Genomic DNA, 250,473 nt, shown 5'->3' with positions numbered 1-250,473 from the left:
TATTCATGCCCAAATTCCAGTCTTGATGTAACACCACTGATGTTCAGATGCTTAATATTTGTAAGTTTAAAATAAGGCTTTTAATCATTCTTCCAAGAGCTTTACCTTTTTTCCCTTAATTTTTTAATTTTTTTTTTAAATACAACTATCTGCCCTGTCAGTTTGGCCTCAAATATAGATTCTTGCATCCATACTGGATCTGAATATGCTGTTGCCTTCTGTGTAACAGGTCCTCTCATACATACATCTTTCAACACATACCTTACATCCATTATGTAACTGGCGTTTTTGTTTAAGTTTTCACTTTTTTACTAGTAAAGACAACTTTGCTGACCCATTCAGATATGCAGACCACTTTCAGCCTATTGCTTTGCTTGTGTCAACCATCTGTTCTCTCCATGTGTATCTCGTAGCTCCCTTTTCTCCACCACATTAAATATAAAGTTCTTGTCTTTTGATGCTCTTAAAAAGAACCTTTGTTTTCCCGCTGCTGTTCTTTGTCTCACACCTCTATATATTCTTAGGTTACCTCAGCCACCTTAAAATTAATCTTTAAAAAGCTTCTTTGTCATACTGTTTACCCAAAAAATGATCAAAAGTGACAATTGCTGTCTAGCTTACAGCTTGTTGTGATGGTTGATATTGTCTCATTGTGTCCTTCGAGCTGTGTTGTCTTTCTGTAATGGCTGGCTTTGATCTCTTGTGCTTTAACAATAAGCTTTTTTAAACTTCTTTTTTTTCAAGTAGAGTATCTCACAACTGCTACCCAATCTGGAAATAGGACCAAAAAATTACCAGCTGCTAGGGATTTTCTTTTTAATCTTTTGTGAGAACAGAAAAAATAATTATTAAACTTTAATTTGATTGTTATCTTAGAGAAATAAATTAATAACAATTATTTTAGCTTTTAAGAACTCTCAAATGGAATAAGGCAATTCCAGTTATTTAGCTAGTTGTCAATATAAATACTCTTATCAAAGATGATATGTCTCTGTTGTTTCTTTTAGGAGGCCTACCTATTGGATTCTTTATCATGAAAATGCATCTGTTCACACCTGAATCAATGTAAAAACCAGAATAATATATAATACTGTGTAATAATGTCTTTTACACTTCATGCTATTTATTTTTAAATGGTATTAATAACTCTAGACTCTATTTGCTTTGTATTATACAATATCAGGAAGACAGATTTCCTAAGGGTGAATCTGCACCTTTCATTCAATTTTTATAGTAAAATTACTCTCAGTGCAATGTAGTCTTCTTACTTGGTTAAGGCTGTTTATGAAATGTATTGGCAAGTTCAAATTAAGCACTCTTCTATGGAGCTTGCCTCATCTTTCATTTACTAGAGCTTTGTTTAAGTGTATGACTTTCCCCTCCAGAGCAACAGGGATTGGGTGTTTGAGAAGTGCAGCTGGGCGGTACGCGCTGGCTATGCGCCGTACTGCTGCTTTGCTAAACAACGTGTCATTTGCCAGGGAGACTGAGCTACGGCACCTATGCACGCAACTGCAGCTGTCAAATGGATGACAGACACTATTTCTGCCATATGCTTTTTTTGTAATAAGAAGTACTTAATATCTTGCCTTTTTGACTATGGAGAGTAGAAAAAAATTCATATGACAGTGGAAAACCAGATACCATGAAATTTATCCCTTGCTCTATATGCAAGCAAAGATAGCACTTTGGTTTTCAAGTTCACAGTTTATGTATCTTTATTTAAAAATCTTCAGTAAACTTGCTAATATCAGTAACTCTATTCCTCTGTTTTTTCATAATTACACCTTTTTTTCCCCAGAATTTATAATTGCTGAGGAAAGTTTGCTTTAAAGTGATCAACACCTTGACACTGTCTTCTACAAAACCAGCCAGCCATCCTCCCGAAAGCTTCATTTACAGAGATATCACCTAATGCAAAAATGCCTGCCTGTACAGTAAAGGTAATTTGTAACAGAGGCACATGCAAAAATCATATGTACTAGATGTTGGGATCACTAGACATAAATCTTTGAGATAGAATGACGAGTTTTTATTACTTAGATTTTTGCTCAAGTAATGAGAAACCTATGAGCTAGGGACTTCAGTATGTACCTCTCTACTCTGGAGAATCCTGTAAGCATACTTTCTTGTAGTTAATAGACACACACAAGTTTTAAATCAGAAAAAGAAAAAAGATAAAGCTGAATGTGGAATATAAATGAATGATTCTGTATTTCCTATTTTGAATTATTGACCCATTAAACCATGTAAGATCATGAACTTTATAGCCACTTATGGAGTGAAGCAAGAAGATGTTAAGAAAAAAGAAATTATTTGCTGTTGCTCAGCTTTTTATACTAGACAGTAGGATAGTATGAATAGTTGTCACTGCTGTATTAGTACAAAAATGTCTGGTGTGTAGCTATGAAGATGAACAGAAGCTACTTAATGTTTTTAGTACTAGATGTCTATAATTTTTGTAATAATTTCAGCAATATAAAATAACATATAATTTATTCACCTGGAACTGAAAGCGAAGGGAGTTATATGTTACATAGGATCTGCCAGCCTGGCAAAAGCCAAGTTGGCACATTCAAGTCACCCTAAGATTTTTGAGTTGAGGTACGATATGTCCTGAATCACTTTCTATCTGATGATCTCAAAGACTGAATCACTCTAGTACTAATGCTCAGGTTAAGGATGTCTGTATTTTGTGTTCCCAAGTCCCAAAAGACATTCAGGGCTCAAGTGATACATCCATGTTTGCATAATACTGCAGCTGACCTAGTGAATATTTACCAGATAGTACCTGTTCTGCTACGATTACTGAAGACAATTAAGAATATTTATATTTGCATTAGTAATACATTGCATATCAGATATTATATTTATTTTTTCGTTGTAACTTATGTGCATGTGACATATACACAGTCTGGCATTTATTTACGAAGATTTTCATGATGTAAGGAAAAGCCCATATAATTTTTGGCTTATTCCCTACACAGTTTTTACAGGCCCACAGTAAGGTAAACGTATTCATTGTTTCCTCAGAAATCAGTAATTGTTAATTGAGATAAGTGCATGAAGAAAATGTATTTGCAGTGATTATACAGGGAGAAATGGTGAGTATTCAACTCTTATTGGCATGAAACGTCCATGTGAGTTGTAGCACATTATTCCTAATAAACGCAGTGACCAAAAGATGTTCAGTTCGTCTAAAAGCATGTTATCAAATGGCTTGATCTTAGCGTAGAATCTTACTGTGCAAGTAAAAATGCTGCATAAATGACTCTGATAGCATGTAGCTCCTTAATCTGTGAGAAAAAAGTAAAACTAGATCCAATGGGTGACTGAGTAATTCAGATTAAAATTATGGTTTAAGTTCTTGAGAAAAATATACCTAGAGTCTTCATCACTTGCAGTCTTGAAATAAAGACTGGATACTGTAATTTATGCACATCTCTGGTTGACATAAAATAAATGAGAGGTTCTTTATGTGGGAGGCCCAATGAAAATTGCCCCAGAACTGTCTTAAAATATTACCATTTTGTTTTCAGAAGGTTTTAAGAAATGGTTGATAGAATATATAACAGGCTGTCACTAACTCTGAGCATGGATTACGTGGAATGCCAACACACATCTACTCCCTCTGCAAATGGCACCAATACCTTGAATCTGTCGAGTGTCCTTTTCCCTAACTTTCAGTGGATGTTAACAACACATATATTGCACAGTGCCCCCTTTTTTCAGTGTGTTTGTCATACTGGCTTCATTGTTTTCCCATAAATACTGCATATATGATATTTATTCTTAATTTGTACAGAATTGAGAGCCTGATTGTTTTCTATAGCAAGCTTTATTATTCTGTAAGTCAGTAGTTCAGAGAGCTATAGGAGTTTTCCAATTAGTGCTGGGTTCCTGTAGGATGTTAGGCAAGAATCCAACTTGTTGGTTAGGTGTCTAAATCATTTAGGAATTGGGCTGAAGATTGAGCTGTAAAATTGGGATAATATCACTTCCCCACCTCAGTGGAGGGGGTGTGAGGAGGTGGTGAGTCATGATCAGCACTGACTAAGTTTAAATGGGAGCATGAAGATTCAACTTATAAAGGAGTCAAGGTATTTTGTGGATCCATGTTTATCAAAATAGATGTATATATGTCTTGTCTGAAAGAAAAATGCTCAGGGAGAGAATGAAATTGAAAAGACAGGCTTGAACTGAGCCACAATCTGCTACTTACAAATGATGGGTAGATAACTGTTATGGTTTGAAGTGGGGGGGGGAGGTCCGGGTGGCACAAGCTGCCCATCAGACCGGACTCCCGTCCCCCTCGGGGCTTGAGCCAATCGGCGCCTCTGCGAATTGCCCTATTTACGTCGGACAAAGGAACCGGAAAGGTGTGCCTGTGCCCAGGAGCGAGGAGAGGGGAGAGGGGGGCACGGCCCCCGCTCCCGGCTCCCGGCCGGGCCGGCGGCCTGGCCTGGTCCGGGCCGGGCCCGCTCCATGCCGGTGCCCGCTCCGTCGAGGATGGCGGCGGCGGAGCCACTTGGGGAACTCGGGGAGAGCCCCGCTGCCGGGGCGCTCACCGGGCCGAGTTCACCCAGACAGGACTGAAATCTAAGAGAAACGGCCACACAGCTAAGAGGTCAGTGAAGATGGAACGGAACAACGTGTGCCGCGGCTGAGTCCCCCTTGTGAGCGGCCCCTTCTAACAAACAGTCCTCGGTGGAGCAAGCAGAAAACCCACTCGCAACCAGTGGATGACCCACGTTGGAAAGAGATGCCTAAGCCTGAGACTATTGTGAATCATGGGCACAGGTAGAGACACTTTTACGCATTTTACGCATTTTACGCATTCAGAGTCTGTACGGAGACGCATTTAAGGTCGACATGACGACCCACGCCGGAGCACATTTAAAGTTTGTTGATGACCCACGCCAGAGCGAGTGGCTGCAGCTCCTTAAAAGCCCAGGACTGGTAAAGCCCGCACTTGGGGCAAATCCGATGGGGTAAGGATTTGCCCCCCAGCGGGCAGGATTCACGCCTTCGCCGTGAGTAGGGGATCCGCTGGAGCAAGGGACAATGGTGTAAGGACTCCTTTTCCTTTAAGAGAAGCGGCAGTAACAACTTGGAATGAACTGACCTGCACTCCCCCATTCCCTGCCCCCCTGCGCCGCTGGGGGGAGGAGGTAGAGCTGGGAAGAAGAGGCAAAGGTGGGGGGGAGTGGTGTTGGTTTTAAGACCTGGCCTTGTTTTCTCGTTATTCTCTTAAGTAACCGTTTTTGTGTGCTTTTCTCTTTCTAGGTAGCTGTTAATAAATAGTTTTGCATTAAGAAAAAGCCTCTTTTGCCCGGGACCGTGGTTGGTGGGTGCTCCTCTGTTCCTGTCTCGATCCTCAGCTCTTTTATTACATTTTTTCTCTCCTCTCCATTTTACTGGACTGGGAGAGCTGCGTGGGTTTGGTTGACGGACTCAGCCTAACCCACGACAATAACACAGAAAAAAGGTGACATTTATCTGTGAATTTTAAATCTAGTGAGGGTGATGTTACTGAGCAATAATAAATTGAAAAACCTGGAAAGAAATGAATACCTGAAAAAGGTGGCTTGAAAGAATAATGGCATAAAGAAAAAAAACCAAAACCACGTAAATTGAGTTTTGTATTTGCTGTGAAATGTTGTGTTGAAATTAAAACAATAAAAGCAGTTCTCTAGGATACTTTTGCTGCTGGCTGCTGCCTTGTGAATCACAGGTGCTGGCCCTTTTGTGACCACAAACCAAACAAAGGCATCACCTTTTTGTTTATTGCTCAGCAAGAACAACAAAGAGAAACATTAAGCCTTAAAACCTCCTACTAGATTACCTTATAACCTTTTTTTTTTCTTTCAGGTAAAATGTCTACTGATATTTTATTTATCCTTCTGTTCTCTGAACGGCTTCTGATGTGTAAGGTTTTCCAGTCAACAAGAATATAGACATCATGTCCTCTACCATATGCACCTTGAAATTCATAAAAATAAAGTAATTTACTTACTGGGTATAAAAATAGTTCTTCAGATACAATACTTCCTTCAAGTTCTCATGATCAAATACTTGTTCTGATAGCTGTCATTAAGCACATCATTTGAATAAATGAAACTTCTATGTAAATTCTAAGATAAAGATTTAAGATAATTCTGACATAATATTTCAGATTCTGTGCTTTGTACTTGCTCTATTTCTTTGACTAAAAATTACTGTCTGTATGAATGATACATTATAAATTATTTTTTTTCTCTCTACTGAAGTTATAGTCACATCAGGTCATTATTTGAAAGCCTAAGTCATGGCTTAAGAATAGAACGGAAGACTCCAAATGGCCGAGTCTATAAATTCTTTCTTAATTATTTTATTGTGTCTATGTCATAGGATTTAAACACCTTAAGCTACAGGTGTGTTAGTTTCAACATTTGTTTTGTGGTGTTACTTTCTGGGAGGCTTTTCAAGCAAGCTCCTTAGAAGTTGATTCAAACTTGGTATAAATATTCAAGATTTTACTCAATGTGGTTTTGTTTGCTTAAAGGTGGGTTCAGATCACTTTTTCTGTAAGATGAGTTTCTCTTTTCATAAAGTACAGTAATACTTGCTGTAGTGTCACACAACATGGTGTTAAAAAACATTTTAAGAATATAAAACACTGTCGTGGTTTTAGGCTGATCCAGCAACTAAAACTCACACAGTCTCTCCTTCTCCAGTAAAGTAGAGAGGAGAGAAAAAAAAAAAGGGACTGAGGATTGAGACAAGAACAGAGGGAGCACCCACCAACCATGGTCCTGGGCAAAACAGGCAAAGCTTTTCTCAAAGCAAAACAGTTTATTAATGATTACTTAGAAGGACAAAGGGAAACAAAAAACGATTACTTGAGAGGACAGAGAGAAACAAAACCAGATCTTAAAACTGACACCTTCCCCCACCTTGTTGTGGAAGTTTTCTGGCTGCTATATGGGCTACTACAATAGAAAGCACCTGTGCCTCGTCAGGACAGGTGCTGTGAGTCATGTTGGTCAGCCGGAGACCACGTGACTCATGGATGGTTAAAGGTGGGGCACTCCCAGAAGAGAGTGGGGCAGTTCCCTCCTGGAGACTGGAGTGATAGGAGCCCCCGGAGAGCAGTGTCTGGAAGCTCTCTGTTAGAAGTCTTTGATTGTGGTATAGACCTTTGGAGTGAAACAAGCCTTCTGATATATGAGGGGAATCACAACGGCCTTCTGGGTTGTGATTCCCGAAGACGAGATACCAGCGGTCCGCAACACCTCCCCTTCCTTTTCCTCCCAGCTCTACCTCCTCCCCCCAGCAGCACAGGGGGCAGGGACTGGGGGAGTGCAGGTCAGTTCATTCCGTGCTGTTACTGCTGCTTCTTTCTTAAAGGAGAAGGAGTCCTTACACCCTTTTCCCCTGCTCCAATGGATCCCCTACCCACAAGGAAAAATCCACAAACTTCTCCAGCATGAGTCCAGCCCACTGGAAACAATCCTTCCCCACAGATTGCTCCGGTGTGGGCTTTACCACAGTCTCGGGGACTTAGGGAGTTGTAGCCACTCGCTCCGGCGTGGGTCGTCACGCAGACTCCAGATGCCTCTCTGCGTTGTCGTGCACCCCAACACGACCATCCTCAGGCTCAGGCATCTTCTCCCCATGGGCTGCGAGTGGGTCTCTGCTCCACCGAGGCCGTCCTGGTTGCAGGGGGGCCGCCTGCTATCTCACCATCAGCCGCAGGGGAAACTCAGCTCCGACACACCTCCTCCCGCTCCATCCTCACTGACCTGCTGTGGATGCGGCTGTTTCTCTCAGATCTCAGTCCTCTCCAGGTGAACTCAGCCCAGTGGGCACCCCGGGAGTGGAGTGCCCCCGAGTTCCCCAGCTGGCTCCACCGCCGCCATTCTCCGTGGGCGGCGCCGGCCCGACGCAGGCAGCTGCCCGGCCGGGAGCCAGGGAGCGGGGGCAGTGCCCTCCTCCCTTCTCTGCTCGATCCTGGGCGAAGCACCTTTTCCGGTTCCTTTGTCCTGACTTAAATAGGGCAATTTGCAGAGGCGCCCTATTGGCTCAATCCCGAGGGGGATGGCAGTCTGATCTGGTGGCCAGAACTAAGCCTAACGCGGTTCCAAAACCGGGGAGGTCGCAGGGAGCAAAACCCCTCTCCTGCCACCAGAACCACCCCCCCCTCCACATCAAACCATGACAAACACACACTTTTGCTGCAAAAGCATCTATTTTCAAATTATGTGTCCAGCTTTTTGGTAACAGGTGCAGTATAGGTATTGAGACAATTTTTCTGGCAAAATTTAGAGAAAGATCTTTCTTAAATAGCTGACAGTCATTTTGTTTGAGAAATATCTATACTGTGTAGATGTATGGATTAATTTTAATCCATTGTTCTAAAAATATGTAAAATATGCATTGGATGATAAAAATTCCTGTGAGCCAAACCAATAGGTGAAGATGTGGGAAATACTACCACTCCTGAATTGTCTGTCTGCCACTGATAAAACTGGCATAATGGATTTTTACAGCACAGGGTTTTCGTGCTCCCCAAAGTAAGAGTTTAACTTCCGCTCTATGGATTTTTGTCTTAGAACATGATTTATGATTCCCACAATGAAGAATGTTTCTGTACCTGGGCTGGCAGTTCTCTTGATACTAGTTGTATCAACACCTCTCTCTTTGTACTGCAGATCCCTCAAACAGCACACATTAATTAACAACATATAATGTCACTGTCAACAGTGGAAAGCAAATCAATGTGATTATTACCAGTTTCCTATATCAAAGTTAGCAAATAAAAAGAAGAAAACACGCAACTTCAAACAGCTTAATACAGTTGAGAAAAGTAAAATATAAATGCAAGAGTCAGGAAGGAAAGCAGATAAAACCATATACGTTGCTAAGGAGCAGCGTGTTTGCCAGTCTGCATCATGATAAATTAAACCAGCAATTATTCAGGTGCGTATGACAATAAAACAATGTTTCCCTCTCATTCACCTATAGCTGTAAGCTATATATTTTTTAAAACGTTGTCTCTGTTCAGTGTCTTAAACTAACCTTTTCCTGCAGCCAAAAGCTGCCTTCAGAAAGCCCTGCATATCAGTCAAAATAAGTTTCAATGTGAAACATCTGAGTATGTAACTTCTCAGGTGGATATTCTTACTGAATTCTGTGGGCTGCTTACATGTTTAAATGTGTACTTCAATATTTTGATAAGTTGAGGCATGGATCAAAGAAAGAGTTATAGAATTTGCTGGAATAGAAATTATGTGCTTGGGGAAAAAAGTTAAATACATGTAGAAAACATTTTGAATAAATGTATTTTAGGCCTTATGAAACACAACGTTAAACAAAATAATAGTTTCAGTGTTTGTGGCAATGATTTTTTCAAAAGGATTTAGCTTTAATTTTGGCAGCTGTTGGATATAGGATTGGGAACATGATGGGCAATTTCAGAAACCTGACTCCAGTCACACAAGTTGGAAGATTCTGAAATTTCTCAAAAAAAATTAAAACCCCAGTCGTTTTGGTAGCTTGGAAGTAAAACTCCTGAGATGCTTTGAAGCAGGCACAAGCTGAGGGAGAGATGAGGAAAAAGGCAGTTTTGCGCTCTGCAAGCCAATATCCTAAAGACTTGATTGCAGCCTCATCCAAAACATAAACCAGAAAAGAATCACAGTTCAGACACTGTTCAGAATAGGCTCAATTCAGTAACTGTTTCATCTCAATTAGCTCCTACACTAGTAAAGAAAAATGTAACTAATAGGTGGTTTTGAAAGAATTCATCAATATTTATCAAAAAGATCATTGTTGTTATGGGGGAAGTTTGAAGCATAGAACTTCCTCTTAGGAAATCGGAGATTTTTGTTCCTCACTAAATTTTTAATCAGAACAGATAAAAAAACCTCTGCAAAATCTTCTTCAAGCCACTAGAGGATGAGTACTTCTCCATCAAAATAAATAGTTAAGCTGTAATGTAGCCTATTTAAGCCACACTAATAAACTATTAGACTGGTAATACAATTCAAATTCTAGCAAGTGTAAATGAGGCAGACAGCTTGAATCTTTATTGAATACTAAAATTAGTAATTTGTTTATGGAAACCTGACTATAAAATTATTTAAACTATGCATATTGGAACATTAAAATGCATAAAAAAATACAGCATTTTGGAAAATCACTAGCTAATTAGGTAAGCATAGCATTTTCTGTTGTAGAGTTAAATATTTCCTTATGAAAATTAGAATGCAAACATTGCTTATATATTCTGTAAAAAGTGCTAAGGAAACTCATGTGATACGGTTATGTCCAATCTGACTCATAACATCATCTTACGTCCTGCTCTGTTGGTTGACTAGCTTATTTTAAAGTTGTTCTCTTCTGCAAATACTGTGCTACTACATCAACAGAATTCATTATCTGACCTAGCGGTCAGTCTCGAAACCATCTTTTCCAATACTTACCTGTATTGTCTTCTTAATGAAAAGCCTCAGATATAGACCAGAATTCCACCAGAATTACTGAACCCTTTGGAAGTACCGAGAACAATTTAAAAATAGGTGCACTACATAACCAGTCTATCAAGCATCCTGTTTGTTAGGAAGGTTGGTCAGCTGGTTAACATAATTAGCCTCAACCAGGAGAAGAGCTTGAGTGAAAGGCAAGATGGGTCAGGTTAGGGAGCAGAACATTTTTTCAGATTGTGTGGTTCTGACGAGTTCTGTAAGATGTTTAGAGAACTGGCTGGAGCTAGTTATTAACAACTGTCTTTGACAACTTGTGTGGAAGGATGAAGTCCTAGGAGCTGGGGAAAAGAAAAGCATTTTTATTGAGAAGGAGGACAGAGAGAATTACAGCCCAGCTGCTTCAAGCTCAGATGCCACAGTGACCTGGGATGTATATATACAAGTTATGACAGAGCACTTGGAAGATAACAGGTAAGTAGCAGCCTCTGTGGACTTATCAAGAATAAATCACGTCAAACCAAATTATTTTCTTGTAGAACAAGGCAACCGATCTTGTGAATGGAACAGAATAAACAAACGGTTATTATAACTTGACATGGGCAAGGCCTTTGGACTCTTATGAACAAGCTTAGCAAATTAATAAGAGTCTGGGGTTTTATGGTTGCAAAATTTGTTGGAAAAAACCCTTACTTGAAGAACAGTAACTAGTATTTCAGTCTCAAATTGTAGGAATGTTCCTGTATTTCACTGAGATAAGACGTTTGATAACGATCTGTAAAGAAAAGAAGCTGCTGAGCTGGTGTCTAGTAACTATGGCGCAGGTTTTCGGTTTTGTTGTGGTTTTTTTTTTTTGTCTCAATATGAACAAATAGAGAAGTAGAAAAAGTAATCTTAATGAGAAGATAGTTGTAAAAGAAACAACTAACTTAAAACACAATCCTGTTACACATATTTGAATTATTTGTATTACCACACCAGAACTCACTGTCGTCTGGGAGTGGGGGGCGGTAAATCAGAGGAGTTTGAACGCAGGGGTGACTCCAGCGCTGGGGCCCGAGCCGGCGTGAGGGCAGCAGGGGAAGCCGAGGCGGCGGCAGTGGGGAGCAGAGGGAAAAGGGGGCTCGCGGGGTGGTGGAGGAGGGGGACAGTTCACTTCTGCCTGGATGGGAGGACCTAGGATCACGCTCAGGCTGCAGAAACCCTGATTTCAGTTCAATTAGCAGCACTAGTTTCTTTTGCTCGTGACACAGGTTTCAGCCGTGCGTGAAGTGCAAATGTTTCTGAAAAGCGTGGCACGCTGCTGCCATCAATCCTCCTGTCACCCGATGAGAGAGATGTGACAAGTCGTTAGATTTAAATACTTCACTTTTGCAGAAGCCAACGAATAGGTCAGGGAACGAGGATTGCCTTCCTGCTGTCTGTTAGCTGATTTACAGACCGTGTATGTTCGTTCTAATCAGAGGCAGTAAAAAAAAAAAATCCCCAAAAGAAGAGCAAAATATAAGGGCAGGATGAATTTTTCTGCTTTTCATCCGTCTCAATAAAACTTTAAAGCAATTATCAGCAGCTGCCCCTTGTGACACAGTAAGTAAGAAGCAACGCTGAATTCTGAAGGAGGCGTTTGTGCCTAACCCCGGGCAGCGCTCCGTCCCGGCGTGCGCTGACGGGCCGAGCGCTATGGCGCTGCCGTTCGCACCCGTCGCGCGAACTGGAGGCACCGGCAGATCAGGAATGCCCGCCGGGCACTTCAGTAACGCACTGCTCCCGATTTAAACCCCCGTGCTCGGCGGCGGTCTCTATGCCCGCGCGGCCCGGCCGCCGTTCTCACGGCCGGGGGCGACGGGGAGCGGGCGCATCCCCCGCAGCCACGTCCGCTGCGCCCAGCCCCGGCTCTAGGGACGGCCGGCCGCTGACCGTGCCGCCCGCCGCCGCGGCGCACCCGCCCCGGCGGCCCGCGGCGCGGCCGCCCGGCGCCGCTCACCGCCTGCCTCCCCGCGGGCGGGCGGCTGCCCCCTGCCGGGCGCGCGGTAGCGCGGCCGCCGGCTCCTCCCCGCCCAGTCCCCGCCCGCGCGTTGCCCGGGGAACGGCGGGTAGGGAGCAACCGGGCGGCCGCTGCCTCCATCCTCTCCTTCCCTCCCTGCCGGCGCCCGCAGCGGAGCGGCACCCGCACCCGGACGCCTCGCCGCCATGCCCCGAGCCGCCCCGCTCCTCCTGCTGCTGCTGCTCGCCCTGGCCCAGCGCCGCGCCTGCCTTCCCGGGCCGGCCACCGCCGCGCCCCCCGGCCGGGACCCCTGCCTCAGCCAGCCCTGCCGCAACAACGGCACCTGCTCGCCGGTGCCGGCCCGGGGCCCCGCCGCGCCCCGCCGCCTGCAGCTGCTCCTGCCTCAGCCTCCCGCCGCCTACAGCTGCGTCTGCCCGGCGGGGATCACCGGCACCTCCTGCCAGGTAAGGGGCGCGCCCCCCGGAGCGCCTCCCGGCGTGCCCCCGCCTCAGCGCCTCCCTCCCGCCCTGCGTCCTTGTGCCCGTCCCTGCCCTTGGGTGTCCCCGCTCCGTCTGCCGCTGGCTTCCTCCCGTCCTCGGTCCGCCTCACCCCACCCGTCTGCGGGCGTCTCTGCCCGCCCTGCCTCGCTCCGCACCGAGCCGTTCCGGTGCCTGTTCGCCGGCCCCTCCGCCCCGGGCGGCGCACGGCGGCGGCGGCCCGTACCTCCTTCGCTGGCGGGCGGCATCACCCCCGCCGCGCGCGGCCGCTCCCTCCCGCCGGCTCCTCGCGCGGCAGCCGTTGGTGCCGTTAATGGCCGCCGCGGGCGGCCTCGGCAATCCCCCGGGCTTTCGCAGGGGCCGGCAGCGCTTCGTGCTGGTGGACGTGTAAAGCGGGTGCCGGTACTGCGAGCGACGGGCTCGGAGCCGTGCCGCGGGGAGAGCCGTGACCCCCGGGCATGAAAGGGACCGACGGCGCGTGAGGGGCTCGGGTAGAGGCGAACGAGGATGGGGCTGAGCTCAGCCAGTGCCCTCCAGGTTAATCTCAGCATCATAACCGCCCTCACCGTCCAGTCCTCGCAATTTATTTCGTGTTGACTTATTTTGAGATGAAAAGCATTCTTAGCAGCGGATGCTGTATTGCATTGAATACTGATCGTTACATCGTGTCTCCCGTGGTCGTTTTCCTAGTTGAGGAGTTCTTGCTCCCACGTTTTGAGTGCTTCTTGAATTGATTTTGAATTCTGAAAGGGCAGAATGCTCAGAGTAGGGATAATGATCTAAAACATGGAGAAGCAGTAAGCAGTGTCTTTCTAACGTGCTTGTTTGTATTGGAATTTAATTATTGTCATGTAAATATTGTGGGGTTTTTTCGTTTGTTTTTGTCTCTAGCGTTAAGGATGAAAATCTTTGTTATCATGTTCAGAAATTCACAAAAACTTATTTTCCTGTATCTTCAGAACGGGAAAAGCAGGTGCAGGGACAAAGAGGCTTGTTTCCTGCGTAGGTATATGGTGCTAGAGGTTACTTTCCCTGCCAGCAGTGTACAAAAGGCTACCATTTCTTTGGATAGTGCTCTCTGTTTAAGGGAATTTCATATAGAAGCAAATGAACTCAGGTAAACGCAGTCTGCATTTTAGGTTTTCGTTATCGTTCCTTGGTCGTGTAGTACCTAAACAACACTGTTGAATTGATGAAAAGGATAACACATTTACTGAAGACTTAATGCGTGGGTGAGTATAAAAGTCATCGTAAAGTAGGAGCGCTACATACGGGGTTCTGTGCTTGCCTTGAAATGTCTCAGTTAATTCAGTGTAACAACAAAAGTGAAAATATTTACACTGATGAGATTCTTCAAAATCTGAGAGATGAAAGTGGATTAAGTAGATTTATCTTAGGCTAATTTTAGCTGTTGCCTTCTTAAGAGTTTACTATGTTTCTACCACTACAAAGAAAGGGAGCGCTGTGCGTTTGCTTCTGTTTGTTGCTGTTAGACTTAAGTGTCTGAGATCCATGACTGAAAGATTAATGACCCTTTTAAAGACTTAGTAAAATGTAATTCTTGCTGGCATCATACCTCCTGTGAAGCGCTGTGCCTGGGGAACTGGTTTTAATTGTTTTTCTAATAGAAGAGCTAGGCAATATTTTCATAGCCGTTATGCTTTTTATTAACTAATAAGAGGAGGCTTACAGTGTCATACATTTTGTTTCTTTTTATAAAACACTGAGTAATGACCCTTACAAGGGAATTTGATAAACAAATGAATGCCACTTCTAGCTATCATGTCAATAGTTGAAGTATGGATGCCAGCTAACTATGAGAAGTTAATACAGTTTTGAAGTGTAACTTTAATTAACTGGAGAGCAGACAGGTTGTTTAGAGGGGTAATATAAACACAATACATCTAAAGTTGAGATTTTGCTCATTTTATCAAACTAAGCAATGTATAAATATTGTACAAAGGCATTAATTCTTGTGTTGCTCTGTTGTTCAGATGCCTAACAGCTTAAACTTCTACAAAGAAAGGTAAAAACAATCATGTTTTACAACTCAATGATGATAAATAACTGTAAGGCTTTTAAAATAACTATGAAGATTTTTTTCTCACATTCCTTAAGGATTAGGAGAAAACCGTGGGCTAAACTGGAGGTTCATTGAGATATGTCTAGACAGTGGGTTTTCAGCTTACTGCTGAGGTTATTATTGAACAGTTGGACTTGCAGAGGGCAATACCAAGAGGGGAAAAAAAGAACAGGAATTATGATGCTTAAATTCCCAGATCATGGAGGGTAAACTTGCATTTTCAAAATCTGTGATTGAACTGGAGTTCTTTGGGAACCTGACTTCCTTAAAAGTAGTTACTTTCATGTTACTTCTTGTAATGATAGCAGCATTTTGCCAATTCTGCTTAGAATGCATTGAGATGTAGGCACGTTTAGAACCTTTTTCCTTCACTCTGCAAGTCAACTGGGCACAGTAAAGTTGATAATGTAGAAGAGTTGCTAACAATCAAAGCTGGAGATTGCCCACAAATTTTGTTACTCAAGTTTTTACTGTAACTGTTTTTGACGCACTTGACAATGCTGGTGCTGGCATGAGACAAGTGGGAAGAAAAAACTGGCATCACATACACGTGAGAGAGTTCTAAAAGTCTACAGCTTTCCTCTCACCAAGTGAAGTATTTAACTTGGACTTAAGCTAGCTCAGTGATCTTATGTTAGAATTGCTTTAGAACTTGTTATTTACTTAACAACAGAAATTACAGGTCCTCTTAGTAGATCCATTCCATGAATTATGCATGTCTATGTATCTCACATTACTTATGGTTTGAATATGCTTTGTTTTGCAAACTTCAGGTTTGTTTTGTTATGGATTATCTGGTTTCACATTGTGGGACCTTGCTCTAATTTAATTCCATTTCTTTTCAGGGTGGTGAATTTTTTCTCACTACTCTCTACCCTGTTTCTAGTCTATGTAAAGAAGTAATGTGTTGAAGTAACTAAAACTTTAGTCTGAGCAAAGAAATCACATGTATTCCCAAGAAAATTGTACAAAAATTATAGTGAATTCCACTGCCCTTCCACAGGAATTTGAAATTGACCAGTTCTCAGCTTTACACTGAGAGAACTTGATGAAATAATTTGAAATGAACTGACTGACAAATATTCAACTTCCTTAAACTTTATATTCCCTAAAATTTTACTTATATTTTACTTTGAAAGGCAAATTTCAACCTTTATTTCTAACAACTAGTCCAATGACTACTCTCTTATTTCATAGAATGGTTTGGGTTGGAAGGGACCTTAAAGATCATCTAGTTCCAATCTCCCTGCCATGGGCAGGGACACCTTCCCCTAGATCAGGTTGCTCAAAACCTCATCCAACCTGGCCTTGAACACTTCTAGGGATGAGGCATCCACAACTTCTCTGGGCAACCTGTTCCAGTGCCTCACCACCCTCTGAGTGAAGAATTTCTTCCTTAGATCTCATCTAAATCTACCCTCTTTCGGTTTAAAGCCATCACTCCTTGTCCTATCACTACATGCCCTTGTAAAAAGTCCCTCTCCAGCTTTCCTGTAGGCCCCCTTTAGGTACTGGAAGACTGCTCTAAGGTTTCCCCGGAGCCTTCTCTTCTCCAGGTTGAACAACTCTAACTCTGTCAGCCTGACTTTGTGGAAGAGGTGCTCCAGCCCTTGGGTCATCTTCATAGTCCTCCTAGACCTGATCTAACAGCTCCATGTCCTTCTGATGTTGGGGGCCCCAGAGCTGAACGCGGTACTGCAGGTGGGATCTCACAAGAGCAGAGTAGAAGGGCAGAATCACCTTCCTTGACCTGCCGGTCACGCTTCTTTGGATGCAGCCCAGGATACGGTTGGCTTTCTGGGCTGCAGACATGCATTGCTGGCTCATGTTGAACTTCTCATCAACCAACACCCCCAAGTCCTTCTCCTCAGGGCTGCTCTCAATCCATTTTCTGCCCAGCCTGTACTTGTGCTTGGGATTTCCCTGACCCATGTGCAGGACCTTGCACTTGGCCTTGTTGATCTTCATAACATTCACACAAGCCCACCTCTCAAGCCTGTCAAGGTGCTTCTGGATGGCATCCCTTCCTTCCAGCGTGCAGACCTCACCACACAGCTTGGTGTCCTTGGCAAATTTACTGAGGGTGCACTCAATCTCACTGTCCAGGCCACTGACAAAGATCTTAAACAGCATTGGCCCCAGTAACGACCCCAATGACATGTATAATCCTTTACAAAGTATATTTACAATATAGTGTACATATATGCATATATATTATATATAATGTATTTATAATATAATGTCTCTTTCTAATGACATGTGTAATCCATTACAATTGATTTTCTTGATCAGGAAAGTTTTATGTAAAAATTGATTTGTGTTAGTGCCTTAGGAAATAATTTTAGAGATTTAAAGTGCTAAATAGGAAATGAAAGATTTCATGACAGGCTGGGTCATTTGTTTAAAAATATAGAATCCAAACTTAGTTAATTGCATGATGTTTATTTGGTTCCATGCTAGTGCTAATTTCATTAAAAGACTGTCATGTGAAGAAACATTCATTTATTAATGTATTTTTAAATACTATCATACATGCTTCATTTGTTTTGGTTGGTTCTCTTAGTTTTGTGTTTTGTTTTTTATTTTTTTCTTCTCTGCTTCTTTTACCTTGGTGTTTTTTAATATGGTTTTAGTTATTTTATAGTTTGTGTCAGTAATCAAAACAAGTAGTGTCCAAGCATACTGGACCACCATTCTGACTTTGCAGCAGTTCTCTTCTATACAGTCTGATTAGTGGTGACTGGATGTTCCACGTACTTCTGAGAGTGATGTGGTAGCCACTTATATAGTAGTCTTTTTGAGTTGGTATTGAAATTATTATTTAGTAGCAAAATGTTCTTTTTGGTCTTGGGGAGGATTTGTTGTGTTCACTCTAATAGCTATCTTTCCATAACTATAGCAGAAAATATTTTTTAAATGTAATTGTGGACAGTTTATTTTGAATGGAATTTTAGAAAGGTGTAGTCTGAGTTTTAGAAAGTCAAGGAAGGAATTGATTTGATAAAAACTAATACAGATAGGCAGTAGTTTATAATTTGAATTTTGGTTTTAGAATGATCCTCCCCCCCTTCCTGAATTTCTACCTGATTGTTTTTCTTAATTCTCTCCTTTTTTTGTAGTTTTGAGTGCTGGGTGAATTTATTCTTGTCTTTGATCATGATATTTGAATATTTGTAGACTGTAATGCAGTGATTCAGTTTTTTGTTCAGTTTCCTCTGCTTCTATTTTTTATTCTGTGTTTGGTTTTTCTTTCTTTTTCTTTGAATTTGTTTCTGTTATCAATAGATTTCTGATAATGTGCTGTTTAATGCTGAATGCAGAAATCCAGGGTTAGCAACATGCTACACAAAGACACAAAGAAGGATTCTTGTTTCTTGACTCAATGGTCTAATACTTCAAAGTGGTACAAAATCTCATTGGCCAGGTTATTTCAGGTTGCACTGGACAGTGCTGTATAAAAAGACATCCTTTAGTCTAACTGCTAAATCACCTTCATATGAGTATCCTGATTAATTCTTCATGAGATTCTGTTTTCTGTTAAGTGCTGACATCCCTTCTGAAAGATCTCTAAATAATCATTGAATTCAGAATGAGTTCTCTAGCATATTTGAAATGCTACTTTTTCTCATTCTGTACTCATTAATGACGGGTATATACTTAGATTATGTGGTTATTGTGATGCAAGTGTTTTGTCATATGACCATTCTGCTTGCTCTCTTATCTTTAATAAGAATAGATTGTATAGTTAGCAGATGTCCTGGAGTTTTCTTGTTTTATTTGGATGTAGTTTAGCTTGAGTTCTGAGGTACCGTGTTATTTCCTGCCGACTAACTCTGCTAACTCTTGCAGTGCTTTAAAATTGCAGAATTTAAATGTTTGTGTTGATGCATATACTGTGTGTGAGAAGAGGCTGTGAGAGCTCGGCTTGTTTTTCTTGGGGAAGAGGAGGCTACGGGGGAACTAAGTGCCATCCTCAGCTACCTAATGAGTAGTCACAGAGAAGATGGAGTAAGACTTCTCTCAGATGTGGTCATTGAAAGGACGAGAGGTGACACGTGTTATAGTAGGGGAAATTCCAGTTAAATCTAAGGAAAAAATTCCTCACAATAATCGTGGTCAAACACTGGAACAGGCACTTAGAACAGTTGTGGGATCTCCATCCTTGGAGATTCAGGGCTTGAGTGGCCAAGACTCCAAGCACCTGCAGTATGGCAATGTGACGTATCCCATATGGGGAATGGTAGCCAAGAATAAATAAATATGGAAAATGGTTTCTCCACCCAATTTATTTTAGCTATTATAACATCTGTTTTCTCTAAGTGTAGTAGAAATATATTTCCATTCAGAAATTTAAGATTTTCTAATTAGCATCTTGCCTTGAAGCATATCATGTGAAAATTTGTGAGCGAGAGAACTATAATTCGGCAATTTCCAAAGCAGTCAGTGGACAATTGTACTGTGATTTTTTGCCATGGGATCTAAACAAATATCTAAGTTTCTGTAGAATAAAACTGGAATAGGATAATAACCCAAACTGTTTCAATAAAGTGGTTAGTATTTGGGTATCATCTACACATTAATCTCTGTGAAACTCTGTATTCTCTCTTTCAATGTCTTGAAATACTCTCTTTAAATCTGTTCAAAATAGTTCTTTTTAAATGCTAGTCAGGTCATTAGTGCAAATTATTTGGTTTTGAAAAATACCGTCATATAAGTGAAAGTTTTAAGCATTGGTTTTACTTATTTTTTGTGATTAAAGATTGCAGAGACACATATCAGGTGTAAAGTAACTGAATAATAGTGGAAGATGCTATACTGAGATGCTTCATCTTTTTCATATGTCATATTTCATTGCAGTTTATGTTCTTTGATGTGAGAGAATTACTTTGCAATGATATCTGTTTAAAAACAGACATCATTTTACTTTCCTTTGAAATGCTTAACTTGATGTTGTCATTTATATATGTGTAGCTCTGGAAATCTTCTTTAGTGGAGCAGGTTCTCAATGCACTAGGAGAATACCTCATCTTGAATACAAGATAAGAAACAACAGAATATGGGCAGGAAAACAAATAAACAAGAATATTGCTTAAAATACTGGAATTATATGACTTGATTCAGTATTACAGAAGGTAGAAATGATCCCCTCTTTTTTAGGAATCTCACAGAATCTTCTAAATACTGCCCTTCTGAGAAGTACTTGCTTGAGATCAATAATTTCAGAGGTGGCATTTAGCAGGATTTCAGCTTGATCATGGGATCATGAGTCTAGAAATCTTAGAAGATGATGCAAGAAATTCCATTTTAATAGACAGACATGAGTCTACAGAAAATAATGTCCTCTTAACCCTAAACATAGGTTAGTGGTTTTTCTGTTTGTTTGTTGTTTTTTTTTTAATTGGTACTTGCTCTCATAGCTCACTGTTCTTGTTAAATATCAAGTCCCTCATTTATTCCTAGTAACTCTTTTTGGCTGTGATACATTCGTGATCTAATGAATCCCATGGATTAATTGCATAGAAAACATGACTTTGTTAGTTTTTATGTTCTTTCAGTTTCATTGAATTTCCCTGTTGTATTTTTTTTCCATTTAAAAAGTGAGTAATTCCACTCTTCCCTCCCTGTGCATGTAACGAATATTGTTTTTCTTTTCTGCAACATCCTGTCTGAGCTGAATAGATTGAGCTAGTAACAATATTCCTGTTGATTGCTGGTTAATCTAAATACAGTCTGTTTTTTGTGCAACGCTAAATCCCATTTTTTATGTACCCTGAGAGGTTACCTGTTCTTTTGACAACTGCATTAGCAGGAAGGCTTCAATAATATCTACATTTTATTTTTTTTTTAAACTTTTGTTTGATATAGGTGAACTGAGCCCAGTAACCTACCTAAAGGTGCCTGATTGTGGTGCGGTGCTCCCAGAATGAAAGCATCCGTATCTAAAGTGCATCCATGTCACTTGAAAGCACTGTTTTTGGTAAAACTAGGGTTAATTTCATTAAAAATTTCTTAGTGGCATTTAGGTAAAAATATGAAGGTAAAAGCCGTTTAGTATGTGCATTTGACATTGTAGAGCATAATTTGTTAATAGTTTTTAATTAGCACTCTTTTTTAAGCAAAAAATAGTTTTGTTCAACTTTTTGTTTCTGCATGGTTTTGTCAATATGTATTTTACAAGAATAATGTGAACACTGAAATAAATGTCCTCTGCAGAGAAACATGCCACTCATCAATATAAGTTACACAAAACATAAATTGTAATTGAATTCTTAGGAAAAAGATCTTAAAATTGTTGCAGTTTTTCAATGGTTATGTAGCAGTGGAAATGCACATCAAGATGTGTTTTGAGAAAAGTAATGTTTACTTCATAAGAAAACTCTTTTAGTTGTTTCTATTGGTTAAATGTAATCACTTACAAAGAAGCACTCGGGTTCAAAAGCTGTCTAGTTTGCCACATATGTGACCAGTTGAGTTCAGCAATACATATCACTGCCCTGTATTATTTTTCAAGTTTGCCTTGGGTTTTTTTTACAATTATACAGGTCGTAGTAAGTGTAACAATTATGCTGTATTATTTAGTATTGTATTCTGCTGTAAATCTGAAAAGATAGCTGTAAATTCTGTAGAGAAAGATCTGAAAGTGAAACATTGTGGCTGGGAATTGGAATATCAGGGTTTAGTGCCTGGAATTCTCACTGCCTTGCTGAGTCATGCTGGGCAAAACTCTAACCACCTTCTTACTCGTATTTCTCTATAAATGCAGATAATTCTGGGTGTTCAAAAGGTTAATTTGTGAATGTGTATGAAGGCTTTAAGGATATTGAGTGAAAGCACTTTGTAAAGAAGCATCATATTGAAGTGCCAGATTCTGAATGATGTGCCAGTGGCCTATCAGAATATATTTAAATTGTAAGGAAAAAAACCTTCTTATAAAAAAAAAAAAAAACCAACCCAAAACCATTTAGGCTACTTCTTTGTCTGGCAAATATTCAGGCTGGTAGTCTACAGATTAGTTTCGTACTGTTCTTTCCCACTGGAAGCAGGGGCAATAGATCAATGATCAATATTTCAAAAACTTCTGCAGCAAAGGTGTTGGTGAACAAGGTGCTCTTGAATAAGATAAGAACAGGATTCAATTTGACTGTAAAAGTAGGGTTGTTATACTGAGATAAGGTCACTGAATGTTAATGATGTTGGGAACTTTGTACTTCGTGTATGACTTACAACAGCAACCGTATTGTCAATTTGAGTAGACTTTTGTGTATCTTCAGGAACAGTAGTGGTAAAAAGAGTAACAAGATATGATTCCTTTTATTTACAAGCCTCATTTTCAGTCTAGGTTCTCCATATGTGGTCCTTTGTATGGGATCTGATAAAACTGAAGCTCGTTGTTGACGTATGCACAAGAGAAGGAATAATTTCAGCTAACCATGCATATTCTAAATAAACTTTGATTATTTGGGAGGAAGACCCTTATGTTCTGGTGGTAATATGTAGAATAATCCTCACTGAGCCCGAGTGCTCAAAATGCTCAGATAGCATCAAAAGAGAACAGAAGCTGTTTTAGAATGCTGTTCCCTTCTATGAATGAATAGTACTTAATCCCCTGAAATCAAGTTCAGGTTATTTTACTTGCAAGATAAAGAGGGCAGAAATAGATATGACCTAGAGAAAGGGCAGCAGATGTGATTAGTAGATGTGGAAATATTTGAATAACCTGGGAGAAACAACTTGTTCACTTTTATACAGAGGCAAGCAAGAAGAGCCTGAATAAAAGGTAATTTTGTGACAAAGTGCTTTAAAGAAATCAACAGGAATGAGACAGTTAAATTCTTCTGAGCTAGTCATCAACTAATGTGGCTAAGGAAAATATATGGACTATTTTCTGTAATTTTCCAGAGCTGGTATGTTCCTGTGATCTCCCTTTGAAGTATTTGTAGTGGTGTTTGTCAATAAGGGCAGTAACTGTTACCATGAACTACTTAGCACTTCTTCTGTTTCTTATTCACCCTTAATGATTTGTGCTTTAAATTCAGCAAATCTGTAAAAATTAATGCAAATTTTATTTGTATTTTTCCTTTAAAGGTTTTAACAAATGTATGGTTTCTTCTGTTGAAGAAATTGGGCAAATTGTTAAATACCTTTTATCAAAATAAAATTAATGAATAAATCTTGGTAATGGCAAACTAAAATATATAGCTTAGGTTTCATACAGACTTAGCAATCTGTTAATAAGTTTTGATTGTTTATATACATGCACTTCTATTGTAATCTAATTTTCAGGCAAATATAACTGAACATTATTAAACAGAAGGTGATAAAGATGGCCATGTAGAAGTCCGATAATTTATGAGCTAAGTGCCTTTTGTGTTGAGAGTCCTAATTCTACCGTCTAGTTGCAAGAGAGTTGTTTTCTGACATTTATTGTAACTATGGAACACCAAGGTTGTGTTCTTGTATGTAGGCATGTGACAAGCTTCCTTGCTTGAATATGTCTTTGAATTTCAGTGATTTGAGTTACATGAGGTTTACTGACATAGATAGGGTCCATAAGACCAGAAACTTGATTAATTCTTTTTAAGGCTACAGTGTACTGTGTGATGATGGCATATGTGACAACTGAAGAAAATGGTGTTGAGTCCCCTGGGAAATTAACATGTTTAATTGAAGGAAGGACAAATTGACTTAATTTACATAACTGTAATAGGACTCTAATGTTAAAATTTGGCTAGCTATTGCCTCTTAAAAGTAATGGAAAGGTACGGGATTGACGTCATAGAAATTCTTGATAATCTTTCTGAGGGTATGGGGAGATCTGGCTTGTATAGACCAGGCTAAAAATGTGGAGCATCTTTAAAGGATTGCTTGACACTTCGCTATGATATCTTTTAAAGGTGAAGTAAACTCACAATTTGTCTATAAAAATAATACGTGTACTTAGAACTAGCTATTTCAGTAACCATTTAAGCTTGGGTTTCTTGGTGCTTCTGAAATTTAGCAAAGAAATTTTCTAAGGTGAATGAGCACAGGAGCAAGGTCAGTGTGCTGCTTGCTTCTAAAACACCATTCTTCCCAATTAAACAGCTTCCCTTACAACACCAAATTTTAAGTGTTTCTACATATGAGTGAGAGAGAATGGATTAATAGTTACAGGGATTCTGCCTTTTCACAAAGGCTAGCTTAAGAAAAGAGTGACAGATTTATCAGTTACAGGTATGCTGTCTGATTATCAAGTCCTGGTAGCAGTAGCATGTACCAACGGGGGCATGGGTCAAAACCTCACTATATTTGATTTAGGAATATGGATGCTTTTCTGTTACATATTAGTGAGTGATTTAACCATATTTTATGTTTATATGAGATAATCAGTTGAAGGATACTCTGAAATGGCAGCTGTGCTAGCAAACCTTGTTGTGCAACTGACATAGCAAAGACAAGTGTAGCATGTTAGTTGATTTCTGCATGATGTACGTGCTTTTCACTTTGTAATCAGGACTGCAGCAGCTTCCAGATTGGTATTTCTAGTTCTGAGGATAACATTTTTCTTTCTCAAAATACACTTACATCTAGTTCTATTCTGTATTTTCAGATTTTATAAGGTCATTGCCTAGGGTGTGAAAGTAGACTGCACTTGGAGGTGAGGCCTTTACTGCAAGCAGCTGTTGAGCTCTGAGAGCTGCTGGCTGGTAGAAGCTCTTTCAAGCTCCTTCACATTAAGCGGGGCAGTTCTGTGAAGCTGAGAAGTCTTGAGAGCTTCAAGTTACCCTGGCAGTTTTATGTTTTTTAAATTCTCTCCTGTAACTTTGATAGTGGGGATGCAGCTCAGGGCTTGAAGGTTCTGTGTTCCCAGATCTTCGAGCAGAGCACTAGTGCTGCAGTAGGGAGGGTAGCTTCACCAGAAACCTTCCATCAGAAACAGATCCCTGATTTGGCTTCCTCTGATCAGAGATGCCTGCACAAAACTCTTTATTCAGTGAACTGTCATTTTCTGATAACCCCTGTGTTCAGTCTGAAGTTTCTACCAACTCTAAGAAGAGTGGTACAGTGGTGTCTAGTGGGAAAAGTTCCTGAGTATTTAATTCTGTATTGATTTAGATGTTAACATATACAATTATCTCCAAAATTAGAAGAGATAATGGCAAACTTTATCAATTGTTGATCCGCACAGTTTATTTTTCTCTGTCTTTTTAAAATAACATGGATGAGGTTCTTTGTTTTTCAACAGAATCATACAGGTTTTAGATTGATTTTGAAAAACTTTAATATATAGATGCTTAAAAGCAAGACTGCAAAGATCAGGGTCTAAATTTGCTACCTATGTTATTATGTTCATTCTATTGATGCTATTAGTGTTAATGCTATGCTAAAGGAAGTTGATTTGAGATGGCTTATGTGTGTTTACTGTGGGGTACTACTATGTAAGTATGTGTACGTGTGTATGTGTTTTCAAGTAGGTGATGCTCTGCAAGCTCATCTCTTGTTTTATCCTGTAGTACCTAGTACCTTGCCTGTTTGTTATGGTGATAAACATCAATGAAACTAATTCCTAAGATCTAAAAATTGTGCCAGTTGGAAGCGGGATGGACAACAAATTGTCTTTTTGGCAGAGCTGAGATGATGTAGGTTTCGTGTATTTCTTATATTAAGCAAAGTAAACCACAGATTCTAATAAAGTATTTAGTTACCCTTTTCCATACTCTCTCTAAATCCAAAGCATCTTCCTTTTTCATTGTACCAAATGCTTTTTTGTCCTATAAATCCCAAGCTACCTTAATAATCTGCTGGTTTTCAGTTACTGACTTTCACTGTTCTCTTCTTTTTCTCTTTTCTTGTCTTTTTTTTTTTTTTGTCTTCCCAGCATATTAACAACAAATGTTACATGGGAAATGTTATTGAATTGTGAGATGAGTAGAATAATAAGTCACTCGTAGTCCCTCTAGACCTCATGAAATAAGTGTGATGAAGAGGAGTATAGAATATGCTGCTCTGTGTTTGCATTTCTTCACTTAAAACATGAAATACAGTGACAGGAAAAAACGGGCAAAAGTTAAACTTTATGGGTTGAATATTAAACTTGTATAACATGTTGACATATTTGCAATAGATATTAATAATAGAATGAGGAAATCAATACATTGAGGCTTAATCACAGAGGACTTGTGGATCTGTTCTGGAATTTGGTGGTTAGAGAAGCTTTGATTTAATGTACAAAATATACCTGAGCAAGTGAAGCATGCATTGCTGTGTTTGCTAGTTTGGAAAGGAAGAACTGGGCTAGGATCCTGGTCTGTCATCTGCATCTACAGCAGTGCTGCTCCCAAACCACCAGGCTGCCCTTGCCTTTGACCTTCACAGTGTTTGGAATAATTTTGAGGGTACCAGCAAGATGAGTAAATAGATACAACAAGCGACCATTAGAAGGCAATCTATTTGAAATAATTTCTATGTATGTTTTCCTGGTTTTGTTCTACCTTTATAAGAATAACATCTGTTCAATTCCCGTTTCGTTTGATGCTTAGGCATCTGTTCAACACCTAAAACTTTTTTCACTGCAGTTGCAGGAATGTAATTTGTGTAGATTCTGTTGATGTCTTTTAACTCTGAGTTGCACAAATAAAGTTAACTTCTAAAAATAACTTTTATTTTCTTTTTAGACAAAGAGGATTCGGATACTGAAAATGCCTGATAGCTTCTATACGTGCTTGAACTGTATTTCAATGGCATTTTGGGATTTTCATTTCAGTAGCAGTTCTTTAAGTATAAGTAAAATTATAGTTGGTTTGAATTTTCTGTGTCTCAGCTAGATGAATTCACATTATGTATGTCAGAATTTCACTGCTGGCCTTTTCTTCAGCACCTGCCTGTATTCCAGGTCTGAATAAATGCATTAATGATGCTGCATAGTGTTTCAAGTGAGTTCCATAGTGTTCTTGCTCCCATGAGGATTATGAATATGAAAGGATTATGAATTTCTGTATTCCTATTATAAGTTATGTACCATTGTTCAAGTGGATTCGGCAACCCAAATTATTTTTACAGTCATCTGTACGGATTTCTAAATTTTACTTCCTCTTAAAACAGCATTATTCTATAATACAGCAGCAGACATAGTTAGACATCTGCCATAGGATTTCACAAGAATAGAAATAGTAAGCACTAATTTTCGGCATCAATTGGAAATTGAATGAATGAATTGGAATATACCAGAAGCAGATAGTTTAGAGGAAAAATAGTTAATTTTCATTGCTGATGACTTTCCAAATATAATAATTATTTTTTATTCTCCTTTCCTTTTTTCTGTAGCAAATGTGATTTGCATTTCCATAGTGAATGCTAGAGAACTAACTAGGGTGATCCAGTTAGTTTTCATTTACTCCTATTAGCCAAATTATGGATTTTTCATACATAGAATATTATTGCTCAGCAGTAGTAATTACAGCAGTGACTTAACACTGTTAGAAATATTTTCTGACTTAACATTTCTGAAGAATTTAGTAATACTTGCTAAGCACTTGACAAATTTAATAGCTTTCTCTACCTTTGACTGACTTTTTAACTGTCTAATTTTAAGTAATGCTGTTATTTCAGAATGGTTTTTAGATCTTTATCTTTTTTAGATCTTATTTCCACTTTGGCCAATAGCTAATGTAGAAGTTGCATAGCTTTTTGGTAAGGTCATTGTGCGTAATCATCTGCATCAATGTGGAAGTGGGAGTGGATTGAATCTGGTTTTATTTCAGATCGAAGGAGATGATTCTTCTAGAAAGTAAGTTATTTCTCTAAAATTTCTTAGTGTGAAATATGCTGGAGTTCAGTCTTTGTTGTTCTTCACTGCCAATAATTTTTGGTTTAATTGTTCAGATCGAGTTTCTGAGGGACTATGGCCTTAAATGAGTTTTTCCAGATGCAGTTGCAGCTTGGTAATTGTTCTACTGTTTTATTACTGTTCTGTTGTTTCTGTTTTCTTCTGGAAAATATTTCTGGAGCAAGTAGATGGTTCCCATCACCAAGTTAGCTGAAGAGGATGGCTCATACAGGAGAGTGGGAATTGTACCTGCAAATCCTGTTGACCATCATTGTGAACAAATTTGTTTTCAATATTTTACTGTTAAAGTAAAAATGTTCTGTGGAAAATCAGATGATGAAAGTACTGTGCATCTCTTACTAGTGCTGCAATTCAGCTTCTTGCTTTGTTTTAACTAGCTAGATCATATATCAACTTTCTTGTCTTTCTATATTTGAGATAACGCAGTGCACCTTGGTAGTGTAAGTAAAATCTGAGATTCAATTTCTGTATGGTTTTTGGAAGAGATTTTGAATAATCTATTGTCGAAGCTGTGTAACAGTAACTACTTCCTAGCAACATGTAAAATAATTCTCTACAATGATAGATTTAAGCTTAACAATTGTATTAGACTCCCATCATTAATGTTTATATATAAATACACTAAACATGGTGAGCCAGCTGTGGTTTAATTTTTTGATGGTAAGTAGTGGTGCTGCTGACATTCTTAAAGAAGCTTGTTTCTCCTTAACAGTCAGTCATGTTCAGATTGTTCAAGTACTCTGAAATGACTTGATTTCAACAGTGCAAGCTCAGAGGCCTTGCTCTGAAACCTTGAGTCATTTGTTGTACTGTGCTATGTAGATGTGGTAAACACAGTTTGTCCTAGCTGCCCTTGTCTTCTATGCTTTCACTGTGCATTGATAATAGGATGAGTCCTATGTTTGGTATTATGTGAAGATAGAAGATTTAATATGACTCAAGATGAGGTTAATGAAGGAAAAAAGAAATAGTCTGTTTAAATTCATAATTAAAGACTGTTTCCATTGCTTTCAGCTGATTCTGTATTGGATCAATAATCTGCAATAGTGATCAATATCTGCAAGATCACTTTATTGGTCAATTCATATAAAATAATTCTGGCTACAAATAATTAATAGATGTAGGAAAAAATCCTGCCCCCATCCTGCTTTTTCTTCCTTGCCTCCTGCCTGATCTGTTAACATTGCCTTTTTGCTCTAAAGATTTGGAAACTTGGTATTGGAAGGCTTGGCTCATAATCTGCCCCTAGAAAGTTTCTCAAAATTTTCTTCAGCATCAACTTTTTGTACCTCTATAATGTTGGGAAAAAAATGTTCACACTTCACTCTGCAAATCTCCTGATATTATGAGAAAAATGTAGATCTTCAGACCACAAAATGAGATCTGTAATTTTCATTTCAAATATAGTACAAACTTTCTTGTACAATCTAACAATATGATGACCTTTTAGAGCTCATAGAGTTGCTCTTCAAAGCTGATAAGCACTGTAGTTTTTCCCCTGCTGATACTAATTTACTTTCATTATAGTCCATTTCAAACTTATTCTAGAATTTTTTTAGTATATGATCTAGCAATCTGGTGGATTTTGGTCCTGTATTTAGTTGTGGCAAGGTCTTAATTTGATCCTCCTTTTATTTTTGCTTTTCCCACTTCACCTTGTCACAGGATATTATTCTAGTGAATTGTTTATCTAGTTTGTCTTTGTTCCCTTGTGTAGACTATAAACTTCTGGAATGCTCAGTAATGGTTAAAACTCTTCTCGTTATAATGGAACATTTTCCCTCTGTAGTAACAAGCACACCAAATGCACATTTTATTTTTTATTTTACTATGGATTTTTTGTTTGTGCACCTGTAACAACGCAAAGGGTCTGCCTTCTACAGGTTAATTTCTTTAACCTCCTCCTTTCCTTGTACGTATTTTGGGAGAAAGGAAGCGTGTACAGAAAGGCTGAAACTGGAGTAGAACATCTTTGGACAAAATATTTCTTCTGCTAGTAGTCACTTTCTGTTATCTTTACTATAGAGGAAATAGCATACTCCCCATTGAAGAAAACTCCTGGGTGCTGATGGGGATCATGTGGAGTCACCTACATTTGTCTATGTAGAGCTGAGCTTTATTTAGAATGGCTAATGCTGATCAGGAGCTAGCAAAGCTCCTGACTCCCTGCCAGCTCCATGTGCAATTACTCTGGTCCCTGGAGTGTGGTGCTGAGGCACTGCAGCTGACTGGTAATGCAGCATCATGCCAGAATTAACCCTGCTGAGCCAGCTCCAATGTTTTCCCCATCTGTAGTCTGCTTATTTTCCACCCTGAAAAATCTGCTAACAACTGAAAGTCAACTGTAATCATCAAATTGTCCACATGAAATTCCTCTTATTTTGTATGAATATGAACCAGTTCTAATTTTGTGTCCTAGGAGATTTCACAGAATGCTCTTTACTAATTACAGTAACCAACAGCTGCAGAAATCTTTTTCTGCTCATTGTTCCCTGGCTGCCAGGTCAGCTCACTGTAAAGTTTGATGCATATCCAGCTTTCTCCCAGCTGATTGCCTACAAATTACAAAAGTAGTAAATATTTGAATGTCAGCAAATCACCTTTTCTGGACTTGATTGAGGTCAAGAAATTTTTCTTGGGATTTCGGTTTTGCAAATAGTAAATGAAATTTTTGGAAATAAGAATCCCTATTTGTGTCTGTTTCTCCTTGTTCCCCTGGATCCTATGCCATCAGTGGCTGCTGTAAACCGGTCTGCTACATAGAATGAGCCCTCTCCAGGAGAACCTCCTTATAGATCATATATGTGTCATCTGAAAAGAAGTCAGCCTTGGTGTATGACTTCTCTAAGAGCTTCATTGTTGGTAGATTGGAGACACAGTGTTTATGGAAAAGGTAGGTCTTGTCCAATTCTCCATTACTCTGCAATTCAACTTACTGCAAGTATCTGGATTGTTGAAGTGTTTTGGAACAAGAATTTTGAATGAGCCGTGAAAACTGTCATGTAGATTCACAAAGTGTATCTTAGCATTTGTTTATTAACTAACAAATTAGAAATGCCTCACGACTTTAAAAAAAAACGTTCAAAATTTATCAAATGGAATATGTACATGTAAGATGTAACTAATTAGACAAGCAACTTCGTATACGTATGACAGGTCTGCCTTGATAACAAAAGGTTTTGAACTTGATGTAATAGCTGTAGTAATAAAAAATTATTCTTAATGGTTATCAGCCACTGAGTGTCATCTCTTCATTACGAAAAGATATTAGAACTAGAAGTTAAAAATACAATTCAGCACATTTTTAAAATCATGGTTTCATAATTGTGGAGTTTTGCAATTGATATCTTTTCATTTATACATCAGTCACTGTCATGGCAATGTGTCTTGGATTACTTTGACAGGACCTCTTACTTCACCTTCGATGCCAATTTATCCTTTGTCCAACTGGTAAGACCAGTAAAAGTGGCCATTAATATCAGTTTTGAGACTGGTGCCCTGATACACTTTAAGGTGTCTATCTAGCAAAATTACCCTCACATTTCTACAACTTTAAGCATCTATGAGATTGTGCCATAGTATGTCCTACTCATTAAAGGTCTTTATCTTCTTAAAATCAGCCTAAAAAATTCAGGCTTCATTCTGAATATGGGTAGCTAACTAATTACAAGTACTTCTGTTTATCTGGCTTCTAAAATTTAAATGATAGTATTAAACAAAACTGTTGTTGCATTACAGTGAAAATCACTAAATGAAAAGCATTGTTCAGTTTATCTTGAATAATAATTAAACTCTGTTCCTTAGAAATTCAGAATCATCTTATTCCTGTGATAAACATACTATTTTATTCATTTTTCCATTTTTTGAGTATATGTCATTCTGAAAACCAAAGCATTTCTTTTGTTGTTGGAAATAGATCCATATGGTGATAAAAAGTGCCAAAACCAAATTGGTTTCTCCAAAGAAATCTTTCTGCACTGGACAAATAAATAATGGACACTGTATGTTCTTGCCTTACATCAATTTTCTATGGAGAAATTATTGGTGCTGTCTCGACTGAATGGTTGAATGCTTAGCTGATTTTTCTAGGAATGAAATAAACTTTCTTAGTTGTAATTCATCATTTGAGAGAATTGCTTATAAACACTCTGATTATATAGCTGTTCATAAAGTAACTGTTCTTGCAGTCTTAAAATATGCTTAAAAAAGCATTAATTTCATATTGATAGTCCAAAAACATAAATGTGATGCCTTGTTTGTAGGTGTATTTTAAACCCTTTGATCAAAGGAATTTTGAAAAGTAAGTTTTACATGCTTGCTTTATTTCAGAAGACAGACTGCATGAGTCCAGTTGAGAATCATTGCTTTATTTCAGTAGATTTTCCTGGATTCTGAAAGAATGGAAACTAATCAGCACATCTGGGTCTTAATTGTTTGAATCAACCATACATTAACCAATGCACATGTAAAGCAATTAAATGCTATCAGTGTGAAGTCTGTATATACAGCTTTGTTATAAGATCCAGTCAAGAACCTAAAATAGTGAAGTCTAATATATAGACTATTATATTCTAATATATAGGCTAATATTTCTATTATAGAGAACATATAATAGAAAGACTTAATAATGTGGAACAATTCTTTACAAAGAGGAATTCCCCAACTGCACACAGATCTTTTGATATTGCATAAGATAACTGCTAAACTGCACAGGCTCCCATCACTTTTTGTAGACCCACCATTATTTAAAGTTTAGTTAGGCTGTGGTCCTTGATGCTCCTCAGGTATGGCAGGAGCACCAGTCCTGCCTAAGCTCTCTCAGTGGAACTGTTACCAGCCTGATTAGCAGTAAACCTTTAGTTAATTGAACAGCAAATTGATTTCCATGGTTGCATCTGTCACCTATCAGCAAAGAGGATCCATGACAAAAATCTCACTGATGATGGCAAGAGTTCATTTTCCAACCATCATCAGGCGAGAATTACGGCGTTAAGAGCACCATGGATTCTGCATCTAAGGTGCGTGCGAGCGCCAGCTGAGCCGTTGGGTCCAGCGGAGCTGTCAGGTCCCATTCCCCTTGCCCGCCAGCCCGGGCACGGCTGCCGGTTGCTAAGCGACTGTGGGTGAAGTCCTCTAACCTTGGCCTGATGCTGCACAGTGGCTGTCCCGCGGGAGCTGGAGAGTCGGCGCAGATGAACAAACTGCTGATTGTAATGATTCAATGATTATCAAAAGGTCTCAGTCTAGGAAATATTTTCATCTGTAGACACAAATTCTCATCATACTGATTCAATGCCATCTGCACCCTTTCTCTCCAGTCTCCTGAAATATTCTTACCATGATTATTTGTATTTCATGGCTGTTTGAGAAATGCACAATTAGTAAAGAAAATTTAACATGACTTCTTGTGTTAAAATAGAATGGAAAAAGGTTTATAAAATCGGGAAATTTGGAGTTAGACCTGAAGGTTTCCTAATTTGTTTGTGAGTAGGAGGAAACAAGTGGGTTTTTGCTGAGTTTCTTTAATTATAAAAACAGTAACAGTAGGTCGTTCTGATATTGCTGCATGCAGGGACAGAAAAAAAATTATTTCCCTTTTACAAATGGGTGAATGATTGAGAATTCAAATGTTTAACCATTCGATCTGCAATCTGCTGATTTCAGCAACAACAGAAGTTTTTGGCATATGCTTGATTCTGAAAAGATAGTTTATGTCAGTCTTCCATTTGTCTGATGATCTCTTGCAGCAAAGAAAGGAAGGTAGAGTGAAAAAAGAAGAAAGGGAGAGAGAGAAGTTCACTTACATAAAGGGAACTTTACTTACTTTGGTATTACTGCAATGGATGATAGCGCTCAAGTTGGTCAAGGAAGAAATGTTTAAGAAGTTGTATTGACAGATAAAACTCAAACCATGGATTAATTTCGGCAACAGTACCTTCCATGTATCTCTGCATCTGTGTTCAAAAAGGGTAAAATCTGTTTATAACTTTATATTCAGACTTACCTTTATGAAATGAAATAAACAATTCTGGCAAATGAACACTAATGTCTGCTTTGGGCTTGAGTGCTAGGTTAGCTGTCCAGCTTCATCGTTGTGTTATCTGAATTCTGTGCTGCCACTAAGTGTGAGATATTTTGCTAGATTGCACGATTTCAGCTAATAGTGGTAGTTTCTGTTGAAAACCATCAATCATGCCACATTATAGTGTTTGTTACCAGGAAAATAAGTTTTCTTGTGAATCCTTGATCTTGCCCATATGCAGATATGTCAGTGAACTGGCTCATTGATGTAATAAACCAAGCATGTATTTCCTAGATGCTTCTGAAAATATGAAATCTTTGAATTTTATCAAGGTTTTGAGTTAAAATTCAGGGTTGCGTTTGGCCTGAAAGCGGACGTGCTTAATGACTTGTGTGCCTGAAATTATGGGAAGTTTTGTATGGTAAAAAAGAAAAAATTGTCAGCAGCATACACAGTGACACGATTTCTGTTCCGTTGCATTTCATGTGAGACAGGTTTATATGTAAGGAATTAAATCTAAAGGGTTTACATCTACTGGGAACAGGATTATGTTTTTAAAAGCAAACAGGCCCTTTTTTTTTTTTCCTGAATTACAGGAATGCCCATCTTTCTGATTTTTAAACCTAGTGTTAAGGTTTTTCTAGTTCTAAAGTGTGCTCTTCTATCTTGACGTCTAATTACAGATTTAAACACTTGCTTAGTTAGCGAATTATAGCTTATTTTTTAACTGGTGCAAAAGTGTATGTACTACTGCACCCTACATAGTCTTTCTTGAATTGAAACGATTTATATCTTGCATCTCTTAATTCTGTGACCTGTTCTTGTTTGCCCATCTGACAGGTACGTACTTTCTGGTCTCCCTACTTGTGACTGGAGGGCTGAGCTGTAGTTTTTTTGAACTCTACTCACTGGACATGTAAGAAATAATACAGAAATAGGAAACTAGGGGAACTGGGCAGGGAGAGAAGGAGTTGTGTAACTTTTACTTATAGTCAAAGAGTATTATGACTATCTTCTCTTCTTTTGTGCCAGTGTGGTGGCACAGTATAGTATCACTTCTGATATCTCCTACCTTGAAAGATTTTTGAGATTTTGTTTGTTCTGTCTATAGGATGTTCTTTGGTAATAATTCCTCATTAGTCTCAGTTTACTTCTGGATTTGCTTATCCACTTTAATAATACTTCTCTGTCTTGCTCAATGTTATGTAGCAAATAAAAATGGCTAAGCAACATTCCTTGCTTAGTATTATAGTACTGATGATACTTCTAATAATTCCAGAAGTATATTATTTTACTCATGTCTTTCTGCCCCCAGAAGTATTTGACTCTCCTTTTTGTAATATGTGCCTTAATGTTACTGAGGTAGTAAAATTGGCTTTTTTTTTTCCCCTTTCAGTTCTAGATGACTATCATTGTCTTGATTGCTTCAAGCTTTACTAATAACGTGGTGTTCTTCCATTTCCTCTGTTTTCTGCTTTTTAATAGATACACATAGGATTAAATTTCAACATTCTTTAATAGACAAGTTTGAAAGGCATGAAAGTTAATAAGATAATAACAAATGTTTTTAATAACTTTTAACAAGGTATTTACATGTGATTTGAGATCTTGTCAGTTACATTAGACCTGGTTTTAATATCATATTTGTAACTAAAAATGGAAGGTTAATGAAGGTATGTTTGGAACATATTCTGCTGTGGTGTTTTGTTTTGGTTTCGTTAAAAAGTAAATGGTTCTACATGTATGATTCAAAACATAATTAATTCTCAATTATGGGTTGTAATTTGAATAGAAATGGGGAAGTCTGGCATTATGCATAATGGAGTAATTGAATCCTCATGTATGTCAGTCATGGCTAGCCTGAACCCTGTTCAGTAAAATATAAGTACTCGCCCTTAATTATTCGTCAGTAAAGAAAAGAAGAAAAAATTATCTCTACTTTTTCATACCAGTCTGCTTGAGAGCTCATTATTGAGAAGAAGCTTCACACTGACCAAAATACTGCCTTTTAGATGATTTTTGCTTCTTACATTATATTTTAGCACCAGTGAGCATCGTTTCACATTGAAATTTGGGTAATTTCAATGGTATACATTTTTTTTCATACTCTTAAAAAAAGGAAGAAAAAAAGAATGTTTACTTTGCATAAAATAGCAGCAGCTGGATAGGCAAAATTGTATGCTACAGTGGAAAGAGAAATAATTTTATTGTCAGGATGCAAATGAGAAAATTTAAATGCATTTTTTGTTCCTTGATTTGGCCATTATTATATGGATGACACACAGGTTTACATTTATGGGAGAAATTTTGAGTTTAAGTCAATTGGAGAATTTGTAATAAATGATTAATAAGATAATTTTAATTTGTTTTGGAATCTTTTGTGTTGGGCCTTTTTATTTCTAGCAGAAACTAAGGGGATGCTAATTTTAATACAGGATTTTTAAAGGCAATCTTCTAAGTCAATTTGTTTACTAAAAGATCTGTGCTTGGCAGAGAATGAAAACAAGTACATGTAGAAATATATTTCTCAAAAATGTTTATTCTGTAAGTCAGCCTCTCCCAAGAAGAAACTAAACCCACTTTCACCCTGTGATTTTTGTGTTATTGCTATTGCTTTTTGCACATAGCTCCACAACTGCTAAAACAACTTTTAAAGTCAGACAGTTTTGTTACTCTCATTTTATGCAGACTTTTTTTGGGCAAGAACATTAAATAAAGTCCTGATCCCAAGTCAAACAAATGGCACTGAAAAGACTTCTTGGGTTTAATGGATAAACCCTATAAAACATCAAGCAGCTTACAAATAACATACTAATATTGGGCTGGTGAAAATTTAAGTTAGAAAATTTGATCAGCATTGTGGATTGGATAGGAGTCCAACATAGTATTGATATTACAGAAGGTAAGGTGGGACAGGAGTGAAGAAGTTGCCAGAAATTATTAATTAAAAAAAATCTTTGGAAGAAATTATTTTCCAAAATCTTGTTATATACTGTCGTAACAAATTCATTTTTATTTTTATTGTTTCAGAAGGTGTATCCACATTTTAATTTTTTTGAAATTGAATAAAGTAGCATCTTGAACATAGCATATTTTCTGAAAAACTAAGTTCTACTAGAGAGGAAAAGTTACCAAGAAGTTTATGAAGCTGGTAAGCTCATGACTGGAAGCTGTTAAATGCAGTGTTGTCTGGTTCTTGCTCACAGAGCATGCAGCTTCTGTTAGGAAAGTGTGTCTTCAGTTACCTCAGTTATCACACTGTCGGGATTTGATTTCTCCTACATGTGGGTTCATATATCAGGATCAACTAATTAACTGAATTGTCTAATAATGGAAAACCAGGCCCTCAGAGCAATAGTCACAACCCTTGGCCAGAGTTGTGGTTGTTACCACACATTAGTTGTAAAAGGAAGGGGTTACTTTGTGAATTTTCAGACCTCAAAAGAGAAAATATATGTTTTTATATACAAGAACTAAATGTGACAGCAAAACTTTTAGACAGTTTTTTTCCCAACATGTATTAATATTAATCTCTATCTCTTTTCATCAACTGGCTGTTCATTCTGGATATCCATTTAAGAGTTAAACGCTGTTAAATGTAAATAGAGAAATAATTTTAATTAGGTAAACTATTGACTGTAACAAAATGTTCTTGTAACTGCTTGGTTACTTCTGCATTTTATGTAGGCTATAGGAATATTTGGTTTCAAAATAGGATTTATTTTTATTTTGCCTCCTAAGCCGCTGACTTTTTTTTCTCCCTGCAGATATTTCGTAAGTTACCTGAGGTAATTCTTGAGACATTTAAGCTCCAAATATAGAATGGCCACAACAGAGTTCCGAATGAAAGCTTTGAGTATGTTCCTACATATTTTATTTAACAGCTTCTCAATTTAGGGTCACATGTTTTGGATTCCAGCTAGTTAAATTTTTAGCAGTCTTTAAGGATGTAATATAATATACAAAAAACTCTTGCATTTAGGCTTTCTTATGGTAGATATTCTCAGGTATAATAGCTGAAAAGCAAAACGTAATTTTTCCTAAGCTATTTAGATAGAACTTTTGAGTTATTAAACTGTTTCTCTTGGATGTAGACTCCCTTCCAGATGACAATAATCAGCAAAGTATATCCTTCTTGGGGCAGATAGTTTTAGGCAGATCGTTTTAAAATATACTCTGAAACTCTTATGCTCATGTTGAAAGCTGTTCAAGCTGATTTATCTTGTGGAGGGGTGGAGTTTGCATAGTCTGTCAAAGCTCACTGCAATATCCTCACAAATAAAATTCTGAACTTGCAGCCATAGTATCAAACAAGACCATCCTGCTTGTAATGGTTCATAGATGTTGTTGCAGCATCTAGAAAATAAGCCATGAATGAGGACCTTGCTGTATTTGTATAAACACTGAAGGAAAGAATGATTCCTGTGTGAAAGAGATTCCAGTTTGTCAGAAAAGAGAAAGGATGTTGTGACATGGAGACCTAGCAGTGTTTGCTCCATGACTGGTTTATCATGACAGTGTAGAAAAAAAATACAGTTAGAAGCTTGGTTAATATAACATGAAATATTTTGGGTTATGCTCTAAAGTTACTGGGAAAGCTGCCACTCTTGGGTCTAATAATCCTCTTGCCCTATCTCCCATAATAAGCAGAGCAGGCTGAATAGGTGGAACAGCTTTAGCAAAGTTGTGGTTTTTATTTTTTAAAAAAAAAGAGAAATAAAAAGAACAACTCCAGTATGATAGTCAGTGCTTTGTTTGGCATCATCTTCAGTGATGAAGGGCAATAATAAATCAGCAAGCAGAATTTTCTACATTAAATAAAAGAACAAGTACAATTGCAGTAGGGTATATCCTAAATTGTGAATATAATTCTAATTTTAGCACTCTAGAATGCATTTTTAGTTCTGAGCTGATTGTATCATGTGGCAAGAGAATATGGATAGTTACCAACATATGGAAAATGATTCTAAAGGAAACGGAGTAATTATTTTAGGCATTTTACCAGATGGTTTGTCATATAAAAACTGCTTAGCTTTGCTTCACTTCTATTTTTCTGACTTTGCAATGCAAGCGTGGACAGAAGGAATATGTAGAATCATAGAATGGCATAGACTGGAAGGGACCTTAGAGATCATCTAAGCCAACCTCCCTGTCATGGGCAGGGACGCCTCTCAACTAGACCAGGCTACTCAAGGCTCTGTCCAACTTAGCCTTGAACACCTCCAGGGAGGGGGCATCCACAACTTCTCTGGGCAATTTATTCCCAAGTCTTACCACCCTCGTACTGAAGAATTTCTTCCTAAAAATCTAATCTAAATCTGTCCTCCTTCAACTTAAACCCATTTCCCCTTGTCCTATCAGCAGACACTCTTGTAAAAAGTCCCTCCCCAGCCTTCCTGTAGGTTCCCTTCAGGTATTGGAAGGCAGCTATTAGGTCCCCCCGACGTCTTCTCTTTTCAAGGCTGAACAATCCCAGCTCCCACAACCTGTCCTCGTAGCAGAGGTGCTCCAGCCCCTGGATCATCTTTGTGGCCCTCCTCTGAACACGGTCCAACAGACCTATGTCTCTCTTGTGGTGGGGACACCAGAACTGGACGCAGTATCCTAAAGAAATTTAGCATGTAATAGTGCCATGCTTCAAACTGCTTGCAATACTCGCCCTTCTAGTTTCCAAATATTTACCTGGCAGATCTCTGTACATGTTTGAGGTAGAATATGGCTTTATTTTTTATGTGGTAGATGCCATAGCAAGGAGTTATAGGCACACCTCCAGCACTACTTGCTGTAATTCTACTGGCATATGGGGGAGGAGGTTTCTGTGGTTAGTTGTTCAGTTAAGACAGAAAAATTTTTTTAAGTTGCGTTTCAGACATAAATAATGTTGACTGTGTTCCTCATAAGACTAAAATAATTATTTTACATGATGTGTTTCTGTGCAGTTAGAAATGTGTAAATATTTCAGTTCTTTTTTTACAAATCACAATGTGAGGAGGTCATAATTCAGGCAGTCTAATGGTTATTCCTTTCCTTTATGTTTTCAGGAGAAGGATTCCATGATTTATCAAGATTCAAAAAAAAAAGAAATTGCTAATTATTTTGTCCTTGGCATTTTTATGTGCAAGAAAGTATTCCTGAATGTCTTCATAAAATATGCAGTCTGTTCCAGTAAAGGCTAATAGAAAAATAACTGAAGTGTGACAAATAAAGCTGGAAATATATCGGCATAGCAATGTGACAGAGCTCGTGTAAGAGCCACCTGCCTTTTTCTTACCTTTCAATCTTTCACTTTTCCAAATTCAGTATTGATCTAAAAACCCAGGAAGACAAAAATGCCTTAAAATTTATCTGGCTTACAGTCTTCTCTTTACTCTCTGAATCTGTTGAGGACCAGTGTGACTAGCCAGGACTGAACCAACATTTAGCCTGACTGGACAGTCACTAAATTTCAGTAAAACTGTCTGGGGCAATAGTTCATTCCTGATAAGCTGTTTTTTTGAAATTAAAATAATTAAATAAAAGTTAAACTTTTGGAGAAATGACAGCTTTGGGTACTATTAAGTATACTTGTGTTTTAAATACATTTGTCCTGGCTAGGTATTTATGCAAGTGTTGACACTTTGATTTGAAAGGTACATTTTACTGCATGTGTTGTGTTAGGCTTTCTGGTGATCTATCCCTTTGTACCATTTGATATGGTAAAAGCACAGTGTGAAGCAAAATTCAATCTTGCTGAAAGCAGAAATGAGCAAAACAGTTTATCTGATTTAAATGGGAATTTAGTGTTTCATTTACTCCTTTTCGTTGTTGCTGTCACAGAAAGTCAGTGATTCGGCAGAGGAGACCATAAGAATAAAAGTAACTTTTTATGTACTCCTCTGCCTCTCCATCCCTGAGGCTTTAAACATCATTTCAGTGCTGTTTCTCAAATCTAGACCTATTTCTTTTAAGGACGAAGACTGTGAAGATTTAGTATATGTCTGATTTGGTAATATTTTTCTTTTGATTTGAAGACCATAAATGGTATTTTGCTTCAGTCTTTCCACACCCTATATCCTTTTTTTTTTTTTTTTTTTTTTTAATTTTAACCAATATTTGGTCTGTAATTCCAGGAGGTATTGATAGAGTATGCATGTGAGGAACAATTAACAAAAAATAACTGGAGTTTCTCCTAATCAAATGCAGGAGCTTCAGGATGATGAATTGGTTACTGCCAAGAGATATTGATCCTTCCAGATGAGTGTCTAAAAAAATCTGTAGTCTTTAAGGATGTAATTGGAGTAAATGTCCCTTGATGGTACTGCAATTATAATATATTTTAGCATTTATAGAGAACTTTGAGAAATTTGAACAAGAAGTCGTAGTGGTATGCTGGAGAGTTTCACAAGGAAGCTTTTCAGAAGGTGAGCAACAGCCTGATTTTTCCAGAATAGGAGGGAGCTGGGACTGGATCATTATCAGATTGTTTCTGTTCCAAACTGTAGATCTCAATACTTCTAAAATATACTTTTACTGTGTGGCCTGCAATAATTTTTTTATTCCTCCTACATATTTATCTTGTAAGTAAAAGCATAGATGGGAAACTCACAAAATATACATGCATAAATAAGATTTTTGGCTTTAACAGTTTACAATATAACTTTTTTTCCTCTTTGCCTCTTTGGACTAACATTTCAGAAAGTAGTACTTGTGCTGCTTTTGCTTTTTGTTTTAATGTAAAAAAATAATATTCTGTGAGTATTTTGCAGCTGAATGCTTCAAGAACACATCTGTAGGGGAGATGTCAGGTTAAAGATACATTACCAAGTATAGCAAGTATTTAGTGCCGACTCATTTTTTAAATGTTTGCATATTCTTATGTAAAATACTTGTATTCTTCTGTCCTTGCAATACAAACCTATTTCTTTGAGCTAAAAAACTGTAGCACTAGCCATATCTCTCCCTCTATTTCATCTGTTACTCAGTGTCTTGTTGCAATAGAGAAAAGAATCCTGATCCCATGGTTCATCATCTTTAATATTAGAGAATCAGATCTATTCTGTGACTAAATGTTTTGATTAATTAATACTTCTTTCTCTCGTACTGTCAAAATATGTTTTTATCTTTCATGGTCAACTTCTCTTAGCTTCTTTTATTCTTGCTCTAGACTCTTCCAGTATTTATTTCCTATCTTATTTCAGAGTTGTCCCTCTTCTACATTAAATAAAAAATTACTTGACAAAAGAACTTTTTTTTTTTAGACTTTTAAAAAAATCTTATTTCTCAGAAAAATATTTTAATTGTATCTTTAATTCAAAAAGAATTTCTATAAGGCAAAAGGGAAGTACATTAATGAGAAGAGGTTTGCCGAGATTATTGGTTAATTACATCATGGTTTTCAAATTTTTTTTGACTTGCGGTGGAATCTTGAGGGAACACTGTAAATCTGAAAGGTTTCCTGGGCATAAGGAAGCAAACTAGAATCAATACAAACGAAGATAAAATTATTTTAATGACTTTTTTTCCTTGTCCATATTTTTGATATCCTTTTAACTATTTATCTTAATTAAAATAATTTTTGAAACAACTAACAGTGAGGGAACAGGGACCAATAACAAAATTTATATCTCAATGAGGTTATGTTGTGTTTTACCATTTTGCAAATGCAGCATTAAGAATCTTATCCTACTCCGTTGCACTTTCTGTCCTCAGAGGGAATGGCAGTTGTGTAGGGTCTTAAAATATCATGTAACCTGACACAATAAGATACGTAGGATATGGCACAGAAGGGATTTAGTGAGCCACGTTTTTTGTCCATCGCCAGAAGCTTCCTGCAAGGCCTACCCATAGTAGTGGTTTAAAATTGCTGCATTTATTTTCCTATTTTTCCTATATTTTTTATAAGTTTGTTTTAGTATAAACATATTTGCTGAAGGTCAAGGACAGAATACTGATGCAAGATGTGTATGTGTAGTTTTCGGTAATTCTAAAAAATATTTGACATTTGTCAAAAGATACTATCTCATGCTATGATGTAAATACACACATGTACAAATTGAATTTTTGGATGGGCCCTCAGAAATATACTGTTGTGCAAAATGTACTGCACTGTTTTGCTATTTGTAGAGTCAGTGTTTGACTGCCTGTTCAAACGTTTCCTAAATCACCATCTTTTGATACGTTACAATAGGAAAAGTGGCATTTTAATATTGTGACTGACACTTATATCAGAGCTAAGCATAATGAGCGATAGTCTACCAGTGCCTCACTAATGCATGTGACTTGGAGACAATATGCTGGGTGTAACCCTAGAGGTAGCCTAGAATTCTTTTGTAGTAGCACGAAATATTCCCTTGAATTCTTGTAGCTGTTTCAAAAGGAAATGTGTGCTTCAGCCTCTAAAAACCCGGTAATCTGGAGGAAGACAATGTCCATAAACACTTCTCCTTACCTCTGGACTGCTATCAGAAACTCCTGTGTGTCTTGCTACCTGTTATATCATAAATCAGTATGAGAGAGTACCTGTCAAAAGCTTTGATGTTTACCACCAAAAATGAATGTTTTGGTATCAGAATTAATGGAATCTTGCAAAAAATTACATAGAAAACTCTTAAAAATGCAAGCATGAATACAGGAGTCTAATTAATAAAAGGCTGCTAGAGTTATCTGCAGGAATTAGAATGCTGCTGCTATTGTCTTTGTATTCAATACAAAGCTTCCCAGCATGATTGTGATCAGATGTGTACATCCTTACCCACTTGATTTGTGTGGATAATTGCTATTGTGCATTGTACGTGTGAGCAGGAGAATAGTGATGTACAGAACCTTAGAGGGTCGATCTGTGTCTAAACCAGTAAAGGCAATCACTTTTGTCCTTGAATAGTGGGTTTAAAAAGAGTTATGTGTCAAGTAGATAGGAAATGACATATAGCAGCAAAACAAATGAGGACCATTTTAAGAGTTGGTTTTAATATTTTGATTACTGTGATGAAAGGACTAGAGAAAAAAGCAGGTAATATCACTATACCAGTATATAAATCCAAGGTATATCCACATTTCTGGTACTTTCTCCTCACCTCAAAAAGGGACAGTGAATGATAACGACATGTATATGAAACAACTTCTGAATATCTAGGACTTTTCTTGTTCACCTCTTTCCCAAACACAGTTGTGACAGAAGTCTCTAAAATTAAGAGTGATGTGAAGAAGAAAGCAATATGTTTGCTAAATATCACAAGATAAGGCGTAGGGACATAATATTACCAAACAGAAAATTTAAATCTGATGAAAAGAATATTTCCTCATTCAGCACAGAAGTTTTACAGTTTAGTTACTGCTATAGAGTTTTTTTGGATGCCATGAAGTATTGCCGAGTTCAGAAAGTGATAAATCTGTTTCATAGCATCAAAACATTAAGGAACTGGACCAATAATCATAAATTAGTATTGGGATTATTAGCTAAGACAGAAGATTTGAAGTCATTCAAATAGAGTAATAAAGGATTTGGAGAAGTAAAAAAACTATGGGAAATGACCCATGACATAAGTTTCAACTTGTCTAGATACAGACTAATTCATGAGAATTAACCATCAAAAGAGAAATTTGTGAGTGAGAGAAATTATACAATGGTATTGATTAAAAATATACTCGTTTCTATAGTGTATAGTGAACATCAAAATGACAGCATGTATACAATGTAGTTTCATGACAGATATAAGGTCATTTGATATGTGACCTCATGAACAAAATTCATAGAAGAGCTTATTTAGGTCACAGCCCTGCTTTCTACAGTGCTAGAAAAAATGGGCTGTAAGGTATTCTATCTGATTTTGTAGATTCCAGTGTTTAAACCAACTGAAAGAGAGTCTTAAGCAAAAAAAAAAACCCCTATAATAATTTATGCCCTAAAGGGACAGGGCCGCTTCATTTGTGTCCTTTCATCTAGAGAGGGGCATAAATACTGCAATTTCTTTCAGGAACTGTTCATTAATGTTGTAATGCTTTTGTTAACAACTATGATCTTTAGGGCAGATTTAAAGCGATAATGAGTTTATTACTGGGCACTAGCTTGCCAAAATGTGACTAATTTTACAGTTTCTTCATGTATCTTTCATTGTGTTGAACAATGAGTATACATGGCATCCTGGAGTCACAAGTAAGACGATCTTAAACCAAACAACTTTCTGCTTGTTATCTCTAACATGACAGAAAGAAGAAAAACAGTAAACACATTGAGGAGTAATTTTCCTATTTGCGATGACAGGCTCCATGTAACTTGCTGCATGAGACCTGAGATTGCATACCACTGTCCCAGAGGGGTGGGGCTAAACATCAAATTTCTATTTCCCTAGACCTAGAGATTTTAGAGGTAGTTTCCTGTTTGAAGTGTCCTAGCAGGAAGGCACAGTTCTCTGCACTAAAGAAATTAAAAGTCTGTGTATCTAGCTGGAAGTAGTGAGAGTGATTGAGAAGCTGAAATTAGAAGAAAATAATGAAAGCCTGACATTAGAAAAATTGTATTGGCATAGACTAGAAAGACAAAACCCTGAACAATTATAACTGTATATGTCATGGGAAAAGTGATCATCCAGTTTATTTTAATATGAATTTTAGAAGGTCTTTTGGACCAAACGATAAATTTTTTTTCAAAAAATAGCCCCAAAAAGCTTGTCCTACTGTCTGGGCAAAACAACTATTTCAGATAAGGTTAAAAGAAGCACTGTCTCTAACCACTGAATATAAAGACCTATTTTATGCATCTGAAGATAGGCTTATTTGCGAGGTTCAGACATACGCTGCTGTTGTCATACCTTAACAAGTTACTGTGTGTTAGCTGCCACAAAGTGACTGAGTTTGCTCTTAGCCTGTCATAAATTGTGAGATAAACGTGGTAGTTTAAACTGCTTTCACAGAGCAAAAATCACAGGGTCAGAGAATGTGACGATGGGAATGAGTGTCAACATGAGTGAGTGATGGTGTTTAAGCAAGGAGGAGCAGAGAAATTTCTGGCTTTTATCTCTGTTCCCAATGTTGTTCAAATATTTAATCCAATTACTTGCAGTAAAATAATAAGTTCTTCAGGGATTAGGAATTGGATGTTGATTTGAAACTTTTTGGACGCTGCTTGTTATGTGCAAGCAGGTGCTTCATTTTGAGATAAAGATGCTGACTTTTCTCTACTGTCTCTGATCCTGTCTTAAAAGGAAAAAAATCACTTGTGGCCAGAAAACTGTTCAGGTTCCTACTCCAAGAAGGAAGGCTGAGAGTCCTTATCTGCTGTAGCAACCAGAGAACTGAAGGCAGCTTCTTCACACTGGCATCCCTTTTCACTGATTCTCTTTAGATGTCAGTTCTGCTCAGTGTGTTGATTATATTAAGTACTTGATGTGTAACCCCTAATAACTATATTAAAAATGTAACCAGGTCTTGGAATTCTAATCCTGAGCTTGCATGTTTGAAAACAAACATATATTAGTATACAAAAGAAAGAGTTTTAAAAATATTGAGGAGTAACTTAATCCAACACAGCAATACAGAGAATGCGTACTGAGAGAATGCATTCATGTGTTCGCAATTTTTTTAATCTTTCATTCAGTATTTCTCCAACTAGACAATATTTCAACTCTTGATCTGGCAGGATGTTTAAGTATGAGAAATAAGAAAAAATCAGGAGACCACATACCTGTGATTTACTATGTTGTTAGTACTACCTCATGGAGTGCAGTAATGTTGGTTGTAATGTTGGTTGTTTGAAAGCGCTAGAGGACCTATATAATGGTCATGTATTTGGCCAGGTACATAAGCGTTTTCTGTTTTATTGATTGCTAAATGTCTTAGTTGGCAAAATGTCTCCTTTCTGATGTAGAGTGGCTTGAAATTATAACAACTGCTTATTTTCAAATTGTTTTTTCATACTTGATTTGGAAAATGTGGCATCAGTGGACTGCTGATTATATCACATCTCCTAGATACCTTACCATGTGTTTCTTTTCCTGTTTTCACAGCCTTTTGTGGGCAAAAAGTTATGAGACTAGCTAGTTGTCACATCTATTACGTTTTTCAGGATTTCATGTGGTGTTGATGGTTCAACAGTTTTACTCACTGTGTTATTCAGTCCAGCTCTTGTTCTTACAAGAACTGTGTGCCTATTTTGCTGTATCTCATCTAGAAAATGTCTGAAGCCTCAGACTTCTAAATCAAGAAATGCTATGAGTACTTGAACTAATGAAGTCTTGTTTTACATGAATTTGTGTCTTGAGGTTGATTGATGTTGATGCTAAAGAAAATGAGAATGCTGTTGCTGTTCCTGTTGTTAAACTTTTAAGGGTTGCTCTGTCTTGTAGCTAGCTTGCTGTATAATGAAGCGTGAGCTTATGCTGTGGTCTGTTTACTAGTTGAAGTATGTTTACAGGCTTGATCCTCTATCTGGTTGCTTGTTGATGCAATGGAAGTAAAAGAAGTTTAATTATTTTTGAGATCTCTAGAAAACTATCAAATCTAGTTTGTTCACTGAGGTCAGAATTTGTAAGGATGAGCAGACACATACATTGTGTAAAACTTGGCATACCTGAATAGAGGCTATAGAGTACTACTGCTTTTTACAAACAGCTAAAAATTTATGAATTCAAGATCTCCTTACTTTCAGCAGGATAAGTATAAGATAAGTTAGTCTTAACTCAGAGTATTTGTGGCAGGACTTTATAATTGTGAAGTAATGTTATTAGCTTTGTATTAGACTGTGACCCATATGCTTAACTTCAAACTTAAATTCGTTAGAATTAATTAATCAATCTTTTGTTTAAAAAAATCTTTTAAAATCTTTTGCATGTGTCGTGGTTTTAGGCTGATCCAGCAACTAAAACTCACACAGTCTCTCCTTATCCAGTAAAGTAGAGAGGAGAGAAAAAAAAACCAAAGGGACTGAGGGTTGAGACAAGAACAGAGGGAGCACCCACCAACCATGGTCCTGGGCAAAACAGGCAGAGCTTTTCTCAAAGCAAAACAGTTTGTTAATGATTACTTAGAAGGACAAAGGGAAACAAAAACCGATTACTCGAGAGGACAGAAAGAAACAAAATTCACATCTTAAAACCGACACCTTCCCCCCCCCCCTTTCCTTTTCCTCCCCCCAGCAGCACAGGGGGCAGGGACTGGGGGAGTGCAGGTCAGTTTATTCCGTGCTGTTACTGCTGCTTCTTTCTTAAAGGAGAAGGAGTCCTTACACCCTTTTCCCCTGCTCCAATGGATCCCCTACCCACGAGGAAAAATCCGCAAACTTCTCCAGTGTGAGTCCAGCCCACTGGAAACAATCCTTCCCCACAGATTGCTCCGGTGTGGGCTTTACCACAGTCTCGGGGACTTAGGGAGCTGTAGCCACTCGCTCCGGCGTGGGTCGTCACGCAGACTCCAGATGCCTCTCTGCGTTGTCGTGCACCCCAACACGACCATCCTCAGGCTCAGGCATCTTCTCCCCATGGGCTGCGAGTGGGTCTCTGCTCCACCGAGGCCGTCCTGGTTGCAGGGGGGCCGCCTGCCATCTCACCATCAGCCGCAGGGGAAACTCGTCTCTGGCACACCTCCTCCCGCTCCATCCTCACTGACTTGCTGTCGATGCGGCTGTTTCTCTCAGATTTCAGTCCTCTCCAGGTGAACTCAGCCCAGTGGGCACCCCGGGAGTGGGGTGCCCCTGAGTTCCCCAGCTGGCTCCGCCGCCGCCATTCTCCGTGGGCGGCGCCGGCCCGACGCAGGCAGCTGCCCGGCCGGGAGCCAGGGAGCGGGGGCAGTGCCCTCCTCCCTTCTCTGCTCGATCCTGGGCGAAGCACCTTTTCCGGTTCCTTTGTCCTGACTTAAATAGGGCAATTCGCAGAGGCGCCCTATTGGCTCAATCCCGAGGGGGATGGCAGTCTGATCTGGTGGCCAGAACTAAGCCTAACGCGGTTCCAAAACCGGGGAGGTCGCAGGGAGCAAAACCCCTCTCCTGCCACCAGAACCACCCCCCCCCCTCCACATCAAACCATGACAGCATGTAAGTTGGAACATTTGCTAGTTTGTTTTTTATAGACTCTACAAGTCATTTTTTAGGTCAATTAATGACTTCTAGAATAATATAAGGGAGCACATTTACTTAATTTCAGCTTCTCACAAGTGGATAATTTGTTTGAAACTAGCAGAAGGTTCATTCTATAAATAACTATGAATTCTCATATAATTACGTATCTTAATTTCCTATGATAAAAATATTTCATGCACCCTACTGTTGCTAAAGAAAAAATACTTCTTAAAAGGGAAAACAATATTCAGAATAAAGACACTGTTGATAATTCTTTCACCCTGTGATGTTTTCATAATGAAATAATAGCATAAGAGCTAAACAAACAAATGTATTGTGTTATTATAATAAATATATTCATAATTACCCCCTAGTTTTACCGCCAGTGATGAGTGCGCCACTGGGGTCCTATTTAACAATTATACTGTAGATTGCCAACCCTTACCAAGAGTAGAATGAGATGATGCTGAGGTAAAAAATCTCAATGCTAATCTTCACAAATCTATTGGTGCTTCTTATTAGATCCTTTCTGATAAGTAGTTGACCTATCTTCAGGATGGATGTTCTGACATAAATTTGTTTTTAAAAAGCCTCTTGGCTAAGTATGGGTGTTGCTGGAAACCACAGTAAGCTGGCTTATTTTGTCTACTTGAAATGTAATATTAAATCCACTCTACCTAGACAAATGCCACACAATTTGAATGGCCTTTCCCAACAGGATAAGCAAAAATATATAAAAAAAATATATTAAAAATAAACTGATGAGAAAAGCTGAGAAAAAATATAAGATGTTTCTCAATAATTATTTATGTTCTGCTCGCATCTACTACTGCTCGCAATTCCCTGTGGTTAGTGTGAAGTAGATATTTTCCTTTGTTGAGGGACAGGCAAAGTGATCTCAATTTATTTTGTAGTTATTTCAGTATGCCTTGAGGTAAGTGTGCCTGGGGATAGGTATAGCAAAGCAGTTGATGTATAGTAACTTATTATGCAAGGGTAACTTAGCCATTTGCCAGAGTTCTGCTTTTAAAATCTATCATGCTGTTTGAAATTTGCCTTGTTATGTTTGCTGGTTTTTCAAATAGATTTGGGCAGCCATGCTTTGGTTCTCAATTAAACAGACAATTTCTTTAGGCATTTTTTTGCTGCTTCACTGAAGTAAAGAAAATGTTTTATATCCATTTATTACATTCACTGGCAGTTTCATTACTCTGAATATTCAAAACTCATAGAATGGGAATGGCAGCTTGGAAGCAATCCAAAATGCTTATGGTTAATGGTGTGTCAATGAATAATGTTCTGAATTACCTGATAAACGTTGCACTTCTTTATTAGGTTTATTGCTGTCTTTCCTGATGGGTTGGCACGTTGAGAGGAATTGCTAAAGGAAAACAGTGAACTTTTACTTATTTCAAGAAGTTGCTTATGTTGTAGTTTCACTATGATACAGTTCTTGGCATTAGCCTTCTAAACGTTGATTAATTCCAATTCTGTGTTGCAGCTTGTAGTTAGTCTCTAATAACTGAAACTGATGTAGCTGCAATATTAATGTCTTATGTAATATATAAATATTTTGTCCTCCTTACATTATTTTGAGGGATGGGAAAGCAAGTCTCCATTGCTCTGGTTTCCAGGGCTTCTGTATAAAGCATTTACTATTACTCTGTGGCCTGGCCACAACTTCTTTAATAAAGTCACTCATACCCAAGGCTCAAATTGATGTAGTTCTTAGCATATGGCTACTTGTTAGTATGAAACAGCACCATACTGGCACGCTTTTTTTCTTCTGAAAAATTGCGACATTCTGATTCCTGTATGGACCGGCTGGTATCTGATCAAGGTGCAGGTGGTCACTGCACTCTGTGAGGCAGTGTTTCAGTAGGACACAGTACCAGTTCTCCACAGGTGGTAGAAGAATTACTTATGAAAAGCATCCTTAAACACATGTGCAAAAGTAATTGCAGTAACAGCCAGTTAAGGTGGAGATATCAATGTGCACCATGGTGCTGATTCTGGTTAATTTTTTACATTCTCATGAGACAAAAAAATCTCATTCATCCTGACTCGTAATCATAGTGTATGAGCCACTCTTTTTATTTCTGTCGTGTTTGGTCTCAGCTGGAAAATTAATGTGTTTTTCAACCTACTTGTTTTCAAGCAGATCTTGTTTAATGAATTATAGTGTCTAAACATGTAATAATGTGATTTTGCTGTCTTTTATTGGTTAATTAGAAAAGATAATATAATTCAGAAATTTTTCTAAACTTTAAAGATTCTTTGCTGGATATTTCTTTGAATACTTCTGTTCATCTGAGCAAAGAAGTGTTCAGAAGAACCTTGAATAGCTACAGGAAGAAGCAAAAGAGAAAGAATGAAAGAATAAGAAAGAAACAAACCTGAATAGCCACAGGTTACAGATTTAGCCTTGCTGTGCAGAGATTTATATCTTTATTATATTTATTTGTATTTCACTGCTGCTCAAGAGCTCCTACCTGCATCTGGCTCTGTGCTTCCCATCCTGAAAAAAATTGCTTTCTAACCAGACATTACAAGCAATGCGAGAAAGGAAATGTAATCTCCATTTTGCAGTTAGGAAAGAGGCTGAGAGAGCACTTGATGTTCTTAAGTCACACAGGGTATCTCTGGGAGAGCCAGAAATTGAACCCACATATGTTGCTTGAGTCCCACTGAGTCACAAGACAGTCTTTTCTCAAAATAGAAGGAAATGCATTTGTTTACTTAATGCTTTTTCTGTGGACACTTTTTGGAAATGTGGTTTCTGTATTTTTTTTTTTTTCTATTTCAATTCATCCTGTTTTCTTGTCTTTTGTTTCCTACATTGTGTTAACATTTAATGTGTGATCGAATGGGATTTAAAACTTCACTGTGTGAAAGACTGAATGAGACTGATAATGTGAGCATAATTAAAGCATTCTTTCAAAGAGATTGCATTTCTAGATAATCTGTATTGCCATTGCTATGTGAAAGATTTAAATTTGTTTCCATCTTTTTTCATAAATTGATGCATATGCAAAAATAGTATGATGTTTCAGATGTGCTTTTAACAAAAAATTTATTTTTTCTACTTTATTAAAACCAAACTGATAATACCTTAGACTGTAGGTTTTAATTATTTTCTTTCTAAATTATTCAGAAGATGATAATTTTTAATGTATTGTGCATAGCTTGAAATCGGTGTGTCTGAACCTTTTTCTCCGCTAGCGATATGCGGTGGATCTTCCCATGGTCTCTTCCTGGAGAACAGTTGTTTGTTTTTGTGTTGGGGAATTTCTTCAACAATGTAGGTGCAAAGCCAGTTCCTTTTACTGATTTAACTTCTCCTAAAATCGTTTTTTACTGGAATACATGAAGAAACTAGCTGTCTAAATCCCAACCAGCTAAAGTCGCTTTACGTATTTGAAAACCACAAAGTTTTACCCTGTAACTGGAAAAATTATCTCAGGGAACCATCGAAAAGTTGGAAACTTTTGGACTCCTGTTGGCTTTTAATATTTGAAGACTATTTCGGTAGTTGTGAGTGCTACTGGACACATACGTAAAATATCAGCCTTTAACATTGTTGTGGCAGCTTGACTTTGTTAATGAGTTGACAACAATCCACTGAATTCCTAATCTGAGGACTGGATTTCTCTATTTTTTCCATATTTTACTGAAGTTGCAAGCTGGTATAATGTTGTCTGAGATTGTAGGCAACAGCAATAAAATTTGAGCCAAAAGTTAGTTTTTCACTAACGCATCCAAGAGGAGAGTCACAGGTGGAAGACAGGTTTTGCAGTGTTTAGGAACACATCTATAGCCTTCTCTTTAGGCTTACCATTCTATTTTTTGAGCTCTCTGGAGGATCCTTTCTGACTGTCTTCAGGTAGAACAAGTAGAACCACTCTGATGAGATGCTGAATGAGTATTAAATGACAAGTTGATATCACCACAAAGAGTGCCAGCAGAAAGATCTTGCACATTTACATCTTGCAGTCTTTTATCTTAAGCTGAAACCTTAGGAAACAATTGGACTGGCTGGCAAACAAACCATATTTGTGTGATTCTTAAACGAGCCTAGTGTTTGTTCCGTATTTGTGCTATTCAGTTTGCCTTTGGAAAATTAACTGTGATATGAAGGGCACCTTGGTATGCATCTATCGTAGGATTCTATTGGAAAAATACTCCAAAAATTACAACTGTCCAGGCATATACAGTAGTAATTATATGTAAATATGTTTTATGACTTTTTAGCTCAGCTTTGTCAGCTGCAACTGCTGACTGTGCATATTTAGTCACTGAGCATATTATGAAAACAGACAGACTATTTAATGTAGAAATGAGGATGAAAACAAGAGACCTACATACAAAATATACTCTCCTAATAAAGATTATTGAAATTTTACACCTAAAAAAATCTGGAATTTTTTAGCTGTGATTATAATGTGTTCTTATTTAATCATGAGCTCTATGGATACATATTACTTGCCTGCTTCTCTCTTTTATTTGTGCAATAATATTTTAAAATATTGTGAACGTCACAAAGGATAGCTAAAAAGGGCCCTTTTAATTTGGTACTCAAGGTATAGTTATGTTCAGCTCTCAGTTATGAGACTAAGGATGTTGTTTACTTTTTTCTGTGAGCGTTAAAAGTTTGTTGAAGGTTAAGCCTTGAAATTTTGCTACCTTTTAATTCTGATGTAGCCATGCCATTCACTGTGTCAAGATGCTTCTCTGAGCCCTTTTTAACTATTGCTGACATTTTGGAGAGGGCTAAAGGAACCACAGAAACTTCACATCCAACACAAATTAATCAATTTTATTTCCTCATCTCTTTTTAACTGCTAATCAAGATGAACATTTTTTCATTCAACAAAAAATGTATATGGACAAAGGACATTGATTTGTTTTGATAGACTTCCTGAAAGAAAATGACCTTTTGAATTAATAGTAAGTAAGAAAAGGAAATGGTAAGTAAAAATCCTGTGAAGTACATCATAAAACTCAATTCTGAGAAAGTGCATGGCTGAAGTTCTACATCCACACTTGTCTTTTTTTATTCTTCATCTAAACCAAACAGCCTTGTGTGTGGAAGGTTAGTGGTGATTCACAAGGCACAAGGTGTTCTTCAGTGTGTGGCACGGGCAGCAGTAAGCAGTGCTTGTCATGAAGCACATCTGTTTCCAGTCAAACAAGCTCAAAACAATCTGCAGTAAATAACATGTATCATAGAGCACTTAGTATTATTTTGCTTGTAATGTGACTAGATATATTCACTGAGGGGGAAAAAGTACCCTTTCTGATTGTTTGAAAATGTTATGTTTCCTTTCCTGTTACTAGGTTTGCAAATAATAACCTTAACGTTTTACGTGTGATGAGAATAATTAAATTTCCTGAGAACAGAATAAATGCTGATCATTAATAAAAAAATGGGTTAACGTGAATTTGAACTAGTTGTGAAAGAATGAGTAAAGAGCTTATCCAGCAATAGGCAAGCTGCATGTCTTTGAAACTCAGATCTAGTCCAAGCAACTAGAACATGAAAAACTATTGCAAACAATTTTTGAACCAGGCTTTTTTCACACTTAAACATGTTTTGATCTTCAGCACTTTTGAAGGAAAAGGAAATTTATGTGAAAATCTCTGCTGCTTGGCAGTGGGAGCAAGCTTAAAATGAATTGACAAACCATAGAGCAGAACTAAGTTTTGTTCCTTCCTCGAAATTGTTCTTTTCTGTCACTTTAATATTATTTTGCAGAGAAGTGATCTAGAAATTGTTTTGTGAGAACTTATGTTGATTTGCAAGAGAAAAAGACTTAGGAGATAAGCCCCATGTGATCATAAAAATGCATACTTCCCTCATACTTCATATATGAAGTATATAAAAACTCGCTATATAATTGAGTTTTAAAAGTGAAGAAGAATCAGAGCTTGACCCTGATGTCTAATGTGTCACCTGATATGTATAAGATGTGTCCTCATGCAAAGTATATAATGTTCAGAGCTGTAACCGAGTGACAAGGTAAATGAGTAGACCATATATTTTGGACTGTCTTCCATGGCCTCTAACTCTTCTGCATCAGTCAGTACAAAATCTGACATTCATCATTAACTGTCTCCAAAGTTAACTTTCACAGTAATGTTTCCTTTGTTTTCTGTCTGAAAATGTTACAGAGGCTGGGGTATGCAAATATTCCGGACAAAGAAAGAATTCTAGTTGAGGTCAATAACAGAACTCCTTTATATAAGAAAGCGTAATATTAAGATTTGATGTCCCTGACACCAGCCCTTTGAACTGATGGAAAGGTAAAATTCCTAGTGTAGACCCAATACTCGTTTTTATGACACTAATGATATATAAAGCTTATGTCATTCTTCCGTTAATTGAAATAAATGTTTAGTAATAAATAACTGTGGTGCTTTATTGAGAATTAGAGTAAGAAACATTGCTTATCCAGGGAAAGACTGGAATATTGTACAGGGAAGAAATGGATAACCTTTAGGACCGGAGCATGTGGGTGAAATTTGCATTTAAAGTCTGAGAAAATGTTTGTCTCCAGTGATGTGTTATCACGTTGATGTGAAGATAAACTGAGGGAACTGCTTGGCTGTCTTGGTTAAATGGTGACAGTGAGGCAGCAGTGTGATTTAGCTCTGACTAAGGCAAACATTTCTTGAGTAATATCAAGGAAGCTATTTCCAGGACAAACGAAAATATTCATGCATTTGCAAAAGTCAGTGCTGAACTTTGGAGTCCAGGTTGCAAAAATAAACACGTGAATGGAACGCTTGTCCTCCACCAGGAGACTGAGCAAGTGTAGCTTGTTTAGTCTGAGAGATGAACCTTGAGAATAGTTTGTAGATGTAGTGTATAAATACATCATGGATGTACACATCAACGTAAAAGGAGGAAAAGACATTTAACCTGGAAGTCAATGAGACTTTCTCAGTAAGAAACTGAGCACAAACCAGCTGTAGACAAATTTAAGCTAGAAATTAGAAGAAGGAAGGGAAGCATAGAACACAATTTTTCCTGTGTCATTGAGCTCAGGCTTGTGCTATGCTATTACAAATACTGTCTTAAGAATAAGCACGTTTTTGTCCCAACTTTCTAACTCTAGTTAGAAAGTTTTCAGCAGCAGAGTGAATCAGATTCTGAAACTACTGTCCACTAAATGAAGTGTGGGCAAAAGGCCCAGCTGCTTTAAAATGGAAGTTGTGTCCACGAGTAGGATTGTGTGATGCGGTTAACTCTGACAAGACACAGCTGCTTCATGACCTGGTGATCTGTATGAGTTCTGTGCCCCATTCTTATGTCTGTTACCGCATTAAATTGCTAGGTGTTTGTTGTTTTCCCTGGATAGGTTACTCTCTTAAGATTGTTTTTGAAAATTCTTGATTATAAACTACAGCCATGTTTGTGCTTTGTGTTTACCACTTTGCTTGAATGCGTCAACAGTGAATTAAAATTAAATGGTTTGAGAAAAGTGGTTAATATAGATGAATCTATATTCTTCTTTCATCCTTTGAATTTACTTCCTTGAAGATATATCAAACATGAGCTTGGTGCATAAATATGTTTAGAAGATAAATACAGGAGGGGAAAAGAATCTTGTTTTACGGTCTTTGTAAAGCTCAGAAATAAATCCTTTATATACAGTAATTGACCTATATGATGTTTTTCCCAGTTTGTTTCAGATCCTTGTGCCAGCAACCCCTGTCACCATGGTAACTGCAGCACTAGCGGTGATGGCTACCTCTGTCTCTGTAGTGAAGGCTATGAGGGAACAAACTGTGAGCACTCATTTCACAGCCTTCCAGTCTCTGAACGGACAGAGTCCACGTCACCAAAACAGAGCAGACCGATCTCATCCACTTTGGAACCTGACATTGTTCTTCCTCGTTCAAGAGCAACCGTGATGTTACCTACATGGCAGCCAAAAGCGGGACAGAAAGTTGTAGATCTGAAGTGGGATGAAATAGAGGTGAGAATATTCTGTTTAAATGAAAATGCACAGAAAAGAACTTTTAAATGTTATCATTGTTGAGTTGTCATTTGTGTATGACTTCATGGATGTCTACATGAGAGGTCTGAAGATGTGATCTCTGCCCTGAGTTAATATGCTAGTAAAACTAAATGCAAAATAATTTGATACCCTTTAAAAATAATGCCATCATCACCCACCTGTAATGATACTATGTATGTGCAAAATGCATCCCAAAGAGCAGTCTACCGTAGAAGTGAGCATCTGTTTTGGGGGTAATGGTAGTACCATTTTTTGGGATTTGTTTGGTTCAACTTATTAACAACTGCTAGGGTAATGAAGAAATACTATTTTTTCAGTAGACAAAGAATTAAAATCTTTGACATCTTTTTCTTAATGAAAAATGCATTGTAGAGTAAAGTAATTTCATTTGAATTTATTCTGGAATAAATAGGTAACATCAGCTGTATCTATTTTTGAAGTGATTCAAGGAGTGGGATTCTTCTGAGGTGTTTTCGCATGCTACATAATGAGAAAGTGAACAGGCATGAGTTTAAGTCTGGAAAAAGTATATTTTCATTGTTTGCTAGCCCAAACAAATTTGTTCATGTTTTTACTGTAACATTTATTTAAATCGATTTTTGAAAGTAAAATCAAGTGTGAAATATATATCTGATGTGTTATGACTCATTATATCTGAGGTACAAGTACTTATTGGGCTGTATCCCATCTTCAGTGGGAGTTCTGGTGGGCAATGTCTGGAGAACAGAGCTTTGTTTCTTGGATCTTCTGTCTCCCTTATCTGTTATTTTACAGTAGAACATATGTCAGGCACCAAGTATGGAGTTTAAAGAGAGCACTGAAGCAGAAAAACTGATCTGCTTTTATTACTTTGAATGTAGTGTCGTCTCTGCATGGGTGCTCCGTATGTCCTGATCAATTAAGGGCATGCACTTCTCTGTACCAGATTTCCCTCTTGTGTCTTCCTCAATCTGTGGTCTGGTATTGTATAAGTAACATTTCTGCCTGGTTTGCATTTCAGGTAGATTCACTAAGCATTTCAGCCAAACAGACCATTCACAAGTGGGTATTTCAATAGCTGAAATTCACCCTTCTATGTGTTTTCTATTACCTGAGAAATACATATAGATTATCAATCGCAATTGCATTGTTAACACTAACATGGAAATTACTCGTTACTCTATTATGAAATTACTTCTATTCTTATGTTTTTAATATATTGTGATGGGTCTTGTATTTTTCGCAATCTTTCTAGCATAGCGTAAAGACCTTCCGTTCTTTAGAATTCACAGTGAGAGAGATGCTTATCCAAAAGAAAGAAATTTCAGGTGCTAATTCAAGACATTGTCTCTGATCTATATTAAACTAAAGAGAGTTGATTTGCCTGAAGGTCTGTGTTCCAAAGTCTCTTTGGTGGAGGCTTCAAGAGTTAAGTGTTAAGCAGGAAAATACTACTTTTCTTCATAGTTTTAAGAGCTTTGCAAAGCTTGATCCTTGCCCGCTTAAAAGGAAAAAAATAAAGTAAGTGTTTTGTACTGCAAAAATCTACTGTTTTGATCTTCCTTGAAATTCAGAGGCAACAAAGGCTGCTATTATTATGCCATGGGTTTTTTTTCTTTTTTTTCCTTTTTTTTTTTTCCCCCTTAAATCTTCCAAGTCGGCCTGTTTTTCACATAATTCTATGCTGATACCACAAGTGAACTAATGTTCTTCATACTCTTTTGTCTGTCTGCTCAGAGAAAAATTTTACCAGAATCTCTCCAAATGAAAGCTCTCACTATCTGGCAAGGAGGAAATTTTCATGGGAAGTTTTTCAAGAAGTTTTGAGGACTCAAAAAATGAACACCCGAGAGAAGTAAATGGTCTGAGAGGCAAGATGTATGGTTAGAGTTGGATATTTTTCTCTGTATTCTTTGGACACTAGTGATGTGCTTGGCAGTGCTTGCTTGACTGAACTTTCTTGGTAATGTCTACACCAGTAGACAACATACAGATGTCTTTGTATAAAGTTTTATTTCTTAGAGACCTCTTGCTATAAGAAATGAGTCTTCTCCTGATATGCAGATTAAGGGCTACAAAGACAGATCATTGAGAGAAAAATATTGATATCTGTTGGTTTCTGTAATATAATAGGAATTTATCTTTGTGATCAGCTGTTGAAAGAACTTTTTTCCTACTTTTGGCAACTAAGTTGCTTCACTTGCATGAGAAATACGTCCAGCAATCCACATTTTCCCAGTCCAATGATCTTTTGTGTTATGGTGTAGAAAAGATATATATTAGCTAATAATAGAAGAAAAAAGAATCCTACTCAAATAACAGATTCAACAAAAGTTTCTGTATATAAAATCAACTGTAAGAATAGCAGCACCCTACTTATATATATTACTTTTCCTTAATAGCTCTCAAGTTTTTTTTTAAAAGGAATCAGCAGTATTATTCACGTTTTACAGATGGAGACACTGAAGCACAGAGCAGTAAAGTGATTTACCAGGTGCACAGCCAGGAATTAGAATGCTTAGCATGTGAGTCCTAGTCTAACCTTCTATTTATTCTGCAATACTCCTGGTTGGATTCAAGGTTTTAGATCTAGTGATTAGAGGCTACAATAAACTTGTAATTCCCCTTGCAATGGGGACAGCATTTGTTTTATGTGTGTTCTTAGTATAAGCCTTTAAAAGGAGTACAACTGGGTCGGGTGGAAACTCCTGAAGGAGTCTGCTCCTGCTCTGCAGCAGTGGAACACGAGTGAGGAATGATTCTACTTGAAACAGAGACCTTGGAATCTTTGACTGCTTTGTGTGTAGCTAAATGTTTGTGCTTTTTTTTCTTTTTTTCCCAAAGCATGCTATGGGTGCAGAAGGAGGCTGAACAGAATCATGGAGGAGAGATCCATTTGAGGTTGCTATATGCATAGAATCTCCATCCTTAGAAATGACAGCTTAGGAAAATCTGACATGGAAATGGGTGGAGGTTGGAGGAAATATACTTGTCCTTTTCTTACCCTATTTTCTTGGCATTCCCTCTTATGATTGCTATTGGAGTTAAAGTGCTGGAGTATGTAGACTTTTGGTTTGACTTAGGACAGCTCTTCTTATACCTGTACAAAAGATTTGTTTTGGAAGCTTTTATTATTTTTCTTTTGCTTTTAGAAGATATATCATACAAACAAATAAAGGAGACTGAACAAAACATAGATTTTGCTACAATAATCTTAACTTTATTCTAGGATAAATCTATAACTTCACTGAATGTCTCCTCTACAATATTTTTGTATGGAACTTTCTGTACAAACACCATTCTGATAGACAATTTGGTGTAAGCATCTCTGAATAGGTGATCCCCTTTATTATATTTATTTTCAAAACACAAAACAAAACATCTATAGAAGCTCAATATGCTCAAACAAATGTTATGCAAAGTTCACAGAAATCGTACTTCAGTATTTTCCATTGCTAAAAGATGTTTAATGAATAGTCATAAATACTAGTTTTCCTAAAATCAGAACTCTCATATCCTCTTTCAGGCCAGAAATACCCTATAGAAAATTCTAGTGAGTGCAGTTATATCAAGATACTGAAGCCCTGCTTGTCTGAATCTATGTTGGTGAGTGGGCTCAAGACTTTTGATTATCTAGTGCTGTCTTTAAAAAGCATCTGGGATCTTAACTGCTCCTTCAGGAGTCATCCCATCTTGAAGCTGAGCGTGACATCATATGGTATGAGATGTCCCTTTAGTCAGTTGGGGTCAGCTGTCCCAACTGTGTCCCCCCACAAACTTCTTGTGCACCCCCCAGCCTATTTGCTGGCAGGGCAGTTAAGAAACAGAAAAGGCCTTGATGCTGTGTAAGCAATGTTCGGCAATAACTGTTATCAACTCTGTCTTCATCACAAACCCAAAGTATAGCACCGTGCAAGCTACTGTGAGGAAAATTAACTCTATCCCCACCAAAAAACAGTACAGACCAATTGTCAGATTTCATAAAGTTGACATCGATTTTGATGGCCAGCTTGAGATACCTTAGGTAATCTATCTAAGAAACTGTCATTGTGTAAGATAACCTACTGTGCCTGCTGAAGTGTCTACCTCTTGGTGTAATACTGACATTGTTAACCCATGACAGAAATACAAAGTTTTAATAGTGTTAGCTAGGGGATTACCGTACATCAGAATGCACTGAATCCTCTTGGCAGCAAGACTGCTGACTCTGTACAAAGTGGCCTTGACTCCAATGAACAAAGGAGCACAAACTGCCAGTGGTAGAATTCACTGCGTGAACATGCAGCCTTCCTCACATCATGTTTCAGTGCTGCAATAACTGGCAAGCCTTCTTCATTTGATACTGTTTTTGGATGCAGTCTGTCAGTCTTCCCTTGGTGTTCTTCAGAGAGGCACTACTCCTACTCTAAACACTTTTGCTTTTTTCTCTCACTGGTGAGATATGTTAGAAGTAAGCCTTTATTTTGTTTCTGTTCCAGTTTTCTTTCAACTGGAAACTCTGGAGGGTAGAAACAAATACACTCACGTGGAGGTTAAGCCACATGACACTAGATTTTCAGAAGCAGGAATTTTCCTGTGCTGCAGGGCAAGAGAACTGCTTTTATTTCTTTTATAATTTTGTTCTGTCTGAATGGGATTTCTGTGCCAGAAATGATCCTGGTTTATTGCTTGGCATCTTGACTACAAGGAAATAGTAATTGATCCCCCTCTTCTGGTTCTGCTATATTGCCTTTTATTTTCCTACTTCTCTTTTCTCTTTTAATTCTTTGCAGACAGGTGTTCAAGATCTTACAGATAGGATCTAACCTGTTCTGTTTCTCTCACATAGTATTTTTCCCTTGTGTAAGGAAGGCTGACAAACATCTTATATTTCTTAGAAAATAAGAGATACATCTTGTTACTCTTAGAAGATTAGAAAAGAAATCCTGCAGGCCTTATCCTGATAGAAAAATAGTTATAAGTTCAAAAAAGGTAAACTGCATGTTAGGAAACTTGCTTTACTGAATTAAAAGTTAATATGTAATCCTTTGGAAGAAGATTTGAAAGAGATTTTGCAAGCACATTCCTTATAATGTATTTATCGTGACAGTTTCTGTCCTACTTAAGAAATGAAAGGTTATCTTAATGACCATGTGACTTTTCGTGGGAGACCACCTCAGAACATAGCCTAATTTTCTCAAAGAGCTCATTTTCATACTCTTTCCATGAACATACTATCTTTTCAAATACATTTAAATTTTTAAGCACAGAGTTTTTTCTTTTGAGCACTGATCTTTTCTGTAAGATAAGTTTATATTCATCTCTTTGATTTAGTTCAAAAATGAAGTGTGGAAATGATGTATGCATTTGCAGGTTCTGTTTAATGCCAGACTAATTTGCCCCACTTTACTTTGACTGTAAGACTGTGCAAATTTCTTTGTTGTCCCATTAGGGTATAAAAACAGGAGAATGTCTTTTTGAGATGGAAAGACAAGAGATTAACCAAAGAGAACCTTCACAGCTAGCATAGGAGGAAACTGTCAATTGAAAATACACAGGTGTCTGTCTGTGCGTGTGAGTATGCACACACATTCACACACGGTCATTTGTGTAACCTTTGTGGCTATTTTCCAAATGAAGAACTCTTATTGTGTGCTGGAGTGGGGTTTTGCAAAAGCCATGGTGTCACTGAAGTTACAATGACAATTTGGAGGAAAGACGTAGCAGGCAACAGGCTCATGGTGTGAATCTCTCAGAATCACAGTGTCAGTGAGGTTGGAAGGGACCTCTGGAGATTGTCTAGTCCAATCCCCTTGCTCAAAGCAGGGTCAGCTAGAGCAGGTTGCTCAGAACTGTGTTAATTTGAGTCTTAAATACCTCCAAGGATGGAGAGTCTACAAGATACCTGGACAATCTTTTCCAGTGTTTGGAAGTATCTGTTAGTTTTCAGAAGCATTAATTAGTATCTTCTTAATAGGGTAGTGCAGAATTGATAAAACTAATGCGAATTTGGTCATTCCACTGACAGACCACTTATAAGTTTGAGGAAAGTGTGGCATGTTTAGCAAGAAGTAAAAGCCCTCTGCAATTCTTTAAACTCAGGGCAGTGAGATACAAAAGAGATGCCAATTTATATCACAGTAGCAGAATTGCCGTCTTTTGCACGTTCAGGATTAGTCTGCCCGTGTTGATAAGGTTTTGTAGCATTACAAATGTCTGGTCAGCTTTCCAAGAAACATACTATGAAATTTTGTATGCAACAAATATCTTCAGAGAACTACTCTCAGTAGTGAGAGGTTGCGTATGTGTATCCTAGCATAAATGTTATACTTGAATTTTGTGTGTTGCTTTTCTTAGCCTCATTGAATTGAAGGCTAGTACACTTAATTTATCAAAGTGATAAAGGCACTCATGTAAAAATATTGCCTTGGGATCTATGTATGTATTTCAGCACTTGTTGAATTAAGCGTATATCTCATTATTCTGGTTGGTGTGTATGGCAGGAGAGTATCTGTACAATTCACACTATTTAATTTTTTCAGAAAAGTTGTAATATAGAAGAACAGCCTGTTGCTTCTCTTCTTAGGATTTCCTTTGCAATCTCATCTATACTACCACTATAGCCTGGTAAGGTAATCTTCTAGCTAAATCACTGCTGCCTTATTAAGGTCCAGGCAGAGACTGCAACAACAGGTACTCTTCTGCAGGTTTCACTCTTGCTTTCTCAAACGATGCTCTTCTACCCATGTAAAGACTTGGAAAGTTAACACTGTTAAAACATTTGAGGCAGAAGTGTAGCTTTTATATATTATGTTTTCTTTAAAATAAAACCAAGAAGATGATTTAAATACAAACATATGGAACATGTATGCAAAGAGGAATTCTATGTTTCCTGTCAGCAATTTGATATTTAAACATTTTAAACTCTAAGTAATATATTGAAGAGGAGCTCTTCACTATATTCTGTGCTGATGTAGGAGCTTATATTTGTAAGCAGCTCCTAAACGTACTTGAGGCACTGGCAGGTACATGAAGATTTTTTCTTTGGCGACTATTTTTAAAGTAGCTGCATCATTTCTGTTGTATGTATAGGTCTGTTCCCCCAGGAGCTTTCTTGCTGGCTTAAAGGTTCTGTACTGTTGAATGCTTCAGGGGAATTTAGGAAGAGTTTGATGTCAATGCGGTTTTGTGTAATGTTTTTTAGTGTTATCTTTAAATGACTTTAGATGATCTGCTTGTATATTTTACCTTAGCCATCTCACTTTTTAAATTTTGAAGAGGAATTAGGATAAGAATGTTTTTTATTTTACCTTCTGAAAATCATTTAAGCATATTTTCCAGTTCTGTTTTAAACATCTCCTACCAGTTTTAGCACCCTTTTTTTCCCTCTTTTTTTTACAGAGACTTACAGATTGTTTTCATCTTTTGAGTGTCCTTTCTTATTGTAATGTATTGGTTCTCTTTGCCCTCGTTCTTCAATCTTTCAGTTTTGCAGAGAGCAAAGACAGGAAAGAGACATACTTAAAAATCTTTACACAAAATTCTCACAGCTGTGGAAAAACTGTGTAATTTGTTTCCTAATTCACATTTCAAAGCTGTCATTTTTGTCTCCATAGTATTTGTCTGAAATAGGACACTGCTGGAACGACTTTTTGTTCCTTATGAGAGCTGCTGCTTCTTCCTGTGTTTTTTGTCTGATCCAAGTATCTTTTTTTTTTTTATATAAATATAAAAAAATCAAATTTCAGCTGTTGTAAAATCCTTTTTTTTAGTGTACTACTAGTTTAGATCATTATTTTATCAGATTTGTAGAGGATGAAGTCAGGGCCAATTACAAATGGAGTTCCTAGATAAAGGCATCAAACATTGCCGATATCTTAAAAGAAGAGTCAAAAATCTGCATTTTGGCTTTCGCTCTTCTGATTACTATTCAAGTATTTCCTGTGTGTACTTTTCATGCTAAGTAATCCTTAATTCTGATGTATTTGCAAACCAAAGTCTTTTTAGTTTGTTTTCTCCATTTTCACAAGGTCAAATATCATCTGTTGTTATGCAGCCACTTTGTTCAGCTCTTGCTTCTTTAATTTTTTTGTCCTTTTAAAATTCTAATTTCAAAAAGATCAACACCTTTTACTTTACAAACTTCTAATATTGAATAGTAAAGTAAACGAAATGCTTAAATTAATTTTTTTCTCCTTGTGTTCCAAGGTAATAGATGCATGAATTTGTAAAATTATATAAATACTATAAAAGCGAGTATATTTTTAAATGTAGTATAAGACTGTATGAGAATGGAGATGTTGATTTCTTTTTTTTTTTTTTCCCCTTTGTTCCAGTAGGCAAAGACAATGAAGTTTTAAATGTTGGCAAATATAAAAGGAAGAGTGTTAGCCAAACTATTTTTGGATTCATCATGCTTTGAATGTTAACTCCTTAATTTTGACTTCCAAGATAGAAAAATGCAATGGATATATTATCTTTTCCAATATTTATTTGAACAAATATAATAAAATCGCATCTCTATTTATTTTTATAAACTACGTGTATTCGTGTTATATATGCCAGAGAATTCAACAATGAATCGAGTAATCTAGACATTTTGGGGAAACATGAATACTGAGTATTTGTCTTGTCTAAGTCAAAATCAACTAGAAGTGTCCTAAAAATTATTACTTGCATCATATTCTGGACTTCTGTTGTTCACGTTTTCACAGGTGTTTCATAGTAATGTCTAAAATATGAATTTGATTTTTACTTAAATTTACAAATTAGATTCGGACTTTTTCTTTGATGGACGATTTGTTCACAGAAGTGTATCAGGTTGCATTTTCACTTTCCCAATAAGGTTTATGTGACAAGATTGCACACATATTCCAGATGACTGAAAAAATGACATTGCAAAATCAGCCTAGCAATTTGCAGATGGAACTGGCTGATTTATTTTTTTTTTTACAGTGTGATATTTCATAGGCAGGCTGATGAAGATACCTGAGAACTACTTAATTAAAACTACTGGTAACGTTAATGTAGGAGATTGAAAGACTCAATTATGCCACATAAAATATTACTTATTTGAAATAAAGATATTGTTGGAAACAGTAATGGTTTGCAAACTGCCGTTATGAAATTACTACTTGACAAGATATGAATAATTAAGGAGTCTTGTCTGTGATTCTTCTGTGTTATATGGCATCCTGTATGGTGTCTTGATCAAGTTAATACAGTAACTGATTTCTATGCCTACTAGGCATCACAGATTTGGCAAATACATCCTTTCACTCTCAACTGTGCTCATAATTTTTTTCCATCTGAAAGCACTGTTTTTCCAAGCAACTTTTAACTGGTAATAATAGTAATGGACAAGTGGAAGAGTATTTTTTTTTTTTTTTAAAGAAATCTGTGTTTGGAAAATAAAACATATTTCAATATAATAGAAAGACAGTCTCAGTATTTGCTATTATAAATCCTCCAAGATCAACTAAATTAATGATGCACTGTTTCTTGGATGTGGCAAATGTTAGAGCTTTACTTTTTATTTTAAAAGACTAGAAGTCTATTTGTCTTTTTTTAAACATGATCACTTTTAAAGCAAGATGCTTTTAGAAGTTCACACTTATGCGCAGGAAGTTTTCGTTAAAAGCCTAAAAGGATGGTTATGTGAATTTTCAGAATGTTTGTTGATAGCATAAATGTTTGGCGAATGTTTTAGTCCGCCCTGATGATTTTTAAAAGATGACTGCTGGACTGATAGTGTTATTGTTTTAAAAATTCTTTATGTTTTCTTTGCTCAGATTTTCTGGTTTAGTTAAATAGCTAAATAAAACTATTTTTATTTTCAGATAAGCCCAGATGTGGCTTGTGGAAATGCCAGTTCCAATACTTCTGCTGGAGGACGGCTTATCTCCTTTGAAGTTCCACAGAATACATCAATAAAGTAAGAATATTTGTCATATATGATGAAATATAAAAATGCTTTTATTTTAATTTACCTGGATATTTTAGACGACAGTTTTTCAGATAGGCAGATTTGTCAAATAGCTAAAAGTCTATGAAAGAACTTCAGACTTCAGGCGTGTCCCACACGACATCCTTGTCGCTAAACTGGAAAGACATGGTTTTGATGGATGGACCACTCGGTGGATAAGGAATTGGCTGGATGGTCGCACTCAAAGAGTTGTGGTCAACGGTTCAATGTCCACATGGAGGCCTGTGACGAGTGGTGTTCCTCAGGGGTCAGTACTGGGACCAGTGCTATTTAACATCTTTGTTGGAGACATGGACAGTGGGATCGAGTGCACCCTCAGCAGGTTTGCACATGACACCAAGCTGTGTGGTGAGATCTACACACTGGAGGGAAGGGATGCCATCCAGAGGGACCTTGACAGGCCGGAGAGGTGGGCCTGTGTGAACCTCATGAAGTTCAACAAGGCCAAGTGCAAGGTCCTGCACGTGGGTCGGGGCAATCCCAAGCACAAGTACAGGCTGGGCAGAGAATGGATCGAGAGCAGCCCTGAGGAAAAGGACTTGGGAGTGCTGGTGGATGAGAAGCTCAACATGAGCCGGCAATGTGCACTGGCAGCCCAGAAAGCAAATCGTATCCTGGGCTGTATCAAAAGAAGTGTGGCCAGCAGGTCGAGGGAGGTGATTCTGCCCCTCTACTCAGCTCTCGTGAGACACCACCTGCAGTACTGTGTTCAGCTCTGAGGCCCCCAACATAAGAAGAACATGGAGCTGCTTGTACGAGTCCAGAGGAGGGCCATGAAGATGATCCAAGGGCTGGAGCACCTCTGCTATGAAGACAGGCTGAGAGAGTTGGGGCTGTTCAGCCTGGAGAAGAGAAGGCTCCGGGGAGACCTTAGAGCAGCCTTCCAGTACCTAAAGGGGGCCTACAGGAAAGCTGGAGAGGGACTTTTTACAAGGGCGTGTAGTGATAGGACAAGGGGCAATGGATTTAAACTGAAAGAGGGCAGACTTTGCTCTTTGCTTAGTATAATTTAGACTAAGCTCTTTGCTTAGTATAATTTTTACCACATATTTAATGTTTTAAAAGATGTAAGCATGTAAACTGTCTCTGGGCCATCAGAATGCATTAGAAAGTAAGGCAGAAGTGTTGAAAATGTCACTTTGGAGAAGATAGAACATTTCCTTTCTCCTTCATGCAGTGAACACTTTTTTTCCCCTTTTAATCTCAAGATGCACTTGCTGTTAGTGCTATCATTGACTATAAATGCATGTATTTTGCGTATTTGTATTTGGTTTCTGGATTATGAAATGCATGTATTTTGTGTATTTGTATTTGATTTCTAGATTATTGCTTTGGGTTTTATCATCAGCTGTGAAATCTTTTTCTATGTCCTACAAACCACATTTTTCAAAAATTGGATTTATTCTGTGTTATTCACTTTTCAAACTCATGCTTTTTCAATCAAATACTTGCTTTGTTACTTTTAATTAACATAACCTGACTTCCTAGAAAGATCTGATTCTGTCAGCTGAGATGAGGCGTTTTCTCATTGGAAATTTTATTTCAAATAAAAATCTGCCAACGTAGTTCTCTGACTCACAGCTTTACTGCAATTTTAGACTTAGATTTTCCCAAAATAGCCTACTTTTCTCATGCTGTCATCTTATCTTTCAGAATCCCAGCTTTCAGTTAAAAAAGGCCATGCTCACAGGACAAAACAAACTGATGCAAGCAGACAAGCTGCAGACAGTTTGGAGCAGTAACTGTTAAACGTGGGATCTGTCCTGCTGTTCCCACGGGACTTTGAATCTTGCTCATTCATGAGCTCTTAAGCCTATCTAGGAGAGAGATCTGGGAGTGTGGATACTCTGGCTGGCTGGAATCTGTAAGCAAACAAGTGTCTTTTCTCGAAATCAGGAATAAACTGGCATTTGTAGATTCTACAGCTATACTTAAGACCCTTGATGAAGGGACCCCATTTTAAAGGAGTTTGTAGAGTACACAGTGATTTTTGGTAATTTTTGTACACTATATGTCTTCAGTAGTGTTTTATTTTGACAGTTAGTCTGGGTAATACTTATTAATACCAGATTAATACCAGTTAATCTGGTAATACTTATCTTCATTTCATTATATTTCCTGTATTAAAGGCCCAAGTAACATCTCTGATTCGATGGCTATCTATGAAAGGAAAATAATTTCAGTTTAAGGATTTTCTTTGGTTTTGATTGTCAGGTGTGGCCTAAACTGAAACTAGTTGCTATCATGTTCTAAAAGTGAGATGGTCAGCTTTGGGGGTAGGTATACGGGTTATTCTTGAAGAGAATCCAAAATACTGTCAAAAATTTGCTTCTTATGAAGTCTTTCTCAACTCATGTCAAACATCATTAGAAAACTTTCCATTTCTTGTTTTGAACTCAAGAAGTGACAAGGCAGAGACTGCCCTTGTGTTTTTAGCAGGCTTGAAATAACTTCAGTACCGGAAACTGTGGAACAGAACTTAATCTCTGGGTATTTGCAGGGCTGTTTTCAGCAGGAGAGAATTACCTCTTTTCAGCAGTTGGATGAAGTTGTGTTTGAATTTTTGGAGGATAGTCAAACTCATTTGGGATTCCTTCAGAGGAAATTAATGCAAACATTTGGGAACTTGCCAGAAACATGACAATTTTTTTTTTTCTTCATAGAGATGAGTAGGGAAAAAAAGTATCCTGAGAGGAAAGAAACACTGACATAGATACAGTGCTTCCCGGTGGAGCTGACAGTGTATATGCAGTTGTAGATATTACTTTATCCAATCTGTCAATATTCAGGAAGGCACCGTGGGCTCAGTGACCTTGGGAGAATTTCATGACTTATTTGATTTACAAGAATAAACTGTTCTGAACCTTCGATCTGATATGTCAGACAAATGAGGATTTCTAAAAGGAACTGTCGCCCTGTAGTGAATGAACATAGAATGTTCTTCAGTAAACAAGAGGGCTGGATGTACTTCAGCTGCAGAAAATGGTGGCATCGTAGATGTAGAAAGGAGCTACTACTCAAAAAGACATAAATGCAAAGACTCAGTAAGGATACTTTATTATTATGTAATATTGATGTAAAACTTTCTTGGGCACTAAGACGATGTCCTTCAGGTATTTGAAATGGAGACTCTATGATCAAATCTGTTGTTATGTATAGTATTATGCAAATCTTACTATTGAAGCATTTTTTTATTTTTGTGGACATGCTGAATATCTTCAGGCCTTTTCCTGATTTCATGCTTGCTACATTTAAGTTTTCCTTCTCTGTTGGTGAGCTTTTGTTCTGCAGTGGTGTACTTCCTAATAACACCAGTTTCCCTCAGTGCAAATATTCTCACTGTTTATTTTCCTAGCATAAGGCAAGATGCTACTGCTTCTCTTATCCTGCTATGGAAGGTCACAACCACTGGATTTAAACAGTGTTCACTTATTGATGGCAGAAGTGTCACTCTTCTCCAGGCCTTAGGTGGACTTGTTCTTTCTGAAGAAATGCTTGCGTTAGGAAACAACTACTTTATTGGTGAGTAACATGCTGACTTTCTGTTTATCACCTCTAGGGGACAACTGAGGGTTTACCCAATATTTAGAGAAACAAAGACATAATTCCCTTAAATTAAGTGCTGCTGAAAGATCCAGATGTGATATTGGGACCATGTTTTAGACATTGGTTCATTCAAAGCAGACAAGAGGTACACTAAATTCTTACACAAGTGGCACCATTTGGTTTAAAGTCTAGATGGTGATTTTTGTGAGATACCTTTAGATGATGCAATGTATTTTGTATGTTCTATTTTAATCAACTGTAAAGCTTTTGGTAAATGCTACAGTAAATAACTCTGAATGTTTGAGGTACTTCTTTGTCAGATATTGTGTCATGAGATACTTTGTAAAGAAGCTGAAGCCTGTACACAGTAAACTTGAAAAAAAATATTGAAATATAATAAGAAATTTAATCTTCTAACTGTTTATTTGCACTACCTTTTCTAGTTTTATCTCCGTGAATATGAAACCTTAGAAATATACTATATGTTTCATTGGGCAATTAAATGTTAAGCATCTTTGTGGAAGGAATGCAATGAAAATAGACTGATATGTTATTTTTAAGTGTATGGGAAATGATACTGATATAATGCAGTCTTTATGCACAGACACAATAGACTTAATTAAATTCAGCTTTCTGGGCAGATGGTTTATTATACTGATGACATGAAACCAAAGTCATTGTAATGACGACATTTATTGTAATCTTCTTGAAATGGTCTATATCTTATAATGACTTATAAGTTGCCACAAGTTGTTATTCAGGAACATTTCATGGTAATAAATGTAAAATTAAAAGCATTCTGATGGAGAAACATTGGGCCAAATTCTAAGTGTGTATCTAATATAGAGAAGACCCCAAATCCATTAATAGTGCCTTGTTCTCTCCTTTTTGAGCTGTCACTTGGCAAAGATATTGCTTAAAGGTTGTTAGTATAATCATTTAAGTACTGTCAGCAGTGGTTTCTTTCAGTGATATTTATTTTCTTCAAATAATTTTCCAGTTATATTTTCTTTATTAGTTACTTCCTTCCAAGATACTTAGTTTTAGCTTATTTTTTTTTCATCTAGTTTTGCATTTAATTTATCAGAGTTAAAACTCTCCTTGTGTCTTCCTCAGGAATAAATTTTTGCATTTGCCTTGCGGTAGTTAATGTACAATGAAAGTAAGTAAAAACTTGCTGAAAACAGGATAATTGTAAATTTTATGCACTCATGAAAGTACCTAAAGGCATAGCTTGGTCTATAAGCTCCCAAATAGAAGGCCTAAACTGCTCTGTGAAGGCTTCACTTCATTGTACATGCCATAGAGTGTAGGCTATTAATTTAGATAATGAAAATGAATATTGTCTTACTCTTTCATAGTTTGTCTTGTCCTATTTGTCTCTCTGTAACTGTCTTTCTGTCACTGGGATTTTTACTTTGAATTGTTTTCTGTGTGCTAGGTAACATGCGGTGAAAATATACCTTTTCCTTGATGAATATAAACCAAGGTTTAATTCATAATAATTCTACTAGTGATTTTTCCTATTTCAGGCAGTACTAGTTTTCTGAGACCTCTTATTTTACTTCCATCTGTTTTTCAATACTTTCTTTGATCTTTCTTATCAATTTCTTGATAGTGAAATTCTTTGTAGAATTTTCTAGTTCTAGTGTAATTTGATTTATGCAAAGAACATGAATCATAAATGTGTATGAATGGAGCAGCGAAGACTCCAATAATAGAGTGATACATTCATGAATAGCAGCACCTGAGTGCTTATTGAAGATGAGTGCCAATACAGTGCATTTGAATTTTTATAAATCCTATTTATTTTAGCAAATGGATAGATTACCTGTAGTGCTTTTGATAGAAAATGAATATGAAACATCTTCTCTGCATATCTTTTAATCCTGAGGCATTACAACTCTATACTATGATATAATCAAGTAATGAGATAACTCTTTTCTGGAGTAAATTATTTGATGTGGCCTTAATTTAGTTATTATTTTCCCAGAATAATTTCCTTTTATTAAAACACTTGAGCAGAAAAAAGGTGAAATACCAAAGGAACAGGGAAACTGAAACTTAAATTTGTTAGTTTAAAGGTGTTTGTGATCTATCAACATTTATTGTAAGAAAGAGAAAACAGAGTAACCTCTGTATTTTCTTCTCAATTGTGAGGAAATATTCTGCTTACTTTCCATCATCAGTTCTCATCCAATAAAGTGTAAGTCTTGGGTGTAAAACTTAAGAAGGAACTCAGTCATTTTGTGTGAAAAATGCTGAATTTTGTCTGACCTCCACTGAAATCCATAATTCAGCTAAGGTCTGTATAAAAATAACTAAATCCTTAATTCAGATTTGATCCAGATTTATGGAAAATGGTCTGTGAATCTAACATGCTTCATGTAAGTTTTTAGTTTTCAATAGTTTAGTTTTCAGTAAGATCAGATGAATATAGTTTTTCTCATAGACAACTTTCCTTATGTTTCTTGATACATATGACAAACTTATTCTAAGGTACAGTAAATTAAAATGGAAGATTTTATATAAAAAAAGCAATAACGCAGCATGTGTTTTTATTGATGATATTAAAGTTAGAACAATCATGAGACCACAAGATACTGTAGGTTGCTGTAAGCATAGGATTACAGAGTAAGGCCATGGACCAGGCCAGTTTATTGTTTTATATAATTTCCCCCTTCTTCCCTCACTCTTTTGCTGTTCATTTAAATGAGTTTTTAAAGGATTCTTCTCTTAAGTGGTGAATTCTGTACATTTTAACCTTTTAAATAGTTTCTAATTAGAACTATAAAAGAAAAATGGGGAAGATCTCAGTGGGTTGTTGAGTTGGGTTTTTTTTGTGTATGTGTGCCTTTTGATCTACGTCTTATCTGTATCACTTCTCACTATGTTGCCTCCAAGTTTTGTTACTCAGCAATGTACTTTAATTACCTCTTCCAAATCTTTCTCTATAAGATGATTATGTCAAAGATAAAGCATTTAGGGAAATATTGTTTTGTGTTTACTTCATGGTGACACAAGTTTGAAGTTGTTTAGACAAGACTGAAGAGGCTCAAAAGTCGGCAGTAATGTACTGATTTGCTGATCATATGATTCAGGGTACAATGTCTAGAGGCTGGAAAGAATGCTGTCTCTGAGATCTAAAAATAGACACCTTGATCATAGTGCTGTTTACCCCAAAGACAATACCTGCACTATATGAGAATGAGGGGTTTACGGGAAGGAGAAGAGTGTAACACAACTAAACAAAGAAAGAGCAGTCTGCTTTCTATAATGTGATTTATAAAATGGCTGCTGCATCTGCAAACAGGCTTGTGTGGTGCAGGAAAAGAGTTATGATTCTGTGATTATGCAGCATGATTATGTTAAATTACAGCATTTACTCTATCAAAATAAGCCGCAGTAGATGGGAAAGAGTACCAACTTGAAGACTGGCTTGTACGTTCTGTTACATGTTCTTAGCATGACTGCTCTGCTTAGAGTATTTTTAATGAGTTTATCTGTAAGATTTGATACCATATATGTGCCAGTCTTCTAAAATAATTTATTATGTTTTATTAGAAAGTATACATATTAGCCAGTGGGGAAAAAGACTAATATGGTTCAGGTTTTTAAGTAAAAAAGCTCCTGAAAGTACTAATTCGCTCAGTAGGTTAGGTGGCTTAGGTATAAGAGGAAGCACGGAGCATATCCCAAGGTATTGGTGGCTTTTAAAGCCAAATTACTACAAGGCAATCACTAGGTGGTTGATCTGTAGTACAAGCCAGATGGGTGAGCTGTTGATCTCTGCTCACTCTTTGCAAAGAAAATGCTTCATTTGATGCCAGGAGAATTAAAAAGTTTTGTGCCTAAATTCAGGACTTTGAAAAAAAAAAAAAAGTATTTTATTGAGGGCATTTCTGAATAGCAAATGTTTTTAATATCTATACAGAAAAATATCTATTCTGCAAAGTGCTATAGGTGGATATCAAGATTTGCCAGAGATAGCTGGGAAGTGAAGGAGGAGGTGATTAATCATATTTCTAAATAAAAGATGGCAATAAAGGGATCAACATTTAAAACATATTAATTTGTGGAAAGTCTGCCTTTTACTTCAATAGAGTTATAGCTTCACTCTATTTGTCCCAATGTTCTTTGAAGTTAATGAGTGATTCTTATATAAACTATTCATCGTATTTAAAAAATGTGTCATCAATATGAGTTTTAATTCAGGATCTTCATATCTTCGTGCTATCAATAATGGTACTAGAATATTTGAAAATGAGTAACTGCAAAACTTAAACTTTACCTTGATACAGTCACACACCTATTTGTCATTTCAATATATCTTGAAAAACTTGAAATCAGATGAAATACATTTTGCAGGTCTGAAAAAATGAGATAAGAGTTCCTTAATGTACTGTCACTTTGTGCATGAGTCTTTCAGACTGAAGTTCTCATAAATGTTAATAGGTTACAGCTAAGGATCTCCGTGGTGAGTTCAAAGTGCTGTTTGTTATGTGTTGTGGGGGGAATCTAATCCACCCAAGATGGGGCACTTCTCTCTGTCAGGGAATAATATACTGGATTTGGGAACATGTACAGGGACATGTGTATCTCTTTTCTATACAAGCTTGTTGCAAGTGCATAAGATTTACTAAATTGATTAGATAATATCTCTCTTGAGAAAATAATGCATTCACATTTTCCTTTAGAAAATAAAAAAGGCCTTGCTGAAGAACTTTGAAGGACATTTTCAGCTTGTATGTCAACTCTCTCAAAAATCTCCTGTGATTTGTTGCATGCATCTTTTTTATCCTAATGTGCAATCACACTCTGATTGAAAACTGGAACATCTATTCTGAAAACACAATCTGCTATCAAAATGGTGAAAAAAACAAAACCAACACATAATAAAAGCATTAAAATATTCGTTTTTATAATACCCATGTTTTAGAAGTTTGACTGTATACCCTCTGTTTCTTCATGAGTCACTTAATTTACTCTGGTGCTAAATTACTATATGTGTTCACTAAGGCAACAATTCTGTGCTTCGTGACTCAAAAGATACACCTGTGGATGCGAGACTTAGTCAACTGTAATTTCGCAGTTTCCAGTCTAGTTGATAGACTAGTACAGGTACACCTTATACTGGTGTACAACGAGCAAATTATATTTAACAGTCCAATTCTGCTAGTAATCGAAACCACCATAGCTTTTTTTTTTTGATTGGATGAAATTGGAAATTGGGTAATAAAATTGCATATTGTATGATTATCACTTCAATTTTAAGAAGTGTTTATTTTGAGATTTTGGACATAATGTAGAGCATGGAGTTGTCAGTGCTGACTCTGTCTGCATGCAACCTTTTTCTTTCCTTTCTCCCAACAATATAAAAAAATGCAATTATGTTTTCAGGTCTTTATCATGGTTATTAGGACATTAACTCTGTTGATAAAACCTGCTTCTCATCAGCTTACATGATAAAATGTTGGAAAAATTCCTTTTCTGCCTTGGTGTACCTACTGCTGAAGCTGCCATGATGGGAGCTGTTTCACAAAAATAGTAAATCAGACAGTTAGGCATTAGTATTTTGCCCACATTTCCCCATAGTTTATATGTGACAGGAAAGTTTTTATAGTTATAGTTGTTTAAAAATGCTTGTAAATAGCTTGAAATTGAATTGCTTTTTGACTTCGTACTTTATTTACCACCTCCATGATGCAGCTTAAAAAGCAACTTTCATGAGATACTGCTGCATAAGTTTTTTAGTTTATTGTCTGCTTTAAAATAAGAGGAAGATATTTATAAGCAAAATTGCTATTTCCCAGATAAGACCTTACAGATAATAAAGTGGAAAGTTTAACATTTAATATGAATTAATATTTTTATCTGAACAGAAAATCGTCCAGCATATTTTTTAAATTATAGGGTTTATTTTCATCATAGTGAAGGAAAACTGATGTAGACCAGGTGTGTAATCTGGTTTTCTGCAAGATGCCCAGCCTTTCAGATCAGTACAATTTAACTGACTGTTTTAAACTATAATTATAAAGTATTTCAAAAGTATTTCCTTAAATAAAATTGGTAGCTGTACAAACTCACTTGAAAATGGATGCTATAGCATCTTTATGGTGAGATGAAGAATACTGATGCTATTCAAATGCCAGCACCTATAAGGCAGCTTGCTTGAATTCCAAACAAATTTTTGAAGTTTTTATTAAAAATAAAATTAATATTTGGCTCCTCAAGAACGAGAGATCTAGGGCATTTTAAGAAGTGTGTGACCCATATGTTTATATGTACAGAAAGGATAATATTTTCCTATCCAAAATGCTGTCTTCTTTTCTAATGCAACAAAACATTTTCTTTAATATCTCTACCCTGAGCAGTGATTTGCTCTCTTGATGTTCTTTAGTTTATTTAATGAATTTCCTTGCAATATCTCATTGTACATTAACAAGTGTCACCACTAATATGACTGCAGGTATATTGAATAGGTAAAATGAAACTTAGTGTACAAAAGACTGTATTATAAATAAATAATCTAAAGAGATGTTTTGAAACAAGTTAGTCTGATTTTCTAACTCTTTTTATCTGGCTATAGAATTTCAGATTAGGAGACAAGTTTTAATTGTGTCTTTTGGATGGTGTGTTTTGTATTGTTACATGTATTTAAAACACCACGTATTTCCATCGAAAGCAAGCAGTTTACTGCATGTTGCAATGGTTGAAAATGAAATAGGGCAATTTTATTTCATAATAGGAGATGTGTGAATTGAATTCACTGAAAGCCACGTAATCAAGTTACTCTAGCTTTAACAAGTTACCATGTGTCAGCTGAGCATCTGTGTGAGCTCCTAGCCCTTGGCATATGTGCAGTCATTTGAGTTAACCCTCTTTCACTCTGGACTAAATTAAATCACATTTCCTGCACATGCTGCAGTTGGAGTGTTCACGCAGTTCTGCTGCTCAGCTGACGTGCAGTAATGTGTGTGTGTGACTGGTTAGTCACTTTTATGCAAGTCAGCCTTGCCGCTGGGGAAATTTGGTGACAACTGCTCCAGTTAATGGGGTTTTCATTTTTATGTATGCAATTTTCCTGGAAGGGCCCTACTGTAGGCAATATTGAGTATTGTGCTCAACTGTGAACGTTTCCCTGGGGTTCTGGGCATAACAGCTAACCTTGCAGAAAATGGCCATTTGATAAACAATAGCAGCAGCAGAAGTGCGAACAGCGTGAAAAGTTCAATGAAGTGCTAATTTCAATGACTTTTTAAAAAGATGGGCTTATAAAGCAAAAAAGTTAAGCATTCAACTGAAATCCAAACCATTCTGAAGAGTGCTGTTAGGCTATATGAGAAAGAGTATCTTTACAAATATGATAAAAATCAATATTCTCCCCTGCCCTTCATAATCAAGTTACACGTACCTCGTCCTACATATAAGTAGATGTAAACATTGGACCGTTTGCTTTTTTTTTAATCCATTGTATTATGTTTTAAACTAGCAGCTAAATAATTTTTACCCTTCAGAGTCATCTTTAATTAATCAGTAAATTATTCAAGATTAATTTTTATTTGCTGCTACTTCTAGCAAGTAACAGTAGGAAATTATTTTTCTGGTCCATGCTTGGAGGTTTGTCGGCTCAAATTTGTAATGCTTGGTGAAATACCTTTTGTATCTTTGTATATTTCGTAGACTTCTCTTTCTTCAAATAAGGCTTTTGTGACCAATTCACAGTCAACATATTTACATTCAGTTGATCACATAGTTGTTTGCACTGTGAGATCTTGGATAGACTGCTTAACTTTGTCTGTAAAACAAGGATACTAATGCATAATTTAAAGGAAAATGTGAGGCACGTTTTAATAACACTTGTGAAATGCTTTGAGATCTTCAGCTGGCAATGTAGCATACTGTACAATGTATTTAAAAGTAGGATATAGCTACTCATAAGTCTTTAAATTGAAAGTCACTATAGATAAATCCTAGCTAACCTTGCCATCCAATCTACTGCAACTCCCCTTTTCGCAGTCCCTGCTATGTCATTTGTATTCCACCACACTTAACTGCTTTTGTGAAGCGTGGTATCAGAGATTCTGGTGGTCTACATTTATTCCCAAAATAGTTCGCTGCCAGCTCGGCAGCATTGTGGAGATGCTGATAAATAAGCACATAATGGGGAAATTGTGATAGAGGAAATCTAATAGAAGGTTAGTCTTGTTACCCTTCACTGGGCTTTCACCATTATTTTGGACAGTAAGCAGAGTCCTTGAAGCCATGACAGAAGGTCACACTCTAAGCTACTGTCACATCTTCTTAATAAGCTGTATGCAAGTGATTTTATATGTATAAGTGTACTTTTGCTAACTGAATATTTCATAATCTTGTCTTGGGTTTTGTTCCAGTCAAACTATTAAGTTGGGTAATTGTTTAATAGTAAAATTCAGAAATTGCCATTTGTTATAGAGGAAATGTAATGGAACATGTGTTTCGGGATTTTTCTATGCTAAGAATCCAACTGGTTTGCTCAGTTTGTAAATATATTTTAACTGTTAATCCTGCAAAACTGAGCTCCAGTGTGAAAGTCAAGCCAAGTCCTTTTTCTTCCCAAAGTTTTGGTAATTTTCTGACACCCAAATTTTGCTTTCTGTTGCACCAGTGTAACATTGTCAATCTGCCATTGATAGTGTTGCAGAAATGTTACTGAGAATATAGCTTGACCAACAACACATTTATCTTTATCACTGTAATGGTTATTATGTCTGAGAAGAAAGTATATGTTTGATTTTCAGAGCCCAGGATGAGTTTTCAGTGTTGATAGTGAAGGAAGAAAGCAAATCTGTTTTTAAACTAAATGTGATTCAGATATCAATTTGGAGAAGAAAAAAAAAACAATGAGAAGTTTTACAGTCACTTATCAACAACAAATGATTCTTTAAATTGCTATTTCATGTGAATTTTTGGGAAAAAAAAAAATTGAAACAGTTCTTGTACTGATTCTCACTAAATTATATATATACTTTCAAAAGCAGTATCTGACCAAGGCTCCTGTGACAAAGTACAGCAAGCATGCTGATCTATATAGAATTTGAGAGAGTTGTACCACTTATAAATAGTGCTATTTGTGGGCAAAACGGCAGTTCTGTTATGGTAGCTGTATTTTCGTATCCCCAGATACTATGTTGCCTAGCAGTATCATTAGAGAATGATGTCAGATGTTCCGTACAAGTAGTCCATGGTACCCATAGCACAGAAGTACTGCATCAAAGATTATGAATGTCATTGACTACCTGTTTCTCACTTCTTATTTTCTGCTTATGTATACTAATCATCTTAAGAAAAACTAGAAAAGTATTCCTGACCCATTTTTTCAAATTCTGTAGAACAGTATTAGTGTCAGAGCCCTGAAGGTATTGATAGGCCTTAATGACCCTGACAATTAGGGTCATGGAAAAGGTAATAAATGATTGTCTATTTGTAAATCGAAAGCATGCCTCTACTATTTCAACATGTAAATTTTCACTGTCAAGTGCATCATCAGAACATCTTGTTATGCTTCTTCATTTTCTAGGTCTCTAAAATGAGTTGAACATCATGCCTTACACAAATGAGTGGTAGGATTGAGCTCCCTTAGATTTGCTAAATGAATAACCACTATTTGTGATATACAGTGCTGTTAGAAAGGTAAACTGGTTTGTATAGTCAAACTGAATATACTACTTTATGCTTAGATCAAAAAAGCCACTTGTGCTGGTGATTAGTATAGACTCCTGTGGTGGTCTTGAATGATACATGGATAGCGTGAGTGCTATTGACACGAAATAATCTTTGGATAAAATTTGCACATAAACAATTTTAAGAGAAAGGACTAGAATTAAAGTCTCCCTTTATCCTTTTTCTGGTGAGTACTGTAAACAAAATTGAGTTATTTTCTTTTTTTCCTAGCTTCCCTTCTTTAAATTATTCTTATATCTGCAAAGTTCAATGGCCACAAAAGAAAAGGTTGCGCATATTCACCACTCCTGTGTAGCTTGCTGGATAACATTTTCTCCTGTGATGTGAGAGATGTGGTTGAATAGAAAATTCCTCTTGAATATTTTATATCTTCTATATTTTAGGTTAATTCTATAACTTTTTGCTATCTGTGAATGAACTAGCACACATACTTACGTAGCTTCTATCCTGAACCACTAAGGCTTATCAACTACGGTTCAGTATGCTCTGATAGCAGCCATATTGTTTCTGGAAGCTGAAATCAGATCTGGAAGTATTATAGCTTCATTATGTTACTACCTGACATGAACTGAAGATCTGGTGCAGGCATACCCAACACCACTGCTTTGTTCCTGAAGGACTGATGCTATCTGGTTTTCTTCCATTTGTATATATCCCAGTTTCCCATTTTCCAAATAATGAATAACTGACTGTACGGTACACTGGGAATTGGGTGGAGAAATGACATCACCTTATTCTGGGGCTCTTTTTTGTTTTCCTACCCATTTTGACTTACCAGTGCCCTTAGTTGCCAGGGCTATATACTGTGCAGGGAAGCTGTAGGCACTTAGTGTCTTTGAGAACTCCACTACTTTGCAAAATGTTGAATTTGGCTGCTGACCCCAAAAGCTTTTGGTGTGGGAAAGTGTTGAAAGAGAAAAAGAGAACAGATGGAAACTGATAGACATCCCACTGCTGTCTCATTTCCTTGGGAAACTAGGCTAAAAATAAGTTGAAAACTTAGGGACTGCTGCTTCTTTGTAAGTGAGCGCTCAAACCCCTTGGCAGTTATCCTCTGTCATCCAAGAAACATTTAGGCGGATTCAAAGACCTATACTTTTGTGAACTGGAGCTTTAATGGAGGGAACTATTATTGTATTTCTGCAGTAAAATGATAATCTATTGTTTCAACAGTAGGTGAGTATATATTAGGATTGGAATGCAGAGAAATACGTTCGAGATGACTGCAACAGGCGAGTGTTTGTGTGTGTAACAGCACTGAGTGCATACCCAGAGCGAGTTAGGATTTGTAGTCGAGTCTTTTGCCTTCCATTAGCATGATATGCAATAGGATAATTTTCTGAGTTGGTGGTCTATTAGCTTCAGTCTTCCTTATTTTGACAGCCCACTATGGACTAGCTCGCTGACCTCGATCTGCCGTGCATAGAAGGCAGGTATTGTTCAGAAATGGGGCTTGAGAAGGAAGCAAATCAGTTTGTGTAGTCTAGAAAATCTACAGTCAATCAATTAATGTTTAAGTAGTGGTGATCTGAATGGCATGATATGATCTTGCTGAAGGCACCTGGACACAACGATGACACCTGTGATCTTTTATTTTGTCTTTTTTTCTTATTTTTCATTCTTAACTTTCTTGATATCAGAAACAGGAGCATACATGCTTTGTGCTCCTAGGTGTAAGTAGGTAAAGCTACCAGGATGGAATGAGCTGTAGTGTGTTTTACCATGCGTATTGCCAATGAAATCATGCAGGCGTTTCTCAGGCTATCAACCATATGTGTACAAAGCTTGAAAATGCCTCCTCTGCAATCTAAATGACTACTCACATTGTATTCTGATTTATTAAGTTTTAAAATGGTTTCCATAATATTACTGTCCTTCACCTGGGTCGGGCCAATCCTAGACACAAATACAAACTGGGCACAGAGTGGGTTGAGAGTAGCCCTGAAGAGAAGGATTTGGGGGTGTTTATAGATGAGAAGCTCAACATGAGCCGGCAGTGCGCTCATGCGGCCCTAGAAGGCCAACCACATCCTGGGATGTATCAAGAGAAGCGTGGTCAGCAGGTCAAGAGAGGTGATTCTCCCCCTTTACTCTGCTCTTGTGAGACCCCACCTCGAATACGGCATCCAGTTCTGGTGTCCCCACCATAAGAGAGACATAGATTTGTTGGACCGTGTTCAGAGGAGGGCCACAAAGATGATCCAGGGGCTGGAGCACCTCTGCTACGAGGACAGGTTGCAGGAGCTGGGATTGTTCAGCCTTGAAAAGAGAAGACTTCGGGGGGACCTAATAGCTGCCTTCCAATACCTGAAGGGAACCTACAGGAAGGCTGGGGAGGGACTTTTTACAAGAGTGTCTGCTGATAGGACAAGGGGAAATGGGTTTAAGTTGGAGGAGGACAGATTTAGATTAGATTTTAGGAAGAAATTCTTCAGTACGAGGGTGGTAAGACTTTGGAATAAATTGCCCAGAGAAGTTGTGGATGCCCCCTCTCTGGAGGTGTTCAAGGCCAGGTTGGACGGAGCCTTGAGTAGCCTGGTCTAGTTGAGAGGCGTCCCTGCCCATGACAGGGAGGTTGGCTTAGAGGATCTCTAAGGTCCCTTCCAGCCTATGCCATTCTGTGACTCTATGATACTGTCAATAGCTCAACCCTGAATTCTTCAACTTAAAATGCTTCGATGTCATTGTGTTTTAACTAGCTTTAGAACACCAGCAAGGTTAAACTGAACAGAATTACCTTTTGTTATAAACAGCTGTAGTGTTTTTCTCCAGACCTTAGACAGAGGGAGCTGTAAACATACTTTCGAAATTATTATCCTACCTAGAAGTTAAAAATAGAACTTAAAACTCACTGTAGTTCCATTGCTGTTATGGGAGTTGGAGAAGAAACTAATTGAAGTGCTATGACCTGAGTTAAGCAGGGAGTCATATTTAGATGATCAGGGAAGCTTCTAGCCTTAAAACCTAGAGATCTCAGAAAGTTGTGTGCAACTTATATAGAGTGAAAATAAATAGCTGTGGTTTTATTTTTCTAGTCTTTGGAAATTAGGTGAGATAATTAGAAATTACAGGAAAATATGTGCCATTTCAGTGAGAATAATGATTTTTTTTTTTTCCGTGGTTGGCCCAAGGGCTTTTCATACCAAAATAGTAACAAGACTCGAAGTACAAAGAAGGTTGATTTAATATTCCTTTAGGGAACTGTCCTAAAGAATATGTAACAATCTGCTTCAGACAAGCAAATGTGAACCCAAAGACATTTTCTGAATACCACATTCTTCCAAGCATTCACATATAATTGCATGACTGCCAGTGACAATTGCTTTCAATTGTTAAAGGAAATAATTCTGGATACATCTTTGAACAGATGGGTAAAAATAGAAAGTGTATTAAGGCCAGAATAAATTGGCTTGCTTTGAAGAGGTCAGCAGATTACGATAATCCTCACTAGCCAAAACAGACCATTAGACATTTGGAACTATACCCAATAAATTTTTTTCAATCTGATCTTTTAGAGCATTCAGCTAACTCGTAGATGCCATACTCAAGGTAATGACATCTTTATTGGGCAAGAGATTTTCCTTCTTTGAAGATATGGTTTAGGCATCGTTGTTTCTAGCATAGACAACTAATTGTTGAAAGATGCATCATTTTAAAAAGTGAAATCTGAAAATGAAGAACAAAGAATGGGAGTCTACCATATGATTTTCTATGGAGTTTGTAGAATTAGTCATGCTTGACACTTTCATATGCAGAATGTAAGTAATGTTTAGCAGCTGTTCTGGAAGGAGAATTCACCTGGAGTCCACAGTGTTTCATGAAACTTTGGTTTATTACTGATAATTATAAATATTATCTTGTACTAATTTTTTCTTCTGCTAGACTAAATATTGTGCTATCTCCAGTCTTAATGAAAGAAGCTAGACTGCGTCTTTGAAGTTCGTTTGAGGTTTAGACTGTAAATGGATTCTAGAATTCAAAGTGGAAAATATTAGAAAAAACATTCCATGTCATACACCTCCTGCATCTATTTACCATCATTCTTTTTAAAATTAAGGATATTTAGATAAAAAAAAAAAGCATCAATTTTTACTTAAATTCTCTCTTTCTATTAACTTCTAAAGGAAAGCATAATCCTGCAATGGTTCTGTGTCTGTAACTTTCCATACAGACACTACAAACAGTCTTAAACCCTTAGGAGTCTAGCTACATTAAGGATAGTGAAGTCAAATTGAAGTTTGACAATTTATGGAAGGATCTTTGGGGTTTTTTGTGCATATATTCTGCATACAGTGTATATATACTATACTAGACCCACACCTTTTTATGTCACGGCACAACCTCCCAGAACAAAACAGTGAACTGGTGCCACTCACGGAAGGGCTGTAACCCAGGCGTGTAATCACTGTGGTGGGACAATGCAGTTCGAGCACCATTGACATATAGGAGCAGGATATATGTATTTTGGCATGAACTCTGTCTGAATTGTGTATGTCATGAGCTGTGTATATACCTTATTTTATCTTTCCTGCTGCCTTTTTTTTTTTATTTTCTAGTTATATCTCTTAGAAGTATGAGTGATAGGCATGTTGTTATGCTCCAGTGTCTTATAATAGCTTCCAACCAACTATTTTTTTAATTTCATGCAATTACAGGTGCTAGTCAGAGATTCATGAATTTTCCTCTTCCTCATCAAATGTTCTTGTTTTCATGTTTCATTCATCTATACCTGGTGTATCACTTTATAAAGTGGTCCGAGATGACATTCAGTAATACTTGCATTGCAAATACACAAAGAAATGCTGTCAAGCTGTATATGTATGTTCTTGCAAACTTCATAAAATATACAGCCAAGAAGATTGTCCATCTGTTACCAGTGTAATGCAGCTTATGATCTGTGTGCTTTTTAGCTCTGAAGGAACTTTCAGAAATTAATTTAAACATTTTTCTCCACTGAATTTGATTTTAAAATTCCTTATCATTAAAAAACTTAAGACAATATATTTTTAACTTATCAGAAAGATAGCAGACAAAAGCATGTGATTATTTGAGACTTAAAAAAAGGATAACAGATTACAGCTCTGGAGGTAAGATCACCAGCCTACCTTTCTTTTGTTAAACAATATAATGAATGTTTGTTTCCAAACTATATTCTAATTTGTATTTACATGCATTAAATGTAGATAGATGTGTATGAAATACAAGCAATGATGTTCTTAGTTCACATTTTCTTTCACTTCAGTTTTATCTGTTTAGCAGTAGAACATTAATATGTATTAGTGTGTTTTCTCACATAGTAATAATTTTTTTTTTTTTTTTAAGGTTTTTTGAATGATTCAGTTACTAAATGCATTGTGGCTCTACGCTTGACTGTGACAGTGAAAGTCAGTACCTGCATGCCTGTGGGAAGCCATTCATATAACTTCCAGTGTTCAGGGAAAGGAAAATGTGTCACCAAACCAGATGAGGTAAGGTGAACTTATCAAGACCTTCCTGGAGTGTGGAAATTCCATGGAAGTATAATCACAGAGTAAATTGTACCTGTTCCTCTTAGGGTGTGCATACCTTGCTGCTGTGTAATAGGCTTCTAAAGCTCACAGATGTTACTAAATTATAACAATATATTTATTTGCTATTCTTAAAAATCAAGCACTTAAATTAAGAAAATAACTGATATGAGAAGCAAAGATTCTTACCCTGCCCTGGCAATAAAAACAATTTTTCAAATCAGGTAGAAAGTAATGTGCACAGCATCTTACTGTCACCATACAAGAGTGTTTCTTTGAGATGAGAAGCATGTGGTGGGAACTTGGGATTCCCAATCTCCAGACCAGCGTGTTCCAGTTTAAGTCTTCAACCTTATTTTGGTTTTAGGTCTGATTTAATCTAGTAATTATCTCTCCATGTCTCAATAATTGCTCACTCAGAAATCACTGATCAGTGCAATGGAATTGTCTGAGCATAATTATGAGAAGAAGCACAATGAAGTAATTTGGTAATGTTTGGAAGTTTTCCTGTACGGCTTTCTCCTTTACATAATACTACATTGAGAGATTACAATGGTGACAGCAATTCCACTGGCCATTGTGAATTTTTTGTGCAATCTAGAAACACACGAAAATAAGAACCAAATGTGTAAAATTTGCAGTTTGTATACCACTTTTACGAAACCAGACTGACCTTCTGTGAATGAGATCCTGTATTCTGTTACCTTCCATACGTGTTGATTTTATTCCATGGATTAAAAGTCATTTATAGCAAAAATATACACAGTTAATCTTTGGTTTTATTAATATTCATTTGGGAGATAAAAGCAATAGTGACTGTTGAGTAAATATTAACAGCTGTGAGCCTGCTGTGAGCACAGAAAATTTGGCATATTTAGGGAATTCATTGTTTGTTCCTCTGCTACCGTTTTCTGATTTGAATTCTCAATAAGCATGTTTGATAGAAAAATGACGTTTTGAATTGTAACAACAATAATTAAATTGCTACAGTAATCTATATATGCATGGCAGTGCTAACATCTGGAATAGTTAAGTATCTATTTTATTTCTCAAAAATGAAATTTTAAAATGCTTGAGGTAATATGTGAGCACAATTATTGCAAGATGTGTTTAGAAGTAAGTGCTACTCTACCATACCAGCTGGCTGGTATCTAAGTAAATTATTCATTCAGATACAGTGTCCTATTTCATAGTCCAGTTTAGTTTTTCTGCTTTACCATATTTAACATTTTTATTTTATAATTTCAGCATCTTGAATTTGATTTATGTAAATAATATGTTCAGATTTACTATACAGAACGGTATATCAAAATGTCTTCTTTTTCCATTTTTTAAGTTGAGAGTTAAAGCCTTTGACAAATAGTCTTATTTTCTGTTTTTTCCCATGTTTGTCCATTTTTATAACTCTAATTTCTTTGTCTTCTTTCATGGCATATGTCACAAAATAAAAATAAATTACTTCCTATATATATGCAGACACATTAATGCTTTTCTGTATTAAGGAAAATGCATATATGGCTTTTAATAATTATCCATGTTCTATCCATCTTTGAGACATGGTGAGTAAAATAAAATAATCTTTAAAAAGAAAGACAAATTGGCTTCATGGCAAGAAAGAGGAGCTATTATGTCACTCAAAAAAAGATATAACAGTGCTTGTTCGTCCCCATCTGTAGTCTTGACGTTGAAAGTTTTATACGTTAAAACTAGAATTGTTAGTGATAAATGACCCCCTCTCATGAACATGTAGTGTGTTGCTTTTCCTAGAAAACAAACAGAAAAAATTAGGATTCTTCATATCTTTCCCCACCTATTCTTTCTTTGAACCTAAGAGTAATAACCAGAAAATCTATTAAGGTAGGGTTTTGATGTAACATGCACTAGGCTGTAAGTGACTCACATCCCTGTGGCTGAAGCTGTGGGACATAGAAATCATGTTGAAGTCCATTTCTAAAGAGGCGTCTATCAATTCATGGGAGTCGGAGAGCTGGAATTAGCAGGATTCTTGATCTCTCTTATCTTCAAATAAAACTTCAACTTGAGAAATGTAGTTGCTTTTATTTTCACTGTCACAAACTGTCTCTGAATTTTCTAGTACTTGAAGAAATGAGAAGTGTCCAGCTTCCTACTCCAGGGAGAATAACTATGTCACGTTGTCTGTTTGTCCATAGTATTTTTTAAAATCTGTCAGTTTTCCTTACGCTTTAGCCTGTTAGTTGCATAATAGAACTTCAGCCAGGAATCTGACTCAGGCCCAGCATAAGCAACATAGGTAAAAATAGAAGGGGTTTTTTCATTAAGCAGGGAGTTTTTGCCATTGTTTAATGCATCTTAGGTGAGATATGCCCTGAAATGTCTTAGTGATTTCCCTAATGATGGAGCAAACAACTGCCAAAATTATATGCTTGACATGTACCGACTGTCGTTTCCCACAGACACATCTGTACTTCTTTTTGCAGAATTGAGACTTTAATTTTCTTTAGGTTTACAACATGCCCTTTGTGATTTGCCATTTGTTTTTATCTATAATTAATTCTGTTTTGCACAATCTAGTCTTGCAAGGTGCAAAGCAGTTTCTTAGAAGAAAGTTTATTCATGGTATTAGGCCTTTTATGCAAAGAGCTCTGCTGACTGTAGTCATTGCCTCCAGTGCCAAGAAGATTAATGATTGTCTTTGTGTTTTTATGTACTTCATAGTTTTATTCCAAATCTAGTTTAATGTAAAAGAAAGTAGTAACACATCTGCTTAATGGGAAAGTTAAATGTAATTAACAATCTGCAGTGATATAAGTGCAGTGGCATACTGTTATCTATGGAGTGCATAAAACTATAAACAAATAAATTCTGGTCTAACCTGGAACTCTTGACCAGTTTTTACTCATTCTTTACTGATACATGACTTAGCTTCTACTGAGCTAGGTGCTTTTTATAGAATGTGGATATGAAATGGGAAACTTTTAATGACAGTTTCTTTTTCAGTTATTGTTACTTTTGAAAACAACATAAAATTCACCACTTTGAACAAAGTTCTGTGAAGTGAGGTGATACTGAGTCAAAGTGATGCCTTTTCCTTCCTTTGTGTGAGCTTTGTAGCCCTGCTTTGCTACCATACTTGCCATTCTCCCACAATGAAAGCAGAAAGGTGTCAGAAGGATAATACTGGCCTTGACAGCATCGCAATACGAATACCACTTTCCCATTTATATACTCAGCTTTACACCAGAATAAGTTGTCCTCAAACCAGTTAGCTGTGAACGGAAGTGAAAAATTTTGGTATTAACCTAGAGAAAGATTTTTTTGCTGTGAATTTCTGATTCTGTGTAGGATTTTAAATTGAACTTTAGCCATCCATTGAGTTTGAGAGCCACAATTTTGCTTACATGTGAGATAAATTATTTCTTTCACAGATTGCTCTGTTCCATAACTGTGGCTCTCCCATGTAAAATATGGAAGAGCTGACTATGTAAATATGAAATTTTATTGCTAGAATTAGAACCCTTGAGATTTACACAAAAATAGCTGGCTCTGCCTGCACTGAGAAGTAATGTATTGAACTGAATAGCGATGATTCCTATGTCTTCTATATGGACTAGAAGCTTTGATGTACATCCACTTGATTGTATTTGTGTGTGTATATATATATGTATGTATATGTGTGAGTATATATGTATATTTGTATGTTTTTATAAAAAAGCCTCATGTATACCTAAAAGCGTGCTCTCCTGCATATGGATGTAGTTTCCTAAGTACAATAAACTCCCAAATACAAAATATGTAATTATCATACACCAATGTTTTGCACAAATATTATAGCAACTCACTGCGAGTTGTAATAAATAGTGAAAGTCTTGGTCAGTAGGATAAAGAGTAAACATTCATTTTATTCTGGTCATCTTAAGAGCTTCTTTACTATAGTTTTCTTTTTTTTTTTTTTAAAAAAAGTGATCTTTTATGGTCTCATTAGCCTGAAATCTAGAATCTGATGAGCACGTTATTAGTCTTCTTACTTAAAATAGGGGAAAAAAGTACTATATTTCAACTGTATTTATAATAATAAAGACAATTGGTTTGGGTAATAGCAAATTATTTTCAAGAATTTATTTCATTGCCATCCAAATTCATATATGATAGATTTGCTCTCCCATAATCAAGTAAAATACACAGATGAACTGCCCATTGATAGTAGATTGTTTTGGAATTCTTAGATAGTGAGTACTAGCATTATGGCAGCATGTAGTTTCTTCTTGACTTAGTTTTCCTCAAGTATGCTAGTACATGTCATCTCTTCAGGAAAAAGAATTAATAGTATCATGTTTGAAAAGTGAGGACGACATGCCTAATAAAAATGATGACACCTAGTCTTCTCTACAGAATAACTTCCCTGCATCTCAGAACTGTTATCTGTCATTAGACAATTCAATCTGAAGTGTTGCAATGCTTTTCTTTTCTGCTTTCAAAACCCATTTTGTTAACTACACTTTATAGTAAATTGATCCCTTTATCATACTCTTACAGGGATGTCAATATAATCTGAGCTTTTCTTTTCTATTTCATTAATATTGTTGAGGCAATGACTGATTATTGCATTGTTTAAACATATTAGTACTTACATTATAGTAATCAGCTTCCATTGCTTTGAAATGAGATTTTAGTGCAGGCTGAGCCATGCTGTCTCTGTCGGTGTGGACAGTACAGGCATTTCCTTCCTCTCTGATAAATGGTTCAGGTAATGATGTACTTTGTATCTTACTTTCAGATCTAATATAAAACAGCCATGAACCTGAGCCTACCTAATGAACATGGTACCTCTTTGTTCTGACAGAATTAACTTTGATGGGATGTTATACTTCTCGAATCTCTTGCTTAGGGATGTCTTTAGCACCAGATAGATGTAGATAAGACTGTTCTCATTTGCAGTGCATACGGAACAACCAGAAACATGTTTAAATGAGATCAAGACTCCAATCTCTTCAAATGGGGTACAGAATTTAAGTACAGAGCCTATATCTTTCCCCATGCTCTATTCATCTCCATTTTAAGAAAAATATGCCATTTTTTTTCATGGTATAGTATCTCTCTTTGTTCAGCCAGTACAGGTGAGTTATTGAGACAGGCAGCAATCTTGGTTTTGTATTAAGTCAAAACTCAACACTCCATTCCAAGAACAATAGAAAACACTTGAAGTCATAACATAATTTAGTGTTAATAAGAGTTAGAACAGCTGTGAAGGATGCTGCAGGCAAAATGTTTATGTGTGCTTTTTACCTGGGTCCTGATCATAGAATCGTAGAATGGTTTGGGTTGGAAGGGACCTTAAAGATCATCTAGTTCCAACCCCCCTGCCATGGGCAGGGACACCTTCCCCTAGATCAGGTTGCTCAAAGCCTCATCCAACCTAGCCTTGAACACTTCCAGGGATGCGGCATCCACAACTTCTCTGGGCAACCTGTTCCAGTGCCTCATTGCCCTGAGTGAAGAATTTATTCCTCAGATCTAATCTAAATATGCACAATGGTACTGCATGACTCCAATGATAGGAGATTTTAAGGACAACACTAACTTTGAACCACTGATCACTATTGTCTTTAGGAACCCAAGTGATCTTTGTGCTGCTGTGTTTTCCACCAATGCTATATGGAGATGTGGGAATACTGTGTATTTAGTTAATTGTTTAGTTCTTAAATAGAAGTGATTATCTGTTTCACTCTGTTAGCCACTCTCCCAGGTAGTTCGTATGAGTTATCTTCAAAGTAAGTTACTATGTGATGTGATTATAGTAGTTTCTGGCTATGTTTGCTCGCCTGTCTTTCCTTTCTGTTCAGCTACAGCCTTGTTTGGAAACCTGCCATTGCTAATGCATGAGAGATTCAGAGCTGTTTTGTGAAGAGCCTTGGGCAAATATCAGAACATGTATAGACCATACACTTAGCAGGGACTTCTGGCACTTCAGATAAATAACATACCCATCATTCTGAGTTTTGGAGATGTATAGAATTAATCCTTGTTTAAACTCTATCAGGGTAATATTTGTAAGGAAGAATGAAATATGAGTTTTACTTAGTAAAGTTTTGTATTTGTATCAAGATGATTATTTTCTTTTCTACTTAGGTCACCGCTGTGTATTCCTATGCAGCAAACACAAGTAAAAATAGAAGATAAAATAGTAACCTCATCTCTTTGTTTATAGTTCCGTGCACATTCTGTACATTGCATTACAGTGTTTGTGCATGGGGCAGCTGCGTTCCAGCCCTAATGGTCTGACTTTGAAATGTTTGAGAGTGAGTGATGTTGCCATCTAGTGTTTAATGAACAAAGAAAGTAAGATATTTAATCTAAATGTATACTACAGATGAGAAAGCTTTCCTTTCTTCCTTCCATTCTTTGAGACCTCCTTGGCAATCTTAACCTCCTAAAGATTTTTTAAAATCTTATCTCAATTATTTTATTACTGACAAAACTGTGCCATGTCATGCCTACTATAGATATTTGAGATCTTTAACAGGTATAGTGTTCTTGATCTTTTACTAAACAGCAAGGTTAGGAGAAAATAACAAATACATTCAGAAGATCTGTTTTCATAAAATTGAAGAGGTGTGCCACTACTGAAGTACCACTGAAGTGAGCCTCTGGGACCCCAACCCTGTCCTTCACGTAGAGGGTCCATCTTTGTAGTAGGATTTTGTTGCAGTAAATCTGCTCATTTCTTATTCTGACAATTATTTCAGTATATAAATGTAATTTCTGGAATGGAATAAAAAATGTAGAGGGATTTAGACATTATGGATCTGATCTCACCCTCCTTATCTAGATGAAATTACTTGACAGCACAAAAAATTTTAGCTGAAGAATACGTGCAGGTTTAATATTTCAGAGAGTAACTTCATGCAGTTGATGTATTTATGGCAGCTACTGTTGTGAACAGAAAAACAACAAAAACATCTTTGTTCAGTAGAGTATGCAATGAAAACATAATCTTTGAAAATTCATTGTGAAGTACATATGCTGTTTGTTTTTAGGCAACTTTTTTCTGTGACTGCGAGGATGGGTATCAGGGTTCCCTGTGTGAAGAATTTAATGCTTGTCAGAGCCAGCCCTGTCAGAACAATGCAACCTGCACTGATGTAGCACAGAAACATGACGGGAACAATTTCACCTGCAGCTGCCCGGCTGGTAGGTTTTGTAATACGCTTTGAATAATAATGCATTTTTATTTTAACATTTGGTGCATATCTTTTGCAGACCAGTGAACTGCGCAACTTCAGACACTAGGAAAGAAGGAAAATACAACAACATAAGGGCGGTTTTTAAAAGGCTGTGGAAGATTTTTCATCTGTGAAAAATGGAATTGAAAACACACATCTGAACCGTAACCGAATGAGTGAATTATTCACAACTAATAAAACTTTACCTACTAAGAAGAGATGACCAAAATTTAGTTTACATCAGCTTTTTCTTAATCTTCTTTTTTTCTTTTCAATGTAGATTTAAAGTATACATTACTAACTAACATAACTAACCTTTCAATATACATTCTTTCATTGTAACTAGTAAACTCTTTTCTTCAGTTGCACTAGTCAAATGGAAGAAAATTATCTCCACACTGTGAAGTTGTTAAATCATTCCTCTCTGCAGTTGTTAAATCGTTCCTCAGAATTAACTTAAATTTTGGAAACTCATTAAAAATTCATAACCTAAACTGAATAATTTGTGGGTTTTATTAATGAACAAGTATCTGAGTTCTCTGAAGTTATTTTAAGAACATTTCCTTTAAAAATTTGATCAAATGAATTTAAACAATTGAAATTAAAATTTAACTAAATACAATGCTCATACGCTGGAGGACAAATTAAAGATAAATGCTGATGGAAAAAACCTTACTAAATGACTGTTATAGACACCTACTCTCTGAACTTTACATTTTAAAACCAAACTCAATTATCATAATAAAACAGTTACTTCAATATATATTTTCTAATATTTTTTAAAAATAAAAGTTGACTGAGATTAGGATCAGTAACAGGTAATTTATTTTGCTTCTTAGAAACATTTTACTGTATATTTTCATTTCGGTAATACTGGTCAGTTGATACTAGTGAGAAAGGGGAAAAAAAAGGGCAGGGAAGGAGGAAGATGCTTCCACAATAGGCCCTAAGATCTGCAGAATATAAAAGCTATATCATAAAAAGCAGATGGAGAAATGAATTATTTGGTCAGGTTTCTAGTGGTTATGTCTAAATGGCTATTGACTGGCTTTAATGCTGGGTGGGTATTTGTGTACATTAAATATATATGTACATGTAGCAATACTTTCTTTATTCTGCCCCAAAGCAGGATCATGGAGTTGGTGTTCTGATATTCCCTTAAAGATGGGAATATTCTTATACTTTACCCTAACGCATATCAGCACAGACTAGAGAAACTTCTAGCTCCACTAGATTATCTGTAAGTACCAGTCTCAAAAATGACTGAGCCAGAAGCAGGTGGATGCAAGTGGTGCTTTAATGTGGCTGCCATGTACTACCCTCTGCCCTGTTCTGTGAACTTTACAGTTCAGAATATCCGCAGTGGCAAATCATTACGGCCCTTTTTCTCTCCAAAGGCAAAGAGTTTTCCTTTTAATTATACTTTTTCTGACTTTAGGACTTCCAGTTTTTCTCTCTTTGCTTAAAGTCACTATAGCGAATGTGCAGCAAGAAAGATTTATATTTGTATTTTTATATAACGACCTGGATTTATACTGCTCTGAATATAAGATGTGAAGCTATTATGCAGGTGTACTCTCTTTAATAAATCTGCCAAAGGATCAACTGTCACTTTAATAAGACATGTAAATACAGTTGAATAATGATTTAAATATGAGAAGAGAAAGATCAGAGTGGAATAAACTTTGAATGTTTGAACAATTCCTGCCATTAATGTCATGTTGAATATGGTTGATTCAGAGTTGTTTTGAGTTTTGACAAGTAGTTTCCAATTAGAAAAGAAAAAATGTATTTATTTGTTGTGTTTGTGTTGTTTGCTTTTATTGAGATAGCTATCCTGGAAATTGTTCTACATCAAGTACTATTAGGCTAAATTTCTTTTTTTAAATTCCCTACCTCAGAAGAAATACAAGAATAATTCTAAAAAACCTATTCAAATTTAATGAAATCAACATTTTAATTGGAATATAATTTGAATATAAAATATTCTTGAAATACTTCAAAATTCTTGGGTTTAGTTGTGTAAAAAAAGCTTTAGAAGGAATATTTATAATAATTCTGATGTGCTTATTGTAAAGCCTGGTAGTGTTTCCACTAGGAAAACTCAATATTTTTGAGTTGCACAGTGAAGTTTTGCAGAGTAGCGTAAATATACTTCTCACTTATGTATAGGACTCTGAAGGTATCACTGCTGTTATTACACTTAGATCAATCTGGGATAGTTTCTGCCTCTATTGGGAAGTTACAAATTATAGTTCCTTGATAAAGCAAATGTTATTTTATTTGTGTAATGATATAAAATCCTAGGATTTTTATTATTATGATCCTAGATATTTGCATCAAGTGGTTATATATTTTTTAAAAATTTGGCCTCTCCATATTTTTAAAAGCTCTTTATGAGATAAAAATGTAGTTGCTATTAGGGACAGGCATGTCAATTGCCTGCTTTGTAAAGTGTTATCGCAATTGTAGAAAAATGGGTACCATGAGATGCCAGGAAACAATGAGTAAGATCATGACAGTTTCTTGAAGATAACATATCTCTCTTACATATTTTGTAACTATAATATATTCCCATTGATAAATGTCTCCATATGTAAGTTTCAGAAACATTTGTATGTGAATGAGATCATGTTCCCGAAATGTTGACAGAAGTAAATGTTATGAAGATAAGCGTTACCACAAAATGAATAGGTGTAATGATTCTTAAAGTGTATCTCACCAGAAAACTGCTTTCCCCACCCCGTCCATCGTAATTGCTTAGCACCTCTTAATTTGTAGCACTTGTGACATATTTGGTATGAAAATCCCAAATCATATTCTCTTTCAGATGGACAAACCATGCCCTATACATAATAATAAGATGGGACATATTTATTTTCATAAAACTGACATAAAATATTATCTCTGATGAGTTTTCCTGCAAGCTATAATGACAATTGCAGGAAGTCAGATTCTTGTAGCAAGCTTCAGAGCAACACAATCACTTCGGCCTTTCTATGCCAACATTCTTTTGGATACACACTGAATTCCAGTGTAATTTTTAGCTTTCATAAGTTTGGTAACAGTTCGAAGATGAAAAAACGTTTAAATGAGTTAAGCATATTCAATACCGTATTATGATTCATAAAAATAATCATCTGAATGTTAGAACTTGAAAAAATATGAAGCCTATAGATAAAAAAAAATCATTGCTAGTTTTGTAAAATTTATGTTAATTTGAGACCAATTAGAATTACAGAAAATCACTAGTTATCCAGAGTGAGGCTGACGTCCCTTTAAGTGCCTCAATCCAGTCCAGAGGCGCTGCCTTATGAGAGCACAGTTCTGGTTTTCAACCTCAGTATTTTTCTCCAGTTTAGGTGATTTATGGGCATTAATCCAGATACAACATACAGCCAAGTTTCTTTTTCCAGGTTTTCCATTGCAGAAAATGGGATCATAATTTAGCTTGCTATAGGATATAAAAGCAGCAAGGTATACAGAGAGTACGTCTGCTTATACATCCTTTTCTGTAGTAGTGCTTTAGCAACTCTAAATGCAACAATCTATGTTGAGAGCTATTTTATGGTGACATCAGTAGATTTGAACAGGTCTAAGTATTAGCCTGCCTCAAAGGCTTATAAATGTTAATTTTGATTGCCTTAAAAAAATAATTAATCAAAATAAGATTTTTTTTTTAAATTATTTTTCCTTTTTCTCCCCTGCATGAACAAAATCCTAGGCCAGGCATGTCTTCTGTCTCACCTTGGGGTCTTTGTCTTAGATAGCTGTGTGTTAAGTGTCACCTAGTCACAGCTTACTGGTCTAACACCAGCCATTGTGTTAAACACGCTTATTATGCAAGATATTTCTAATTTTATGTAGGGTTCCTTTTAAAAAATAAAGTGGCTCTGTGTGTAGTATGTAGTTTCTTCTTCAGTCCTGCATCCAAGATAGTTTGTTGGAGGTAAATAAAACTTGGAAAGAAGAATGTGTGATATTTGTTAAGGAATTTAAGTTTGGAGTGTTTAATCCTTTAGATTGTATTTTGTAAGTTTGTTCATTTTTTGAGGATGTATTATAGACATCAGACATATGGAACAAAGCAAACTTATGTTAAAATTGTACAGTACACACAATCTGTAGCTTGTGAACTTATAGGAGCTTATTTGGAAGAGTTTGTAACTGTGCTGAGCAGTTCTTCACAGCTCCCACTTAAAATAAACACTCTTTTTGAAGCCCAGAAGTAGGAGCAAATGACAGTCATTCAGCATATGCACAAATAATTCATGGTGTCAACTCTTTCTTAAAGACTTGCTATTTCTTAAAGACTTGCTAAAGATTGTTGACTTGAGATTCAAGATTTGTTTGAAAACCATTCAAAAAATGGCTTCTTTTTGTTATATGGGTGCTGATGAGGACCCAGCACCAACCTTCATGATATTAGTGCTGTCAGAATGTTGCTGCTTGTAAAATACAATTAGTATAATCTCTAGATTTCCTCTACTTATTTATGTTTCTGCAGTGAAGTATAAGTTCTAATTAAAAACCTCATTTTATAAGAGATTAGAAGACTATCTTGGATTCTATTTCTTACTTTGGTTAATTTTATTCAAGAAAACTAATGGTGCTGTCTGAATGACCTAGTAATACATTTAGTAATAAAACCTTATTTTCGCTATATTTCCTGAATGCTGTGTGCTGTTTTGTAGGTTACACCGGAGAGCTGTGCCAGTCAGAGATTGATCATTGCATCCAGCAGCCATGCCAAAATGGAGGTACCTGCTCATCCAACATCAATGGATTCAGTTGTCAGTGCCCAGAAGGTAAACAGCAGAGACCTGTCTAGTACCTCATACAAACTAGTGGTTTGCACTTAGTCTGAATTTTCAGTTATATTTATATGTATATTTAAATATTTTTTAAATTGTGCCTTAGGACATAATTGTAAGCAGAAAAAAATCCAGATAAAAAAATCTTTGTATAATCAGCAATAGTATGTGAAGTATGGTAGGAGCTTGGTGTTTCAGGGTATATGTGGCGCAGAAATTTTCTTTCTCTGAAGCTTAGTGGTTTAGTGTATGTGTGGCATAGAAATATTCTCTATTTCTCTGGCACCTATGCAGTAGAAATCAGGCTCCAGCACTGTGAGAAGGTGAATCTGAGGAGAGTTAGACTGTGGTCTGATTTTTGTATTGTCCAGTAAATGTGTGAGAAAAGGATGCTTCCCTTGTTGTGTTGGCATGTTTTTGCATATGATTCAGTTGGCTAAAATGTGTGTAAGAGCAATAATTCAAAACTAAAGGAATTATTTCAGTCCCCCAAAGTTTTAATTCATCCTCTTTTCTGTTTGGACTTTTGCCTTTCTTTACATGAAAGCCTTTCAGTGGTTCTCATTGGTAAACGCTGTAAATGTAGCTATGTGAAATGAGGACAAGACAATGCTGAAGTGTATGCTCTGGTAACAATTTGCTGACTGGAATGGCAGCTACCTAAATTGCTCATAAAAAAATTATCAGGAGTGAAAGCTCTCAATTATGAAGCCTTCTGTTAGTTATTTATAATTAAGATTAGAACCTTGAACTAATTATATTTCTGTTCTTACTTGATCTGTGGATGTTGTTTTTAATTCTGCCAGCACCTTATCCTTGCTTGAAGGATACAAGTCTTTGATATCTGCTCCAGTAACATATACTTGCTTAATAAGGAAGATTGTTTGTAATTTCTTTAGACTGATTCCTTGCTTTTCTAGGGTGTTATGCTTTAATGAGTGACCCACTTAATAGCTGTGTTGAAACACAGACACTGACATTTTGACAGCAGTGCAGGTCTTGCATTTGAAAGAGTTTTGAAAATTGTTTGCCTTATAACTAGTAGCAAAACTCAGTGAGAAAATTGTTAGATGTTAGTCTTGGTCAAGAATTTACTTGCATTTTTCTTAGGAAATCTGTTCAAGGATCTTTAAGGACGCTTTGTGGGAAATGATCTTCCCCGTAATAAATGCTTGGAAAAATAGCTGCTGGGATATTTGGCTGTTTTAGGACTGCTCCCCAGTGCCCTGCTAAAAGGCATTTATGCCTCGGATGCTGTGCAGTGCTGTGGCTGCTCTCCTGCTCAGGGAGCTTGTGCCAGCAGCAATTATCCCACGAGGGGCACGGGGCCAGCCACCAGCTCCGCCTGCCCACAGGCCCTGGCACAGCCGCAGGCAGCAACGCTGCCCGTCCGAGCGCAGCAGCCAGCCGTGCCAAGGGCCTCGCGCCATTCCTTGGTGCTGCGTGGGAGGCCTGGAATGCAGGAGGGGAAAACCTTCCCTTCGTCTCCCTCCAGAGCAGTTCTCCCCAAAGAGCGACAGAGATATTGTCCGATGTGCCCCTGCTTGATGTGTCGCGTTCTTGTTGACAGCAGCGTTTCTGCTGCCGGAGAACAGTTACTTGGACAAACAGTCACTTGGACTTCTCTTTTCTCAGTTTTACTGGTGTTTGGCTATCTCTGTGTTACACCACATAGCCCGACAGTCTTGTTGCCTGCTTTATTTCTTGAGTATTTATCTCCTGCTACTTTCTTTGCCACTGATCCATATTTGTGTCTGATAGGTTTCCAGTTGTTTCTGTCGTGTGCTCTGCTGTAAGCAGGCTTATTTTGGCACTGCCATTGTACAATCTTAGATTTTTGGGCTGTGTGCTTTGCTCTTTTTCTTTCTGGGCAAATCGTTACCATTTTCTCAGTATTCTGCTATTTTTTTTTCTTTTTGGCACTTCCATTCTTATTATGTCTTACAAACCTGTGCTCCTTTTCTCCTTGGAATCTTGAGGTTTTCCATGGTTTCTGGATTTTCCTTAAAGATATGACGTGCTTTTTGTCCCTTCCAGAGAAAACAAAAAACCACAATTACTTAGCAACTTCAAGAAGTACCTCTCTGGTCATAGACTGTGTTGACAGGCAAACATGAGGTTTAGGTCACCTGTCTGAAACTTTCTGTGCAGAGTTACCAATTCTAGTCTCCCAGTAGCATTTCCGTGTTTCCAAGAACAGCTATGTTACGGAGTGAGGATAGAACTAGGGGAAGAGCTGTTACTTTCATTACTTATTTATATATCTAAAATGCTCACATGGCATAAATGTTTTCAAAAAGCAATGGGGCACCATGAGAAAAAAATTTTGCTGAAATATATCTACAACTCTTGTTAAAATCAGTTTGCATCTATTGACTTGTTTTATTTCCAATGTAGAAAAAGCCTTTGGAGGGGATATAAAGTTTCAGGTATCACTTTCTGGACTGGCCAGGATTATTTCCTTTAGAAAGAATTGTCTTGCATATGCCAGGTCTGATTCTCAGTCCCTTGGACATGAGAAAATCATTCTTAGGTTTTCAGGAACAAATACCATCTTGTGTGCATGGTTGCTTTTCTTGAGTGAGCCTGCGATAGCTCAACAGCAGCCCCAAAGGTGTCTCCTGGGCTCCCTAATAATTACCCTCGTTTCAAAGAGCGAATGCTTCCCGTGAAGTTATGTAGCTGTGCTTCCTACTCATGTCCTCTCCATAAAGAGGGGAGAGCGTTGGTGCAGAAGTGACAGTCTGTCTGCAAGGACCAGTGCTATTGCTCTGGAGGAGCCTAATGGGCGTATTAGGTAACAAGGTGTTGCTTTTGCATCTTTTTCTGTAAGATCTACTAATGCCAATGAGCTCAGGAATTTGGTTATTTTGTGGAGGGAAAGAAAGAGCTGATTTAACAAAATATCTTGTCTAAATTTACTAATGTCTGCCTTTCCCATAATTCTTCTTTCCTCTTTTGAGGTATTATCCTCTCATAGAGGTGTATTTTGAGAGCTTTTGTTTGGGTTTTGAAGAGATTCGGTTATTTTTGTAAATACAACAAAGGATAGTTAATTGAAAATCACAGATGCAAGAACTTGAAGATTTGCTATTTTTAGCATGTCCTCAAATTTTCCATGAAAAAAAAATCTCTGCCAAAACCCCATGATAGGTTCCTAATTTAAAGTGAGGTCTCTTGCTCTGCTGCTATTCTCCTGCTGTGCTTAATAGTAATTGCTTGTGAGAAGAGAACTTACTTTCTGTAGTGCTAATTCAGCACAGTGGGGGAAAGGTAGCCAAGAAGCTTATGTATGTGTAAAAACTAAAAGACTGGAGATACAATGTGGTTAGGCAGAAAAAGATAAGAGAAGATGGAAAGTGTCACAAAAGAAAAGAAAAAGATGGCAGAAAAAAAGGAATGAGATGGAAACAACAAGGAATGATCTCGAGATTGTGCATTTCTTTTACAAATGAGAGCATGTGATAACTTACAGAAGGTGAGATCTAAGGCACTGAAAAAGCAGCATAGATCAGATATGAACATTTCATGATTTTTCTTTAGACAATTTTACTGTCTTAAGAGTCCTTTAGTGAAGAAAATTTCTTTATGCTTGCAGCTTCTATTTTCTGTGTGATGCATTGTAGATTTTAATCTCCAAAATATGTCAGAAAATAAACTGCTACATGAAGTTGTCGAATCACCTGTACTAAAGAGAAAATTGGATTTTATACTCGAATTTATACTGAAGAAGCTTAAGCAATACTAAGGACTGAAAAATTAGTTCAAAATTTTGGCTCTTTATTATTGTGAAAAGGATATTTGGGATGTTGTACTTATTTACAGTAGGGATCTTTGATCATCTTCTTTAAAGTTTCATGATAAGAAACACACACTTAGCAGATATTACTTTCAAATGATCATGCAAATAAATTTCTACACGTTCTAGGAACCTGCACATAGTAAACATCTGCCAACCTGAACATGGATATTTGAAATTTATGTTCAGAATGATTCCATAAATACCCATATCACTTAAATGTCTCCTCTGATTTTCTTCCACTTATTGTAATGTATAACATACTACTGTATTGGCAGTAATATTAATTCATTTTATTTGAGTTGATTAGGGTACCGCTCATCAATTTATGAATTTGGTTACTTCATTTTCTTTAAGTCACTGAGAAGTTAGGTAAATTCCCAAAGCACTCTGAAGTGGAATTCAATATACAAATAATAATTAGAAACATAAAAAAAGCTGGTTGGAATAAGCAAATGTAATTACAATAAATGTTTTAGCAATGGAGAAACTAGTTATCCTTATTTAGGCAGTTATTAAATTCATTGAAATATTTGTTAATTTGTTAATTTTTATCGTTCCATGCAATTTTAATGTCCTGATGATATGTACAGATGAACTACATACAGTGTTATAGGAAAACATTAATCTTTGACAAAAATAGCAAGCATTCAGCTAGCTTGGATTCTTGGGATTTTGCTACCTTCTCTGTGCGGAGGTCATCTGCTCTGACAGAAGTGGCAGCAACCTTTTCATTCAGATTAATTGACAATTTGGTTTGACTAGCTACAGGTAACTACAGCTAGGCAACACACTGAGCAAAAGTGCCCTGAAATACCTCCAGGTATTTCTGGAAATACTGGAAAGCAGCAAATTTATGAATGCTCTTATTGTGGTTTCTGTGCTTTAAAAAATAAAGAGTTTGACAGCTATAGAAAATGCTAAGTTGTGATTCATATTTGTTGATTTGCAGTAGCAGCTAGAAAATGCACATTGTCACCATGAATTTTAATTGACTGGGAGAATAGAAGTTATTTGCTTAAATAAAGAATAGCCTAAGTTTCAAGGTCTTCACTTTTTCTGAGCTTCATTTTCATGTAAAAGCCTTTTTCTAGATTATATCTTACAGATGTGATTCAAACTTCTTTAGGTTTATACACAATAAACCTATTTATTATTTTAATTTTAAGAAATTAGGTCACACAGCTGCTGTATATGGAAGATTTCCCAAGGTTACTGGTGATTAGAGAATGCAGAATTCTTCATATTACCATAAGAGAGTTTAATTTACCTGGAGAACATTTTGTTGTTAATTAAAAATTTTTATGGCTGTTTAGTTTCTGGTACTTTCTGTTAATCTAATGTTTTTACCTGGCATCTTCCCAAATTGCTCTTATTTTTGATAGACTTCTCCGTAATGCTTTAACAGGTTTACCTTCTATTCATCTTTATCTGTAAAGACTTAGCTAGGGTGAATTTCAATCAAAATCTTACAATTACATTTTAATGATTTCATGTTTCCTTATGACGAGTATCTTTTTTCCCTTTAAAGAATTCTGATGAAATACCATCAGACGTCTTGTATTTCCTCACAAAACAATTTTCTATAGGGAAAATAATTATTTGCTTGTATTGCTTTTAATATTTATTCCTGTATTTAAAATCTAAAGGTTTTGTAAGGCCGAGTCCTAGCAATTCACAGACTTAATTTTTCACATTTATGTAATTTAAATAGTTTTAACATAACATTCAGGCAAGTTGGTTGTTCCACAGATTGTAGAAAAAGCAGTTGTACAGTAGCTTCAGAAAATGTTTAACGTCCTTGCTTTGTACATGGCTCTCTGGCTTTCAATAGCCAAGTAATTAAAATCTCACCATGATGAGAAATCTGGCTTTTATCCAGAGCTTTTCTATCTCTGAAAACACTTTCTGATCTAGTTTCTAGCATTGCCCTGGAGGTCTGTAGTGATATATAAGGAATATCACCTGACTTAATTCTTCTAGTCTTCTTGACAACTAGCCAAATGGTCTGATCTGTGTAAGCACAAATATTGTATTGTGGTTTTTAGCTGTACAAATCTTTTCTAATGTTGCCTTTCCCCTTTACCTCTGTGTTATTCCTTTGATAAATTTTGCCTTCAGATCTTTCAAATCACCAGTAGTCTTTATCTTTCAGTCATGTCTCTGTTACACCAATGATGACTTAGATGCAGGTTGAGTTTGTGTTAGCTGGCTGAAGAACAGTTTGGGGAATATCTAAATGCAGATAAATAATCCTGATTTTTTTATTTCCTCGAGCATTTGATTCTGTTTTTAATCAATAAACCTCTGAATTTGATTTTTAAATTTATCACTGGCATTCTTTGTTTTCAACAATTTTATTGATATGGACTTAAATATACATTCAGAAATGCTAAAATAATAGATTTCAATTCAGATGTGTAACTACTGCTGCTTTGAGGATTTTTGGATATTTAACTCATACACAAGATTTAAACTTCCAGAATCAATTAAACACATTTCACAGTGCAGTCAAAGATAGCACAAGGGCAACATGTTTTAGTGTATTTCAAACCTGCATATGTTCTTGAAATGCTTTGTCACTCGAAACATTAGCCATCTGCCAGTAAGCTTCTCTTTGTAGGGAAGGTTATTGCAAAGGTTGTAGTGAAGCAGCATTAGTGTCATTGTGTGACCTCAGATCTCTTTGATCCTTTTTAATCCAGTTCCAGAGGTAGTAGAGATTTCATCCAACTCATTGGCTGATGTTCTCCTGGTAATAGTTACAAGTCCTTGCAGATTCTTTTAAAACCATCTGGGATTTTATGATAACAGTACAGGCTTCTTTAATTCATCAGCAAAAAGTTACTGGAATTAGATTCTTGATTTTAAGGTTTCTGTTCTTTTCAGTTTCTGATGGTTATGCAGTTACCATCTACAGGAGAGACCTCTAATATAGGATTCCACAGTATCTGTTTTTAAGCTGCCCCTCTTCAACATTGGCGTGCAGGTGGTCCTGATAAAGCCCATGAAACAATCTGGGCCATAGGATAGCAAAATGGACAGGGCAGAAGGCTCTTGCCTCTTCTTTGCCTGTGCTCTGCCAGAGCAACTTTTCTTTCCTGATCTGTCGCTGAGTTACTTACGAATAAACTGTTAGAAGTTCAATCTGTAGGTTGTTTCTTTTTTTATTATTTTTTTTAATAGGATTATTTTTTCTTTATTTTTCATTCCATAGCTCTGGTGTAAGACTTCGGAATGTGAGAGGGAAACACAGCTGTTTAAGTCATTTGTGTCCAGGACATAATGTTTTGAGGATGCTTCTAAAATCCTGCTGCCAACAGTGCCCAAGAATATTCTAGTTTTGTCTGGAACTTTCAGGGCAGTTGTGGCCTTTCCATCTTTTTCTTGGTTAGAGTAATCTAAGTTTTGTTAATTCTCTGAGTATATCCCTGTAGTACAATTTGTGTGGGTTGCTCACCTTTGCTTAATATCCATTTCCCTCCCTTTTTGATGCAGTTTGCTGAGCTTTTGTGATCTATAACGCATGGAGCGTGCCTCCTTGAGGAAGTCCTCAGGCTCTTTAAAATTTCTTGCTGGTCTCCCTTTTTTTGGTGTGTGCTGGAAACTTTAATGTCTTTAGGCTGATGATCTCAGCCCTCACTTGTTGTTGAAGTCTGGGAGCGCAGTCAAGTTGACAGACTATGCTTCGCTAGATCTTTCTGACACAGGTTTTCAACAAATCTAATCAATCAAGAACAACTATAGAATTTAAACCTTTTGTAAATGTTTAGGGTGTTTTGTTATGCTTTAAATATAAATTAATCTATTTCTTACACGCTTGTTTTCAGAAATGCTAACTCCTGACTTGCACTCCATGATTACAGTGCTAGAACTACAGTTAAACAAATTTACAGTTTAACTCACCTTGGATGAGGCTTTGGGCAACCTGGTATAGTGGAGGGTTTCCCTGCCCATGGCAGGGGGGTTGGAACTAGATGATCTTTGAGGTTCCTTCCAACCCTAACCATTCTATGATTCCATTCTATGATTCATCTGAATGTGAATCATGAATAGTAAGAAAAGAAAGCAAATAGAAATTCCCTGAAAGTGACACATCTGTCAAAACTAACAGAAAACTATTTCCTGATGAATTGTACCTTGCTTGAAATGTGGAATAACATTGTTTAGAACAAAAATATTTACTGAGTCAGTAAAAGATAATGAGATACTGTAAAGTATGTATTGAATGTGGTATTTGATCTCACTTTTGTTATTCATCATAAGCTTTATACAATACAGGCGTTCAGTTCTAATACATCAGCTGCTTTTAATCCAGCAGTGAGACTTGATAGATACAAAAGCTATAGAAGCAAGGCTGAAAATCTGCTTCATTCCATCGGGCATAAGATTTCAATATTGAGTGTTAATCCAAAGTGTCACGTGTCATTGCTTTCATGCCCTGAGTTGCTGACAAGCTGCTATGTAACAGGGACATCTCCTCCATCTTGATCCCTTCTCTCACCATCAGGCACTTTTTGTGTTTAATTATGTTGGGGTTTTTTTTTGTTTGTTTTGGTTTGTTTGGGGTTTTTGTTGGGGTTTTTTGTGGGTTTTTTTTTAATTATTTTGTTTTTCTCTCTTTCTGATTAAATATTTTTCAAATCCTATAATAGTTTTCATGCATTTACTTATTTTCTTTGATGTCTGAAATGTCGCTACAATCTCCTGGGCAGCAACGGAAATGTAGTCTGTTCTTTGTCTTTTAGAGGAGCACAACTGCAGTGGTTTATACTTTCTGTTAGAGTAGATTGGTGTTTCCTGGGTTTCGAGTGGAGGCTGGCCTGATTTGCTCCTCATTTCTCATTCCCAGTGATTAGTGTATTGGAATGTTAAGAGCTGTTCTACAATTTAAGATATTCCAGGGACCTTTAAGCCTGAAAAGTGATGGTCTTTACAAATGGATGAAATACTCATAAAAAATATTAGAATTGAATGGAAAAGACAGTTTGCTCTTTTATTTGGAAGGGTGCTAGGACTTGAATATACTTTTCTGACTTGCTTTTGGGTACAATAACCATGCATCGTGTTACTATGTACATGATGTATATGTATGTATACATACAAACTATAGTTAGTATACTGCAATTTGTTCAAATATTGTTCTTTTCTACATCTGATTAAAAAAACTCCCTTAAAAGAATATCTTTTGCTTTATGTCTAATTTTTACATGATGTTGCTTCAATAAACTATTCTCACCTGCTAAATGAGAAGTATGTTCTTGTAAAAAATATTCTTTTAAATTCTTGAAGATCAAATAAACTCACGTGCTGCTTTAGAGGTTGTTATTCTTAACATACAATTACCAGCAATGAAAAAAAGTCAGTTTTGTCTTTTTTTTTTCTAGGCTAGTCTGTTCCTGATCTTTAGAAAATCTCTTCTGCTTTTCTAGCCAGATGCACTTCAGAAAGTGGATAAGCACTGTCAAGTTTCAACAAATATTTTGCAGTTCACTGCCTTAATCACATGATAGTATGATTCTACCTGAAACATCTTTTATCATACCATGTTAATGGGTAAAATTAGAGTTTTATATATATAGGAAGTATGCGGTTTTGTAATTTTTATAGAATTAACGAAATAGGAATATAGATATATCAATGGCTTACTTTTAAGTTGCTTTGGTTATTAAAATTGTATGCATAGCAGTATGCTTACTTACCAGAACCACTTATTTCTTTTAGGGTTTTTAGGAACATCTTGTGAAGACAAAATAGACCCTTGTGCATCTTCTCCCTGCCAGAACAATGGAACTTGTTATGCAGACAGACTTGCCTTCTCCTGCAGTTGCAGTCCTGGATTTACAGGACCTACATGTGCTCAGCTGATTGACTTCTGCGCTCTGAATCCTTGTGCACATGGCATTTGTCGCAGTGTTGGAACCAGCTACAAATGCCTCTGTATCCCTGGTTTGTACCAAACAGTTACATGTTTTGTAAATATTCTAATATTTTTATGTGTAGATTCCATATATAGTTTAAAATTGCTTCCTTTTTTTCTTTTCAGTGTATAAAACACATTGAGCAGATGTTATATCTGTTTAGAATAATGATAGGAATCTACACGTTCCATTTGGAAAATGAAAAATTGCAGAATGAGCACTGACAATACCCACTGAGATCCATATGGCTTGGTTGATATCTACAGCTGTATTATAAAACCATAGTCTGCAGGATAAATCTTTTTAAGGTGAGGTATCAGTGTAATTGGAATTAAAAAATTTGGTAGAGAGAATGGAAAATGTGACACCACTGATCATTGGGGAAGGAGTGGAGGTAGCTGAACAAAGAAGGAAAAAAGATTTGGTTACTTCAGAGGATTTAGTTCTGCCATCCATATTTACATAAATTATCTCTCTTCAGAAGTTCCTGTGACACTGCTTAGGTGAGTATAGCTGGTAGACTCAGCTGGTAACTGTTTGACAATATAGCCTAACAGTGCGTGGCATCTGGGCTGCATTTTGCTTAGCTCTAGATTTTTTTCTTCATTGTACCAAAGTAACAGAATATTGGGGTGCTTCTAGCTCCCTTTACACTTTTTAGCAATGATAATTAATAAGTGAAGTAGCAGTTAGAATGAATGATATCATGTGCTGCACACCCACTACTGCTTAAGAACTTATAAAATGAAAACCAATAACCTTTGTTCTCATTTGAATAATTTTGGTTCTTTTTTTTTTTTTCTTACGTCTGTTCCTATAATGCTATAAACTTGAAAACTGCAGAAGTTAAGGGGAAAATAAATTCCAAGTGTACAAGGATAAGCTAAGGAGTGATATTGCATAGCTAGTAGCTCTACATATACATAATGATGTGACATGCATGTTGTTCTAAGAAGTTCCTTTCAAAGAAATACCTTCTCTTTGTTTATTTTTTGCCTTGCCTTGTGGGAAACCAGTCACAGTTCTCTGGCTCTTTTTCCTTCCTTCCCAGTTAGGAGGAGGTGCAGGTATCCTATTAATCCCAAGGGTTTTGCCTAAAGTAGGCAATTAGTCCTACAGGTGGCAAGTCCATTTCATGAATAGTTTATAGTTTTTCAGGAAGCAATCTCAATTCTTCTGCTTGTAACTTTTCAGAAACCAGAGGATAGGTAGATTTTTGTGGCAAGATTGGTACAGATGTTGAAGTGACCTCAAACGTTTTCAGCTCAGATATTTCCATGAATGATTTGGGCAGTTTTCATCTAACAGAAGAATGGCTTTATGTAATGCAGAAGAGTATTTCCTAGCATGTTATTTGTTTTAGATATTTCAGGAGGTGAAGATGATAATTCTTTCATTACAAATTTTCAGTCTTCCTTTTTGAAGTGTTTAATTGCTTTGCTGTTCGTTTGCATAATAGAGGAATCCTTAGAGAAAAGGATTGGGTATTGAGATGAAGAGTAACAGGCCTAATCATATTTTAATAGAGCTAGCATATCCTGTCTTATGGAGAGCAAGAACTAAAATTCATATCAGTTGATAATTAGTTCCGTGTCTGACAAAATATATTTTTGATTGCAGGTAGATGAAATTGCCAGGTGCTGTTTTCCTAAATTCAGTTTTAGCACTGAGAATTTAATAGTTTGATATTTACCTGTTCATTTTGGATATTCTTTTCCTCACCCAGCCTCCAGAAGTACTAAATAGCAAAGGGAGTAAACAGGAAAAAAAGGTTTGAAGTTAAAAAAAAACCCAACAAAATCAGAGACACAGGAAAGAATGCTCAGCAGGTAGGACTGTGAGAGGTACTTGGAGCATCAACCTATTCCTTGATTGGGTAGTGACTATTTTGTTAATTTGTTTGGATTTGTAACAGAAAACTGCTATTTTTCTAGCTATCGAATGGTACGTGCAGTTAGGGCATGGTCAAGAAAGATCTCTACAGAGGGTGGAGAAGCTATTGAGATGAGGAGCTGCCTAACTCTGGACAACAAGGAAAGTGATCAATATATATCGATATGTTTTGATCTTTAAGTGTTTTTTAAAGAGCGTTCTTAAGACTACCACTGCTGTGTATGCTCTGGGAAGTTCTGAAAAGAATTATCAGGATTCAAATGCTTTGAATTGTAGAAATCAAAACACAAGAAGAGATATTCTACCTTTGTATAAGTGATAGAAAGATAAGTTAAGTCAACAGAAACCTGAATTTCCCAATTAGTGTAAAAAAAAAAAAAAAATCTTCTATATTTTTGTGATAAAAAGAGATCTGATTTCTGACCTGGAGTGTCTGGAGCTGTCCAGCATAAGTGCTCTTTCCTGAGTTGTCCATGGTAAGGAAAACTAGACATTTCTTTTTCCTTGTAAACCAGGGAAGTTTTAGTCTTCTTTAGCATGTTCTTTGTCTGTGGTTCAAACAACAAAAAGCTAGTTAAATATTCCTGGAGAAATAAGCTTTTTTCCTGAAATTTGTCACCTAAAGCTGATTAGAAGTTGTTGATTTGGTTTGTTCAAATGAATGCTACATCTCTCAGGACTTAAAAGTAGTCTCAGACTTCGCATGTTATGGAAACTTATTTTTATTTAGATAGTAGTTGTGCATTTAAAAATTAGCTAGATAAGAAGCATTCAAGACCATATATGGCGCTTCTTTAGTTGAACTCTTTTGTGTTGCTCCATGTGTGAAATTTAATGGGAAATATTTAAAAAACAAATTTCTTTTTCCAAACATTTTTTAAACTGCTGTTTAAAAATGACATTTTAAAAATGACAATTTTTTTTAGAAGGAATTCCCTCTACAAATGGCATTACTTGCTTCATATAGAGGTGGAACTAAAGGCCAAATTATGTGAGATTGTCATTAATTTAAAAATGTGGATAACTTATTTCAAAAGATCATTAAAGAGCTGCACCTAAGTGGTAGCAAGATAGGAATAGTCAGAATAGTTTGTTTCCTTCTTTTATGCCTTTTCATTGTTATAAACATACCATTATAGTGTTTTTCAGGGTTTTTTTTATTTCATAGCAGCACTATTTGAACCAATTGTCTTCAGAGATTTTCCCCATGAGTTAAAGGGATAGTAGAAAAATGGGAGTCAACTTCTGTGTAGGTCAGCATTTAGGAGGCATCATAACCCACACTTTGCCAGTGGTTTGTGTAATTATTGTGTGTAAGGCAGATAAGAGCAATTAAACTTGAGGATTCCTAGGTTGCAGTTCCTAAAAAAACCTAAAGTAATGACTATAGAGCATGGCCTAACACATTTTCGGTATCTCTATCAAAAAGCAGTTTGATAGAGTGGATGAATTATGTCTCTGGTATATTAAAAAGCTGGATTCTATTTACAATTTTGCCTGCAGAGACTTTGACGGTCTTTGTTACATTACTTATAAAGTAGATGAATAAAATGTGTGTGCAGTTGAGGAGCATTATCAAGGGTTAGTAATAAACATACTGAAGCACAAAAAGATATTACCACACATTAGTAGGAAAGAAGTGATCTCTGCTTCTTGACCCTGAAGCTTCCTGGCTTGCAGGCTCTCAGCATTGATGTGCCAGCTCTTAGACTACTGACTGCTTTGCACAGGAGTCTTTCACTTTTAGACATGTTCCTGAATTCCTATATGTTGGGGTTTTTTAAGATATATTAATGGTAAGTTTATTAAATGACACTTTAGAACTCTCTTCTGTATTGGTTATATAGTTTATCTGACACCTACTGTTTTAAAAACTTTAGAACCTGCCACTTATTTTTTCTGTTCAGCTCTAGGATGCTGTATTCTTTTCTTTTTTTTCTTTTTTTTTTTTTTTTTTGAGGTATTTGGCAGAGGATATAATTTCTTATTACAGAAGCAAAGCGCTGCACAGTTTTACTTATATGAGTGACCTGAATGCCATCCATCCTTTATGCACTGTTTCTAGTCGCAGGCATAGTATCAGCTGGATTTTCATCTGTGTTACTTCTGCCTCAAAAATTAAAGAAGAGGGGAATTTTAAACAGTTCCAATTAGCCCAAGGTCTGTGAAAATCTCCTTGCTTGGTAGACTATTTGTTTTTTATGCTTTTTTTTGGCCAGTGTACACATTTGAAGAGTGATAAATGATAGTTATTATACTTGCATATCTGCACAATTTGCAGAACATGCGCAACCAGGCATTTACTGCTGATTTTTTTTTTTTTGCGTTGGCTTTCATTGTGGGCATCGTTATGGATAACCTACATCATCTGATAGCTTGTATAGAAAAGCTAATTTGTGTAAGTTAACTTGGAAAGCAGTCTAATAGTTTTGAATGTTCCCATTTCCAGAATGTGTAAGTTATTTTCAATTTTAATATACTTCTTTTTCAAATGTCAAGCCTATGCAACCATACCTACTTTGTATTATGCCTGCGATTTTTCAATAGCACATTAAATTTTACCTTTACATCTTTAATTATTTGCTTACACACCCCAATTATTAATACTTATCACCTGGCCCTTTACAGGTAACAAAGAAATAACCAGTGTTCGAACATTAGATTCATAGTTTGCCTCGTGTTTTCATGCTTACCCCATGTTAAAGAACTAATTGTGGTAAAAACTCTTGTGCTCGTTTGTAGGATTGCTCATCTAGAATCTGGTTAGTGAAACCAGTGGGACCATTGTGCCTGTTCATAAGACATTTATTTAGTCCCTTGTTGTGGGTTAGGTTGAACCGTCCCCCCCCACACACAGCCAGTCACTCCCCCTCCCCCACCCCCAGGAATGAGGGAGAGAATTAAAGGATAAACGTGAAACCCGTGGGTTGAGATAAGAGTGATTTAATACAGATGATTTAATACAATGTAGGTGCTCACCACCCCCTCGTATGCGAAGCCCGTCTCGTCCCGAAACTGCAATCCCGGACGAACGCGAGGCCCCGAAATAGAGAGGGGCAGAGAGGGAGAGATAGTACTCCGAGAGTGGGAGTACTGGGAGAGAGAGAGGAAAGAAAAAAAAAGAAAGAAAAGCAATAGAGCGAAAAAACACAGCAAGCGCAAAAGAGCAAAAGCGGCAAAAGCCAAAGCGCAAAAGCCAAAGCGCAAAAAGCCCTTCTTCCCGGCTGACCCTCACTTTTATACTGGGCATGACGCTGCATGATATGGAATACTAATTGGCCAGTTTGGCCCTCAATCTTAAGTTCGCCACAAATCACAAGGGGAATCGTGTCCCCCTTGTCCCAGCTATGCTTCCCCCTTATCCCGCCGTGCTTCTGCACTCCGGCACACTGAAAAGTCCTTGGAGTTTCACATCCAACCACAAACATCAACTTGCTATCAGCATTCTTCTCAGAGCGAGCCTCTGAGTAAAACCAAAACACGGAGCTCTTCTAGGTGTTAAAAAAAAAAAGGAAGAGCTAACACTGTCCCAGCTAAAACTGGAACATCCCTGAATCCCAATGCAGTTTCTTCCTCCTCTTAATCCTTTCTTCTTAAACCTTTTTTCTCTTTATGCTCCCATTATTTTAATAGAGCTGCTGTTATCAATTTCAAATATTTAATATATTCTTTTAAATTTTGTCTGGACCAAAGTGAAGAAATCTATCTAGAAATTGAATAACTTAATGTCGCAGCAAAGTTTTGCATTTGGCTTTCTTAAAGACATAGGAGTATGGAGTTGGAAACTGCAAAGCACATGTACAGACATTAACACTTGCCCTGTACTTTATAAATATATATGATAGCATGTATAGAACATTTGGGAAAAAAAAAAAAGGAACAACCAAGAGGAGTTTCAGGAAAAAATTCCACAGGGTGTGAAGAGTGGTGGCAACTTCAGTAACACCACCATGGAGTATGTTTCCTCTGTGCTTGAGTTTTTGCTCATGCTGCTTAATAGATGGTTATAGGAGAAACAGGTTTATTTAAGTGCCTTTGCAGAGGCAAGTGCAACATTTGTCTGCAGCCGTAGCAATTTTTCTTTTCTCTGTCCTTTCCACATTTTGGAACTGGGGCAGGAAATGCAAGCTCTTGCAGAAGTGACTTTAGGCTAATTCCAGTTCTGGACTGTCTGTAAGCCCTTTACTGCTTCTCTTTCCTCATCTTGTTTCCACTTCTACATTAAGACAACCCTCCATGCTATCTGGCCATGGCTGGTAAGGATGCCTTCCTACCTTCCTGCCATCTGGAGCAGCTCTTCTCTCTTTCTCTTCAATATTTAATTACTATATAAGCTCAGACTTTAACTGAACACATATATTTCTTGACCTATATAACATGCAATTCTCTGTTAGTGAGCAGCCATATATATGAACTGATGCTGTTCCCTTCAAAATAGAGCTCTCTTGCACTGCATCCCATTAGGCCTTCCCATAAAGATGGGATTTTTGTCCTGCTGCCTTGATTTGCTAAAGTGTTAGTGTGGATAAGACCAGGGAATCACTGTTGAGGAGCTAGTTTCTAAGAAAGCCTCTGAAGCTTTCAACTTTGTTCTTTATTGATCTATAAGTGGAAAGTAAGTTTCTCCTCTCTCTTTTGTTAGCCTGATAGTGTAGATATTCTCAAGAGGTTGCACTGCTATGTCTTTTGCTCTGTCAACTGCTCTCAAAGGCTTTGACAAAACCCATTACTTCTCTTCATCAGCCTGTGTGACACAGATTATGTGCTCCCTTTCACGTTTTCTCCCTTTGCAGTTTTTAACACAGCCATGTGCAAAGAGAGGGCACCTCTGCACGTAGCTGTCTGACGACTGTGCCAGAGAGCATCAGGCACATCTCCTGGCCTCTTGAAGGCAGCCTTTCTGTTGCTTAAGGAAGAGAAAGAAGGATTTGGGAATCCACAGGAGGATGGCAACAGATCTGTTTCTGCCTTTGTAAAGACCAGTAGCAGAGGGACAGTCATGTAGAGGGAGAAGAGGTAATGCTGGGACATCTTTATTTTAGCAGGTTTTTTAAGTTGCCTGTTCATTCCCCAGCCTCTGAAGAGAGCACATCAGAATAGGACCATCATTGGCAAGTTCTGCTTGAGTTCATGAAGGTGCTGTTATTGAAGGCATATCCATTTTCTAGTGACCTGGGGAAAAAACCTTTAGTAATATTAATTGCCCTTTTTGAAGCTGCAGTGCCCAATGTGGGTTTCTTCCCTGCTCAGGACACAGCAGTTGGAGAAGTGTTGTTAATGTAGGTATTGTTTCTTTCTTTCTGAATATGTTCACAGTGATGTTATACACCACAAAATATGCAAATAGCTGTATTTGACATTGCTTGTGAACATAAAAGCAGAAGAATCATGTCGCTAGAAAGAGAGAAAGCAACTATGCTAGAATCTGTTATTCTGATGTTATATATGAAAAATTCTCCTGTTTCCATCTGAATTCTTTAACAAAAATATAGAAATTATTCCTATAGTCTTTTTGAAGATGTATGTATGAATCCAGTATAATGTGTGGTTTGTGTATCAGTATAATTTAAAAGCAGTAATACAAAGAGAAACACGTGGTCAGAATGCTATGGTGCCTCTTAGCTCCATGAGAAGAAACAGGCCTTTTCCTCGGGTGCCTGGTCCCACAGCAGACCTTTCTCCATCACCGCAGTTCCAGCAGAAGGACGGTACTGGCACCAGGGTGAGGATGAGGGTGAAATCGTGTGTGGGCGAGATCTGCCCTCTCGTGGAGAGAGAAAATAGCTTTCTCTCCTTGTGTGCGGCTCTGGCATCCCGGGCTCTCTTCATCCTCCCGGGGTGGTACCCATAGTTCACACTGATTTTTTTTGAAACCAGACACCTATTCAGTCACAAAATTCCCTCTGTTCCCTTTGAAAGTTGAGAAGTGGAAAACAATTTTTCTTAAAATACCTAACTACATCTGTGTTCAACACAGGAAATTCTGTATGTTTGTCTTTTTAAGTTTTCTGATTTTGATGGTTTTTATGTTGGCTACAGATGTCACTACGTAAGGATATTTCCCTTCATCATAAGCTAGATGTACTTCATCATAGGCTAATAAGAAAACCCATAACATTTAGCATAATTAATTCCGTATTGCCTGGCTAACACCTTTGGACAAATTGGTTCTGAAATGGTTCTTAATAAGCTACTAGTCCAACTAACTATTTACTGTGAAAAGACAATGTTGTGCAGAATCAAATGAGTTGTATTGAATACGCATCTTGTGTAGTACTAACATGTTGTATCTTCATACAGTTTTATTTTGAATTATCCGTAATAGGGAGGGGTAGAGAGGATGGAAATGGTGTCTGGAGGTGACATTTGGTGTATTTTTATGATTCTGTGAGAATTTGGGGGAAAATTTAGACCAGGAGAGTGAATATAGATTATCACTTACTAAGATGAGAATCTGCCGCTCTCTTTGATTCTTTGTTCATGAAAGATACCCTCATTTCATGTCTATAACTTTTGCCACTAACTAGAGATTATCTGAAGAACTAAAACCACACTGCAGAATCTACACTTTGTATTGTCAGTGTTTTCCCTGGCATGTTTATTCCTGCCCATTGCATCTTTATGCATTGTATGCTCATTCATCTATTGCTTTTATAGCTATATGCAACGAGTAAATCAAGATTTTAAAAAGCATATAAACACTGTTCCAGTGCATGGTATTGTATTATAGATTACAAGTACATTTTGCCTGACCAACTTGGTGGCCTTTTATGATGGGGTGACAACATCGGTGGACAAGGGTCGACCAACGGATGTCATCTACCTGGACTTGTGCAAAGCTTTTGACACTGTCCCGCACGACATTCTTCTCTCTAAACTAGAGAGGCATGGGTTTGATGGATGGACCACTCGGTGGATAAGGAATTGGCTCAATGGCCGTACTCAGAGAGTAGTGGTCAACGGCTCAATGTCCATGTGGAGACCGGTCACGAGTGGCGTCCCTCAGGGGTCCGTGTTGGGCCCGGCCCTCTTCAACATCTTTGTCGGTGACGTGGACAGTGGCATGGAGTGCACCCTCAGCAAGTTCGCCGATGACACCAAGCTGTGTGATGCCGTTGACACGCTGGAAGGGAGGGATGCCATCCAGAGGGACCTCGACAGGCTGGAGAGGTGGGCCCGTACCAACCTCATGAAGTTTAACTAGGCCAAGTGCAAGGTCCTACATCTGGGTCATGGCAATCCCAGGCACAATTACAGACTGGGTGGAGAATGGATCATGAGCAGCCCTGAGGAGAAGGACTTGGGAGTACTGGTGGACGAGAAGCTCAATATGAGCCGGCAATGTGCTCTTGCGGCCCAGAAGGCCAACCGCATCCTGGGCTGCATCAAGAGGAGCGTGGCCAGCAGGTCGAGGGAGGTGATTCTCCCCCTCTACTCTGCCCTCGTGAGACCTCACTTGGAGTATTGCGTCCAGTTCTGGAGTCCCCAACATAAGAAGGACATGGACCAGTTGGAGAGGATCCAGAGGAGGGCCACGAAGATGATAAGAGGGCTGGAGCACCTTTCCTATGAGGACAGGCTGAAAGAGTTGGGGCTGTTCAGCCTGGAGAAGAGGAGGCTCCGGGGTGACCTTATAGCGGTCTTCCAGTACCTCAAGGGGGCCTACAAGAAAGATGGGGAGAGGCTGTTCAGGAGGGCCAGTTGTGATAGGACAAGGGGTAATGGTTTTAAAATAGAGGGAGGTAGATTCAGGTTGGATATTAGGAAAAAATTTTTTACCATGAGAGTTGTAGAACACTGGAACAGGTTGCCCAGAGAGGTGGTGGATGCTCCATCCCTGGAGACATTCAAGGCCCGGTTGGATGAGGCCCTGAGCAACCTGATCTAGTTGGAGATATCCCTGTTCCTTGCAGGGGGTTGGACTAGATGACCTTTGAAGGTCCCTTCCAGCCCTAACGATTCTATGATTCTATGATTTTCATGGTATTATATCGCACTAATAGGAGGTTGAGGGGAATATCGGTTATGATGAGTCAAGGAGGTTAAATGTTTAACTTATTTAACCAAAATTAATCCATGATAAGGGTGGGAAGAGTGTCCCTGTGCACTGTTAGCATACCATGACATATCTTCTCTGTATGATTGTTGTTTGTGAAACAGTGTTTTTAATATGAAAGCAGATTTGAAACTGCCTTTTTCAATGTGTAGTATAGATCTTAATCAGAATGAAATTTCAACAATAATGAGCAAAATTGACAAATAGAGGCAAGCTTCTGTTTAAAACAAATAAAAAATTTGACAGTCTACATTGTTTTCAGTTGCAGGCAGATATAAAATAACAGCCCAACAGGAAAAAGAGTTGCAGTAACCACTGCGTACAAAGTGTCTCTGGCATTACTCTGTGGACGATAGTATCATCTGGAATTTCTATCCTCACCTTTTCACAGATGGGAAAAGAAGAGATGGTGCTATGGTTTCATAAAGCCAAACTGTTTACTAAAACATACAAAACACTAATTTGTGTTAATTATTCAGTCAATTCAAGTGATGTTAATTGGGTGTTCTTTGGTTTGCTTGAGAGGGAGATAGGCTGTGTGAAGACAAAGTCAGATGCTAGGACTTGCAGTTATTAGTAGCACATAGTTAACAGCTGAAGAGATATAGAAAATGCAAAAGTCTGGTTGCACAGTTATTTGCTGTGATTTCCAGGAAGGGTGTAAACATTATGAAAGATGCATGTTTTAGTAGACATTTTTGTACTATTTGTATTTGTACTTTCAAAAAGATAGGAACATATTCTGTTTAATCTATTAAATTCTGTTTAATCTATTAAATTCTGGGGATGCCATCCAGAGGGACCTTGACAGGCTGGAGAGGTGTGCACAAGCAAACCTCATGAAGATCAACAAGGCCAAGTGCAAGGCCCTGCACGTGGATCAGGGTAATCCCAAGCACAAATACAGAGTGGGTGGAGAATGGATTGAGAGCAGCCCTGAGGAGAGGGACTTGGGGGTGTTGGTTGATGAGAAGCTCAACATGAGCCAGCAATGTGCACTGGCAGCCCAGAAAGTCAACTGTATCCTGGGCTGCATCAAAAGAAGTGTGGCCGGCAGGTCGAGGGAGGTGATTCTGCCCCTCTACTCAGCTCTTGTGAGACCCCACCTGCAGTACTGCGTTCAGCTCTGAGGCCCCCAACATAAGAAGAACATGGAGCTGCTTGCACAAGTCCAGAGGAGGGCCATGAAGATGATCCAAGGGCTGGAGCACCTCTCCTATGAAGACAGGCTGAGAGAGTTGGGGCTGTTCAGCCTGGAGAAGAGAAGGCTCTGGAGAGACCTTAGAGCAGCTTTCCAGTACCTAGAGGGGGCCTACAAGAAAGCTGGAGAGGGACTTTTTACAAGGACGTGTAGTGACAGGACAAGGGGCAATGGCTTTAAACTGAAAGAGGGGAGATTTAAATGAGATACAAGGAAAAAATTTTTTACAATGAGGGTGGTAAAACAGTGGAACAGGTTGCCCAGAGAAATTTTGGGCTCCCCATCCCTGGAAGTGTTCAAGGCCAGGTTGGATGAGGCTTTGAGCAATCTGATCTAGGGGAAGGTGTCCCTGCCCATGGCAGAGTGGTTGGAACTAGATGATCTTTAAGGTCCCTTCCAACCCTAACCATTTCATGATTCTATGATTCAAATGTTTCTGTGATTCTGAACCTTCCCTTAAAGGTAATTTGGCTAATTATGAAGCACTGTCTGTGTCCCCAAAGAGGAGGAAACAACTATTTAGAAAGAATGAAGCAAATTACCTGGTACTACTTTCACTGGTCAAACACACTAGTGGTTTTACAATTCTATGCTAATGCTTGTCTGTCAGGGAGAAAGCAGCATTTATGTTGCATTTAAATGCATTATTTGTACTTACTAAGCATTATGACTGATCTATTTTACTGTTTTCTTGTTGATATATTAATTGCCTATAAATTTAGACATCGTTTCTGGAGTTGTAAAGCCCCTGCCCTAAGAAAGTAAAAAAAGAAGACAAAGAAGAAGGGAAAAAGTTACAAGAAAGAAGAGAGGAAGCTTTTCATTAACAAATGCATAACCCAGGTCTATTGAAGAGGAATTAAATAAGCTTCTTGGTATCAAATAGAATAGTCTTCAAAATGACCAGGCTTATGATACTTCATATTTAATACCAAGTAACCAATATTATCAGGCAAATATATTTTAGCATTACAGCTAGTTTATTTCCCCTGTTACACTATACTGATTAATGCTGTAACTTAAAATATGTAGGTACTACTTTGACCTGGTACACTGTGTCTAGAAAGTCAACTACTGTTAAGACTAATGGTCATATGGCAGACTAAATAATGAGAAAAGTGCTATTTCAAGTGGATTAACTCGTTATTTCTTACCTCATAATGCAAATGACTCAGTGGCCATTAACAAGTCTTGTAGCTTTTCTGTGCTTCTACTTTCTATGGCTTCATAATCAGGCTGTAATGCCTGCCTACGGCTTGAGAATCCTGTAAAAAGAATCCTGTAAAAAATTAAGTATCTTAATGCTTCTACAGTGTTTTGACATGGTACAGCATGAAAGTTAAAATACATTATAATTCTAACTACTGTTGTACAGTTATCACCACTTTGATGAAAAGTGTCTTTGATGCAGGGATCCAAGAGAGCTAGGAGGTACGTTGGTATTAGTTTATTCCTTTTTACAGTCAAAGTGTGGGTACTCATGTTGTTCCCAAAGGCCTCGGTCACAGCCTCCCTGCTTATGGCCTTGCTGTGGGTTATCGCAGGGGCAGTGGCTGCGGCTTCTCTCAGAACATTGTGCTTCCAGGATTTTTTTTTGTGATTTTCACCTGGGGAGCAGATGTCCTTAAAATCAGGGTCTTAACATGGATCTGTTTGCACAGTGCATTTCAATTAGCAAGCATCTGCCTACAGTCTATAGTTGCCCAATTGTTAATTTTTACTGGGAAGTGTTTCATAGCTTGTTTTATTTCCTCTTTGTGTGATTTAGGTTACCATGGCCTTTACTGTGAAGAAGAGTATAACGAATGCCTTTCTGCACCCTGCCAGAACGGAGCCACCTGCAGAGACCTCGTCAACGGCTATGAGTGTGTGTGCCTTGCTGAATATGAAGGTAGGAGGAGGTTTGAATCATTCTATGCATTTCTTACGGTCTGTTCTGTTACAAACAGAGATACACAATGTCTTCCATTGAGCAGAAGTAAATCCCACGTCTAAAATTAATGGAAACAAACTTCAATGTAGATCCTGATCCTGTAATGTTTATTCAAACGAATAATTCAGATTTAGCTGGTCTGTGAGGAATGCATGTCCTTGTCTGAGGTCAAATGGCTTCTCTCTGTTCTTCTTAGGTGTACTTTTTTTTCTACTGGTTTTAAGATATGTTAGAAATTGATGCATTTTTAAAAGGAAACATAACTGTTAAATAAAATTTTTCATGAGTTTTTCTTAGGAGCCATTACATGGAAGGCTTTCCAAATTATTTTTTTATTTATTTTCTCCAGCAAAGTGAGTTAAAAACATAGTAATAAAAGATCGCTATTTGAAACAGGTAAGCACAAAGGAGTAAATATGAAAGTTTTATGTTGATTGTTCATTTAGAAGACCATAAAGCCCAGAAGCGGTAGTAGGTCTGTGGCTGCTTTCCCATGGTATAAGCAGCTATTCCGAGATATTTTCAAATGGAATCTGTCTTTGGCATTTCTGAAATAATTTATAAAATACAGCAGAAAATAATGTGTTTTGCTATACATAGTCTTTTGTCTTGCAGTGGATTTCAGCTTTATGCAGAGTAGCACATATCAACTGTCTGTGACATGTCCCTCTGTGGAGAGCTAAAATGATACTCTTTTATGTATTCTGTTTTGAATCATGCTGTGAGAACACTTTGAATGTAATTTTATATGTTATTAGTATTAAAATATATATATTTTTTTTTACATAGAGCGACTATGTTTTAATGAACATTACCCCAGCGTTTTCTCTTTAAGCCTATCAATCCTTATCTGTGTTGATAAGTAACGCTCACTTAACAGCTGCTTGAGGCTAAATATGTATTTCATGCTGGTGATTGCACTGCTCTTTGATAACAGATACAGAATTCATCATTTCAGAGGCTAGTGAGGAAACCCTCAGCTTTTCGTGACAGTTTAAGGAGCACTTAACCATAACGTTATGACTTCATGATCTCTTCTCATCTGACCTGTACATGCAGCTGAAAGTGCTGTGTGTGCAGCACATTTTGCTTTGAATAAAAGCAGGGGACCTGGTCCTGCAGGCAGTTTTTGCTGATTACTGAGCGTTCTCCATTCCCATACCTAAGGTATTCAGTGACACTAATGAATAGAGCTGCAGCTCAAGATACTATGTGGGACATTAGAGGCCTCAGTTTTACCACCACCAACCCAGACCTCCTTGTGTGCAGTTCCCCTTTTTGCCTTCATACCCACCTGGCTGTCAAATAGACAAGAGCTGTTGTTGCTGATCTGGGCTGAAGTGTGTGCCAGCGGGGTACCTGTGGGCTTCTGGCTCTGCTGGCTTCTGCTGCTTGGCTGCAGGATGCTCAAACTAGGGTGCTCTGCCTTTTTACTACTGACAGACCAACCAAATGATTTCAGCAGGTCAATAGTGAGTGAGCACGTACGTGTGTGTGAGTGCGAGTGTATTTCAAGTGTATATATATATTTAAAATAAGTTGCTTCTATATATTTTTCAATTATCACTATTAAGATGATTGTTTCTAACTCATGTAAGCTTACATTGCTGTACATAACTGCAGTGTTGAACACTAGAGTACTTTCCATTCCTTTTAATCATTCACTTACTAAATTTGCTTCCATAGATACATCTGATATATTATGTGTCCAATTTTTTCCTTTTTTGTATTGATTTTTCTTTCTCATATTCTTTTCTCTAAGGACTCCATTTTCTCACTGATTTTACCTCTGCATAGTTCTGTGTCTCAAACTCTCCAAATTCAAATTCACAAACCGCCCAATTCCAGAGCACCACAGCTGGTATTCATGAAAGGGACTAGGAATGAGTAAGGCAGCATCAGCTACATGTCCACTTTTCACATGTTTTTGTCTACCCTTTTCTAGTCCTCCATCATTGTAGGTTCTGTAATCTCCACAAGCAACAGGATTCCTTCACTGTTGTTCACTGCCTCGTGCTTAGAAATGTTTTCCTGATGCCAAAACTGTGTTGCAGCTTTTATACATAATAAACGATATGAGTTTATGCTTCTGTTGACTATGCATCTTTACAGTTTGCAGGACAGTAAGGATTTAGAAACATGAACCACCTTAAAAAGTTAAAAATTTGTTTGTAATTTTTGTCATCAATGCAAGCATTCAGAATCCTGTCCTGCTCTTCAGTCTGTTGAAATTCTTGTAAAATGTAAGAAAAAGTTGAAGATAACTTAGAATTTTAGCTAAGTGATCACTTCGGATTCATTCCCAAGCAAAGATAGTAATGAGACACAGATTTAGACTTAAAACTTACATTAGTGGATAAATTTAAGCAGGTACTTTAAACGCAAGGTAATTTCACTGTGGTAGTTACATTAAAAGTCCCACCAATCATTCCTTATTCACATATGTACATTTTTTTTCGTGTTTCCATGCCATCCATGCACTGATTAGATCATTCATATATTGATGCATATAGCAGGGGCAGCAGAGTCCCTCTCCTTGTCCCCAGGTGGGAATCTGCTGTGCGTTGTCCTCCACTGTCTTCTGCAGGGCAAAGCTGCTGAATTCACATAGCCTACACCTGAGAATGAAAGAGTGAGAGTAGTGGCATGAAGTTGAGCAACCCAATAATGTACTTTTAGCTATATGTTCGAATAAATTAATTTCTCTTTTTATTGCCTTAGTTACAATTCTCAGTTTCCTGCAGAAGTCAATAAGAAGCTACCTGAACTATTAAAGAAGTTATTATGTAAAATTCGTACTGAAGATAATTATTGTTTACGTTTTATTGAAGAATGTTAGATAGCTGATTAGATTATGCTTTATTATACCACTGGTTTTTCATAGACACTCCAGCAGTTCTTGTTAGCAGCAATTGCCCTATGTCTCTGATCCCAAAGACTCACTGGGTGGGAAGAGCACAGAAGAGGCATGTGTGTAAAAAGTTTAGCTACCATAAAATATATGGCTTTAGTCTTACAGCATTAGCCTGATAGGACAGGTTTGGAGGCTGCACACCATTGTGCTCATCCAGGTGAAGTTAAGTTACCACATGTACTGATTTTGTGCTGCCAGAATAGGTCATGTTAATGGCAATTACTAATTTTACCTTTTCAGGAAGGCACTGTGAATTATACAAAGATCCTTGTGTTAACATCAACTGTCAGAACGGCGGCACTTGTGACAGCGAAGGTCTAAATGCTACATGTATTTGTGCACCTGGATATACAGGCAAGTAATTTGCACGTTACACAGAACGTTGAGTTGTCAGTGTTCACTGTGTCCAAAAGAAGACAAATACCAAGTAAGACCATGTCTCTTCAAAGAAACAAATTAATTTGGACTTTGCTGAATTGCAATCAGTCTAGTGAGAATGAACATTTCTTGATATTACTTGCAACTGCTTTGAACCTTAAAAATTTTGTGGCAAAAAAAGCCTATTACTAAAGAGAATTCACTAACCTAACAGCCATTTAACAGGCCTTATGACCTTACTGCTTGAGATTAGATTGCATTTTAAAAATAACATTTTTAAGACTTCCAGGTAAGCCAGTATACTAATTGGACACTGTTGAAACCGGAAAATGTTTCAACATTGACCTTAGTTGCTGGGAACTGAAGAAACAACTTATTCTGTTACTTTAATGTGCAATTGCTAAAAGCCCTAAAGTGCTTGTTATGAATCAATTTGCACTTTCGGAGTGATGGTAAACAGCCTATTTAATTCTTTGGCCTTGTATTTAAACTGACATGATTAGTGTAATCCAAATATATGCTGTCAAGATAATTTACAACCTGATGCTCTGTTAGTTATATAAGGTAATACACAAAGTGATAGTAATAGATAAACCCATTCAGAGCTGTTTTGTAGATCAAATCATGCTTTTTGATCTGTGCTAATTAAAGGGCATTTTTCAAAAAGAACTAGCTTTCCATTGTACAGTGGCTGTTTCTCAGAGGCACTGATTACCTACATCATTGTATAGTACTTCAGAATATACATGATAATTGTTATACCACATTTGCTTGGGATGGAATTTATATTTAAAGAAATGTGACACACATAATCTGGGTGAGATCAGTTAAGTCATTTAGCCCTCAGACTTTGTTTTCACCTGGCTGAATGAGGATAGTATTTCCTTCTTCAAGGCTATGTGAGACTTATTTATTGAAACAGTTATAGAATACTTTTGATGCTCTGAGAATAAAGATGCTATTGAGCTATAAGGTGTTTGCAGCTAGGGAAAAATTAAATGACTGATAATGTACCTGCTACATGAGGCACCTGCTATATAGAAGTTTGTTTTGTTGTTTTCTTCTCCAATATAAGGTGAAGAATGTGAAATTGATGTAAATAACTGTGACAGCAACCCATGTCACCATGCTGGAACTTGCATAGATCAGCCTGGTGGTTACATCTGCCATTGTCCACATGGATGGGTCGGTGCGAACTGCGAAATACGTAAGTTTGTAGTTTTCTAGAAATGATACGTTATTACAAAGAAATTTGTATTTTTCTTTAAATACCCATCTGCACTAATACCCTGAATCATCTGTAAATTATCAAAATTATGTTAAATGTGTTTTATTTCAGGCCATAACGTTTCAAAAGTTACTATGAAAGTTAGAAAATTCAGATTCTGGGCACCTTACTTGGAGATGTGTTGGGCTAGATTGTCAGAGATGCTATCTCACAGCTGGGCACTTAGCAGTTTGCCTTTTAATTGCACTTGCACTTCAGAGCTTACTTTATGCTTACTTTGGGTAAAGTGTACTTCCATAGTGCTATCAACATGGTCCTAACAGACCTGTATTGACTTCTGAGCACCTGCAGTTCTAGTGAAGTTTCAGCAAAACAATTTGGAACTTACTTACCTAAGGAAATAAGTCCTGTGTAATTGCGCTGTGACTTGTGTGTGAAAGCCTTTACCAACTTTTTCAGGAATAGCATTCCAACCATAGCCCGATTTCCATCAAATTTATTAGAAAGGTAAAGGTCTCAAAAAAAGATATTTCCTAAGCACTTAGCAAGACTTAGAGAGGTTCCATTGGTGAGTCTAGTGAAGGAACAGCTTCAGTGTGATCACGCTCTTTAGTATAGAGAAAAACTTCAGTGTAAGTGCACCGTTATGGAACAGTAGAGAGTCCATGAGAGGAAGAAAGTACGAAGCCCAACTGTGGAAGAGTTAAAATGGAAATTAGGCTTCATTAGTTCTGCTGCTCACAGACCTGCTTTGTATTTCCCTAATGTCTTATTCTTGGGCTACAAATGTTGTCTTTACTAAGGAGTTTAGCTGTGTGTTTAACTGCTTGAATGCTGGGTACTGTGGTCACAGATCCCTTCAAGTCATTATACAGATACAGAAGTTCCTGTGAGGGGATTTACATCACTTAGCACAGCTAAGGTGATAGATTAAAAAATAAACAGAAGAAGGGATTCAGAAAGCTCCTATAGTACATTCATAAGAAAACAGCTACATAAAGGCTGAAATAAAAAATGTCTTCTGTATCTCATTTAAACAAGGAGCATATGAAGCTTCACTTTTTAACTCTTTTATTTAAACTTTACCTATACATACCGACTGCTTTTTATGTTGATTTCTATTCATGATGTTAGTCTTTATTTTAACTCAGAAGACAACTCTGTTCACATCTGGATTAACACAAAAGCTTCATCTTGACAGGTTTATGACCTTTTCTCCCTGTAATTGTTGGTTGTGAATTCGGTTTCAGTGCTTTCTGTTGAAAGCAAAGACTGCAGAAGAGCATTATTAGCTAGTCCAGAGATAGTGACAGCGCTGCCTTTTCATTGTGTCTGTGAATGGCACACATAGTTCTCTGTGAGGTACAGAACCATCATGATGTTGGATGCTATCTGTATGCCATGCTAAAAGATGCTCAGATGAGCTTTTACTGACAAGGCGGCTGTTAGTGATACCTGAAACATGCGTGTCCAAGTGGATCAGCAAGGCAGTGTAATTCTGCCTGCCTTAGCTAGTAAGTAGTGGACTGACAGACAGATAAGTTTAGTTCTTGGAGAAAGCAATAATCATCCTGGAAGCATACTTCCCGGAGTACCTCAATGTAGTAACAATTGTGTTTCTGTTATGTTATGGAATGAATAGATGCCAAAGGGAAACAGATGGGCTTGCATGCTTTCTGAGCCCTGCAGATGTGCTATATGATGTCAGTGATGCTTGTTCTGGAGTCCTCCTTTGACTGTCATGCTCAAGTCATTAAGAGTTTGGCTGTTTGCAGACACAGATACATAGTGAAATGCATATAAACACATGGGAAAATGTGAGAAGCAGAAAAGAGGGTGGAAGAAGCCTTTTCTGCTGTCCAACTACTTGATTATTCCTGCTTCACCCTGTGAGGGACACATACCTGTAAGCATTATATATGACAGATAGGTTCAAGTTTTCATCTGTTGTTGGTCAATATTAGCTCCTCTTGACCTCATTTGTAAGTGTACGAGAGAGAGTGGATAAAACTCTGCTTAAACTTTGCTCTCTTGAGTGAGGAAATTGTCTTTGCTTTGTGCATATTCCTCTACACATAGCTTCTGTTTATAGCTGAACTGCAGTGGCCTTGCCTGCTGCTCAGGAGCTTGGATTTTCTGCTCTTGTTACACGATTGCAAACTGTGTGAGTTAAAATGATGGGAAGAGGCAACAGCCCTTTGTTGATAGTGTTTTAAGCCTTTCACTGACTGATTAGTTCCTTTATCTTGTGACTGCTGTGACAGAAGGTAGGGAATTATCTGAGTGTTAACTGGCATTGATAACTCTGCAAGGCTGATTCTCAACCGAAAATATTAGACCTTTTCCTTCCATCTCAATACTTGGAGAATAAATAATATAGTATTTTTTATGGCAATTGTTCTCAATTGAAGAGGTTGAAATTACTGTGTTTTTTATCCACCAAATCAGGATAGCTAATAGAGTGTGTATATGTAAAAATAGTAATAATATAGGAGATATTAAAAAATGCAGTATAGAAAATTCTAGTTTGGATTGGTCTTGAAGGAATGAAAACAGTAAAAGAAAGATCTTTGCATAGTCATATAAAGATACATTTTGAAGAAAAATTAAGTTTAAAATTTGAGAGGTACCAATTGTTTCTTTAATGAGCTTAACATCAGCAAATGCCTGTTGTTGCCTTGCTATTAAAGTCACTTTGACACAGAATCAAAGTAAATGATGTGTTGTTGTGGGACACTATGACACTTCACAATAGTCAGATATAAGTATGGACGTGCAGCCTCTCTAACCAGTGCAGTGGCTTATACACCAAGCTGTGAAAGCTTTCCTAAAGAACTTGGATTTTACCAGGTATATAAAGGATTATGCAAATAGAGAGGGATTGAGCTTTGAAGAAATCGCTTTGCAGAAAGGATTTAAAGCATTTTGATCTGCAGATTTTTTCCTACAGAGCTATGTATCCGTGGGAAGATCTTTGCACTCACTGCGTATCCCTGAGCTAAGAGTTGACCAACTGATGTGAGTCCAATTCTGATCATCCATATGCAGCTCTTTTATAAACAGGTGCAGCACATCTGATCTCACTGGAGTTGAGTCAATGGTGCAGTGGATTTTTGTTTGCCTCTAAAGATTGAGTCTATTAGTAAACCTACTTCTATTCATCTTTCCATATCTCCTTGTCATATTAATCATATTTCAGCAATTTGTGCATAATGGTTTATAATGTCTTGGAAATTAAATTTAAACACTGCATACTGGCTTCCTTTTTATTGGACCATCACTCTGAATGCTAGAAACAGACATGACGAAGCCAGGCTTTAGACTTCTCAGGAGAGGCACAAGCTGGTGTTTAGGAGTCATTTGACTAAATGGATCGCAATTTATCTTTTGTGATTTTCTGTTACTAGCCATGAAGGAGGCTGTTGGTACTTAGTCTTTTTTTGTAGAACAACTCTGTGTTTACTATTAATAGTTCTTCATTTTTTCAGCAGCTGTTTTATCTGCTTGAAGTGACTAACCTAACAGGATTTCACAGTTATCATCTTGTCAAAACTGTATTCTTCAATTTTCAAGTGCTGCATATACAACAAACTAGACAGGAGATAGACGTGTTGCCTGCATGAACTATGGTATTTATTATATCATCTTATGATCCTTACCAGTGTTAGCAATTCCAATTAAATAGGATTAAATTGGTCTTAATTATAAAGAAGATATTTTTCCTTTCAAAATTAAATGTATTTGCATAAAAAGTTAATGGAGCATTCACTGTAAAAGTGCTCATATGAATTCTCTAATGCCTGCTGGTTATTTGTTAATATCATTACCTTTGCCACTTCTGTCATTATTAACATAGTTACCAAGGTAAGCCAAACTATGCGGTTACTTGAAAATTATCATTATGAAGTATTTGTAGTACAGACTGTGTGGTGCACATTGAAATCTAATTCTTAATTAATTTTAGGAACATTACTATGAGAACTGAGAATACTGTGATTTTGAGCTGTCGCATGTTCTTTCTAATCTTTGGAGTATAAGATGTTAATCTTCATATTTTTATCTGGCGAGGAAGAAAGGAGGAAATTTCTCTCATCCTTATCATCCAGAGATGGAAGACATGGAGACTAAATCGGAACTGTCTTGCCATATATCTGTGCACATTAGATCTGAATTTGGCCTAATCTGACAGCCTGACAGAACTCACCGTGTGTGATGAGTGTGCTGCAGAACAGAAATAGAAACCCATCCCAAAGTGCATAGAGCACAGCTGTATTCTCTCCCTCATATCCCGACTCATCAAACTGCAGTAACAGCACTTTAGAAACATTAAATCACTGAATGATTCAGGCTAATCAAAACTCTACTGATCTCTGGAGATGATACACAAACAAGCAGATTTGTAAACTCAGCTCACATTTGCAGACAAAAAATCTGAGCAAGCCCAAGCTCTGAGATGCTCCAGGACAACCTTTACTACTCTAAATAAAGAGCACCCATTTCTTCAAACTCTGCCCAGGTGAATCCCACATGTTACAGCTTCAGTCTTTCTCCCTACCTTCCTCTAAAATGGATTCCCCCTTTACTTATACATTCCCTTGTATTTCTACCACAGATGGAGATTATATCTACAGATGCCACTAAACTTGTGATTTCAGCTCAGGTGCTTGAATCAGTCACCTGCCATCATCAACATCCTCCAGAGGTGGCTTCTAAGAATATCTTAAATTCCGAAAGCATATGCTTGATAGCCCTGTTCCCAGACTGTTTGTGACTCAGTAAAGGGAGTTTCTAAAACAGTGCAAAGCAGAAGTCCATTTGAAAAAGGAAGAGTCGTGCTAGAAATAACTTTTGCAGAGTGTCAGATTTCTGTAGTCAGAATGATTCAAGTCTATTCCTGACTTGAAATAATTTATGATATCATAGGCTTAAAAGACTGCCAAAAATGAACCCTAGAGGGAAGTACAGGTTAATTAGAAATACTCTGACGCATGCTAGAGAAAAACAGATCTGAGAACACAGGCAATTGATAGACAGTCTGTTTGGCATTGATAGACAATAGTTTGGGCATCAAGAATATTTATAAAGAAAGTCTGGAATACATAAATATAAGAAGCCTCTTCCAGATTGGCTTGGCTTTAAGGTCTACTTTGAGACACCTCAGGGAATTATGCTTGAGAGAAGACTTTAGTGGTCTCAGTACTGTAGCACCTTATGAGATGCCCTTTTTGTCCTTGAAATGCTTGTTTTGAAGTCTCTGCAGTCTGGTGGAGATAGGCCTGTGTTTCAAATTAAAAAACAAGCATGTTTAATACATATTAAATCACACGTTTTAGTAGAAGGGTTCTCTGACTATTAGAACAAAATGCATAGAGAATTGGTGGAATACTAGAAGCTTTTACATAAAACCTGCCTGTCTTTAGACAACATATAGTATAGTATAATATAATGCAAGAATAACTACATCACTTTCCATGACTTGGGTTACACAGGAGATCAAACTAGGTAAGTGTTCCTGTACCACCTTAAAAATCTACAAAAAAGATAGACGAAGAATCGAGATGGTGCTATTCGAATTTGTTGCATGTTAGGCATGGTGACATATCCATAATGGAGCCTGGGAAGGTTCAAATTACATATCCCCCTGGCTTCAAAAGTCTCCACAGAAATACTGAAAGTGAATACCATAAAGTAATTGTATTCAGCAGGAAGAATATAAAATCCTAATTAATAATAACCTTTTATTTCTTATTGGCAGATCTGCAGTGGAAGTCTGGGCATATGGCAGAGAGTCTAACAAATATGCCTCGTCACTCTCTCTACATCATAATTGGGGCTCTCTGCGTAGCATTTGTCCTGATGCTGATCATTCTGATTGTGGGAATATGTCGCATCAGCCGCATTGAATATCAAGGCTCTTCCAGGCCAGCCTATGAGGAATTTTACAACTGTAGAAGCATTGACAGTGAATTCAGTAGTGCGATTGCTTCTATCCGACATGCCAGGTTTGTTCTGGGGATGGCAATTTAAAAGAAATCTGTTACGATATGTAATTTCAGTCCATGCGTAGTGCATCTAACTGCTGCTGGCAGAGAATAAACTGCTTTGCTGTGAAAAGACAGGGTCACCGGCATTGCTCGCTGTTCTTTTTTGATTCCTATTCTGTTCTCATCTAAAGTGAGATAATCCAGCACAACTCCTTGAAAATAGAGGGGGTTCTTCAGAATTTATTTGGTGTAACTGGTGAAGAGGGACAGATACAGAGTTCTTAGCCTGTAAGATCTTCTGTTTGGGATGTATATACTCTTTAACTGATACATACAAGTAATTTGATTAAATAGCAAAGGCACGTTTATTTTTGTAACTAATTTTCCAGATTATTTAGTGAGATTCTCTTCAAATCTTCATTTTTGTGCTCCTGTTTGCCTCAACATTATGATCTTTCTTACTTGCTTTCCTAGAGATAGTGATTTTTTTTTTGACTTAATTTTAATGGAGCACTCGCAAGCCAGGGCACTCGGTGTCAGAATAATACAAAAGCAGGGCTGGAAGGGATTCAAGAGCTCAAGTGTAAGCCATTGCATCGATACTGCATTAACTGTACCTAGCTCCCTGACAATAGTTGTGTTTAAAAACCTCCAAAGGAGTTCAATAGAGTTAGAAAGAGCTTTCCTAAATCCAACCTAGATTCTCTTTGTTATGAATTAGGCCACTTCTTTATTACTGCTCTTCAGGTTGTCATGCAGAATAATTTATCATTGTTCCCTTTATAGTAATCATGTACATCAGGTGTCATGTTTGTCCTCTCCCTTTCTTTATAATAAAAACAAACAAAGCAAACCAACCTTTTTCTTCCTTAGACTGAACTAACCCATTCTTTCAGTATCTCCTCCTGAATCATGTCAGCTTCTTTATTGTTTCCCTGGGAATCACTACAGATTGTTTTTCTCTTTTTTTGAAGGATGATCCTCAAAATTGGAAATAGTTACCCAGCTGAAGGTTTACCTGTACCAAATGAATTGACTAATCACATCCTGTATCTTATTTATGGCATTCCTGTTCATACCTTTGAAAATGAAACCTGCTTACTTTTTTTTTTTTGTAATTTGCATTACAGTAGTGACTGATCATTTGATTTTGTGACCTGTTAAACCTTTTTCTCACCCAAGATCCTTTGTGCCATTTTGTTTCTTAGCCAGTATTGTTTCTTCTGTATTTGACATCTGTCTTAATAAGGTAGAACTTTCATTTGTGTTGTTTCTTTTTACCATTTCTTCAACTTGTGAAGATGACTTCAAATTCCAACAGCAGTGTTTATATATGTTCCCATTTAAATGCTTTTAAATGAATGGAGAGAGCCAAGTTCCTGTGCATTGTCATGGAGAAATGCATGCATATTGGTTGGTGATTGCTGGTAATTCGTTTTCGGAATACCTCAGTTCTGTTTCAATGCAAACTAAATATGTTAATTTGTACCACTGCTGAAGTCATCAAAGTTATCTGAAATGGATGAGGAGTTCCCACAGACTCAGTTAATCACATCTCAGCTTTGGGCGGTAGCTCTTTAAACTGTTCCAACCAGATTTACAAGAAAACATTTGTTCATTGTCAAAATATATTAGTCAGTAAATATTTTAAAAAGAAAGATGTGTACAGTTGATTTAGCATAGCAATAAAATCCATGTTCTTTTAAGTCTTCCCTTGAAGTCTCCTTTGCCACTTAGCCTTACAAGTCTTCCAGCAGGAGCTCAGCATTTCCACACCATACACACCTTGAGATCTCCTTTTTCCTTTAGTAGTGTATTGGGAGAGGAGGGAGTTGCTTTATGGCCCATAAAAAGCATTACAGTTTTTTATTATTTGGCCTTCTGAACGTCTACTGTTATGTGCTACACATCTCCAAGGGTGGAGAGCAAGGTGCAAAATGATACAGTTAATCTTTCAAATTAAACACCTCTCTCCTACTACTGTAGCAGTGATGAATGTGTCAATCCTGTTCAGTTACTACTCGCTGAAGTGCTCCTTTGCATTTCCCCAAGGACTGGAAATGGTCTGCTGAGGAACCATGTGAAATACTTGGGGTTTCTTACTTATTTCTTAAAGCAAATTTGACAGTTTTCCATCTAAGGGTACCAAGGAAATGTATACCAGCAAGGCATCTGCATTTTAAATCTGCATTTTCCCTGCCTTTTGCAGTGTCACTGGCAGGTAATGGTAACGGTAAAAGATTTCCTGTGTAAAACCTTTCGAATTTAAATAGCACCTACCAGTGCTATTTAACATCTTTGTTGGAGACATGGACAGTGGGATCACGTGCACCCTCAGCAAGTTTGCACATGACACCAAGCTGTGTGGTGTTGTGGACACACTGGAGGGAAGGAATGCCATCCAGAGGAACCTTGACAGGCTGGAGAGGTGGGCCTGTGAGAACCTCATAAAGTTCAACAAGGCCAAGTGCAAGGTACTGCATGTGGGTTGGGGCAATCCCAAGCACAAGTACAGGCTGGGCGGAGAATGGATTGAGTGAAGCCCTGAGGAAAAGGACTTGGGAGTGCTGGTGGATGAGAAGCTCAACATAAGCCGGCAATGTGCACTGGCAGCTCAGAAAGCCAGCCGTATCCTGGGCTGTATCAAAAGGAGCGTGGCCAGCAGGTCGAGGGAAGTGATTCTGCCCCTCTACTCAGCTCTCGTGAGACCCCACCTGGAATACTGTGTTCAGCTCTGGAGTCCCCAACACAAGAAGGACATAGAGCTACTGGAACGAGTCCGGAGGAGGGCCACGAAGATGATCCAAGGGCTGGAGCACCTCTGCTATGAAGACAGGCTGAGAGAGTTTGGGCTGTTCAGCCTGGAGAAGAGAAGGCTCTGGGGTGATCTTATAGCAGCTTTCCAGTACCTAAAGGGGGCCTACAGGAAAACTGGAGAGGGACTTTTTACAAGGGCGTGTAGTGATAGGACAAGGGGCAATGGATTTAAACTGAAGGAGGGGAGATTTAGATTAGATATAAGGAAGAAATTTTTCACATTGAGGGTGGTGAGGCAATGGAACAGGTTGCCCGGGGAAGTTGTGGATGCCCCATCCCTGGAAGTGTTCAAGGCCAGGTTGGATGAGGCTTTGGGCAACCTGGTGTAGTGGAGGATTTCTCTGCCCGTGGCAGGGGGGTTGGAACTAGATGATCTTTAAGGTCCCTTCCAACCCTAACCATTCTGTGATTCGACGATTCTATGAATCTTGGAAGCGGGGCTGCTTCAGGTCTTTATTGCTACTGTCTGAATTACTCCGACTGAATCTCTGTTTATTACTGAAGGCAGAAGATCAGGAAAAGAAGTTTGCATCAGGGTTAAATAGCCTCCAAAGAAGTTCTTAGACTGGGATATATTAATGATTATTTTTCAGACCCATATTATGCAGTTAAAAATCACGTTATTGGAACCTATCAATAAAAGGTTTTCCTATCTTGGGAAACGTGTTTCTACTTAATGCAAATGAAAATAAATGGTTTAATTCCAAATAATTCTTTGTGCCTCTCAGATAATCAATGCCTTATAAAAATCCAAGGGAGAGCTGCCAAGTCAAGTAATTCACAGAGGTTTAGTGTGAAAATTACTTTGTTTATTTTGGTTGCAGGAAGCTATAAACTACTGGTTTGGTCATTTCAATCCTGGAAAAGGAGCACAACTTTTATACTTATTTTTGCATTTTAAATCTGCATATTAAAAATACCAAGGCCTGAATTTTCAGAATTACTGTATTGAAGAAACCTACTTTCAAATAGTAGATTCTTAGCATGTTGTGAAAATCATTCCATTTCCCAGTTAGATACTTAAACTTATTAGTAATTTTGGAGAACGGAGGCCTAAGGAAAAGTGAGTAGATTATTTTCTTTAAATGTAAGGTTTATGTTAAAGTCAGTAGGTGTCCAGGGAGTGTGGATGCCTGTTGCATATTCAGTAAATTATTTTAAAATTACTTGTTCATGTTTCTCAGCAGGTCTATTGATCTTTTTTTTTCTGTAATTTGATCTTTGCTAATCAAGGTACTTGCTGTAAGAGAAAACGAATGTGCTCAAGGATCATTACTAATAAATGTCTACTTCTAGGGGATGTTCTTAGGATTAGTGGATCAGAACTAAATAGTTTTCTAACAAGGTGAAGCACAGCTCTCTTTAGTATTCATTATGCAGAAAGCAGATAAATACTCCTTTTATGTTAAATCTTATACATTTTAAAGCCAGAAGAGAACATTGTGAAGAAATAGTTAACCACTGACTACTGCAGCCGTAAGACTTCATTGAATTGGACCCAGGCTGTGTTGTTGAAATGATCTGGATTGTTCATTTTACAAAAACATCCACACTGAATTCATAAAATATCTGCTTATGGAGACTGTAAACTTTTCGTGTGTCTAGATGTCATTAGCAGTAGACTTCATGCACTACTTACAGTGTAGTGTCTTTTAATTTTAACTTTCATGTGCTGACTCTTGTTCTGTCTATGTGTGGGTTGAAGAGTCTGGTTCATCAGACTCTGATTAAGTCATCTTGTCACAGTCGAGTAAGCTTCTCTCCACTGCACATTCTCCACGTTCCTGTGTTTGAGTTGACTACATTAGACTGTAATGTCCTGAGCTTCTTGAATGTGATGAGCCTCAGCACGTGCATGTTTCTTACCATTTCCTGACATAGGTTGCAGTGACGAGTTTCAGTGAGCTACCTCTTTGTGAAAGTATGATCACATGCACAAGTACTCTGGTCTCTACAGTACATGCCAATTGCTTGGTCCACTGCCAGAGTCTCAACTTGGTGGGAACTCTAGGATTATAGTTCAATTATACTAAGGAACACAACTTACCACTTGTGTACATGGCCTTTTCTCTGAATAATACAGAAGAAATGGTTCTTCTCATTATTCTCCTCCTGTGGAGGCAAAAATAATCACTTCCTGTGGATATGCCTTCCCCCCCCCCAATTATAGTGTCTCTCTTTTCCTTCTGTTGTTTAAACTTTATTTGTGGACTTCTTATACCAGTTGCTGGTTTTGAATAAAGTAGCAAAATGTGGTTTCTTTATTCTGCTTCTGCGGAAACTCTGAACTCCAGCCTATCCCACAGAAGTTGGAGCATACTGTTGCACAGGATTCAGCTGTCCAGTGTTCTCAAAAGTCTTCTACTTGAATGGAATTGTTGAGGTTAATGACTGTGTATGGTTAGCCATCTTCAGAAATGTCCTTCTAAGGAAGGGGAAGGGTATGGCATCTAATCATTATTAGCCAGCTGGACTCAGTTGAATATAATGAACTAATTAACTAATCAACTCAAGGTACCGATCCTGCCTACAAGAGGCAGGCCATTTCCTCCTGGCTGTGGAAGATGCAACAGCGTCCTTGGTGCCGCAGCCCAGGCTAGTGAGCAACAGAGGGGCAACTCCATTCCACATCTGAAATAGAATTTGGAGTCTCTCTCAAAAGCATATACAGACATGTATGGATTTGCCTGTGACAAGAAGAATTCCTCCTTAATATATACTGTCCCCAAAATTGTCATGGAACCCTTGGTCTCTCTTTGTCAAGTTACACAGGTTACTCCTATTGAATGTTTCATTCAAAAATATATTTTCTAATTCTCATGTCATTTACCTACCTTTGTGATGATCCCTATACCACTGGTAAGTATCTCTGATATACATGTTGGAACGCTATCATCACTTATGAAAGCACACATCGATGCTGAAGGTAGAAGCCACAGATGTTCCCTAGTCCTACTGATAAACTCTCTTTATGGATCCAAGCACCTTATTATTCCTCAGACACAGTATGGCATTAAAGCTAATGTTAAACTGATTATCCATCATGTCCCTCCAGTCTTTTTCCAGACTCAGCACTTCTCAGGATTGAGATTTCTCCACCTGGTATAGTCTTTGTTAGATCAATAAACTTGTATTTGGTTGCACTGGAAGAAATCTTTTTTTCATTTGTTTGTATGTGCTTTTGTTGTAAGCAGCCTATTAATTGATCCAGTACACTCTGTAGCAGGGACCTCTGTCTTTTCACTATTTATTACCCCTTGAATCATTGTCTCTTGCAGATTGTATTGGCAACTGTTTTATGTTTTCTTTTATGTCATCAATTAAACAATAAAATAGCACAAGATCCTGGTGCAATCCTGCTAGATACACACCCATTCAACTAAAATTTCCCATTTAACAGTCCTGTTTTGAGGCCTCCGAGGTTTGTGTTAACTCTGTTTAGTGTTACGAGCAGGCACTGGCTTCTGCACCCTCTGATCAAAGCAGTGTGGTGTACCAGCTAGACGGCTCAGCCAGGCCACAAACAACTACCACATGTGCTGTGGTCTTTTCTCAGCATTTTCTAATTAGGGGAACATGTCAACCCTGACCTACACAAGAGAACAGATTTTGTACTGTTTCACCGTGTGCAACAAGCCACATATCCTCTACCTGTCAGAAAGGGCAGAATTTGACTTAGATTACTGGAGAATGTTCATCATCATTTGTAATTGTGAAAAAGCTCTATTTCCTTTGAACCCCTAAGTGTGATTGAGAAAAAGGGTGAATTCAGAATTCATTGCTGCCGCTGATTTAGTAAGATGCCCTGACTTGATTCTTTCATTTGATTCTTGCAATTTTATCTCATTTACAGAAAATCAGGTTTATCCATCAGGGAGCTGATGAGCGAACGTGGCCTGTCTGTATTTATCAAAATAAACTATAGAAAAAAGACATTTGTGCATGGAAATGTGTCTAGTGTGGCCTATCGACAGCTGAAGTACTTTGAAAAATGAAAATTCCACCATATAGGTCATAATTCTTCCAGCCATTTTAGTTTTGTCAGCAATTCTAGATCACTGAAAACAGCCAAGAATTAAATTGGAACAGTCAAGAAGTTGCATAAAAATCTTGGAAGAAAATCAAGTTAATTTGGGTCCAAATATTATCCTCAAAATCTGAATTTTCTAAATCTCACCTTCCAGTGTGCACAGCTTAAATTAATGTAGACTTAATATGGTACATAAAAAGAGATTAAAAAATCATTTGTGTGGATCACTACACAAATAAGTTGTCTTTCTGTTTCTGTGTTAATATTTTCTCTGCATCAGGTCCATAAGGAAAGCAGACTTGACCTTTTTTTGCCTCATTTTCCCATAATCATTTTTGTTATTTAAAGTTCCTATAACTGTATTCAGACCACTTTAGTCATTCTTCCACTTTCAAGTTGCATTTTTAGCAGTATTTTTGTAATGATCAGAAGGGTGATAGATGGTCTATACAGTGCAAAGGCACCTGAAGGAGCTCTGGATATGCCAGCACTGGGGCTGCGAGGAGGCCTGGTTCTTGGCAGTGATGATTGCCCAGGAGGCACACTGTTGATGCGATTCTGCTCCTTGTGAACCTTTGCTGGATTAGTGTGTTCAAGCGGCATTGCAACTGCCATTAATTTTGTCAGTGTTGCAAATAGCGTGCAGCACGTTGGTAATTTAAACGTGCTTCTCAAGTGGATGTCAGGTGAACAAAGACTTCAAGTTCATTTTTTAAATGCTTTATCCACAGCTTGCAACTCAATTCAGTGCACAACTCTGGCATTTCCAAATGCAAATGTGACATGGTTGTTTGTTGTTTATTTTTTTGTAAATATACATGACCTGACCTTAATGTTGGTTGTTAGAGCAGGCTCTAAAACAAAATTCTGGCCTCACTTAAACTGTATCAGTTTTACTGTCACCTTCCACAGTCTTCCCATGTTCTGATACTCATTTTGCAGTTGCGCAGCAGAACTCCTGTAGCCTTTGATATGGAATCTGTTTTCTTGTTTGCAAGAAGATTTTTTGTATTTTTTAATTTGATGCATATATTTCAAAAGTCACAGTTCAGATATTTAGACTTCCGTACTTCTGGCATGTTGCAATACAATTTAGAATTTATCTAGGCTCTCTGGGTTTATTTCTGACTGCATACCATAGCTCAGCGAGTTGTTGCTGTTAGCTCATTTATACTTCTGTTTGTCACCAAAAGCTTTCTTTTGTTTCCAGGTTTGGCAAGAAATCTCGACCTGCAATGTATGATGCAACTCCCATTGCTTATGAAGATTACAGCCCAGATGACAAACCTTTGGTTACACTGATTAAGACAAAAGATTTGTAATCTAGTGTATCTTTTTTGGATTATTTTTCAAAAGGATGGGCTACTAACCTAATTTAAATATTTTTAAGAAGAAAGCATAAGTAATTTAAACCATTAGATGCTTCAGAATTTTCTGTAGAATATTTAAGAACCAATTTTCTGCAGCTTTTAGTTTGGAAAAATATTTTAAAACAAAATTTGTGAACTTCATAAGTTACATTTTAATGTACCTTGAGCTCTAGAAACTATAAGCTTATGATAGTGTGTGCTTTTTTCTTGGTAGACACTATTACTAAACCCAGATGAGTTTCTTGTGGTTGTTACAGAACAGAAAACAGTAATTAATGAGGAGTTCTTTATGACATGTCAGTGCCAGCTTTCTCAGTAGAGGTAGGAAAAATGTGAAGCATAATATGATATATAATATATCCATTAATTAAAAAAGTCTAAAATGTTTGTGTTGTGAAAAAGAAACTAGTAAAAATTATTATTCCTAATCTGAATGAATTAGCTTTTGCCTTATTCCATGCATGGATAGATAACCTATTTCTCCATTATTTCCTGAAAGTTGCTGAAACATACTCTTGAGTTGATGTTTGACATTTTTGTAATAGTATTCAGGCTAGGCCTTGTATAATAATTAAAGTGCCTCTTGAGGCAAAGTAAGGGCACGATCCTTTAAACATTGAAATCAATGTGAGAACTTCCATTGGCTTCAGTGGGCATGGGATTGGATCCTATAATTGGACTGAATCTATATTTTTCTTTAAAGGTTAAAGTTTTTTATATTGTGAGTAAACTAAGCATATGATTTGAGTTTGTTTCCTAAAGGTTGTTGATGTACAGTATTGGTTCATGAAATGTGTATTTCTCATAGTGCTTCTTATTTAGGATCAGTATGGGGTTTTTGTGGCTGTATTTGATTGCTTATGGGCTTCTTAAAATTCTTGCTTATTTCAGAAAATATTGAATAAATGTTATCAAGTGAAGATTGCAGCCGTTTCTTTGTTTTTCTTTATTTGAAAGTGCAGTGTTGTCTTTAAATTTGAAAGGACATGAGCATATAATGTGCTATAAACAATGCTGAAAGAAGATATTCCAGCTGTTAATTTGAAAAGGGAAAAATGGGCTTTATTATCAAGGTAATCTCTCAAAAGTGAGACAAATACAGCACCAGAGTACAGATGCAGTCTTGTAGTCCAGGCCATATGCACCACAACCTGTTCCTGAGCAGATCTGACTGCAAATATGAGCTCTAAGTTATAGTAAGAGTAAGGGTTTGTCACAGAACAACCTGTTTACGTGGGTAGGCTTGATGTGACTTTGTGTTTCTAAGAGGCCTGCCATTGAGGAAGCCAAGACTGCACGGTGCAGAGGCAAATTGCTGTAGCTACCTATAGATCCTGCTGCGTGGTGCTGTGCTAGGTGCCATCAGTACTCCTATATTACAGGCTGATAAGCGCTTAAAGGGCTAAGCTCTGGTCGACCTCTTAATGTTGGGCAATCTTGGAATCATTCTATTTTACAGAAGTAACATTTCCAGATAGAAAAAAGATGTCACAAAGAACTTTGATCATCTGTGTGAGGACAGCTGTTGTCTCAGGGAGTCCTTCCCTTTCCTTGCAACTGCTGACATCTCCATATCTCAGAGCAGCCACTAAAGAAAAATGTAATTAAGACTTGTGAAGAAGAAAAAGCTGCCACTGGTTTTACTGTCTTGTTTAGGTGGGCAGAGTGCATCTGGTATGTTACTTTTAATTCTGAATTTCATTATTATTACGGCTTCTGGTTACAGTCATAGCAATTGAATTCTTTTTTCACATCTTGCACAATTAGTGCTGACAAGAGGTAGACAAATTATTGCAAATCAAGCTGTTAGAGTTGCTAAATGTAGTTGTTAGTGTGAGGTTACATTCTAGTTCACCACCAAAAAAAAAAAAATGTTAAAGGGAAGCACGAAGCACCGCTCAAAGGAGTCTCTTACTGTTTGGAATGGTTGGATGATGAATATACAGGTTTGTAACGTCATGCTGTGTTTGAATTATGGAAATACCAAATGCATCTCAGAAATCCAGAATACCTTGCCTGACATCCTGTATCTGCTACTCTGGGCTTTTAATGATGTTGGCCTAAGATAAGAATTACTAGTAAGAGACCTAAAGAAACTAGAATCAAGCCTCCTTTTCATTCTTCTGGCAGTTTTCTATGACAAAAGTAGTGCATTTGCACCCGATGGCCATCGGACTAGCTTTTCTCATTGGTATGGTTTGCTGCTGCTGCTGCTTTATTCCAGGTATGGAAACTTTCATTTATAGTGGCTTCCAGGAATGTTTTAGAACCTCTTAGAAAGAAGGGTCAAGAAGGAGCTATACCCTATGCTATTTTTTGTAACTTGTGCAGAACAGGGGCAAATACATTGGCGTTATAATTGATTTGTTAATCAGATAGAAAGGAAATACTCATTCTTCAGAGTTTTCAGCCTTTTTAGTCGTAAAATATTGGTTTACTTTTGAAGAACTGCAGATCTATACAAAGTATGGAAACAAGTGACTGTTGTTCTAGGGAACATAGATATTCATAGTCCATATTTTACAAGAGAAATGTTGCAATGAGCAGCAGCCCTTCTGCATGCAAATCACACCATGGTAGTGATTCTTGACCATCCTATATTTCTCTCAAGTGACTGACCTGAAAGATAAGTAATTTGTGAGAAGCTATTTTCCTGTCAGCTTGCAGCCTCTAGCTTCTGTAAATCATCTCGTGCTTCCTGTGAATTGTGCTTTGAAAATTACTTTTGCTCCTTCCAATTTATTTTATTGAACTCTGATGGCATGTTATGCATGCACTATGCCTGTATTCGTGCACTTCTGAGGTGTTTGTGAGGCACTGCACTGCCAGCCAGATGGAGCAGCCCTCAAACCTGGAGGGAACGAACCCATCCTAAGTTTATATCCCAGCTCTGAAGCTTCTAGAACAAGTCAGTTACTGTCTTTATATGCCAGTTCATGTTTTTCTGAGGATATACATGAACATGGACAAAGGACACTGGTTATTCCATATCCTTTTCCCAAACCAAAGGAGGTTTGCTTTGTATAAGGAGCAAACATAGATGCATAGAAAATACCACCTGCAGTTAATATACTACATGTTATTTTTTTGCTGTAAATCATCCAGATGCAGAAAGGGGTGATTGTATATGCTCTTCCTGCTGGCAATAGGCTAACAGCTTCCAGCTCCTCCTGCAGATGGGGACAAGTCTCCAGGCTTGTCATTAACCTCCAGTACTTGTGCACTCTAAAAGTTCGGCCCTTTTTTCTTCCTCTTCCCTCTGGAAATAGAACATCCCTGAGTGTTTTTCCCCCAGCAGCACGGACACCTGCCTGTGTGGGCTTCAGAGGTGACACAGAGCTGAACCCTTGGATGAGACACCTTGGCCCCCAGCAGGACCAGTGTTCAGTAGCAGACCTTGTACTTGGGAAGAAGCTGGATTTTGATCCTCCCTAAGCTCTGACAAACTTCGTCTTCTTCCAAACACCTGATGCAAAGGGTGGTGATGAGGGATGCGGGCAGCTCGTGCAGGAGGCAGGGATCCCCCCCCGGCCCCCGGCACGGGGGCTCGTCGCAGCGCGCTGGGCTGGGCGCTGCGCCCTGCCCGCAGGAGGCTGCCGAGCGCAGAGCCGTCCCTCTGCTTCGGAGGCCCACTTTAAACCCCGCGATGTGTCCCTGTGCAGGGCGTGCAGTGCCAGCCCGGGCCGGGCAGGCGGCAGCAGAGGCGCTGCCGGGAGCCCGCGGTGCCGCGGCCGTGCGTTCCCCTCCGCTCTCGCCCTCCCGCCGCTGCGGTGGAGCGGAGAGAGGACGAAAGGCCTGGGAACGCGGTCCTGCCCCGGGTGAGCGGCCGGTGCCAGGCTGCAGGAGCTCTGCTTGTTGTCAGTGTGCCCTGTTTCTGCGAGCAGAGTAACCACACGGTGGGCTCCTGGGGAGCGAGATGGCCAGGATGGTGAGGAGAGCTCGGGGAGGCGCAGGTGGTTTATGGATGGTTGGAAGGAGACTCGAGGCACCCCCTTGCCGTGCCTAACCGTGCGTGATGTCAATCGAGGCTGGGTAACGTCCTGCACCAAAAGCACTGGTTGGATTTTGCTGTTATTCCCGCCACTGCACACGAAGCCAACTGGTACGCTGGGGCGAGGGAAATGACAATTGAAGGGTTTTAAGCTCAGTAAAGTGCACCTTCAAATGGCAAAGGTCTCTACATGTTTAGTCCCTTTGAAAGCAATGGGAGTTCGAAGATGTTATTTGTGACTTTTGGGGGAAACTGTTTTGGTGTCTCTCTGCGTCTAAAAATATAAAAAATCTGACCACAGGTGTATAGCACTACAGCAAACATTGCTGGATTCAGTGAAGTCTCATGTGGTGAAACTTCAGTCATGGCATTGATGTCTTCATCCTATCTCAGCTTCATTTCTGGAAGTGGCTTGGCTTTTCTCCAGCAACACTTTGTTGAGAAATGCTGAGCAGATATGACATTCCTGAAGATGTATAGTTTCTCTTTTGATAGCAATAGGCACCTGATGAGGAATAAATTCAGCACCTCTGAATGTTATTCACTATGTGGACAATTGAGAGAAATTAAACAGCCTCTCCTCACTTGTGCTCTTTTGCCCCTTCGTGTGACTAAATCCTTCTGTCCAAAATTTGCCTGACATTTTCTTCTAATTTTGCCCACAACCGCTCAGCTTTTGCAGAGCAGACTGGCACACTGCAGTGGACAGATCCGTACTCTATCCTTACAGCTGAGCAAATCCAACTTATCTTCCCTTTGTGTGCTTCCAGTCTGGTTTCTCTGCAAGCTGTTTGCTGCATGGTCAACTTTGAGAACTTCTTTTTCTTTCCCTACTGCCATATTTCCAAGCTTAATGTACTGTTCAGTACTGGCTGGGCTGAAATCTGCTATTTGTATGTTGCTCTGCTCTCATATTCCTAACCTCAGAGAGGGTGCAGAAGTATGGGCCTCCCATGGACCTCTTCTTCCTGCTTGAACATGGGAGGCAGATGAAAACCAGTTTAATTCAGGGAAGGGTTTATTCTCTCAGGCTATTCCCTGTTATGGATAGCTAATGACTGTACTAGCAAGAGCTAATGAGTTCAGATATGTTCTTAACATAAGAACTAGGACCCTCTGGGCAGTCCAGTGTGTGCCCAAACCCCCTCTTCAATCTGTTGGCTACTGTGTGATGCATGAAGTTATGGCTTTTGGGCACCTTTTACTTTATAACAAAAAAGTGAGTGTGAGGGGTTGCTTGTTTGTCTAAAATACGTTTTATCTCTTGGAGTCTATTGCCCCTGGGAAATGCCCTGTAAAACCAGGTGAGCAGTGAGGGAAGGGCAAAGCACTTAACCAGTGCCAAATGAGAAATATGGAGCCAATCTGCTTGTTTCTGCTCTTGGCCCGTTTGATTGCCATTCCCTGGCATTTTGGCGGAGCATCTGCCAACACTCTGTGGCTGTGTGGGATCAGAAGGGATGGCATGAGGTGAATTTGACTCTGAACTGCCTTTGTGTCCATCTTAAACATCTCAGGGAGATGGGACTGACCTGAGTCTGAAATCAGAGCAATCAGAATACTGCTGCTACCTGAAATAGCCGGAGATTGTTAGAAAAATGGGCAGAGTGCAATGCGCTCTCACCAGCTCCTTCTCAGTCCAACATGCTGGTCACTGGAGAGGGCTTGCTCAGAAGTTGTCTTTATGCTTCTTGACTCTTTCCTCTCTGTTAGCACTTGAGGTGATCCCTCTTCTGCAACTTCGGTGCTGCAGAGCGCTCTCTGTGGGACCCTGCATCTGAATCCTTTATATCCTTTTTTCCTCTCACACTTTGGAAGAGCTCCAATTAGGTGAAGGTGATTCCTTCTCATGGGAAGTGGGTCAACCAGTGAAAACAAACAAAACTTCAAAGTGATTATGCCACATCCAGCCTCATCTGGGCTCAGTTGGCTTCATTCCTTCCACAGTGCAAAATGGATAACAAAAATGACCCCTTTGGAAAAGTCAGATTTCTCTGTTGTTATGAATTCCAGTTCCAAATCCTCCTTTTAAGAAGTTTATGATAAGATGATTATTGTAAATAAGCTTCCCCCTTAGCAAAGAATAAATCATCAAATAGGCTTTGTTTGGTGAGATCTTTGGCAAAGGAATGTAAATAAATAAGCTAACTGAATAAACTTCTTTATCTGATGTGCTGAGCGGAAAAGGCAGCAAAGTTAATCATTTAGGAAAATAAGCTGGTCTGCTGTGCTTGCTTCAGTAACAGACCAGGAAGAGTCTAAGGGAAACAATCTGCTCCAGCTTGCTGACCCTGGACTTTTTGCTAGAGTCCCACACACTAGGAGAGATCATGTTTATCACTCTGGAAGCAATGCTATCACCTCAAGAAGATGCCTTTCAGTCTAGATTTTGATTTGTTTCTTTTCCAGTGGACTGGTCCACTTCCCTTCAGAGGTAGCTCCTTGCAACAGAACAGAGATCTCTTATGAAGCCAGCTGTGACTTCTGCCTCCTGGGAGTAGTATACACATGGACAAACTGTCTTAAACTTTGGACTTCTTTGATGTTTCCATATCAACAAGTTCATGTGCGTGCGCATGTGATTGTACATGGGTGTGATTCCACCACCGCTCAAAGAAATCAGAGAGTGACCGTTCTGATCTTCACCACAGTTTTTTTATTGACTTATGTGGATTTCAACTAATATGAAGTAAATCTGCCTGGAATCTGAGCGTATAAGACAGACACAAGTTGCACAAGTTGACATAAATGTGTGTAGCTGCTGTAGAAAGAGAAAATAGCCTAATGCAATTTAGGTGATTTTAGCATGTGGTAGCTGCAATTACGATTAGTTTGTCAGAAGAAGGCTTAGTTCTCACGTCCAATCATAATGGTTTGAGGGGTGATCATTGCTGAAAGGTGTCTTATCATCCTTTGCTTTCTCCCTTTTCTTGTACTGTATCTTCTGCCTTGCCATTCTAGACATTAGCATCTTATGGAGAAATTTAACCATTGGCACCATAGATGAATACAAGCAAGAAAAAAAGATGAAAATTGGTTAATGAAGAGTTCTCTGCTGTGGATCTCTTTGGCAAGCCAGACCAGGATGAACCTATGACACTCTTGACTCATCTATCTCTGTAAGTCTTTGATTGCTTAAATGTCTTTTTCCTCCCTTCCCATAAAGGCTTTGGTCGATGAAATACTGCATCCAGTATTGCATCCGGACAGCAATATCTCAGAATGACATTGCTCAACCAGGACTGTAGTGTTTAGTGCCCAAATTATACAGTAATAGAGGTGATGGTCTGTAGCCTATGCAAAAGCCCTTGTTTGTCCTCAAGCCATGGCTTCCTATTATTTCCATCTACAAGAAGGGCTTAAAGGAAAATGCAGGAAATTATAGGCCCATCAGTCTTGCTTCAGTCCCTGGGAAAGTTATGGAACGCATCCTCTGGGAGCTATCACAAATCAAATGTAGCACGTGATTGGGAAAAGCCAGCATGGATTCACCAAGGGCAAATCGTTCTTGACAAACTTGATCAAGATCAAACTTGATCGTCTTCTACAACAAAGTAATCTGCTTGTTGATGTGGGGTGAACGGTGGACATTGTCTGCCTGGATTTCTCCAGGCTTTCAAAACCGTTTCCCACAGCTTCCTCCTTCAGAAATTGATGTGTTATGGTCTAGACAAGTGGTCTGTGCGAAGGGTTGATAAGTGGCTGACAGGCCACACACCAAGTTGTGGTGGTAAATAGCTCCTTTTCAAACTGGCAACCTGTCACAAGTGGGGTCCCCCAGCAATCCATATTGGGCCCAACAATGTTTAATATCTTCATAAGTGATTTGGATGACAGGATCAAGTGTATCCTGGTAAGATTTGCCGATGATACCAAACCGAGTGGGGAAGTGGACACTTTGGAAGGGAGAGCCACCATGCAAGAAGATCTCGATAGGCTAGAAGAGTAGGCTAACAAGAACCTTATGAAGTTCAACAACGACAAGTGTGAGGTCTTGCACTTGGGAGAACATAATCCAGGAGTGCAGCACAGACTGCGATCTACCTGGCTGGGGAGCAGCTCTGGGGAAAGGGATCTGGGGGTCCTTGTGGACAGAATATCAATACGAGCAAAGAGTGTGCTGCTGCTATGGCAAAGAAAGCCAACAGGATGCTGGGTTGTATCAACAAGGGCATCACCAACAGAGATAAAGAAGTCATTATCCCACTCTACTCTGCGCTTGTCAGGCCACACTTGGAATACTGTGTTCAGTTTTGGTCCCCGCTCTACAACATATGTGGACAGGCTGGAGAGGGTCCAGAGAAGAGCCATAAAGATGATCCAAGGATTGGGAAGCCTGCCATAAGAGGAAAGGCCAGGAGAACTGGGTTTTTTCAGCCTTGAGAAAAGAAGGCTTAGAGGAGACCTTATCACCATGTTCCAGTATTTAAAAGGTGGCTACAAAGAAGATAGAGACTCCCTTTTTACAAGAAGTCACATGGAGAAGACGAGGGGTAATGGGCACAAGTCTCTCCTGGGGAAATTCTGACTGGACACAAGAGGAAAATTTTTCACAATGAGAACAATCAGCCATTGGAATAATCTGCCCAGGGAAGTGGTGGATTTCCCAACATTGGACACTTTTAAGTTTTGGCGGAACAGGGTGCTGGGCCATGTTGTCCAGACTGCTTTTGCCAGATTGCAGAAAGGTTGGACCAGATGATCCTTGAGGTCCCTTCCAACCTGGAATTCTGTGATTCTATGAATTTGTGAAAATACCATCAGGAAGGCTGCTTAAAAATAGCTGTCCCATCTGATGGCTGAGCATACATTCTAGTATTAAAAGAATCGAAATATGATAGTGCATTTACTTGCAATATTTTTCTGGGAATTATATTGTATGCCCTCAAGCCTATGAAACGAAGACACAGAATCTCAGTTCTTACTCCCTTTCATCTGCACGTCTGACTGCTATGAGCTTCCAGAAAACTCTTTGGCAACGCATATGAGGGCCATGAGGGCAATTTCATGCACGATAAAACTTCATGTACCCCAGCCACCTTCCAGAAGTTGGCTTTAGCTTCTTTTTTTGAAAAATAATGGCTCGAGTGTACACTTTCTTTGGTCGCCTAGAAGTCAGCTTATTTCCTATACTGTGTTGAGACAGAGTGAGCACATACAATGGGTTCCAGTTCTGATTCTTTCTCCAAGAGCACAGTGCAACATGTGGATAGGTTACGGAGAGCTGAAATCAGTAGTAACTTGCTGAAAACTTTGTGTTTGTAAATCTCCTTATACAGCATTGCTATTTATTCTACCTAGCAGCCTGTGGTTGTTTGACTCACTATATTGCATCTGTCATGAAGAAGGCAACCAGGCAATAAACTGTCATGATGCAGAATAATTTCTTTCAAAGATTTTGTACCTAAGATGTGCTGTTCATAATGTCTTATTTGTGGTCTGTATGTGACACCTATACCTCCTATTATTTTAATTTGAACATATATGTCAGTTGTTTTCCCTTTGTATGGCATTTGCTAGAATGGTCTGTCAAAACAAAACTGGCAAAATGTCATGTAAATAAGAAAGGATCTGCTTTCATGTGTGCCTGTTATGCCATTCCACTTCCATCTTACCATGAATTTGAAATTGAGATTGTTCTACATATAAAAGATGATAACCACTTATTTTCATCTCCAGTAGTCAGCATGCTGCTTCCCCTTTCCCCCATGCCCTGTGTCGTCCTGTGTACCATAAGGACAAAGCCTGGAGGAGATTTTGAGAACGCTCAATTAGGTGCAGAGTTTGTCAATTTTCCTCCGTCTTTCACCAATTTGATTTCCACCTAGAGAATATTTTACAATTCTGTGGAGATGCCTTAATTCCAGAAAACTTTGAAGAGTTACTATATTTTAATACGTGAGATGTAAAATAGGGTAGTAAGCTAGCAGTGTTGACAGTCACATTAGGTTTAAATCGAAGTGTCTCACAGCTGTGATTTACTCAGTGATATATGTTGCTGAATTTTGAAAGATATCACTTAGATTAGATTATTGAATGGTAAAAGTGATGATGCTTTGATGACATTTTAAAGTTTCATGCAATACAGTACAAAATTTCTGTACAAATTGGTTGATATTTTTTAATTTTGCTCCACTTCCGGGAACTTCTGTCTGCAGAGAGAAACAAAATGTCCCAACAAAACTACTACCCTACCTTGGCAGTAGGGCTGGCCTTACCCATGTTTTTTGAATAGTTTTTCAAGAAGCCCTGATTTTGCATAAACAATATAGTCGTCGTCTTGTTTTCCATCTGGCAGCACCTCTCATAAAGAGCAGAAATTGCGGGCAGAGAAATAATATCAGAGTTCAAATTAACAGTTAAATGTGTTCTTCATTCAAAACTCAGCCTTGAGATTTCTGAGAATTCATTGTCTCTCTTTTTCGTTTACGTGTCGTCTCTGATTTTCATCCCTCTTCTTCAAACTTCAGTGTCAGAGGTGATTTATGACTGCAATTTTCTGCATAATATTCTGCAGCAATAGCTGGCAAATCCCTTCCCTCAGCATGGGGATGTGTTCCTCTTTGTTACATACCAAAGAGGCACACAACCCTTCAATTTCTTTAAAAAGACAATGCTTAATACGCTTTTGGAAAGGAAAAATCCCATCTGATAATAATCCATCTCATAATTACATATAGATATGTTACTTGTACAGAAACTACTGCACCTCTGTGGCACTGGCATATTGTGTGATGGATCCATTGGGCACCCCTGACTGCCACAAGTCAGTCTGCGTAACCCATCTCTTGCTTTTAGCTTGAAACAAGTTCCCAGAGGGCACTGAGCAAAGCATGTGAGTCCAGCTGCATTGCTGTACTGGGGACTGCTCATGCTGAAAATAAAGCATGAGCTTAACGAAGGACTTCAGAGGTTTGTTAATTTTCTCTTACGTATTTTTGCCTCTTCTAGAGTTGAAAGCATTTTACATGTTTATAGAGTTCTCTGAGTTGCAAAACTTGGTAAAATCATGTGTGAAATGTTGATGGCATCAGCCATATACTTTCAGTGAAGGCTCTGCATTCACTCTGGTTCCCAAAAACTTAGAAAGAGCTCGAGTCCCGATAAATTATCGCACGCAAGAGGGTGATTCTTGGGCTTCTCTGGATGATTTGTAAATCTGTATTTAATACCTCTATAGGTGTTTGCCAGCAAATCAGTTCACATCCACCCAGCAGCACGTGTTAAGAATCTCCCTGATAATCAGTGCAGTGTCCAGGTTATGGACCAAGAAGGAGGCCGTCCACAGCCGCTTACTCATCTGTATTTCTTAATTAGGACTTGGGTGAATTGAAGCATAGTTTCATCCCTGAACTCTGCTCTGTTTCCCATCTCACACATTTTATAGTCTAGAGCCACTATGGAGCAGGGAATGAGTATCCCTTGTCCTACAATGCGTTTGGTTTTCTGCCCCTTTATGTGCTTTGACGTACTCAGATATTAGTGTTTTATTGGTACCAGTGGTTGATTGCGGAGGATAGTGGGTGCATTAAACAAATGACACTGGTACTGTTACACATCCTATTATACCCTCTGCCATGAACATCTCAGCAGTGTAATGTGAAAATTACCTGGCTTTAGCTGTGAAAGAACATTTGTACACACAGGTGTTTCCGGGAGAATTTGTGTAGTCGTAACAGTGGCCCCTTACATCTCTGTGCTCTAGTAGGGGAAGGAGAAACATCTCCCAGATTGCCACATAGCTGACCGGTCTCCTTATGCCTATGAATAACTAGTGTGTACATGGCACTGAAATAGGAAGTGTGGCTTCTAGTAAACTTCCTATTTTCACTGATAAACTGGAAATGGTGAAATCTAGATGACAGATTGCCAAACCTTTTTCTTGCTATAGTAATGCTCTGCCAAAAAAAAAGTCAACTGTAGACTGTCAAAAGTCTCTTTTCTTGGTAAATTTTCTTATTCTGAGGGAATATCCAGTGCACGTAAAATTGCCTGAATATTGATTTATCACCCATGATTCTTCATTCCTTTTTATAATTCCATTGTCTTCAGTGCTATCTCTAAAACCAGCTTATCTATGTAGACATAATTGTCCTCTCGCTTATGTTATTAAAAATCAGAAGTAATTTAAATTAAGTTCACAGAGTCTCATCTGTACAATGCAGAAAAGAGTCATGGGCAGAAGCTATGAAGATGCCATGGATTTAGCTTGGTGTAAAACTGGTGTAGGATGATTGTAATCTCTGTACAGAGTTGTGGAGCTACGTATTTCTATTTATCACAGACAAATAAGTATTTCATAATCACCAGGGGTAATTCACAAATAAAGACAATACAGTCAAAGGTGCACAGAGCTGACAGAGGTCTTAACAGATCCTGTTTTCAAGTTCTTCTGGACCTAGGAGAGAAGAAAGATTAAGTATCTGGCACATGTCAACCAAAAGTTTTTATGCCGGTTGTTTTCTGCCACTCACAAGACTGATCGGTGCATTAAGAGCTGGACTTGAGCTTCTTTGGCTGTGTTAACACAAGATTTGCTGCTGGAGGCTCTCTGGGAAATGCCATTGTCCCTGCAAGGAGGTGTCTGTCCACCAGCTGTGTCACTGGTGCAGCGGTGGGACCGCTCCCTGGGGAGGTGAAGCCTTCTCTTATCCTATCTCCCTGTCCTTTCCTCTGCCTCCTGCATGTCATCACCACCCCAAACCCCTTTGGCTCCCTCAGGAGCTGAGTCTTGGGGGTTTCCCCTTTCTCATCCTTGCTGCCTCCCTCCTCCCAGTCCCACTTCCTCTGTGAGGATCCTTTGGGACACATCCCGCAAGTGTTCCCCGTGCCCTGGGCTAGCTCAGCCCTCCCTGGCACGGCAGCTGGGGATGGGTGACTGCCAAAATCACTTGCCCTGCCTCTCCCCTGCCCCTGTGCCCGCATGCCCCCCGTCTCCCGCCGAGGGGCTGATGACTGTCCTGCATCCTCAGAGCCGCATCCGCCTCCTCCCACTTTTCTCCAGGCGCTTTTCTTGCTGCCTCGGTGGCCCAGATTCGGATGGCCTGAATTCCCCACGGCCCGGTGCTTCCTGCCGGCTGGCACGAGGCCGGCAGGGCATGGAGCCAGGAGGCTGCCTTTGCCCGGGGAGCTGGTGCAGCCCCTGAGCCCAAGCTCTCCCCTCTGCAGCACAGCTGCTGACAAAACCTGTAGATTTTTCCTTTCATTCCTGATACTGGTTAAGAAAAAATGGGGCGTGGTTGGTACTGATTTGAGGGGGTCGGCAGCTCTGAGAGATCAACTTTGCGTTTGCTGGGAGGCTGACGCCCCTGCTTTGCGCCCTCACCGGGGGCTCTGCTGACTGCAGCGGAGATGCTGCCCGGCAAAAGTGATGGGAATACTAAGAATAAAACTTGCTTTGCCCTTTATTATCACATATTTTGTCCTGCACAGAGCCAATGTAGCCTTTTAAAACCGTGCAAGACCTTTGCAACAACCTCCCTTCTGCACTTGTTGACCTACCGTGGCTTTGGTGGTTTGTCTTCCCTGGTGCTGTGAGAGGGACGGGTACTGTGCCAATGTGAAGGAACAGTGAGGTCAAATACCTGCCTTTCTAAAGATGAGGCCAAAAGGTGAGGAAAAAAAGGGATATCACATAAATATAGCCAAATAAGTCACTGCCTGTGTGTTGCATGCATTTATTTAGTCCAGGCACCTTCAAAATCATCTTCCAAGTTATTTTTGGTAGAGGAAGAGAAGTAGCTATCCTGGTATTCTGGAAGGCAGTGGGGTAGTTACAGCTGAAGAGGTAATCAGAAACGCAACCTCTTTTGGCACCAACACAGGTCATTAAAGACACCTGGTTGCTATGGGAACCCCAGCACGAGCTCTCAAACAAATTGGAAATCAGGACTTCATTACACCCAGCGAGCCCAGCCTGGATGGTGGGAGAATATGGTGTATCTGAGCCTGAATTATCTCCTTCCCTGGGATACTTACTGCCACCTCAATTTCACAAATCATTAACACTGCATTGCTTCAGGTTTATAGCACCTCCCAATGTCATTTTAAAATACTTGCAAAGGGGATAATGAGCAAGATGCACTGTGAGCAGAGAGGCCTCAGCTCAACCACCTTTGGTGGAGCTGCACTCCCATGTCTGCGCACTCATCCCCATGCACCTACATAATCAGAATAAAAACAACCACCTAAAGGTACTGCACTGCTGGGATTATACAGTAAGCAAGTATGTAAGTAAATTTCCCTTTCAATTTACCAAAACACAATACTGAAAGGAAATCAAGGATCTTTGGAGATATGTGGTCTGCATTTTGCCAGTATTTGAATGAAATATCTTCGCTGTTGTATTGCTGTTACTTAAACTGCAACCATGCTTTAGGCATCTCCCAGGTAAGGAATACAGAGCCAGATCTTTAGATGCTGCATTTGCTTGGAGTGAGCTGGCAACATGTTTAAGAGTAACAAGTGTACTTAGATTTTGGAAGTATGTTATTAATTACAGCAGTTTACACAACATTAAATTTGCTAATTAGGCGAACTCTTACTCTGCACAAGCAAAACCAACGTAAACTGAATTCTTAAGGAAGAAAAAAATATGTTCAATGACTCATGTACTCTTTGTAAACTTGCGTAATCAAAAAGAGGATCTTGGAAACAGGACTTGCCAAATCTGCACAATATTTGGGGAAGTGGCATTTAAATAGCTGAATGACTCTTCTAGTGATGTTTCAGTGAGAAGTAGTAGTACTCCTAAAGCTAAATGCAGGCTGTGAAGTCCAATAATTCATTGAGATCAGTAATTAGACAATTTTAGTTAATTAAAAAGGCAATGTCTACCGTAAAAAAAAAAAGTGAGTTTATTTTCATTTTCAAATGCAGAGGAGCCATGTTGCTATAAACACCTTACATTAGGGTATAGGATGGCGCAAAAGGAAGACAGACTAAATAACTGGGAGTCATTAAAAGAGAGAAAATATCCTGGAGTCACTGGAAATGCTTCAACTTTACTCTGTGAATAGAAGTGAAATTGGTCCTATTGCATCAAATACTCTCCTTTGAAAGAAGAGAACTCCCCTGGCTCCAGTATTTTTGTCCTGTGAGCACAGAAGTGAAGGAGACTGAGGGAAGTGGCACCAACCTGCATAATGTATTGCAGTCTTTGGAAATAATTGTCTTTATATTAACTCATTACAAGAAGAGAAACACCATGCTTTGGCACAGTAAAAGGAAAATGAATAGAAAAAAATATCTGTATCTTCTTACAGGCACATTCTGGAACACAGGACATACTGGAAATATGAATTCACACTATTTATTTAAGCAAAGGCAAAAGATTTCTGACTGGCTGGGAGTAGAACTTACCTAATGCAGACTAGCTTAGATACCCAATAAAAAATGATGCTTGGATTAAGGTATTAGTCTAGGTAAAAATGACCTCATTGTAGTGAGATTGTGACATGAAGTCACACGAGTTTAATTGATGGTTTCCTGAGCTAGGCTCTGGCTGGTGCCTTGGCCACCCCGGCAGCGCCTGGTCCAGCTGAAAAGTGAGTTTCTCACAGAGGCATCGCAGGGCAGGTCTGAAAGGGCAAAAGCCAGGCTGACTTTCCTGACAAAGCTGTAACCCGTGAAATGCTCGCGTGCTCCTGGAGGCTAAACAAGCCCAAGCAGAGTGGCTCCAGAACTGTCTTGTCCCTGCAAAGCTGCTCGCTGTCTCAGCTCACAGATTGCTTTTTGATCAACCAGTTTGATTCCAGAAATTTGCAATTGAGCTGCTTCTCTCTGCCTGTAAGCATATTCCTCCCTTCCTCTCATGAAACCTCAGTCTGAAGACTACAGCATTCATTTTCTCCATTTTCACAGCCTTTTAGAAGTTGAGTAAACACTGTTTCTGCTTGTTTGTTCTAATAGCCTGCCACCCATTTTGCAGTAAACACAGATTCCTCTCCCTAGTTGTTTTAGTTTGTATAAAAGTAGTGTAAACGAAGAGAGAACAAGCCTCCAGCATAGGGTTGGTCTGCTAATTGCAGAGCCTGAACTTCCTTTGTGCTCCGCTGCTGACGACAGCCCAGCTCAGGTGCTGCCGGCTGCCAGCCGGGCCGGGAGGCGATGGCGGGTGTATTTACCCCTGTGGGAAGGATGGATGAAGCTGTTACAGAGTTCACTTGAGGAAAAGTGAGGCTTTTAGAAAGTGCTTCCCTTGCGCAGGAGTGTAAGCATCAGTCAGAAGAAACGAGAGGGTGAAAGGACACTGTGTTTGCTCGGCGGGTGGGAAGGGAAGAGCTCTGGGGGTGTCTGGGTCAGGAGCAGGTGCAGGTGCAGGAATAGTGCTTTCCTTCCTGGAGAGAGGATGGCGACGCAGCAGTAAATGAAGCTGCAAGATTTAAATTGCTTTAATTAGGTTGTCAGTGCTAAGGGATGCACCGGTGAAGTGTTTTTGAAACAATTTAAAAGTTCACATTTATTGAGGCCACACTCTGACCAGATGCAGCCTCACCTGGACCCTGCAATGTGTCTTAGGGTGTTGGTCCCTGAGATGCCACAGCAGCGGCGCGGCCCCCAAGGGACTGTGTTTCTTCACAGGTGAACCTGATGCCATTACAAACCCTGGCTTTTTGGGATGACGCCCTTAAATATTGCATTGCTTTGCTGTCTAAAGCACTGACACTGAAATGATATCCCACTTGCCCCTTGGGCTTGCGCACTCACAGCGGGTTTGGGAGCCTGGCTTGCAGGCTGCGGGGTGTGGTGGTTAGTGCTCGGGACAACTATGACACACGGTCCTTTGGTTTTTCACCAAATCCTCCAGGCAGCCAAGTGTGAGGCACTGCTCCGGCAGCCCCGGGTCAGCAGGGAGGGCCAAAGGTGGCTTTTGTGCCTGGAAAAATGTTCTTTGGAGCAGTTCAGGAGCCTGCAGAGACTTTCCCTTTTTTTTGTGGCATTTCTGATCTCCTCTGGGCAGAGCAACAACTGCCCCTGCGAGTGTCAGGGCAGAGTCATGGGAGAGCCTCCACCCCGCTGCCCCTGCTGCTTCCCTGGGGCTGGATCGGGCAGCCCCGGCCCAGTGGCTGCACCGTGCTGCGGCAGCCAGGATATGGCTCTGCCGTGTCTTAAAATGTGGCCCAAGCACCAAAGTCATTGAGGTACTTCTGGAAGTTTTGTCTTTAACCTCCTGGATAGCAAAAGAGGGCTCAGGTCTGGTTTTTCCTTTTACTGCGTAAAGAGACATCGTATGCCCAGTTAGGATGCTGTTAGTGAACAGCTTGCTTGGGACCAGAGGCAGCATCGTCCCCCCTGCCCAGTAGGTGCCATGGAGCGCATCTGTCTAAGGAGATGGAAACATTACATCAGATAATTGTGAAGGTGACGAGAGTGTTGTGATTCATGTGTTATTTTAATAACATTGACAACAATTTTTCTTATACACGTGCGTGGCAGCTGGAGCTGTGACTGGTGCTGCTGCTGTGGTGTGGCTGGTGTAACGTGTAACCCACAGTGCAGGTGTATCCCAGCAGGTCCTGGGAGGAGGTGGGTGGATGTGAGCTGTGGGTGCAGCTGGGACTGGGGACAGGAGGAGATGCATTTTTGGACCTTAGTGTTTGGAAACAAACGTGTCAATTGAAAGTGCTGTGCCTTAATTTGCTGCTTCCTGCTCTGCAAGGCTTGGAGGGTGTAAATGGTTGTATTTCTCTTGCTACCATGGCCCAGGCCTCGCACAGGGCGGAGGGTAGGAGGACCCCAAAGCATGGCTGGGGGCTGGGCTGGGCTCCAAGGCAAGGGTGAGTGCAATGCCACTTGCTGTAGCTTCAGCAGGGCTGGGGCAGCTTGCCACAGCACTGTGCCCCCACTCCTCCATCTGCACCCCAAACATAGCACCAGAGCTTCAGGCTGGTTGTGGGAAAAGGAAGTCAAGACGCTCCATGGGATATTTTACCGCCCCCTGTAAGAGGAGGAGGGCAGATTCCAAAGCCTGTCCATGTCCTGCCGGAGCTGTTGCCACCGGTGCTGTCAAACAGTTGAGCACGGCCTTGATGCTACATTGGAGCGGGCCCTTGGCCAGCATGGGACTGACAGGGCAGGAGGATCCTGACCCCAGCCATGGCTCCCTGTGCTCCCGGCCCCTTCCATGCCAGCAGCAGCCTGGGCACGGGCACGGGCACAGGCACGGGCAGGCCCTTACGAAGCAGGGCAGCATCCTGCTGACTTGGCAGCGGTTTAAATCTCTTGCAGGAGAAGGAAAAAGTTTCAGCCGTTGTGAAGACGGCAGCCTCTGGGGAGGGCTCCCCTGGAGGGCCCCGCTCCGTCCTCCCAGGCAGCGCACGGCGAACGCAAGCGGGGAGGCTGGCGCCGCTGCCCGGAGCGAGCGATGCCGGGGGTCGAGGGGATGTGTTGGCAGCTGCTCCCCGTTCCTCGCGTGTCCCCTGCCCAGGGAGCGGCTGCAGGTGGAGGCCACACCGCGGGGGACGCTGTGCCCGGGGACAGCCGCGGTCCCCGCGCCGGGGAGCGTGTCCGCGCGTGGCGCCCGCCCCCGCCGCCCCGCGGCGGACACGGGTGGGCGGGGCGTGGGCGGAGCGGCGGGGCGGGGAGCGGCGCGGAGGGGAGCGCGCCCGCCCGCAGAGAGCCGCGATCGGCGCCCGCTCGGCAGCGCCTCCCGCCGCCGCGGCACCATGTGGCAACCGGCCACGGAGCGGCTGCAGGTAGGCGCGGGGGAGGTCCGGCCCGGGGCAGGGGGGGCCGAGCCCGCGGAGCTGCCCGGTGAGGGCTGTGGCAGTGGGAGCGGGACCGGCGAAGCATCACCCCCCGGCGTCGGGAGTTTGTTGCAAATTCTCCCCCGCCTGCGCGGAGGATGGGTGTGCGGGGAGGGACGGTACGCACGCTAGCACGCACACACACACAGTGCGGGAGGAGGGAGGCGCTGCCCCGGCGGCATCCCGGGTCCCTGCCGCCGCTGCCCGGCGGCTCCGGCGCTCCCTTGGTGCCGGCAGGCGGGGGCGACGCGGCAGCGGCTGCGGCCACCCTGGCCCTGGGAGGCGGCGCGGCTCGGTGGGGTTTCGGTGGGGCAGGCGCCGTTTAGGCGCTTCTCCGCACGCTCCCGTCAGGTGAGGGGGAGCGCCGCCGGCCCGGCCGCCGCCGGTATCCCTGGGGCGCTGCGGGACGGGGATCCCCGCCACGTCGCGCGGAACCCGCCGGGCGGGGCGCGACAGACACAAAATCGCGCAGGAGCCGTTTGTCACCCCCAAACCTACAGACAGGTCCGGGCGGCTCACGGGAACGTGGGTTGCCCTGCGCCGCTCTCCGCGCCCCGCCGGAGCCCGCACCCTCTTGCAGCGGGTCGGGCTGTGCTAGCCCCGGGCTCTGTCTTTTTTTAATGTGTGCTTTTATGCACATTTCGTATTCAGGGTGAAATCTGAGCCAGGCAGAGAGCAAGATGAACTAAAACTCACTTTGTAGTTCCACTGTGTTGACTTCATACAGTTTTCCAGAGCAAGTGTCTGGTGAGAGAGAACTGGGCGTTTTAAGTAAGAATCACTGGTCTTAGCTGATGACAAGAAAAGGTTACTACTGCTTCTGCAATTCAAATTGAAGATTTGCTTTGATATCATCAAGCAGAAAATTCAGTGGTTTGATTTGAGTTGATAGTAAAGCCAAGCTGAGCAATCTGTGAGCTTTAATCCACATCAGCAAGTAACGGGAATAATTCCTGTTCTTAAAAAGACATTCTTTTCTCTACAACGAGAAACTTGATTTTTAGTGAGTAGAAATGATGTGCCACATCCATAGTTTATGGATTCCAGGGTAAAAACTATGTGAGCTTGTTGTTATTGATTTGTTTCCCTGTGTTGGCCAGAAACCCCTCTGCACCGAAGACCAGCAGCAAGATCAGCTGTGTTAAGGAGTTAATGATCTTGGGCCAGTTGTGGAGGGAGGAGGACCTGTATCAGCTGGGCTCTGGAGAGGCTGTGATCCCTCAGGGGGTGCTGCTGCAGGGGAAGGACCTGAGGTGAGGCTGCACCCAACAGCTAGGGGCAAAGGAGAAGGTGAGGGAAGGGAAAGAGAAGGGGAAAGCTGAGGTTAATAATGGTGTGGTGGTCTGGGTCATATGGACAGGCTGCTTGCCCCCTTTGTGGAATTAGGAGGTGTTAAAAATAACAAGACACTAATATCACAAATATCTGGTACTGCCGACAAGAGCATGCAAGGCTAAAAGGAATCAAGGGCTTATGTTTTGCAGAGTAAAGGTTCTAAGCGTAACCTTATTCATTTGCCTCACGTATCCTATGCACTGGGGGATACGTAAGGGCTTGCCTCAGACAGTGGGTGGGAAAGGCCATGTGCCGCGGGTATCCAGGGCTGCCTGAGGGGGGATGTTCCCTGGGCTTCTCGATACCTGTTGCAGCTCAACACAGGCCTGTAGCAAGGGAGGGGCCTGTGCTCCTACCTGTCGCTGGAGGGGAGTCATGAGCACAAAAGTTCTCAGCAGTGACCGCTGACTTTGTGCAACCTCCTGTTGGTTTCCTCAAGCTGGAGTCTCCAGGCAGGCTGAGCTTCCCAAACTACTGAGTGGCAGTAATTGTGCTTCTTGGCAACAAGAGTTGCTGGGGAAGCTGTAGGAAGAGCTGTAGGTGCTCTGAAAAAACAAGCCAGAGGGGTCCAAAATTCTGGAATTAAAGGATGCTTTGGACTTGTACTGGCCCCTAAAATGGGGAGAAGAGGAAAGTCTTGCAAAAGCCACAAGAAGCCCTCACTAATTCTATGTTCACTCAAGAGTTTAAGTAACACCATAGTGAACAGTGGAGAAAATGAATGCAGGGACTGGAAGGATGCTGGGAGTAACTGGGATGTGATCCTGTAATTGGGAGCTGGATCCTAATCCATGTACACGTGAGCCAGAGTTGTATGGGCAATTGGATAGTCTTAGACATCCTTGGGGATATCCAATATCCCCAACCTCTTTCTTTTTTTTTTTTTGTTTCTCCAAAAGAACTTTGAAACCTGGTCACTTCAAGTAGCCTGATCTCCCCTTCCGTCCCCAAGAACTACCTGTGCATCACTAGCCTGGCCAAAGCTGCTGGCAGTCCTGCCTGGCCTCCCTGAGAAGAGCTCGTGCAGGGCAATAAATACATATTTTTTCCTTTCTTTCTTCCCTTCAACTTCTTAATTCAGTTTGAGGTGTCCCATGTTGCTTTCTTTGTCCCAAGCTCCCTCTCTCCTGGTACCCAGCTGCTTTGTAACAAATCTTCGTGCCGCTGGGGTGTTGAAGAGGGGCCCTCTGCTTGTCCCTGGCGGGTAACCATGTGATGGGAGTGCACTGGGCAAGAGATTTTGGTTGTAGTTGGGCAGAGGATTTTGGTTGTAGCAGGGTGGTGTTTGGGCATGGTAGAGTAGATGACATCTTGTGGTCTCTATTCATGTGTTCTGTGATTACGAATTATGCCAAGTCACTACTGCAGGATATTTGGGGGATGTATAATGGCAAGTCCAGCCCTGCCCTCTATAGATTCTCCTTCAAGCTGATGTATGGGTGCAGAAGGCGTGGAACTGGCACAGCTTTCTTAATGTTTTCATATGTGAGTTGTATGTGGCGTAATTTTGACCCAGATGCATCTTATATTAATGCCCCGCCGTGGCAAAGCACAGCTCTGTCCTAAGTAAAATGGCAGTGAAAATATTTTCATCTTTCAGAATATTTCTTTTGGCCTTGTTCAGTAAGGGACAGTATGAACCAACTTTGGAAGTGACTGCCTGTTGGCGTGGGTCAGTCCTGCTCTCCTTGCGAAGGGAAGCTATGGATGTTTAACTTAGACAGGAGTGAGTATCGTGGCATCTGTCATGTTCTGACATGGTCATCTGTGGCTTGTGGGTCTCCTTTCCCAGCCCCACACAGTGTGTAACAAGGCTGCGTGTTCCTGGTCTTTGGCCGCTTGTGTAAAAGCTAATTTTGTTCCAAATGTGCTTGGTCCTGTCAAGTTTCACAGTTTGTGCTGAAATTTTTGGCATTGACTAGATGGGTACAGTTCCAGTAGTGAGGTCAGCAGTAGAGCTCATGCATACACAATAGGAATGAAGTGTCATCAGCAGCTGGGTCACAAAAATGTTGTGAGCTGGGGCATGAGCTGAACGTCTCCCTGCTGCTGTCGTGGCCACTTGCTGCCGAGAGCTTCATCTGGTGCTGAAACACACCCCCTTTTTTGTGGCACTGGTTTCTGAGGTTGCTGGGATAAGCTGTGATCACTTGTTTTTTTGTTTGGGTTTTGTCAGACTATTCTTCACTCCGTTTCTCTCTGATGGAAGCTTTTCCTGTTATCTCACTGCTTAATGAAGAAGTCTCGGTGTTTCTGGAAGATATGTTGAATTAAATTAAATGGATTAGAAGAATAAGCTAGAAAAATATAAATATCCAGGTTTCTGGCATTTCCTTGAAAATATAATGCAGTGAAGCTGCTTTTTCTTTTTCTGTTCTTTTGATTTCCCCTTTTGTGATTAATTTGCCTATAGCAACATTGCAGTTATGTGTATTTTCTCCGAAGTTAGTGGGACAGTCAGTTACATGGGAAACACCACAGCTGGGACGTTGCAGGAATATACCATGGGGATCAGCGAGTCTCTGGTGCGGTACTCAAGAAGATTGCGATTTTGCAAGTAATACAGGCATTAGCATTATTCATACTTCATGTAGAAGAGATGATCTGGGGCTGTGTCTTTTTTGAAGACTTTTTCCTCTCCGATTTCTGTGGCGGCATTCCTGGTTTGTGTTCAGTAAAGCATGGGTGAGCGTACCAAAGGCGTGTGTGCCTCCCCATCTCCTCTGTTGGAGTAGCAAATGGGGATGCTTCAGGTATTTAACCATTGTTCTTTCTGCTGAGAAGGCCGGGACTCCAGCCCAGGGCTTGCCATACCTTCTGGGTATGGTTTTCATTGCTGTGCTTGCTGCAGAGCTTATCGAAGGTTATAAGCCGTGCGCTCTGATTTTGGGCTTGGCGTTTTCGACAGCATTTCAACCATTTACTGGTTGAAATGATGCCAAAAATCTTCTGAAATCTTTCTTTAAAATTATTTCTGAATGTGCCCTTTCTGCCTGGTTTGGGACATGAGGGTCGGGAGTCCTTGGTGGCGCAGCTGGGATTTTGGAGCCGCCGGCCTCAGTGGTGCTGCCGTAAGGACTCTGAAGTGGTTTTTGCAAACAAGGTCTTTGTGCAGTTTTGTGTGCCTGTTTGAGACATGACTGCTATTTGCTTTGAAACTTACATTCTCCTGGAAGCTTGCTGCCAGGCATTGTTTCTAGAATATAAATCCCAGCGGGTGCATAGTTTCTGAGGTCGTGCTGTTTATAAGCCTGGTTTGTAAGTTTTCCTGCTTCCCTTAACATGCATGGGTAATACAGATCACTGCGTCTGAATGCGTTTTCCCCTGGAGCAGGAGATGCGGCGGTGCTGGTGCTGCCAGGCCTCCTGCTGTTGTGCTGGGCATCCCTGAGCCGTGCTGTGCCCACGAGCTCTCCTTCCGCAGGAACTCCTGCGGGTGGCACAACCCGGGCTCGCACAGGCAGCGGGGAGCAGCAGGAGCGAGCGCGTGTGCGGAGCCCTCTCCCATCCTGTGTCCTGCCCCTGCCTGTGGGTTGGGGTGGAAAAACGTCGCTGTTTCAGGTGCTTTTCTTGGGCACGTGGTTGCCTCTTGCCAAGCAGTTGCTTGGTTTCTGCCATCATCTAGACCTACCCCAAACCGCTGAAGGGCAGCAAGAGAGACCCCCTTGCCGCCCGGCCAGCTGCCTCCCGCCTTTGGGGCTGGATGTGCTTTGGTGAAGTGGCTTCATAAGGACATGCAACAGCCAAGCATTCACTGTAAGGCTTCAGTGATTCTCTGTCTGCTCATCTGCAAGTTCAATGTTCCTGCCAATACCCACAGATTAGGGCCATTTCTGGGCAAGGATTTAATAGTGGATGGCTGCAGTGTGTTCTCATATTGCTAGAATTTATTTATTTTGTAAAATACAGTTCCACGTCTTTTCTAATGTGCTGTGGAATACTATGGGGGAGAGCTGCAGGTGGGCGAGAGGTGACAGAGCAAAGTGGGTGATGGAGCGCAGGAGGTGGTGAGTCCTCCTTTACTGGGGCAATTCTTATCCCTGAACCTGAAGGCTTCATTTTGCCATCATGTGCAGCCCCTGTGAAGTCCATGGGAAATACGTTTGTGTAAGGTCACTTTACCACAGTCTTTGAGTTGTTGGTGTAATTTACCTCTACGTCATTAAGATACAGCGGTAAAACCACAGTGTAGGTATTGACGGAAGGGGAAAAAAATGACAGCAGCAGCTTTCGGGGTGTTGCCACTTGCTTTGTGGCCTCCCTGCGAGTGCTGCCCTCCGAGCCGTTGTAAACACATCGCTTGTTTTGCTGGAATTTGTTACTGAACCCTGTAGCGCTGCGTTTTGAATTGTGTGATACTTACAGATTTGAAGGTGATAAACTCTGTTGCTAAATATACACATCCACTACCACCTAGTACCCACGTCAAACGCCTTTCCCATGTCAGGAACCTGGAAGCTCTTCACTAAAAAGTGGAGTCAGCTCTGGGCAGCGTTACCCGTCTGTGGTGGCTTAGAGGTAATCACAGGCACAGTGGGTTTGTCACAGTGTTTGTTTATGTCCCTTCAGATGTAGTGTGGTTTTAGATGCTGCTGGTGCTTTCAAAATGAACTTCTTGTCTATTATATGCCTGATGTTCAGATGCATACATCTATTAAAAAAAATGCGATATACAGTCAGTCAAAACCATAGTTTTCCGATTTTTAAAAGTATATGGAAAAACTCTTCTTTAAACCAAACACAAACAGGTTGGAAGTGTAAAGCACACAAACAGCTGTCTAGGCAGAAACTGCTGCAAGACATGCGTAGCAGGACCGATGCTGCTACTGAGCTCTGGTTTTATTAAATGTTATGTCAGAAGGAAAAAGTGAAAAGTATTTGAAATTTAAGCTTGAGTCATGTGGATGCAAAAGTCTGGGAAGTCTTACAGCCCAGTGTTTTGGCACTGTATAGCTTCAGGATATCTTTCAAGGCATCAAAGTTTGTGTACTGGTTTGCTGCTATGACTTTACAGCAGTCAGGGATCTTTAAAACAAAGCTCTGTGATTCCAGCAAGCTCATCTGGCACCACTTAGCTTGGGCAGTTCCTTTTTTCTACGTTATTTATTCTTTGTAGAAAATGAATGACTCTGGAAACGGTAATTTTGGGAAGCATTCTATGACTAAAAGAAAATCAAAATCAGTGACTGCCTTGTGGAAAGCCCCCTGGGAAATGATCTTAAGGGTTCATTTTTAGTGTACTACTAGTTTCTGTTTGTGAAGCTGACAGCCTGTTTGATGACCAAGAAAAATAAATAAATAAATAAAAAGCAGTGATTTCCTTGAAGGAAGACAAACTAAAGCATTCAGTCTAAGTAGTTCAGAATTTTAACTGCCTGCTTCTTATTTTCTCTTTGTCGCTAGTGGCAGGACAGTCAGCAGTGGTGAGTCCATAGCGTTGCTGTTTCCTTCCAAGGGTGATGGTGTTCGGCACAGACAGATCTTCAGTGGGGCACTGGGCGCTGCGCTAGGCTGGCGAGGCTTTGGGCTGGCATCCTCTCATGGCAGAGTAGGACACTGGTGACTGCGTTTGGGATTTGGCTCTCTGTGCAAGCAAGATGAGATGTCTCTGTCCCAGAGACATGTGAATATGTAGCTGAAAAGTCCATTTAAGCAATGTTGAGTACTAGTTTAGTTTTTTTCTTCTCACAGTGCTTTAATGTATAATAATTGAACTTATTTGCACTTCAAATAATAGCTTGAAAAGTTACAGGTGACAGCAGTGTTAGTCTTCTGGACTGTTTCTGAATGAGTGCATCAGAACTCTTTGACCAAAGAATTTAAATGTTGATGATTGTAAATGTGTCCTGAGAAGACATAATGTGGCTTTTTGTGATTCATTTTTCTTGGTGAAATACTGAAAATATGGAGAGGCAAATATAAATCTTTGATGAGCAGATCTTAAGGAAAAAAAAAATAGTATATTTCTGTTATTTGATATTCTTTTAATGATCGCACTTCAATAAAGTTATGCGCAGACTCAGAAAAATTAAGTTGATCTCGTTGCACTGACCATTACCTTTGATGTTCAGTGATGCCTTCTGAAGCATTGGTCTTTTTGAAGGTCCTCCATATGTGTTTTCATCAGGAGTATTCAAATGGTAACCACTTTTCTGACAACATGATTAGCAGTGGTACTAATTCCAATGTTTATTTGGAAATGTAAAAATTTTGCCATTCCAGCTGTTTGTTCCCTTGCAGGATCCCCCTGCCACATTGTGCCAAGTGCTTCAAGAGAGGGAGTGGGAGATCTGGAGCAGGTTGGGGGTCCTTTTTTAGACTATTTCACTCCTCTTTCGCAGCTTAATGGTTGATTGTGCTTCCAGACAACGTTAACAGCTACGTTTCTGACCTGTCAGTAAGTTTTACTGACTGAGCCCTGCTCTGAGCTTTTGGTTTGGGATCTCCATGCTGTAGCACTGACCTGGTTGGTGCTCTTGTGCTGTACCCCATCGGAGTGTTGAGTCTGTGTTGTGCCGGACAACTTTCAAATGTCTCCTCATGTGAATGTGTTTTCTCCAGACATGTTTTATGAGGACTGCCAAGAACACTGAGAGCAGATAGAAAGTTAATTAAATGTCCTGAAGCTCAGATTTGTAGCCACCTCTTTCTTCTCGTGCCAGGCTCCTTCTGAGTTTGAGAGATGCTTATTGCATACGTTTTGTGTGAAGCTTTCAGAATGACCCCGGAGTAAGTTTCCAAGTATTCAGAGTCTCTGTTTAGAGCTAGACTTTTCCAGACAGCTTTTTACTCTTCTGAAAACTTGTCCAGTCGTTCAGTGCCTGGAGAGAAGAAATGATGTTCAGAGTCTAGTCCCACCAGTGGAATAGCTGCCCTGAAGATCTCGTTGTGGGATCTGGTCGAAGCTCCACTGAGGTCAGTACCACCCATGGGCCTGGCTGGGTTTGAGAGCAGGGCAGCAATCCCACCTATTGGGTTATTACGGGAGATCCAGAAAGTTTATCTAGTCTGATTTAAAACAGATGTTACTCTATGATATGGAGCTTCTTCCTGAGAGTGGCTGCTGGTTGGAGGCCAGGGCAGAGGAGTTTGGGGTCTGCAGGGGACCGAGGGCATGGGACCTCTGTGTTGGTGGTGGCAACATCAAATGCATCATCTGAGCCTGTGAGTTTCTAGCTCTCCCTTCCCTCCCTGACCCTGGGTGTTGAGAGACAGAAGGCACAGGGGGATACAGCGTTTCTGCTGTGTGAGGCTGCAGGAGGAGGCTCTCTGGAGCGAATCTCAGCTGCTCTGTGGCTTTCCTGTAGCTGGGGACGAGCTTTCCTGCTGTCAGGATTAATCTGTGCTTCCTGAGCCGATGAAGATGATACTGACCTGAAAATGGTATAGTTTCAGGGGGGGGTGGGGGGGGTGGGGCTGGGGGCAGGGCAGGAATTACCCCTCCCTCCAGGCATTCTGGTTGAAAAAACAGGCAAACAAAAATGCTGTTATTATTTATTAAAACTATCTGGTCCAAATTAATATGCTGAACTTGGTTTCTAGTGTTATGTTAAGAAATCTCATCCTCAGTTTTCTAGTATTTCCTTCTGCTGAGGAGAGGAACATTATGAGAAGAGTAGTGTCATAGTGTGCTGGTCCTTCTGACTCGAGCTTGGAGCTGGAGAGCGTAAACACAAACAGCAAAATTGTTAGAAAAAAATACATCAGACTTCAAAAATGGGGTTTTAATATTGTTTTTTTCCTGATTTGAGACTATTTATTTAACAGAACCTTTAGCCCATTTTTAGCTTTTTCCATCTGGAATTTATTATTTTTTCCATTTTTGACCAGAAAAGCACTTTTTGAAACTTAAGCAAGCACCACACTGCAGCTCCCTGAGCTGCCTGGGTGTCAGGGCACAGCTCGTACCTCTGCCCCAGCTTGCTGCCCTGCATCTCTGCAGAAGATGCCAGTGAATTTATTTCATCTTTCAGAAAATTGTCAACTTAAACATCAGATTAACAGGAGTAAGTCCATCCAAAGACTGGAGAGAGAGAATTTTGGCTGTGTGTTGCTTTGCAGCTGGGGATTTCCAATTGTCTGATGGGCTGAGTCATGTTTTTCGTGGGATCATTTGTGAGGGGACTGAGGAAGTACTACTTCCAGGTACAGAAACAGGCAGTGTATCAGATTTCTCACACGTGGCTACTTTAAGGCAGAAGCGAACCCAAACCTAGAAGCATTTGCATATGTGTGCAGAGGATGAAGTGAGAGATTTCTGTGGCTGGCTCGCTTATCCCATAGGGTCCATATTGCTTTCTGTGCTGCCAGTTCCAGCGTTGCTGAATGATGTTAAATTAGTTTTAATGTGGGGTGGTGGGATTTTTTTTTTGTCCTTTGTGGCTTGTAGGTTGATTTTTTCTTTTTTCTTTCTTTCTTTTTTTCCTAGTCCACGGGAATTTTCTGTGCCTGACCATAAATTTGAATCAGAAAATGTAGAAGCTTGAATCTTGTCCCAGTGCTTTTAAGCGTGGATCTGCACAGGCTTCGGTTTTCACAGCTGTGCTCTATTGTTTGGATTAGAATCAGAAGGAAGGATAGTTTGAAAATTTTACACCAGTTCTCTTGATAGTTTGGCTGAAAGGGGCTATTGAGTTCGGTGCTGTGTGTTTGAGAAAATCCTGGTAGATTGCTTTGTTGCCTCCTGCTGAAATGAACTGCTGTAGGGCTGAGCAGTGCTGTTAGTGCTGGGTGGTGGATTTTTCTGATAGGCAATGAAGAGCCTATCCAGCAGTGATTCCTGAGACACCCGAAGCCCTGTGATCCTCCAGCCAAGGACAGGGCATGGGTGCGCCTGGCTCTAAGCGTGTCCCTGGGCACTGTGCCTTTGCCACCCTGGCTCTGCCCAGGCTGTGCAGCGTGGCCACCGACAAAGCTGCCTCTTGGGAAACGTGGTGGGGATGATAGATGAAGCGCAGCCCTCTCCGTCATGTTCTTGTCAGTGGAGCATCGGTGCTGAGGTCTGCAGGATTGTTACTTTCTACAAGACTGGACAGTTCACTTTGATAAATGAGAGTTAAATCACTTGCGTTTCAGAACACGGCCTTATCTCCATGCCTTTGAATCCATTAACTTTTATCTTGCCGTTTGAGATGGCAACATAACTTTTCAGTGGTTTATGAGGAATGTTAGGAAGCCTTTGTCTGTGAGTGACTGTTTTGTTTTGACCTGATCTAGTGTTTAGAGGCTCTTTTTTTCATCACAGAGCCTGAAACTTGATGCTAGAACATGTAACATTTCAAAGGACGATGTTTTAATCTTATACCTCTGAAATACAGAGTTGCTACAGAAGGAAGAATTGTGCAGCTTGAAAGGTTACAAGAGCCCAGGTAGGTTCTGCTGTTGCCTTTTCCCACAAATCAGTGTTGCAATATTCATTTTTTTTTCTTTCTTGTAGTTTTGAGGTCGCATGTGACTCCTCATACCTCCCCTCCACAGTTCTGCGGTTTCTGGCTTAGTAAGGGGACACACGCTTCCAAGGAGTTACCCCACTGCAAAGACTTGGGATTTGTTTTTCCTCAACAGCTGTCATGGATGGAGTTCAGATCATTTCCTTGGGGTGGCCAGTGGGGACCGGGGCTGCCTGGTGTAGGAAAGAGCCTCGTCAGAAATACTGGGCTTGCCACAGAGGTGAAGGGCAGCATTTCAGTGCATCATGGCAAGCCCGTGAATTGTCTCTAAACGAATGAGACGACTGCCTTTCATAATCAAGGGTGATGAAAAGCCCTGGCACTTCAGGACAGTGAAAAATACTCACTGAAGTTCTAGTTAGTCACTGCTTAGTTGTTCCTTTCCTGAAGCCGCTCTCCCATGTCCTTCTCACGTTTAAAATGCTGACAAGTTTCAGGCTGCAGAGGTGGTGGAGCTTGTCTCCCCTAAGGAGAGAGTCATGTTTGAAGAGACGGTGAGCTGCAAGTGCTAGGTGAGATGAGTTAAGGAAAAGTATCAAGCTGGAAAGAGACATTCCAGAGCTGCAGCTTGGAGATTTCACCCCTGAGGTCGGACAAGCTCCTGCTGGTTTCTGAGCTGGGGACTGGGCAAGTCGGAGCAGGAGTCCAGCCATGTAGGGCAGTGAGGTCTGTGTTGGTGAAGGTACCTGGGGACGTTTGTCAGAAAGGCGGAATTTAGGGAGGCTTTGGACTAACGTAAAATGCTTTGTAGAGAGGTAGAGCTTCTGGGGATAGGAGGAGCAGGGCAGCATCTGGAGACTAGAGAGATCTGTGAGCGGTCTGGGGTCAGGCACAGCCCCAGAGCTCCATGTGCAGAAACCTTGCACTGAAACAGCTCACTTCGGGTAAATTATTTTCAGAGGGCATTTATATTGTTTTTGCAGGTTAGGATTTTTTATTTCTCAACATCAGAAGTTATTCATGCTGCTTACGTGATATTAGAAAAACAGTACATGCAGTGGGCAGCATTGACCAGGGAAATGCCCATACTTTGTTTGTTCTAAAGTTTACTACGCTGGTTCTGGAAGTAACAGCCTGACCTTTCATTCCTCTGTTATGGTCTGAGGGTGTTCTTACATGGACGTGGAGCTTTCCAAGATAAACGAAGTGAATGTGGCTTGGCATTTAAATCACTGATGTTGTATCAAGCTAGAGAATTTCAAAAGCCATTAATGTCGAAAGAGCTGTCATTTTGTTCACTTGGGGATAAACTTTGCCCCTGTCTATATGTGGGTCTTTTTTCTGGGCAAAATTCAGATCTTGATAACGATATAAATCTAAATGCCATTGCTAATGCCAGTGGAGTTACTCAGAGTAACTCCAAATCTTATCTGATTTTTTTTCTTCCTTTTTTTTTTTTTGTTGAAGAGTAGATATGTGTGATGAAATTTAATGTCTAAGAGAGCTGAACTGAATGTTTCTGTATTACTCTTTTTGGAAAGTGCATGTTATTGAAGTCATTCTGGACTGAGCCCTGGTGCTGTTTGGATAAGGGGCTACTACGTATGGGACAGAGGAACATCTGTGTCATGCTGTGACCTCGCTGACTGTGTGTGGTGGGGTGGGGGGAAAACCACTTCACAAAATATTTATGGAAGTGTTAATAAATCTCACAGTTGCATGGTTCCTGCCCTCTACCAGGGGAAAAGGAGTGTGGATCCCTCACAGGAGGGTGGGTGCAGGGCCGTGGCGGCTGCCCTGGCAGCGGGCTCAGAGCATTGCTGGCTGTCAGCCCCACGGTGCCCGCAGCTGCCTCCCGGCACAGCTTGCAGCTTGCTGCCCAGCTTCGGGGCTTCAGCAAATATTTTCGGTTTTCAGCTGAAAACCGTGTTTCTCATTTGTGAATGCAGTCTGTTTCTGAGGCCTTTTCTTATTTTTGTGTTTTCTTGTGCAAACTTAATATATTTGCTTCTTCAGAGGGTTTAAAATGTCTACTCTGTGGTTTTGTTTTTTTTTTAGCTCCAGCATTTCTCAGGAGCAAAAAAGTGTTTCTTACCCAGCAGCTGTTGTTACAGAGCTGAGCAATGTGCCTCATCCTGGGAAAAGTGTATTGTTCCCAACGTTTTCTTAATCTCAAATCCATATGTGGGTCATACAGGAAAGTACTGTCATATTCTTCCCTATTACCCTTAAATCTATCTGGTAATTTTTTTGTTTATTTTTTTATTAAACAGCTTCCTGGGAGGTTTTTCAGTCTGGTCTCCTTACTGAGTTTTACAACTTGGTGTATGTCTGCATAAAATCAGACTGAAACCTTTGCTTTAAAAATGACCTGGTCCTTACAGTGCCGTACATGATTTCTCAGATAGATGGTAAAGTGATGTTGTGAGTTGAGGAGTCGGATGACAAAGTTAGTCATTGTTAATTATTGCAGCTGTGCTGCAGAGCTGTCAACGCAGAGTAGTAAGTACTGTGTGATGCAGTTTCCAGGAAAATTACAGTCTTTGTAGCATCCTGGTTAGTAGATGTCACCAGGCAGCAGTATGGTTTGATTTAAGATAGTTTCATTAAAGCCCTTTTATTAGGGCTCTCCAGCTAAAGGAGCAGGCAAAGGTCCCCTTTGCAGTGCCAGAGGGATCGTCTGGCCAAGGAGGGAGCAGGGCTGTCCGGACTGCTCCAAGGGACTCAGTGACTGTTTTCCAATGGAAACAACCTGACGCGGTACAACTCGTCCATCTGTCAGGTGCGGAGGAAGGACTTTCAAGTGTATCATCACCTCCTTAATGCAATCGGTTTTTCCACTTGGAAGAAGGTGATTGCAGTGGCGGCAGCGCCAAGGTGACATTGTGCACCGGGTCCTCTGCGCTGTGCAGTGATGTTACTCTGGTGAAGAGCGTGTGATGCTGTCTGCACAGGAACAGCACCGCTTGCTTTGTCCATCTGATTCACCAAACTTGGCCTCGTAGTCCCAGTCTTTGGGCCTTTCCTGTGCATGGGCACGAACAGCGTTTGAAGATGCTGAAGTCCAGATCTCCATCAGAGCAGGCAGTTGGGCTGGCATCACATGCTGTCGTAGGGAATTAGGCTGTAATCTTGTGTTTTGTAAAATTCTTATGTATGCAGTGATTTGTACGGGTCCAGCCTTCGATCGAGGCTTTGGTGGAAGAGAGTTTGGAGGCAGGCGCCTGCCTGAGGCTTCGGTGTTGCTCAGTGCCTCCAGTTGCTTGCCGGCCTGGGTAGGTCTGACTAGGAGTGAACGGGCTCCATAGCGAGAGTTTGTGCTGTCAATGCTGTGCAGTGATTTATTGCCAGGGCTGGTCATCCCACCTGGTGGTTTGCTGCACCCCGTGTGCAGATCCCAGGTTTGCTCTAGGATGTATTTAATGCTGTTCTGCTTTTTACACCTGGAGGTCAAAAGAGAATGTGTTTTTTCTAGCTAATAATTGTCTCTTGCAAACTAATTTTGAGTAAAATAAAGAGTAAGTGTGTGGAGTCTGGCCAGTGCTTAGTAACGTCTGAACCAAGTAGTCCAGTACTCTTGTAGGATTTTGAAGTTTTACCCTGTGTAGCTTATCATAACTTTCACTGTATGGTGGTTGTTTTTTATGTGTGTTTTTTTTTTTTTCCCAACCCAGTAGGTCAATATAAAAAATTATTTATAACAGTGGATGTGAGATGGCTTAAAAAAAATAATGGGAGTTGCTATCAGCATTTACATTCTAGATACTCAACTGGAAGTTAATAGTGAAGGGTCTAATGGGCCGGATGCTCACTTACAGGGGTCATATTTAAAAAGATCTGGAACTTATCTCTGTTCCTGGGCAGTATTTAGTGCTGGAGGGATGTGTCCGTCTTCTTTGGGCCTGGCACAGGATCAGCAGGGCCCTTTGGGTGGCGGGGAGGCTGCCTGCTTCCTTGACGTGTGAGGGAGCGTGTCCTTGTTTTCCTCTCTTGGCTGTTTTGCCCTTTCTTCCTCTCCCAGAGCATCCAGATCTCGGACTCTGTGTGTCGGTCTGCCGAGGTACTGGATGGACGAAGGCTGGGTCCTCACCTGAGGACCTGAAGAGTTACAACAGGGAGCAAGATGATTTCGGTTTCTAACATACATCTTTCAATTAACCCCTGACCCCACGTGATTCAGTAATCACGTATAAATATTTATTCTTGGTATGTAGCTACAGATATGCAGTAGGATTAATGCTAAATTGTTAGTAGCTAGTACTCAGTTTAAGTAAAATCAGTTTCTCACATTGCTTCCTTTTGTGTTGGTTTGGTTTTTTAATTGGCAAAGTAGTATGTGCAAGCAGGGTTCAGATGGCCGCAGCCTCGAATCTCATTATCTTAATTGAAAAATGTCAGCCTTTGACATTAATAAATGATTCAGCTAGTACATGGTTTAGTCAATGGGGAGAAATGGAAGCGACTGTTACAACCATCCTTCACCTCTAGATGATAATGATAAGCTGCAGCCCACAGCTCTTAAGAATTAGTAGCTCTGGGCTTAGATTTTCATGTATTAGAACATCTCAATTCCCTTGTATTTGGTAACGTTTTATTCTGAAATACCTTCACTTAGGAAAAAACTGGAAGGTTCACAAAGGACATCCTCCTGTGTCCTCTAATGTCACTCTCCAGCTTTTTGCAGATGTGTTGCCAGTGCTCTGCCTCTGCTTTTTAAAAAAATCAAACTGTTTTGTTTCTGTTGACTGTTCTTAGCTTACTGGAGGAAATAAGTTGTTTAGACAATGTGTGGGGATTAGCTGTGTATTGAACTACCACAGTAAACATATAATTAATTCTCATCAAAACGTACACTGTGCTCTGTATGTGGATTTTATGGAGTCTTCTGGAAAAGAAGATATTTTTCTGTCTAAAAAGCATTTCCTACCCAGTGACTAGCTGTAAAAGAAACAGCTTGAAAATATTTCCTGGCCGAGGAAAAGGATTGGTACATACTTTCAGTTTGCCATTGTGGTTAACAGCACCCTGTTTTTCTAGCACTTCCTCAGTTTTTCTCGGGTTTGTGTACCTAGTGTTAATAAACATAGGTACAGGAATAACAGTCTGTCTGAGCCAATCTGTTTGATCTTTTCTTTTTCTTTTGGTAACACCAGTGCTGGGATTTTGTAGGGGATAATCTGAGGATTCAATTCAGGCTTGGCATTGCTCCTGTTTGAGATCACTGTTAAAATACTGACGACTTTGCTGCTGGATCAGGGGCCTGAGAGTTGTGCCTTGTTTTTTTCCTTTTTCTTTTTTTTTTTTTCCTCCCTTTTTAGAACAACTAGATCAGCAGGCAAAATGCAGCGTCAGAGTGTTGAAGGAGGTGGGCGAGTGAGGAGGGCTGCCCGCTGGGGCACGGCACGTGGGGCACGCACCACCCACAGTTGTGCAAGCACAAGCTGGAGTTTGCCATGAGGGATGTTCCGGAGCACGGCCTGTGGCAGATGGGATTTGATGACCAGCTTTTGCCTTTCGAAACAAAAGCGTAGTATTTATTTCAGCTTTGAAACCAGCTTAGTGAGCAACTGTTAGGAGTACCAGGAGACACCCAGCTGTTGGTTTGCAGAGCTTAGGAGATGTTGCGTTTTTTTTATGCCATCAGCAAAGGAAAGTTGGGGTTGGCTATACTGTTGTTTCCAGAAAATGAGAAATCGGAGGTGGCAAACACATAATGTCCTCAGGGTTTCTGACCAGCCTGCCCATTAACGCAGGGTTTTTGTGGTTATCTCCTGGCTTTGCCAGTTGTTTCTCCTTGGGCTGGCATGGGGGCTTTGACACTTTGCGGGCAGGGTTTCGCTGGCATCACTGCCCCTCAGCAAGCTGCTCTGCTCGCCCCCAAGCTACCTGTAGCTCAGCAGGATGAAATTATTCCAAATTGTGAGTACCCTTTTCCCTCAGACTTTTCCAGTCTTGCTTAGTTGTTTTCACATGTGCCGTCTCGTGGCCATCGCTTGGCAAAGCTGTGGTGGGTGTTCCCTAACTGGGTACTTCCTGGGTGGCTCCGCAGCATCAGCATCTTCTGGGGTGTCCTGACACTGAGGTTTCAGTGTCACTTGGCTGTTTTATCGTACTGCAAATGACTGCTTAACTTGTTGCCTGATTTCCTTGCTGATTCCTAACAGAGCTGTTTGCCTTCTTTCAAATCATGTATCACTTTGGCCTGACCCTCATAGTCTGGGATTTCTGTAGTGCCTCATTTTCTATAGACAAATGATTTTCTGCCTTAAATTGTTGTTGCTTTTTTTTTCAAGTTGGCTTTTATCTGTTGCTGTCACAGACATCTAAAACCATGATTCTCAGATGCTCAGAAAACCTATAGGCAAATGAGAAAATTCCTCAATTTGTTCATCACTTGCACTCTTTCAGCTGTGATGGTTTCCGTACTAACAGATGTGTTAGAACTATGGGAGACCAGGGATGAAAGCAAGAACTGTTAGGGATGGTGACCTCTGTGGTACCAAAAGCCAGACCAGGTAACCCCAGCAGTTCTTCAGTAGCTGTGTTCTTTGGCAAAAATAGGTTTGAAATGTTTTTGAAGGCTGGGTATAGAGTAAGACCCGTAAATAGGTCCTGTAAACTTGCGCTCCTGAGTTGCAGAAGATCCGTCAGTAGGTCAAACCAGAGACCACCAGCTATTCACGCTGTACGTATTCATATGTGAGCATACCGCAGTGAAATTATCACAAAACTGGAACTAAAGCAAAGCTGAAAACGGAAAAGCCAGGCAAATCAAAATAATAAAAAGAGGCATATCCCTAATAAATGCTGGAGTGTGACTGCTATAAAAGTGTGCACATCTTTACAAAATCAGTGGTCTCATTTCTGCAAAACCTCAGCCATATGTATATTTTTACCTGCTGCAGCAGCTACCAGCACCCACAGGCCTGTGCAGTGCGGAAGAGGCTGAGGCTGAGTATTCAGTGTTTCAGTGCACACGTATCTTTTCCGGAATTGAAAACATCTTTTATTCCTTGGGCTGAGCTGGCAGCCGGCACAGAAGGCAGTCTGCTTTGTGTTTATGAATCCAGGGAGAAGTCCAGCTCTTGTGAGTGTATTTCTCATCTGCCAAGAGCGTCGATAGAAAGTTTAAGTATCTTCCACTTTTTTTTTTAATTACTTAAATATGACCATTCAGGCAGGCATTTAATTCTTTAAATATGACGAGGAGGGCATTAGTGAATTAAGGGTAGAGGGTTTAACCCCATGATTTCCGAAGCTTCTCGGGTGGCTGGGTGCCATGGGATGACGCGTGGTCTGTCCTGGAAAGTGTGGCAGGAGCGTAGTCTGCCCTGCAGACCAGCCCCAGCCGGGGAATCCTGTCCTGCTGTGTCCCCCATGCCCCTCAGTGCAGGGGGTGCTGCCTGTGTGCCAGAGCCTTTTTGGGGCACCTGGACCACAGGTAGAACTTCCACATGTGTTTTGGAGACACCCTGGTTTGAACTGTGACCCTGTGCTGCCATCTGTGCAACATGTTCAGAGAGAATAAGCAGCCTGGTCCCAATGTGTTCGTTAAGCTATTCTGTTCATTTTAATTAGTCTAATTTAAGCTGTGATGTATGTGTGTAAAAACGGGCCTTGATGATTTCGGGGCTTGGCTGCAACCCTGTGATCCAGGACTGTAAATAAACCCCTGGCAGTGAGTGAATGCCGAAGGGCTTCAGAAGGGTCTTTTCAGATGATTCTCGTGCCCGTGTATGGAGAGCCGGGGATGTGTAAAAGGTTTCCCTTGTAGCTGAGGAAATTTTAAAAGTCTGTAATTGCGTATTTAACCATCAGAGTTTCTTAATTATTAGAGTTCTAGCAAGCAAATTTCTTCCATCAATGGGGACAACCCATTTCACTAACTGAACGCCAAGTTTATTACTATATGAACTTGATAATTAGTTTGTAATCTGTGCATAGACATTTCATCCTGGCGGTTTTCTCACAGAGAATAATTTGCCTTTTATTTGTTGAGAGTGTTTTTTTTGATGAAAACAGAAGTCCCATTCATGATGGGCACAGCAAATGTAGTAAAACACTATCATAGCTGGGATTTGTTGTACGCTATGGATTTATGTCAAGAATGTTAATGATTTGTTTATGAATAAGCGAGCCTGTAGTATTGTGAAACAGTATCTGGCAGGGCTGCTGAATGGACATTTTGAGAGCAGAGGATTCTTGAACTGAATAAGCTGTAGATATTTGTGTGTCTCAAGCTAATCATAAGTAGGCTTATGGATTTTGAACAGAAGTGTTTAATGCATGCTCGTAGTCTACGGCGCTCATCTGACATATGTATGGGCCACTCGATAACGAGCAAAGAGTATTGTAAAGTATTTTAAAAGGGCAGTTCATCTCCTTCTAGTGGGCTTTATTTTAAAAATAAGGTTTTCTTCCAGAAAGCAACACGAAGCCTTAAGCCAAGCAGTGTGGTGTTTGCAGGGTTGATGTGGATCAGGAAGGTGCTCTGCATTTGCAGTGTTTCACTTGACTGTAGCACCTAGTGTAGCAGAACCACCACTTGAGTTTCCTGATGGAATTATCACTGCGCTGCCAATATGTTTTATGGTCCCAAATATGCACCTTCCTAGTGAGGGCTTGGGAAGAGTTTACCAGTTTCCTCTGATCCTTGTTTTCTTGGAAGGATACCTACTGGTCAGTAGGAGAGGTGGTTCATTCCCATCTTACATGAGTCTAAAGACCAATACCTCCTGTGTGTTGGGGAGTACTTGGGACAAGTGAAGCATAGTCCCTCACAAGAATAATTTGGGAACTAGATCGAACCTCATCCCAGGTAACGATTCCTTGCTTTGCCTTTATAATTTGCATGGTCTAGGTGTGGAATCTAATTGTCAGGATATCAGATCAACTGACCAACAATCCCATGTCCGGCAGCACAAAGTGAGAGCTCTGTCAGTGTTTCAGACTCAAGTCCTTAAACTAATGTGTGAAATTTTGTGCTGTGTAAATATAATAAATTTTCAAAAAAATGATGACGATATTTATCCTCTCTACAGCCATCCTTCCTGTAATGAGTTTTATAACTGGTTAAATGGGTGCAAATGCCTAACATGAAGAAAGGGTTGCCAGTCAAGTGGGTTTCATGCATTTTTAAATGTAGCTAAGCCTTTTGAAAAACTGCAGGTAAAAGGTGATGTGTTTATCGCTGTAGCGGGAAACTTTGTCGTGTGACTTCATGCACCACGGGCAGCTGAGCCCAAAACTGAGGGACTTCAGTGCTGGGTTTGGGAAGTGTCAGAGGCAGTTGGTGTTGTGCAGCCAGGCTGCTGCATGGAGCATGACTAAACTCTGCCCAATAAATTATGGCATTTCTTGAAATAGTGCCTTGTACTTTTTAATGAGCTGGGCTATCAGCTCTGCATCAGTGGATGGTTAAAATGAAGCAAGAATTGCTTTAACATTAAAACTGTGCCTGGAGGACTTCTCTTAGAAATTGCTTATGATTATTAAGTGAATATAATACGGTAAGACAACCTTACTTCTTTGCTGTGCTTTTTTTTGTACTGAGTGTGGTTTTTGAAAGTCGAAACATGTACAGATGGAAAGGATGTTCAAATGGCAATGCCTTTGGAAGCCCTGCAGAGTGCTCTCCCTTTGAATGTGGATAGGGAAGAGAGGTAAGACACAATTTATTGAGATGCAACTTTTATAGAAGAATTGTATTTCCTCTAAATACAGTTTGATTGTGTGCTAAATGGAGAAGAGGCTGAAGCCACAGCACTTCATATGCTGAAACCAAATGAGCTGGGGAAAAATGAGCCTTGTATTGCTTGTTCTTTCTGCTATGTATGCATATATAGAGCTAAATAAATGGAAAGATAGCCACCCTTTGTGACAATTGATGATGATGATGACGCTGCCGGGGGGGGGGGGGGGGGGGGGGGGCAGTTGGGCTAGCTACAGTCTAACCTGCTACGGGGCAGCAACACCCTGGGAGTGTTTTATGCGACCTAGGGCAGGTGGCATGGGTTGCTGGAGGTAGCTCTGCCAAATTGCCACTGAGGTTTACCCCTGCATCCTGTGTGTGTTATTTCTTCAATGGTGTGTTTGTTGCTTATGCTGTTTTCAGCTCTTTCTTCCCCAGAATTGTCTCATCTGAGGTGGTGTTTCAGCAAATAGATAGCCCACAAGCTGCGTGTTGCTCCCATTCTCCAATGCAGCAGCACACGTTCAGGGAGGAAGGTGAGGAGGGAAACTGTACTGGAGCTGATGGACTGATCTGTTCTTTAGATAGATGCTTGTGCCCTTTTCTCGCTCAGATACATACCACATCATTAAACACTATTAAATATTGGCAGCTTTACGGTAAACTGCATTTATAATTTGTCTGTTGTGTAAGCAAATGTAATGTAAATGTAATGCAAAGGCAATCCCAAATCTGCGTCAGGAATGGCTTTACTCTGCCAGGTTGGGAGTACCAGTGAGAGCCACCAGAGTCTGTTAATTTCGGACTATAATGGTGAAAAAACATGGAAGTGGAAGTGCTTATGTCATAGGGCAGGAGTTGGAACTAATCACTTTCCTACAAATGCTACAGGGAAAATAGATTATAGCCACAGCTCTGTTTCATGTGCAGGTTGAAGCTGGCTCCCTTTTAAGCTTTATACTAGTGACGGAGCACTGCATGGGATGTCATGGTTTTTCAAATGATTTCTAACCTTTCTTTCTATGAATTAATTCTTTTTAACAATCAGTATTTAAGCAGATGCACTTGTATAGTTTTTTTCATTGTGCTACAGTCAAAACCCATGATTGTCCTTTTTGGATGACGACTGTGTACACTTGCCTGGATTGAACAGCAAAAAATATTGTTAGTTTGTGTTCCTCTTTCTGCAGGGAGATGCTGTAGCTCTTCAACCTCTGATTTCCTCTGTTGTGCTTGTTGTGGTGTGGATGGTACTGAGATGCACATGATACTACTACCCAGCACTTAAAGTCAGGAAAAAGCAAAACATGGAGCACTTCAATTATGGTGGTTGCTGGATCTCACTCAGGAGGGAACGGGCTTTGTTGAATGATCAAAGGTCTCCTGCGCTCATCAGCTGCTCATAGCGGAGCAGACAGATGTTTATGTAGCCGATTGTCTTGTAAAACTGTAGCATTGGCTTGTGCAAATAGCTGTGCATGCAAAACTTGACTGATGTTATTTCAGAGGCTTTTCTAATGTCATCTGAAAATCTATTCCAGGCAGAGAACCTGGGATCCAAAATTGAATGAGTACAAAACAAGGATACCTTCTGCTCCTAAAGCCATCTAAGACTGAGAATAGTGTAGTTGGATTAAAGGTCGGTATATTAGAGGGGAACTGGTGGAGATTAATTGATTTGAACTTAAAGTTCTTTCTCAAAAATCTGTGACTTCAGCTAATAGCTTGCCCAAACTTTCCACTTTTGAGGTTGTTTCAAGCTTTGCTTCTGGACTGAAATGACACACTTTTTTTTTTTTTTTAAATGATTTTTTTTAAATGAAAATGTTTTAGTTGCATTGGTCTCCCAAGTAATTTACCAACAGTACAAATGTTTTTACAGACTTTCCTTTAAATAATGGCAATGCTTGGAAAGCAAGAAAACAGCTCACTGTCGTCTAGCTCAGAATCAGCCCTCAGGAAGAGAAATGTTCATTTTGAGTGTTTGACTCGGACTTCCCAAATGGAGACCTAGAAGCAAAGCCTAATTTTGTGCCCACGTAGAACGTTTTGTGCTGGATGTTCTTGACTAGTGTGTAGGCAGAGAAGCTTTGCAGTGGGCAGTCTTGAGGATCTCAGTAGCTATAATGAAAACTCTGATGGAAGTGAGCGGTGATGAGGCACAAGTCTTGCATAGCTGTTGTGTTGTTCCCTGTATGCCCTATGTCTTCACTGATAGAAGTTCTCCATTGTGGTTCCCTTCTCATGATGGTGCTCCATCAGAGTTGTTGGACTTGATCCTTGCTCACGGATTGGTGTTTACTTTAATTGCTTTCTAAATGATCTTTGATTTCCAAAGGTAAGAAACTGCAATAAATGTTATGAGGAAGACAGTTACTTTTCCTAGAAGTATTTGTGGAAGAGGAAACTTGACAGATTACCTTGAAAAGTCTTCTGTGGATTCTTCTTCCTTTGCAAAATTGAGGCTGACCCATACAGAAGCAGCACTGGAGATTCATATTGAATCCCTGTGTGCATCCATCCATCTGCCTCATATTTGCAGTCTACCTAGTTATTGTCATATCAGTAAATGTTCAGAATTGGGCTTTTTTTTCCCTCTTTTTTCCTTTTGACCAGATTACTGCCACTGGCATCACTTAGTTTGACTTGGAGATTTTTTGAAAGAACCATATGGCCATTATATATGCAAATAGCTTAGATAAGCACAGTTGAGAAGCCATTGGTAGGGCTGCAGCATGAAGAATTTCAAGTGTAAAAATAAGAATTATAAGATTGATAACCCTTGTGCTTTGTGGTCAGAATGCAAATAACAAAAGCTGCAAATCTGGGCAGAGATACAGCATTATTGCAAGATTAGGCTGTAGAAGACGCATTTTTGCATGGTAATCTACTGGATTTATTTTGACAATTATTTCTTTGCTTCAATGTGGTTGTGGCAGTGGAATTTTTAGCAGCTTTGATATAGTTATAGAGGACTGAATTTGTAAAGCTGCTCAAACATTTTGCATCACAGTTTTGTGGTGTTTTTTTTTTTTTCAGCCAAATATATGCCTTTTTTGATTAAAAGAAATATTTGTCTTGAAACCTTTTTTCCCCCAGAAGAATGACTAATTGGTATTCACAAGATTCGATACTTTAATATTTTATCAGAGGCCCCTAAATTCTTTCACTGCCTTCTCTTTCAGGGTAAATAATTTAGATTTCAGATGCATCAAGTGTGATAAAAGCCACCTTGTTAACATCTGTAGAATTACAGCTCTGTGCGCTTTGAGGTATGCTGGGATAAGTAATGCTTCTAAGTTAAATTGAATGGGGCAAAGGAAGAAGACGGTGGGGAAATGCTGGGCAGGCAATTAATTTATTTTAATTCTGTTAGTTCCTTCACATCTGTTATACTAACTGCCCAACACAGGTACACTGGAGGTTGTAAATGTCATGGGTATTCAGAATACTTCCATCGTGTTGTATTACAGGAATATATACTAGATCTGCATCTAGAGAATCTCAGGGCTGTACCAGCCCAGGCCCTTTTCCCTGGATGTCAATGTTCTATGTTATTTCATTTCCTCTAAGCCTGAAACATGCTAAAATAATGTTTGCAGTAATTGACAGGGTCTGCACCAAGAAACATTTAATAAAAACAAACTCCAAACAAAACCACCTCTTATCTACATTCCTGTTTCTTCTGCAGCTTCATTTCTCCAGGTTGAGCCAAAACTTGCAGATTTGAAATTGTTTGAAATTTGTTGTAATGTGGCTGAGAATGGCTAGTGTTTAAGGTGCTCAGCAATCAATGGAGGGGGGAAGAAAGTCGAGGCTGTACTGAGAATGAGGATGTTCCTCTTTATCTGTTGCTCTGTGGGTTGTTTATTCTGCAGCTGTTTTCTGTGTGGGAAACTTGCAAGTCGTTGCTGTGTGGAACAAAGTTTGGAGCAGATTGGGCAAAAGCAAGAGTATAATTATGGAGAAAAAGAGGAAGTAGCTTTCAGAATGTAAAGAGGTTGAATGATGATCCTTGTACGGGCCTGAACTCTTCCAGTTCTGCTGGTCTTGCTGGAAGGGAACATTTGAATAATGTTGAGCTCTTCTGTTTTCTTTAGTGAAACAATTAGAATTTCTGTTATTCGATGCTCTTCATTTCATTGGTGATGTTTGATTATAAGACTGAAATAGCAATTCAGTTACTACTCTAAAAAGTAGTAATAGTTCTTCATGTAGGTGTGTGTAGTAGCATGTGTAAAGCAGCAGTAAAGATGAGGGTAGTTCTGTTCCTGTTGAATTTCAGGTTTGTTTTGCCATGGATTTCTGTGGAAGCAGGGATGGGGTTTTTTTTGTGGCATATGGGATTCCTAAAGACTGGGATTTGGTTATGAATGAGCACGTGTTTCCAGAATGGAATTACTTGAGTTTGTTTAATCAATTGTGGATTCCTCCAGAGTGACGCTGCAGTGCGTGTGTGAGGAGTTAGCTCTTCTTAATTGGTCCCGTGTGTACTGGCAGATAGTATATTACCCATGCTTTGGGGGTATAGGATGTCTGGTTGAATCTTATGGTACGTATTCTATTTCTTTTCTGGAGGGATTTTCTGTTTTTTTGTTTGGTTCTTTTTTTTTTCTTTGTTCTAAGAGCCATGGATATGTATATATGTGTATAATCACTAGCGTCTTGAAACTTAATACTTAGCCAAGGGATTAGTTAAGCTTCTGCAAAATTATCTGAACTTTGCTGACAAGTAAAGAAGAAGAAACCGAGGTTTTACAGAGAAGCTGGAGTTTCTGGGTATCTCTGGGTTCGGGCACTTAAATTGCGAGAACTCGGAAGCTTAATCTCCCTTCTTGTTAAGTGCTAAGGACTTGTCCTTTGAAAATCAGAAAAATGGAAACATCAGAAAAGATTAATTATTTTTTGAAAACCTTGAAAACAGCATGCAGATTTAACCTTTATATCTGGAGGTCATGGATCTGCGAGGGCTGTCCTGTCCGTGGTGCCATAGGTTAGCCCCAGCAAAGGCGAGCGTCGTCCTTGCCACTTTACTTGACTCCTTCTGCACTGGAAAAAGCAGAGTAATTTTGCATCTGGCTGTTTCAGTTCAGCTTAACCAGTAAGGTAGTTGCAGGAGAAACAGGAATGCAAATGAGTTGGTTTGATTTTCTTTTGTAAAGGTTTCTTGGTGCAAATCCTGTCAATTACCCAACTCTAAAGCTTTGCTGAATTAATGAGATGCTTTGTAGAACGGTATTTTTGATCACTTTCTGTAGACTCTGTTATTTCTGATGTAAGCTCTCTGGTGTGCTACTCTTATTCATGGCTTTAAGAAGCGGGGAGACCAACCGCGTGAAGTCCTGCTGAGGATGGGGGTTATGGATTTGCACTGCAGTGGCACACGAATTTTGTCCATGCTCTGCATCATCTGCTCAAAGGTTTGTATAGCCAGAAATCCTGGCAGAGTTCCCCATGATGTATAATTTGCTGATGGAGGAACAAAAGGAGTAATATTGCAGGAGATGAAACGCCTGTGAGTGTAGTTAGGGCCAGGGAAGTCTCTTTGGTAAGGTGCATGTGATGGGACAGCAGTGCTGGCCAGACATGTTTCCCGTGGGGGTGCTCCGGAGCATGTACTGATGATGCTTATGGGGATGTGTGGAGAGAGGGAAGGTTAAAGCCACCATGCTGCTGGCTTTGCCCTCTGTGAGGCTTGATGGAGACTTTCCAGAAAGGCTGACTTGCTAAAGAAGCAGGTCTGTTCACTGGGAGATGGCTTGTGTCCCTGGAAAGTAGGAGGACCCCCTCTCAGAGACCCTCAAGAATGCCAGGCTTAAATCCTGGGAGTGTTTCAGACCTGGAAAAAGCAGCGCTGTAAATTAGCATCAAAGGAGTCAATGATAAAATTGACAGCTTTAGAGAAAGGAGTGGATTCTCATTATCTTGTAGCTGTAAATACAAGAATTCATTAGACTTATCCCAGGAGTTCATTTGGTTTATATTTAAGCCAAACATAAGCATTTTTAGCAAGAATTTGTATTCTTTGTTTCTGCATAGTATTAGGCATAATGTCACCTCTAGTAAATAATCAGGGCAAATCCCATGTTTGTAGCAGGTGCTTGTGTCATCCAGTCCATATCCCTGTCTCGGAGAACAAGTCTTAGAAAGGCTAGAGAGAGGTCACCAACTACATAAATGCTTAACAAGTTATTGATTTTTTTTTTTTTTTCAAAAAATGAAGGAGACGACAGAGCAAAACACTTTTTGAAAGGGCTGTGTTAGGGAATGCAGTGGCTGTCTGGCAGGTATTGTATGAGATGGGTTTGCTCTGCCAGGCGCAGAGTGAGGAGAAAGAACTTTTTAAAGCATTCTCTGACACAGAAATTATTGGAAAGCCTCCAAGAGCAAATTGAAAAAGCAACAGCCGCCTTCATGCTGCAGGATTCCATTGTTTTAATATTGGGCCAACTATACCAAGTAATACTCATGTTAGAGGAAAAATATGTTGGAAAGCAGCTAAGGGGTCAGCTCAAAATCAAAGTGAATGAACTTGACATATCTATGCTGCTGCGTGTCCTATTTTGTTCTTTCTCTTCTTGTCAGCTCCTATTTCTTAATTTATTTCCACTCTCCCCTATTTTTTTTTTTTAACCATTCATCTTGTCTTGGGCTTGTATTTTGGCTGTCTTTTGTCCTGAAAAACGCGGGGACTGATAAGCATCTCTGCTTGCACAGAGAAATTCTGGCATACTGGGCATACTGGTGCTTTTGAAATTGTAATATATTTTAAAATTCCCAAATTGCATGAAGCCATGGTGCTTTTGGGGAGGTAGTGCTGCTCTGGTGATGAGAAGATGAACAGCAGATAATGGGAATGACTTTATTTTCCTTCAGTGGCCTGTAACAGAGCTGTGCTTCCCAGGCTGGAGGGGATGGAAAAAAAAGGCAGAGTTGTTACTGCAAGTGTAAATGTTATTTACAGTGATTTCATTTAATAAAATACACGAGATGGCTATCTGTTAATTGGATTTGGATGGCATGACAGCTAGTTAAGTCGTTATGAAGTTATTAAAATTTGAGAGTTACCAGTGGTTTCTGGGACCAAAAGTTTGGGAAGCAGTTATTTATGAGAGCAGTGCAGTTGATACAGTGCTGAAAGTAATTATGCTTTATTTCTATTGATGCTAAAAAAATGTTGTTCTAGCATAAAATATATGCCTTGAACACCAGGCACTGGAAGCTACAACTTGTTTCAAAATATGTTTAACAGTTGTCAGTAAATAACAAACTGTAAAAACCCAAATCCAGACAGATGTTTTTAGATGTTCATCTTCCATCCATATGTCTAATTTCCACTGAAATAATGGACTGGGAATTTAGGTACTGCAATGTAGAGACTGATCAAAGAATTTCTTATTGTAGTACTGTGACTTCTTTTACCTCCTTCACTAATATTTTAGGGAGATCTTGATTATGATTATCATGATTATGAGTGTCCTGAAATATTGACTCCTTCCTACTCTGATGTGGATCTCTATAATGGGACTTCAGGTTTTGAGCAATTATGGCTAAACTGGGAACTTAGTCTCTGAATATCCTGTATATTTAGGTTTGCTTACGTCGGGGGGTTTAGTTTGGCTGAGCATAGAGAGATGTTAAAGGATCAGTCATGAAATTCTCAACTGGCTCTCAAGTTCCCTGCAGTTTGGAGGGTGTTTGTATCTGGGATTGTGTTTTGTTTGGGCAGCGATCCTGCTGATTGGAATCACATAAGCTTGGCAATGGAATGGAGGCATCCAGCCAGAGCAAACTCAAAGTACACAGGGTTTGAGAACAAAACGTTTCACATGAATTAAATTGCGAGGAAACAGAAATTCTTCAGACTTGTAAGAAAACAAGGCAATCTGAGCATCGTCACACAGGCAGCTGTGTGACCAGGGCTATCGATAGGGAGTGCAAGTTTTATTTATGAAATGTTCATAGTTGTGTGCGTTTTAGGAGATGTGTGTTATCGCTGCCAGAAGAAGAATATTCCCCAAGAAACTGGTGTTAGAGTGAGATGGAATAACTCTCGGCTCTTGCGTGCAGAGATCCAGTAGCATCTTTGCTCAAAGGCTTTCTGACACTCAACTGATTTCTGCTCCCTTTGTACCATTCCCTGCAGCTGGGCTTGCCATTCTGAAATGGTTCCCTGTGTCCTTGTTCTACTTCTCTATCTACAGTCCTGTGCCCCCCTTCCCTTCATCTGTCTGTTTTTTGCTGTATATTACAGATTTTTCCATCAGAGCCTTTATCCATGACTCCCTTGTTAGGTTCAACTGGCAGGAGAAGGGCCAGCGGCACGGTTCGCAGCACGCCAGCCGCTGCCTCTCCTGCTGCTTTCCTTTCCCTGGTCTCACACCTTCCTTGCTCTGGTGCTGTCTTCTGCTTGGTTCTGGTCATACAGATTTGAGCTGACCTGGCAAACTTGGATTACTCTATTCTGTGCCAAAATGCTCCCTGGTGCCCCTGTCTCTCTTATGTGTTCTCTAGTAGGGGGCAGGTGGGAGGTGGTAGGAGCAGGGGGACATGAGGGAGGAAAGGGTGATGGGTACTGGTTCAATTTCTAATGTGCAACCATGCAGGTTGGCGTTGGGCATGGGGAGGGGTGGCAAAAGTGGTGGGTTTTTTTGTTGTTTGTTGTTTTTTTGGAGGTGGTGGGGTGTTTTTTGTTTATTTGGTTTGTTTTGTGACACGGCATTTCCCAGATGCTTTGCACCAATTTGCGCCACGGGCCTGCCTAAGCTCCTCTGCTTCCCAAATATGTTACAGGGTGCCTGCAGGCAAGCCTGTCTTACCCTTGTGCCTGTTGCCGTTTCTTCGTGACCGAGAGATGTAAATTCAGACATAATTATCTGCTTTTTCGTCTGAATAGCATCTGTCACCTGAAAGAGATTGAATGGATTTGGTTTGATAGGCTGGCAAAATATAGCTCTTGACATGCTAGATGAGATATGCTTTTAATAAATAAAATGTTTATATTTTTATGCTTTTAATTTAATTTATATTATTTATGCTTTTAATAAATAAAAGACATCGAACCAGATATGCTGGTTTCAAGAAGATTACTTGGGCCAGATCTGCTTGAGTATAAGGAATCATGACATGATCTTGGATTTGTTCATGCCAGTCAGTTTTGTGTTACAGAGCAGGCTGCTGATGGGACAATTTCTGACTTTGATAAGTGCTTCCAACCCTCTGTGGAGGGTTTTATTGTAGTGTTCAGTACAATGTTTATATAAACTGCTAGTAAAGGATAAATAAATATAGCACAGTAAAGTTTAATATGGGGAGGGGAAAGTATTTAAACTGTATTAGCAATATTTGTTTAACAAGAAATGAATCAGATGTGACATTTATCTGTACTGGATAGCATTTGCTTTAAACAAAACAAAGCCTTGAAATGGATCAGTTTTCATATGAACAGTATCAGAATTCTTCCTGAAAAGCTAGAGGCTTGGGGTGGGGTGGTCCTCAGGTCGCAGCTGTGCTCATGTCACTGGTGGTGTAACCATATTGCTAAAGGACTACTGTGTTGTCATCTCCTACCATGAGTAAAAAAGGGGAGCCTTGTATCTACAGGCTGGATATGTTGGTAGTCAAATTTCACTGGGAATAGGCAAAAAGAGACATATGGACTTTCTAAAATTCTCTTGCAGTTCGTTGCACTTGGTTGCGTGTTTCCCCTCCTAGGCTGCTGTGTTTTGCTGAGGGATGATGTTGAAAAGTTTTGGTTTCATTCCAGAACTAAGTGAATTTCAAAGGTAGAGGAAGTACTTGCACTGAAGTATTAAATTATAGAGGTTGTTTTTTAATTTCCCAGGGCCTAATCTTTTGCTGGTGCTCCAACATGGATTTCATCTGGGAATTCCTATGTAGGTGCTGTAGAAGGATAAGTTGCGCAGACGATTGCTTCTTGCTCACAGAGACTTTGAACTGTTAGAATAACTCTTTCACAAACTGACATCCTGTCATTTTGGGATTTGTGCTCAATGTATGTCTTTGGCAAAATTTGGCCAAATATGGGTCATCTGGAAATGTGATGCCAGTTTATGCAGTCATATGTTGATTGTAAGGCTGACATTACGTGATAATGAGGGCTGAGGTGCTGAAGACTTAAGCTCACCATGTCACAACCCAATTAACCTGTAAACCATGTTCTTTTTGCTCATCTCCTATGGCTGGATTACAGATTACAATGAGTTACAGTTCCCTCTTTCTTGACGTTTATTTTTGTATTCACATCCAAGATATAACCCTTTCTTAGATTTATTGAATTTGAGTCTTTGATTTCCAGCATGAAAATGAAAAGATCTCCTAGCCCAGGCTTGGCAGCTGAGTACTCCATGTTGTGAACAGCAGTGACTGTTTAGTTGAGACCTGAGGACAAAGATCTGTGCAGAAGTGTTAAGTGTTACTATTGTAATTTGTCAGCGCATACTTTTCTCCTCCAAGGCATGTTTAATTGCCTTTCTACAAAACATTTTGCCTGCGTTGTGGAAGTGACTGTATTTTTGCTGGCAAACTAAACCAGAACCCAAATACTGTTAGTTTTCAGTTTTAACAGCAACAGAAATTGTTTGGACTAAATACATAGCACCTAAAATTTGCAGATTGAATGTTGTGAAATAGTTAATCTAGAGCTAATGTGTAGCTATTGAGTTGATAACAAAATATGGATTGAAAACAGTTTAGATTGTTTTTTCTTGATTCCTATGTTCAATTAACAGCTAAGAGGGTTAGTGATGACAGTTTTCATTGAAATAGAGAGCACTTTGAAGGTCACCAGGAGGCAAGTATATATCTCTGTAGTGACAGTCTTGGCCTGCTATGGGTTTGGGCTACCGGTTATACACCCTTCAGTTTTCTTCTATAGGGGGAAGGAAGCTATTAAGACTGGTAAACTAAGCAAAAGAAAATGATGGAATTTGAATCCTTGAATAAGTGAAACTGTGGTTTTTTAATGAAAATAATTTTCCAATGTTATTGGAGGCTTTACTTAAATTTTACTCCAAATGATTTCATGTTCAGCAAATAGGAAAATTCAATGCTAAGTACACCTGCGATCCTTTCTTTGGCTATTAAGCTATTTTATTTGCTCAAGAAATTTTGAAACTTGCTGCTGATTTCTTACTGTTATGTTGCTCCTTGCATTTCTTTCAAACATTAAGTCTGTATCAGTGGCACCATCTGAATGGATAAAGGATGAATGATGTGCAGTTTTGAGCTGCTGTTATAGTCATGCCAGTTAAGAATATCTTCTTTTGATGGTTTTCAATATAGGAGCTACCCAATGAACCTAGTGGTTCTGGCACATGAGATGCGAATGGCATAATGTTGCCTGAACTCTTATTCACTGAATTCCCAAAGTCATGGTTTTCAATAACTTCTTGAACTTAAAGCACTTTAAAGAAATATTCTGGGCTCACAGCAGTGAAGAGCTAATGCCTTTTCTCAAAAAGTACATTGGCTACTGTTATAGGTCAGCATTTGCCAACAGTTTCTGCGGGAGATGCCAGTTTGGAGTGGAAACTAAGAAATGGGTTCAGCGAAGCACTTTATCCTGTTCTTGGCTTAAAGCACATGAATAATCCCATTGACTACCCACGTGTGCTTTACTGGGACTGCTCACATAGTGAAAGTTAGGCATGTGTTTAAATAATTTGCTTATTTGGGGGCTCACTGCGTGATGTCTCCTGGCAGAGACTTGATTTCCTTATGGCAGTCATCATATGACCTGTGTGCAGGGCGCACAGCCCTGTCTGCGCTAGCTGTGCAGTCCAAAGCAAAAGGCTATTTCTGTGTCCACCCCCAATCCGTCCTGCGCTTCTCTGGCGACTAATTATCTGTCTGCTGCCAATTGTGCTCTAGTGTTTTTGGCACCCAACCACTCCAAATTGTTGCTCATACAAGTATTGAATTGCCTTTGTAAGGCAGAGAGCAGTCTTTTCCTTATTTAACATTGTATATGTGGTTGTTAAAACATGAAAAAAAAGTAGATCGTTGTCATAGTTTTCCTCATTTTGTTCAAATTGTGCTCTGTCTGTCAGTAGTTCCACTGAAGTTGATAAGATGCTAGCAGAGGAGAACCACCACTTTGGAGTACAAGCTTAGTACTCAAAGGGGCTAAATAGAGTTTTGTCATTTATTGGGTGTCTAATGGAAGCACCATTCTTTATTTGAGAACCTCTGTAAACAGATTATCTATGGAAACAGTGCTCTTTCAGCACACAGGGACAGAGAAGTTAAATGCTGTGACAGGTTCTTCTTCAACCTGTTTTTTCCCAACCATTATCTCTGGTTTGATCCAAAATTGGCCTGCCAGCAAAATAGCACAACTTCAGGTTAAAAGTACATTTAGATAAGTTTTCCATCTCTACCTTCCTCTCCCGTGCCCTGCACACACAAAGCAGCAGATGACCTTGGAGACAGCATTTCTCCGTGCTTGAAAAGGGGCTGGTCACAGGTAGGGAATCACCACGATCTGCATGCAGTGGGACTCTGGCACCCTCTTCCTTCTGCATATTTTCTCCTCCAGAAGTACCACCTCTGCAGCAAGTTAGCCAACCTAGAGCCTATATAGGAAAGCAAGTCAAGCTAATAGAGTGAACTACAGTTGTGGCAGACAGCAATTAGTTAATGGGACCGGCAAGCCCAGTGCTGTGGTTGGTAATCAGTGGTGCTCCTTCAAACTCAGAATCTCAAACCTTGATCTTGCTTTGCACTCGTTGTGGCTGGTTAGCTGTTGTTTAGCCTTTGCTAACGACTTCACCAGAGAAACCTAGGAAACTCCAACCAAAAGGCTGCTAATGGCAACTGAAAGGTAATATGAAATAGGTTTTCTCAGTGAGTTCAGTAATCATGGCTGGCAAAGAGCTTTATTATCTTCAGAAACATATGTCAAAGAATGTATTTTAATGTATAATCATCTTAAATAGAGTGCTCTTTTGCTGGAGATGTGTTGGGGAGAGTGAATGGGATAACATGTAATATGAGCCAGATGAAAAATAATACAAGTAGATTTCTTCACTGAGATGGAAATATGAATGCTTGCACAAACAGCATGGAGGCCCTAAAGTATTGCTGTAACAGGCTGTAACTTCATGCATGAAGTAGGAAAACAAGTACTATTTTCACAGGCTGTTATTGTTTATGCCTTGAACATGCTTATGAGAGGTTTAAGGTGCTGTAGATCCAGTATCTGAACAATTATGAGACCTAAACACTGATGAACTAAGGATTAAACTGTTTTAGAAGTGCATTAACAGGCTTTCAGTCAGCTAATGATAAAGTATTTATGAATTAAGTAGGAAGTTTATTTCCAAGAAATTCTCATGCATTTTCAATGGAATACACAAATCCACAAAAATCCATATGAAAACTGCATAGTATCTAAATAGTTGATTCATCCTCTGTGTATAAATAAAGTGTTTAATAGGCACTCTCCTCACCTAAAGCACGGGACTGAAAAGCAAGGATCTGAGTTGATTTTCCTAGTTCTGATAGAGGCTTCTCATATGATTCTGGGAAATCACTTAGCACCTCTCTTTCTGCAAGCCAGACTCCATGATGTTTGTCTGCCTTGCAGAAGGGGAGGCTGAGGAAAGGGGTGACTGCAAAACAAGTGAGGAATCTCCCACCAAAAGTCAGAACAAATGGTTTGGTTTTGATAAAAGTAATCTGGAGTCATTGCATGTATAATAACTACTGATTTATAAGAGTCAAGTTATAAAGCTTTAATAAATGTATATTTCTTCAGAGAGTGCTGCAGTATGTTACTAGCTGGGAATACTATATTGATTTGCTTCATATCTGCATGTTTTCCCCCTTAGATATGTAGCACCAAGTGAAAATGTTAAGTTTTTCAAATGAAGGTCATTTCAAAGAAACATCTAAACGTTGAAAAATTACTCTGATTCTCTTGATTCCACAAAATTTATTTGGAAATCTTTCAAGGACTGGCTTTCTTCACTCTAGGCAATTGCTGAGAAACGTTTAATTCATTGACATTACTGTCCACTTGGATAGTTCTTCACCTGAACCTGGGGAGTTATTTCTTGTCTTTTATAGCAAGTGACAAGTTTTGAATGACATCTATTGGTTAGTACCAGCAGTGGCATTTACACTGGAGACTAGAGGAACCACTGCTTACAAGGGAAGAGAATTGAAAATTCACATGCTAAAGGCAGACTGATGAGGCATTCAGCTCAGTGGGAACAGTAACATCTACAAAGGTCAATGGAATGAGATTTAAGTACAGAGGAAGGAAAACAATGAATGAATCCATAGTTCTTTGAATGGTCTTTGATCTCCTGTTTTTTCTCCGTGTGGTCATCAGTAGAGGACCCAGGTCTATGAACAGTTTTAGAATATGCCTGAGAGTGATCAGAGGTTGAATTTAGAACCTTTTCGAGACATAGATGGATTCTAAAGAATCTTCTCATTTTGTGTGCTTAAATCTCTTTAATTGAAAAGTCTCCACCTTGCTAATAGTAATAATGCATATTCACTTTCTTAAGATATAAAACTCCTTAACTCTCACTGCGGAGATTTCCAAGGCACTGAACAGCACATGAAACATTCAGACACATCCAACTCTTAACTTTCATTTTTCTGCGCCCAAACTGGAGATAATTGCTTTTCTTTCTTCCTTTAGCACTTTCAGACCATGTTAAAGACTAAGTTGAATGTCCTAACTCTTCGGAAGGAGCCTCTCCCAACAGTGATCTTCCACGAACCAGAAGCCATTGAGCTGTGTACCACAACTCCCCTCATGAAGACCCGAACTCACACTGGATGCAAGGTACTCGGGAGTATAAACTTAAGGAATGAGACCACTGTGGAGGTGTCCCATATGTGTGAGGACTCTAAAGAGCCCAAAGTAACTAACATGGTCATTGTTGTTGTTCTAGGAGCCCCATTAACTGCTACTATTACTATAAGATTTGTAAATCGAAAAAGACATTGGGTGTTTCTGACAGAAGTTCTGGGCTATAGTAAAAAACGGTTCGGGTGTGTGGCCCAATGCAGACTGTGGAGGATTTCTAACAGCCTGCAATGAACATCGCTTGTAAACACTGCTGTTGTTTCTGTAAATGCTAGTGCTGAGATGGAAGATGAAGGACCACATGTTGTGTATTTGCATTTAGCAATCTGTAATAGCAGAGGTGCATACTTACGGAAATAGGATTGCAGCTTAAAACTGGAGGTTAGTTTTTTTTAAAAAAAAAAAGAAAAAAAGAGGGTGGAGAGCAGACTCTTAGATCTTGATTTGGTTAAGCAATAAGATGAATTTGCCCAGTTACATCAAAGCACAGCTTCTGAAAAAGCTCTTCTTCTTTAAAGTTTAATGGCTTAAGAGCTTTGAGTGTGTTCTTCTGTGGTAAGAAACCATATAAAAATAGCAAACAAATCTGCTCTGTCTGCATCTTCTTTTGGAACCATTTTCCTTGGTTGCAGAGCTCACCTAGCCTTGCAGAGCCATGGGCAGCCTTGCAGACTGAGCTGGAGACCAGCATGGCCTGTGCTGCCTGTTGGGGCTCAGTAGCCAAGTCCCCTTCACCCTGCCCGGCTGTCAGTTGTAGGGAGTATCCACGTGCCCTTGAGGGTCTTGTGAAAATGGAGAGGACTGGGCTTCAGCCTCCACTGCTCTGTCAAGTGTCAGCTCTAGAGAAGCTGTTGCCTGATGCCACATGTACTGGATAAGGTCCAGACTGCAATTAAATGTCCTGTCCCCCTCCCCAGGCAGTGTTTGTATACCCACACACCCGCACACACGCTCTTCCTGAACAATTTTCTTGCAGGATCTGATGTGACTGTGATGGGGTTGGAAGAAATTGCTTCCTGGTGTGTTCTCCTGCTTCTCCTGGCATACTGTGTAGGTGGCACGGGCTGTGGACATGCTGGGAAGGGCTTTGCTTGGGCACATCCAGGTCTAGCACTTCCTCGGCAAAGTTTCTTCTTGGGAAGTGTCATTTTTGTTTGACTTTTTGGCTGTCACGATAGCCAAGAAACAAGATCGCTGCTGGGTGCTGATGCAGAGAAATGCAGGGCAAGTGACCCTAATATGCTTTGTACGGTAGCTCATAGAATCTGCTCTTCCACGATGATGTCTTTTGTCCTTTATGTTGACATCTAACGAATTTTTAGCGAATATTAGCTATCATAAAAATGGTTCACAAAGTATCTGGCTTTCACCCCTAGTGAGAGAGAGTTCAGACATCATAATGCTTTCTGGAATCGGTTTATCTCTGTGAATGTGTGTAGAATTTAAATGAACCTTTTTACTTAACCTACAGTTCTTCAGCTGGAAAAGATGGATTGCAGAGAGATGTTGAACCCCTTGGCGAAGAGAATCTCATTCTATATTTAGAGATCTCTTTTATTTATTCATTTTTTTCCTGCAATATAACATAGTAGTGGTGACAAGGGAACATCTGCTACCACAATGCTCCCCTTTTCCTGCTTGCACTGCTCTCCTTCCCCCCTTCTCCTGTAGCTAGTTCACCTCCTGGCAGTGCTGAAGTCTTTCAGTGGTGTTTTCGAGGTGGTGGCCAGCTCCTCTTCAGTCAATTCAGAAGTTGTGATTTCCAATACCTGCCTTGGGAAGATGATTCCACATGTATGTTGTTCCTATGGCTAAGAAATCCTCTCCAGTCATTAACAGAAAGGCTGGTTTTACTCAGTCTCTCTAGTCACAATCTCTTTCTTTTTCCCGTCTTTTTTTCTGACCTAATATATTCTTCTTTTATGGGGCTTGTATCTTCCAGCTGTTTATAGGTAGTTAGCCTTCCTCTCCTCTTTCCCCTTTGATTATTAGTTTTTTGCTGAGTGATACGATAATAGTGTTGCCACACTGTTGCCAGTCTTTTATAATATGAGTTTTTGCTCTGTGGGGTCTGATCTATCACTGTTATTCCAGGTGTAAGGGGGAAGATGCTGCGGTGTTGATGGTACCACCGAGCCTCTCTGGTTCTGAGATGTGGGCTTTTCAGGTGAGAGCCCAGCATCCAGTTTTTCTTTCTTTCATGAGTCACACTCTTTTGCTCCTTAATCGTTTTATTCCTCTTGATTGAAATCCCTCCAATTTTTCTGTGTAATCCCATTAATGAGATAGCATCATTCTTCTGACAGAGGCTGCAGACATGTAATTTTATTGCACAGTTTTAACATAAGCCTCAGCTGGCACCGTCGTGTTATTGGAACTTGACACATGCGATTGCTTTGCTGTTCAGAGGTTTGGGCATTGGTTTTCTTACGCGATTGCTCTTTTTCTTGTTCTTTCATCACAAAGACAGGCTTCTCTTTCTCTTTCATTTGGTGTTAGCTGCTGAATCCTGAAGAAACAAAACTTCTCTGCTGAGATCCAATCTCATTCTGTAATTGAATGGGATGGTTTTAAGAACAGCAGAGAAATGTCTTGCTTCAAGTAATCTAGGGGGAACTCGCATAAAATCTGGAAAGTTAAATGATTGAGCAAATTCAGAGAGCTTCTCTTTCCTGTCCAGTTCCAGATCTGATGCAACTTTGTGTCGTTGTGTTTCCTAAAATATATATAGTTTTTTTTACTTACAGCAGAAGGCTTAAGACTCCTTCCTCCTGTTACTGCACGTCTGCACCTGCCTTCTGGGGCTGGCTGCGCTGTCACCATTCCCACCCTTCTAGACTGATGGGCATGAGTTCACCCAACAGGAGAAATAGATAGTATTTGCGTTGCTGTGCAGCACAGAGCTTTAGGCACACATGTTTTGGAGTTTGTGATGCTGGTTGCTCAGTGAGACAGTGGGCGACTCGGAGGCTGTAGTTCTCAAGGGGCACCTTCTTGCCCCCCTTATCCTCCTTTCCCCACTAGCCCTGCACCCTGGGGTTGAACTGTCACAGCCCCACTCAGCAGATAGCCTGAAACAGAGCAGGATTTTGGGGTACAATAAAGCACTCAGACTCTGGGTTTTTCCTGAGGGGAGTTGTTGGCTTTTGTTTCAGCCATGGTGTATGTTAAGTGAGAGGCAGATCTCTGGCCCCAGAGGAACCACAGCTTCTGGTCCTCCTGCAGCTGAGTCTGCCAGGGCAGGGCAACGGGGTGCAGTTCCCAGAGGGCTGTTGTCTCTCTGACAGCCACAGTTAAGCTCCCACCTGTGTCCTGCCTGTTGACGTGGCTTTTGTGAATGCTGGAGCTCCAAGTGTTAAGGTTAGGAGCTGCTCCAAAGAATGAACTGGCAAAGAAACCCAGCTGGCTTATTGTATGCCTGTAAATGGCAAGTCTCGGCTTAAGCTAAACTACCCTGTGCCGGGGAAGGACAAAAAAGAGTGAGAATAAGTCTTTGGGTCTTCCTGGCTGGATCACACTTTCAATCACAGGTTCCTGATTTGCTCTTAGTTAAATAGAGCATGTTTCTGTAAACAGGCATGAGTGTGATTTAGGCGCATGTATATAAAAATCTGTCCATCCTTGTTCAGATCCTAAAGACTTTGATTAGACTGTGGCTGTCCTGCTTGTAGGTCTTTCATGTTAAATGTTGTGCACTCTTGTGTTTCAGCTGGAAACCTCCTCTTCCCTTATCACTAAGTACCACCAGATGGAAACTGAAGATCTAGAGTATCTCCAGAGAATGTTACGCTCTACTCAGAAATGCATGCTTTCTCAGTGCCTTTTAACAGGTTTCGTTTAAATTCTGTGTGTTTTATTCTTCCTTAATGTCCTAATTGGCTTACGCTGATTCTAATGTTTTTTGATTTTTGTCCCTTTGAGCTACAGTGGTGGCATGAAGGGAACTGCCTAAGTGACTCTCCCTTCTGCTGTAGCTTTTCCAGGCACTGCTGCAGTAATGCGAAAGGACAGAGGTTAAAAATGCTGCCTGTGATTTTTGAAGTGGTGTCATAGGTTTAACTTTTTTTTTCTTATTGGAAGGCTCTTCAAAGCGAAGTCAGTGCTGAATAATCAGTAGCTCATTGTTATCCACCTGGGTCAGGCGATCATATTCCTCCAGTTCCCACCAGTGGACAAGCTTTTCTCAGCAGCTGTGGAGGCTGAGATGAGAGGAGCATAAATGGTGCAAATAATTGCATTCTTAGCAGTATACTTTTACTAAATGGGAAAATATATATTAATAATATGGCATTTGCAGGAATGATGCTCATTACTTGCCTTGTCTTACTGGATTGAGTTGGTGAGGTCATTAATTCAGGCTTTATGGAAGGTATGATGTTGAATTTCTGTGATGGTGTATCTTAGTTGAAGATTGATGGAATTCTTGTTTAGCAGTTTGTATAAACAGCATTAGAATGGTACTGGCACTTTGAAATAAAGTCTTGCACATATTGGTGGAGATTTAAAAAATAGTCCAGAAGTAATATAAATAAATAGAGCTTGGTCTTTCAGAATAGCTTAATTGCTTCACTCACAAGGCAAAAAGAAAATGCTTCCTGTAATAAGCTCCTGTAATCCCTTCCAGTGGGGTTTATTTGGTGCCCGTACAGCAGGAAGAGGTCGTGGCCACAGTGGGACTTCCCTGGCCCAGTGTCGTGTCATCAGCCCAGCGCCAAGCTTGACTGCTGCAGCTCTGGGATGCGCCTCGTGATGTTACACTTGTGGCAACCTGTTAACTGGATTGAGGTGTTTTCTGGGAGAGCTGGGCAGTGCCTGGGGAGCCTTAACCTGTGCAATGCCAAGGGCCTGCCTCTGCGCTCCTGCAGCCTGCCCTCCTCGTGCAGCTCTGTGCCCTTTCACTAGAGCTGCAGGGACAGCCTGTTGCCCTTGTTGCTGCTCTTCTGGTCATGCTGGCTGCTACCAAGAGTATTCATTTTCCCTTTTGTCTCTCCGTCTTTCTCCCATTTTTCTTCTTTTCTGAAAAGTAACTTTTACTGTTAGATAATGCATGCCATCAGCTATGGGCCTTGCTAATAAATCTCTGTGCACGTGAAACTGTCTTGATGTTCTCTGAGCAGCAGGATTTGCACCAGTCTAGCAGAGACTGGAAGTTAGTCTGAAAGGGAAATGCTCGTAATAAGTTTATAGGATGAATAGCGAGTAATATTGATCGTGATCTGATTATGATCTGTAGAAATACAATGTTTCTCATTGGGATACATATTAAATAAATAAAACCTTGTCTTAAAATGGCCATGCCAGGCCTGATTCTAATTCCTTGTGTAAGAGAGTCATTTAGGAATAAAGTCTGCTCAGATATTACCGCTCATTTTTTGTTTTCTGCCTTGCAGCAGGGCTGTCTCTAACCACGTTTGCAAAATACCCCATTTCTACTCTACCCTAGATGCCTCTGTACCAAACTTATTAATGCTGTGTTGCTGCTTTTATTGGTCATCGCACTTTTAGACTGTTGTTCTTTGTTCTTTGGGTTTTTTTTTCTTTTTTCCCTCTAGATCAGACTTTCCAAGCTGTTTTGCCCAGCATTTCTATCCTATCTCTGCCCTTTGTGTCCCAGCCTGATCAACTCAGCCATGGTGGTGGCCAAACACATTATTGCTCTAGCTTTCAGGAGGCTGCATGCTCTCTGTCTGCTGGGCCTCACGGCCCCTTCACGTTCAGAAAATGCCTGAATCGATGAACCATCCTGCCACCTTCATGCAGCCCAGCAGCCCACATGGTGTGGTTTTACTGGTAGCAACCCCAGCCTCATGCCTCTTCCATTGCATTCCATTGCTCCCCAAATGCAGGGGTTTTGCTCTGGCCAGCTGAAGAGTAGGCGAACGGCTCTTCTCAGCCTCACTGCCACTGTGCGTGGGTTGGTTTTGTGTGTCTTGATACTGAATCAGTCAAAATTAATGCAGAGAGAACCTTGTTTCTCATTTCAGTACCCAGAGACCAACGTGCTCTTTCCTGCCTGTACTGTCGTGTTGGCTCAAAAAATGTGCCCTAAGACTTTCTGAGATGGGGAAATCCAGATGACATAAATGAGTGGTTAATAATCTCGTGTTTTACTTAGATTTCCGTAGATAATTTAAAAACCCTATTCCTCTTGAACATTTATGGCTGTTTTGGCTACTGAAACTGTAGCTGGTTGGAAGATGCACATGTTCTTAAAACCACCTCACTGTATCCTTGTAAAGCTTAATAAAACTGTTCTGTTTGCATGGTCAGGAATTATTGTTTTGAGCACAGGTTTATCGAGCTGTAAATATGAGTCCGGCTGGCTGCCTGGTATTCATTACCATTTTGTAAGCCTGTAATATTAAGATAGCCATTAACTTTAATAAAGGAATGAATTAATCAAGTGAGACAACTTAAACTGTACCATCACTCCCCAGCCTACTGTTTTCCACCATGTTTAATGTGAGTGTGAAGCACGGAGCTTATTTTCTTCTTGCTTCATTAAAGGGCTTCTGTTATTATCCTTAAGCATTACATATTTTATACCGTGAATTGAGAGCTTGTTTTTCTACTTCTTTCTCCCCTCATCACATGAACCAAAAGGATGCATATGAACTCCTGCATAAGGCAAGTCCTAATAGCTTCAGTAGATTTAGATATAATGCTTGTTGGTGAGAGATATGAGGCTTTAATGATGCGTTTTCCAAAAGTGAAGCGCATCAAATAAAATAATGCCCCAACAAGTATGCTATGTGATGATGAAGTATTTTTTTTACTTTTTCTTCATATAGTGCTACAGAAATAGAAAAAAAAAAAAAAAGGCAGCTTAATACTGAAGTTAGAAATGAGTAACCTGCTTGCAGAAGCCTTGCACGTGACTCTGTTCCAGAGTGCTTTAGAGAATTTGGCTGAGTCTTGTTCTGATCTTGAAAATGAGGAGTTGCATGTGCTCGTTTCTTTCCCAAGACGTGACTGTATGGTAAGGTCCTCCACTGCACCTATGAAGTTAATGAGAGCTCTGCCGTGGGCTCCACTATGAGCACGGTGGGTTGTCGTCATGCAGGATTGCAGCCGCCTCCAGGCAGCATGTGCTGCGTGGTGTTTGGCATGGACTGCTCTTATCTTTCAGCTTCAGAGAGGATCTCTCTTGTATATGATATTTTTTTTTATTACATGTGTGGAAAGCCTATTTGCGTCAGTGAGGATTTATGCTTTAAATGAGTGCAGAGGAGCTAATAGAAATATGAAGGGTAGATGCAAGTGGAGAATGTTGTTAAAACATTGTAATGCTTCGTTTCCTGAAGTCCAGGAGCCTTAAGTAGAGAATATAAATTGGCTAAATCAATGGAATTAATCTTAAACTGAGCCTGCTTTAAATAGGCCTTTCTGCAGTGTTCAGATTTACTGTGTTGGATGCATTTGGGCATAATTTTACTTGCTTACTGGAAAAGTTGCATTGTAAGACTAATGTATTCTGAAAGCAGTGGAAGTTATGTCCTGTCTGATATGTTGGTGGTACTTTTTTTTGTTCCTGAGGATTTGCACTGGTGATATTTTTCAAGCCATGGTTCAAGTAAAGGGCATCTTGTTATTTAGGAAATTCTTACATCCCATCTGAAAATGGTCATGCATTTCAGTCAGCTTCATGTTTCTGCTTTTAACTACCTTTATAGGGTAAAGTATATGGCTGTTTTCTACATTCAGTGCAGTAACTTTGCTCTGAGTATATGTATATTAATTAAAGGAAAACAGTTTTGTCTATTTCTGTTTACTTTGGGTTTTTCATTAAGAATGTGTATCTTGAACCATTGTAAAGAGTTCCATAAAAGTAATAAGACCCCACCACCTTGGGAGGAGAGTGCTGGTGGCAGGGAGGACAGGGGGGTTTCCTAGGAGCTGCCTTGCATATTGATGGCCAGCATAGGGCTTGAACTGCTCTGGGTGCAGGGCCTTCTCCCTGTGATTCCGCTTGGATTCGCTTCAGGAGGGAGGGAGCTCAAGGCTTGGCATATTGTCAGGAAAATTAGGGAGTCAGCTGGGTTTCATTGAGAGATTTACATTTTCATTGATATAGTCGTGTATGTGTGTGTGCAGACTCCCAGGAGGACTAGAGAATTGTCACTCCTTGGTCTGGATAGGAGACTTCTGATTACTGTGGACCATGCAGATGGTGTCCAGACCAGTCCCCTGGGACGCGAGGTACCCCTCCCGAGTCCCAACACTTAGTGTGCAGGGGTCTCCTCAGCTGTTCCCGGGAGTGAGGCCCAGGGTCTCTGGCTTTGTGCGTGGACTGACTTTTTCCCAGCACTGCTTCATCTTGCATGAAGAAATAGGAGCAGAAGCATTGCACCAGGTAAGCTAGTTGCTCAGATATGTGTCTGTTTGAGCCCATTTTCCTTGGCAGTAAGCTGCAGAAAATATCCCCTAAACAATGAAAAACCCTTGAAAAGTGCAAGGAAATAAAAGTCACAGCATCTGTTAGCACCTTGTGCTTTACTCCTCCCCCTGGTGCGTGCATTGTATTGTGTGCACAAGCATTGTGTACCTTATGTTTCTTCTTACTGCCGTAGTTCTGTCCTTGTAGTGGATGTGGTGAGTCCCAGTGAAGAAAATGGGTGATGATGCATGATATGTAGCCTGGGAAAAAGAGTTTTTAACATAAACAGAAGTCCGTTTAGCTGGAATTGAGCATTTCCTTTAGTTTCATAGCTTTGATGTTGTTACTTGCGTTTTAGTCAACAAAAGCTTGAATTGTAAGTCATCAGCCCTAAATTTTGTTGGCAAATAGTATGTATCAGTGGAAGGAATCTAAATCAAACCTCTTAATGTAAAACGAGGCACTAAACAGTTTATATTTCAACTAGTTATGGAAGAGATAGTGATTGACATTTAAAGAGCACTGTGTAAAATTCAAATATATAGAAATTGAAAATGCTCCCTGTGACTTGGTTGAGAATGAGCACCGTCCGTTCCTGAATTTCGCCTTTGCTTGTAAAAGCAACTGGGAAACTTGGAGGTGCCAAGGAGTCTAGGCATTGTGCTGGTGAATGATCGGTAGCTCTTTTCTGTGTCTTGTTTGTCGTGCTATAATATTTCTCACCCAGAAAGATCCCCAAACACTTTCCAAACCAGCTCTGTAGTCCCCTATGGCACCAATCATTCTTACCCAGCGGGACTAATTAATTACTAATCAACTCAAGGTACCTATCCTGCCTACAAGAGGCAGGCCATTTCCTCCTGGCTGCGGAGGATGCAACAGCGTCCTTGGTGCCGCAGCCCAGGCTGGTGAGCAACAACTGGTGACCCCGACGTGATACATCCATGAGACGCTGGGAAGCCCCGACTCCCTCGCCGAGCTGAGAGCCCGAGCCAAAGGAGCCCAAGCCAAAAGAGCTGGAGCCAGAGCCGGAGCCGGGAGCTCGAGCGAGAGTCCTTCGGAGAAGAAGGTAAAGCCGCAAGCCCCGACGTGGTATTCGCGGGAGGGAAGCGTGCTGGAGTTGGATGAATGGGCCGGGTCTCTGCTCACCCATAAAGCCTTTGTGAAAACAGAAAAAATGGTAAAACAAAAAGGGGGAATTATGGCACCAATCATTCTTACCCAGCTGGACTAGTTAATTACTACTCAACTCAAGGTACCTATCCTGCCTACAAGAGGCAGGCCATTTCCTCCTGGCTGCGGAGGATGCAACAGCGTCCTTGGTGCCGCAGCCCAGGCTGGTGAGCAACAGTCCCCTGCTGTTCACTGCCACTCTGGGCCTGCAGCCCTGTTAGCAGAGGCCAGACCAGCTCCCCAAAGCTCGAGGAAGGCTGTGTGGGCACACTGTACTGTGGATAAAATATGCTAGAGGAAAACTAAAAAAGATGCTGAGAATTAAAAGGCATACTTCTATTAAGTAGTAATGCATTGGAAAAAGGTACTAAAAAGCAATATATATTAATGAAATTCCTTTGATGCATAAAACTCCATGGAATGCTTTTGTATCTTGAAACCCAAATGTGTTGGGTTTTGGCGTGTGGTTGTGTTTGTTTGGGGTTTTTCTTGTCAGTTCTAGAAATCCCGCTTTCCATCGTACTTGGAGCTGTTGTCTAATTACGACTGTCTTTGCAGGAGATAGCATACCAAAATAGTTTTCTCTGAAAGAGTATTTAAATATTTAAAAACAATTTAATCTCTCTATAGCAGGAAATGTTTAAATTTTGAAATTCTAAATTTCCAGAATTCCTTAGGAGATTATCTTCGATTACACAAATATGTAATGCCATATAGTGCACGCCAATGAGCGCTATCTCTTGCAATGTGACACAAAGCCAAGATACAAGTATGAAGCACAGTGGAAGCTGTAAGGTCCTAGATAGCTACAGATGTGTTAGGATATTTATTTTTTTTACTCTGTAGAAAATACTATGCTCATCACAATTGCTCAGGCAAAGCCTTCTGGTCATAGGAGCTAATTGCTTCCATAATAATTATGGTTCAAATATCTAAGACCTAATAGCTTTTGATGTATAAAAATTAAAATGAGATTGAAATTTATTATGGTGGTTACATGGAGCAGATGCTGCAGTCAGTGTCGATTGTTTTGTTCTAGTGTGTCCTTGAGAAACATTTCCATCTTGGCAGGGCTGTTTCAGCGTAAGGACGGAGCTGCTGTTTTTGCTGCTGGAGAGCGCAGGGATGCTGGTGCTTCTCCATGACCCTTAGGGCGTATGGGCCCTGCTGTGAGCTGGCTCTCAGGAGGAGGAAGAGGAGGAGGAGGTCCCCTTCCTTCATGGCACATCAAGTTATTCTTTAACAAAATGAAAGAACTTCTAGCTCTGTGGCTGTTGCTCCCTCCTGTTACTGCAGTGGGCACCTCCCGGCTCAGCAGCATGAAACGCGCTGGGAGAGGTGCTGGCAGATCTTTTTAGGCTTGTTTTTTCCCAACAAAGGCATGTGTGCTTGTTCTGCGAAGGTATTCTGTGTGCCACTTCCCCTGAAGCCATGGATATTGTTTCTTTGATTTCCATTAGAATACCGCAAAATTTGCATTTTGCACTGGGCACTCACTGCTTGCATTAGTTTGAGCCAACATGAGCCTGCTGAGGAATTCGTAATCTCTGCTTACAGCTGTACTAAGCCCCAAACCATCAGTTCTTATTTTGGGCCTGATCCCCTTGTGCTGAAAGCTTCCTGCTGAATCAAACGACATTGGCAAAAAAGGAGGCTGAAATTGGATTACAGATGCGTTCTTCCGTAGATGAGGTATCGTTGGCCGTGTTCATAGATGCACAGGCTGCTGGAATATAGACTAATGTTGCAATCATAAAAATATTACATCATCAAAGAAAAGAACGTCCTGTACGTGCCACCTCTGTTTCCATTGGTCCCTGGGGTAATCGTGTTCTCCTCATGCTATTGCATTACAGTCTGCAATGCAATGTGATGTATAAATCCATTAGCTTTGAAGAGGAAAGACATTTTTTCCGTTCCTGGGATTGGATGTCAGTATCTGAGACTAATAATGTTATTTTTCATTTCATGGAAAGATTTGTTTGCATAGTTAATTAAAAGTTCATAACAATAAACCATCTTTAGGCAATACTTCTGGGCAGTTTTAAGGCGATGTGTGTTATCTATTGCTGATCAACTAACTTTATTGTAATCTATTGTGAATATTTGACTTAAGGCTTGTGGTAATTCACTAAGCTTTCTTCTCTGAGAGTCTAGGTTGTAAAGGAACAACAAGTGCAAGAGAAGTATGATTCTTCCTATTTTTTCCTTCCTTAAAATCGATGTGACTCCTTTCTTAAAGTTTACAGTCTGATTTGGAAAATCGGTTAAGTACTCCTAGGTTAAGAACTTTACTTGTACAACTAACCCAATCTCTGATATTCACCTTTAAGCATGTCACAGCAAGATCCTATTAAATGATACATATTGTCACAGAAACAAGACACTGAATTTCACAGCAATGTAAACTTGGAACTAAGTGAATGAAAAACTAATGTTGAATTAGTAGTGTCCTGTTAACTTTGATAGAACAGAATACTGTTTTATACCCACTGGGAGTATGGTGTATCCCTTTTTCGGAGCTGGTGTTCATTTGCCTGTTAGATATCAGGGTTGCTTTCTGATTGCTAGAGCATAGCACACTGGGGGGAAAAAATTAGTGAGTTAATCATCTGGAAGATGGTCTTAATTCATTATGCACTTCCTTTTTTTTTTCACCTGTAAGGCCATGATGACATGATCTTCTGATTAAAGTACTCTCAAGATTTAAATATCTTAAACGGCATGGCAGTGACCTGTACTTTATAACAACAAAGTTGGGATGTGGAAAACCTTACATTTAATAGGTGCCCGAACACAAATGTTTCAAGTAGAAGGAAACTACTTTAGGTTAAATGAGCAAATTTTGGAAGAACAAGTGGAAAATGTCTTCATAACTGTGCTTTATAAAATTCACTAAAGATTCGTTGAACTGCTTGCTAAGAAAGATTTGTCAATGAATAGTTATTTGGTGGGCTTTTTTTTTTTTTTCATCCACAGTGACTTGTTTTATTTCACTGTGTGTTGTGGTTTTCCCTCTGTCCTCCAATTTATTTTTCAGTAGCAGAGAGAAGACAGGAGGGGAAAAAGCAAGCTTCAAGTCAGAAACAGATTTAAAATTAATATCTCCAAGATCAGAGAAGGATCTGTGTAAAAATTGGTATAGTTGAGTACTAAATTGGGAGAGGTGATAAGGAAAAGACAAAATAAAATAAGGTAAGATAATGTGTGTTGTGATTATTTTGAGAATGTCATTGAAGTTGATTCTGAGTATACTCTGGGACAGGATGGCCAGAAAAACTAGTTTTAGTTCTTCATGGAAGCTGCTTTTTTGACTGAATTATCTGTAGGCAGGGAGTAATTTCCCTGTGCTGATGTCCGACTCATTCTTACAAATAGCACAATAACATACTTCAGCTTTGTCAGCTATTTGTAACCACAGTGGCCAGAATCCCTATGGGAATCATTGTTAATGGGATGCAGTTTTTGAGTTGGCTTTGCTATGATATAAATTGGCGTGCTGTTTTTGACTTGACTGCCACTTAGTCATATTGTTGAAGAATTTGGCCTTTCAGTTTGACATATTGCTTGGGATTCCTAATGATTGAAAGCAGTCTGTTAATGAAATCAAAGTATTTGAGTACAGCATATGTGAACCAGCACTGTTTGTCATTTGTTATTAGGCTGAAGTGTTAAAAATATTAAGTCTTGAAATTATTTTTATCAACAGCTCGATAGTGATTTAAAGAAAGGTGTGTTTTCACCCCAGAGCTTTGCCTTGAGTTGCATTTGAAGGTCTGCGGACAAGGCCAAACAAATTGTGTGACTCTGTGTTCTCAAGTGGGAAATATGAAATACAACAAATATATTGTATATATAATTTAAGTTTAGAATAGTTTACAGGACTTCCTTAGAAATACTGAGGTTAAACTGAATGACTTTAACTACCAGTAACTTACTGATGAACTGCTGTAAGGTTTTTGTTCTGCATGACTTCCCATATCTGTGTATATAGTTTTTTGTTTAATGTTATCACTGTTACACAGACAGTGTGTACCTCCAGGGTGGAACTTGTCCTGGACCAAGGGACTGGTGTCCAGCCATTGCCGTGGATGGGCTCTGAAGGGGGTTTAACGCAGGGTGGGTGGGCAGGCATTGGTGCCGGCCCCCCCCCACCCCCCGCCGCGACGTCCTGGCTGTCCCCCCACCACAGCTCCCCTCTGCGGGGACGTGTGGCGTGGCTGCCAGCCACCCCATCATGGGGTGAGGGGCCTGAAACGCGTTCCAGCAGCTGCTCTGTGTGTCTCGGTGGGGCAGTGCCGCTCGGCCTCTTGGTGGAGTTCCTCTGAGTGATCACAGCCTGCGAGGAACTCGGCTGCCTGCCCTCCCGTCGAGCCCTGAATGTCACAGGTGAGTGAACCTGGGTCTAAATAAGTCAATAAATAAAGGGGGATCGAACAGACCTCGGATCTGGAATTTCTGTGTGCATCCCTGGGATGCTTGCCCCACCTGTTGGGGCCGGGGCCAGTTGCGGGGTCTGCCACGGTGCAGCCATGGCAGGGCCGTGTGTTTCTCGGTGGCCGCTGGCCGTGTCAAGCGAGTGGGGATGGGTTTTGTGTGTTCTCCACCTTCGGGGGACATGGTTTAGTGGTGAATTTGGCTAGGTTAATGGTTAGACTCTGATCTTCAAGGTGTGTTCCAACCTCAACGATTCTGTGACTCAGGTGGCCCCGTCCTTTAGGGCTGAGTGGTCCCTCCTGCCATCTGAGAATGGAGGAGAGTGAGGATATGTCTGGCTGTGACTGGGCCTCCAGGACCTGCACTGGCCTCTGCACCCTGACCTGGATTCTGCCATGCTCCGGCAATGCCCCACAGCAGGGGGCCAGGGCCGGTATGAGGCAAGTGCTGAGGCTCCCATGTGTGCTCCAGAATGTCTTACCATCTTTGAAATAGGCAGCTGCCTGTGCCCAAGGGCTGTGGTGCGAGCACCGGCAGCTTTTCCGCAACCTGTGTCATCTCGATAACTTAAGTCAACAACAGCAAACCAAAGCAAAGCCCGCTGGGGTGTCTTGGTGCAGGGAAGGCCAGAGCAGACATCACTTTCCTTAGATCCCCCTTGTTGGCCCTTTCAAGGAGTCGTGTCACCGTAGGCCTGAAATCAGACATGGGTAGCTCAGTGCTCTCGTTGAGTTTATGCAATGGGAATTAAATTCCTGTCATTTCAGACAAAAGAGTTTCCATTTGAGTCCTCCACTATGACACTAGAGTACTCTCTGAAAGTCTATTGTGAAACCAGAGAAAGGAAGTTTAGGTAATTTAGCCCCTGGGCTTTGTGGTGTGAACCTTGTGAACAATCATGAGGTGTTCTTGCTGTCTCTTTAAATTTGTTATCATGCCCTCATTTTGCAGTCGAGTTGTCATCTTCTGCTGTGTGACAGTGCGGCACGGCACGGCTGATGGGTGCCTTGCTGGGGACTGGTGAAGAGCAGTGGCGCAGGGGCAGGCGTGTGATGGTCAAGAGCCCTGCTTGACATTTGCACTGCAGGGCAGATGGCCAAGGGACGTGCATCTTTCAATTAAATATTAAAATACTACTTTCAACACATTTCATAAGATTATTTTTATTCCAATTAGCTCCTCAGTAAAGTGGTGAGTTTTGTTTTGGAGTGAGACATAGAGATTATGACTACAGAGATAATTTTTGGTAATTTCCCCCACCCCCCCCCTTTGAATAAGGTTGCATGTTTGCTCTCCATCAGCAATTAACCTTCATGTCAGTATGAGTGTGAGAGGTTATAGAAGTGCATGATATTTCTCACATGGTAGCAGCTTTCTGCATACCAGCCCCTTTGCCCTCTCGACTACATGGAAAACTATAAATGTGTCATGCAGGAAGATTTAAATGAGTGCTGTTAAGGTCCCAGACGCTCATTCCAGAGCTGCAATTTCTTAAGAGCTGTCTGAGCTTTATGTTACGTGCAGCCATCAGTCATGCTGACTGAAATCTTGCTAATTATTTTGGAGACGTTTTTGTATGCCGTGTCTTGAGAAAAAAGTCTGAGCATCTGTGAAACAGATGAAGTGAAAATTCTTCTGGCGTCTATCAGCAGACTTAAGCAGGTGGAGCACATCCAAGTTTCTGCAGCTGAGGGAGGGGCTCCAGAAAACATGGTCGTTTGCAGCACAGAGGGAAAATCAGAACAAAAATAATTACTTATATATCTTAATTTGACAGTGCTGTGTCATATAAGGCCAGTCCGGGAATAGCAGCTTTCTGCTCCATTTCAAGGGCTATTGTAACTCGATTGTCAGGTTTGCATAGGAAATTAACAGGATACTGCAGACGCTCTAAGATGCAAATTGCTGAGTCTAGAGCTGTACACTGCAAATAGACCTCATTTCTCAGTTTGAAGGGAGTTACAATGTTTACATTTCTTGCCTATGCAGGGTTAATCAAGGTAATCACTGAAATACATTGCTGCATCAATCTCCTAATTGTAGCATTCCTGAAAATCAAATGGTTTGTATGCTTTAAGGCAAACCCCAGGAATTTAGAAAGAAAAAATATGCTACTGTGCCCACTAAAGGAAATGTGTGTGGTAAGATGCTGTTTTTGCTGCCCAGGATGAAAGGCCAACTGGCATCAATTAGCACTTTATGGATATGCACTTTTATAGAAATTATTTTTACTGAGCAGATCTCAAAGCCTTTTAGTGTCACTTAATCCTCATAACAGTCCTGTGCAGAGCTGCACCGTTATACACAGGGGCTGACTGGAAATCTGGGAGGTTTAAGTGACAAATCTGTAGCTGCACAGTAGATCAGTTCTGTCCTGTCCTATCTATCTCTGCAAGGCAGCAGTACCTTCACTGAGAAAGGAAACCAAAACATGACATGAAAGTTATGGCAATGGTTATGTGGTATGTTTTAGAACATAATTCATTAAGCAATGCCTTCAAACAGTGTATGGGACAGAAATAAGATTTGTTTGTTACAGGAAGGGCAACCTTAAAGGATTAAGTAATTTGTACATTAATTGACTTCCCTACTTCAAGTGCATTGTTGATATACTTGGATAATTGCATAGACAGACATTTCTCAGTACATGAAAGGAAGCCTTGCCTTCTCAAGAAAAAAGAGACACTGGAGGTTTTTTTTAAAATAAATGCTTTCCTCTTCTAAGAGCATGACCATACAAAAATGCAGGCTTGCCAGATTCGACCCTGTGGGCGAAATAAGCAAATGTCCTTCACTACTTTCTCCAAAGTTTGCACCCACTTAAAATGGTCTGCAGTCTGTTTTCCATAGTAATCTTTAAATTGCACTTTCTGGGCTTTTAAACATGCAAATATGTGGCTAATTCAGTAGTTCCTCAGCGGCATGATCTGACGCTTGGATGAGAGCTTGGTACCTTGCTTTACAACTTTATGGTGCTTGGGTTGTCTGTCCCTTCCATACGTGGGGTGGGGAGGAAATGTGAGAGACTGCAGTCTGGGGTTGAGAGGGAGGTGTCAGAAGTGTCATCCCTAAAAGTACAGGGCCTTTCCCTAGAAGATTCCAGGGTGATAAGGAGGAGTTTTACTTTTTAGTCCTTCCTGGTCCACCCCATCCAACCCCCCCAGAAGGCCATTATAAATGGAGCAGGGAATTCACAGAAAAAACTGCCTAGTTCCCTAGTATCTCAGGCTCCTTTTGAAATCAGACAGTGTATATAGACAAATTATCCTGTAGTCACGCCTGACTGTAGCCTTAAGATCTGAACGGTGTTTCTTTATTTCCAGCTGACAGGAGGTATGACTGATGATATAATGAGGATCATCATTGTGAATGAGCTGGAGCTGCCCTGTGGTTTAACCCTGAGGTTTGGTTAAGTTGGTGTGTTAGTTCACGTCTCAGGGCTATCTTTCCAATTAATTCTTCCAAAGCTGATGTGCTGAATAACATGAAGTGTATTAGGGTGCACGTGTCAGGCGATGGTGGAAGTGCTGCCTGATTATATGGATATGAAAAGATGTTTTTAACAGAGTGCTGTATAGTCATAAGCAAATTCCATATTCATTTTATAGCAGTATAATGCCACGGCAACTGCACTGAACTTGTAGAATTGCTCTAATATCCCACCACTGCAGTATAAAGCACTGCTTTAAGTTTCTCTAAGATGAGAGTAGTGTTACATTAAAAAACCCCAAACTAGATATTGTGTAATATAGGAGACACATTGTTCACATTCTACCATGTGAAATCTGTTTCGTGTTTCTTTTGCTAAGTGTCCAGATCATATAAATGATTGGGGCCACTGCTGTATAGCACAAAGCAAGCCGTGATCTTTTCATGTCTGGAACAGTTTGATATAATCAACATGTCTCTAAGATATTTAAGATGCTTAGGCAGCATCTAAAAAAAAAAAAGCTATGGCTCAGGCTGCTATTCCCAATTGTAAAATTCAGGGATCTTTAGTAGAAACTGAAACCCCCCTAAAAGCCATGCATTCCTCACAGATAATATGTATTAACTTAATCCAGTGTTTCATTCTCTCCCTTCTAAACATGAAAGAAGAGTAAGATAGTGTTGGCCACTGTTGTCCTGATCCCCTTATAAGCGTGAATAATGCCCAGATCCCTGACTTGTCCCTGTGTCCAGTTACCTTGCACACCCAATGAATGGATTCAGGCAGGAGATGGGTATGGAGGTGGCTTCAGGTTTGACCACTTCTTGATAAGGGCAGGCGGCTTCAGTTTAGATTTTAGATTTTGCACTGAGGATACAGACCCTGGCCCTATAATACTGTTCTCCTCTGAATTATTTCGTAGAGGCCATACAGAAAAACTAAGACAGTGGTTGTGCTGAATATATAGCAGTACACTCTGATGTTGGTACTGTGACCAAATCCTCATGGTTTCCTTGTGGTGAGAGAAGTTACTTCATTTTACCTAAGTTTCAGTGGGTCAAAACTGGTTCGCTTGGTTCACTTCAACATGGAGGGATGACAGAAGTGGACATTGCCTGTCCTCCCTTTTTTTTGGTCTTTCTTAAGACAAGCACTGTTATATTTACCTTTGCTTACATTTAAGCACAAAATTTAATCAGGTTTCTTGTATTTGCTAGGGAAAAGACATGTACATGCAAAAGATTATGTGCACACAAGAACAACTCCAGTTTACTATGTGATATTTTTAGCATCCTTCAAGAGAACTAAAATAGACACCTGCCTCAAAGCAGATCAAGGCAGTTTTGCAGGACTGAACAACACAGATTTGTTAGACAAATAGCATTGTCTGGAGAGGTTACTTTCACATTTATGAACAGTCTTTTAACAAATTCTCTAGAAGATTGGTTCAAACAAACAATTTTCCACTTTATTTTGGTTTTTTAAAAAACCAAAGAAAATAAATTACAAACATTATCAGGATAATTTTCCTTTTTTTCTTTTGAAGCTCACAGAAATAATACTGTCTTGGGGCCCATTTGTTCTTCTTTGCAGAGTGCCATGAAGAAAATTGGTTATTGCCTCTTTTTCTCTGTCATTTTCTTTAGATTGAATAGAGATTGATTGCTCTCCTGGGATGAGAAAAAGCAGACTGTTGTTCTGTGACATTCTGCGCTAGCACCAATGGAGAGTATGAAGCAAGCAGTTTAGTGGTGATCTTGATTGTCAATGAATGTAGATTCAATTAAGTCAATTTACTTACATTATTTCCTGTTCATACAGTCAGTTCTCTTGCTCTCTCATTGTCTGGAAGCTGCTTTTTTAAATCATAGTTTTAGATACATTTTTTAGTCCTGTTTGAAGTTCATGATGAATCTTCCTTTGATATTGGTAGTAGTTAGATTTGGCTGAAGGGTACTATTGCATTTTATGACTCCTGTTTGTTTTTTCCTTTTCTATCCATTAAATAGCATACCTTTGACAAGCAGATGCTGAGCTTAGCGTTTTGTAGATACACAGATACTAGAAGAAGCAAAGATAAATTGCTCACTAAAGCTATTAACAGAAGCAGCTGCAAAGCAGAGAAAGACAATTTGAAAATTCACAGTGATACTTCTTGTGGTACTTGTTTATTTTCTGATATTTGCATATGCAAAGAAGCCCAAAAGGCACAGTAGGGGTTGTTTACTGGCAGAAATACTCCCTTGCAACCACGGTTGGGGTAACTGCATATGCAGGCAGAGCTCATTGATGTTCTGTGTATTTTGTGTCCTGAGTAGCCTGTAGAACAGAAGTTACAAAAATATCTTCTTAGTAGTTTGTTTCCAATGGCTTTTCTCACTATAAGGAAATGTTTTTGTTCTTTTGTTATGTATTTATACTTACTTGCTTCTTGGCATTCGGTTCCCCATAAAATCAACATCTGTGTTTAAAAATATTTTTTAAAGGCAGGCTGTCATAAAACACGTATGGATGTGATGGTATTAATTTAAAATTTTATGTTCCAAAAAAAACCCACAGAGGTCAACTCATTTTTTGAGAAACAGTCTGTCTACATACAGCACATGTTTACCTAAAGAATGTTACTAACCATCTCTAGGGATATTACCAATGAGAAAGGCAGCAAAAGTGAAGAATCATTCACGTTTGGAGGAATGGTTTTAGTTTCCTGTAATCCTGTGGTATGTGTTTGAGAGCACAAGCATTTTGGCTAGTCCAGACTTGCCTCTCCGCTCTCTATATGTGCCAAGATATTTGTCTCATCCGCACCTTGCTTATGTGGGGTAAAAAAAATGGACCTGGATCATCATCTTGTTCTGTGTTTGACCTTCAGCAGTGGATGCCTTGAAGGAGAAACTGAAAAGTGAACAAGAAGACAGTGCCTGCACCTGGCTGATTGTTCAGCATGAATTAGCTTGTGCGTGATCTCAGCTGGTAGTCATCTTATGGATCCTCTTATCCTTCAAGCATGAGATTTGATTACCTCAGATCCTTCTTTTCATGCTCACATTGCTATAAATATAACACCTGCTGTGTTACCTAACTTTGTAAAATTACTCAATTTTATAACCCTTTAACCAAGGAAGTACGCTTGGTTGAAAGAGGGAGCCTCTTTGTCTCAGCCAGTAACATCAGGCCAGACAAAGTAAAAGTGATTTTTCCAGCTGTGGCCTCTGCAAAAGCTCGTAGACTACATCTGCTATGCACTGCTCCTCAGGTGGAGGTGTCTTGCTCTGCCCAGGCTGCTCCCAGTATACTAGATGATGCATACCTGGCAATATAAATCTATTCAAAGTTAAACAGACCAAAATGACTGCACCTGCTGGTGGTCTCATAAATGGCTCAGTTATGCAATCTGGAGGGGGAGTCTGAATGAGAGGTGCATTCAGATCAGGGCTGAGATATTTGAAATGCCTGTGAATCCTCTGTGTTAGGCAGAACATTTAGAAGGATACTCTTGACCATAGGAGATAACTTCAGGTTCCGGCTGAGTGCTTAAATCATGGGTTAGAAAACAAACATCAAATCCTGTGCATTTAAAACCCGATTCTCCATATTTCTCCATGGATGTAACATCTACAGAAAATGTCGTTTGAAGTGCAAGAGCAATTAAAAAGTTTTACTCGCAGAAGAGAATATTGTAAATTTATTGATAAATGGCTAGGCCATAGGCATAGCAATCCTTATTTCCAGTGCCAGTCGTGAAATGCAGCAGCACAGTTCAATTGTATTCTGCAGAACATTTATGCAAATAAATTGTCTTTCATACTGATGAAAGCTGTTTTCACTCTGGGCAGGATGAAATGACTCTGACGTCTCATCCTGTTTTTTTCTCCCCTTTTCCCTCCACCCTGATCTCTGGGTGCGTGCTCTCATTGTTGGTGTTTTTTTTTTTTTCCTTTTTTCCCCCTGCAATTCCTCTCTGTATTCCAGACGAGGAGGCTGTTTTTAATTTTCATGTGTCATGTCTGTCTCATAAAACACACACACTGGATCATATGACTGTTGTGCAATATTAGAGTGCTGTTGAAATGAATATCGCATAGAAGGACTTGTAAAGTCATCTTGAAATAAAATAAGTTTCAAATATGAAAGGGGCAATATTTCCATACAGATGACAGAAGAAAGGATACACTGACTACAAGTAACAAGTACATTTGAAAACAGTCCTTGTGGCTTTGGCCCCAGTCACTGTCACAAAAACTGCCTCCCATGGCCCTGCTCAGCACGGGCAGGTTGGAGGGGATTGTCTCAGCCCCTCAGGTGGAACATGGTGGGACTGTTCTCATGTGCTGTCGTGAGGCCATATTGAGCATGGTGGTGGCCCCTGTGTTGTGCATGGAAGAAATCGGCCATCCAGCACTGACCCAAAGCGTCACCTTTCGATCACAGTCAGTGTCCAATTATGAAACAGCTACAAATAATTGTGTTGTTCTGCCCTGTCCTAAGGCTCTGTGCGACTAATAATTTAATAACTTTTTGCTTTTTCACATGCAGGCACAGCTGTGTCCAGTGTAGGAGTTCAGTAATGCAGTTTCGAAAAGTCTGTGGGAATTAGGCAGGGGAAGAAGATCCTTTGTGGATGTGGACTGTAGACTTCAGTGACTGGTTTCTCTGTGAGGCTTGTGAACCAGGGACGTCACTGTGTCACTCGTTCTTTTTGCAGTCAATGGTGCATGTTTGTTAAGTATGTTGCAGCAGGAATACTTACAAGAATTTTAAAGTAATCCAGATAAAAACACCTTTTTGCTTCCAATCATTCAGACAAGAATACACTTCCTAACGTAAGACCCCAGGTGGGGATGATACAGGTAGATATAGCTCTACTGATCAAGTGGAAAGATGTGGGGATTTTAAGGATGTATGTTGCTGCTGAGTTGCCAAGCTGATCTGGAAAGAGCTTGTTTTCCTAGGACTCTTGCAGTGTCAACTCCACAGCACATATTGCAGCAGGACCCAAACTGTTTTCAGGCTCTTTGCTCTGGGAGGGGTGAATTGGAGCCAAAACCAGACCCTCCTTCTCCACTCTCCTCCTCTCCCTTAGCTGAAGCAGCACAGCAAAGAGCCAAGCTGATGATGATCTGAAGGGTGAAACAAGGGAAACTGTAAAACACGTAGGATGTTATAGAAGAGAGATAAGAGACTTTGCCAAAAAAAAGCAACTTTTCCCACGTAAGTATGAACCTGTTGTGCATGTGCTTTAGACATGATGCGAAACAGGAGGAGAGAAGCTTTTGAGTGCCCACATGGAGGGGAAGGTGCAGCTGCGTGACGACTGACAGGACAACATCGTTTGGGATGACTGTTTTTTCCAGGATAATTTTGTATTCTCGTCTTACAGAAATATGAATAGAGGCAGGAAGGAGTTCACAGAGAAGTCTGTTAACCTGGAGAGCTTATACATAGTCTTCTCTTGTTACTGCTGTTACTATGCACATCTGTCTTGAGAAAATGTCCTTTGTTTTTCTCTTGTTCTGTTTTTCAATTGTCTGTCATCTGGGTGTGTTGAATTATAGATAGCTTTCATGAACAGAATAACAAGGGATGGTCAGTAAGGGCATCCATGCTGTCATGTTGCTTCATTTTTTTTCTTGGATCGGCTTTTCATGGGTATGGGTTGGGAGAAGGCATGAAGGGACTGGACCTTAGCAGAGTATGCCCATTATGTCTGATGTGCCTTGCTGAGTTTTGGTTGGCCCCTGTGCTCTTACAAACTGCTCGTTTGATTAAAATGGCTGCTAGGCCACCCAGGGTTTTCCTTGCCCCTCTCCTTTGGACTTTGTCCTTTCTCCATCCTGTTGCTTTCAGATTGAGAGCAGAGATGTGAAAGTTCCCTTTACTGCTTCTGGGCATGGAAACCAGCAAGCAAGAGAAATGTCCTGGCCTTCCAAATTTATGTGAGAGATCACTCATTTACTGCAGAATCGCAGCCGTGTGATACCAGAGGGTGAGCGCATCCTGCAGTGATGCAGCTTGGAAAGGCTGGAGCTGCCTGTCCTCCGTCCATGGCCAAGGGCTGCTGCTGCCGTGGGCTTTGCTGAGAACTTTGAGGTAGTTCTTCCCAGCACGCACCAGCTAGGAGGGCTGAGCTGTTTGTCTCCATGTCTGTCCCTGCCCTTTGCTGAACCCTGCCGTTGCTAAGGCTGGCACCCAAACAGACTGCGGAGCCAGAGGCAGGAGGTTTTTAAGATCATAGCTCATGGTCCTTAAAACCTCTCGTTTTAAACAACTTAGTTTTCAGTACCTCTTGCAGGACAGTCACCTAGGGGAAAACACGGCTCAGTGAAAAATACCGTCAGGATAGAAAATACTGATTGAAATATAGCTTGCTTTATGGAGCTGCTTTAATAAGTAGGAGGCAGTGTTCTGTGGCACAGACTGGAAGCAATCGTTTGTAAGGAATAGGAGTTTTTTGGTTCTTGACGTGCAGCTTTGCTTTTCAGAAAGACTGTAGGCTCTGAAAAGCCAAAAGCAAACAGAAAGGTCATGGCTTTATCTTCTCCCTCCTCTCCAGGTTTAGGAGAGGAGGAGGGAGTGCAGCGCACAGGTTTCCAACTGACCAGAACAGGCTACAGCAGCAGCTGCAAATGCTTCACTTTCTGGTGGAGAGGTAATTTCAGCACTTCTGTGTACTGACATTTTGCAAACTGCGTTTGTTTCAAAGGCACTTTTCCCACATGTGCATACTTGGACAAAGCTAAATATTTTTGCTTAGGATTCTTGGACTCCCCTCTGCGCCTGTCTTGTTTTACAGAGATTCTTTGAGTTCTTCAGGCTTTTTGTAGAGTTTGCACTGACTCAGAGGCAGATTTCACATATATGGTGGCAAATTGTAGTCTGACCGTCTGGTGTAAACCTGGAGTTGTTCCAGGGCAGTAACTGAATCAAAATCTGGCACGGAATTACACTGCTATTTCTAGATCCTGTTCTTTCCATGATTTTGTTCTAATTTGCTTTATCTTGCACTGCATTATGTCTTAACAATGCTTAGAATAAAACATATTTGGTTTTATAGTGAGCGTTTTTAGGAAAATTATTACTTTGACTAACTATTTTTACATGTGGGTCTGTGTTGCATATGTGCTTACTTTCTCCATGTTAATCCTGTGTATATCCAAGGATAGGAGTATGCCCATGGCACCGTGGACATAGTGGGAGTTGCCCATGGACAGAGGATCTGTGCCTATTCTGGGGCCTTTTCTTCAATTTTCTCTTGCTGAGCGTTTTTCCTTTGCAGGATAAATGGCCATCATATACCCAGAAGAGGTGGTGTTTTCGGGCAACCTGAATGTGTGGTAATGCAAACCTGCAGAATATCTTCTTTTAGGATGTCCTGTATTATTTCTATCTCAACACCTTGAGGCTGCTGGGAAATGCAGGTTGCAAACATGAGCTATCAGTTCTCTATGTTCTTTCGCATGTGTTTTTGGATCATGGTAACCAACTGCAACCACGTTTAGAAGTCTCCTTTTTTTTTTTCCTTTTTTCTTTCTTTTTTTTTTTTTTAGGTTGTTTAATTTCCCCAAGTTGTGTCTTAAATATGGCCATGGATCACAATGGTGGAATTGCTTCATCCCAAAACACTAGGATGATGCTATTGGGCTACCCAAATGAATAAGCCCTGTTTGGTTTGACTGTAATTTTTGCCTTGTTTAAGGACAAGTGCTGGAGTAATTAATATTTAATTTTAACATTCCTATTTGAATGGCATGAAAACACTTTTATGGAATCCTTTCCATTTTCTATTACCAAGTTTACTCTGGGTTTGTTTGGTCTCCCTCCTTCTTTCCCCTCCAAATTAATTTGATGTCAAATTTGTTATGAAAATGTCCTTGTACTTTATAACCAGTACATAAAATGAATTAGTTTTGGTTAAAGGATTGCACTCATTAGGCTTGTCCTTTAGTTAGTGATTCTTCCATACAAAAGTCTCCTGCTGAAGACAATAGAAATTCTGTGCACAGACCCACTAGGGGCCTGGGCTGCAGCGGCCTCAAGGAAAAATCCTAAATGCTTTCATGATTACGTGTTTTGACTATAATGTTTCACTGTTGTCTTTGTAATTTAGCCATTCTTAGAGCAAGCTAACAATTTTTTTTTTTTGCTTGGATCGCTATAATAATTTCTGCAAAGCTCATTGAATTTGCTTTCCTATGTGGTTGTGTCCCATGTGGGGTTTTTAATTTTGCCCCAAGCTCAGCCTAAAAATTCTTCATTTAAATGTATTTCACATCGAAGTCGTGGTAAACACAAATGTTTTCCTTGGTTTTTAATGACATTACAAAATTGGCAAAACATTTAACCTGGGCCTGGGTTCCCCACCTAAGGAGGATTGCTACCAAAGTTACCTGAATTTGCAAAATTTGGTGGCTAAAATAATGTTGTTTATGGAGATGAAAATAAGCAAATGATGGAGATTTGGGAGAAGAAATTAATCAAGGAAAAGCTTCAACGTGTTCTTGAGTCAACTCCTGGTTTTCTAATCCCCTCTGCCAATAGAAGTCCTTTTGATGCACACTAAATGATGCTTATCAATTGAAATGGAAATCTGTTCTTTATCTTAGGGACTGATGGTTATCAAATAGGCATCCGTGATGAAAGACCTACACTTCAAGGAGCTTGACTCCAGCAGCTTAGCAGGGAAGCATTGAAGGTTTTGTCCCCAGAGCCAGAGAGGACTGAGGGTGTTCCTGAGGGCACTCCATCTCTGCTGTGTTAACCGAAAGTCTAACACGTGCCTGAATTTTCCGCCTTTGCCAGAGTGGAATCAATTACTCCTTCTGTCAGTGCAAATCCAGTGCTGTTTGAAGGGCACTTGGAAGATTTGTGAGGCGTTCTGATAATTGCAAGGATAAACTGCTTTCCTGCTTAGCTGGGAAATCCTTTAATTATGCTGTTGGAGGCTTTGCATGACAAGAGCAGAGCATCAAAGGTGGGTAGAGCATCAGCTGGCTGCTTGTGACAAGCAGTATTGGCTGGTGCTTGGAGGAGGAAAGGGTACACTTTCTTCTTTGTCCATATCTACCTCTGTGCAGTCAATGCTCTGGATAGGGAGTCACAGCAGACAGTGGGGAGGTAGGCAACTACAGTCAAACCAAGCCAGATTTTAAAATGTGGGGTAGTAAAGTGTAGGAAAAATCTTAATCCCAGCAGATTTCTCTGTCAGACCGCCTTTAGTATTGCATAGGGAGTAGGTGTGAACAGAGCATCAGGAATGCAGTGCACATGGTCTGGCTGTGGTCCTTTCTCGCCAACTCGTCCCAGCACCCCACCGCTTCATGCTGCCCTGGAGAAGAGGGAGGAAGCCTGGGGCTCACCTCTGCTGTGCATTTCCTATAGCAGTTCATCAAACCTGCAAGTGAACAGGCTGGCAGTTTGCTGCCTCACCCACAGTCTGTGGCAGAATATATTCCTATTTCTGTGACATTCTTTCAAAAGGCGTTATCTACTGAGCACAGTTAGTTTCTCTCAGCAGGAACCAGAATTTTTTGGTGCGACTTCTGCAGTCTGATGAGGAAGACAGAAAACACAGAAAATATTGTCTACCACTTTCTGCAGAGTTTCTTTCGACATGCAATTGCTGGTATGCAGCTCTCCTTCCAGTTTTCCTGCAGGTTGCCACCTGGGAAATCCCCCTCTGGCATATGACAGGGGGAGCATAGAGGATGTGACCGTACTGTGATCCACCAGTGTGTACCTTGCAGCCAGATTTGTGGATATCCAACCAGTGCAGGCGGGACGTAGTGCTGCAGAGCGTGCATTGGAGGGTCATGCAGGAAGGTAGCCAGTCGCAGGGCTGCAAGTCGGGTGCTGGTGGGCAGGAGGGGAGGGTGCGACCTGCTTGTAGCACTTTTCTTGGCTGAGTGTCAGAAGCTGTGCAGAGCTGGTCAAAGAGCATGAGCCAGGCTTATTTCTATTGTTATTTAGCTATAATGTGTGTTTTACTGAGTCATAGCTATGTTATGATCTAAATTAAGTCATCTGCCCTCTTGGAAAATACCCTAGTATAGGTTTTACAATATCCTCAGTTTTTAGATTCTCAGCTGTAACTCTCTAGGGAAACCCCTAAGGAAACTGCAAGCCTAGTTGTGAAATCATGTGAGTTTTATCGATTTGCACGGGGTAGAGCTCTGATTTCCCATTTTATGTACTGTATGAAACATCTTCACTTACCTGTGCTGTCAGGGGTGTTGGCCAGCAGTGAGATAATGCACATTCGTGGAAGCAGAGATTTATTACTTGAAGTTTTGAGAGTAGGAGGCAACTATATTAGTTGCTGTGATATAAAACAGCCCATATCAAAATATTTAGGACTGCTGTGCATTCTTTAGGGAATGTATGGAAGTAAAGAGCTGGGCTTACTGTCAACTTTTTTCAGTAATTACAGTATGGGTCATGTTTAGCCAAGGTGAATCAAATAACCTGTAACGATGAAATAGGGATAGGACCGTTTGTAACAGTTACAGGTTATCGTCTATGAAATTAGTAACTAATGGATCTTTATGCTACGATAACATCTGGTTTTGTTTTTTTCTGCCTACAGTTCTTGGCTTTATCCCAAAAGAAGATGCATCTTCTCTCTGACAATCAGTTGGATTTTCCAGCTGCCAAGTCACAGAGCAAGCTCATTTCAGACCTTAGATTTCTGGCTATGAATCCAAAGTAATTCAGCTGATTTCAAAGAAGTTATTTCATATATGTCTGCATATATATCTGATGGAAAGATTCATGCTATCATCTCGTGTAAAGAGATCTGTCCATCTCCCCATGTGTTGTACCGTCTGAGCTAATCTTGGCAATGCAAATTTTATCTGTTTAAATGCAGACTTTAGAAATTATGACTCCTGTGATTTTTTTGTAGTTATCTTTCTCTCTGACTTTCCCTCAGGCATCCAAGTACTGTCTCTCTAGAGGAGACTTCAGCAGCAGACATTAGGAATGGGGAAAGTGTCGCATGATATGAGTCATTAAATAACAATAAAGAAAAAAGATTATAAACTAGAGCTGTCTCAGAACAGAAATCACCTATTGTGAATTTTCAGGGGTTTTGTTTGCTTTTGGTAAATGTGTGCTTCTCTCTCTAAATGGAAAGCTGAAAAATGAGCTGGTGAATAGGCATTGTGCGCTTTCACCATTAGTAAAAGCTTCAGTCATGTCGTAGAAGTGACTCAAATGTCCCTATTTAATTTCTTCCCCATTTTCACTTATCTTAGGTTTCTTGCTTACCAAGATACTAATTGCATTTGGAAGGGAAGGAAGGGCTGTGTTAGCAGCTTCTTATGACAGTCAGCTTCAGTTCCTACAGGAAAAAAAAAAAAAGAAAAGAAAAAACCCGTAAGATCTGTCTGTTGCAGTGAATTGTTTCTGCTGATTCGGGATGGCTGCGATGCGGAGGGAAGAGTTGCATCCGATCCCTGACCGAGGCTGCTCGGAGGCATTTGAGATGGTGGCTGAGCTGTGTCCTGGGAGGAAAACATACAGGTGGCTTATTTGTAAATGAACTTGAGGAGCAGTTTAGGCAGAAGGTGGACCATGGCAGCCTGTTCTCCCAAGTGAAGCCCCAGCTGTTCAGATGCAGCACGGCCGTGAGCTGGTGCACGCTCTCCGGTGAGCATGGTCGGAGCAGCTTGGGCAGTAAATGCTCTGTGCTACACATCAGCCCGCAGAATGTAAATATTTAAGGGATCCTGTTGGAGAATAAGCTCTTTCAAGAGCTGCCTGTTTATAATCATTCACAAAAGTAAATGTTTCCTCTTATACAAAGAGCTCGTGGTAGGTTCCTGTGCTTAAGCACTTCCCTGAAGTCGTATGAAAAGCATAAGGAGCTGGTGAGCTCAGCTTGCTGCTGCTCGTCGGGCTCTTGACCAGTTCAGCACAGCTTTCTGTCCTCATAGCAGTGGGCTCCATGGGCTTGTCCCAGCTCCCCGCTGCCCTCCTCAAGCGTGAAACTGGTTGGGACTTCAGCCTCCCTGAAACTTGGCGGTGGCCATGTCACGTCTCAGTTGTGTAGCTCACCTGCTCTCAGCAAATCATGTCCCTTTTTTTTTTTTATTTTCAGGTGCTGAATAATGCGGGATGCAGCTGCCTGCAGACATTCACTGGTCAGACCACATTTTTTATTAGGACACAGGGATTTAAAGGTGTTTGGAATATACTGCTTTTGATATCTTTGAGGGCAAAACCAGATGACGGCTTTGTAGTTGATTTGGTGGAAAAGATGGCATCTTTCAGGGCTTTGCTAGTACTTCCTCTGCAGAAGGATGATACAGTTTCAGCACACCATCACTATTTGTTTCTAGTCTTCTGATTTAAGAAATCGATGCGACAAAGAGCCTTCTGCGTTCCCGAGCTGCTTTTTGTGGCTCCTCATGCAATGAAATCATAGGAAACAGTGAACTCCCAGATTTCTTACAAGAATCATGTGGATTTTGTTTGATGACTTTACCTTGTTCCTTTTTTTTTTCCTTTTTTAAAAGAAAGACTTTTATGCTGCCACAGTGCAGGCACAGTTGTAGTGACCTTCCTTTGTGTCACTGTAAGTATTTCCAGTATCCTGGGCTCGGCTGAAGTGAGCAGTGTAAAACATGCCTTCCAGTAGATCCTGAATCTCTGAGGTTTTCCCACATGGGTACAAGTCTCCCACGCAGCAACTTCTGGCAGTTTCTTGTTCCTTTAGACTGATGCCATGTATTAGTCACCTCAGGGCAGGATCCTTGCCCAGTGGTGTGGATTGATGCAGGATGAGTTAATGTCTTGTTGAATTAAGAATTCATTGTCTTTTCCTGCCTCGTGCTGTATTTCACAGTTGTTTATGCTCTGATATCAAGTTATAAGAAGATAGTATTTTTTCATCTCTTTAAACTGATGCGGATGTGTTATTGAAGAAGGCTGATTGAAGCTAAGTTGATCTGATTGAGATTTATTCAGATAGTAATATTTATCACAAAAGTGCACTCCAATTAGATTTGTTATATGTTACCGTGAGCCATTTACCGTTGAGAGAAAACAAGAGGTAAAAACATTCTGGGAGGCTATAGAATACAAGAGGTAGTAACGTTCTTATTTTCTGAAGGATCAAAGAGGTGGGTTATGCATAAAGTATTTTTTTTCATCTTTTCCTTTACCGCCTGCTTGCCGTCTGGTGCCTGTGCTGAACATGAGTGCTGCTGGTTGCTGCTGCTTCTCTAAAGAAGCAAGTAGGAATGCAAAAATCCCTGTTGCATCACAGTGCCTGGGAGGGAGCTGAGCAAGAGGAAGCGGAGGTTTTCTGATGGTACAGGGAGTGCTTTACCCTTGAGACTGGCCAGATCAGAGTGATGCAAGTTCCACTCTGGCTTGGAGTTGTGAGGTACTACAAGTAAATAAATAGTAATTTATTCTCCTGTGATGGTAGTGTACAAGTGGTACCATAATGAGATGCTCCCAGCTTTACAAGCTACTGTTTGCCTGCCCTGTCTTAGTTTCTGATTCCTTCTCTGTTTAAAAAAGATGTATCTGCTTATGTGAAGAAACTCACTGTTTAGTTTAAAATAAATAAATAAATACAGGCTCCCCAGCGCTACCAGATCCAAAGTTACCCTGAGGTAAGGTGAGGTTGGGTTACAGATCTCTTTCTGTACCCGGTGCACAGAGGACTTTTGTTACAGCCTTGTTCTGGAGCTGCTTTTTTTTTTTTTTGTGCGAGAGGCAAGAGATTTGGCTTTTAGAGTTGAAGGTTCTCCAGTTTTGTCACAACTGTGTTGACTGTCACCAGGGTTCCATGACCAGAGTTTATATGAGGAATAAAAATGTTTCTTATTGTGTTAGACTGTTCTATAAGCAACTGCAGATTCTTTCCAAATCCAGTATATCCCAAACTGTAGACTCTGAGACCGCTTGAGTGATGCTAGATGGGTACCTACTACAACAAGAGTGTTTATATTTGGCCACCGAGTGGCACTCCAGACCCAGCAATCTAAGAGGGGCAGGGTCTATTTCTGCCATCAGGTTGCAAGGATATAAAATACAATTATTTGCAAGTGTGTAGACACCATTGAATCAAATTGAATTGCTGAAAGTTAAATTACTGTCTTCAGAAATGTTTTTATAATATCTATCTTGACATTTTCCTTATCTCAGTACAATGTAAATATCAAATTTGATTAACTGTCAAGCAGCAACAAAAATAAACCAACATCTTTTCATCATTTTTACTCCAAAGAAATAGTAGAAGGAATGGTAAAAAACAACTGGTTGCCAAAGATGGGTTAAAGTTTAAAAATATCCGTTGAAAATGGTATTTGGTTGGGTTACTAGAATATTTGTTTTCCAGAAGGTGGTGGTATTGGAGGCAGATGTTCTAGTGGCTGCACCCATTGCTGGATATAACCTATTGCGATTTGGACAGTGCTGTTTTTTTCATCCAGCTTTAATGTTGCTTCCAAGATTCATTTTGGCACTTGGAGATTGCATTATGCTTACAGGACTAAAACCTCCTGCTAGCTTGCCTAACATTGTTTTTTTAATTGAGCAAAATTTGAATAAAACATCACATTTAATTGACCTTGTTGGCAAAACCATTTGTGGGCAACTGGCTGTATCCATATTTTTAAATTAAGATATTATGGGTCAAACAAACCTCTGGTGTGAATCAAATTCAAGTTTCCCTAAATTTGAATTGGGTGCTGTGTGCTGGAATTCAGGCGATACAATATTTAAAACATTATACAATGTCATAACAAATCATCCATCATACTCTGTGGATCTAGAATTGTTTATAACCATTTTTATTACTGTGAACAGTTTCTAGCTCATATTATAATTACTGTTCAAAATATGTGACATCAATCTAATACTCTTTTGTGAGATTAATGGGTAACTCCAGCCTGCTGTTTTACACATGTAACTGTGAAGGCAGCTGTTGGAAGAGGAATATTTCACAATATTTCTGAATAAGTGCACTTGATAGAGCTCCAGTTCCTAATGAAGATGGGATATCTCTGCAGCTAAGAAAGAATTACGATTCCCTCTGGATCATGTCTTTTGCAGAGCATTGTTAAGTTTGACAACTCTTTTTGAAAAAGAGGAAGAAGTTGGTCCCATCCACTGCAGATCGCTTCCCTGTTTCACATGGTGCCTGGTGGTGATCACCCAGTGCTGGGTGGGATAAACGATTGCAGCTTCACTGGCATCGGGGTGGCTACAGATTTGCATCGGCCACAGACGTCATCCAACTTTCTCTAAACAGTCTTTTAAATGTCAGCTTCCTGTGATAGGAGGCTGTATCAGACCAGGACTGAAATTTCACAGTTTCAGAATTCTTTCTTACAGTTGTTTTTGACTGCAAATGCCAATTGTATTTTCTGTTGACCTGATATTTTCAGGAATCTTTTTATTTTTTTCAAGCTATATAAGTTCATCTCACAAGTAACTGTGTACTGTACATAGGTACCCTTAGGGACTGTCTTCTTGTGACATTAAATACTCTAGGGATCAAGAACAGAATCTTTACATGCTTTCTGGTTTGTATTCAAGTTGCAAAGAAGGCCATTACTTTCTAGACTATTGCTTAATTGAGATAAAATTAAACATTATCAGCTGAAGTTATAATATTTTATAAGGGATTTGTACTGCATTATGAGCTGCATTCTTAATGACTGATAATTGCAATCATTTTAGAAGTGTGATGTTCCTTTTTCATGGTAGTAGAACTATAAAACAAGTTTAACAGCAGTGCAGCAGAAATAGCTTATCCTTTAAAGGCTTATTATGGGAAGCCATTCTTCATTTTTTTCTTAACAAAGAAAGCACTTTATAAGTAGCAAAGGACTGTCAAGGGAAAACGTATGACTAATTTCTCTTGAGTTTTTGTTCTTGAACCTGATTCCAATGACGATTTAGGGATTGAAAGAGGTATTCAGGAAGTTAAGCCAAACATTTGGGAACCTTTAGTACTCCATCCATGTCACCTGGTGGACTCCTTCACTTCTTTATCATGAGTTTCCATTGGTAGTGTCTAATAGTTACACAATAGAAACATATTTATGTTTTAGCATTTAGCATGTAGGTTATAAAATGCTGAGCTGTTACATAATTTGATCACTCTGGATTTTTTTTTAAAACAAACAAACAAACAAAAGGTCTGGTTCCCTGCCCTATATCTAGTAGAGGTACTCAGAACTCAGAAGCACCTCTGAAGGAGCAGTTCCTGTTCCAGACCATGTCCCGGTGACTGAGGAGCTCTGCCAGCTGGTGCTGAGAGACAGGACAACAATGCATGAACCCCATCTCCCTCTGGGTGAGCACCCTGCTCGCCACCCAGGAGACAGGGTGGGTGTGGGGCCACTCTTACTCCAGTCTAGTTTGAGTGAAGATGGCAGCAGTGTGGGGTGCTAGGGAGGGTGTAGGTGTCGGGGTTGGGCTCCCTACTGCCATTTCTGCCTGGGGTAGTGCTCCCCACCTGCACCATCCTCCTCAATAGGCCAGCCTGTAGTGGTTAATGTTTTGTGGGATGTTACTGGGAGCTAGGAAGGAGGTCACACTCATGCTACAGCTGTACCAGTGCTATGGTTCTGGTAAGCACTTTGTCTGACCTCTTGGGATTTCCGGATGATGTTGATTGCTCTGGTTTAGTATACAATGTCTTTTTCCTTTCCTTCTCCTCTGTCAGCCTAGAGAGATCACGCATACCTTGTGCAATAACTTCTCTGCACTTAACTCACTAATCTGAGTCACCCAAGCAAGCGTGTCATCTGTGTATGACCATGAGCTCTCCTTCCTAATAAGCTTGATCATGCTGGAAGACTTTATAAGCCAGCAGAATGGATTTTGATTCCTTTCTGTTTTGGTTTTGGTGCAACACAGCTGTCACAACGGTGCCTCAGCTACGTTAGAGACAGCACAGTATTTATCTTGGCTCCTGGTTCTTATTCACCATATGGCACCACGACGTCACTCTCATCTGTTATGGGAAATGCTGTAGTATTCTCACGTCTCCTTATGTGACATTGATGTAATACCACACTGTGCATAAACCTGGTGTATCAGGCATCTAGTTATATGTGCTAAACACAGATTTCCACACTGAAAGCACAGTATATGAAGCCTTTTTTAGTTTCTTGTCAGGTCTCTGAGCTTTCTGAAAATGTGTTTTCTGAAAATGTTTCAGTCCAAGTCCTTTAATGAAAGTGGTCATAGACTGTGCAGCTGAAGGAGGAGATGAAGGTGTGGACATCAAAACGGCTTCAGCATTAAAAAATGGGGATTGCTTCAAATGATGGACATCAACATGCAAGAGACTGTGCTGGCTGCCACGTTTCGGCTTTCTGTGCACCGTGCCAGAGGTTAAAATCATATTTGTTTCCTCTACTTCACAAACGCTGGTGACTGAGTGCAGGGCGGGTCAAAGCCCAAACAACCTTCCTCTTAGGCAATGGCTAGAAATAACTTCAGGGCAGTATGAAATACTGCAGATAGACGTCCATATGACAACTTGATATTCAAGCCATTAACCAGAGCCAGGGCTATGCAGTTGCTTCAAGTTGTTTACTGGCTAGCTTATCTTGGTTATGACAGATCAAACAAGACTATATCATAGGACTCATAAAGTTTTTGGAAAGCTATTACTACTGCTGTTTGTTTCCCCTCTGTGGTGTTTGTTACCTCATGTGTTACCAGAGCCCCCAGCTCTGCCCTTGGTTTTCTCTCTGACCCAGGGATCCTGACAAGCTTTTACGCTTTTTCTTGTTCAAGGGTGTCAAAATCATTTTTTCCTTTCAGTCGTTGCTCTTTTACATGAAGTCACTCTGAGGAGAGTGGGGAAGAGCACTGCTGTGCTCTGCTGCCTAAATGCTCAGTAAATCCACATGGGCTGACATGGAGCACTGGGAAGCCCAAGGTCATTTTTGCTCTGGTACTTTGCTGAGTTCCTGCTGTCTGTTGCTTTGCTATCAAATATTTGGACACCAGTCTATCTTCTTAATTAAAACAAACGAACAAACTACAGTCATTTATTGAAGTTACTAAGCTGATCATCTGTTGGAAAAGAGAAGAGTGATGGCTCCTTCTAACCAGGAATTCAGTGGGTCTTCAGAACAGGAGGTGTTTGGTTTTCCAGCAGTGCTATGCATGTGATAAAAAAATGTTCTTCAGGTGTGCTTAAGGCTTTGTTCATCTGAGAATCATCTGCTGAGAAGTGCATATAAAGTAGAAGAAACTGGGATTACAAGAGTTTGCATTCTCTAATAGGTTATGTAGTGGTCAAGGACAGTGACTGTACGCGTACCTAAGTCAAGGTCTTTAAGTGTTATGAAAGCTGCTTTGCGTTGCTTTATCCATCTATGTGGAAGGATTTGTCTTGGTCTTTTGTTGATTCTTGCAGAATTTTTCCAGGCCTAAAATGATGATTGTGCCACCTGGCAAGGCCCAGAGCTTTGTCTCTTTTTCCACATTTTCAGGACACCCTTGGATACAAATTTTTTATTTTGTTCTTTTACAGTGTGTTTGTTTACTTCATTTTCATTTCAAAAAAAGCAGATGCCTGAAAGTGGCAGCTTAGTTGCTGGAACTGGAGAAGAATACAAGCAAGATGAAACCTGTTCTTGCCATTGCATCCTTGATTTAATTAGTTCAAGTGCAAGATCTTTATTATACCTGACATTGTGTTGTGTAAGAGTTTTAAGCGTTAACTGAGAAGTGTGAAGGACATTATGTCTCCTTTGCCTAAAGCATAAAAGGAAAAAGCCAATTTCCTTTTAAAAAGAAACTCCAGAGAAGTTTGTGCTCTACATAAAAGAGAAATGTTTGGTTTCCTGATCTCTTCCAGACAGTTTGTAATACAAGTCTAAACTCAATCTATAAGTAGTAGCCAAAGTGACTTTTGTCTTCTCTCAAGTTCTCACTTGCTAAACCTAATCATGCTGGTTATGTATTTTTCCAAAGTGCAGCAGCCTTACAACATGGAGAGTAGATTTTGCTTTGGCATATGGTACCGTGGCGTCATCCTCTTGGACCACCTCCAGGAGAGCACAGGTGGCAGTTCTGCTGGGATCTCACAGCTTCTCTGTTTTATTAGCCTTTCTGGCTGGTATCCTCTATGGTATGACCCACCCCTGAGATGCACTTTCTTTGGACCACTCCATGGAATTTCTTCTCTTCACCTTCTAAAATTTCTTCCCAATACCTTAAATTAAAAATGTCTGGATAAACCTTTCAGTGTTCATTCTAATAATTGGTTTATGATCAGATTAACTCCATTCGAGTGGCTATAAGGAGCCTAGGAATATCCTTATGGATCATCCAGGATCCTCCATGCACTTCCGTGTGAGGGGTGTACTCTGGTTTGCGAGCCGCGCTGGAAACAGCTGCATATCCAGCAAGAGCTTTCTTGGGGTCAGGTCGTGGCTTTTTCCCTGTTCCACACATTTCCAGTCTTCCCTATAGAAAGCTCCCACTTGTTGTGGTTTTCATAGCTTCCACGGTCTGTCTGGGCTCTGTCCCAAGCAAATGCAGCTCACACCTACTTCCATTGCCCAGATGGTGCGGGCAGTGCTGGTGGGGCACTTGCCTATTGCCAGGATGGCACTTTGCTTCCTTCCTTTCCTCCCAGGAGAGTAAATGGCAGGCAGGAAAGAAGGCAGATGCAAGAAAGTACCTTGCTTCATGAACACCTCTCCTTTGTATTTGCTGATTCCTGCATGTTTATGTAGCCAGGACCTGCTCTGCAAAGTGGGTGGGAGTGTAGCAGACGTGGTGGTGTAAAGGCAGCACTCCCCATGCTATTGGGAGACACCTCTCCTAATGGCATTGTGCTGTGGATAAGACAGACCGCGTCCCAAGTGCTGCAATCGTTGGAAAACTGTGTCTCTCTTTGCAAGGGTAGCACTCTGAGCATGACTGCTAGAGCCTGATTTGCGTTTCGATTAATTACACTGCTCCCTCATAAATTGCCCTTGCAGTTTCCCTTAGTGATACTATTCATCACCTCCTGTCCTTAACTCTGGATTTGGGGTGTACAGGGACGTGTAGGCAGCTGCTGTTTATACTTTAGTGATACAGCTTGCTAAATGCTTCTTTGAGAAGAAAGGTGTTATAAATAATTCAATGGAATTATTTTGTAGTACATACAGATGTTTATCATACCCTGATAGAATAGCATAGCATCACTTCATGCATGCAGACAGGAAGCTGTCTATGTGCTCTGCTGAACAATTTGGGATCTTGGGAACCTAAGGCTGTGACAGGCATTACAACATGATGAATTAATGCTGTTTCTGGGCGTTAGCGAGTTCGTCCCCAGAAGGGCTGGTGCTCCAATTCACTAGTGCATGTTGTGTGATCTTCCTGCCGTGGGAGGGGCTGCTTTGCTCATGCTGTGGATGTTTGAAATGTGGAGACACTTTCTCTTTGGTGCTTTTGTGAGAACGAAGATGCAGGTTTTTTGTATCTACAGTTTTTAAATTAAAATAAAAATCTTACCTTGTTAACGATTACCACAAAGACAGATTATAATCTATGTTGTCTGCCATAGTACTTGGTTTTTCAGGTGGGGACTAACCTCTGTTTCAGCTTTTTCTCCTTGGGAAAGAAAAGGTAAACAAGATCCTCCAAAGAAACATCGTGTGTTGGCTGCCCTTGCCTGGAGTAAAAAACACTGGGATTTTTTTTTTTGTGTTGTTTTTTTCCTATTTTTTTTTCTTAGTGAGTTACTTGTAGAAGCAGGGTGTTTTCTTGTAAATAGCATTCCCTCACAGGCATAGCTAGGTTGGCCTGTTCAGATTTGAGTTTTGCATACATGGCTTGAACTTCAATCCTGTTTATGGGTTTGCACTGTAATTAACTACTTGGTTTCGGCCCACCAGGAGATACCAACTTGTTTTGATGAGGCAGCAGCAGAGAACAAGAGTGGAAGGCTAGAGATAGATGTTATGAGACAAATAATACAGTGTGTGCTTTTACTGTAAATGTCTATATTTTTAGCATAAAGTAAATCTAAATGCTATGTTACCCCAAATGCTGTTTTCTCTCTATTATGCTGTCATATTTAGCTCATGCATAATTAAACCTAAAATATATGTTGTTTTCTATTTAAAAGTATTTAACCAAAATAATAGTTTCAATAGGAAACCAGACTGTTAGGAGAGACTTAACGAAGGCTCTAATCCTGTGAATGGAAGTACAACTGTGTCTCACACCAGTGTTGTGTCAGGCTCCCTAGGAACAGGAGTGCTTTGACTTTGCTTGCTTCAGCCTAATGGGGAAAGCTACAGAATTTTAAAAGATGAGTAATTCCTCTCTTGTTAATGCACACACCGATTTCTCTTGCCAAATTTCTTTCTGTATTTCTAGATACTGAAAGAGTGATCAGCTTTTCTTAAAATGCTTGACGCGTGTTGCTATCTGTGCTCTTTTGAAAATCTCTCTGTGAATATCTCAAAGCAAAGGGAGAGAGCACTCTAAACCCATGGGCTTTCTTGAAATGCCTTGAAACGTTTGGTTCCTGCTGTTTGGGAAGAGAAACCTTCCCCTGTGGGCAGTTATTCCAGTCTTGGCCATTGCTTTGTCAGTTCCGACCCTGCTTCTTAATTCTTCCCTTTCTGTCTGATAGTGGAAAGTGCTGGAGAAAGTATTATGCACTGGTTGGACTCTTAGTTTTATATGATCCAGAACTATTAAGCTCTTAAAAGATCTGCTTATTCTGTTAAATAATTTTATATGGAAAGCTGTAAGCGTAGGATGATGGTAAATGGTTAAGATTAAGTATTTATTTGTTACAGAGCTGAGAAACACCTTGTTAATGGAAAGCATTTGAGTAATTGTTTATATAGAAAACAATCATCAGACTTGTGAGATTTTTACTGGATATGTATTGCAGTCATAGTTAGCAATACGTTAACTTTTGGGTGGTGAGACCTCATTGAGCTTATTATGCCACAGAATATCCTGTGCTTCATAGGATGGATGTATTTTGCTTCGAGACAGTGTCATAGGCAGCCTGTGACGTTCTTTGCTTTAGGAAGCTGTATTCTGTTGTCATGCTGAAGAGTGATTTCAGGGAGTTAGTGTTGCTCTATCCAGAACTGACCCTTCATCCCCAGGTAGGCCAAGCAGCAACTTGGTGCTAAAGGTGTGTCAGCTTCAGTGGCAAAGCACCTGGTAGGCTCTCTGCTCCCTCCGGCTTGGCCATGTAGTCCCAGCGACTGCCAGACTGTGAGGAGGAAGACAGAGAATAGGGATGAGTGGAGCTGCTGCTGTATTTCTTTTACCTTAACTTCTCCTGAAGCAATATAGACTATGGACAGTAGAAGAATGTGATGCTCTGCAGATTCAGCAGTTTCTCTGAGTCAGTATTTATCCCACTGTTGTGTTTTACTACTGTATATCCTTTCTTTCTCACTGGTCATATAAATAGAGAAATCCCCTGCAAATAGAAATTGGAGCAATTTTTTAAATCCAGATGGCAGTTTTGGTTGGCTGGGAACTGCAAGACTGGGGCCTTTTTATAATGTTATTGATTATTATATTTTTAACTGCAGCTATTTATTGTTGCACGAAGACCAATAAGTGTCAAGAAAAACAGTAAAAGGTTTACTTCCATCATAAATAGTTTATTTTTTTTCCTTCTATCCCTAAAATTTGCACTGGTTTGTCCTTTGTCAAACAGATCAACAGCAGGGCTAGTCACTATAGATTTTGTCTTTGCAAAGTCAACTTCAGGGCCAGTGGAAACTATGAAAATGAATTTTCTGCCCCTTGTAAAAGCAATGACCTCTGTAATACCAGAGAGATAAACTGTGGATATGAAGGGAGCTCCTAGGAGTTTGCTGTACAACTGGTGTGAATAGTGATTGGATCTGACCTGCAGCCATCTGAATTGTACTGGGAGCAAGCTGCTGTAATAGATGATGTCAATTGCAGCAGTGATAAGTAGAGCTCTCCCCAGAGAAGAGGACCTTTGCCCTGCTCTCCTTCTTTCCTCCAGACAGTCCTCCACTTTGGAGTGCCACCTTCCAGGCTCTCCAAACCAAGGCTTGGTCTTTCCTTTCATCTTGGCTGAAATTAACACCATAGAATTCTCCACGTCTTGGTTTTGCTTCAGGTGGTAAAGGACTGTGCTTTGTAGTTGCTAGGTAGGCTCGTCGCCTTAGACCTGAAATACATGCCAAGAGAATGGGTTGGAGGCAATGTAGCTTTTTTGGAGAGGTGCACAGGTGATGCTGTGATTAAATTAGCCAGAAAAGGAAGGAGGCTCCCCCTGTGCCGCTGTAAAAAACCTCTTGCTGCCCAGAGAATTCCCTGGAGATGAACCTCTCTGGAGCCCAGGTAGCCTGCATGAATACCCAATTCACTGGATGCTCATGGGGGCTAAGGGTTGCTTTCAGATCTTTCTGTCCTGGTTTCCATTATCCAAATGGAAAGTGACTGTTTGGAAGGCACAGGCAAGCACTAAATCTGTTGTGAAAACAGGACCTTGGAGGCATTGCGAACCACGGCTTTGCAAATGAATTAAAAACTGTGTGGCACCATTGTCTTCCATCATTATACTCTATGGGACGTATTTGTTCTTCTGAAAATCTTTTGTTGGTCTGCTAACATACTGTCACATTGTTGAGTGGGAAATTTCTGGTTAAATTGTAATATAGTATCATAAACCTTAGAGGCAGCGACGTTGTATTCTTTCTGTCTGTGCGGAGCCTGTGTTGCCATGGCCTTGATCCAGAATTTGATATCGCAAAGAAACATAAATGATAAATCAGGCATATTTGTCTCAGGGCTCATTTAGCAATAAAAGAGTTGTTTAACTATATTTTCTTTTTAATGACTTATTCAGTGCTTTTTATTACGCTGAAATATGCAAGATCTGTTTTTCTTTGCTGCAGTGTAAGAGCTCCACCCCAGTGTAGACACTGTATTTCTTCTTTTGCAGCCTTCGAATAAGACTTCCTGGAGACGCTAAAACTTGAGAGCTAGAAAAATCTAGCTAAGTTTTGCTAATGAGTTTTGCTAAGAACTCATTTCACATAGTGATGCATGAAGGAGGTGTAAAACTAATGACCAAGTACCTTAATAGGAGACTGCAGATCTGGGTATAGTAACGTTTATATGGGGGGTGATATTTCTGTGTTCCCCCTTTCTCTTCAGGGAATGAGTTTTGTTTGTGGTGTGTGGAGGATGGCAGGAGTAAGTGCTGCTATTTCTCGGAGTCTCTCATGTCTGTGGTTTGTTTTGTAATTTTTTCATTCTTTTTTTTTTGAATGTTACTGTTCTTATGGCACTCAGGTGGGCTGTGGGAGAAAGAATTGAAATGGTTTAGTTGTTGTTATTTTTCTTCTGTTCTTCGTGAAATGTAGGCCTGACACTTTTTTGTAGTCTTCTTTAGAGGCCCGTGAAGCTCGCTCCCTTCCCTTTTGCTCTTAATTTCAGGTGTTGTCAAGTTGTGCCAGGAAGCAAGTGCAGTTGAGATGTTTGGTCTCCGGAATGGAATGTCTTAGTAACGTAGGCTTTGTTCAGTTTTATTACTTGGCATCTTCTCTTAAAAGGAAGAACTAAAGAACAAACACAAGGATCTCATGGGGAATGCTCAAAGAATGAAACCTTGAGGACAGATCTCTTAGCCATAAAAGATCCTGAAAAACATGCCCTCTGCATGGCTTTCTGGGAGTACTTCAGTGTCCAAAGTCTTGGAAAGTATGTAAAATGCACATTCCTCAGTGGAAACAGTGGCCCAAGTTATATAGCCATTCATGTACTCGCCCTTTGCACACTCCATTAAGTACAATTGGAGAAGTTTTTGCAGGACTGGTGCCAAGGTGAGCTTTCTGTGGGTTGGAAAGGAAAGGAAACAAAGTAAAAGCAAACTGCCTGCTCCCTCCTTCTGCCTGTAGGCACCTTCCCTCTGTTACAAGACAACAGCTGTGAGGAGCCCAGGACTGAAAAGCTTTCTGAAACACGATGAGTTGCTTAATCAGATTTCCATGTTTTTTTTCAACCTCATGTAAATAAAGAATGTGTAGGGGAAAAAGCTTGTGTGTAATTGGAACATAAACGTGAAGGTAGATGTTTGTTTGAGGGAGATCGTGATCATACAAACTTATGCCACTTTCTCCTGGCAGAAGGGATGTTCTCAAAGTGAAGATTTTGAGGTGGTAGAAGAGAGGTTTTGGAAGGACTTTGTGTGAAGGAAACTCCAAGTAATTGCAGCTAGTGACTACAGTGTGGCTTGGTTTTCTTTTTACTTCTCTGGCTGCCTCTGCATCTCTCCTCACCCTGGGAAGACTCCTGAAGGACAACAGGAAATGAACTGGCTTATCCAAGAATTAATTTCAACCCAGTGTTAACTGGGCACAGAGAAAGGAAATTATGTGAGACAATGAAAAGAGGAAAGTGATCTAAATAGCAACATAAAGAAAATACTTGGGAATAAAAGTAATCATCAACTTGTACAGTAGGGTGCCCAGCAGCCCTGCTGAGGTTGTGTATGATCGATGTATTTGTTCATTCAGTTATGTCTTGGATTACAACATTTTAAAATCACTGCTACAATTAAATTGATTTCTCAAGTTTTAAATACTGCAGCCTAAATCTTCCACTCACATGGGGACCCAAGTGTCTCCGACTGCAAGCTAGTTGCAGTTTGCCAATTCCACTTGATTTCATTTCAGACTCATCCCCACAAGCCAAACCACAAAAAGAGCTTCCTGTCCAGTGGAAAATGAAACGCAAGAGACGATCCTTTTGTTGCTAACGGGAGGTTGCAGAGAGCAGAGCTGGCTCCTGCTGATGTTGTGTTTGGGCTTGATTAACCATTTTGCCAATGAGGCAGAGGCTCCTGGTTGCTGGATATAAGTTAGATGCTCTCAGGTCTAACTGAGGACAGTAGTTTGATACCCAGGGTAGTTGATGAAGGGACTTGTTGAGCAGTAGCCTGATGTAATGAAAGGTGAAAAGCTCAGACCATTGTGTTTCTCAGGGTTGTGTTTCTGAAGGAGAGATCTGCTTGCTGCCTCATTTATGCTGCTTGGGCTATTTGGCTGTGGAGACAGAGGGCTTTCTTGTTTGCTTTTGTTCCTCGCAGAGCTTACAAATTAAGCTGTCAAGGGTAGTGTTTTTTTTTTCTTTTCCACTACTTCTATTTACTAAATCTTAAACTTGCCAAATGTCAATGTTTTTCCCCCTTCTTCCCCAGGCAGTGTGGGTTGGTGTCGGTGATGGGGCTAGTTGCGTGAAGTAAGGAGGGCTCTGCTCCTCTAGGCGCTGTGCAGAGGTTTTTGTCCCCTGCTCCTCTCCCCAAATGCAATCAGCAGGAGACTTGGCAGAGCTCTGCTCTGGGAGGACTGGGGTTTGGTTTGGCTGGGAAGAGGGGGCTCTGGGCTGTCTGTGTGCTCTTGGGTGTCTTGCTCAGAGCTGGGACAGGCTCTCAGAGATGTGCCCTGTGCTTGACGTCCATCATCCGCAGTCCCTGGAGTGTGTGTTGTGCTTGGTGTCTGAGGGATGAGAGGTCCTTTGTGGGTGAGCTCTGCCCTCTGTTAGAAAAACCCTCTGCCTGAGATGCTGCCCTGGCAGATATGGGACTGGATGTTGGGACACCCAGCCTGCACCACAGTAACTCATCTGCTCTGCCTGCAGCTGTGTTAAAGGGCTTTCCTAGGCTAGCTCAGAAGCAGCAATGAAATTGGTAATATATTGGGTTTTTTTTTCTACTGGGAATGAGCATTTTTCAAAAAAAGGCATTTTCATAGTGCCCCAGCTTTTCCTTCTCCTTCATCTGCTACAGCTACCTGGAAGCATGGAGGCTGTAAAACCTGGAAGAATAATGATGGGTTAAAAATTACAAAGAGCTCTTGTGTCCTTTAAAAGAATTTAGTGGGAACATTGAGTTATGTCTCAAGTGGCTGCCCCACGCTATTGCTTTACACCTTACTTGTGTGATGAGGCCTTCCTGGGGCTGAGCTGCGGCAGGATCTGCTGCATGGTCACAGCTGAAGAACACGTGGGAAAATAAAGGCACCTGCGAAGGGCTGCTGTGAGCGTGGTCGTGGGGACAGACGGATAGAGGCAGGGAGCAGCTGCTGCCAGCAGTTGTTTTTCTGAAGGACTTCTGAAGATGTAAAGAGTTAAATGCATTTCTTGCTGGCTTGTTTATTATTTTTGTTTTCAAGGGGGAATTTTAGCATTGTTTGAAGGCTTAGGTTCAGCTTTGTTCCCGCTAAAGGAGTAAGATGCTGGCTGTTGACTTAACTGCCGAAGAGGTACTGACACTTCCAGCTTTTCCTGGAGCTACTCTTTGATTCCTCGGAATAAATCAGACGTTAATTACTGATCGTTTTTTTCCTCTCCCTCCTGAACACGAGGGCAGCCGTCAGAGTCAGTGGTTATTTTCCATTAAATGGTTGCCCAGCTCAGTCTGTTCTCCCTCTGAATTTCGTCTCCAAAATAGAATAGTTCTTCACATATTTCTGTAAGCCACGTTACTGCATTTACTGAGTATTTCAGTGTGCTAAGGAGCCCAGCAGTTCCCACAAAGACACTGGTGTTTGTGCAGCACAGGTTTGGCTGGACGGCGGGTGGTGTGGGTGAGGAGGCAGTGATGGGCAGAGGGAAACTGTGCAGCCTTTTTCCTTAACTGAGTGAGTGTGTTGGGGCTTACTTGCTTGACTGCAGTTCAGAGTATTTGCTCAGTGATCCAGTGGAATGTCTGGGATATTTTTGGTTTTCCTCCAGAGTCAAAAAGCAGTTCTTGGCTCTAAATCCCAAAGCCGCCAGCCTGAGGCAGAGTCGCCGTGCCTGAGGGTGAGGAGAGCCAAGAGCCAAGCCACCAAGGTGTTGTGGCGAGACGGGCACCCCAGCTGGCACGGGGCGCTCCCCCATGCCAGGAGCTGGATGTGTTAATTAAAGATGTTGCAAATGACTCGACAGCTAAATTTGCTTTTACGGAAATGAAAGATGTGCCATGACTGACTGAGCTGCTGGGCAGCCCACTGCAGGCCTGTCCCGCTCGTGTCCTAGCTCTGCTGTGGATTAAAAAAAATCCAGTTTCAGTGCTGAAAGCTGTGGGACTCCCTGGTGGGCCCTGACCCTCCCTGGTCCCCCAGCCTGAGAAGCACCGCAGGCTTTGGGCAAGCTGCCATCACAACCAAGCTCCCGGCCAGCCGCCTTGCCTCCCAGCCGGCTGTCCAAACGCTGCGCTGCAACCCCTGGCCCTGACGGACCAGCGGATGTCCTGGTGGGTCCTGCCAGGCTGCCCAGGGCTCCTCTTGGAGAGTCTCTGCGAAGCTCTGTGGCCAGGGATGGGAGAGTAACATGCTGTGTGAAGGGGAGGTATTGCAGGTGGCAGTATCCATGGGGAAACATGCCCTTTTAATCTCATTTTTTCTTACATATGTTTTTATGTATTTTTGTCTCTGAACTAAAAAAGGTGATGTTTGGGATCCACCAGCACCATACCTAATGCAATCTCCTGATGCTTTTCAGAGGCACTGTATCTAGACAGCTTTGGACTTCACCAAGCCCAGTGCCTGGTGGTGTGGCTGGCTGCTGCGGCACAGGGAGGCCTAAGTGCAAATTTTCTGAGTAGCAACTTCTTGCAGTGTTTTCCAGACCTGATAATGATGTGGAGATCGAACCTACTTTGTTCTGGCGTCAACAATACTTGCATGCTACTGGGTGAAGCTTAGGCTTTCTCATCATGCGTGTGCTTTTGTGTCGCTAACCCAGATAGCATCTGCATGTTTATCTGTGTTACAGTGATAACTCAGAAGACGACACGCACACTTCCTCCCAAAGCTGCTTTTGGCTGCTCCTTTCTTTGAGTCTCCTCTGTATTTCTTTTAAACGTTTTATGAGTTTATCTAATATTTAGGCTGGTGCTTCTTTCTTGGCTGGGACCAGATGGGGATTTAATGCTGACTGGAGTGTCTGTACCTGTGCATCCTGACACAGACCATTCCCGTTGTTTTTTCATTACCACATGGCCCGAAGTTGCCACAGGAGAAATTCTTCTAATTTCAGGAAGAAAATATCTTATTATCTCTGCTTGCGTCACCATTAAGTGAGGAATATCTTACTGTCTTGGGTCAAGCATAATCTGTTGCAACTAGACCAGGTTTAAGGCTAAAAGAATGTTTATTTTAAAACATAGATTGACAAAAGAAACAGTCACCTATTCTAAGATTTGCATAGGATTCAAGATCCTCTAGGACATCCTCTGGTGACTGCAAATATGCAGAATAAATAACCTGCTGGCTCAGGTTCAGTGCTCTATTTGTTTTAATTTTGTTGTTCTCTTTGTTAATTTTGTTGACAAAGGCCCTTATTATCTGATGTGGAAGAAGTACTTATATTAAAGAAATAATTAAGTACTAAATTTTCCATCTGGCTCTTTGATCATGGTCTTGAATAGTGAGAGAGCCTGGAGTCCTGTGTGCATACGTGTTCCTGTGCCAAACTCCTGTGCCAAGAGAGCATCTGCCCTCGTGGCATGTAATAATTACGCCTCTTTACAACTTGGAACTGCCCTTTTGGAGCAATGATAGTCTATGGACTGGGGATAGGGAACAGAGGGAGAAAAAGAAATGAGGCCGCCTAACTTTCCGTGCCCAACTGAGGCTCATGAGTTAGGAGCAGTACGGACTTACAGTCCATAGGGGAGTCTCAGATCTGAGGCCAGATCAACACATGCAGAAGCAAGGTTGTTCTTTATCTCACACGAGCCGCAAGTAAACAATGTGAGGTCAATAATAAAGAGAAGAATTGAGCGTGAAAAGTAAAACTCCCATATTACTTCTGACAAATTGTGCTGTGCTAGGAGTGAAAAAAATGTCTATGGCAGCTGCTGTATTGGTCTTTTCAAAGTTGGTAAGCTCTTGAGCCTAGTTATTAAAAGATATTTTTACTATATGTTACTGGACTGAAGGGGTTGACAATGTCAAAATACTGATGTTTTTGTGTGTCCAGGACAGTGCATGAAAGATGACATTGGTTAATCTTCATGTCCTTTGACATGAGACATCTCTACATGTCAGATGACTGGTAGCTGTGTTATGAAAGGGCAAAGGCACAGCATTTTTCTGTTGAGGACAGTTTTGTCAGATACTGACACTGGTATTGGCAAATCTCTAGGGTGAAATAAGGAGTTCTTCAGAGCGTTGTGGCTTTTGCTGAAGGTTTGAATGTTTGCAAGCGCAGAAGTGCTGAAACCACAAGTGTATTTTATGTTGTATTGGGTGACAGTGGCTTGCCAGGGAGCGAAGGATCAGATGGAAAATGCCAGTTTGCCATAGAAAGGCTGGAAAGAATGTGGATAATTTTTAACATGCACAAGAAGTTGTTGTGAGTTCTGTCTTCCAGAAATCCATGGGAAAGATGGAACGCACAAACCAAAGGACTGAAAGTGCCATAAAGAAATACGTTCCTACCTCTGGAAGATGTTTATTGTTTAATACAGTGGCATTGCGCTGACTTTTCTATTCCTTTTCTCACTTGAAATGCAGTGTCTGAAACAAGTAAAGGTTGCAACAGCTTGATCATAATTAACACGTTACATCCAACCTGTAGCTACTCTACCTTGCAGTGAGGCTAGAGGGGAGGGGATGCAGGTACTGGCCTCGGTATGTGCAGGATGACACTTGCTTTAGGACATGCTATGCTGTCACAAATAAGTCAGCCTCCTGCACTGATGTCTTCTGCCAGGTGACTGTCTAGTGTTTCAGAGGAAGGAAAAGCATTATTCAGTGCTGGTGAACTTTGGCTGGTGGTCAGAGCTGTATTGTCACAGATGTGGCTTTCAGCCTGAGCTGTGGCTGTTGCCAGACCTTGGCAGTGATTACTCTCAAGTTAGTAAGGCCATACAGTTGATTCTGTTTAGGCATTTCTTTGGTGTGTGTTTGCACATGCACACATAATAATAATAATAATAGTAATAATAACAATAACGTCTTTCTGTGCCCTTCACATCTGGTTTTTGTGAGTATTAATAATGATGAAATTCTTATTTTTTTTATACTTGTGCTGGCTTCACACTGATCAGACACCATCGATTTTAATGGAAAAGACCACCAATGGGAATGTTTGCCTCAAAATAATTTTCTTCTCTATCTGATAGTGGAAGGAATAATCTATTCTTTGATCTTTGGTTGGCAAACTTGGAAATCAGAAAGGAAGATGGTTGTACTGTAATAATGTTACTCTAAAATGACGTGTACGGTGAATGGTTTCTGGGCATTTAAATAAAGGCGGGTGTGCTGTGAGTTGTGATGAGGTAGGAGCCAAAATGCAGGGAGCATGGCTTTTGGAATAACCTTGTAACTGAGAGCTGAGGGAGAAGTGCCCCATAAGTCCATCTTTTGCTGGTTTTGGTTCATGCTGGTACTGTCCCTGCAATTATGCAAATGTTAATATCTGAGTTACAAAACTGGCCAGCTCCAGATGGATTAGTATGTAACAGATAACACACAGATTACATTTAATCATGAAGAAAACTTTGATCTGAACAGGATGCTACCTTTTTTGTGTCAAATATTCGAGGTGTCTCGTCAGCCCCTGTATCCCTGTACTGCCTTTAGCAGGGGATCATGAAGTGATCTGTCTTCACTAAGAGCTTCACTAATGCTGCTCTTTTGAAATGCTTGTATCTCAACGAGGTAAAAAATGGTCATATGTTTAAAAAGAAAAAAATAACATTAGTAGGTGTTTCTATGTAAGACACAGTACAGGAGAGACTCTAAACCAGAGGTTTTGTTTATTCTCTCTCCTGGGAACTCCTTGTTGTAATGTCTGAGCACCTTATAAATATTTATGAATGTATTCTCAAAGGAAAAATGAAATTTATGTAACGGAGATCCAAAGTGGTGTTAAAGGAAGCAACTTTCCAAAGGTTCCTAGACAGTTATACTGTGACAGAACCGGGACAGTAAATCAGACCATTACCTTCCATTTTGGTAAACAAGCCATCATCTCATCCTTCTTATTAGTTACTTTTGCCTTGGCTGCTTTCAGAGTAATTCACTGCTTGTCTTTGTGAAATACAAGTACTTTATTTGTAAAAAAAATACATTGTTTTTTTGTAACTTCGCACTCAGCCAGCCCACGCCTGGGTTGATGGCCAACAGGGGCTTGCAGTAAGCAGCAGGGAAGGAGCAGAGAGAACGTTAACGCTCAATTTACACTCCCATGTGACAACTGACTCTGGTCTTGCTCCTCGGCTGCTGGAGGTGTCTGGAGCATCACTTGGGAGTCGTCCGTGCTGAGAAGCCGATGCTCTGTGTGCTGGGGGTGAATTTGCGGCACGGAGCTCAGCAGTACTAAGTGCCTGGGAAGGACCGTACTAATGCTTCTGAAGGGGGATGTAGCTGCCTTTGCTTTCCCCTCCTCTCTCGTTCAGCACATCGTTGCGGCACGGCAGCTCCTGTGCTGTCAACAGCTTCCTCTTGCAGACAAGCCTGTAATGAAACAATTCCCTGCATTTACTGTTGTGCACTAACGAGAGGTGCTTATTTCGGCGTCCTCCAAATGATACCAGTCTTCTCCAAACCGTGGCTGAGGGGAAAAAAAAACACTGCAGCGATGGCAGCATCTCTCCTGTGGCCCGAGATTCAAAACTGTGTTTAGACAGTGACAAAGTGCATGAGCAAGAGGCTAATTCTCTGTTCCTCAGGGTTTAAAGGCTTTGTGCAAATCTCTTGGAAGTCAGTGAAGGACTTCTGTTACTGCAGTGGGCTTTGACTCTGACCCCAAATGCTCAGTTAATTTAAGGTGTGTTTTAGTCTTTTCTTAGCTGGCTTGTGGATATGAAATGGTATCGAGCAAACCTTTGGAGAAAATATTGAACATGCAAATCTGCACACTGATCTTGATCTTTTTGAAGCCATATGACTGTGGATGTATGCTGAAATACCCCACAGTGTGGTTCAGATGTGTTCCTCTTTGGTCTCGTATGTCTGTTTGTATGTTTAGTTGGCACTATGAGCTCTGAGGTCTTCTTTTAAGTTATTCTACAGTACTTTAGGGAACTCAGCTCTCATCACTAATAAAATAAAATAAAGCAAAACACTGATAGGTCTTGTCTTGTTAACTGTTATAGCTGTTGTGTTTTCCACTGTTCCAAAAAGTATCAAGCTTTATAAGATTTAACATATTCCCAGTGCAAAGCATGAATGTTTATAGGAAGAATAAGACTTCCCATTTTGAAATGTCAGTGCTATGAAATTGCTTTTTTGGCAGGCGTGATTAAGCCACGCAGACTTCCAATACTGTTTTGTAAGCTTTTTCCTTAATTATGGCTTAATTTAGGTCTCAGAGTTTAACAAAACCTATGAAGCTTGCATCAAAATATTTTTCTTGTAGAAAATTTTGTTTGCATAGAGTACAAATCCTGTATTCCTTGTGGGTATGATTTTTTTAATGTGTTTAAATGTGGAAATCCCGTATTTTTTCTTTGCGTTTCTTAAAGCATATGCAAAATAGAAATAGCTGATACTATGTGTTTAATACAGAATTTTGAAGAAATTAGTTTGAAAGTGCATGTGATTACTTTTTTTTCTCCAAATGCCTTGAGTAAAATGCACATGAGATTATAAAACATCAAGTAAGGGGCACAAGATTCCGTCTTAAGCAGTTACTGCTGCAAGAGACAAATTAGAAGCAACTTTACTCTCATATAGTTGTTCTTGAATGCATTGTTCTGACAACAGCAATAAATAGAATAATCTGCATAATTGTATTTCTGTAGTGTTGATCTGTCTTTCCAGAGAAAATCCCTTTTCCTAGATAAAATAATCTTCTATTCAGCTGTAAGTGGAAGAAAACCTCTTTAGCAGCTGCACGGATTTAGGGGAATGTTTCTGCACAGGCTTAATATAGAATTTTGATATGGACCTCTCAGTGAATTTGATTTTTGGTGAACAAAATACACTAAGGGCACTAAAGACACCTTGCTTTTCTGTGCAGATCAGATAACAGGATATTTAATCAGAAGAGCTAGACAGAAAAGCACAGAGATGATGCAATTAAACTGAGAGATTTATTACTAGATTTTTTTTTTAAAGCATTTTTTCTTAAATTGGTGTAATAAATTTCAAAGATAGAGTTTTGAGCAGCTTTGAGCTATTCCTGGCTTAATACTTAAGTAGAAACTGCAGAAGTGGTGGAAAAAGAGGATCATTTTGGGAAAAAACATTCAAAGAGTTTAAAACCCTCTGCTATGATCATGCTTTTCTGACCCCCTGCAGCCTTGCATTATTAAACTGAGAATGTCTCAGTCTCCCTAATATTAATGTTTGAAATATGATACAAATAAATTATCTGAATAAAGTAGAAAGAAAAAAAAAAAAGCAGTTAGCATCACAGCTACTTAGGGCCTGCTCTGCTGGCACTTAGACTTGCTGACATGAGCTTAGAGGTCATGGGCTCTGAAGCTGGACTTTCCAGGGGAGCTGAAGAGAGTGAAATCTCTTGAAACTCAGAGACTGAATGTTTTTAACATCTGGGTTTGAACGGTGACCTCAGCATCAGAAAAAGCAAATATCTAGAAAGCAGTTTGAAAACTGTTTTCCTGAAGATGATGGGGAATTTGGGGAAGGGAGTGGGATGGTGCTTTTATTGTCCAGGCAAAGGAACATTCTCTGTGATGGCAGAAAGCAACACCAGAGTCTACTCTCTGTGTTTGACCTATCTTTGCTCTTCTTTGCAGGTTACGTATTTGGGTAAGGTTTCCACAACAGGGATGCAATTTTTGTCAGGCTGCACAGAGAAACCAGTCATTGAATTATGGAAGAAGCACACGCTCACCAGTGAGGATATTTACCCAGCTAACGCCCTTCTGGAAATTCGCCCTTTCCAAGTCTGGCTGCATCATCTGGACCTCAAAGGCGAGGCGACAGTCCACATGGATACCTTTCAAGTAGCACGTATAGCCTACTGCACTGCTGACCACAACGTCAGCCCAAACATCTTTGCTTGGGTCTATAGGGAGATCAACGATGACTTGTCCTACCAGATGGACTGCCATGCTGTAGAGTGTGAGAGCAAGCTGGAGGCCAAGAAGCTGGCCCATGCCATGATGGAGGCCTTTAAGAAGACTTTTCACAGCATGAAAAGCGATGGCCGGATCCACAGGAATAGCTCGTCAGAGGAAGTGTCGCATGAATTTGAATCTGATGATGGCTGACTGAACTCATTCACAGCTCAGCAAAGGCAGAAATGGCCTAGGGTATGAGAGCCGATAGATGAATAAGCAACAACTGAAATTGGGGAATGAAAGGACTGCCAAACATTTGTCTGACCAGCTTTTTTAATCAAAAGAGCAATTCAGTACCTACAGATATGCATCATTAAAATAATTATGTTACATTGAATTCTGCTGCTGTTGTAAAAGTGAGAAAAAAGCTCCCTCCTCCATGTCTCTCACCCACCCATCACTGTCCCTTTCATGTCTCTGTAGTTCAGGTGCATACCATGAAGTAAATTCATTCCTGTTTTGTCTTACAAGACTGGTCAGGCAATTTTATTACTTGCTTCTCTGGCATTCCTAGCTGGGGGCTGATGCTGATGCACAAGAGCAAGTAGACCTGGAAAGCCCTAATGGTTCCTGAAGAATCTTTCGCCATAATGCATCACAAAAATCCTTTGATCGTATGTAGGCTAAGACAACCGTACATAGCCTTTTAGACTAATGGCCTGACATTCTGCAGTTAATTCACATTTCACAGATTAAAAAATGGAAGAAGATGCTTGTATGTACACATTATATCATATGCTATTCTTTATTTTATTCATTGTACCTGTTTTCTTAATATACCTGCTGCCACGTCTTTCACCCAGCACCAGTAGTTGCAGTTTCAGACTATAAACTGCAGAATACCAAAAAGAGGTGGGCAAAAATACTCCGTGATGGCTAGGGATACAGTGAGCTAGCCAGCACCACTATCTCTGCTTTTTCCAACCCTAATCTGCTCTGCAGGAGGGGGGCCCACTGGTAAGAGCTGAGATACACTTGAGTCTGTCAGTGTTTGAACTGTGACTTCTTGTCAACCTCAGGTCTGAAGTGATACGAGCACGGTAGCCTCAACTCCGTGTTACTTGTCTCCGCATTGCTGGTTGAGTGGTCCTGGTGCGATGGAGCTGGTAGTGCCTCGTTGCACAGCCAGGGCTGCGTTACTGTAAAGATCAGAGGAAACAGTCCCTTAGGAGTCAGGTTTGAGCATCTGTTCTGGTTGAGAAGCTCATGTTAAGATGCCCGTATCTTTCCTTGTTCACAGATAAACAGTCATGCCTTTCTTAAATGCAGATGTTTAATAAAGTACAAATAAAAGATAAAAAACTTGTTTCACTTGATATTTTTCGAGGCAGAGAACAGATCAATAGTTTGCAAGTAGTGCTGCTCCTTTATACAATTTTGTTCATAATTATGGTAATGTTAGGGGCACTAGGGCACCTTACAGAAGCCTTAAAAGAAAGCTAATTGAAGCAGATAGCTCTGTGTCTGTCTTTTGTGGGTCTGTATGTTTGTGTGTGAGAGTATATGTGTGAGTTCAGTGTTAAAGCATGTGGATTGAGCATGGAGACGTATTGAGGAGGGCCCACACCTCTTGAAAATATGCTTGTTGCTTTACAATGTATGTAAACTATTCTCCAGCATAAATGCATTCATACTTTAATAAAAAAGAAATGTTTGGAGTTAAATCTTGGGAGTTTTAAGCTGTCTTTCCAATGCAAACTCTGTGGTTTTGTTTTATATGTGTGGGTTCTGTGTTCATTTCGTTTAGTGGAATGAAAATGTCAATGTATTTCAATTTAATATTACATCAGCCTCCTTGAGAATTACCTTTAATATTTTAAAATTATTTTCTTTTAGTATTTAGGTAAATTATTGCTGTGTGTGGACATGAGTTATACTTTTTTCTTTGCAGGAGGTGACAGAGATATTCCCCACACACAGCTGGCCAGTTGAAATGAGCTCTGCTGAGCAGGAGCAGGATCTTGCCCTGCTTACAGAAATCACAGAGTGGCTCAGTGTGACATTACATGATGGGATGAGAAATAAATCACCAGAGCTGTTTCTCTGTGAAACTGTTGATGGCCCAGTGTTTCCAAATATGGCTCTAAAAATTAGATATTTTTTTCTTCCCACAATGCTTATTTTGATGTGGGGGGTCATGTACGGACTATATGTTGGTCAAAAAAAAAAAAAATCTGAGTCCTGCCATGTATGTATCTGTCTTTTTGACCAAAGACAAAATTAGGCAAAACATCCTTCAGCTTCTGACAAATCACTTTCTTTTGCTCGGAGCTGTAACCATGTGTTAGTTTCTTTACTTGCTCTGCCACCAAAGCTGCTGGGAATCAGCGTGCAAAATCCCTCTTCATCTGCTCCGCCAGATATCCCTGCCGACAATGGAGAGGTTTGGCTGCGAGTCCCAGCTCTTAACTGGGGGGCTGCTCAAGCGTGGGAAGGGGAGAAGGAAGATACAAGCTCTGCTCACACACAAGAGCTGAGATGGCTCCTGCCTGCCCTACAGAGGACTGTGGTGGGTGATTTGGGTTTGGGATTTCCACTTCTGGAGCCAAATACTCGAATCACGGGGTGTGTTCCTGCCGTGGGGGTGGGTGCAATCCTTTTGGCTGACACAGCCTGCCCTTCTCACCAAGTGGTCTGGGACAGAGCACAGCCAGGCAGAAATATTGCCACCATTTGGTTTTTCAGTCATAGTCTTTCCTCTAAGGTTCTGGGGTCTGCTGAAAATATCCCATCTCCCACAGTCCCTAGGGAGTGTTTTGGTTGTCTAGAGCTTAACGGTGGTGACGATAGGGTTGAGTGTTTATGGGTAAGAACCAGAGGGAAGGCCAACAAGACAGATAACGTGGTGGGAGTCTGCTATACACCACCCAACCAGGATGAAGAGGCAGATTAAACATTCTCTAAGCAGCTGGCAGAAGTCTCACAATCGCTAGCCCTTGTTCTCGTGGGGAACTTCAACTTATCTGATGTCTGCTGGATACAGCAGAGAGGAAACAGTCTCGGAGGCTCCTGGAGTGTACGGAGGAGAACGTCCTGACAGAGCTGGTGAGTGAGCCAATGAGGGCGGGCGTCCCCCTGGGCCAGCTGGCTGTGAGCAGAGAAGGACTTGTGGGTGATGCGATGGCTGGAGGCTTTCTTGGGCATAGCGATCATGAAATCACAGAGTTTTTGATTCTTGGAGAAGTAAGGACGGGGGTCAGCAGAACTGCCACCTTGGTCTTGCGGAGGGCAGCCTACAGGCCTGGTTGGCAGATTGGTTGGCCCTGAAGGAGTCCAGGAAGGCTGGACATTCTTTGAGAAAGTAATCTTAAAGGTGCAGGAGCAGCTGTCCCCATGTGCCGAACGATGAGCCGGAGGGGAAGAACACCGGCCTGGCAGAACAGGCCACTTTGGCTGGAACTCAGGGAGAAAAAGGAGAGTTTATGACCTTTGGAAGAAGGGGCAGGCAACTCAGGAGAACTACAAGGATGTCGTGAGGTTATGCAGGGAGAAAATTAGAAGGGCCAAAGCCCAATTAGAACTTAATCTGGCTACTGCCATAAAAGACAATAAAAAAAGTTTCTATAAATACATTAGCAACAAAAAAGGGATAGGGAGAATCTCCATCCTTTATTGTATGTGAGCGGAAACATAGTGGCAAAGGATGAGGAAAAGGCTGAGGTACTTCATGCCTTTTTGCCTCAGTCTTTAGTAGTCAGACCAGTTGTTCTCCGGATGCCCAGCCCCCTGAGTTGGGAGGCAGGGACGGGGATCAGCGTGAAACTCCCATAAACCAAGGGGAAATGGTTAGCGACCAGCTACACCGCTTAGGCACACACAGGTCTGTGGGGCTGGATGGGATCCACCCAAGGGTACTGAGGGAGCTGGCGAAAGTGCTCACCAAGCAAGCCACTTTCCATCATTTATCAGTACTCCTGGCTAACACGGGAGGTCCCAGTTGACCGGAAGTTAGCAAATGTGACACCCGTCTACAAGAAAGGCTGGAAGGAGGATCCAGAGAACTACAGGCCTGTCAGCCTGACCTTGGTACCAGGGAAGGTTATGGAGCAGACCATCTTGAGTGCCATCAGGCAGCACGTACAGGACAACCAGATGAGCAGGCTGCATCAGCATGGCCTTATGAAAGGCAGGTCCTGCACAAGTCTTACGAGGAGTGGCTGAGGGAACTGGAGTTGTTTAACCTGGAGAAAAGGAGGCTCAGAGGAGACCTTATCTCTCTCTACAACTACCTGAAAGGAGGTTGTAGCGAGGTGGGTGTCTGTCTCTTCTCCCAAGTAACAAATGATAGGACAAGAGGAAATGGCCTCAGGTTGCACCAGTGAAGTTTGGATTGGGGATTAGGAAAAATTTCTTCACCAAAAGGGTTGTCAAGCATTGGAAAAGGCTGCCCAGGGAAGTGATGGAGTCATCCCTGGAGGTGTTTGAAAGATGTGTAGATATGGTGCTTAGGGACATGATTTAGTGGTGGACTGGGCTGTGCTAGGTTAATGGTTGGACTTGATGATCTTAAAGGTCTTTTCCAACCCAAATGGTTCTATGGTTCTTAAATCACATGTGGGTGTGGATTATGCAGAGAGTACCTTTGTTGGGATGTTTGTTGTCTTTTTTTTTTTTTGAGGACGCTCTAGGTTTCAGTGAACAGTGCTGGCTTCATTTGGGAGCAACGCACAGAAGCCATAGATAGAAATGCAAAGGATTGCTCCAGTGTGCTTTTACTCTTCGCTCTGAAGTGGCATCCTGCTGTTTCCCTTCTTCCTCACGTCTGTGACTGGCAGTGTCTGCCAGAAGGAGCCCTGGGCTGTGGCATTAGTCTCACCATAGCCCACAGCCACATGGTATTACC

The 250,473-nt window shown here is 40.0% G+C and overlaps 2 protein-coding genes across 3 annotated transcripts; both read left to right on the top strand.

The window, feature by feature from the left end:
- The first annotated feature begins 12,656 nt into the window (after nucleotides 1–12,656).
- Nucleotides 12,657–139,138, top strand: DNER (delta/notch like EGF repeat containing). Of its 2 annotated transcripts, XM_086618511.1 has the most exons (14): nucleotides 12,657–12,914; nucleotides 56,589–56,885; nucleotides 66,725–66,819; nucleotides 70,226–70,392; nucleotides 85,462–85,607; nucleotides 92,663–92,816; nucleotides 97,543–97,656; nucleotides 107,186–107,410; nucleotides 120,301–120,423; nucleotides 123,620–123,733; nucleotides 124,833–124,964; nucleotides 128,328–128,330; nucleotides 130,741–130,987; nucleotides 139,027–139,138. In XM_086618511.1, exons 1-14 carry the CDS (start codon nucleotides 12,657–12,659, stop codon nucleotides 139,136–139,138), a joined length of 2,187 nt encoding a protein of 728 aa, XP_086474637.1. The 2 variants fall into 2 exon arrangements, with proteins under 2 accessions (XP_086474637.1, XP_086474639.1); XM_086618513.1 differs by lacking the exon at nucleotides 128,328–128,330.
- Nucleotides 139,139–193,028: 53,890 nt separating this feature from the next.
- On the top strand, nucleotides 193,029–245,845 carry PID1 (phosphotyrosine interaction domain containing 1). Its single transcript, XM_009977587.2, has 2 exons — nucleotides 193,029–193,163; nucleotides 245,304–245,845. The coding sequence occupies exons 1-2, from the start codon at nucleotides 193,029–193,031 to the stop codon at nucleotides 245,778–245,780; spliced, it is 612 nt and encodes a 203-aa protein (XP_009975889.1). The 3' UTR covers nucleotides 245,781–245,845.
- The last annotated feature ends 4,628 nt before the right edge of the window (nucleotides 245,846–250,473 follow it).

This window comes from Tauraco erythrolophus, chromosome 11 (assembly GCF_009769465.1).
Source record: "Tauraco erythrolophus isolate bTauEry1 chromosome 11, bTauEry1.pri, whole genome shotgun sequence".
In the NCBI taxonomy this organism is placed as follows: Eukaryota; Metazoa; Chordata; class Aves; order Musophagiformes; family Musophagidae; genus Tauraco; species Tauraco erythrolophus.
Note: the sequence above shows the minus strand (reverse complement) of the source record. Positions and strands in the feature narration are given on the sequence as shown.

Excerpts from the sequence above, each read along its gene's own strand:
- DNER (XM_086618511.1), top strand. The coding sequence starts at position 12,657 with ATGCCCCGAGCCGCCCCGCTCCTCCTGCTGCTGCTGCTCGCCCTGGCC. Across the intron at positions 66,820-70,225 it reads CCACAGAATACATCAATAAA|CATAAGGCAAGATGCTACTG; the intron begins GTAAGAATATTT and ends TTATTTTCCTAG. Across the intron at positions 97,657-107,185 it reads CAGTTGTCAGTGCCCAGAAG|GGTTTTTAGGAACATCTTGT; the intron begins GTAAACAGCAGA and ends TATTTCTTTTAG.
- PID1 (XM_009977587.2), top strand. The coding sequence starts at position 193,029 with ATGTTAAAGACTAAGTTGAATGTCCTAACTCTTCGGAAGGAGCCTCTC. Across the intron at positions 193,164-245,303 it reads GAACTCACACTGGATGCAAG|GTTACGTATTTGGGTAAGGT; the intron begins GTACTCGGGAGT and ends TCTTCTTTGCAG.